This window comes from Camponotus vicinus, unplaced genomic scaffold (assembly GCF_025532165.1).
Source record: "Camponotus vicinus isolate PSW18456_S1 unplaced genomic scaffold, iyCamVici1.0 SCAF_6, whole genome shotgun sequence".
NCBI classification, from domain to species: domain Eukaryota; kingdom Metazoa; phylum Arthropoda; class Insecta; order Hymenoptera; family Formicidae; genus Camponotus; species Camponotus vicinus.
This window is the reverse complement of record NW_028141978.1, coordinates 14,016,901-14,295,968: the sequence shown is the minus strand read 5'-3', so window position 1 is coordinate 14,295,968 and position 279,068 is coordinate 14,016,901. Positions and strand designations below refer to the sequence as shown.

At 29.1% G+C, this 279,068-nt stretch overlaps 22 protein-coding genes and 1 pseudogene across 42 annotated transcripts; 18 read left to right on the top strand and 5 right to left on the bottom strand.

Annotated features, from left to right (window-relative positions):
• Positions 1-17,083: 17,083 nt before the first annotated feature.
• LOC145972938 (dehydrogenase/reductase SDR family member 7-like) lies at positions 17,084-25,860 on the top strand. Of its 2 annotated transcripts, XM_083101988.1 has the most exons (11): positions 17,098-17,146; positions 18,135-18,210; positions 18,498-18,533; positions 18,985-19,099; positions 23,037-23,181; positions 23,907-24,059; positions 24,176-24,282; positions 24,466-24,705; positions 24,802-24,918; positions 25,117-25,283; positions 25,667-25,860. In XM_083101988.1, the coding sequence occupies exons 5-11, from the start codon at positions 23,058-23,060 to the stop codon at positions 25,767-25,769; spliced, it is 1,011 nt and encodes a 336-aa protein (XP_082958114.1). In that variant the 5' UTR covers positions 17,098-17,146; positions 18,135-18,210; positions 18,498-18,533; positions 18,985-19,099; positions 23,037-23,057; the 3' UTR covers positions 25,770-25,860. The 2 variants fall into 2 exon arrangements, with proteins under 2 accessions (XP_082958113.1, XP_082958114.1); XM_083101987.1 differs by lacking the exon at positions 18,985-19,099 and having other exon boundaries at positions 17,084-17,146.
• Positions 25,861-27,166: 1,306 nt separating this feature from the next.
• Positions 27,167-28,417, bottom strand: LOC145973268 (cytochrome P450 4C1-like). The gene is made up of 5 exons (XM_083102526.1): positions 28,320-28,417; positions 28,172-28,240; positions 27,763-27,931; positions 27,501-27,588; positions 27,167-27,332 (listed from the first exon to the last, which is right to left on the bottom strand). The coding sequence occupies exons 1-5, from the start codon at positions 28,404-28,406 to the stop codon at positions 27,167-27,169; spliced, it is 579 nt and encodes a 192-aa protein (XP_082958652.1). The 5' UTR covers positions 28,407-28,417.
• Positions 28,418-46,903: 18,486 nt separating this feature from the next.
• LOC145973267 (uncharacterized) lies at positions 46,904-51,027 on the top strand. The gene is made up of 7 exons (XM_083102525.1): positions 46,904-46,996; positions 47,746-47,861; positions 48,460-48,615; positions 48,816-48,924; positions 50,305-50,373; positions 50,478-50,567; positions 50,896-51,027. Exons 1-7 carry the CDS (start codon positions 46,904-46,906, stop codon positions 51,025-51,027), a joined length of 765 nt encoding a protein of 254 aa, XP_082958651.1.
• A 3,694-nt stretch (positions 51,028-54,721) lies between these two features.
• Positions 54,722-58,654, top strand: Lac (septate junction protein lachesin). Its single transcript, XM_083101637.1, has 6 exons — positions 54,722-55,057; positions 55,358-55,599; positions 55,681-55,937; positions 56,013-56,416; positions 56,806-56,914; positions 57,058-58,654. The coding sequence occupies exons 1-6, from the start codon at positions 55,012-55,014 to the stop codon at positions 57,077-57,079; spliced, it is 1,080 nt and encodes a 359-aa protein (XP_082957763.1). The 5' UTR covers positions 54,722-55,011; the 3' UTR covers positions 57,080-58,654.
• On the bottom strand, positions 56,805-61,572 carry LOC145972747 (sorbitol dehydrogenase). The gene is made up of 5 exons (XM_083101636.1): positions 61,388-61,572; positions 59,921-60,178; positions 59,277-59,514; positions 58,970-59,148; positions 56,805-58,891 (listed from the first exon to the last, which is right to left on the bottom strand). Exons 1-5 carry the CDS (start codon positions 61,526-61,528, stop codon positions 58,688-58,690), a joined length of 1,020 nt encoding a protein of 339 aa, XP_082957762.1. The 5' UTR covers positions 61,529-61,572; the 3' UTR covers positions 56,805-58,687.
• A 7,928-nt stretch (positions 61,573-69,500) lies between these two features.
• Positions 69,501-82,207, top strand: LOC145972746 (tyrosine-protein phosphatase non-receptor type 5). 3 transcript variants are annotated; one of them, XM_083101634.1, is made up of 8 exons: positions 69,501-69,716; positions 77,825-78,017; positions 78,137-78,314; positions 78,490-78,708; positions 78,793-79,203; positions 79,279-79,574; positions 79,905-80,114; positions 80,190-82,206. In XM_083101634.1, the coding sequence occupies exons 2-8, from the start codon at positions 77,995-77,997 to the stop codon at positions 80,299-80,301; spliced, it is 1,449 nt and encodes a 482-aa protein (XP_082957760.1). In that variant the 5' UTR covers positions 69,501-69,716; positions 77,825-77,994; the 3' UTR covers positions 80,302-82,206. The 3 variants fall into 3 exon arrangements, with proteins under 3 accessions (XP_082957760.1, XP_082957758.1, XP_082957761.1); XM_083101632.1 differs by lacking the exon at positions 69,501-69,716 and adding an exon at positions 76,633-76,896 and having other exon boundaries at positions 80,190-82,207; XM_083101635.1 differs by lacking the exon at positions 69,501-69,716 and adding an exon at positions 76,949-77,168.
• A 5,515-nt stretch (positions 82,208-87,722) lies between these two features.
• Positions 87,723-125,815, top strand: LOC145972833 (myelin regulatory factor). 4 transcript variants are annotated; one of them, XM_083101822.1, is made up of 18 exons: positions 87,723-88,215; positions 109,505-109,598; positions 115,128-115,355; positions 116,533-116,624; positions 116,712-117,019; positions 117,095-117,358; positions 117,531-117,709; positions 117,787-118,006; positions 118,086-118,244; positions 119,050-119,376; positions 119,803-120,062; positions 120,364-120,711; positions 120,794-120,968; positions 121,357-121,432; positions 121,891-122,006; positions 122,092-122,342; positions 122,424-122,643; positions 123,013-125,815. In XM_083101822.1, exons 1-18 carry the CDS (start codon positions 88,173-88,175, stop codon positions 123,088-123,090), a joined length of 3,438 nt encoding a protein of 1,145 aa, XP_082957948.1. In that variant the 5' UTR covers positions 87,723-88,172; the 3' UTR covers positions 123,091-125,815. The 4 variants fall into 4 exon arrangements, with proteins under 4 accessions (XP_082957948.1, XP_082957946.1, XP_082957945.1 ...); XM_083101820.1 differs by lacking the exon at positions 87,723-88,215 and adding an exon at positions 102,904-103,394 and having other exon boundaries at positions 121,894-122,006; XM_083101819.1 differs by lacking the exon at positions 87,723-88,215 and adding an exon at positions 102,906-103,394.
• A 15,537-nt stretch (positions 125,816-141,352) lies between these two features.
• LOC145973664 (cytochrome P450 4C1-like) lies at positions 141,353-152,812 on the top strand (annotated as a pseudogene). Its single transcript, XR_014439531.1, has 13 exons — positions 141,353-141,457; positions 142,439-142,739; positions 145,098-145,207; positions 145,439-145,529; positions 147,113-147,298; positions 148,388-148,481; positions 149,017-149,119; positions 149,282-149,387; positions 149,631-149,737; positions 149,817-149,885; positions 151,404-151,572; positions 151,755-151,934; positions 151,997-152,812. The product of XR_014439531.1 is annotated as a cytochrome P450 4C1-like (transcript).
• A 5,670-nt stretch (positions 152,813-158,482) lies between these two features.
• LOC145973663 (cytochrome P450 4C1-like) lies at positions 158,483-164,236 on the top strand. Its single transcript, XM_083103195.1, has 6 exons — positions 158,483-158,612; positions 159,875-160,176; positions 162,293-162,402; positions 162,656-162,746; positions 163,155-163,424; positions 163,761-164,236. The coding sequence occupies exons 2-5, from the start codon at positions 160,023-160,025 to the stop codon at positions 163,322-163,324; spliced, it is 525 nt and encodes a 174-aa protein (XP_082959321.1). The 5' UTR covers positions 158,483-158,612; positions 159,875-160,022; the 3' UTR covers positions 163,325-163,424; positions 163,761-164,236.
• An 864-nt stretch (positions 164,237-165,100) lies between these two features.
• Positions 165,101-167,530, top strand: LOC145973264 (cytochrome P450 4C1-like; the record flags this gene model as incomplete). Its single annotated transcript, XM_083102523.1, has 7 exons — positions 165,101-165,220; positions 165,380-165,485; positions 165,725-165,831; positions 165,917-165,985; positions 166,224-166,392; positions 166,997-167,176; positions 167,249-167,530. Coding segments are annotated over 7 exons (918 nt in total), but the record flags the coding sequence as incomplete, so codon positions are not given.
• Positions 167,531-172,072: 4,542 nt separating this feature from the next.
• LOC145973662 (cytochrome P450 4C1-like) lies at positions 172,073-180,650 on the top strand. The gene is made up of 12 exons (XM_083103194.1): positions 172,073-172,165; positions 173,158-173,400; positions 173,919-174,028; positions 174,273-174,363; positions 176,549-176,707; positions 177,992-178,085; positions 178,611-178,713; positions 178,880-178,985; positions 179,231-179,337; positions 179,736-179,904; positions 180,087-180,266; positions 180,339-180,650. Exons 2-12 carry the CDS (start codon positions 173,247-173,249, stop codon positions 180,401-180,403), a joined length of 1,338 nt encoding a protein of 445 aa, XP_082959320.1. The 5' UTR covers positions 172,073-172,165; positions 173,158-173,246; the 3' UTR covers positions 180,404-180,650.
• A 2,461-nt stretch (positions 180,651-183,111) lies between these two features.
• On the top strand, positions 183,112-195,839 carry LOC145973661 (cytochrome P450 4C1-like). The gene is made up of 13 exons (XM_083103193.1): positions 183,112-183,224; positions 184,152-184,447; positions 186,578-186,687; positions 186,921-187,011; positions 189,421-189,606; positions 190,817-190,910; positions 191,428-191,530; positions 191,686-191,791; positions 192,064-192,170; positions 192,250-192,318; positions 192,564-192,732; positions 192,913-193,092; positions 193,167-195,839. The coding sequence occupies exons 2-13, from the start codon at positions 184,294-184,296 to the stop codon at positions 193,331-193,333; spliced, it is 1,536 nt and encodes a 511-aa protein (XP_082959319.1). The 5' UTR covers positions 183,112-183,224; positions 184,152-184,293; the 3' UTR covers positions 193,334-195,839.
• A 1,818-nt stretch (positions 195,840-197,657) lies between these two features.
• On the top strand, positions 197,658-201,633 carry LOC145973660 (putative cytochrome P450 514A4). The gene is made up of 3 exons (XM_083103192.1): positions 197,658-197,749; positions 198,893-198,985; positions 201,298-201,633. The coding sequence occupies exons 1-3, from the start codon at positions 197,668-197,670 to the stop codon at positions 201,306-201,308; spliced, it is 186 nt and encodes a 61-aa protein (XP_082959318.1). The 5' UTR covers positions 197,658-197,667; the 3' UTR covers positions 201,309-201,633.
• Positions 201,634-202,267: 634 nt separating this feature from the next.
• On the top strand, positions 202,268-215,324 carry LOC145973658 (cytochrome P450 4C1-like). Of its 3 annotated transcripts, XM_083103190.1 has the most exons (12): positions 202,268-202,401; positions 202,669-202,793; positions 203,244-203,429; positions 204,521-204,614; positions 205,152-205,254; positions 205,417-205,522; positions 205,766-205,872; positions 205,952-206,020; positions 207,567-207,616; positions 214,387-214,505; positions 214,688-214,867; positions 214,942-215,324. In XM_083103190.1, the coding sequence occupies exons 2-12, from the start codon at positions 202,718-202,720 to the stop codon at positions 215,106-215,108; spliced, it is 1,257 nt and encodes a 418-aa protein (XP_082959316.1). In that variant the 5' UTR covers positions 202,268-202,401; positions 202,669-202,717; the 3' UTR covers positions 215,109-215,324. The 3 variants fall into 3 exon arrangements, with proteins under 3 accessions (XP_082959316.1, XP_082959314.1, XP_082959313.1); XM_083103188.1 differs by lacking the exons at positions 202,268-202,401; positions 202,669-202,793; positions 203,244-203,429; ... (6 more) ...; positions 214,688-214,867; positions 214,942-215,324 and adding exons at positions 206,043-206,306; positions 207,969-209,648 and having other exon boundaries at positions 207,567-207,697; XM_083103187.1 differs by lacking the exons at positions 202,268-202,401; positions 202,669-202,793; positions 203,244-203,429; ... (6 more) ...; positions 214,688-214,867; positions 214,942-215,324 and adding exons at positions 206,043-206,306; positions 207,966-209,648 and having other exon boundaries at positions 207,567-207,697.
• Positions 208,710-212,345, top strand: LOC145973654 (uncharacterized). The gene is made up of 2 exons (XM_083103182.1): positions 208,710-208,784; positions 210,109-212,345. The coding sequence occupies exon 2, from the start codon at positions 210,252-210,254 to the stop codon at positions 212,331-212,333; it is 2,082 nt and encodes a 693-aa protein (XP_082959308.1). The 5' UTR covers positions 208,710-208,784; positions 210,109-210,251; the 3' UTR covers positions 212,334-212,345.
• Positions 215,325-218,429: 3,105 nt separating the features above from the next.
• Positions 218,430-229,237, top strand: LOC145973659 (cytochrome P450 4C1-like). Its single transcript, XM_083103191.1, has 9 exons — positions 218,430-218,594; positions 219,101-219,194; positions 219,734-219,836; positions 219,996-220,101; positions 220,341-220,447; positions 220,527-220,595; positions 220,834-221,002; positions 228,704-228,883; positions 228,956-229,237. The coding sequence occupies exons 1-9, from the start codon at positions 218,507-218,509 to the stop codon at positions 229,120-229,122; spliced, it is 1,083 nt and encodes a 360-aa protein (XP_082959317.1). The 5' UTR covers positions 218,430-218,506; the 3' UTR covers positions 229,123-229,237.
• On the top strand, positions 222,092-224,642 carry LOC145973657 (uncharacterized). Its single transcript, XM_083103186.1, has 5 exons — positions 222,092-222,238; positions 222,339-222,617; positions 222,801-223,033; positions 223,454-223,638; positions 223,756-224,642. Exons 2-5 carry the CDS (start codon positions 222,347-222,349, stop codon positions 224,516-224,518), a joined length of 1,452 nt encoding a protein of 483 aa, XP_082959312.1. The 5' UTR covers positions 222,092-222,238; positions 222,339-222,346; the 3' UTR covers positions 224,519-224,642.
• LOC145973655 (uncharacterized) lies at positions 225,139-228,678 on the bottom strand. 3 transcript variants are annotated; one of them, XM_083103184.1, is made up of 4 exons: positions 228,532-228,678; positions 227,474-227,919; positions 226,856-227,365; positions 225,139-226,690 (listed from the first exon to the last, which is right to left on the bottom strand). In XM_083103184.1, the coding sequence occupies exons 2-4, from the start codon at positions 227,736-227,738 to the stop codon at positions 225,615-225,617; spliced, it is 1,851 nt and encodes a 616-aa protein (XP_082959310.1). In that variant the 5' UTR covers positions 227,739-227,919; positions 228,532-228,678; the 3' UTR covers positions 225,139-225,614. The 3 variants fall into 3 exon arrangements, with proteins under 3 accessions (XP_082959310.1, XP_082959309.1, XP_082959311.1); XM_083103183.1 differs by having other exon boundaries at positions 227,474-227,934; positions 228,532-228,571; XM_083103185.1 differs by lacking the exon at positions 228,532-228,678 and having other exon boundaries at positions 227,474-227,695; positions 227,767-227,977.
• A 4,562-nt stretch (positions 229,238-233,799) lies between the features above and the next one.
• LOC145973653 (cytochrome P450 4C1-like) lies at positions 233,800-242,085 on the top strand. Of its 9 annotated transcripts, none has more exons than XM_083103173.1 (12): positions 233,800-233,902; positions 234,824-235,148; positions 235,670-235,779; positions 236,027-236,117; positions 238,308-238,493; positions 239,746-239,839; positions 240,365-240,467; positions 240,634-240,739; positions 240,985-241,091; positions 241,178-241,246; positions 241,492-241,660; positions 241,844-242,085. In XM_083103173.1, exons 2-12 carry the CDS (start codon positions 234,995-234,997, stop codon positions 242,068-242,070), a joined length of 1,416 nt encoding a protein of 471 aa, XP_082959299.1. In that variant the 5' UTR covers positions 233,800-233,902; positions 234,824-234,994; the 3' UTR covers positions 242,071-242,085. The 9 variants fall into 9 exon arrangements, with proteins under 9 accessions (XP_082959299.1, XP_082959305.1, XP_082959302.1 ...); XM_083103179.1 differs by lacking the exons at positions 233,800-233,902; positions 235,670-235,779 and adding exons at positions 236,307-236,504; positions 237,181-237,346 and having other exon boundaries at positions 235,065-235,148; XM_083103176.1 differs by lacking the exons at positions 233,800-233,902; positions 235,670-235,779 and adding exons at positions 236,307-236,504; positions 237,097-237,346 and having other exon boundaries at positions 235,065-235,148.
• Positions 242,086-244,806: 2,721 nt separating this feature from the next.
• LOC145973651 (cytochrome P450 4C1-like) lies at positions 244,807-254,936 on the top strand. 2 transcript variants are annotated; one of them, XM_083103172.1, is made up of 12 exons: positions 244,846-244,945; positions 246,086-246,168; positions 248,287-248,396; positions 248,630-248,720; positions 251,040-251,225; positions 252,489-252,582; positions 253,109-253,211; positions 253,366-253,471; positions 253,744-253,850; positions 253,930-253,998; positions 254,243-254,411; positions 254,592-254,936. In XM_083103172.1, the coding sequence occupies exons 3-12, from the start codon at positions 248,337-248,339 to the stop codon at positions 254,816-254,818; spliced, it is 1,212 nt and encodes a 403-aa protein (XP_082959298.1). In that variant the 5' UTR covers positions 244,846-244,945; positions 246,086-246,168; positions 248,287-248,336; the 3' UTR covers positions 254,819-254,936. The 2 variants fall into 2 exon arrangements, with proteins under 2 accessions (XP_082959297.1, XP_082959298.1); XM_083103171.1 differs by lacking the exon at positions 254,592-254,936 and having other exon boundaries at positions 244,807-244,945; positions 245,873-246,168; positions 253,744-254,273.
• Positions 254,937-259,501: 4,565 nt separating this feature from the next.
• Positions 259,502-270,656, top strand: LOC145973650 (cytochrome P450 4C1-like). Its single transcript, XM_083103170.1, has 13 exons — positions 259,502-259,601; positions 260,531-260,827; positions 263,402-263,511; positions 263,748-263,838; positions 266,237-266,422; positions 267,217-267,310; positions 267,836-267,938; positions 268,093-268,198; positions 268,480-268,586; positions 268,663-268,731; positions 269,785-269,953; positions 270,128-270,307; positions 270,382-270,656. The coding sequence occupies exons 2-13, from the start codon at positions 260,674-260,676 to the stop codon at positions 270,546-270,548; spliced, it is 1,536 nt and encodes a 511-aa protein (XP_082959296.1). The 5' UTR covers positions 259,502-259,601; positions 260,531-260,673; the 3' UTR covers positions 270,549-270,656.
• A 3,113-nt stretch (positions 270,657-273,769) lies between these two features.
• Positions 273,770-275,691, bottom strand: LOC145973263 (uncharacterized). The gene is made up of 2 exons (XM_083102522.1): positions 274,954-275,691; positions 273,770-274,789 (listed from the first exon to the last, which is right to left on the bottom strand). The coding sequence occupies exons 1-2, from the start codon at positions 275,689-275,691 to the stop codon at positions 273,770-273,772; spliced, it is 1,758 nt and encodes a 585-aa protein (XP_082958648.1).
• LOC145973649 (uncharacterized) lies at positions 274,652-278,265 on the bottom strand. The gene is made up of 3 exons (XM_083103169.1): positions 278,028-278,265; positions 276,602-277,778; positions 274,652-274,789 (listed from the first exon to the last, which is right to left on the bottom strand). The coding sequence occupies exons 1-2, from the start codon at positions 278,143-278,145 to the stop codon at positions 276,616-276,618; spliced, it is 1,281 nt and encodes a 426-aa protein (XP_082959295.1). The 5' UTR covers positions 278,146-278,265; the 3' UTR covers positions 274,652-274,789; positions 276,602-276,615.
• Between the last annotated feature and the right edge of the window lie 803 nt (positions 278,266-279,068).

Sequence of the window (279,068 nt, the reverse complement as noted above, 5' to 3'; positions counted from 1 at the left end):
TATAATTATGCAATTTGTTTAATCTTCTTGAAAATAATTTTGATAATTTAAATTTCATTTTTAAAACATTTTTAAAAATAAATTCAATTTAATTTTTTAAGAATAATTTTAAATTATTACAAGGAATTACAAAAGTATCCAAAATATACGTATAATATAAAATTTATTAAAAATTTCTACGTAGTCCAAACAAGGCTGATTAGCGATGATGAATTACGCGATATTTATTATTAATAATCGATATACAATAATAGAATTTAAGAATAGAAATTAGTTTTATATAAATAACGCTTAAACATAAATAATCGTGATCAAAAGGGTCATTAATAAAATTATTGATAGTTTTTCCGATTGTAAAAGAAAGTATTTCCATTACTGGCGCATTTTATATAGATTATTAATATTCAAAACGCGAAAAGATAAATCAAGCTTCGATGTAAATCAATGATTAAAGTACAAGATAAATAACAATTTAAAATTCGCGAGAGAGCGATATCGAATAAATAAATCGATTATTAGGAATAGTTGATTACGATATGCATAATTTTTGTAATATGATAATCGAAACCGCTAATAGACAGCGCGCGACATAATTATTATCAAACAAATGCAAAGATATTTCGAGACATTTGAGATTTATAATATTTGCGAATATAGAATTTATTACAAATTTTTAGAAGATATATCGTGATTTACAATTCGCGAGAAGACGCGACAAATAAATAAATCGACAATATTCGGAATATTTGATTGCGTTATGTATAATTTTTATAATATAATCGGAGCCCCTAATAGATACGCGTGATATAATTAATAGAGAATAACGGGTTTAATAAAGAATAACGGAACGAATAATTTTATCAAAGTATCTCTCTAATAATTTAACTATCTAACTATATCTCTAACTATCGATGTATTAGTAAAGTTTAATCAGATTTATATAATGATTTAAATAATCGCGATTTTAATCATTAATAAAATTATCGATCATCTTCTTAAATAATAAAAGAAAATATTTGCACTATTAGCGCAGACTATAAAAGACAATATTCAAAGACGTGGAAAGGTAGACAAGTTTCGACGTATAAGTCAACGATTAAATTATAAGATAATATTAAGTTATAAGATAAATCGCGATTTACAATTCGCGAGAAGACGCGACAAATAAATAAATCGACAATATTCGGAATATTTGATTGCGATATGTATAATTTTAATAATATAATCGGAGCACCTAATAGACACGCGCAATATAATTACTATCACGCACAAGTGCAAAGATATTTCGACAGATGTTTAAGGTCTGTAATATTTGCGAATTTATTTGCGATTAATACGCTATTTTATAGAAACATCGCGATTGAAAAATACATATTGAAAATACATACATCTCGCGCATGATTAGTTAAATGAAATAAAATAAATCTTAAGACTTTACAATTTTAAAAATAATTAACATATAATTAAAAAATCGCGTTGTTCGCCACGTTTAATAGAGAATAACGGAACAAATAATTTTATCAAAATCCCTCTCTAATAATTTAACTATCTAACTATATTTCTAACTATCGATATATTAGTAGAGTTTAATAAGATCTATATAATGATTTAAATAATCGCGATGAATCATTAATAAAATTATCGGTCATCTTCTTAAATAATAAAAAAAAAATTTGCACTACTAGCGAAGACTATAAAAGACAATATTCAAAGACGTGGAAAGATAGACAAAGTTTCGACGTATAAGTCAACGATTAAATTATAAGATAAATCGCGATTTAAAATTCCCGAGAAAACGCGACAAATAAATATAATGATCGAAGCTCTCAATAGACACGAGCGCGATATAATTATTATCACGTAAGTATAAAAAATCAAAAATATTTCAACAATCATTTGAGGTCTGTAATGTTTGTGAATATACAATTCACCGACCGATTTACTAGCGAATTTTTATAAGATAAACCGCGATTTAAAATTCGCGATAAAACGCGACGAATAAATAAATCGATAATATTTAAAATATTCAATTGCAGATACGCAAGTGACATACCGGTAATATCCGATAAAAATAGGAGCGACCTTGAAAATGGAGAACGATTAACATCTTGTTTCTACATCAGATTTCGCAAGATCAATCTGCGAAGAAAAGTTAAGTGATCCATTGAACGTCGGGAATTCCATCGTAGGAGGGAACGAATCCTGGATCTTCCGGACTATTCCCGATAGCAATGATTTCAGTATTAAATCAAAGACAATTATCCCTTGTCATTATTTTCAATTCACGAAATTGATATTCACGTCAGAAAACATGTTCTTCCATTACTAAGAAATATATTTCTTTATTGAAAACTAAATGGATATAAGGTTTGTTATTAAAATGTGATTACAAACGATTATATTTATAAATAATAAAATCCATGCATTATTGGAGTTTGTGTTAAATGTGCGAAAACATAATTTGGGGTACCGTCGCGCGCGAGACGAATCGAACCCGATAACAGGATTTAAAAAATTTCAATTCCAATAGTGTTCAAAATAAAATAAATGAAATAATTTTAAATATATAATTAATTCTAGATTAATTATCTAGATTCTTATTCTTGTAACGTTTAAATTAATAATTTTTTTTTTCTTTTAATCAATATCTTACTGATATAGGGGTACCCATTCGATTCGTCTCTAAATTTTTAAGTATTCGCACATTTTATGTAACATTCATGTATAATTTCGCGTATATATAATATATCATATTAACAAAAATTATAAAAATATTTTGGATACGTTAATTTGTGCATGTATTTTAAATAATTTTTTCAAATTAATTAATAATTAATAAAATATATTCGTTCATAATCATTTTTATCATAAAAATTAATAAAAATTAATTAAATTATGAAATTATTTAAAAAATTAAAATTTATACACAACGCTATATCCATATTTAATCTACTATTAAATCTTTCTGGAATTATATAGACAATAATGATACCAATCCTAATAATGAAGAACATTTTTTAACGAAGAAAAGAAAAGATACATTTCTCTCATCTAAATATATATTATTTAAATTAATTCGACGTTAAGGAAGCGTATCGTCGTTGAATTACTACCGAAATCATTGCTTTCGGAAATTGCCAGGAAAACCTGGGATTAGTTCCAATCTTACAGTAAAAATTCCCAATTTTTAACAGGGCACCGAACTAGACGTCGCGAATGGATCTCACAAGAACCGGTGAGAAATAATTCTCCATGATGAAAATCGTTTCGACTCCTCGGCGGTACGAGCCACGCAACTTTTATTAACGTTTATTTAACGGAAGGAACAACGATAACTCTTTTATTAAAACGACAATCTCGTCTAAGAATGCGAAAAGAATGCGGGAAAAACACGGTAATTTCGCAACCGTAATTTATTAATTTATTTATGAATATTTTCCGATACGAAATTCGTAAGTACAAATATAACTGAAAAAACAAATTATTAAATTCATAATAATTAACTCGTGATTCTATAATATCGAAGGTGATCGTTAAATTTTGTGAAGCTAATATTTAATCGTTGACTTGTCACATCGAATCTTCACACTCTTATTCGATAATTCTGAATATTTAATTAGCAATATTATTAGCAATATTTAGGAATATTATCTGACGAGAGGGACAGCGATAAAAATCTTTTGTTAAAACGATAATTTTGTATAAGAACTTGTATTAAAATTTTTATATTTGATCGCGCAATGTATATACTTAATATGTATATCTATACATTAGACGGTACTCCCGGTTTCGGTACGAGCGAAAATCCCATTTCACTTACGAGAATCAACTTCGAGTCAACCGGTCGGGATTGCAACGATACAACGAGCAAGGACTAAGCCCAAACCGGAAAGAAGACGAAACGATTGACGGAAATAGAGGAAAATGAAGTTCACCAACTCTTTTTCGCGCATAATTATCCTATCTCGTATCAAACCTGGACCCGCTAAGCACGATTTCAGGTGCTCCGCCCGGACATATTATGCCTCTCGCGGTTGCTATATGCTACACCAGGCTAGTAGACGGCAAAAGAAGAGGATACCCACATTTTTTAAATGCTTACATTCAGCAATTTAGAAAATGGGGAGGCAACCCCTTTTACCGAGCGAAAATCGTGCCTAGGGGAATCCACTCGACTCCTCGACAGGGTTAACACACGCAGTGCGTGTGGCTGTAGACGAGCAAAGAGAAGGGACCCATTGACGACCATTCCGAGCAATCGATCGAGTTCTAACTAATTCGGGCCGAATCACTTGACGAAGCACGAAGCAAGAGTGTACGTTGCATAGCAACGTGTGCAAACTCGAAACATCTCAGTTAGTTGGCATCGGAAGTAGAGACTCGTGACAATAAGGAAATTGGGATTTTTATACGAAAAGTCCAACGCGGAAGCGCGAAAACGCGACTTCGCGAGAATACTACAACGCGGAAATGCGGTAACGAAATGCCGCTGTCCGCGACACGTTGACGGCACCGACGATGGAAAGTCGATGACGCAATGTAACTCTTTTATTAAAACGACAATCTCGTCTAAGAACGCCAAAAAGAACGCGGGGAAAACATGGTTTTTTCGCAACCGTAATTTATTAATTTATTTATGAATATTTTCCGATACGAAATTCGTAAATATAACTGAAAAAACAAATTATTAAATTCATAATAATTAACTCGCGATTCTATAATATCGAAGGTGATTGTTAAATTTTGTGAAGTTATTATTTAATCGTTGACTTATTATATCGAATCTTCACACTTTTATTCGATATTTCTTTATATTTAATTAGCAATATTTAGGAATATTATCTGACGAGAGGGACAGAGATAAAATTCTTTTGTTAAAACGGTAATCTTTTATAAGGACGCGAAAAGAATGCGAAAAGAACGCGAAAAGAATGCGGAAAGAATGCGGAAAGAACGCGGAAATAACACGGAAAGAACAAGGAAAGAACACGGTATTTTCGCAATCATAATTTTATAATTTATTTTAAGAATATTTAGCTCTGCGCGATATGGAATTCATAAATAGATAAATCTAACGGAAAGCATATCATAAAATTAATAATAATTGACTCGCGATTCTATAATAAAGGCGTTCGTCAAATTTTATAACGCTTATATTTAATCATTAATTTAGCATCGAATTTTTACATTTTATATAAAAATTTTCCGAATTTATTAATGACTCTTTAATATGAAAATATAAATAGTTACTCTTTTATGAATATTTAAAGAATATATACTATAAAAATAAATATGTTAATTTAATGAATTACTATTATATAATCATTATACGTATACTTTGGATAATTTTTCGTGTAATTTACATAAGAATGTATTTACGCAATTTACAATCTTCTTAAACATTAATAATTTTGCAATTTCTTTTAGTATTCCTGAAAATAATTTTAATAATTTAAATTAATAATTTAAATATTTTCATTTTTTTAGCATTTTTAAAAATAAATTCAATTTAATTTTTTAAACTGAAATAAAGCCAAATTACAAATTTCTCTATATTATATTAGACTGCTAACACGGCCATATCTCATATGATAAAATGTAAAACAAAGGCAACCATTTATAACTGGACAGAATTTATACCGGGTATCACAGAATTTAACATAACATAACTATCGCTCTCGAAAGATGCAATTGTAATTTATATGAGTATCGATTGTATATTTATTTTAATAATTGCTGGTTATTGCTTATATTTATTTGAATACTATATTTTAATATTTTGTAACTACTTATGTTCATTTTAATCACTATCTCGTAGAAGTTTATATTTATTTTAATAAATCCCGGCAAAAATTGACAGTACGATATAATATGTATATTAATCTAATCTGTATATGTATATCCTGCCCAAATGTAAATGGTTATCCTGGCTTCAGCTGTTAGCAGCCTGGTATAATATATAAAATTCTTATAATATAAAAGTCTCTGTGCAGATTACCAATAAAAATTGATTGATATTATAATAATATATGTAATTAATAAATTTTTATAGTAATGCATAATTTATAATAAAATATAAAATTAATGTGTATAACATTTATCATATTACATTTATCACATTACAAGTTATTTCATTAATTAATCATTTGGCTTTACATTAAGTTTAAAAACAATATCTACAACAAATGTTGTAATGGATGAGCTAATAAGAAATTAGAGTAAGATAAGTGAATAAGATAAATGCGCGTTATAAGCGAATAAATTAGCATTAGATGTAATTGATACAATTTTTTGTGTTCTTTATTTTTAATAAATTAGGTAAAATCTATACAAAAATAATCTTTTCTCTATCTTTTTTCTTTCTAATTAAAATACTGCAATATATTTTCGCAATGGATGCAATATATTTCGAACAAATTTATTAAAAGTTATTTAATTTAATCTATTCTAGCTCATCCATTTTAAGGCAACGGATTTATCTACAATCTCTATGAATCCGTCACTTTAAAATTAAATAAAAGTTTTTATTACTTACCGGAGCATTGATGTGCCACAGCGGAGTTGTCATTATCGAAGCTACGTTGTCTGTAACATACAAATATAAAATTCATAATTATAACAAAGCTCAAAATACAATCAATATTTCAAAAAATTATTATTGTGCAGAATTTCATATCCGGTGTGTAAAATAATAAGCAGATATAAATACGTGGGAAGATTTTATAAATTTTAAAATTATTTTTTAAATAGAAATTTTTATATATGATTTTTATAAAAATCTTTCTCTCTAATTTCCTCTTTAATTCCTTTAAATTATAAGAACGAATTATTGTGCGTACGATTTATAACAATTGATATACAAATAATAAATATTCACCATCAGGTTGCTTCGCCGATGCAAAATGCCTCTCCCAGGCCTTCTCCTCCTCTCACAATAGTTTGTTGGTCTGTAACAAACAAAGAAGATTCAAATTGTAGTCACGGTCAAAAAATTATTATTATATGCATTTAATTTTATATCCGACGCACATAAATAATAAGCAGATGAACAATTTTATAAATTTTGAAAAAAATTCTACTAATAAGTAATAATTTAATAATTCTATTAAAAGCTATTCGAACGTACAAACTTTTAAATTACAGTTTTTATGTAAAAATTTCTCTCTTTTTCTCTTGTTTAAGTCATGTACATAAAAAATCAAATTACGCGATTAATTACTTAATTTAAATCGCGCGTACGCAATTAATAAATAATTATATATAAGCGATAATTTATTTACCATAGAGTTGCTTCACAGGTGCCTGATGCCTCTCCCAGGCCTCCTCCTCCTCTCATGTTGTTGACGCGCGAAACTTTCAACGGCACTCACGAGCGATATTTTTATATCGCTATTTTCGCTATTTTACGCGCGATACTTAACGATTTCCGCACTATTTCGATGCGATTAAAAATTTTATATTTGATCGTGCGATGTATATACTTAATATGTATACCTATACATTAGACTCCCGGTTTCGGTACGAGCGAAAATCCTATTTCACTTACGAGAATCAACTTCGAGTCAACCGGTCGGGATTGCAACGATACAACGAGCAAGGACTAAGCTCAAACCGGAAAGAAGACGAAACGATTGACGGAAATAGAGGAAAATGAAGTTCACCAACTCTTTTTCGCGCATAATTATTCTATCTCGTATCGAACCTGGACCCGCTAAGCACGATTTCAGGTGCTCCGCCCGGACATATTATGCCTCCCGCGGTTGCTATATGCTACACCAGGCTAGTAGACGGCAAAAGAAGAGGATACCCACATTTTTTAAATGCTTACATTCAGCAATTTAGAAAATGGGGAGGCAACCCCTTTTACCGAGCGAAAATCGTGCCTAGGGGAATCCACTCGACTCCTCGACAGGGTTAACACACGCAGTGCGTGTGGCTGTAGACGAGCAAAGAGAAGGGACCCATTGACGACCATTCCGAGCAATCGATCGAGTTCTAATTAATTCGGGCCGAATCACTTGACGAAGCACGAAGCAAGAGTGTACGTTGCATAGCAACGTGTGCAATCTCGAAACATCCCAGTTAGTTGGCATCGGAAGTAGAGACTCGTGACAATAAATGAAATTGGGATTTTATATGAAAAGTCCAAAAGTTTCGCGAAAACGCGATGACGCGAGAATACTACAACGCGAAATCGTGGTAACGAAGCGCTTGCCGTCCGCGGCACGTTGACGGCACCGACGACGCGAAAGGGTACTTAGCTTCCTATTCAAGCACCTTAAGATTTATCATAAATAGAAAAATTTAAGATAAACCTCAAGGCACCATCCAAGTACTAAGCCCTCCCACCGCGACAAGGTGTACCCCTTGGGAGGGTTATATTATATATAATTTTATATATAATATAATACATAATTTGAAATTTATTTTGTAATATAGTACATACATTTAAATTCGCAAATATAAACGATAAATAAAAATATAAAGGATAAGAGAACATCTATTATACAAAGAAATGTTCAAAATAATTGATTTTAAACCTAATTATTGCGCGCAATTAATTTTTACATTTTTACTTTTAATTAGATATATTTTAATATTATAAACTGCGTAATTACAAAATAATTTATATTTCTTAGATATAAACTTTTAAAAATATGATAAATAAAAAAATTTCTATTTTTTTATATATGAAATATTTAAATAAATATATTAATTTGAAATGTTTTATAAAACATAAAAGTATCTGAAAATATTAATTAATAAAAAATTTTATAAATGTTTTAATTATTTTAAAATAAAATGGAATATTTTTTATAAGTATATGTATTATACAGGGTGAGCCATTTTAATTAACGCACGCAATTATTTCGGAAACAAAGCATTTTAGAGAAAAATGTTTCAGACAAAAGTTTTATGGTTTCGAGGGGGCCATAAGATGGTATCATTGGTTTGACACTGAAGAGTCATTTGAAGGTCACGTGAAGGTCACTTCAATTTTTTTAAATGGAACACCCTATATATTTTTGCACACTCTTGTAGCTTATCTCAAGAGCTTTCCAAAACACTATAATTAAGTATCTTTTCGTTAAGTACTTTTTGAGTTATGAGGCTTGAAATAATTTCTTAATTTTACATAAACCGTAAAATATCTTGTAAAATATTCATTTTTCGATTATCTTACCTTAATACTTTTACGTACAAAATAATGAGAGGAATCAATTGGTCTAAAGAAAACACATAGTTGTTTTGAAGAAAAAATATGTAATTTGCAATTAACAATTCCATATTTTTTCTTAAAAACAACTATGTGTTTTCTTTACACCAATTGATTCCTCTCATTATTTTGTACGTAAAAGTATTAAGGTAAGATAATCGAAAAATAAATATTTTACAAGATATTTTACGGTTTATGTAAAATTAAGAAATTATTTCAAGCCTCATAACTCAAAAAGTACTTAACGAAAAGGTACTTAATTATAGTATTTTGGAAAGCTCTCGAGATAAGCTACAAGAGTGTGCAAAAATACATAGGGTGTTCCATTTAAAAAAATTGAAGTGACCTTCACGTGACCTTCAAATGACTCTTCAGTGTCAAACCAATGATACCATCTTATGGCCCCCTCGAAACCATAAAACTTTTGTCTGAAACATTTTTCTCTAAAATGCTTTGTTTCCGAAATAATTACGTACGTTAATTAAAATGGCTCACCCTGTATGTGTTACAATTTAAAATCACTATTAAATCACAATCAAAGAAATAAAACTAAACGAGAAATATGTATATTTTGAATATATATATTATTGATAAATAATTTATATATTGTTGCGTCCGCGGAACGCGGTATATATCGAACGCGATATATATCGAACGCGCGCGACACAATCGGCATATGCTGACGCTCGTGCACTCGTAAATAATAACGCGATTTAAGGTACACAAGAATTTTAATAAATCGCGAGTAACATACAAGAATTCAGAATAATCGTAAAACGGATCACAAATAGACGCGCGTCCGCACAACTTGACAGCTGGGCTTAGACTCTCTGACAGTCGTTGTTTATAACAATATCTTGACAACGCGCGCGAAAACAATCTTCTTCGAAAGAATTCAACGGGTGACGAATACATTCAGCGGGACGGGACGCGGGGACGCAACAATATAATAAATAATGAATGTGATAAATAATTTATATTAATGACTTACATCATATCTCTTATTGATCCATCCACTTCCAAAACCTCCTTTTTTCTTTTGCTTCCTTCTCTCTTTTCTCGTGGCACTTTAATCCTCGTTGCACTTACACTTATTCACGAAAAGTTCCTCCTTGCACTTGCAATTGTGTTTAGAGAAAGAATTTGATGATATATGAAACGTCTCACATCACTACTTCACTGCTCAAGAGCCACTGAGCGAATGATCGTAAGTCAAGAACATTACCGCGGTACTGTTTATATCGCCAGGGTCGACTATGTAAAGGAAGAATTTGATAATATATGAAACGTCACTACTTTATTGCTCAAGGTTACTGTGCGAATGATAATAAAGCCGTGTAACGTATTAACAATAGCGCGATACTGTTTATCAAGGTCGAACACGGTGTTATTGATAATTCTCTCGTTGCCGAAATATTTTCTGTAATATAAAATATTCGCGCGCCGAATATTAAATTATAGAAGTATTTTAATTTATTGATTTAAATTGATTATTTTTTAACAATTTATCATGGAGCCTTTCGTTATGTTATTTATTTGCATCTATAATTCGATTGTTTTACTTTGTATTCTCTCATAATCCAAATTATTTTTAGATTTTCAAGTAGAACGATAAAGTAACATGGATGAAATATATTTGTGACTCTAGGTATTGAAATAATAATTATTGTCCGTAAAGATCGCAACGAAGCAATTATTTAACATTTTGGATTCCTATCATTTAATCGATTCTCGATTAAATTGTATATTGTTTAATTAACAAGGTTTGTTAAAATTTGAGGTATTGGTCGAAATATAATTAATTCTAATATTGTTAATGAAATATAATAAGCATCAATGATCGAAAGTTCATAACATAATTAAGTCTCTTATCCCCTTTTATGTATATTTTGTTTCAATTTTTAATCACGGTAATGAATGATTGCGATTCGATAAAGATTTATAGTTGCGATACAGTTTCATGTCGTGAATTAATTTTTAATTAATTAATTTATATTAATATTTAAAGCAAATTATGTTTCGATACTAATCGTAATCGTGTTTAGTAAAAAAATTACAATACAATACGAAATGTTTCTCACCACTACCTTATTACTCGAGAGTCAAAGACAAAGCCGAAACATAGCGCGCTACTGTTTATATTTTATATTGCCAAAGTCGAACACCGTGTTATCAATAATTCGTTGCCAAAATATTTTATATATTATAAAATGTACATTAACGCGAAATATTAAATTAATAAAGTATTTTAATTTATTGATTAAAATTGATTATTTATTAAACAATTTATCCTTTCATTATGCTAATTATTTGCATCTATAATTCGATTGATTTACTTCGTGTTCTCTCACAATCCAAATTACATTTAGATTGTCAAGTAGAACGATAAAGTAACACGGATGAAATATATTTGTGACTCTAAATATTATAATAATAATTATTGTCCGTAAAAATCGCAACGATCGAAGTAATTATTTAATATTTTGGATTTCTATCATTTAATCGATTTTCGATTAAATTGTATATTGTTTAATAACAAGGATTGAGAAAATTAACACATTGGTCGAAATATAGTTAATTCTAATATTAAAGCTTTAACATAGTGCGCTACTGTTTATTTTTTGTATTGCCAAAGTCGAACACCGTGTTATCGATAATTCGTTGCCGAAATATTTTATATATTATAAAATATACGCTAACGTGGAATATTAAATTATAGAAGTATTTTCATTAATTAATTAAAATTGATTATTTATTAAATAACTTATCACGGAACCTTTCGTTATGCTAATTATTTGAATTTATTCGATTATTTTACTTTCAAAATCAAATTCTATAATATTTAGTTTTGCATTTTAGAAGACTGACTTAGAACGAGCTAAATAAATAAATAAATAAATAAATAAATAAAAAATAAATAAATGATGTTGAGAAGAAAAGAACACACATAAATAAATAAATAAATAATAGCGTGGAAAGAGAAAACATACTAATATTTTTATATAATAAATTATTATTAATTAAATTATTTATATTTTTATTTATATTATTTATATTATCAGAGAGACATATATGTTACCCTCTGAGAACATTCGTGGACATTGGCTTTGTAGTTTATGTTCACGTTTTTAATGTCCACAGAGGGAGTATCGCTTCCAGGGATCACCTAAAAGCGGGCCATGACATCTCTCAGTCTTCTCTCTGTATCTATCAGCAGAGAGAAACCTGAGAGCTGAGCGGCCAGGACTCAGGACACTCAGGACGGCCTTTTGCCTGTTGCGGTTTTACTTGACTGCTTGATACGCCCCTCGCACCCATTTTTAAAGTTGGAACTACTTCTTACACCCATTTTCTAGTACTGCCGGTAATGTTTCCACTTGGTGCGTGTCCGTGCTACACCCACTTTCTGACACTGCCGATAAAGTTTATATTGGGTGCGTGTCCGTGCTACACCCATAATTTTCGTATTGAGAAACACGAGCATCGAGTCCATTTATGCGTGATCTTTTCTCTGTATATATTTTTGTGAAAACATTAACACTTGTACACACGCTTATAAAACACGTTACTCCCAGTCGTATAAATTATATATAATAATAATAAAAAAAATAATATATTTTTATTATTATTATTATATATAATTTATGCGATATACCCACACAGCAATATGACTTCTAAAAGAACTCTTAAAGAGTTCTCACGTAAGATTTAGACATCCGAATGTATCTTCTGAAAGAAGACTTAATGACTTCAGAAAGTAATCTAATGCGCCACTTTAAGAAATAAGTAAGACTTCTTCAAAAAGATGTCTTAAAGACTTCTTTTTTCTGATTTCTTAAAGACGACAATAAGAACGCTTTTTCTGAGAATTGATGTTTCGGAAATGATATTATTATTTCAATACATATGTATTAAAAAAAGTTTTATTTCAGTTATTTGATTTTTGTTGATTTATAAATTTATAAAGAAAATATAAATTATGTCTTATAAATAATACAAGTAAAGCATAATCACATATATGTTTATAAAAATACATAGTATAATTTATATTATTTTATATATATATATATATAATATAAATTATGCATTGTGTTTTTTTTCATAGTATCGAACGCGATCACCGGCATGCTGAAGCCAGCTTTGTATTATTGTCTGGACCTCATGAATGGTGCAAGCCTCCGAAGCGATCATGGCTTCTGAAATTATAATTAAGCTGTGTAAACACCTTTAAATATTGATTTTAATGAAAAAAAGATAGGGTGACCAAGCTAGTGAATAAACGATTTAACCAATCAGTTAACAATTTAATAACAGTTTTTATTTTTTAATAATGGAGAAATTTAAAAAATTGCAATTAATATTTAAAGAATGACGACTTAAGTACTTATTAGCCATTTTCATCATGTGGTTATGAGGAAAAATTTTGATTACATGCTTAAGGAGGTACCGTTAATGCATACCAGTCAAGTAAAAGATACTGCCAAGCATCTTTCTAAATGCGACTTGAAAAAAACGTTTTCAATATCAAATAAATCCTATTAGTAATGTATAAAAATTTTTGAATACTTAGTATTATTGTATTACATATATATCTTGTGAACTTCTTTTTTATTACCCTGGCGAAAATAAATAACGGAGCGTAAGTCGAATGTAAGGAAAGAGTAACAGAAGTGTAAACGAAGCTTATAGGAGGCGTAAATTGAAACAACGAAACGTAAACGAAGTGTTAACGCTTCATTTACGCTTCGTTTACACTTCTGTTACTCTTTCCTTACATTCGACTTACGCTCCGATATTTATTTTCGCCAGGGTACTTGTTTTTTCATGAGACTTTATTTTATTACGCCGATTTGACACAAGTCATGAGTCAATCTAAAACTCGTCATAAATGAGATAACAAATTATAGTCTGAATTAAGAAGTCTTTCTGATGACAGAAAAAAGATTTCTTCAAATTGACGTCTATAAGAGATCTTATTCGCAGTTCTAAAAGACATCTTAAAAAAGAGTTCTTAAAGATATCTTTCAGCGTTATGTGCTGTCTGGGTAATTATTATTAAATATAATTATAATAAATTCTCATAGATGAAATAAAATGACACAACAGAGAATGAAACAACACATATATACATATATATACAGGGTGCGCCAAAAGTCTGGATACACCTAAATATCTCACAAACGGTGCACTTTAGAAAAAAATGTTTCAGGCAAAAGTTGTTTGGTTTCGAGGGGGCCATAAGACTGTACCATTGGTTTGACCTTGAAGAGTCATTTGAAGGTCACGTGAAGGTCACTTCAATTTTTTTAAATGGAACACCCTATATATTTTTGCACACTCTTGTAGCTTATCTCGAGAACTTTCCAAAACACTATAATTAAGTACCTTTTCGTTAAGTACTTTTTGAGTTATGAGGCTTGAAATAATTTCTTAATTTTACATAAACCGTAAAATATCTTGTAAAATATTCATTTTTCGATTATCTTACCTTAATACTTTTACGTACAAAATAATGAGAGGAATCAACTGGTGTAAAGAAAACACATAGTTGTTTTGAAGAAAAAATATGTAATTTGCAATTAACAATTCCATATTTTTTCTTAAAAACAACTAAGTGTTTTCTTTACACCAATTGATTCCTCTCATTATTTTATACATAAAAGTATTAAGGTAAGATAATCGAAAAATGAATATTTTACAAGATATTTTACGGTTTATGTAAAATTAAGAAATTATTTCAAGCCTCATAACTCAAAAAGTACTTAACGAAAAGGTACTTAATTATAGTGTTTTGGAAAGCTCTCGAGATAAGCTACAAGAATGTGCAAAAATATATAGGGTGTTCCATTTAAAAAAATTGAAGTGACCTTCACGTGACCTTCAAATGACTCTTCAAGGTCAAACCAATGGTACCACCTTATGTCCTCCTTGAAACCATACAACTTTTGCCTGAAACATTTTTTTCTAAAATGCACCGTTTGTGAGATATTTAGGTGTATCCAGACTTTTGGCGCACCCTGTATATATATATGCATGCACGCGCCGCACGCGCCGCACGCGCCGCACGCGCGCACGCACGCACGCACACACAGGGTTTTCGAAAAGTCCGGAAACGGTCGAATATCTAAAAAATAAAGCATTTTAGAGAAAAATGTTTCAAATAAAAGTTGTTTGGTTTAAAGAGAGCTATAAAATGCTACAAGAATGTGTAAAAATATATAGGGTGTTTCATTTAAAAAATTTAAGGTGACCTTCCAGCGACTATTCAAGGTCAAACCATTGCCACCATTTTATAGCTCTCTTTAAACCAAACAACTTTTATTTGAAACATTTTTCTTTAAAATGCTTTATTTTTTAGATATTCGACCGTTTCCGGACTTTTCGAAAACCCTGTATATAAGTATACGCAAGAGTTAAGCGAATGAGCAAGCGAGAAGTGGAGGGTTCCATTTCAAAAATTCAAGGTGGACTTGTCGTGACCTTGACGACGCCATCCAAGGTCAAACACATGGCGTCAGTAAATAGACCTTTTTACACCCTACAACTTTTGTTTGAAACAATTTTTTGTAAAACTTCTATTTTTTGTGATATTTCGAGGTCCCGACTCTTTCGAACGCTCCGTATGCCGTAGCGATGTAATGACACGTTTCTGACTTCAGGTTCATTTGCAAAAAATGATTCTTATGGTGCCCCCGACAATCTCTGAAAATTTGTCGATTGAATTTCCGAGCACCCTGTATACTATATATACATACATCAAGTATAGTGCTACTCGCTCTGCTTATTACTGCTATATTATTAATTTTAATCTCGTATAAATGTTGCTCTTATGATATAATAAAGTGCGAATTTTATATGATTATTCCGCGATCGAAAATAGCATGCAAAATGTCCCACGTATTAGATTATGATAATTAATCGTATTCTACTAATTGTAATTAATCGTATTTACGCGGATGAGTGCCACCAGGAAACAGTGAAGAATATACAAGGGAGAAAAAAAAAGATCTGGAAAAGCATTGGGCAACGTACCGAACACACACACATATGCGATAAGTAATTTTATTATTTATTATATTTATATGTTATTTTCACACATAATAAACATTGTTTGTTCTTTTTTCATTGTCTGGATAATGATTCATTCTAAATTATCATGCAATATAACGTATATATAATATATAAGACACATATTATATATATATATATATATATATATATATATACAGGGTGTCGCAAACCCCCCTATCAGCCGAATATCTCAAAAACTAAGCGCAGCAGACAAAAATATTTCAGACAAAAGTTGTAAGGTTTCAAGTAACGCATTACATGCCGATATCGGTATGACCTTGAAGAGTGTTGTCAAGGTCACGTGAAGGTCACCGTCAATTTCTTAAATGAAACCCCCTATTTTTTATTGCATATTCTTGTAGCTTATCTCAAGGGCTTTCCAAAACACTCCTGTCACACACAACTACACACCAGCGAACATCGTAGTCATATTAGACGTAACACTAATACTCAATCTGTCTAATCATCACTAACCACAGGGTTGGTTTCGATCATTTTTTTAAATTGGGATGAGGTGCAGATTTTAAATCGGGAACCTTTTTTGAATAAAAGATTAATTTCCGAAATGCCATTTATCAAAAGACAAAAATGGTCTAAATTTGTAAACGGATACTGAACGTTTACCAGAAATTTATCTAAATATTGTCAATAGTTTGCCAAAAATTTAACACAGTCTTCTAACATAACAAATAGGTCTGCGACTTTGCGTATGTGTACATTTATATATTATTTGACTCGCTTTATCGCTTATAAATAAGTCACAGCTATCCGTTAAAGACTAGTCGATCATTGTCTTCGGAGATGTTTGGCTGTCTCCATTTGTCTCTAATGGCTCGTCATTGTTTTCGATGCCTGAAAGTAAGTCTTAATTTGTAGTTCAACTTCTTAACTTTTTAATTTTAATTCTATACAAGTCTCTATATTCAGTTTATTTATTTATATTATTCTAATTTGCTGTTGACTTTTAAAGATTGACACAAAAAATTTTTCTATTTATTATTAAAATTATTCTTATTTGCTGTTTGACTTTTTGGAAAATTGACACAAAGTTTTTTTTAACCTCTTAACTTTTTAGTTTAATTTTATTGAATTTACTTTATCCTATCTTTGTTCATATTAGTTTATATTATTTATTTCATTTATTTCAATTTTTGTTTTTATTTCATTTTCTTTGAAAAATTTTTGACTGATTTTATTACAGGCATCGTCAAAATAATGAGGAACCGAGGCATTCATTATTTCTTTAGACGGCACACTTTATAACTGATTTCTATGTAACTCTAACTGACTTCTATGTAAAACTTTGTTCCTTTTTTTTCCTTTTTTTCATCACATTTCCTTTTTTTCATCACATTATCATTTTTGCGCTGAAGATGGCCCAAAAATAGGGTCGAAACGTTCGCAAACTTTTCTTTGTAATTTGTTCTATACTTATTTGTTTGTATAATAAATAACTGTGTTATAAGATCGACACTTGACTCGTATTGCCATTAAAATTGATTTGTTTATTTTTAAAAATTAAACAATTAATCGCAACAATTAATTTGATTTTTTTATTTATATGATTTAAATAAGAGAGGATTGAAGACAAAGATTTTTAAATAAAAGCTATAATCTTGTAAAAGTATAAGCTTTTATAAAGTTATTAAAGAATTATTAGTAACATTTTTTTAATTTATAGAATTATATTTAGTAACATTTTTTTAATTTATAGAATTATTTTATTAATCTGCTTATTATTATATGGATTGAATATAAAATTCAATACATACAATAATAATTTTTTGAAATATTAATATTATTTTGGACGTTATTACAATTGAGATTTTCTATTTATATGTTATAGATCGACGCAACAACCCAGATGATCTGAAAGTAGCAGGCCTAGGAAAGGCATCCTGCACCGGCGAAACAACCTGATGGTGAGTATTATTTATATTAATTGTATATAAATAAATAAATAAATTTATTAATTTGATTTATATGAATAATTTAAACAAGAAAAATTGGGAAAATTTTTGTAATAATTTTTTTTATAAAAGTTTCTACTTAAAATAAATAATTATAAAATTATTTTATATTTATATATCTATTTATAATTGTGTGCATCGGATATAAAATTCAATGAGTCTAATAATAATTTCTTAAAATATTATTTTAAACATTGATATAATTTGGATTTTATATTTGTATGTTACAAACATCGTAGCTTCAATATCAACTCCGCTGTTGCGCATCAGTGCCGGTGAGTGACAACCTTTTATTTTGAAGCAAAGGATTTGTAAATGCATGAAAAAATCCGTTGCTTCTAACTCTCGGTTGGCGAGACAATACGCGTGTAAAAATTAAAGTAAAAGGAAAAATATTTTTAAAATAAGGATAGATGATATTTTTATTGCAATTTTATGATAGATATACATGAAATATTTACTTCCATTATATATATCGGCCTTTATAAAACAATTTTAAAAATATAGATTTTTAATCTGTAAATACTTAATCTATAAGATAAAAATATTTATAAATAACCCGCTGACTGAGAGTTATTGCATGCTAATTATATTTTATATATGCATGATAATTTATATTTTGCGATTTTTTACGACTGAATGACGTGCATTTAAAATCATAGATGTATTATATAATACGTCTATAGCATTGTCACTGATATGTGTAAAACTTTTATTCTCGTTAAGGCCTGCGACGAAGTGACCACGCACTGCATCGTGTGTCTCCTCAACACATTTAGTGAATTAGTTTTTCATTAATTAGAAGGGAGTAATATATATTAGAGAAGAGAGATACATACAGGTAAATCGAGAGAAAGCAAATTTTACTTTTACTTAAATAAAATACTATAAAAAATTCACATTTATGCCCGAGTAATTTTGAATCATTCTCTAAAATATTTTATAAGAAGACGCAATTACATTCAGAAAATAGAAATAATTTCTGCTTGCATGTTACAATATAAATAACATAATCATAACTAATGATCTACAATCCATCTAATCTATACATGTATAAATATATACGAGTCAAATATGTATATATAAATTTAGTATTGTTTTAATACATTCAAAGTTATTTATAGACAAATTTATGGAATTTATGGAATTAATAAGCAAGAAAAATGAAAGCGTTTTCCATTTTTTGACAAACACAAATAATGCAAAATATTCGTAAGAGATATTTTAGATAATTATTATGAAATGTGGCACTTAAATATTTTTGAGACTAAAATTATTAATTTTAATGTTAGAAATTATAAAAAGTATTGTTCATTTTAATTTTCTATACATTTTAAATAACTTATAATGTCACAACGTATGTTTGTTTCGCAGTTTGTTTCATAATAGAGAGCATACAATCGCAAATATAATTTAGCATAAAATTATTTTCTTTCATCTTTAATATACTATATTTAATAAACCATATTCTTTATATTTTTTACAAACACTTGAAGATTATATTATTATAATCTTTATATTACATTTTTAGTAAATTTTTAAGAAATCTTATTTTAATTTACATTTTATGTTTGATTATTTCTGGATATAATAGAATATATATCGTTCCCAGACAACACTTAAATTTATTTATTCACTTTATTCGAACATCATTTGCATTTGATATATATTCAATATTTTTAAGTCTGACTTTTTGCATTTCCTATTTCATCATTTATTATAATACTTTTTCTTTTGTTTGATAAACACATCCTGTATTTTGTACTAAATTGCAATCATCAATGGCCGATCTGCATGGAATTTCTATTTTCGACTTACTTCGTAATAAACTTGATCATAATTGATCACAAACTCAATTGATGAGAGAAATGTAAATTTCGTTAGCTTGATCGGAAATAATTGGAACTGGGCATTTATATGGACTTTGTAATATAGAAAGAAACTGCAGCTTTATATATTTTTAACTCGCATTATTATCTCATGTGAGAGATTTTTATTTTCGCTGTATTTTTCACTCATTGATTACAGTGACGTAATTTTTAAATGTCACCTGAGAAATTATAAGAAATGTGAATTATAAGACAGCATTAATAAGAAGGAAGCCAAAAAACATCTTAAAGATATCTAAAATATGATAAAACTTGAAGTCATTTTTAAGACGTCTTTTAGAGATGTGTGTTGTCTGAATTTATAAATTCATACATACAATATATACATATATATATATATACTCAATAAAAAAAGAAAACAAATAATAAATATTAAAAATTTAAGAAAGAAAAAAATTTAATGATATATATTGTTCAAAAAAAAAGGAACAAAAATTACGTATATGTAGAAAATGATTTGAAACTATTTCACATTAATTATCTGTTTGTGCACTTATACATACATATTTTAATCAGGGTTGGGAAGTAACGCGTTACTTGTAACGCCGTTACCGTTATAGTTACTCTTTTTTGGTAACGGACTGGTAACAGCGTTACATTTTTTTTCTGTAACTGTAACGATAACGTAGTTACATTTTTTTAGTAATGATAACGAATTTAACAGTTACTTTTACCGTTACTTTTCATATTTTGAAAATACTTATGACATCGTATTTCTGTCATGTTCAATTTTTAGTCATCGACCGACATTTATATAAAATTCGATAATATTTCGGATAAAATTTATTGCTCTGAGAGGTGTTTGTGAAGCTGATACGACAATCTACGAATTTAAAAAAAAATACTAAAAGTTCTGATAGCACTTTTCATAGTTCTACAGTTCTTGATAAAAATTAAAGAGTTCCGCATTCCTTATATAAAAAAATCGAAATCGAAAAAATATCGTGCTAACTTCGCGAATCTAGCACGACACTCTTCCCTCTAAAGAACCAAACCGTGTTGAATATTATTATTTTTAGCTAGAGTTCCCAATAATTCTGCTATAGTTCAGCCTATATATGCAATTTCAGACCGATATTTCAATAATTAATAATTTTTTATGAATTTTTAATGTCCTCGACCAGCACGACACTAGTAAAAATATGTCGTGCTGATGATTTTTCGTAGTTTTAACGGCAGTTCTGGACAGTTCTATAAAAGTTCTATTCTTTAGAAACATTTTTTAAGCAGAGATTTTTTAAATAATTATTTATAAAATAGTAAACGGTCGGAGCTCTGCGTAAAAATGTTTCTAAAGGACAGAACTTTTATAGAACTATCCAGAATTGCTGTTAAAACTAGGGAAAATTATCAGCACGACACATTTTCACTAATTGTCGTACTGGTCAAGAACATTAAAAATTCATAAAAAATTATTAATTTTTGGAATATCGATCTAAAATTGCATATATAGGCTAAAATATAGCAGAACTATCGAGAACTATTGTCAAAAATAATAATTTTCATCGCGTTTTACTACTTTAGAGAGAGAGTGTCGTGCTGGGTAATTGTCAAAAATTGTTTAAAAAATAGTAAACTGTCGGAACTCTGCGTAAAAATGTTTCTAAAGGATAGAACTTTTATAAAACCGTCCAGAACTGCCGTTAAAAATACGGAAAATTATTAGCACGACACATTTTCACTAAATGTCATGCTGGTCAAGAACATTAAAAATTCATAAAAAATTATTAATTTTTGGAATATCGATCTGAAATTGCATATATAGGCTGAACTATAGCAGAACTATCGGGAACTCTTGCTAAAAATAATATTCAACGCGTTTTGGTACTTTGGAGGGAAGAGTGTCGTGCTAGATTCGCGAAGTTAGCACATTTTTTCAATTTCGATTTTTTAATATAAGGAATGCGGAACTCTTTTTAATTTTTATCAGGAACTGTAGAACTATGAAAAGTGCTATCAGAACTCTTAGTATTTTTTTGAAATTCATAGATTGTCCTGCCAGCTTTACAGACACCTCTGGAGCGATTAATGACATCATTGGTAAATCACAGTTATTTCATTCTTCTTAGGAATGGATGTGATTGGCCAGCTTTTAAGTTTGACGTAAATATCGGACGAGAGCACAAAAAGAATGTAAATTTAGCTGTATTTATAAATTTAATGGAAATTAAAATTTTTTTATTTACATGTAAAGTTACATGTTAAGTGCTTTAAAATCTATATCTCTTTAAATTTTTTACGGTTTTGTAAATTTAAAATAAAGAATTTGTTGCTTTTATATTAATATTTTAATAAAAAATATTACCAAAGTAAATTTTTTATTTAATTCTATCTTGTTTTAACATTAAAAGTAACGGGAAAAGTAATGAACCGTTACTTTTGAAGTAACGATAACGGTAACTAGTTACTTTTAAAAATAAGTAACTAATAACGGTAACGAGTTACTTTTTTTACTCGGTAACGAGTAACGGTAATGAGTTACTTTTAAAAAGTAACTTTCCCATCCCTGATTTTAATACGCATGTGTTTAACCTTCCACTCCATTACATTATGTTCGTTACATAGAACTGATTAATTACACAGGCCTGCGAGGTTCAGTTACAAAAAGCAGAGTAGGTGAATCTGATAGATTTTGTGACGCTGAAAACAAATCTGGCCGCAGAATTTCCCCAGCACGTCAGATTTTTGAGTAATTTGTAGTTGAATGTCTAAAGTGTCTAAAAATTACACATAATTCGTAAAAAAAACTTTTTTTGTTAATAACTTTTGTTAATAACTTTTTAATAAATGACGAGCGACGGCTAAAACGTTTTGAATGTCACTCAGGACAGTGATCTTGACAACATATGTCAAGGTCAAGGTCGTTAACTTCACTTTGTTTGTTGGCAGAAATTTTTCGAATCAAATAATATGGCTTTTCTCGCAACTGTTGGTCTGTCAACTCTACTCTACTATTTCTCTTACCTACTTTTTCCCTCCATTTTGGATTGCGATCTATTGCTCAGTTTTAAGGAGATATTCGGCAAGCCTGTATGTAAGTACATTTATTTATATTGTTATTTATACGAGTTTAAAAGGCAACGAGAAACTTTCCTTTGAGTGCCATAAATTAGATGAAATAAATAAAGAACGCTCGTTTGTGCATACGATTTATATAATTGCGCCAGAAGAATTCCAGACAGAGCTTTCTTTATATACAGGGTGTCAGGAAATTTTTCGCAGTCCAGCAGTGTGAAGGTAGATTGGCTCAAATTCAGAAGGAAGGTCTTCTACTGTTTTGCGATATTTGCAATAATTAACGAAAAATTAATTAAAGAAGATCGGTCAATGCGAGAGGAGAAGAGCCTTCGCCGCGCGCCTACACACTCATTGCTCCTCCCCTCCCCAATCACCGCTTCGCCGCGCGCTGCCATTATGTTACAGTGAGACCGCCTTCACCGCCACGCACTTCTAGCCACGCACATTGGCCGATCTTCTTTAATTAATTTTTCGTTAATTATTTCAAATATCGCAAAACAGTAGAAGACCTTCCTTCTTAATTTGAGCCAATCTACCTTCACACTTCTGGACTGCGAAAAATTTCCTGACACCCTGTATATAATATTTTATAACATAATTACATATTAAAAAAAATTTTTTTTATATAAAAAAAACTGTACTGCAAAATCTGTTATAACTTATATGGATCGTGTAAAATAGAGGAACTTATAAAGTATAAATGTATAAATAAATCTATATTGATTTATTTTGTTGCCACAGCTTCTTTGAAAGGCAAAGTCGTATGGATAACAGGTGCGTCCAGCGGTATTGGAGAGCAGTTAGCCTACGTGTTAGCTAAAGCTGGCTGCAAATTAATCTTGTCCGCTCGGAGGGTCGCTGAATTGGAACAAGTGAAGAAGAAATGTCTGGAAGGTAAATTGACATATTCCTTCCAATAAATTAACGATTTTTCTTCATATAATTTGAAATATTAAATTGTATAAAAATATGCTGAGATTTTTATAAACGTTTCACTCTCTTCTCTTCAGAAAACAAATATTTGAACGACGATGATGTGGAAGTGTACCCTTTAGATGTGCTTAATCTGGACTCGCACGAAAAAGCATTCCTACACGTAATCAACAAATTTGGCAAAGTACGCTTCACGTATTTACGATTGATCACATTGATTTGCGCAATTCGATGAAATCTTTTATGTATATTTGTCATTTTTTATTATATTAATATTTATTATTTATTTACTATTTATTATTTATTATTTAATACTTATCATTTTTTATTTGATCGAAAGAGAATCTTACTACGATATGCATTTCAGTTGGATGTACTCGTTAATAATGCTGGTCGAAGTCAAAGAGCACAGTGGGAAAACATTCAAATAGCAGTCGATAGAGAAATATTTGAATTGAATGTATTGTCCATTGTATCTTTAAGTAGATTAGCAGTTAGGTATTTTTTACAAACAGGCTATGGCCAAATTGTCATCAACTCTAGTGCCGCGGGATTTTTTCCGACAATTATGTCAGGGTCCTATAATGGTACTAAACATGCGTTACATGTAAGTACTTTTAAGCCGTATACGATAATTTTGTTGAACGAAAAATTTTGCGAAAATCTTTAAGAGAAATAGGTAGTAATATTATATTATTCGCAGGGTTATTTTAAATCCTTAATGTTAGAACATTCTAAGCACATCGATGTGACAATCGTTTGTCCGGGTCCGATACAGACGAATTTTCTGGCCGAAAGCTTTACAGAAAGATCTGGTGTAGTATGTATTACATGAAACACATTTCAATAAAAAGTAACAAAAAGAGTGAATAAATAATTCACAATTCCACTCATTTTTCTGAGAGTATTTTAGTGAAACTCTCTCTCGAGTTTCGTGAAACACTCTGTGTATTTTGCGTGTTAATTGATTATAATATATACACATATTTAATCAATTGCTGTAATTTGGTTTGTTTAGAAATACGGTATAAACACGGAAATAGCCAAAAATAAAATAAGCGCAAAACGTTGCGCAACTTTAATGGGCATAGCGATTGCGAATAAGCTGGACGAAGTATGGATTGCCAAACCGTCTATATTGCGATTGCTCTACATATTTTATTGTTTCCCAAATTTTGGAAAATGGTACATATATATCTCCGTTTCATTTATAATTCTCTTACTTACTACTATATAAATAAATCGGTCAAAAAATTCATTTAGTTTTTAAATTTTACTTTTGTTAGATTATCCATTTACTAAACAAAACTTGGTTTAAAATTTTATTGATAATCTCATGTATTATGTAAGATGAAAAAAATTTGAAGAAGCAGAATATGAATATATTTAGAATACATAGCACAAAAAATTATAAATATAATTATATTACAATTAAAGTGATTATTTAAAGTGAGTTTGCGGTTACAAAACTATAGAAAAAAAGAGAACAAAACAAATGAATTTTTCGATCGATTTTAATACAATTGTATGAATTATTAATAATACATAAAATTTATGTTTTTACAAAGGTTCTTGAAGACCCTAAGCCCAAAATATCTAACAAAACTACGGGATGCTAAGGTTCCTAGTCAGAATTACTTATCATTTTTAAAACAGCCTAATGATAATTAGTATTTATTTTCATATTCTATGTATTTTGCTAAAGTTTCTCTTACAATTAATGTCATATGAGATGATTCATTATATTTTAAAATATATTAATATAAATATTTCCTGTGGTTGTATATTAAATATTTCTATATTTTCTATTTTTTATGGCATTACATTACTCATAATATCTTTATTTTAGAAAAAGAAATATATATTTCAATCTGCTGTTTTGTACATATATAACATTATATTTATTTAATATTATATTACAAATTAATTGCTAGATTGCTTTATATGGATTCTTTAAAATTTGTCATTGTTTCTCGAGCTTTTTACCTCTCACTCTCAAAACAGCTTCCTTGAATAATGAATAATAGAGTTCAATGGCGCATAGAGAGTCGTCGTTTTCGGGGATGGGGCATATTATAAGATTTGGATTGCAATTTGTGTCAACTATATCTACGCTGGTTATGCACATCTCCGCCGAATGTTTAACCAGGATATTCAACCAGAACAGAGTCGAGGGTATTAAGAAAGATGCAAACAATATCCATCTCCATATTTTTATAATTAAATATAATGTTCATATACAATGCGCACTTTGTTTACAATTGCATATATACAGGGTGGACCATTTTAACCTTTAATGGAGAATAACTCGAAAACCAAGCCCGGGAGAGAAAAATGTTTCAGACAAAAGTTGTTTGGTTTCAAGGGGGCCATAAGGTGGTATCATTGGTTTGACCTTGAAGAGTTATTTGAAGGTCACATGAAGGTCACCTTCAATTTCTTAAATGGAACCTACTATTTGTTATTGCATATTCTTGTACAAAATAATGAGAGGAATCGACTGGTGTAAAGAAAACACATAGTTGTTTTGAAGAAAAAATATGTAATTTGCAATTAACAATTCCATATTTTTTCTTAAAAACATCTATGTGTTTTCTTTACACCAATTGATTCCTCTCATTATTTTGTACATAAAAGTATTAAGGTAAGATAATCGAAAAATGAATATTTTACAAGATATTTTACAGTTTATGTAAAACTAAGAAATTATTTCAAGCCTCATAACTCAAAAAGTACTTAACGAAAAGGTACTTAATTATAGTGTTTTGGAAAGCTCTCGAGATAAGCTACAAGAATATGCAATGACAAATAGTAGGTTCCATTTAAGAAATTGAAGGTGACCTTCATGTGACCTTCAAATAACTCTTCAAGGTCAAACCAATGATACCATCTTATGGCCCCCTTGAAACCAAACAACTTTTGTCTGAAACATTTTTCTCTCCCGGGCTTGGTTTTCGAGTTATTCTCCATTAAAGGTTAAAATGGTCCACCCTGTATAATATATATAACGATTTTCTCGTAATTTGCACATTTTACACTCATGTAGTATTTACGTTAATTTTAAACGGCTATTTGCATTTGATGGGGCTAAATCTCATATGAACCGGATGAGAAGGACGAAGTATTATATCGGCCTTCAGTTGAATATCCTTTAAATACTCAACGGGCTCCAAATAAAAATTGTGCACCAAGGAGCTATCATAGCCTTCAATTCCAACATACCGAACCGTTGACCTAATAATACATAAAATTCGAAGTCTCTCAAAAACTATCAGCATGAAGAGAAATGAAAATCCCAACCAATTTACCTATGCAATTTCTCGGTCCTGCGCTGAATGGCAGGTAGGAATAAGGATAACGATTCTGCATCTTCTTGGGCAAGAATCTATCTGGATCAAATACTTCTGGATTTGACCAAAAATTAGGATCTCTGTGAGTTGCGTAAATATTAAGATGTAAGATCGTTCCCCAGCAGGTACGACATAAGAATCTGAAAAGTATTAAAAAAATTTCAAAATTTACAAAAATAAGACTTTTTGCAAAAAATAAAATGTACATAATATTGTATTTTTAAAATGTAATATAATATATTAAATTTTACGTACGATATATGCTTCGTGTTATGTGACATATTCAAAAACATTCAAATAAAGTGATTAATTACGTAGTTTTACACCTTCCGCAGTATTTCGTGATATTAAAAACACGCTGGGATACAAACGTAGAGCTTCTCTTAAACATCTATCTAAATATGATAAATTTTGCAATGATTTCATGGTAAGTTTCCCTCCGTTCTCTTGCATCACGGTATTAACTTCAACCCTCACACGTTCCTATGTCATCGATAATAATTAAAATATATTTTTCAATTTAGGTTTTTATATGCATAAATATAAATAAATTTATAATAAATCAAAACATATTGTTCATATTTGTTTTGAGATGTTTTAATTTTTTCGGAATTTATATATTAATATATGTATAGAAAGATACACTGTAAACAAAAACTTGATATTTGTACTTTTTTTTAAAATCACAATTTAAATAATATATCATAAGATATTGAGGTATACCTGAACATTTTTGTGTTCAGCTAATAATAATAAAGCAAACATTATACCCGCTGCTGTAGTATCATGACCCTGTAATTAGATCATCATATTGTTTTATGTGCTTAGATAATATGTACAAAAAATTAAAAAAAATATTACATATACGTACTTCAAACGTGAAAGTATCGACTTTTTCTCTTATGTCTAAATCAGTTAAAGAACTTTCTCGAAATGCCGCTATTAAAAGGTCCAACATGGCTAGCCGTTTTTTTTAACTAGAAATAAGCAAAGCATATTAGCATCATTTTTGCATATCGCGCTTTAACTATATAACATTGTTCTCGTTTAAAATTTAAACTTTCTTACAAATAGTAATAATTTATTCTTATAGCGAACATGTATTGCATCATTTCGTGTAATTATACATATATATTTAGTGTAAATAGAGTATAATTTATAATTTTAGACTGTAAAGTCGAATTTAAGTTAGAAGCTCTGAGTTCTTACATACTTCCAAATACTTCGACATCTTCTGCTTCCGTCTCTTTATCATCTCCAAGATTCTTTAAGTATCGATTACCTGTGCGTTCATGATAAAGTTTTCTTTCCGCGATGACCTATACACAAGTACGATATTTAATTTTTGTATTAAATAGCAGTGGCATATTGTATTACATTATAAATATTAATAATATGTTATTAATATTACGAGATTTATTGTAATTTTTAAGTGTTTGAAGGACTTGAGATAACATTACTTATAACGTACTTTTTCTGTAAATCCATGCAATATCTTCAATACTTTTTTTTGTTCAATACTTTTCCTTCCTTGTGGTGATAATGAGAATAATAAATCATTATACAACCAAGGCCTTAATGCTCTAAACCGAAATTCATTAAGTTATATAATAGGTGCTTTCCATTTACATCAAAACTCAGATAAATCTCACTTCTGTCTTTCTTTAACATGAATGTTGAAGAAAGACAGAAGTGAGATTTATCTGAGTTTTGATGTAAATGGAAAGCACCTAATATCAATAATAATGTTATTATTTTGTAAAGCCTTATTTAAAGCCATCATGAAGTAATAGAGTAATCTTAACTATAAATAATCATAAATTATAGACAATATATGAAAAATTTAAAACTATGTGTGAAGAAAAAGTTATGTAGATCCTTCTAAAAGCATTGTATATTTGTTTCAGCTAAATATTTTTTTATTACAGTTAAATATTTTTTAATCTACAAATTTTGCCCACACAATTCATTTTCCTTAATTTTTCAATAGTTTCAAGATTAAAAGCAATTTTAAATAAAACATTTAATGGAGTATGCACAATACATTTTAATTGCTAATTACGGGCTTAAACAAATCGATATTTATATTAATTATCGATATTTATATAACATTGATATAAACAGTTGTTCATCTTCACATGACTTTAATAATCAATCTATTTTTTAAAATGTATAGCTATATCATTATAATGAAGGATCATAGATATGTCACACAATTATTTATTATACTTTCATGTATTAAATTACCTATAAACTAACAATTCAATTATTTCGTGAATTGCATTTCGATACTGTTGTTGGAATTCGTCGAATTTTTGCAGAGAGACGCCCATGGCAGTTTCTAAAATGTATTTATTATACAGAGTTTCCAGAAATCGTGGACATAAAATGCACAGTATGATTGTCCATGCCAGCAAAAACAACTTTTTCCTCTGGCAAAAGTGCATTTAAATACTACTTTTTAAACAGTAACAATTAATTAAATTACGCATAAATCACAGGAGTGGTGCGCGCACAGAGTTTTACTATATTATTAAAGATTTTATAAAAACTATGCATGATATTTCAATATCGCTATTTTGAATATAATTTATTTAATAAGAGAACATTTTCTAAATGATATCACTGAAAGAACGATTGAAAATAAAATAAATAGAATAGATAACATGTGAATAATTTTGATTCCAACGTTTTAAAAAAATTAAAAAGTAAACATAAAATAGCGTACAGGCTCAAGTGCCATGCACGCCGTACAATGTTGGTAAATATATCGGGTTTTTCGTGCACGTGCAATGAGCACGGATTCAATAACGTATCTAATGTAGATAGAAAGATGTATGCTTACCCGTGAAAATAAACAAAAACGCTTTTTTTTAGAAATTTTTTTACGATTAGCGATACACATACATACAGTGACTCGCATTAATATTCGGACACTATGATGTGCGAGATATTATTGCTGTTATATTTGCTTACAATTATGTTAACGAGGTAATTGTGGTATCATGTATTAAAGTGAACATCGTAGTTGGAAAAAACATAAATTTTATTTATTTAATATACATATGTTTGTAAATAACAAAGTATAAGTGAAATAATATACAAATTTCATGTCGCAAAAATATTCGGACACTAAACAAATTACATTAATTTCGTATGAAATATGCTTATTTAAAAAATATTATAGTGAATATTAATACTTTGTTGGAAAACCATTTTGTTTAATAACTTCGTGTAATCGCTTTGGCATATTAGAAATAATTTTTTTTTTTAAATATTCCTGTTTAATACAGTTCCACTCTTCTATTTAACGTTGTTTTAATTCTGGTATTGTTCTTATGGATATTTTTTGAATATTACGATCCCATTAGTTATTATAGAAAAGCCAAATAAAACATTACGATTATGTCTAGACCCACAAGAATTAAATAAGTGTATTGAGAGAGAGTTTTTTGAAATTCCTAGCTTTGAAGAAATAACTAGTAAACTTAGCGGGGGGAAAATAATATTTTTCAGTATTAGACTTCAAGGAGGGGTTCTATCAAGTTAAATTAGATAATAAGTCGAGTAAACTCACGGTATTCTCTACTCCATTTGGATGTTATAAATTTTTAAGACTACCCTTTGGCATCAAAACTGCACCAGAAATTTTTCAAAAAATAAATCAAAAGAATTTTGGAGATATAGAAAATGTAATAATCTATTTTGATGATTTACTAATAACTGCTAATAGCAAAGAAGAACATGATAAAATATTACAGAAAGTTATAAACAGAGCTAGGGAAAAGGGTGTTAGTTAAGTTTAATAAAGAAAAACTACAGTACAGAAAAAATGAAGTAAAGTATATGGGACACATATTCCATAAAGAGGGAATGCGTATAGACAAGGATAAATTAAAAGTAATAAATGAGTTGAAAGCACCTGAAAATAAAAAGAGTTACAAAGATTGTTAGGATTAGTTAACTATGTAAGAAAGTTTATATCAAAATTAGGTGAAATTGCAAGCCCCTTGTGTGATCTTTTAAAGAAAAATATAGAGTTTCAGTGGTTGGAAGTACATAACAAAGCATTAATTACTATTAAAAATGAGATAAATAAAAATACTATATTAATGAGTTTTGATCCTAAAAAACAGATCACAATACAAACAGATGCTTCTTTAAATGGTATTGGATGTTTAATGCAGGAGGGCAGGCCTGTAGCATATGCATCTAGGGGACTTAATGAAATAGAAAGAAATATGCGGTAATAGAAAAAGAAATGCTTAATATCGTATATGCAACTCAAAAGTTTCACAATTATACAGGGTGTCCTAGACCACCCGTACACCCATTTTCTTTCAAAAACTAAGCATTTTAGAGAAAAACGTTTTCGACAAAAATTGTATGGTTTTGAGGGGAACATAAGATGGTGTCATTGGTTTGACCTTGGATGGCATCGTTAAGGTGAGGTCAAGGACACCTTTAATTTCTTAAATGGAACCACCTATTTTTTATTGCATATTCTTATAGCTTTTGTCGAGAGCTTTCCAAAACACTATAATAAAGTATTTTTTCATCAAGTACTTTTCGAGTTATAAGGCTTGAAATAATTTCTTAATTTTACATAAACCATAAAATATCTAGTAAAATATTCATTTTTCGATTATCTTACCTGAATACTTTTATGTACAAAATAATGAGAGGAATCGATTGGTGTAAAGAAAACACATAATTGTTTCGAAAAAAAAAATGTAATTGTTAATTGCAAATTAACATCGCCACGCGCTTACACACTCATCGCTCCTCCCCTCCCCAATCACCGCTTCGCCGCGCGCCGCCATTATGTTACAGTCAGACCGCCTTCGTCGTCGTGTGCTTCGAGCCACGCGCATTGGTCGATCTTCTTTAATTAATTTTTCGTTAATTATTGCGAATATCGCAAAATAGTATAGTACCTTCCTTCTTAATTTGAGCCAATCTACCTTCTTACTTCGTGAAGGTCAAAAATTGCCTGACACCCTGTATATTAGAGACGTTCACTTACTGGCGAATCAGCAATCTTCTGTGTGAAATGACGGTCGTAAAATCTTTGGTTTATCGGAAGTAAAATTTATAACGATACAGAAAAAAGCCAAGACAAGGGGCAAACTCCACGAATAGATCGCATAAATAATTGTTTTTTTCCTCGTTGTCTGAGTTTTCTTTGGAACGAATGAAATTCTCTACAATTTAGACGTCATATTTTGCAAAAAATATATTATAAAAATATAATATATAAAATACAATAAAAAATATAATAAAAATATAATATAAAAAATAAAAAATATAATATAAATGCGCGTTAAAATAATGTTTGCTTTTGGTTGAAAATTTTCGAAAACCTTTTTCACACAACAACAAAAATTAGATTTATATAATAGAACAATTATATAACTCACAATTATCATAAGAAATGATATAATATTCAGAAATTATTATATATTTTATCATGTACAAAAAGGATATACACGATGACAATTTAAATTTTAATTTGTTTTTCAGAAACAAATTTTTGAAAGGAAAATTAAAAATCTATTTTGTTAAAAAGTTATTGTGTAACTTGGTGAAATACCTTCTCCGTTTTGTATCAATTTGCACTTGTCAACAATCAGAAATAAATAGGAAAGAAGTTCAAGGAAAATTTATTACATTATATCGCGAAATATTAGTTATTTTTGCTTTCAAAAATTGACTTAACAAAATAGAAATTAACCGCTTGAAAACTTTCATGCAATAATTTCAAATTTCCAAAAAACTATTTAATTCAAATCGTAATAAAATCTCTATATCTCAAACTTATAATTATTGTCATAGAAGAACTTATTGATCTAAATAACGGAAACTAACCTAGCCCTACCCGCTTATTTTACTATTATTACTAAACTTATAATTGCAAGTAGTTGCTTACACTGTCACACAATAACACATGAGAAAAAATTTTCTTACAATTAGGTTGATTTAAAATATTGTATCATGTTCTGTCCTTGTCTTTATCAATTATACATATGATATAAAATACGTTTGTATATTACAGAAAATTTTATTTCGTCATGCTATATAATATAATTCAATTCTATAAAGATAATTTAAGATAAAACAAATTTAAAAAATTGAAGATATAAATATGAAACTTGACAATTTACTTGAACGTCTCCATCATATCAAAGGTTACTATAATTAGTCAAAAGAAACTTGATAAAAAACAGAAGTACTTAAAGAAGGCTGCAAAAATGGAATAAACAACATTTTATAATTATTGAGTGTTAAAATGTAGATGAACTCACCACTACGTTTCCGTTAAAAAATACATTCTATCTTTTTGTACTAAAATTTTATGGGACTGTACTAATATATTTAATAAATACATACTGATATGAAATTAAATAATATTTAGATTCAAGACATAACTCTGTAAAATTCTAAAACATAAAAAAGATATTTATTGAAGGAAATTTCAGTTAGTTGTATATTAAAGTACATCTAAAACTGGATGTAGATTGTATTGTTGCACATGTCGTATAGAACAATATTATTTTTACTGGAATTTTGAAATAACTCGTGCGACATAAAATCGTTCCTGTGTTCGAGTCTTATGAAATTTTTATAAATTTCTTGTGATGTAAAGTTTTTCTTACTGATAATCTTCGTCGAACTCCTGCGAGGGTGCACAGATATTTGCTTATCATCCTCCTGATTCTGTATGGAATGCATGCTAAGTTCATAATGCACTGAGTTATCATTGTCATCATTATACGTAGAGTTAATATGATATTTATACTGCGTATCGTTATATTGAGTATTTTTAATAGAACTTTCATACAAATAATATCGTAGCTTTCCAGTTCGATCGCCATAATTTGTCGTAGAGTTTGCGTTTAGCACCGTCAAATTGTCATCTTTCTCTTCGTTGTTCGTAAAATTTTGCTGAAATTTTAACTACGAAATAACAAGGAGGAAAAACAAACAATACCAAAACGTAAAATTATTTTTACACATTATCGTACTATTTTACTCTTTTTTAGAACATATAGTTTAAAAAACAAATGAGATGCATGAACGTTTGATTTATATATTTGCTTTCAAAAGCTTCTGATTATTTTTTAACACATGTACTTTGATATTGCCTTGTGATAATCAAGATTAGTCATTACATTTAAATCTTCGAAGAGTATCGTTTTTTACTTTTATACGTGTGCATTTTTTTTATACATGTCTATTTTAATATACATATAAATTATAATTTAAAAATTTCTGAGAACATAGAAAATATATTTAAAATAATTAAATTTTCAAACCAATCGAACTTAATGTCCATTATATCTCATGTATTGTAAGTTCCGAATTTTGAATAATTAAAAAATTCCATATTACGTTTATATAACTTTAATAATTTTGAATGACTTGAATAACTTTGTCTTTATATTAATTGAAAGAATATGCATTACACAAATGCAAATATATAATGCAAGTATGTAATCAGCTGGAATTATTATTTTTTTCTCGATGAAATCTCGAAAGAACAGTTTTATTCTAACATCATTATCTCTTGTTGATAGTTACAGTTTTTAATTATATCCATTTTTAATTCCATCACTAGATTTAATAAAACTAATACTGTAATTTAACTTCTCTTTCCGAAACGAACGAAAGAAGAATACGTATGTGTTCACTCGAGAACGGAGAAAATAAGACTACCAAAGACGACGAGTCATCAAGGAAACTTTCTGATTTGAAGGAGTGGTTTGGAATCTATGTATATAAAAGTATATATATATATATATATATATATATATAATTATTATATAAATAGATAAACAGAAAGTTTCATTGACAGGTGGTACTGACTAATTCAGCAACAAAATAAATTAAACTTTTGATTATTTTTTTAAATATTTAACGCTTGAATAGAAAACCATTATATTTTTAAGAATATTAAACTAGAAAATAGACTGATATACGACAACTGATAGTGATAAAATTAAATTGCTTAATTATACTGTAACTAAAAGAATTTTTTAATTTTAAATTTATGTTAATAGACACTACTAGCGCACTATGCGCATCATTTATTTTATATATATATATATAAAATATATAAATAAAATATATATATATAAAATATATAAATAAAATATATATATATAAAATATATAAATATATTAACTATAATTTTTTGTTTCTCTCAACAATTATCAAACTGTTAACCTTTTAAATTGTTAAATTATTAACGATTCGCAATAATAGTCGCTCAATGTTCCAAATATAATGCATAACGTAAATCGAGACAACCAATCAGCATCGCAGAAAACAAGTAATAATGGATATATTCAATTGATATATTCTCGATTCTACTTTGCACGCCTTTTTTTAGAGAGGGATATTCAATTTTTTTAAATTTATGATATATCAAATTTATATGAAATTTTTTAAAATTTATGATAGATCAAATTTATATGAAATTTTTTAATTATTAAAATATTTGTACATGATTAAAATGAAGATTTATGAATTTATGAAGATACGAAAGCTCGTTAAAAAAATATTGAAGTTTAATCATTATTTCTCATACAATTTTAATAAAAATGTAAATATTTTAGCTGTTTCTTTAAAAAAGCCATTTGCTAATTATTGGCGTTAATATTGTTCAGTAAAATCGATCGGTTTCCTTGTGCATATGATATTGAAGGTATTAAATGACACATAGCGCTAATGCATCAATTAAATTAATATACCATCATTCCAATTGCTTTACAATTGATTCCATCGTTTTAATAAGTGGACCGATTAAAATGAATTTGTACAAACTTGTAATGTCAGTTCGTTTCAAAAACCGCGGAGGTGATGTAATTATGGCGACCACTATAGAAGAAGCTTTATATCCTTTGCTGCTAACTTCTTCGCTTCTCGGTTTTGGTGCTTACTTGCCAAAGAAAATTTATTTAAATATTTTTTATAATCTGATAGTTTGGATTATTTATCCTTGTCTTTTTTATTACCTAATAATCGAGTTTAAAGCAGAAGAGTGGTTTTATGAACCTGTTCATATAATCGCTATATTGGTTTCCTATTTGATCGTCATCATATCTGTTATTACGAATATTTATTATAACAAGGTACGTACACACACACACACACACCCACGCACGCACGCACGCACGCACGTGTATATATATTCTCAATATTGAAATTAATAATGGAAATAATTAAATTATTATATTTTGTGTAAAATGGATGCAGTTTTTATGCAAAGTAATATATACATTATAAATAGAAAATTAAATATATCCTGAGTACTGCTTAATATTGTTCTCGTTTAATATTGTTTAGAGATTTTGGATATTTATAAAAAGACTTGCTGCTGTAGACAACACGTTGGAAAAATTAGGCACTCCAAAGTTATATCACAAATGGCACGTATATGCAAAACGGTTGTTAATTGGATGGTTTGTGTCTACAAATATAATCAATATGAATGATATGATACGGTGGGGAAAGTTAGAAAAACAATACGTCTTAATTTTCATTTATATCATAAACCACCATGTCCACGTTAACACATTTATGGATATATTATTTGTAACTCTTCTATGGTTAGTATTATTTCCAAAATATATCTATTTTATTATATTTTAATAATAAACATAATTAATGCTTAATATAAATATATATGTATATATATATATATATATATATATATACATTACAAATTGAATATATGTATGTGTGTCTGTATGTATGAGCGCATAATACTGAAAAGTATAAAATATTTTATATGACAAAAATATAATATTTTTTGGAATGTTTTCACAAATACAAAATATAATGTTTTCAAAATAAAAATGTTTTTAAGACAGCTATTATTCATGTATATTTCGCAATTTTTTCTCATAGATTATTTCTCTAATTCTTAATATAAAAATAATATAGAAAATTCTCTCCTAATAGGTAGACATAATAATTTATGTTTGATATATTTTAGACTATATATAAGCGCTTTTATTTTATAACACAGGTATATTGGTATCAGATTTGACGAAGTAAACAAGCACATGAGATGTCTGCTAATAAAACAGGAATATGGGTTGCGATGCACGTGGAAAAACACTGTATTGACTCATAGATACATCATGCGTACTAACTATTACAAACATATGCTATGGACATTAATGTAAATCGAAACACATGTCTGTTCAAATATATCTGTAATTTCTGGAGACTATAAAACTAATAAAATTAATAACTTAGATTTTAAACATTTGAAAATCGGTGGAGAAATTCGATTTATGCAAATATCATAATAATTCTTTTCTTTATCTACATATGTTTTTTCTATGTTTTCTCACATTAATAAATCTTGTTTTCTTGAAGGCATCTCCATTTGGAATTGTGTCGAATTTCTCGCGAATTAAACGAAATATTTGGCATACAGATGACTATGCAAATAATAACTTGTATGATATGTTTCACAACATTTTGTGCAGTTTTTTATGTACTTGGACAAATGAAATTTCTCTCAAAATGGCCACTATTATATTGGTTTAATAGCCAAATATGGATATTCTTATATGGGATTAGGATCTTCTGTTTAAATTACGCTTGCGAACATGTCAGCGCTAAGGTAAATTTTTAATACAAAGTGATTCACATAACTCATAAAAATGTTTGTTTTCAGATACAGATTACGAAAAATATTTATTTTATATTCATTTGAGATTTTAAAGTTGCGCTTTCTGTTTGGAAGGAGATCTTAACATAGATTTAAGGGCTCAGTGATTTATAAAATTCAAGATCAAATCATTAAAATTGATCTTATAGTTCTTGAAAGTGTTAAAATGTTAACAGTTAGGTGAACCGCCCCATAAATATATATATATATATATATATATATATATATATGTATATTTACATATTAATAATTACATATATAATTGATTATTATTATTAATAAAATATTGATTATTTCTTTAGGCTAATGAAATGGAAAGAATTATTCATCAACTAACAGATTTTCTCCGATATGCTGATATACGTGACGAAGTAAAATAAAATTTTTATAATACAAAAAAATATTTTACATAAATTGCTTAAATAATAGTAATTATGTATATGTGTATATGTGCATAAGAATTCTGTTTGTACAGATTTATCAGTTTACATTGTATATGATATACCATCCACTAAAATTCACTGGATTGGGTTGCTTCTATTTTGGCAGTGATCTTCTGCGAAAAGTTAGTTTCTCTAATATATAATTATATTAACCTCTTGTATACTTTATCATACTATAAATTATTGTCAATAATTATATTATTTTATCATACTATAAATTATTATGTTACAAATTATTATTTATATACTTTTTTTATCGCATTTTACATGTTTATTATTATATTCAATTATGTAATGAAAATTTATATTTTATAAATTAATCACACAGAAATGTTATTCTTTTTTTCCGTCTCTGTCTTTTTTTTATGAAATAGTTTTACATGCAATTAATTTATAATCTTTATTATAAATTCATTGTCTGCAAGATAATTTAATCTACATTTTTTTTTTCAGTTTATCATGGTGTTAATAACAGTTATGGTCATCATAATACAGATGCTTCCAGTACCAATATACGATAATAATTTTTCCAAGTTCATAAAAGAAGAAAATATATCCAACATCTCGTTAACAAGCACCGATTGAGAGAATGTCTTTGAATGTGTTATTCCTTATTTTTATATAGATAGATTTCTCTGTTATTTCATATTTCATATTTAATTCATTTCTCTTTTCATTTGATTTTATTTTTAAATCTGAAAATAAGAGATTGATGATAATTAATATAGGATATTTAATGTATAATGTGTCTTACCGAAAATATACAAGTAGATCTTATTAAACTGAACTAGGAAGTCCTATATCATTTTACAAACAACTGTGTAAAATGTCGAGATATTAATTTTAAAAAATCGATCAATAAGCGCGTGATCCGCGTAGCTAGACCATAAGATATACGCTAAAGGCGTTCCAGCGGCGACTGTCATATGGCAATGAAAAATTAGGCTGTAGAGACCCTTTAATAAGAGACTGGCCATCAGGGGACCACTTTTGATTGGTCCGCAATTTTTAGGCAACTCCCGCTCATATTCAAATTTTAATTATCCTATTTTGAATATAAATAATATTTATTAATAATAAATATTATAGATAAATAGTAAAATTTTAATAATAATCTATATAATATTATCTATTAATAATAATCTATATAATATATCCATATAATATCCATTATTATAACAATGAAATTTTAATTATTATAATAATGAATATTATATACATGTATTGATAATATAAAAAATATTATATATTTTTAATAATTAGAGATTTGGCTCAAGTAATCAAAAAGTTAAAAAGAAAATGGCATAAGAGCCAACGCGCGGTAGTTGGAGCGCAGAGAAGCAACAACACTTCTTTCTTTTTTCAGTATTAGTTTATTAAAAAACACATTATACTAACAAAAAACGAACGTTTCGGATCATCTTTTGATCCTTCTTCAGCGCGATGTTAACAATATATGTTACAGATAATGACGCGTTACATTAAACGAATTTGTTCTCGACGCGTAGATGACGCTAAATTGCATCCCGCGGAGGTCTAGTAAGCGCTCTGCTTCCAATAGTCAATTAAATATACTATAGTTATGCTATGCGACGTCACAGCAGATCAGATTCCGCGCTTTTTACAATTAATAATATAGTATGCCGCTGTGCGCCTCATGTCGATTCGAGATTCGATGACGAACTGGTTCGTGTCCTATTTAAAAAGTTGGAGGTGACCTTTACGTGACCTTCAGGTGACTATTCAAGGTCAAACTAATGGCACCATCTTATTTCCCCCTCGAAACCATACAACTTTTGTTTGAGACATTTTTTCGTATCTTTTAGACTTTACGAGATATTTCGATGGCAAAGTTAAAATGGAACATGTATAACTAGAGAAAAATACGAAGAAGGCTTAATAAAGTTAAAATATATCTCATCTGGTGACAACGTGACAGATGTATTTACAAAAGGATTACCGTATAATATAATGAAAACGCGTGTGAAAAAGTTAAAACTGTATGAACTTAATAGTTTGTAAGGATAAACTGTGTGTCAAAAGTGGGGGAATTGATATTTGACACACATTCGTATTTGTATCTCGCGCCCACGCATAGTGATGCAAGTAGCACCTAATCGCATTCAATAGTATTCTTACGCGCGCCTATTCCATGTGTACTATGCGCCCTTTGTTCTTTGTTCTCTTTTGTCCCGTCGCTCGTTATAAGACGAAGCATGTATTACGAATAATAAAAATATAGTTACTTTTTAACAATTAATCAACACAAACTTTCCCAAAAAAATACGCGCTTGATTGAAGTGGTAGCAAGGTATGTTTTTGTAAAAAATTGTAAGTAATTAAAAGAAAAAAAAGAAGAGAAAAATAAAAGAAAAGGAATAAAAAATGGTATTTCTTCTATCATTTCTTCTTTCTTATTAGGAACGCAAATCTGTGGATTATGTGAAACTGTTGGCAGAGACGTTGATAGTAAAAATATATCGGCAAATTTCATTAACAAGATAGATTATCACACATTGATGCAAAAATGTTTGAATACAAACCATTTCTTATCGTCACTATACTGCTTGCTTTTCGAAACTGTCAGACGTATCTGGTCTGTATCCTTTTCGTAGCGCGCGATCTTCTATGCTGTAAAGATGGATACGCAAATGATTCTAATGATGCAGATACCTTTGAACGTGTAATAATACATCACAAACATTTCTTTCTTTGTAAATATGATATGTAAGGAATTTTCATATTGTTTTCAATGTATTAAAATGTAATATCATTAATAGAGTTATCTATTAGAGACGTTCATTTACCAGCAATCTCCTGTGCGAAATGTCGGTCGTAAAACCTTTGATTCACCGAAAATAAAATTTATAGTGACACAGAAAAAGCCGAGACAAACTCCACGAATAGATCACGTAAATCACTAATTGTTCTTTTCGTCATCTAACTTTCATTGTAACTTTTCATTGTAACGAATGGAATCCTCTACAACTTAGACGTCATATTTAGCGAAAATATAAAAAATATAATATAAAATATAATAAAAAATATAATAAAAATATAATATAAAAAGTATAATATAAAAATATAAAAAACATAATATAAATGCACGTTAAAATAATGTTTGCTTTTGGCCAAAAATTTTCGCAAACTTTTTTTATGCAACGACAAAAATAGATGTACAACGGAACAATCATATAACTCACAATTATCATAAGAAATGATATAACATTCAGAAACTATTATATATTTATATCATGTACAGACACACACACACACACACACACACACACACACACACACACACACACACACACAGGACATACACGATGACAATCTAAATTTTAATTTATTTTTTAGAAGCAAATTTTCGAAAGGAAAATTAAAAATCTATTTTGTTAAAAAGTTATTGCGTAACTTGGTGAAATGCATACTTTCTTCGTTTTGTGTCAATTTGCACTTGTCAACAATCAGGAATAAAAGGAAATAAAATAGGAAAGAAGTTCAAGGAAAATTTGTTATATTATATCGCGAAATATTAGTTATTTTTGCTTTCAAGAATTGACTTAACAAAATAGAAATTAACCGTATGGAAATTTCCATGCAATAATTTCAAATTTCCAAAAAACTGTTTAAATCAAATCGTAATAAAATCTCTATATTTCAAACTTATAATTGTCACAGAAGGACTTATTGATCTAAATGACGTCAGGGACTGACCTAGCCCTACCCGCTTATTTTACTATTATTACTAAACTTATAATTGCAAGTAGCTGCTTACACTGTCACGCAATAACACATGAGAAAAAATTTTCTTACAATTAGGTTAATTTAAAATATTGTATCATGTTCTGTCCTTGTCTTTACCAATTATACATATGATATAAAATACGTTTGTATATTACAGAAAATTTTATTTCGTCATGTTATATGATATAAATTAATTCTATAAAGATAATTTAAGATAAAACAAATTTTTAAAAAATAAAGATAAATATGAAACTTGACAACTTACTTGAACGTCCCCATCATACCAAAGGTTACTATAATTAGCCAAACCAAATTTGATAAAAAACGGAAGTACTTAAAGAAGGCTGCAAAAATGGAATAAACAACATTTTATAATTATTGAGTGTTAAAATGTAGATGAACTCATCACTACGTTTCCGTTAAAAAATAGATTTATTCTATCTTTTTGTACTAAAATTTTATGGGACAGTACTAATATATTTAATAAATACATACTGACATAAAATTAAATAATATTTCGATTCAAGACATAACTCTGTAAAATTCTAAAACGTAAAAAAGATATTTATTGAAGGAAATTTCAGTTAGTTGTATATTAAAGTGCATCTAAAATTGAACTTTTATTTATTATTAATTCCTACGTTTTTAAGATTTTAACAAATCATATTCAAATTATTAAAGAAATTAATATCCGAATATATACTGTATACATGACAAATATATTTATTACATTGCAGTTATGTAATTTAAATATACTGTATTGTAATACAAACGGGATTTTGTATAATACCCGTTTTGATTAGAATATTCACAATATCAATTGCGTATGCAAGGGATAAAGCGCCACAGTAGTTGCATAATTTGAAGCTATATATGTTTCAAAGCATTAATAATATGGAATACACCAGAATTATCGTCACCAAAAATAATATGAAGAAATGAGACTACCAAGGACGAGAAGTCATCAAGGAAACTCTCTGATTTCAAGGAGTGGCTTAGAATCTATGTATATAAGACTATATGTATATATATATACATATATAATCATTATATAAATAGGTAAACAGAAAGTTTCATTGACAGATTGATAGCTTGACCAATTGAGCAAACAAATAAATTAAATTTTTGATTATTTTTTCAAATATCTAATGCTTGAATAGAAACCCATTATATTTTTAAAAATACTGAAGTAAAAAATAGACTGATATGTAGCAACTAATAGTGATCAACATAAATTTTTTAATTATATTATAAATAAAATTTTTTTAAATTTTAAATCTATGTTAATAGACACTGCTAGCGCACTATGCGCGTCATTTATTTTAGTGTAAAATTAAGAAATGATTTTAAGCCTCATAACTCGGAAAGTATTTAACGAAAACTAACTTAATTATAGTGTTTTGGAAAGCTCTCGAAATGAGCTACAAGAATATGCAAAAACATATAGGGTGTCCCATTTAAAAAGTTGGAGGTGACCTTTACGTGACCTTCAGGTGACTCTCTAAGGTCAAACTAATGGCACCATCTTATATCCCCCTCGGAACCATAAAACTATTGTCTGAAACATTTTTCCCAATCTCTTTTACTTTAAGAGATATTCAGCTACATCACTTAAAATGACACACCCTGTATATATATACAGGGTGGGCCATTTTAATCTATGCACCCAAATTTCTTTGTACCTAAGACAGATACGGAAAAATGATTCAGACAAAAGTATTATGGTTTCGAGGGGGCCATAAGATGGTATCATTGGTTTGACCTTGAAGAGTTATTTGAAGGTCACATGAAGGTCACCTTTAATTTCTTAAATGGAACCTACTATTTGTCATTGCACATTCTTGTAGCTTATCTCGAGAGCTTTCCAAAACACTATAATTAAGTACTTTTTTGTTAAGTACTTTTTGAGTTATGAGGCTTGAAATAATTTCTTAATTTTACATAAACCGTAAAATATCTTGTAAAATATTCATTTTTCGATTATCTTACCTTAATACTTTTATGTACAAAATAATGAGAGGAATCAATTGGTGTAAAGAAAACACATAGTTGTTTTTAAGAAAAAATATGTAATTTGCAATTAACAATTCCATATTTTTTCTTAAAAACAACTATGTGTTTTCTTTACACCAATTGATTCCTCTCATTATTTTGTACATAAAAGTATTAAGGTAAGATAATCGAAAAATGAATATTTTACAAGATATTTTACGGTTTATGTAAAATTAAGAAATTATTTCAAGCCTCATAACTCAAAAAGTACTTAACAAAAAAGTACTTAATTTTAGTGTTTTGGAAAGCTCTCGAGATAAGCTACAAGAATATGCAATGACAAATAGTAGGTTCCATTTAAGAAATTAAAGGTGACCTTCATGTGACCTTCAAATAACTCTTCAAGGTCAAACCAATGATACCATCTTATGGCCCCCTCGAAACCATAAAACTTTTGTCTGAATCATTTTTCCGTATCTGTCTTAGGTACAAAGAAATTTGGGTGCATAGATTAAAATGGCCCACCCTGTATATATATATATATATATATATATATATATATATATATATATATATATATATATATATATATATATACAGGGTTTGTCAAAAGTGTGGAAACCTGTAAATATCTCACAAACGGTGCATTTTAGAAAAAAATGTTTCAGGCAAAAGTTGTTTGGTTTCAAAGGGGCCATAAGACGGTACCATTGGTTTGACCTTGAAGAGTCATTTGAAGGTCACGTGAAGGTCACTTCAATTTTTTTAAATGGAACATCCTATATATTTTTGCACACATTTGTAGCTTATCTCGAGAGCTTTCCAAAACACTATAATTAAGTACCTTTTTGTTAAGTACTTTTTGAGTTATGAGGCTTGAAATAATTTCTTAATTTTACATAAACCGTAAAATATCTTGTAAAATATTCATTTTTCGATTATCTTACCTTAATACTTTTACGTACAAAATAATGAGAGGAATCAATTGGTGTAAAGAAAACACATAGTTGTTTTGAAGAAAAAATATGTAATTTGCAATTAACAATTCCATATTTTTTCTTAAAAACAACTATGTGTTTTCTTTACACCAATTGATTCCTCTCATTATTTTGTACATAAAAGTATTAAGGTAAGATAATCGAAAAATGAATATTTTACAAGATATTTTACGGTTTATGTAAAATTAAGAAATTATTTCAAGCCTCATAACTCAAAAAGTACTTAACGAAAAGGTACTTAATTATAGTATTTTGGAAAGCTCTCGAGATAAGCTACAAGAGTGTGTAAAAATATATAGGGTGTTCCAGTTAAAAAAATTGAAGTGACCTTCACGTGACCTTCAAATGACTCTTCAAGGTCAAACCAATGCTACCGTCTTATGGCCCCTTTGAAACCAAACAACTTTTGCCTGAAACATTTTTTTCTAAAATGCACCGTTTGTGAGATATTTAGAGGTTTCCACACTTTTGACAAACCCTGTATATATATATATATATATTTAAAATATATAAATATATTAACTATAATATTTCGTTTCTCTCAACAATTATCAAACTGTTAACCTTTTAAATTGTCAAATTATTAACGATTCGCAATAATAGTCGCTCAATGTTTCAAATATAATGCACAACGCATCGAGAGAATCAATTAGCATCACAGAAAAGAAGTAGTAATTGATATATTCGAGATTCTATTTTGCACGCCTTTTTTTAGAGAGGGATATTAAATTTTTTTTAATTTATGCTCTATCAAATTTATATATTATATAAAATTTTTTAATTATTAAAATATTTGTACATGATTAAAATGAAGATTTATGAATTTATGAAGATACGAAAGCTCGTTAAAAAAAATATTAAAGTTTAATCATTATTTCTCAAACAATTTTAATAAAAATGTAAATATTTTAGCTGTTTCTATAATAATAATAAATAATACAACAATAATATAACATAATGAAAGAAAGAATCTTCTGTGTAGCCATATAATTATGATTATATAGTATTTCTACAATCATATAGAAGTTTATATATTTGCTGCGTAGCCAAGAATGATTGTAGAAATATCATATAATCATAATTATATGCCTACGCAGAAGATTTTCTCTCATATTATGTTATATTATTTATTATTATGACTATGCTGCAAATAAAAAATAATTATTATTAATGATAGAAAGAGAGAATAGCTTACCTGTTTAGGAATATTTTCTTACGATATATCCATCATATTATCCATGTTTTTCTGTTAAATCACTACTTCACAATTATAACACAATTATTATTATTGACAACAATTTATTGATGAGAATTGTCAACAATAATAATAATTTGACATATAGGGTTATGTCAATTATTATTCCCGCTACTTCGACATGTCTCCAACTCAAGTTATTATATTTCCCTATACGGATGCTTAGATCGAATCTTATTGGTGAATCATTTTTGCTTCTTAGTTCCGCTCGCAGCCAATGAGAGATCGTATAGACGAAATTATAATGTTTTTCCGATTTTTATTAATAGAATAAAGAATGATAATTATATGTTCTAAACCATCCTTGGTTAATAAAAAACTGATGTGCAAAAGATGACACCGAACTATATTACTGTTATCGAGAATAGCGATCAAAACCGATCCGAGTTCGGTGAAACGCATACTCCCTCCGTCTTTTTGCCAACCGTAGGTTGGCAGCAGTCGGGAGTAAAAAAGCCATTTGCTAATTATTGGCGTTAATATTGATTAATTCAGTAAAATCGATCGGCTTCCTTGTGCATATGATATTAAAGGTATTAAATAATGCATAGCGCTAATGCATCAATTCAATTAATATACCATCATTACAATTGCTTTACAATTGATTCCATCGTTTTAATAAGTGGACCGATTAAAATGAATTTGTACAAACTTGTGATGTCAGTTCGTTTCAAAAACCGCGGAAGTAATGTAATTATGGCGACCACTATAGAAGAAGCTTTATATCCTTTGCTGCTGACTTCTTCGCTTCTCGGTTTTGGTGCTTACTTGCCAAAGAAAATTTATTTAAATATTTTTTATAATCTGATAGTTTGGATTATTTATCCTTGTCTATTTTATTATCTAATAATCGAGTTTAAAGCAGAAAAGTGGTTTTATAAACCTTCTCAAATAATCGCTATACTGGTTTCCTATTTGATCATCATCATATCTGTTATTACGAATATTTATTATTACAAAGTACGTACACACACACACACACACACACACACGCGCGCGCGCACATGTGTATACATATTCTCAATATTGAAATTAATAATGGAAATAATTAAATTATTATATTTTGTGTAAAATGGATACAGTTTTTATGCAAAGTTATATATTGTACATTATAAATAGAAAAATAAATATATACTAAATATTGCTTAACATTGTTCTCGTTTAATATTGTTTAGAGATTTTGGATATTTATAAAAAGACTTGCTGCTGTAGACAACACGTTAGAAAAATTAGGCACTCCAGAGTTATATCACAAATTGCACGTATATGCAAAACGGTTGTTAATTGGATGGTTTGTGTCTACAAATATAATCAATATGAATGATATGATACGGTGGGGAAAGTTAGAAAAACAATACGTCTTAATTTTTATTTATATCATAAACCACCATGTCCACGTTAACACATTTATGGATATATTATTTGTAACTCTTCTATGGTTAGTATTATTTCCAAAATATATCTATTTTATTATATTTTAATAATAAACATAATTAATGCTTAATATAAATATATATATATATATATATATATATATATATATATATATACATTACAAACTGAATATATGTGTGTGTGTCTGTGTGTATGAGCGCATAATACTGAAAAGTATAAAATATTTTATATGACAAAAATATAATATTTTTTAAAATGTTTTCACAAATACAAAATATAATGTTTCAAAATAAAAATGTTTTTAAGATAGCTATTATTCATGTATATATCGCAATTATTTCTCATAGATCATTTCTATAATTTTTTTAATATCAAAATAATATAGAAAATTTATATAAAAATTTTCTCTTAATAGGTAGACATAATAATTTATATTTGATATATTTTAGACTATATATAAGTGCTTTTATTTTAATACATTTTATGTAACACAGGTATATTGGTATCCGATTTGACGAAGTAAACAAGCACATGAAATGTCTGCTAATAAAACAGGAATATGGGTTGCGATGCACGTGGAAAAACGCTGCATTGACTCATAGATATATCATACGTACTAACTATTACAAACATATACTATGGACATTAATGTAAATCGATACACATATCTTTTCAAATATATCTGTAATTTCTGGAGACTATAAAACTAATAAAATTAATAACTTAGATTTTAAACATTTGAAAATCGGTGGGGAAATTCGATTTATTCAAATATCACATAATAATTCTTTTCTTTATCTACATATGTTTTTTCTATGTTTCCTCATTAATAAATCTTGTTTTCTTGAAGGCATCTCCATTTGGAATTGTGTCGAATTTCTCGCGAATTAAACGAAATATTTGGCATACATATGACTATGCAAATGATAACTTATATGTTATCTCTCACAAAATATTGTGTAATTTTTTATCTACTTGGACAAATGAAATTTCTCTCAAAATTACCACTATTATATTGGCTTAATATCCAAATATGGATATTCTTATATGGGATTAGGATCTTCTGTTTAAATTACGCTTGCGAACATGTCAGCGCTAAGGTAAATTTTTAATACAAAGTGATTCACATAACTCATAAAAATGTTTGTTTTCAGACACAGATTACGAAAAATATTTATTTTATATTCGTTGGAAATTTTAAAGTTGCGCTTTCTGTTTGGAAGAAGATCTTAACATATGTGTAGATTTAAAGGTTCAGTGATTTATAAAATTGAAGACCATTAAACCCATTAAAATTGATCTCATAGTTCTTGAAAGTGTTAAAATGTTAACAGTTATGTGAACCGCCCTATAAATATATATATATATATATGTATATATACAGGGTGAGCCATTTTAAGTTACCCACCCCAATAACTTTTTTATTTTTGAATATATAACAAAATGTTTCAAATAAAAGTTGCTTGACTTCGAGGGGGACAGAAGATGGTGGCAAAAATTTGACCTTGGATAGTCATTTGAAAGTCACATAAAGGTCACCTTCAATTTCTTAAATGGAACCTACTATTTTTCATTGCATATTCTTGTAGCTTATCTCGAGAGCTTTCCAAAACACTATAATTAAGTACCTTTTTGTTAAGTACTTTTTGAGTTATGAGGCTTGAAATAATTTCTTAATTTTACATAAACCGTAAAATATCTTGTAAAATATTCATTTTTCGATTATCTTACCTTAATACTTTTACGTACAAAATAATGAGAGGAATCAATTGGTGTAAAGAAAACACATAGTTGTTTTGAAGAAAAAATATGTAATTTGCAATTAACAATTCCATATTTTTTCTTAAAAACAACTATGTGTTTTCTTTACACCAATTGATTCCTCTCATTATTTTGTACATAAAAGTATTAAGGTAAGATAATCGAAAAATGAATATTTTACAAGATATTTTACGGTTTATGTAAAATTAAGAAATTATTTCAAGCCTCATAACTCAAAAAGTACTTAACGAAAATGTACTTCATTATAGTGTTTTGGAAAGCTCTCGAGGTCAGCTATGAGAATATGTAATAAAAAATAGGGGGTGCCATTTAAAAAAATTGAGGTAACCTTCACGTGACCTTCAAATGACTCTTCAAGGTCAAATCAATGGTACCATCTTATGGCCCCCTCGAAACCATACAAAACATGTCTGAACCATTTTTCTCTAAAATCAAAAATGAGAGAGATATTTGGGGTGGACGCTTAAAATGGGACACCCTGTATATATGTTTACATATTAATAATTACATATATAATTGATTATTATTATTAATAAAATATTGATTATTTCTTATAGGCTAATGAAATGGAAAGAATTATTCATCAACTAACAAATTTTCTCCGATATGCTGATATTCGTGACGAAGTAAAATAAAATTTTTATAATACAAAAAAATATTTTACATATATTACTTAAATAATAATAATTCTGTATATGTGTATATGTGCATAAGAATTCTGTTCGTACAGATTTATCAGTTTACATTGTATATGATATACCATCCACTAAAATTCACTGGATTGGGTTGCTTCTATTTTGGCAGTGATCTTCTGCGAAAAGTTAGTTTCTCTATATAATTATATTAATCTCTTGTATACTTTATCAAACTATAAATTATTATCAATAATTATATTATTTTATCATACTATAAATTATTATGTTACAAATTATTATTTATATACTTTTTTTATCGCATTTTACATGTTTATTATTATATTCAATTATGTAATGAAAATTTATATTTTATAAATTAATCACACAGAAATGTTATTCTTTTTTTCCGTCTCTGTCTTTTTTTTTATGAAATAGTTTTACATGCAATTAATTTATAATCTTTATTATAAATTCATTGTCTGCAAGATAATTTAATCTACATTTTTTTTTCAGTTTATCATGGTGTTAATAACAGTTATGGTCATCATAATACAGATGCTTCCAATACCAATATACGATAATAATTTTTCCAAGTTCATAAAAGAGGAAACTATATCCAACATCTCGTTAACAAGCACCGATTGATGAGAGAATGTGTTATTCCTTATTTTTATATAAATAGATTTCTCTGTTATTTCATATTTCATATTTAATTCATTTCTCTTTTCATTTGATTTTATTTTTAAATCTGAAAATAAGAGATTGATGATAAATTATATATATAGGATATTTAATGTATAAGGTGTCTTACCGAAAATATACAAGTAGATCTTATTAAACTGAACTAGGAAGTCCTATATCATTTTACAAACAACTGTGTAAAATGTCGAGATATTAATTTAAAAAAATCGATCAATCAGCGCGTGATCCGCATAGCTAGACCATAAGATATACGCTCTAGGCGTTCCAGCGGCGACTGTCATATGGCAATGAAAAATTAGGCTGTAGAGATCCTTTAATAAGAGACTGGCAATCAGGGGACCACTTTTGATTGGTCCGCTATTTTTAGGCAACTCCCGCTCATATTTAAATTTTAATTATCCTATTTTGAATATAAATGATATTTATTAATAATAAATATTATAGATAAATAGTGAAATTTTAATAATAATTTATATATATATATAATATTCATTATTATAACAATGAAATTTTAATTATTATAATAATGAATATTATATACATGTATTGATAATATAAGAAATATTATATATATATATATATATATATATATATGTATATAAATTATAATAATAAATTTTATTTTAATATTAATAATATTAATATTATAAATAATAATAATTAAATTATAATGATAAATTTTACTTTATTTAAATATTAAAATTATTTTGACATATATTATTTAGAAAAATTTTAAAAATCATTATTTTTTAGTATTTCTATAGTAATATAAATATTATAGAAATACTAAAAACTAATTTTTTTTTAAATAATATATGTCAAAATAATTTTTCATATTATTTCATATTATTTTTCATATTATTTTTCATATTATTGACAAATTATTGCAAAATTCTGCTGTATATTCACCCATTTTATTTTTATTTCTTCACTACGCAAGAATATTAACAGACACACCTGCAAACACATACATTCGTGCACATTCGTGTAAGTGAAATCTAGAGTCTCTGCATAGATTCTATATCTATCTCTCTCACAGGATTTTGCATGAACATGGACAAAACATACTCTCAATATGCGCTCACTCTATTTATGGAAGAGCAATCATTCGTTATTGCAAGTAAAAATTGAAACAAAAGGAATAGAAACAACTTTCATTATGGTTCTTCGATTATCAATTCTTATGTTTGACTTTAAGTATTGTTAAATGAATAATAATTATTCATTTAACAATACTTAAAGTCAAACATACAATATTTTAAGTTTTAAAATGTGAACATAAATTAATTATCAATTAAAGATTGCTATATCATAACTTCATTTATTATTTTAATCTTTTGATTCATATGTTATATAGCGTATACGTGTATCGGTAGTAATAACGCATGCTATAGCAAGTAGCAAATGATTTCGACCTCGTATAAAGGTCATGTTACTCTCTAATGATATAATAAAGTGCATATAATTTCATATGATTATTTCACGATTGAGAATCTCGTGCAAAGTGTCCCATGTATTCGATTAATCATAATTAAATCGTGTTTTCGTGAGTGAGTAAGTGCCACGAGAGGAAACAACGATCACGAATAAATAACGAAAGATATACATGAGAGGAAAAAGAATTCTGGAAAAGCATCAGACAACGTATAGTATGCACACATATGCAGTAAATAATTTATACAAATTATTTGTCATATTTATATTAATTTCAAAATGGATATATTACTCGTTTTTCTTTCATTTCATACTAATTCACATTCTAAATTATCGTATAATATAACGTATAAAACATTCCAGATTTTAATTTCAAACGTTTAAAATTATATAATAAAATAAAATAAAATATTTTTATATGGGATACATGAGTATTTTATAGATATATTAACATTTGATAGAAATATTAATACATTATAAAATATTTTTTATAATATATTTATTTAGATATTTCATATGTAAGAATTGGATTTTCTATTCATTATATTTTTTAAAAGTTATATTCAAGAAAAAACTTTTTTCATAATTATGCAATTTATGATATTAAATATTTATTCGAATAAAAATATAGGGTAAAGGTTGATATTAGGTTGATATTACTCACCTCCGATGAGCTTCACCTTGACATATGTTATCAAGGTCACTGTCCTAAGTAACATGCAAAAGATTTTAGCCGTCGCTCGTTGTTTATTAAAAAGCAATAACTTAAAATACTTAATTTAATATTTCGCGTATATATACAGGGTGTCCTAGACCACCCATACACCCCTTTTCTTTCAAAAACTAAGCATTTTAGAGAAAAACGTTTTCAACAAAAATTGTATGGTTTTGAGGGGAACATAAGATGGTGTCATTGGTTTAACCTTGGATGGCATCGTTAAGGTGAAGTCAAGGACACCTTTAATTTCTTAAATGGAACCACCTATTTTTTATTGCATATTCTTATAGCTTATGTCGAGAGCTTTCCAAAACACTATAATAAAGTATTTTTTCATCAAGTACTTTTCGAGTTATAAGGCTTGAAATAATTTCTTAATTTTACATAAACCATAAAATATCTAGTAAAATATTCATTTTTCGATTATCTTACCTTAATACTTTTATGTACAAAATAATGAGAGGAATCAATTGGTGTAAAGAAAACACAGTTATTTAAAAAGAAATGTAATTGTTAATTGCAAATTGCATATTTTTTCTTCGAAACAATTATGTGTTTTCTTTACACCAATCGATTCCTCTCATTATTTTACATAAAAGTATTAAGGTAAGATAATCGAAAAATGAATATTTTACTAGATATTTTATGGTTTATGTAAAATTAAGAAATTATTTCAAGCCTTATAACTCGAAAAGTACTTGATGAAAAAATACTTTATTATAGTGTTTTGGAAAGCTCTCGACATAAGCTATAAGAATATGCAATAAAAAATAGGTGGTTCCATTTAAGAAATTAAAGGTGTCCTTGACCTCACCTTAACGATGCCATCCAAGGTCAAACCAATGACACCATCTTATGTTCCCCTCAAAACCATACAATTTTTGTCGAAAACGTTTTTCTCTAAAATGCTTAGTTTTTGAAAGAAAAGGGGTGTACGGGTGGTCTAGGACACCCTGTATATATAAGGAATTATCAATAACATATATCATGTTCGACTTTGGCGACGTAAACAATAGCGTGCTGTTTACATATTATGATTTTGCTATCATTTGCTGGGTGACACTCGAGCAGTAAAGTAATAATGCGAAATGCTTCGTATATTAACTAATTTTTTAATAAATAATCTATAAATTAATCTATAAATTAATTAATCTATAAATTAAAAAACTTCTACAAATATAAGAGATTTCTATTGAAAGAAATATAATAAATTTTTCTTCGCATTATTCAATAATTAAATCTTATTAGCTCTCGCGAATTCGAGCATTCGAATAATTCGAATATTCAAATCAATCGCGAAAGCAATCAAATCATGTCAATAATTTATCGAGCCTATTCGCAGAATGCTACACTAATCAATTTTAATTTTATAATTGCAAATTAAAATTTCTAATCGATTTAACTAGAGCTATAATTATAGCAAAATAAAATCAACGAGACTTATCTCGCACTTGACTAGTCATGTAGTATCATACGCCATATTTACAACGCTCGATGATCAGTCAACACACACCTGTCCCGCCCGTTGATGCTTCGTCGAGTCAGGACGTATTAGTCTTCTGCTTTTCCGATTACATCGTTTCGAATAGTTTGATCTGTCTCGTCGAGTAAAATCGCGTGCGTTCCATCGTCGAGTGAATAAAGTTTGACCCGCGCTTCGTTAAGTCGCATGGAGGAGTCCCATGTTCAGAAATAGCAACAGCAACAATTGGATCGTGATAAAAAGCTGAGGACGTTGTTCGGATCGAGTAGAGTGTCGTATTGGGTGTGTCACGATGCGTTCTGTCATTTTAGCTCTGACATGCGCGTTCTTGCAAACAGGTAAACATACACATGAAATCAGGTGAAGCATGTGTACTTTGGTCCATATTTTTCTGAATCCTCTTTTATCGATAAAAGTGCCTCTAAAAGTGGCCTATAGCCAATCAGAAAGCTTATATGCTTATAAAAGAAGATTCAGAATATGGGCCTTTGTGTATGTAACTTTGCGTTGAGAAATATATGTCGCATCTTACATTTGTCATATCACATTCATTCGAAATGGAAAAGTTTTCTCTCGCTATTTGATAAATAATATTGCTTTTCAAGTCAGATGTACGAGTTTCTGTTTGTTGTTTCCAGTTGTGGCTCAACGTACTCCGACAATATCTTACATATCGCAAGAACAAATTAAGGATATCGGGGAGACTGTAGAATTACGCTGTTCCATTCAATATGCGGAGGATTATCCCGTTTTGTGGATAAAACTCAACAGGAATAGTGTGCACGAGCAAGTGGCACTTTCTACCGGCACTGCATTGATTATTAGGGACAGTAGATTTGCCATTAGACATGATACGGCATCCGCTTCTTATCTCTTGCAAGTAAGATTTGGTCAAGATACTCCTGACTCCAGATATATATATTCGTATTGCATGTATTAATTGATACACTTGATATTTTAGATTAAAGATATACAAGAAACAGATGCTGGATACTATCAGTGCAGAATACAAATATCTGTGAACAATCTTTTAAATGCAGAAGTGGAATTACAAGTTCGTAGACCACCGATAATTAGCGACAATTCGACTCAATCTTTAGTAGTTAGTGAGGGACAACCTGTTATGCTAGAATGCTACGCCAGTGGCTTTCCACCGGCAAGAATATCATGGCGCAGGGAGAATAACGCCATTTTGCCTACTGGAGGATCCATTTATCGGTATGGAATAATTAGTGGAATTTTATATTTTATTAATTATTTGATAAGTATATATAAACTTAAGAAATATTACAGTGGTAATACATTAAAAATATCTGCCATACGAAAAGAGGATCGTGGGACATATTACTGTGTTGCTGAAAATGGCGTTGGACGTGGTGCTAGACGTAATATTAATGTGGAGGTTGAATTTGCGCCGGTGATAACAGCTCCGAGGCCACGACTCGGACAAGCTTTGCAATATGATATGGATTTGGAGTGTCATGTAGAAGCGTATCCTCCGCCAGCTATTACTTGGGTCAAGGACGATGTACAATTATCGAATAATCAGCATTACAGTATATCGCATTTTGCAACGGCGGACGAGTACACCGATACAACGATTCGAGTTATTACTATAGAGAAACGGCAATATGGAGTATACATATGTCGGGCGGCCAATAAGTTGGGCAGTGCTGAGACGCAAGTTGAGCTTTTTGGTAAGAAAAATTTCAAAAGAGAACATTTCTCTATATTTCTATGTATTGTATGTTACCTGTAGATAATTTATCTAGTTAAAACACAAGAGAAAACAGAGAAAGAAAAAGAGAGAAAGAGAAAGATTAATTGAATTGGATCTAGACTTGTTAATATTGTTAACTTGTGCATGGTAAAATTAAATATCCATCGTATTGTTCAAGTTATAAAATTAAACATCCATCGTATTGTTTGAGTTATAAAATTTAATGTGCATATATGAATGTGCATTTTAAATCTTTCAAAATTTGTGTCTTCTAATTTTTATTTATTACTTTTTTCCTTAGCTATTTGCAATTGATTTATTTTAGTAGATAGCATGTTAGATTTGTTCCCTTGTTTGTTTGCGCAGAAACCATTATCCCTGTTTGCCCACCAGCTTGTGGTCAAGCTCATTATGGAACTGGCGTTATTCCAATTTCGAATTCTTTGATAATTCTAGTTTTATTAATTATAATAAGGTAAGTTTTTTCATATATTTTTTAAAATAATGGAAATTTAAAATAATTACATTATTTTATTATAGATTCTCAATTAGTTTGTTATATATAATGTATATATAATATATAATATATGTGTATATGTATATATTTGTTATTTACAGAATTTCCCATACCAAATATTAACTACCCAGGCCTTCAATGGGCAGCAGCAAACAAATGCGACTCTTTAAAATGGCTCTATACAATCATTAGCGTTATTATCGCAATAATGCTATAAGACCAAAACCTAGCATAAGGGCCTCAATTAATGTTTCTCTAACTTGTCTATTTCATCATATGATTATTTTTATATTGTTATTTACGAACGGAGCGATTTGTATTATCGGTAAAAAAAAAAAACGCGCGCATTGGAACATTTATGGTACTTGTGTTGCTATGGTGCAATTGTTAAGGAAAATTTAATTTTATTATTTCTTCTATATGCATTACGATTTTTTATAATACTTTTAAAATCTATTTTTATATATTTACATATATGTATGTTGTATAATTTTTATTGAAATTTCCATATCACTTATATAATGTATACATTTTTTCTAAATCTTTACACTTGATTTTGTTTTTTTTTATTGTGCATAATTATGCTGCTCAATTTTTATCAAATCATACATCGAAGTCGAAACGATATTAAATAAAATCGAGAGTAGATTAGTAGAATAGAAGAAAATATGCGATAATAAATGTAATGTGATTTTTAACTATCTATCATATACTGATTTGCTACTTGTTAACATTTTAATTATTGGAACATAATTTTCATATTTATAAATGGAGATTAATATTTAAAATATTCAAAAATGTTGACAAGATATAAATTATAACATTTCAGTATACATATTTATAATGATACACCATATTATGTAACATTTATAACGATACACGATATTATATAATGCTGTATGCAGATAGCATGACAAACAACTCTTGGTCTTATTACAAATTGATAAACAACGGCAAAGAACAAAGAATAATGACGTTATAAAAAAAAACAAAAAATATAATATTATCTTATTATCTTATAGATAGTTTTTAATAATTGCAAAACGACAATATAAATTTGTTAATATTATATAGGAAAAACTTGACAGTAGATTTATGCAGCTACCCTGTTAATAAAAGAGTTTGAATGATCATGAACAAAGAAAACAATGTTGACGTTAGTGCCTTGTTCATGATAAAATGTAATTCATATTGCAACTAAAACTTTGTATTTATGTATGTTACTCTTTGTACGTACATGAATAAGATAATACTTAATGTGTTTTATCAAGCACATATTTCTTGCTTGCTTATACATTTATAATCTGAATTTGAATCTTTTTTAACAGGCGTATCATACGATATAACCCTCGATAAGTAAAAATAGAAAGATAAAATTTCAATAAAAAAATCTCTTAGCAAGATTTTATACCTTTTACAAATTTATACGATTTTATACTTGTTAATGTCGTAATTTGTATTTGAATCTCGACGACATGATACTCGTAATATCTGTAATAACTGTAGTATTTATATACGTTGTAACGCAATTTATACGTAGTGTCAAATATATCATAGCTTTAATATCAATAAGGTTTCATACAGATACTCATTTGCGTGTACACTAAGACATTGCAGTTTATTATTCAATATTGATGCATTTAAATATTCAGCCTAATTTGTATATGAAATGAGTAATAAAACTTTAGAGAAAAATAATTCTTTATTTTTTTTCAACAGAAAAATCTCGTTTTACAATTTGAAAACAACCTTGCTTATGTTTCCCTTCTTTAACGCATCCAGAGCTTCTTTATATTGGGATAAAGCAAATACCTTAATTCCTAACTTATTGAAATCAAGATATTTTTCAGACAATGGCTGCACTAAGGCTAATCCTTTAAGAAAAGAATATGGATTCACAAGCACGCCTAGGATAGTCAATTCTTTCTTATAAACCTGCCAAAATACGTATAAAATAATTAATTTATAATTTTTTAAAAATATATAGTTCTTGCAGATATGTGATAGGTTTACCTGAAATGGTTCAATTGATAGCTTCGCTTTCGGATTAGCGACACCGAATATACACATGCGACCACCATGATCTAATAAGGAAATAGCCGCTTCCATAGCTGGAGCAGAGCCGCTGCAGTCCACGGCTACATTAAACTTTTCTTTTATTTCGTTTGGATTTTTAACTTGGTAATCTAGACCTATATATATTCGCATATTTTATTAGAAAAATCTTGGAAAAATTATTCAGGTTGATGTCACAAAATAATGTATAAAATAATGCTCCAGTATATTTTACAAATGTATAAATAATTTTTCAATATATTACCAAGACTGGTGGCGAGTTTCCTCCGTTCTTGTTGCAGTTCACTGATAGTGACAGTCTTCCTGAGACCATGTAAATGAAATAGACAGGCCCATAGTAAACCTATGATACCAGCACCTATTACGAGAACTTTCTCTCCTATATTTACGGGATTAAGCTTATCCCAGCCGTGAGCAAGACACGACAACGGCTCAGTCAGCACTGCTTGATGCATTTCAATCTCATTCGGGATCAAATGAACCTACAAATCGTAGATGTACATATGAAGAAAAAACGTTATTTCTTTTTTAATAGAAAACAAATGTTGAAAAGAGACATTTCTTTCAATTCATTTGGCTGCTTACAACATGAGGGGAAAATTATCAAAAGAATTTTTTTTAATTTCCCAAATTCCAATAAAATTCCATGAAAATTCTCTGATTTTTCCGATAAAAGAAATTTCAGATTTTCCATGTTTTTCCAAAGAAGAGACACTCTGCGTTTTTTCTTTGATATTTTTATTAAAAATCTTATTAAAAATCTTATTATTAAAAATCTTTTTATTAAAAATTTTATTAAAAATATATGAAAATCGATTTCAGGGATTGGTCGTGCAATCTATCATTATAAAACATTTTTTTGGAGGGACCTTATACATATTACTGTACCTGCGTTTCCGGAACAAGCGCGTGCGTAGCCCATCCTCCATTTCTAAAAATTCCTATCGTATTATTTATACCTCCGCCTTTACAAAAATGATAATTTGCATTGTGACAGTGATCGCAATTATTGCATCCGCTGTTAGGATCGATAGCGACCCGTTGACCAACCTTAAATATAGTCACTCCCGATCCAAGCTCGTCGATCGTACCTACAAATTCATGCCCAAGTGTTAAGGGTCCAGTCTGCTTACACGGAAAGTCACCCTAAAAAAAAATTATGTTATCGTGTATATCACAAAATTTCATATTTGTCTCATACCAAGTCTCAAATATTTTTAAGTAATAAATAATCCGTGTTTTATAAGCAAAATACAATTATGCAAAATACTTTTATATTAATAATTTATATATTCTCTATATAAAAAACATATATACAGGGTGTCCCATTTAACTTGAGACATCGAAGTAACTCGAAACCATGGCGGTTTCGGTGAGAATGTTTTAAACAAATGTATGGTTTCAAGGGGGACATAAGATGGTGCCATTTGTTTGACCTTGAAGAGTCACCAGAAGGTCACGTGAAGGTCACCTCCAACTTTTTAAATGGGACACCCTATATACTTTTGCATATTCTTATAGCTTGCCTCGAGAGCTTTCCAAAACACTATAATTAAGCTAGTTTTCATTAAGTACTTTCCGAGTTACGAGGCTTGAAATAATTTCTTAATTTTACATAAACTGTAAAATATCTTGTAAAATATTCATTTTTCGATTATCTTACCTTAATACTTTTATGTACAAAATAATGAGAGGAATCAATTGGTGTAAAGAAAACACACAGTTATTTTTAAGAAAAAAAATGTAATTGTTAATTGCAAATTACATTTTTTTTGTTCGAAACAATTATGTGTTTTCTTTACACCAATTGATTCCTCTCATTATTTTGTACATAAAAGTATTAAGGTAAGATAATCGAAAAATGAATATTTTACTAGATATTTTATGGTTTATGTAAAATTAAGAAATTATTTCAAGTCTGATAACTCGAAAAGTACTCAATAAAGAAATACTTTATTATAGTGTTTTGGAAAGCTCTCGAGGCAAGCTATAAGAATATGCAAAAGTATATAAGGTGTCCCATTTAAAAAGTTGGAGGTGACCTTCAAATGACTTTTCAAGGTAAAACCAATGACACCATCTTACGGCCCTCTTAAAACCATACAACTTTTGTTTAAAACATTCTCACCGAAACCGTCATGATTTCGAGTTACTTCGATGTCTCAAGTTAAATGGGACACCCTGTATAATACAAAATACATAATGATATATTTATATGGAATATTTTACTATATCAATTATACAATATTTCAGAAAATCACATTACAAATATTTTACATTTTACGATTACATTTATATTTTATATTTATATTTATATTATATTTATATATTTTACAAATATTTTATATTTTTTACTTCCAAAATATGAAGATCCGTCCCACAGACTCCGGAATACACGACTTTGATTCGTACTTCATTTGCTGCCGGTTTAGGAAGAACATTTTGCTTTTTTAAAGTAAGCGACTTAGTCGATGCATTGAAACTCAAATATTCCATTGTGTATGCCTGTTTGAATTGTATCGAGAACACTAAGAAAGATTCGGTCGCTATCCGACATTTATACGACATAAACCTATGTGTTATCACACATCTTGACTGATTACACCAAGAAGATTACACATAATTGCGAAATTGAGAGAGATTGTCAGCTTGACGTCACATAAAGATCACGACTTGTACATAAGTAAAAGAGTAAATGACAATGTTCAAGAGCAAAGTTTAACATATAAACAAATTTGATTCTATTATAAGCGAATATAACTAATTGTAAGTGAAAACGAGATGAGATTTTAATAAAATAGAATGTTGACTAAAGATGATGAAATAATAATAAACTGATAAGTGTGTTACAGTTATAATTCATGTATTTTCACATTAAATCGGTATTTTAATTTAATATGTAATACATAAAAATTATAATATAAATTATAATAAAATAATTAAAATAAATAAAATAAATGTGCTGCTGTTTGATACGTTCACAAATTTCAACAAAGTTTGTGATTTTCGTTTGATTTATATCTAAAACAAGATTTCTTTTTGTCTTTGTTCGATCTAATCTGCTTGGAAAATTTGTTATTTTTTGTGGAAGCTGGATAATTTCATCAGAATTGCTGTTGTCATTTTGATTTCCTCCTTAGTAATTTCACTCTTAGAAAAATCCGAGGAAAAATCCAAGAAAAGACTTGCATTATGTGATGTTAGTTGATCATTCGTATAAAGTTGAGTACATATGAAATTAGAACTTTGTGATACATTTTCAATAAAATTAATTTCTTTTTGAATCGAATCATCAACTCTTGATGAAGAACATAATGAGACACTTGATAATTTTTCAGCTTCCATACATGTATTTTCTTGAGTGTCGAGTATATTATCATACGGAATTATGACAACATTGTTATTACATTCATCAGGTTGTTCATTAATATTTTTTTCTATTACATTATATTTTGGATTTACTTGAAGAAAATTTAAAATATTAGAATTTTTTACCATATTTTGAGATTTTTTTATTTTTAAAATGCGTTTTAAAATGCTTATTAAAATTTGAAAGAACCCATTTATATTTATTATTTTCAATTTGTGTAAATGTTTTAGAAATAAAATTGCACTCTGTGCAATTTACATAAGCAGTTTGATTTTTTATTTCTATGCTAATATTATCTAAGTTAGAAAGAATTTGTGATTTTTTAGCTTCATCATAATCGATGCTTTGTAGGAATTTAATAATATAATTTGAAACTACGTTTTTAATATGATTAACAGCTTTAGATTTATCGTCTTCAGTTAAATAAGATTTGTTTTTAAATGTATTAATTGTATCATCAAAATTATTTTTATTACGTTTTATATTTCTATCTTTATTTAAGCATTTACGTTTATTAGACATGCTTTGATGTTGTGTACTTTTTTTTTTTTTTTTAGAGACAGGAAATGCTTTGCGCACTTAGCAATCAGACCCGAGGGAGGTCTGATTGCCGTCGTGGGGGACTCCCGGTTTACCCCAACCCACGTGGGTTGGGCCGGTTTACCACCCAGTACTGACCCGAAATGTCAGCACCGGACCCTAAAACCTGTCTATAGCCCCTGGCCATTAATAGGGATTTATTTACGTCCACCGGGAACCGCTCGCGCATAACATCCAGTGTTTGATGTTGTGTACTAACGTCACATAAACATTCTAAATTTTTTTCTTGAGTTTTTTCAAGAATAGTAGATTCAAGAAACTTTTTACTACTTTTAATTAATATATTTAATAATTCTTTATGCCCAAATAAAATTTCAAAATGTTGTTCTTTTGTCGTGTATATACCAAAAAAATCTTTTTTTTCTTCAGGAGTTAACAATAAAGTTAACTTTTCTTTGGCAAAAGTCTTTCTTCGTTTATTTTGCTTATTGATATGATATTGTCATATCCAGTAAAAAGGAGAAATTGCTTCAAATAATCAGGAGATACAATATCTTGTAGATTGAACTTTTCTATAAGTTTAACATCGACAGTATGGGAGTGGGGATGATTCTGAACGGCCGCACATGCATACAGACACTGTGTACCGTCCAAAATGACCCCCACTCATCCCCATTCCTATGCTATCAATGCTGCTTCAGACGTAAGCGCGGTAAAATGCAAAATAATACAACGTAATGCGAAGTAATTCGAAGTAATGCAAAGTAATTCGAAGTAATTCGAAGTAATTCGAAGTAATGCGAAGTAATTCGAAGTAATTCGAAGTAATGCGTAAGTAATTCCAGGAAAAATATACATGTATTGCGACAGTGAGACATCCCCTGTAATATCTCTTTAATGATGTCAAGCAAAAAATTCAGTAAATATAACGTAAAAAGAAACGTAAAAGTAAGTATGATTAGATTAATGCGGAAAAAAAATAATTTATAATTTTTTTTATATATCATTAATAGCAAAAGAGATATTTAAGCTGGAATATCATGTATATTTTAATATATGTCTTTTTATTGTTATACTGTGTGTGGATAGTGTATCTAGAACATATACTAATTTTAACAAGAAGCATCATATATTATTGTTATAATCACATTAAAAACTGTATTTATCTAAAGCAGTAAAGGACATTATACCTATATGTTTAGCCATGTTGCAATCTTACTAATTGCAGTGCAATATCGTAAAAATATTGTAGATGTGGAAATAATTACGATAAATAATAATTACAATTTTTAATAAAAAGAAAGAAAAACAATGAAAAATCTGCAGAAGTCACGTGAAAAGTTTTAAGAATTTCAAATTTCAATCTCAACGAGATTGAGAAATATATCTTCCTCAATAACAGGAGGTTATATAAATATCTTAATGTGAGCTAACAATTTATTGACTCTTAATAAAGCATATTATTCTCACGCAGCCAGGAAGTCACGCGTCTGGAAGTCTTGAAAAACTCCAAATGCATATCTTGTTTGGTTAATGAATATTTTTCTTTCTTCACGAAGCAAACAAGAATCGTAAAAGATATTATTATATAAGAGAACGCATTGAATCGCGTCCTTAAATGTGGGCCTATTTTTTCTTATCTCGACGTAATGCAGAAACGGAGAATTCATTCATGCATGGCAGATCGACTCGTTATGAACGAATGTGTCCTTCAATTCATGAGAAATTTCGGGTCAACGGGACACGAAGCTGGATAACTGGTTGCACTGGGGAGACCGGAAATGGGGTCGAGAATGACGTCATCTGGCGTTCAACGCCGTTCATTCAACCCCCGGGGATAAACTAGGTCACTAGAACAAGCTACCCCTCTATCCTGATCTTTTCGCAGAAAGAGATTTCTAATTCTGGAAAAGATACTAGAATCTCGCTGATTAAAATCAAGTGACAATTATTCCCCAAAATTCTATATTAAGATTTCTATATTAAGAATTCTAGATTAATTCTGCATTAATGAGATCGATAGGAGGAAATATAATCTAATAATTGCTCCACTAACGTTATTCCTGAAAATTAAATTTCGAAAAAATGTATTGCTTATCACCAGCCCTTAAAATTTCACTCCTTGCGATATCTTTTCCAGATGAGAGTCATTCAGGAGGCAAAGATCTAATTCATCACTTGGACGCATTTTTCCAACGGTTAAGTAAAATGATCAAAGCTTTAGCGACCCACGGATTGACATTTAAACGGAGCGGTATGAGCAGAATAATGTAATAAAACATAACAGTAGAGTACATAAATGTTTACATTTTATTTTTATCTTTCTTTTCCTCAAGTGCAAGGGAATAAACAATATGGAATATTTAAGATTGAATATTTTACGATGTATAAGGAGATGAACTATTTACTGTAGAAATCCTTCCCTTGTATATTTGTAGGTAACCGATGACGGCACGTGCTTTGGTTTCTGAACGAGCTGCAAGGTGAATGGACCGTCCGACGTCACAGCCTCAAAAGTGGGTCGCCGTGGACGAGTCCGGATCGCCTTGTCCCTTGTATTGCCATTAGCGACGGCAGTGCAGTTCATTGAAAAACCGCGATTCGATCAATATCTCCCTCGATAAATACGTTAATAACAATTTGCGAAGCGAACGAATACCAGAATCCTTTCAGCAATAACGAATTTGCCCTAAATCGCGTCTACAAAGACGGAAAACTGGAGAAAAAGTGGGGCAGAAAAGGTGAAAAAAAGCGACAGAGACATGAACGGAAAGAGGAAGAGGTCAAGCTACGCGTTCAATGGAAGAACTCTAGTCCCGCGAGCGGATGCGAATGGTCGGAAATCCATTGAAGGTTGCATAGACTTTGCATCGCGTGTGCGCGACGCTTTGACGTTTCTCTTTATCCAAGCAAAAGATCCGTCATTTCGCACTTGCTTCTCTTTACTGTTCTGTGCGAAAGCCGTAATATAATGTAAGGGATTCCTTTCTGCTCTATAAATATAGTCTTATCCTATTTAGAAAATAAACTCAGAAAAAGACCGGGTGATCCTTTAACAACGAATTCTTTTCGAAAATTATTTTCTTCAGCGAATATATCGGAACATAAATAATTTCTGAATTAAAAACGTGAGAATTATAAAATGGACGAGAAAAAGGATTTGTTCGCAGATGAAGAGAACTTCAAAAAATAAATGACATTATTATTCTTAATTAAATTTCAAATAGAGTTCTTCAATTAAATTTTAATTTGGAACTTAACGTCTTGAAATTATATGATGCTACAAATTGGAAAGTTTTGTGATAAATAATTATCTCCGCCGACATTTTCGTTATAAAAAAAAAAACGAAATTAAATGATAGATTATTGGTTAGTTCAAAAGATATAATAATTGAACTCGGCGAACTCGTACGTCATTTCCCCATTATACTTCTAATACTGATGCTCTGACGATAACTTTTATTCTTTTCATATCTCTTTTCGTCTCATTCAACAAGCCTCGTAGAGGGGGATCACTGAAGAAGTGACGAGTTTCAAGGTTTCTTATTTCTATTCCTGTGACACAGAAATACAGAATCAGATTTTCGCCACATGTACGTTATTGATCCTAGGGTATTGTTAAGGGCGAATTTTAAAAGAATTTTTGATACTTTTACTTTGAAATATTTTTCAAACATCAAGAAATATTTTAAATGAAAATTGTAGTATTTGAAGAATAGAAAATTAATCTATTAAAAAAATATTTCTATTTAAAAAAAACAAATTGATCTTAAAATAACATAAAAATTAAAAATTACAATTATTATTACATATGTTCACCATGTTACGTCGTTTCCAAAAACTCTTTTCTTTCTTAACATTTTTTCTTAACATTTTTGTAATTCTTACAATTAGTTTTCCAGATTGTTGGATATTTTAAAATGAAATATCCTGTATCCGTTTTCCTGTTTAATCATTGATTATCTCGTGCTTAAATGAGATGTATGTTGCAGAATATTTTCTGCAAACCGGATATGATGTAGTTGTTTACGATTTTTCACACTTATTTATGAAAAAAATATTTATTCTTTAACGAAATAAAATAATCTAGAAATAATTTAAATGATATTTAAAAAATTGTCTTTTAAATGTTTATATCGTTGAAAGTTTCCTCTTTGTTTACTTTATTTTTGGTAAATATAATTTTTATAAAGAGATCTTTTCGCACGTAGGATACTGATTAAGATTAATATGTTGCAGATATAATCAGAAATAGATAACATAGGTCGGTTAAAATTGTTAAAAAAGAATTTCCTTCTCTCCTGCTCTTATAAATTATTAGATAAGCTGCTACGAACAATTACATTATTTATTATCAAGCAAAAATATACATATGTCAATATAAATATTAAAAAGTAGAAGGGATGAATTAAAATTTCTATCAATTAATATTTAAATACTATCAACATATTTATTTTTTTATTACAGAAAGATCATTTCCAAAAGCATCTTATATAGATCCAAATTGCAGATATTCTTTTAGTCAATTTTTTGTCCAAATTAGAAAATGTTATATCAGTTTTTTTCTCAAGTTTCCTATCTTTTCCATTATATATCTCTAGTATCCAATCTCGCGAATTAAAATTCTATTAAAGATTGTACTTAAAATTAGCTAAAGAGTATAGTTTTTCCTGCCTACCTCTTGTACTCGTTCCGTAAGTAGTTAACTATTTTCCTTTATAGTTTAAAAACTAAGCTTCGGGCAAAATTTTGCAAGAGGAAAAATCGTCTTAGAATTCATTCAAGAATTTGATATTTTAAAGACAAACGTTTGTTCAGAATCACCCTGTATAGTGCAGGATTGTTCAGAAATATGTGCTTAAAAAAACAAAGCATTGTTTTTTTCAATGTTTTTTTAAAAATCAGATATTTTGACAAAAAATGTTCGTTATCATATTTAAAACAAAAAAAATATATTTTTGAAATATAGTTAAAACATAATTTATTATATATTAAATATAGAATATACATTTTATATTCTATATATTTTCTAATATATAGAATATATAACTATTTAATGATATAATACACGCTTTATACACACACACACACACACACACACACACACACACACACATTATATTATATATATAAAAAAATAGATTTTTTATTTTAATTTAATTTTCTTCCAATATGATATAATAATTTTAAAAGCAAATAAATTATATTCAACTTAATTCTCAATAAAATGTGCAATAAAAAGAATAGAAAAAACGTCGAAAGTCTCTATTACTAAAATTTTGAACTCTGACGATTTAATTTTTAATTAAGATAAAATAAAATAAATATTAAAAAAAATTAATGTAATATACAAATATATTTTATATTTAATACAATAATTTTTATTAATAATATTATTTTAAAAAATAAATTTTATTGCACACAAATCAAAATGATTATTTATTATATTTTTCACAAATTTATATTAAACACGTTTTTAAAAAAATTATACTTCAAATATTTATTTAATAATGTAATATTTAAAACATGTTTTAAGCAACTATTTTTTAAAAATATCTAAACACTGTTATAATGAATATATCGTTAGAGATCGCGAAAAAAAGCCACTTTTCTCTTTTGTTTGTGTTAGCTTTTTCGAAAACATTACATTAATTTCGCTAGTTAAGTGTAAAAAGATGGAAGATTGACAAAAGAGAGGGAAAGGGGAGGAAAGCATAAAAGTTTGTTGCGTGGGTATCGATTGGGGACGCTGTTCGCCGACGAGACTAACCTACATTCTATCTCCTTTCTTCACCCTTCCCGAACGATAAAGGCCGATTTGTCCCCCTCTCTAATCCCCTCTACCTCCCCAACCCTCTTCCTCCCCTCCTTCCTCTCCCTACACCCTCTTGTCGACCTCGAAGTTCTCATTCAACATTCTCCCCCTCTTTCCGTTCTTACCAATCCTTACACTTTGTTTTCTGTTTCTCTTTGCTGTCTCTCTTTTCTTTAAACAAGAACTTATTAAAATGTTAAAAAAGAGACATATTAAGGATTAGGATATTTTTTTCTCGTTATCAAAGTCGCGAGAAGATTCACACATTTTCGAGGTACATTAGCAACTAATGCTCTGAAATGTAAAATATTAAATTCCATTAAGACATTTCTAATATTTCTATTTTCACAAACAATCATCTCGTTTATTGAATAATTTTGTACTCTCGATAATTCGGAGATCCAACGCGCCGGATGCTCAACAGTTTTCTAGAAAACATAAAAAAGCCTCTGACTATATAAATTATGTAAGAGGGGGATGAAATTATTTTTACATTTATTTTATACAGTCAAATTATTGTTGTATTTATTACTTATATCGGTCGAAGATAAAAGCTCTTTCTCGATGACATGTCGCGGTACGGCTATGCACAAGGGCGATATAAAGCGAGGCTACCTGAGGAAGGGTGGGTCGGTCGGCTCGTATCCGTGTCACGAATGCGCGCGTCTGCTGCATGCACCCCCGTCTCCATCCCCTGCCGCCCCTTCGCGGCCGTGCGCGAAAGAGGTGAATGCAGTCGACTGTCATTTTGCAATCCGTTCAGACGCCATTCAGATGCGTCCAACGCGTGTCCGTATCGACGCAGCCGCGCGATTCATCTACAGAGCCATGTTCTTGTCATCCACCCCGGTGTCGACGTGCGCTGGGTGATGCCAGTGATCGCGACGATCTTAACGACACGTGACAAGAACATTCTGAGAGAGCAGGGAAAGGATCGTCTCCGTTCTCGTCTCGACAAGGTATACGCGACCGAGAAAGATGCGAACGGATATGTTCGGTATTACTTATATTATCCCGATACAGACTGGCAGGATATACAGGGTGTCTACGCTTAAATCTTGTAAAAATATTCCTTGAAAATTCTCTGATTTTCCAGGAATATTTTTGTCCAAAATTTCGAGTAAAGAGAATAATTTAGAGATTCTTTGATGCGACATTCTAAAATAAATTTTTTTATTTATGCATGCCTTTTCTTTCATATTGAAAGAAAGAGACAGAGCTACTTAAGTTTCAAGTGCTAGATTTGTAAATATGCTGGAAAAAATTTTGAATAACTTTGTAGGTAAATATTTTTCACTCGCATAATATTTTCGTTTCTTTATCGCTAAAAATTACAGAATAGTTAAGGAATATGTACCTATTGCGTATTCAATATTTTATTGAGATATTAAATATATATAAACAGAGATAAATATATATTTATAATATTTATATTATATTTTAATATTTTAATATTTATTTTTATATTTTAAAGGCATAAATCACACTTGGTTTTTAATATGAGAGCAAAATTATTAATTAAAAGAGAGAATTTTTTGAAAAATTTCTTGAATCCCAATAAAATTCTATAAAAATTCCTGAGAATTCTAGGTTTTCTATGTTTTTTCCAAAAAGTAGATACCCTGTATATTCAAAAATTATTTATACATGTATAGAGTTTCATTCATATATAAAATATGTGTAGTTCCATTCACGTATGTATGTATGTATGTATGTATAAAACATACTGTCAATATATAAATGGAACGCAAGCTTTATTGTTTAAAACATCTATTATCTAGTATAAAAAAATCTTGTATAAAAAGTCATATTATATCGAAGATTAATTTTTTGGTAAATCATCAAATGATTCGTATATCAAGAATAAAAGCGATAGTAATTTCTATATTTTCTATGCGATATAAATTTGAAATTAATTTCAATTATACGGAGTTTATTAGAATTTATTTAATTAGTTTAGTAAATAGAATTAAATGGATTTAAATAAGAGATTGAATAATTTACCGATTATACTGATTTGATCATTTACAATCATTAAGAGAGCACAGTTTTCCTCAATATTTTCCCTTGAACAATCTTCAATTCAACTATATAATTATAGAGTAATAAGCTTAATTCTAAGCTTAATTTCTCGTGACATAAAAGGGCTAAAATCTAAAAATCAATTCGACAGAGAGAAATAAAGAATTTATAATTTTTACATATATAATTACTCGTGACTAAAATATGTAACATATATTCAAACATAAAAACTTTTCATTAATAATATATGTATATAATATATCGAATAATGAGTATATTTTCTTCAATTATTCATCACTTTATTATATCGTTGAAATATATCGATACTTATTGATACGATAATAAAAAAACTTATTTTCAAGACATCTTATATGATCATAAAAAAAAATGAAAGAGGAGAACAACATGCACACATAAATAAAAGAGAGAATAAAAGAGAGGGAGAAAGAAGAAGAGATAAAGGGAAAAGAACAGAGAGAGTTGAAAGAGAATATTCGTACAGGCTTTTTTATCGTTTTGAAATACGTTACCGGTGAGGTTGGATGTTGCTTGAATATTTTTAGAAAATATTTTTACGTCATACAAAAAGAATCGCACATACAAGAGTGAGTTTCAAAGTAATTTAGTATTTTTTTCTTTGATCCTTTTTTCGTTTTAGTTTTACCATAAAATAGACAGAAATATTTAAATCTTTTAAATGGTTCGATTAAATTTTTTGACAAGTTAAATGACATGTTTTTTTTATCTTCAAAAGACAAGTTCATTTATCCACGTTATTTTTGACATTAGTGTGAAATTAAGACATTTGCACAATCGAACATTTCCGACAAGCTGCTTATTGATTTTTCAACTACTACACAATGATTACCGTTTGCCATTGTCGCGTATTATAACCGCTGTTAAAATAAATAATAATATAAGAATGAATTTTGTGTTAAAAAAAATGTATAAGATAGAAAGAATATTAATCGTCTGAGAAAATGTTAAAAATCTTTTTGTCACTTTATCTATATATAATTTCATTACGAAAATGTCACAAAATAGCGTGGAAACATGTGTAATAGAAAGAGAGATATATAAAAGAAAAATGCAAATAGCGTGATTTGTAGCGAAATGAATGTGATGTTTAAGCGACCGTGAACGGCAAATATGTATATCCGGTTTCATGAATCATCGGTATATTCTTGAGAACTACGTAAAATGTCTACGAGGATATTCAGAGTGTCGTAGCTTTTGTACGCTTCAGATCATTCGACGAAATCGATGTCAATTACATTAATTTTGAATCTTACGTTGTAATGAAAATACACTCGTCCCTCGATTCACCCGAGTTTTTTTACACACGGTAAATATTTGTACGTGGATTTTTTATACGCGGTTTTCATTCATGCGGTCTCATTTTACGCGGTTATTTTTCATTGAAGTAGTACTGGTAGTAGTAATATTTTCCGAGCGACAGTGACTTTGTGCCCATTAAAAAGAGAAAGTTGATTGCATAAGATTACAGTACAGCGACAACGAAAAGAATATATTTTGGTTTTTCTGGATTTTCATTAGCATTTTTTGTGGAAATAAGTGAAATAAATATTTTTATGATTTATATTGGCCTATTTCTTTAGTACTTGTGGACTCTTTTTACGCAGTTTTTTTCCATGTAAAAAGAACGCATAGAACGGATAATCCGCGTAAATTGAGGGGCGGATGTAAATTTATTTTTGATAATAAAAAGCGAAAAAAGTACGATCTTTTTTTATCCTGGGAAAAAATCCATATATGTGTGTGATCACACAAACAAATATAAATATATATAATTTTATGTAAAATGTGTTCATATATGTTTTCTTTTTTTTTTATATAATCTCTGTCAATACATACAGAAAAAATAATTATAGCAAAATAATTTTTATACAATTATTTTAGAAAAAATAAAATTTGAAGAAATGAGAAAAAATTATCCATATATAATGTATAAATTCGTATATAATTATGTGCAACTGTTTCTCATCTCTTCAAATTTTACTTTAAAAAAAAAACATAATGTGAAAAAATTATTCTATTTTTCAATTATTCTTCTTATAATTTTTCTCACTTCTTCAAATTTTATTTTTTCTGAAATTAAGGTATAAAAATTATTTTTCTAATTATTTTTTTAATTATTCTTTTGATTATTTTTTCTGTATGTATTGACAGAGATTATATAAAAAAAAAGAAAACATATATGAACATATTTTACATAAAATTATATATATTTATATTTGTTTGTGTGATCACACATATATATGGATTTTTTCCCAGGATAAAAAAAGATCGTAGTTTTCTCGCTTTTTATTATCAAAAATAAATTTACACCCGTCCCTCAATTTACGCGGATTATCCGTTCTACGCATTCTTTTTTACATGGAAAAAAACTGCGTAAAAAGAGTCCACAAGTACTAGAGAAATAGGCCAATATAAATCATAAAAATATTTATTTCACTTATTTCCACAAAAAATGCTAATAAAAATTTAGAAAAACCCAAATAAATTCTATTCGTTGTCGGTGTTTGTACTGTAATCTGAAACAATCAATTTTCTTTTCTTAATTGGCACTATTTTTATCGCTCGAAATAAACCATTTTTCGAGCTTTTAAGAAAAAATTCACTATCTTTTTGGAAGAATAAAAGATGTACAAAATTTTGCTTCAATGTATTAATGCGAGAATACATTATTTTATAATATATTTTATTTTATAGTAATTCCTCTCTCTGTTTCTCTCTATCTATCTATCTATCTATCTATTTCTTTCAAAATTATTAATATTTCAAAGAATCACGAGAAAATTTGTCAGATCTTGTAAAATCACATGTAACATATAATATTATTCATTTAATCTTTTAACGCGATTATTAATCTTTGAAACTAATGGTTATTTAAAGAAAAATTAAAAAACAAAATTGCACATACATTACATACACATATATGAAGAGAAAGAGAATGAGTTTTTTTTTTTTAGAGAAATAAGAACATCTTATATAAGCAATATAACTTATTCTGTATTATAATATAGACAATATATTTTATTCTGTAGGTAAATGAAAATATATTTCTGAAACTTTTAAAAAAATACAGAAAAAAATCATGCTTATCTTTTAATAAATATATAATTATATAAAAATAAAATCTGAAATATCTAAATATATTTTTTTAGAAATTTATAATCTTATATATATATCTTATATATATCCCCAAGGTTTGTTGAAGTATTTCTGAAACACCCTATATATATGCATGGACAAATTGACACAATTTATGTTATTTGTTATCAAGAGAACACAATATAAAAAAAATAGCTAAAATATATAGCAACTTTATAAGCTACAATTTTAAAAGTAAAACAGTTATAATTTCGATTAAAAAAAAGAAATGATCAAATTCTCAAATCTCTAATTTTTAAATTTCAAAAACACACAGCTCTAGCCTAGAACAAAATTATACATGTTTTACATAAAGTGTTAAATGTATTAAAAAAAAATGTAATTATTCGTTATAAATTTATATATTTTTTTAAACAACTGTTTTCTTTATACTAATTGATTATTCTGTGCATAAAAGGTCGAGGTAATAATAATATCGAGGTAAGATAATTTAACAATGAATATTTTACGAGATATTTCATTTGTTGCATGTAAAATTATATAAGATTAAAGTATATAAAATATCTCGTAAATAAACTATTCAATTTTTGGCCATCCTATATATCCGCTTATAACGCCAAATATTGCGAGGAAACAATTTATATAAAAAAGGACGACATTTCTATATAATAAAATTGAAAATACGCTCACATGAGCTTGAAAAATGATCTTACCTGAGATTGAAAATTACCAACTTTTTTCTCTCTCAAAATCCTTTTATAAAATCCTTTTATCTGACATACTTTTAGAACGATCTCAAGTTTCGAAGAAAACATTTGACAACACTACACTGAAATGTTTTGTATCAGCAAACAAAATTTTGTTACTGACGCAAAAACTAATTGTTGGTATGCGACCAATTAAACCTTTGGTTTCTACGCCGATTTTAATTCGTTGAATTCATTTATTTAATAATACACAACTGTTTTATATGATGTACAAAGATTTTGAAAGTGAAAAATAGAATATTTTGTTACCGAAACAAAACAATTACGTAAGAATAATATAGCCAAAAAAACTTTTTTGTTAACGTAAAATAAATAATTTCTTCGGAAAGCCCCAATGTTTTAATAAAGTTTCAACTTTTCTATCCATAAAGAAGAAATTGTGAGAGAAAGTTAGAGAAAGAAACTTTCTCTAACCGAAAAATTGAACGGTCACTTCAAATGTCTATCACTTTATTGTCTATTAATTATTTTACTGTGTCTTTGCACTTGCTTTTTTCACTTAGTATCTAGAACAAACCACTAATATATTTTCTCGTTTTATACATATCAAACAAACTAATATTGATGAGAACGAACAGAGTGATTGCAGAGAAAATCACGCAGTACAAAACTGATAGACGTGATATGCGTAATGTACTCGCTGCGTATTGTCCTTTCTTCTGTGCATGTCGTTCACGTTATTGTGCGTGGCCCACACGAGAGCCCTCTGCCGAATCAAAGCTCTGTACAAAATATTTAGTAATACTGACCAACTTTAAATATTTATTAAAAAATTGTTTGTTTCGATACTAAATTGTTTGTTCCGAACTCGATATCATATATCGTTCCATACTACATTTAACAAAACCATTTTTTACTACAGTAGATTATTTTGTTCTAATAAATACTAAAAGAAAATTTATTTTGTAACTACGATCAAATCATATTACTACTCACAAAATGTGAGTAACGAAATAATATCGTTTTATTAATTCAAGAAATTTACCAAATTTTGTTTAGACAAAAAATTATTACACTTTCCTATCTATACAAAATTTTCTTATTAAAAACAGCTATTTGTGAGTAATTTTATTTTTTTGCTACCATTACTATAACTTTTTTCTCAGTGTATGCCAAACACTTTGTATATTATCTATACGTGTTTACAGTGGCGGATTTACCAAACTTGCCGCTCTACGCATTCGAAATTTTGCCGCCCCTCAAACTTGGCTTTAAACCAATTTTAATTATCAACTACAAATTTCTAAAGTTTCAAACAATCCACCGAAATCCATTTTCCGCATTATATGTTTTGTGCGGGTCCTTAAGGAAGAATAATTTCGCCGCCTCCGAAAATTGCCGCCCCCAAAAATCTGCCGCCCTACGCTTCAACGTGGTTGGCGTATTGGTAAAATAAACACGCCACTGCGTGTTTACGAAATAAAAAAAAATCTTGACCTAACACGTTTCCTCGAACGATTATAATTTTAAAGCTAACCTAGAAAGATTGAAAAATGAATCATGCCGCGTTATCGCAAGACGGGAAGGCGCTTTAATTCGCTCGGCGTGACGAGCAATGACGGCAATGACGCCAATTCAAACGAGAAATCCGAGACAATGACTTCTTACCTCCTTCCATTATATCTCGATGACACGTATACGGTATTACGCGCAGAGAATTCATTGTGTTACCGGGGGAACAAATAATTCTCGCCGCGTCCCCATCGATATATAAAACGCGAAATGTCGATCCCCGCGATTGACGCCGTCGCATTAATCGCACGTGCTGCGCTTTCATTCACGCCGACTCTCTCCTCCCTCCCCTCCGCCCCTCCCCCTCGCCGCTATTGAATAGCGCGCGTCGCGCGCGCGCCGCGATTGGCCGGCGACGCCACCGCGATCCTGATTGGTCGCGCGCTTACTCCCGCGTACTACGCGCGACAGAGTGGAAGCGAGCGCGGTGCCGGTTGCCAACAGTATGAATAGAACCGAAGCTCGGGTCAAGGCGTGCGAGGAGCGAGAAGCGAGACGCCGCGAACGTCTCTTGAGGTCTTGAGGCCAGGCCAGGCAGTTCTCCCGAGGAGTTTGCGCCGCGAGCGTCGCATTCGATTTCGATTCTATCGCAATATGGCCGTCTCGTGCACGCGGTCGCTGCTGTCGACTCGCCAGGCTGCTCGTGGATCGCACATCAATCATACGGTGCTCGCGATATTGGCGTATATGCTGTTGACGAGAGGTATCGATCAAACAAGCACGATAGTATAATCCTCTTCCCCCTCCCTCCCTCGCGCGCGCGCCTACACATGATACGCGCGCACACACACACGCTCGCGCGTATCCGCTGTTCTGTTGTTGCAACACTCGAAAACAGGATGCGGATTTATTTATGACGTTCCGACTTGGAGATATGTAGTGTTATTTAGGATGTGCGTGTCGTACATATGTGTACTACTCACGACTGACAATCTGTCTCGAGTCTTCCTGTGTCCTCGTTTTCTAATATTCTATGTAAATTCACCTGTATCCGTGTTTTCTTCCGGTCTCATTCATAAAATTTAACTTCCCAGCAAACACCAAATAACATTTATATAATTGTTGTAATTTCCCATTCAATAATATAACTGTTACATGTTATATTACTGTTACATAACATGTAACAGTTATATTATTGAGTAGGAAGTTACAACTAACAGTTATATAATTGTTATTTGGTGTTTGCTGGGTTATTTATTAAACAACTATCCCATAAATTATCCCATACAGCACAGAATATTGCAGCAATATTATTAATATTGCTGTAACATTGCAGCAACATTGCATATTGCCGCAATATTACTGCAATGTTTTGTGCTGTATGGGATAAAATAAGATATATATGCCCCATACAGCACAGACCATTGTTGTTACATTGCAGCAACATTGCAATATTGCTGCAATGTAACAACAATAGTCCGTGCTGCATGGGATAATTTATGCAATTTTTTTCTTCAGATGATAGACTTGAAAATATCTATATGTCAATCTCTTTGTCATTTCGCTTAACATTACAGGAATATATCTTATATATGATTGGAAAAAAATTTTGCAAATAATATTTACAATAATACTTTTAGGGTATGTTGAAAAATTTCGAATATATAATGCATTTTTAATTTTCATTACAGATGGTACGAGTATTTCCTTGAGTCATCATTATGCAAATCATATAAATTATTACGATGCAACAATCAATAATAGCGGTAATATAAATCCTATAGAGAAATTTTATTTGATCAGTGAACAGAAGTGGCATAAGGATACAGTAGTGCCAATTTCCTTGCCATTTATAAAGGGAATGCCTGCGAGGTCTCATCACAGGTGATTCATCACAGAATACTCCAATGTATCAAAGATAATTTTATTCAGTTAATATGAAATATATATTAAGATATATATTTTTATTTTATTCTCTTTATCTGAAAGTATTTTAAATACAGGATCCGACAGTCCATGACTGGACTGGATGATGCTGGAATGGATCTCCAAGTGGCTCAACTCAGCAGTCAGACAGACAAGGGGGTACATTCCAGGACTTCTCTATCATGGCTAGATTGGCAACTGCCTTTCTTTGTGACGCTTTTTGTCATCACTGGCACTATTCTTTTTACATTTCTAGTAAGCGCATATTTATTATACATATTTCCTAGTGTAGTCTGTAAAGAAACGAATATATAGAGATCTTTTTTCTCTTTCAAGAATAAATAATTATTTTAAAAGCTTATAAAAATGTATGAAACATATTTGCAATTTGCATTATTATAGTCATATAACAATAAACACTTTTTAATAGATCTTGTTATGGCTGCGGAAACAAATGTCGCGTGAAAAAGATACTGAAGATGGCGATCAGCAGGATTTAGTAGAGGAAGGTGCTATTTGCCAGTCGGACAAGTATAGTAAAGACACAAAAGGATCTGTGGAAGCTAAATGGGTTCATGAAGTATTTGCAAAGCAATCTACATCCACTCATTCGGTACAACCAGTTGTTCAAACGTCAGGTTTACCAGAGGTAAGAGAAATCTATTAATGTATAATTTAAATATCTATCAAATTATTGCAATAGGAATACTCTTATATCCTTTTACATTAACAGGTGATGTCCGTCGCGACACCTGAACGTAGACCAGAAGCGATACGTATAAAAGCGAAAGGTCTGTTGGAACGACGTGGATCGAGCACAAGTTTAACCATAGAATTAGCAACAGCTCCTGAAAGTCCGCCACATATGGTTACTCCTACTCGAGAATGTACGGCGGAAGAATATCTGCTAAGCGCAGGAAATGTATTATCGAGAACTCAACTGAAGAAAGTCGTTACTGATCCAGCAACATTGTACAAAGAATTTTGGGAGGTGCCATTAAATCTCCCGGAGAAAGTAGATGTTTGCGGCTCAGGAGTAAAGAATCGATACTGCTCCGTTTTGCCCAATCCGCAATCGAGAGTGATTCTACCAGGTTCCTCCGACGATCCTCTTACTGGCTACATAAACGCCAACTACATTCGTGTATGTAACGTAATGTAATTATATATATATAAGATTGATTGCGCGAAAGAATACAATAGATCGAACAAATTATAGGGATATGACGGCGAAGACGGTAGATATATCGCGACACAGGGACCATTAGCTCACACGATAGCGGATTTCTGGAGAATGATTTGGGCAGAAAAAGTTCCTGTAATTGTCATGATAACTAGATTGCATGAAGCATCTAAAGCCAAGTGTGACGCATATTTTCCCTTCGACGTGAACAGCCGTATACAAGCTGGACCTTTCACCGTTATCGTCAACTATATTGATGTGAAGAACGGATATACCATTAGAACTATAGAAATCAGGCATGAAGGAGAAAGGAGACATTTGCAGCATTATTGGTACAATTATTATTTCCTTTCCAATATTCTAGTTTTCGCTTGAATCCTTGTAATTTCTCAATCTTTATCTTTCGAACGAGCCTCAGGCTTATCTTCATATTTATTTGATAGCTGACCTGTAGTTTATTACTCGCCTAACCCATCCGGTATGATTATAGAACAGTTATTGGAAGATAAATCTACATTTATATATTAATAGTAATTGATCAGACGATATTTAAGCGAAAACTATTGTGATTATTGTAATGGGAACTGAAGAGAGAAAGAGAGACCTCTATAACTTGTCGTTGAATTTTATGCATATATTAAAATCTGAAATATATCAATTAGGTACGATTCATGGCCGGATCATGCCGTACCTCAAACTGCAGACGCACTTGTTAGCATGGCTGCGGAAGTAAACTCTTTACCGGGGCCAGCAGTCGTTCACTGCAGCGCGGGTATAGGACGAACCGGCTGTTTTATAGCGTTAGCGATAGGAATGATTCAACTCATGAGAGATGGAAATGTCGACATATTGGGTATCCTATGTCAAATGAGGTAAGACAATAAAAGCTTTATATACATGAAACATTTTTGAATTTCACAAATACACTAGTATTTTTAATATTTTAGATGCGACAGGGGAGGAATGGTGCAAACAGCTGAACAGTATGAATTTCTTCATAGAGCACTTTATCTTTTTGAGCAGACGTTAGACAGTAAACCGTCGACCTCGAGCGATTGAATGAATATTATTCTATAATATTCTTTTCCTTTTCTTTTTTTCCTTGAAAGAGGACTTATTTTTGCCTATAAGAATACTTCGAGCAGATATACATACATAGATGTGTGTGCATGTGTACTGCAAAACCGTTAATTCCTAATGAATCTTAACGGTCAATCTGTGAACCAGCTCTCCCATCTTTATCTCGATATTCAAACGAGTTGAAACTCGTTTAACAAGCTGCCATTTACTACTGCCATGACAAATCGTTGACAATTAATATCAATCGCAAAGCTCAAGAAGAAAAAAAGGAGTGCATTTCTTTAAGCAGTGCTTCTCTTGAAACTGAGGTATTACAAATAGCTTAATATGAAGAAAGAATACTTATGTTTATGGAGTGACGAGCACGATATGAATCGCGCGGTGCATACGCTTAAATCAAGATCAGATTATTTTATATATATATAAGTTATATGAAGTGTTATAGAAATATAAAATCTTGAGACATACGACGGCGATAATACATTCGCAATTCGTATTATAAAATTTGTATTTAAAGATCAGTTACTCGGGATCTATAATTTTCTATACATTCCTCGTATAATTGTAAAATAGCTAATATAAGTCCTAATTAACTTTTAAACGCGCAAAAATGTATAGAGAGAAACGTTTTTGTGGCTATAGCAAATTATACTAATATATGATTCTTCATTATAGCACCGCAACAAAATAGATATATATGAAAAAAATTTACTAAACTGTTCCAACGTATAAGAGCTAAAGTTAATCATAATAATTACAATACTTTGATGGAATTATAGTTAAATCATAACACATGAATAGCAGTGAAAATATTATAATTACTAATTTATGGGACCCAAATCAATTAGATATCGTCCTATTTCTAGTTCCTATTTGATTTTAAATGTCTTTTTCTGATTTTTACTTTTGTTTAATTCTCATTGACTAAGACTGAACAAGGGTAGTACAATACAATAATAATAGAAAAGAAAAAGAAAATTGATCTTGATTAAAAGATCTGAATAAATATGTATGTGCATAATTTTTTATCATTAAATTAATTTATAATATGTACAATTATTATATTAAATAGGTGTTAATTTTTAGTTAAATACAAATTAAATCTATCATCTATGTCTAATCTATACAAGAAATGAATTATTATGAACATTTAAAAATGGAATATAGCATATTTCATAGTTCTTATATAAATTACATTCATTTTTTGAACAATTTGGAATCATTTTTTTTTTCTCTTTGTAAATGTTAGCTACCAATAATTTTTAAATAATTAATAGTTGAAAATATAAGAGTCTTCTCATAAATTAAACTTTAGAAATATATTACAAATAGATAACAAAATCAAATTCTTCAATTAACTTCAAAATTTTATATTTTCAAGACTTGAAGGCTTACAATTAATGTTAAAGATATATAATATTAGAGATTAAAAATGAAATATAGACATATAATATTATGGATTAAAAGAATTACGAAAAATGGATAAAACTTTCCTTGGTATTTTTATTATTTAACTTTTCAAATTGGCCGAAGAATCAGCCTAAGCAATCAGATTTTGATTGAGATCTTGTTAATATGCATGACACTATATGTACATAATATATTTGCTCTTATATATAATAATTTAATTTATATTCATCTTTGTCAAATTGATACTTATTTAATATAATAATTGTTTAGGTTACAAATTGATTTGATAATGAAAAATCTTTAGCAGTTAAAAACAAATTTTCATTCCAAAAGAGTATATTATATATATATATATAAGTATTTATAATATAATTCTTATTCTCTTGCACTTTATGTAAAAAGGTGTATTTATTTTTATTTTATAATAATTAATATATATAAAAATGGAATGTTACAATCAGTTGATAGTTATCGAAAATGTTAATGTATTTTTGAAAGTGTAAATATTTGTTATTTACACTTCTAAAATATTATACTTTGATAAAATTATTAGTTGATATTTTAATTTAAAGCTTATATATATATATATATATATATATATATATATATATACATATATTATATATTATATATATATATATCAATTACATATTTTATTTAAGTATGCGATGTGAATTGGATCATGTCACTATGAATTTGGATTATCACCGCGAATTTACATGACAATAAACGATTATTGCACCATTAATATTTTTTATTAGTTGAAAGCATTTGATTCGGTTGCTAATATATTTTATGCTATTTATTAATAGAATAATAATCTTACACACAAAACACACATACACAAAATTCTCTCAGTAGTATCAACTCGAGTTATATTTAAAATCCATGATGTATATTACGCATGCATTTGCAAGATCTTAATGATTATAATGACTAGTTCTCTTCTTATATAGTCAAATTTTAACCATTTCTCGATTTATCTTCGATAAACTCAATCTATCAGTTAAACAGAATAAGATGTATTTGGCTTTTGTGTGTACAAAAAAGTATAGAACACTTTTGTATGTGTACTGCAAAGAAAGTAAAGCCCTTTAATATTCTAAGTAATTCACATCTAGTAATGAGCGTTCGGATCTCTTTTTCGAAAATTTTCCAATAATTCGAACATATATAAAAATTCAAATTGCTTTGAACATTATTTGGAAAGAAAAATTTTTGAAAGTCTTGAAAATTTATTTCGAAAATGTTGAAAATCTTGAATACTGGAAAATCTTTTTTTTTTTGTATATATGTATATTTATATGATATTTAAATGTACTCAATATATATATCTGAAATGTATAAAATGAAGAAGCAATTACCATTTACATTTATATAAAATACCAAGTGGATTGCAACAATAATATGTCATAATGAAAAAAATATATTTTGTTAATATTTACATGCAAAAACAATATCTTATTTATATTATTGAATCTATATATTTCTCTTATTAGTAATTGGATATTAATTTTCCTTATTAATAATTAGTAATATTAAAGATTTGTTTTATAGAAAAATTTCTTACATTGTTAATTTTGACACGTATATAGAAAGAAAAAGAAAGATAACATTTACTCTCAATATTCCATATTCTAAAGTATATTCTTTAGTTTTTATTTATATAAAAGTTTTGCTATGATATAAATTTATAAAACATTAATTCAATTATATATAAATAGATAATTATTTATAAAATATCTTTCCCAATTGAATAAAACATTTATCAAACACATTTGACTATCTCTTGGATAAAAATTTGAATTTTTACATTACATTTAATACTAATATTGTAATAATAGTGTTGATTTCTAAGGCTTTCAGAACTTTCAAATTTCTAAGACTTTTAAATTTTTAAGAATTTCTTGCTTTAGAGTAATATACGAAATGATTCGAAATTTTCTCGATATTTGAAGTGATTCGATGTATCTGAATCCATTACTAATTATATCGCTTGTTATTCATCCAAATTACTGATACAATGCAAAAACATATGTGTATGTATACTTATATATATGCGCATAAGTATACAGATATATATGTGTATGTGTATATATTAATGTGTACATAGATTGTACAGAAAGAAAGGTATATTTAAGAGAATATGTATTTGTGTAAGACAAAAAAATATATATTTATGAATGCGCAAAGCCGCAAGTGACTTAGCATAGATGTATAAATAAGTGATGGTAATAACAATAACAATAATAACAATGATAAATAACAACAATAACACAACAATAATTTAGTAACCCCTTGGTGTTCAATTGTACTTATGTGATGTAATAAATGTTTATAGTATCCATGAACATGTATCAAATATTTGATAGCAAAGAATGGAGGAGAAGGGGGAGCAAAACACACACATACACACATACATGTCTTTGTAATTTTTCTAATTTTAATAACTTTATTTCTATAAGAAAGCATGCATATCAAGAATAACGTGTATATAATATTTTTTTTAAATTGTGACAGAGGAGGAGAAGAGAAAGAGAGAAATTGCAATTTATCCTAACTTTTAGTTATTTAGCTACGAATGCTATCCAGAATTGAAAACTTTCCACAATAAGAACAAATAAAAAATTTCAAGTAATTAAATTGATATTTTTCGCTGTTAATTTACGATATCGGCATTTTATATTATCTAATACGGGGATAGAAGAAATTTGAATGGTACAGCAATTGTATGATATTCTTAGAGATTTTTAGAGATTTAAAAAACATAATTTTACATATTCGAGCATTATTTGAAAATACAAAATATCTATTATTACTTCGAAATAATACATTCAGAGTAAATTGTATAGGAAATATAATTTTCTCCTTTTTTTGAAATATTATTCTTTCGTATTTTCTGAAATTCTGATAACCGTTCCATTCGAGTTTTCGTGTTTCTCGCGCGCGATTGTTCGAACAAGACAAATCTTAATCACGTGATCAGCTGTTTGCTTTGTCACATTAAAAGACGCTAGACTTATATTTATCTGCGGGCATGTAAAAAACGCGCTGCAGTAGAATCATTTAATTCTGATAACGTCGAAATCAAGCTCGCTTACTATTCTGAAATTTCAATTCTATTCTAACGATAAAATAGAAATGTCATTGCATGTTCCATCTTTCATTCACCTTCTCGCTTTACGCATGATCATACGGTCACGTGGCAAATGCTCATGTGGGAGAAGGACGCGAGAGGGGGGAATTTCAATCTACAATGGAACAGCTGGTCCAGAATAGCATGTCATTCAGGATAGCGAAGAATACAGAATAACGGGATTTTACTCTAGTTAGGGACGTTGAAGATCCCGCCAGTTCAGAGGCATTCGATGAATCGCATTTTAAATGCAAAATGGGTAAATGTCGCAATTTTATCGATTTAAGTAAAACGTATATTGTATGAACACTCATTGTATACGTATGATAAACAAATAAAAGAATTGTTCTTTCAAAGATATATAAACTTTGTTATAAGTCAATACTGGGCTTAATAAATATCGCATAAAATACATAGTCGCATTAAAATATTAAATAGATTAATTACCAAATATAAATAATTTTTTTAAAGTTAATAGAAAGGGAAGGAAATATTTACAGACAATATATGTATATTTATTGTAAAATTCTCTCTCTGATGAGATATTAATTAATTAATTTTTTATTGCTGTATTAAATATATATGTTTTATCTAACTTGATCATTTCAAATATCTGCTTATTATTGATATTATAAAAAAAATACAATATAATATCAACGTAATTTTTGCATCAACAAAAAGGATGACTTTAATATATTCAAATTCTAGGGATAATTTCCAGGATGAGAAACGTTCTGTGTATTACTATCTAATAATTGATATTTAATTGTACATAATTATTTATTATATATATATATATGAATTATTTATTCGTATATTATATATTTATTAATTATATAATATTCAATTACATAAAATTTCATAAATATATATGTGTATTATTTAGACTTATTAAATTTTCGTTTTTCTATATATATCTATTCAAGTGTAATCTACAAGGCCCTTTTATCTCGTCATTTTATTTCAAATCTCGTCTCAATAATTTTATTCTAATGACACCTTGGGCGCAGAATGCATGAAAATATCATTCCTCCCCTCCTCTCTCTCGCATTGACAATTATCTCTGTCTGTCACTCGCTTCTTTGTTCTACGCATTGTCATGTGACCATGCAACATAGCAAATGTGTAGCCGAGGAGAAGACAAGAGAAAAGAAACTTTCAGTTTACAGAGAGAGAGAGTCAATTATTTCAGAATAAAGGAAAATTTTCCGGTATAAAGCAAAATTTGCCACACAAATAAAACCCTCTATTCTTAATATTCTCCCGTATGTTCAACACCTTCTCCGACGTTATATCCCATACAGCACAGACAATCGTTACATTGCAGCAACATTGCAATATTTTGGGTTGCCCACTACTTTACACATGTAATAAAAATGTCAATTATTAAGTGTCATTAATTATTTAAGTGTTATTAATTATTTACTCGTATATCATTATGTTCATCAATTAATGTTCAATTGTACATAAATTTGCAAATAGATTTATTATATTTATCACAAAATTTTTCTCAAAAGCTTTCCGTCTCAAATTCAAATTTAATAATAATAAATAATTTATACAAGACTATCCCCTTCTGTTCTGTCATCGAAGTACCTCTTTAATTAAACGCAAGTTTCCATTGAACGTAAGCAAAAATTAGGATAACGTCCCATACAGCACAGAAGCTTGCATCAACATTGCTGCAATGTTACAACATTGCACATAGCAGTGTAATGCTGCAGAAATATTGCAGAGACATTATTTTGTAATATTACTTTGGCAATGTTGCAGCAACATTTTAACATAGCGAAAATGTATAACATGTGTTTCTTTACTTGCCGCTATGTGGCGACACCAAACTTAACTAACTCGTATTTGAATTTTCATCTAAAGTGGATATAAGGCCTACAAAGGACTAATGTAGTAATTATATTTTTTGTCTTGTGTCAGTTAAATTTCTGATAAACTGACTTGATTTATTTAATATTCTGAATCCTAATAAGGGATCTAGATTATTAAACAAATAATTTGTTTAATAATCTAGATCCCTCGTTGGGATTCAGAATATTAAACGGATTTTTCTTCATTGAATCGGTAAATGGGAAATAATTCATTTATTGCACGTATTAAAATGTTCTGGTACCGAGTGTATGTAAAATAATTGTATGTATATTATTGAGATAAATATTTAATAAGACATATTTGATAAAAAACACTAATAGATATTTTTTTTCAAAGGCGGTAAATGTTTTTTTTTTCCTATCTTTCTTAAACATTTCTTTATATTTTCAAAGTTTATTTATTAAATTTAAAACGGTCTGGATTTGCAATAGCAAAACGCGTTTTAATATTGCAAATACGTTGCACCGTAACATTACTACAATCTTACATTGTAATATTTCTGAGGGCGGACATTTCAACGTTGCTGCAAGCTTGCAGTAATGTTGCAGAAACATTTCGCAATTTCTATGCAATATTACAATGTTTCAATGTTAGGTCTATGCAACGTTTTTGCAATCTTTCGGTGCTGTATGGGGTGTCAACAATGCAACTGCAATAAGAGTTTTTTGTTTTATAATCACGCCGATAACAATCCATACAGCAATATTACTGCAATGTTACAACAATATTAATAATATTGCTGCAACCCATATAGCACAGAATATTGCAGCAATATTATTAATATTGTTATAACATTGCAATATTGCTGCAATTTTCTGTGCTGTATGGGAATTAATAAGCTCAACTTGGAAAGGTACCAACGCGCTCGGGGTCCCGCGACAAGTAGACACGGCCTTGCTCGCGTACGTACACACACACGCGGGATCCGCGTGCATGTACGTGTGCGCGTTGCATTACGTCTCTCGCGCGCGAGGCTCGGATTTTAGTCCGTGACACGGTATTACCGCGACTCGAGCGACTCGCGGAACAGTTCGCCGACTGACAGGACCGCGACTGGCAACATCCCGTGGCTGTTGCTCGCGTCGTCGCGAACGGAAAAGCGGAACGCGCTGAAACGATCGCTGGCGCGAAATGCTTGTGCTCGCCGTGTATCGATATGCGTAGTCGGTAGTTGATCCCGCTCGTGTCCGACCGGATTGGTAGTGAGAGCGAGCGAGAGAGAGAGAGAGAGAGAAAGAAAGAAAGAAAGAAAGAGAGAAAAGGAGCGAGGTCTCGCGCAGGACTTTTGGGTTCGCGATTCGCTCTGGCTATGTGGGACATCGCGACGGAGCGAGTCCTCGTCGCGGCCGGAACGTCGCGGAATGGGGCCCGTTGATCGGGTCCGCAGCAACGGGCTTCGACGACCATCCACGGCGGAGGTATGGACGTGGACGGGGACGAGCAGACCCTCCAGGCGATTCTCGGTGAGTTTCCTGCGCGTCTTTTCCTCCTTACGCGGCCGATCGTCGTAAATCTCGAACGTCGTCTCTCCTCTTTCTTTATTGCTTCTTTCCTGCGTGACTCGAGACGACCTTCCCCGTACAGCACAGACCATTGTTGTTACATTGCAGCAATATTGCTGCAGTGTAACAACAATGGTCTGTACTGTACGGGTCTACTACGCTGTCGTGTCTTTAATAACGGTACCGCGCATTTTCTGAGTCGTGATTCGTGGACGGTTAAGCGCGGATCGCGAACGAGCTAACATGGTGACAGCTTACGCGGAATGTCGCGCGAATTTGACATCGACACCGTTATCGTGCAGCTCGGCTACGCTCTTCCTCGGCCACGCGTAAGCGCGTACATTGACCTTAAACGCGCACCGGATGCGTCTTCATCCTTCAACGTGGTTACAGTTAAGAGGAGCAACCGAACGATGCGTCGTTGGTCCAACGATGCCTGGAATCGAAAGCGATGGAATACGATTCGTGGAATTGGCAGCACGTGAAACGTGGTGGGGCCGGAAGCAACGCGGTCTAAGGACTCGATTGCCGCTGGCGAGGTTCCTATTCCGTTTTGCTTTTTGCGTCACTTCTCGTTTAGAGAGAGAACGAGGAGAGCCGGTTTTGCACAGCCTAGGTAGCAAGCATACGTCATTTTGACGTTCCAAACTGGTCATTTTTGGTCATATGTCGCCAAAATGACTGATTTATTACACGACTTTATATTGACGTCTTGATATAACATTATTTTGACATTATATTTCAGTCATGAATTGACGATTATTTTATTATTAATACGATTAGTTAGTACATCCTATAAAAAAATCTTTTACAATTTTTTATACAACATGACTTTCGCGATCAGACTTTAACAATTTTTCTTTCGACGCATGCGTTTATCTGTGCACGACTCATTTTGCTTAACCACTCAAGTGTTCATTAAATTAGTGCCCTGTGAAAATATTAGCTATATCAATCGAGTGTAATTAAAGTGCCAAAAAATATACACATTTTTTAATAATACAGTTGATTGGCAAAATATAAAACGCAGCAACGGAAGATGTTTGTTGAAATTTTATATGATATAAAGTAAGTTTATTTATGTTTAAATAAAATAATAATAACAAATATAAAACCTGTGACCTATTTTCTTACCATATTTGTGTCTCCCAGCGTTTTCAAATAAAGCAATTTAATCGATCCGAGATTCCTCTGAAGAATAGAATGGCTGTAATTGTTCAATGATGCTCCCGAATCGGTTAATCTGCTTTATTCGACAATGCTATTAAATACATTATGCTAAGAAAAAGACGTCAAAATATGGTACATGTCATAACGTCAAGAATCTGTGACATTAGACCGTCACTTTTACGTCATAAAAACGTCAGCTCGTGATGTCAAGAATAGTCAGTGTATGATCAATTTAAAACGTCAAAATGACGTGTGCTTCCTACCTGGATGTAATTGTTCAATAATGCTCTCGAATCGGTTAATCTGCTTTATTCGACAACGCTATTAAATACATTATTATGCTAAGAAAAAGGCGTCAAAATATGTACATTTTACGACGTCAAAATGCGGTACAGGTCATGACGTCAAAAATCTGTGACATTAGACCGTCACTTTTACGTCATAAAAACGTCAACTCGTGACGTCAAGAATAGTCAGTGAATGACCAATTTGAAACGTCAAAATGACGTGTGCTTGCTACCTGGGAGATCATTCAGTCGATTTTGAGTTTTTCTTTCTTCTATATTTATCAATAGAACGCAGTTGTCAACCGAACACGTGTTTCTTGTTGCTCGGTGAATTCGTCCGAGATTGAACATTTTTTAAGCGAAATAATGAGAATCCTCTGCCTCCATATTTCAAACTTCCAATTTTTTTACTTACAATTTTGTCGAATAATTGAAAAAAAAGAATCTTACGGACCACAAGTCGACAATAATTTCACTCAAAGCATAATTTGAAGAATCAATTAGGATGTGCATGAGTAGTAGATTGCTGTATGAGGATTAAAGGAGGAAAATCGTACCGCTTATCCTACTTTGTCCTTGACTGCGGTTCCCCCACCCCCTCTACTCGTGGAAAAATCACCTTCGCGTTACTTGTTACGCACTTCTTAGTTTAATGCCTCGCGTCGATTTTCTCCGCACCCTCGAAAGCATCGAATATGTCTCTCTGTCCAATAATTGCGCGATTACAGCTCGCAAAACTTCGGACATCCTTCGAGTCGATACATCTCGGTCCTTCGCAGATATTTGTATTTTCTTCGTGTGCACTCACGATTTACCGCGTGTTCTACGCCGAGTGCATTCACCTGTAACGAGTCCAGCGTGGCATTCTTTATGTAGGTCGGAGGTTGTAACGCGCGTAACGTCTCTCTCTTCTCTCTGGATGGATGTATCTCCGTCTCGTTTAGTGGTATAATCTTTGAAACGGAGCTTTGTCATCGCGTCAAGTTTTTTCGACGGCGATTTAAAAAAAAGAAACCCTAAAAAAATCGGAGCTTATGAATGAATTTAATTCAATTATACGGAAATTAATAAAGATGGGATTATTATTATGTTTAATTTTTTAATCGCAACAAAGGAAACCTCTTATATAATACTTGTTGCAAAATTAGATGAGAATTTTCAAGACTTAGAAAGTGTTTTTTTCTGAAATGTCAGGGACTGCATTAGTCATATAAGGCTCAATCTTTATGGTAGTAATTATGAGATACTTTTCCAGCCGCGTTGCATATAAATTTTTTGTCTCTTCTTTTTTTTCTCCCGCGCACTGTCAGCATTCAAATGCTGTTTTCCAGCCTATTCGTCAACTATTCCACTGTTCTTTCTACTACTGCTGGCTGCTGTTGCGAACCGATAGTGAAAGTCGCGTGGTGAATGTGCTTTTCCGTTTATTTGGAATTAATGGCTTGATAATTCACAGTACAACCTATACCAAGACGGGCAATGTATCGTTACTATGCATTCACTTTTTGAGAATGTCCACCTGTCTATCCTAGAAAGAATATTTTTTTTCTCGACCACGCTCCTGTCATTCTTTCAGGAGTCACATCTGTCTTTTGTGTCTTTAATCTGCCTACTTTTCAAATAGAATGCAATTAATAAGAACGCGTCATTTAGTGAATCATCCACTTCAGTTACTTTGTACAACTGAGAAAATCAGTTGGTAATGTAACATTCATATGTACTGCGCGCTTGCTTTTACATATATGTGACAGAACGTATCGTGAAAGATGCGACTTGCATAATGATTAAACACGAATAAAAAGATGGAATGTGACCTAATTTTATTTCCACGTTTCAAGTTATTTATTTATTCCAGCCGATAATATGATGAAACACCATCATACAGTAATAAATATTTAATTCTTCTTTACATTCTCACTGCTTTATACATTAATATTAAGTAAATTTCACAATTGTGAGGAAAATCGGGGAAAGGAAGTGTACGTGTATAATCTTTTTATTTTATTGTATTTATTCAAATATTTTATACACTCAAATTTTGTAAGAAAATCCCTGATCTTTCAAGTATTTTTGTTTAAAATTCCAGATGAAGGGAATATTTTTTAAAGATCTTTTAATGCAATTTTCTAAAATAAATTTTAATATAATTTTGCTTGTCTGACTGTTTGCAATATGAAAGCAAAATTATGAAAGAGAGAATTTAAAAAAATTTTTTAAAATTTAAAATTTAAAAAAATTTTCAATTCCATGAGAATTCCAGGATTCTATCGTATTTTTCCAGAAAAGGCATCCAGGTTATTTATTGGAGTAGCTTTTCTCCTGTGAAAGAGAGATTAGAGTAATGAATGTAATACTGCTGAATTTCACATTCATCCGATTCGTTTATAAATAGTGTAGCAAGTGGTTCATAAGTTGTGTAGTTTATTACACTCGATATAATAATAGCAGTCATAAATTGTAATAAACGCTGTGTGTTATCGGGAGAATCAATTTACTACTTATGTACTTGGGCAAGTCGAAAATTCTCGCAATACCTATTTGCTCCGAAAGCTCTACTGCAATTACGATTATTTATTAGTGACTTATCTTTTTTTTTTTTAATTAATCGAAACTTGACCCTTGTGTCCTTCGCATTTCCTCGCTTCGAAGTTTAATCGAATTGCCTGCGAATTATTTTTATACGCGATTATTTTACTGATTGTATCGATGAGATTCGTCCGAAGGAGGGGGAGGGGGAGGAGGGGGGGCGATCTCGCCGGGTTCCCTTCCATCGATCGCGACCTAAAATTTATTTTCGACCACGACGAACGTTTGCGACGAACTTAAATAAAACGATAATGAAAGCCGAGTTCGATCGCCGCGAGCTTAACGGCAATAGTTGAAGCACGCGGATGAATTATGGGATTTCGTCGCGCATAGCATGGCCGTTTAGGATGCCGCGCAAGCCAGAGGACGACCTGTGCCACCCACGAAAGCACATTGGTCGATGAAAAGCTGCGCGGGTCCGCCTTTCGCGAAAAGCTCGGGCATGCGCGCTCTTCTCGCAACGTCGTGTGGAGGAGAGTAGAGTTTATTGTTACTATAGCAAGTGTGTATTGTTACCTTTTTACACGCAACACGTATATAAAACTCCGTATTTAAAATGTCGTACGATGAGTAATGTCTTCTTTCTGAAAGATTGTCGCTTATTTCATGCATCAACTCTTAATTTGACAAGTTTTCTTCTTTTTCTTTTCGAGAAAATTTAAGAAAAAAATTTCTATACATCGAATCTTTTGTTCTCTACAATGTTTTTGAAGAGTAAAATTAAGGGGATCCCTCAAGCGTACAAACGCTACAAAGCGAAAACTCTATACAGTATGAGATTTTATATTGAGAAAGAAAATAAGTATAAAATTACATTTTTATTTATCGACTTCTTAAATCAATATGGTGTCAGAGCTGTCAATTTGTACAAATATTAGCTTCTTATAAAAGTTTTATAGCTTTTTTACCGACAAAAACACCGTAATTTTCGGAAGTGTGCCATTTTTTATTGCCTGTATAGAATTAAAAATCCTTCTCCAGAATTGAAGCATACACGCAAACGGACACGTGAAAACTCTATACAGTATGAGATTTTATATTGAGAAAGAAAATAAGTATAAAATTACATTTTTATTTATCGACTTCTTAAATCAATATGGTGTCAGAGCTGTCAATTTGTACAAATATTAGCTTCTTATAAAAGTTTTATAGCTTTTATGCATAAAACAGTAGCTTTCACGATTGTGTACTGCACTGTAGAACATTGTTGAACTATAAAAACTGAATTTAATTGCCTAATTAATAAATGGCATTCTTCCGAAAATTTCAGTCCGAATGTACCTGAAATATCGGTAAAGTAGAGTGGAAAAAGCAGTGCATCTTCTTTATAAATAACGTGATAGAGAGAGATACGGGATGAGGATTAGATGAGGGCGCTGTAGTCGTGTAAGAGTTCGCTGTTCAAAGGATTTGAGGGATCCCCTATGTGGAATTATATTTTATATAAATTTTAATTTATATAAAATAAATTAGTAATTAATAAATTTTAATTTATATAAAATAAATTAGTAATTAATAATAAAATACGAGAGAGAAAATCTATGTACCTTGTAAGATTTGAAATGTTCATATAAGATTTAAAAATACTCAATATTAAATATACAGACACTATTTTAGTATACATATTTCTAATTTATAATATTCCTTATTTTTAATTATTATGTAACAACACAAATTATAATTACATTATAGACTTTTGTTTACTAATTATAGAACATACAAAATTATGTCAGGCTTTTAAATTTTTATGAGAAAAAATATTGTGTGCGTTTATATATATAATGGAGGCATCGTAAACATATTGTGAATCTCGTAAACATAGACACGTGTCTGAGACATAATGGGGCGATTTGTTTAATCGATGGTAAGTCTCTTTGATTCTGGTAGGCGTCACGATCAACGATCACTCGCATATATTTTCTTGTTCAAGTATCACGAAATGAATAAAATACACGTGATGGAAAGTGCATGTGTAATAGCCCTATTATCATTAATATTTTTGTTTGAATTTATAATATTATTAATGTAACACACATCTTGAATATCTTAGTATTTGCAGTGCAATAAATTTTGCTACAAAGCCTTTTTCCATTTGAACAAGTTTTCGCAATTATGGTTGATATGCAATAATTATAATTATTGCTGATGTAGTTTTTGCAATGCTGTTATCAAAAGCGAAAGTTGAAAGTTTTACCAAGCATGTTTTTGTAGCACTTGACGAAAAAAATTAGTGGTACTTGTAATAAATTTCTTGAGATTCCTTTTCTAACATGCGTAAATTAAACGGAGCTTTATAATTAAAAGTTTTCTCTCTCTAATCAACAATGTTGTTTTGGATTTTCTTCATCCGGAGGAGATTAGATACACAACTAAATTATCAAATTAATTAATCATTTAGAACTCAAATAAGATTTACATAACACGTTATCGTAAAACCGCTAAATTTATAAAGTCACTAAGTGTCTATTAATTATTAAATAGAGCCGTGACTCGATCTATTACAAGTTTGAATGGCAATAATGTTTCCATTTGCAGCAAATAATGGTCCTAGCTATACGCGCAGATAAACGCGTCATCGCGGACTTTAACTGCACTAGCTGCTCTAGATTTTCATGGGAGATTGTTTATAATGCAAGAGAGAGGATGTATGGACTACTTTTGTGACTTGCGAATCATTGCTGTTGCCGACATGATTGTTCAATGTACAAACATTCTATGCAGGTTGCGAGCATAAACTGAAGGAAATGATGAGTCTTTTCATTAGGATTCTTTAAAATCTGCTTTAACTGTTTTCTGAGCGTTGTCCAAGTATTGAGAATAATTTATAATTTTTGATGCTGAAATTAATGAATATAAAATGAGATCTATCTCTAATAAGTAAAAAACATATGCTCCATCAATAGGTATTTTGTATATGAAGTTGGATCAAATATATACTTTTTTTTAATTTTGCAATGAAAAATTTAAGACGTTAAGGAATCAAGTATATATAAATATTTTATTAAATATATTTAATATTTTTGCTATTACATATACCTATATGCGATGTTATTAGGGATATATATTTTGGATATTTTAATTAAAATATTTTACAATGCAATTTTTTTTGCTATAAATTAGCAAAGCATTTTTTTAAATTTAGCTAAATATATATTTATTATTTTTTTTAAATATATAATGTTATATGACTTAAATAATTTATACAGTTACATGTCTTGAGCTTAAGAAAACTTTTTTAACAATTACTGTTAAGTTTTTGCTGTTGATCCTTAAAAATCTTTTACATATTATAAATGGTGATTTTTAATTTAATTTTGGAGTAATCCTTGGGAAAATTCAAAAACGTGATAGAAATAATTAGCTTGTCGTTCTTATTTGTCGTCAGTTCAGAAAGAAGAGCTTAACATTTAATTAATTTAATTCTAACGTCATGTCGATGTTTATATTTAATCGTATCATCATAAAGTGGCGCAGTGGCTAGTGAAAGCCGATGAATTCCATGAGCTAAAGTTCAGGGGGCGTATCACTGTGGGAATCATTCGCCTTTTCTCTCCGCATTGTGTGTGTAAGCGTGTGTTTTACGAAAATATTAATGCTTATATCTGACTATCAATCATTATTATTTCGCTAGTTACACAATTGCAAAATAATATCTATAGATGCGAGAGAGAATCAAAAAATTCTCAAGCTCATCGTGTACATAAAAGTGAGAATACACTCCAGTCCCCGTAAAAATTCCGTGAGCTTATCGATCCCGAGGACTGGCTTGCTAACGTTGCTCGCGAATTCTCCAAGGAGACTATTATACGATAACAAAACGATATGCTTTGGGCTGAATATCAGTGACATACAATGAGACGTGGTTCAACATGCGCACGGTCGCGATGAGGTAGAGAACGTGGTTATTACAGGAGAAACATGGCCCCGGCTGTTTTCTGTTGATGTCCCGATGTCGTGTCTCTCGTTCGAGTCACGCTAAGTTTTCTCGCTCGCACGTCCTCATTTTTTTAGATCCTTTCCTTCCAGGATTTATGCCGATTTATAATACGTACATACATAAGCGCGACCAATAATCTCTCTCTCCAGTGCTCGAGCACACGCATCTGTTTTATTCCGTGAATACATACGTACGCACACCCACATTAAGACGTATTACCATATTTATTGCTTTGGCAATAACATTTGCGCTCGTAGGCGAGTGTGTCATGGTTGAGCGATGTGTGGATGAGGTCAGGCATTTGGATTAAACGCACTGCCACACGCAATTCCCAACGTAAATCTATCGTTTGTGTATCGGCGATCGAGAGTAAATTTAAATATTTATTTATTTTTTCAAACTACAAATCGCGAAAAAATTCTAACCCGGAGAAACTCGTAGAAGCAATTCCATCGTTCGATTATTTACAGGGTGTCTGCTTTTTGGAAAAATACGGAAAATTTAAAACACTCAGGAATTTCTTTTGTGTCTACAAAATCAGAGAATTTTATTGAATCTCACAGAATTTTCTTTTTGATAATTTTGCTCTTATCGGCTTTGTCGGCAAGCCAAGTAAATTATGTGTTTAAAATATATAGTAAATATATATTTATTGTTGTTTATATATTTTATGCCTTAATATAAAATATAAAATATAAAAATATATAAAAATGTGCAAAATGTATATTATTTATTGTGATTTCTCTAGTGATAAAAAATAAAAAATTATGTACATGAAAAATGTTTATCTTAATACGAAAGTTATTTAATTGTTTTTTCAGTACGTTTGCAAATCTAACACTTTAAACTTAGGTGACTTTGTGCTTTTGCTTCGTATGAGTGAAAAGTATTAAAAAACGGATATAATAAAAAAAATCTCACTTTAGAGAATTGCACCCAAAAAATCTTATTTCAGAGAGCTGCACCAAAAAATTTTTAAAATATTGTATATATAAAAAAAATAATTTTTTTTATAATATATTTTATCCAAAATTTTCTAAATTTTATATGTATGTACATGTATGTTGCATTTTTATAGCATCATTCTTTTCTATCAAAATAATTATCTTTTTGAATAAATGAAAATGAATCGGATCTTCTTTGTCGATCTAGGTTTTTATAAAAATAAAATTGCAATTTTTTTTGACACAAAGTTTGCGACACATACATAACTGTTCACTAATATGTTACACATAGAATGTCTCTATATCTTCTTCATTTCGTTTAAAATGTTAGATGTGTGTTTTCACTGTTACAAAAATATTAATATAACGAAATCGGTGGAAATATTTTTTAAATTACACAAAATTTATATGTGCTCATAATAAAATGTTTAATTACCGTCTTACGTTTCGTGGATTCTTGAATTCGATCAAGTAAATCAATGTACACCGAGCAAGTTCGTTCACTATCGCACAAGCTAATACGTCAAGTGAAAGGTATACAGGTGTGGTTAACATAACAATTCATACTGCACAAATTTCAAGTGAGACCTTAAGTAATTTACTATCGGTGTAAAATTGCATACATTTATTTTTTGAAACTTCAAGTCGTAACTTGTGCAGAACGTACATTATAAATAGACTACTCAAAACGTATTATAAACGTAAACGAAGTATGTTAAAAAGGATGTACTATTTAAAAGATAAGTTTTTGATAAATTTAAAATTAATTTTTGCGAAAATGTCGCAGCTTTTAATTTTTATGTTATAATATTAATCGATTAAAAAAAAGTTTTTCGCGAATTAAATTTAGAGTAAAATAGATAATCAAAGTTTATTTTTTAGTTTATTTTAAATGGGGTTTATTCGAATAATATTTTAACTCGCTTATATAAAAATATATGATATCAAAAATTGCTCGAAGAAATTGTTATTAGAAGAAATCTTATATAATTATGCTATATATTATAAATATTTAAAACATTTGCTCTTTTAGTGTAATATTCGTGTGCATAATAAAAGATAAGGTTGTTGAGATTAATGAAAGTACGAAATTATTGCAAAATATATCGTTAAATAATATGCGAATTGGATTTAATATCAATGCTCATATGGATTTTGAGTCTTGGATTTTACGATCTTTTGAAATTTTTCTTGAATCGACAGACGAGTATGCGATGACTCGCAAAGAGTAGTACTTCGAAAATCATGGCTTTCATACTTTTGATAATTACAACGATATTAACTACAGTGATAATGACATCTGCAATTTACTGTACGATGATTATTTTCGCAGGCTTTGATTATAAAGAAGAAAATTTTATATGCCTCCCTCCCTTTTTTATATATTCTCTTTACTAACTTCTACAATTATGAATCATAAATCATTTTGACACCTGCATCGGTGAGCAGCCTTTAATTGCTTCATTGAAACTGAATCTGGTGATAATCGCGCGCACGAAATTTGCACGAGATGTAGACGCAGTATAATAATAATTTTATATATATTATAAAAGAAGTATTTGCACATTTTATTTGTTTTTGGGTAATTTTTTTATACATATATTGTACAATATAATAGGATAACGGATGTAATAACGGACTAATAAAAATCAAGTGCCGAGAAAACAGGTAAAAAATTGCGTAAAAAATTGTTTTCAGAAAAGTTTATACAAATAGAAATTTTATACAAATAGAAATTGAACATTTCGCAGGCTTATCATGTTTTTATTATATTGAGAGTTAAAAGAATCTTGAAACATGCCATTTTTTCGGATTTCGCACATGTAGTTTTTATAAAATTTTTTATGTAATTTTGTAGCGTGAACAGTTTTATGACATATATTAATTTTGATAATTGCTAAAAGTTGTCAGTTCAAAGTGGGATCGAAATAGGATTAAGACATTCACATTATATTTGTAACTTAAACTTTTAACAGTAATAAATAAATTTTATAGCTCAAAACGCATTTTACAATGGCACTTTTAGATTTTTCAGAAATGTAAAATTTTTTAAAATACTTATCTTTCTTTTCACTTTTAAAAATTCTACAATTTTGTTAAGAATAAAAATTAAAGAGCATTTATATATTTAAGTATTAAATTCCCATATTAATTAATACAATAAAATTATACTAATGTTTATATAACGATGTATAAGTTACTAGTAAAATTATGCTGCATCTCAGTAGACTTATTTACATTATACTTATATCTCTATATTTTAGATGATAGCCTTTGATATCATCAAACACATCCGGCTGTGGCTCTTCTTTTATCGTTTAAACAAATATATTACTATACTTGTGTATGGAAAATTTATTCATAATTATATATGTTGAATAATTATTTTGATTATTATTGCGAGAAGTTCCCAAGAAAAAATTGCTATTATAAAGCGAGCGAGTGCGTAACGAGATATGTGTCCGAAGAGCATCTGTATACTTAACTCAAAAATACTTTTTTGGAAAATAATTTTATCATATTAAATTTAAAAATATTCTTTAAATTTATGTTCTTAAAAAAACAGAATTTTTAAAAATAAAGAGACTTAAAAAATTATCCATTTTTGAAAAATCTAAATATATCATAAAGTGCATTTTGAATTATAAAATTTCAATTTAAATCATTTTTTTACTCTTTCATTTTACGATATTAATTCATAAACATAAACTTTTTTTTTTTTTTCAAGGGAATGTTTCATCTTTTTAACAACCATAAAAAAATTAAAGATACGTGTTTCTTATTTTGATCTAGATTACAATAAGAAAATTTAATTAATTAACATATAGTGCACAGATTATATATAACATAGATTATATAACAATTGAATAATGTCAATGTTTGATATTTACTTAAAGTCATGATTTGGAATTTCGCTTCGTAATCATGTTATTGCTGATAATATAATGTGCATTAATTTAATATTTGAGGAAGGAAATATTTTAATCTAACTTAGGTATTTTTAATTTGTAAAAATTAGTGAATATGGTGTATCTTTTTTTCTTAAATGTATATTCTTTCCTCTCTTCTTGTGATAAATCAGATGGCATTGCGCATGAAAAAAATGATGGATAATTTATAACTCTGATAAGAATCTCAGAAGTGTGATAGAATGCATCATGTGTGCACGCAATCTCGCAGATTTCTAGAATTATAATTAAGCGTGATGATATAAAACTAAAAAAAATATATTGGATAGTAAATTACGTGACGATTATAAACATTTCGAAATGAATGTATAAAATGTAATCGATGTGTGTGTCAATCATTTTCCCGGAAATGGAATAATATCCCATAAGTATGCATATTTTATTGTGTCCGAGTTACATCTCGCTAAAGCCTTATTATCATAGATATTTTCATATTTTTTCCTTTTACCTTCTTGACAGTTATTTATGCCTTAGCAAATTATACACGTAAGTCAAGATTAATTAACATTGTTTGTAACAGCCGGTCGTTCTCGCTCCACATATCTTGCCGCAACCTTTGTAGGTAATACACGCATATCATGTGTGCTACAAAAGAATATCTTTATGTAATAGAATTCCAATAAAATTTCCAAATGGGAATTTTCTGATTTTTCAGGTATAAAGATTTTATTGGAAGCCAGAAAATTTTTTTAAAAATTCACTGTGGTAATCTTGTTCTTATATTATAAGCCCAATGAATTACATGTTTAAAATATGTATATATTTGTATCTGTTTATATATTCAATGTTTTAACAAAATATTGAATATGCAGTACATATTTTTTATTGTAATATTTAGTGATAAAAAAAATGTTGTAGAAGTGAAAAATGTTTACATTATAAACCACTCAATTTTCTTTTCAATTTTTACATTAGCGAATCTAGCACTTGAAACTTAAGTGACTCTATGCCCTCTTTTTCCTTCGTATGAGTGAAAAGCATTAGACAAAAAATTATTATCTTAGAAAGTCGCATTAGAAATCGTTAAAATATTTTCTTTATCTGAAATTTTGAATAAAAATACCTCGGGAAAATCAGAAATTTTTTTTTACAAGATTTGAATAGATATATCTACTCTGATTTGAAATGACGACGAACAAATGTAATCTGAGTAAGTCAACGATGAATAAATAAACGACCGTTTAACCAGGAGCAAACATTTGCATATTATCGGCCTGCCGCCATCGCCGCCCTTTCTCAATCGCGAGGGTTTCAAAATCAAGCCTGGGAATGTGTTCGCTCGGTCCCGGTCGCGTTAATGGTAACATAAACGGAGGGTTGATATACAACACACGGGAGACACGAGGGCAGACTCGTAATGCGTGTCGATTACACGCACCCATGAACATTTACGCACGCGACGAGAAATGGTTTCGTGCTTTCTCTCTCGCTCTCTCTCTTTCAATGCGCAGAATGACGGACGTACGAACAGCAGGTGCTCCCAACGAAAGAATTCTGATGGAATAATTGGATCATCTATTAACCTGCCTTTAATGTTTTGTTCGTATGACGCGTTTAAATTAATCGAAAAAGATGATTTATTTCACAGAGGAAAATAATAAAAAAATAGAAAATAGATATTTCTCTAACTTAACATATGCTAAACTATAGATTATCAAATTTTAAAATCTAGGTACTAGATTTTTTTTAGAGTTGCCATTAATATTTTACTTTTGTTTCATATCTATCAATGTAATGTGACAAAATCACGATATTTTTTATTATTTTACTTGATCACACACACATAAAATTCACTTAAAAATTCCTTACACACTCCACATATGAAATTTACAATGATTTGAATGTACAAATATTTTTTGTAAGATCTTAAAAACCAATATTTATGCTTTTATTTTGATATATATGTTTATCTCTTGTATCAGTTCAAATTAGGAATGAGAAAATTTGAAATTAATATCAAAAAATTAATAAAAATCATCAGCGAATATTTGTTATATTTTAATACCACTTTTTTTGGAATAATGTATAATAAAATAAAAATTAAAATGTTTTAAATTCATTTGCAGATATTGTACTGAATTATTTTATAATTTATTAATATATAAATGATCCTTTAAATACATTAAACATTAATTACTTGATAATTGAAATTTTAATCTTAATAAGAATTTAATCTTAATAAGATTTCTTCAAATAAAATAACAAAAATTTTTCTAATGAACGAGTTATCTATTATGCACTATTTATTTATTTTCTGCCAATTTTTAATGTTACTCAATTCAAGAAGTTCTTATATAATTTACTTATATTTTTTTGTGAAAAAAATTAAAAAGTTTCCAAAATTAATTTAATTGAAAAGAAACGTAAATTGCAAGCAATATAAAAAAAAACTTAAAATTTTAATATTCACATTCAAGGATATACAATTTCCTAAATCATATTAAAGACTATTTATATATTTAAGTATTTAATGTTATATTTTTTTAATTTTATCGATATAACTATAAAAATTTTTCATGTTTTTCTTTAATATTCATATAAGTTATGCTTTATATTATATTTTTAATTTATAGCGCATGAAGAAGCATTAATTTTCGTCTTGTAAGGAAACATTGGTCCTTTAAATTGCATCACACAATATCTTATGTGATAGTACATTTCGAAGAAAGGGGTTGCGTATAACCACCCCTTCCGAAATAAGCGCCGCCCTCCAGTCAAAGAGGAAATCCCCACTATACTTGGAATATGGTGGAGGCACTCTTGGAGCCCTCCCGATAGAGGAGACTTAAATCGTGAACTACCGTGGACTGTTGTATTTCGTTGTTCCGAAAAATCAGAATCACATGAGTAACCTGCGTCTTCGTTTTTGCGATATATAATTACAGAGATCCTCGACACTAAATAGTTTTATGCTTCAATCAAAAGTACCATCAATATATTCCTATTTTATATCGGATTCTATCACGGATCTGTGACGAATGTTTCAATAATACATCTGCAAAAAAAATCGGGAAAGAAACAAATTATGAAGTGCTACGTAAAATGTAAAGATTCACGTGGTATTTCCAATATAAACAATCTTTCGAAAGTGATCGAAATTTATTAAAACATTTCGTTACCATGGAATTTTCATGGGCACTTCAGCATCAAGCTAATGATCAAAACGGACGAAATCATCCGGAAAATCATCATGAAGATGTTAACATTATTAGTCAAGTGAGCGCTCGCCGACTGCTCAGTGTGACAGGTAATAAAGTGTCAGTATATAATTTATGTAAGCGAGAAAGTGCTTCTTTCATTTTACAAATGTCATAGACACGATGTTTATGTGGCTTGTACATTCCAATAATTATCGAAATTTAATACCGTATTTTTTATAGAAACGTGAGCATATATTTTCTCTTGCAAAATTGCATCTAGAAATGCATCGAGATATTATATTTTTTAGTAAATGAAGTTTATTAGAGATGTAAATAGGAAAAAAAACAAAATGTTTTTCCTTCCAAAATCAACGGTTTTTTATGAAAAACCAAGCCGTTTTTCCCCTAAATATTTAATCTTTACATTTTGATTATTGCAAATTAATTTTTCATTATTCTTGATTTTTTAGATGAAATTTGAACTAACCACCACTATTTTAAATGTAGATCATATTCCAATTGGCTATATAATTATGTAATTACTATATTTAATTGCTACATTTAAATTCTCCAAAAATTAATAATAAATTGAACTTGAATGAATTATCTCTATTATAAATACAAAAATACAGTTTGTAATTTTTAAAAATATATTTTAATCACTATTGCAATATAATAAAAATCTTATATTTCTAATATTTTTAATTAATTTCTTTTCAATACTAATTTTAATGAAATTTTTGCGATTAAAATGATACCAAACATGTTTCGGATAATTTTCAATTATTCAATTATTTTATTATTATCTGATGTATAATAATGTATAATAAAAATTTATTAGGTCTGATACTAATTAAAAATTATCCATGTCATATTTGCCACAAAAGTATCATTAATAAAAGTTACTTAAAAAAAAATAAATTAAAAATGTAAGTACTTAATTTTTTGTATTATATTGACAAAAAAATATGAAGAAAAATAATATATTTAAAATAATTATATTGAAAAGAATAATGAAAGAGTTAAATTGGTTTTTTTAATGATTGTTTTCTCTTAGAAAAGAAAACAATTTTTGTATATTTCTAAATACGCAATAAAGATTTGCAAAAAATTGGATTAATATATTAATATACTAAGAATTGTGATTTGTAAGATTAATATTTGCAAGCTATTCTTTATGAGGGTTAAGATCCCCTGCAAATAGAAAGGGACATAGTTGGATGATTATACGCAGCAATAGCAATGACCGCCGATTGAGGGCAATCTTTCTGCGAAAGATACAAAATCTACGTAAAAGTCGGCGACCGCGATTTCAAGCATTTAGATTTAAATTGCCCTATAAATTGTTATTAGATTTAAATTGCTACAAACTTGTCAAAAGCAGTTTTTTACGAAATTACTAACATTCCTAAATGAAACATTTTCTTTTATTATATTAATTTGACTTCGTTTACTAAACATTTTAATATCTCGGAGCGATATTTTCGAAATCAAGAGAAGAAAAAAATTTGTTTATTTTTTAATAAGAAATTTAAAAAAAACGATATTTTTATTCGTCTATCTTATTTAAAACGATATTTTTATTCGTCTATCTACAATATTCTGTGTATAAATTGTTTACAATAAAGAAACAGACATTCATCGAATTTTTTAGGCGGAGATAAGATTTGATTAATTTTAAAAGATCAAAGAAAAAGAGAAAGAGGAAAGGAAAAATGAAGCATAAAACATTAAAATTGCTATAAATACAAATTATAATTGTAAAGTTCATGATTGTACACAATAATTTATGACATTCCCGTGAGAAAACGAAAAAAAAAAACATAAACTCTTATATAAAAAAGAGCAAATAATTTGTATTTTCAAACAATATAAAAAATATACATATACAATACATAGCAGTATGTTTGATGAAGTCAATGCATCATACTATTTTTCTTTATATCTCGCAAATAGATTTCTTCATTATTGAAGCAAATGTTTTTCATGAAATGTCAGTAAATATCTCGTATATTGCGCGTAAAAGTTATCAATGTCGAACAAATAGCGTTATCATCATCGAGTTTAAAGAGGCAATATAATGTTAATTTTCATTTTTTTTATTTTCAAAAGAGAGATAATTTCAAAAATTTTAAATCCGTATATAATCAATTTCTAAATCTCTTTATTATTAATTTCTAAAAGTATATTACTTTGTATTTGTTACTTCTATTTTTTCCAATGTGAGATATAGGTATGTGTGTGGGTTGAACAATTTTTTATTATAATTTTACATCTGCTATTTAAACGAATTTATTGTTGTATTACAATATATAATAACTTTACATGGTTGTGTTATCGTTATACATCGATACGTTTATGAGCACGTAAACGGCGGTTTAACACCTGTCCACAACTTGTTCAAGAGCTCCCCCTCGAAGGCTTCTAATAGCCGTGAAAAAAAAAAACATGCTACGCATCCTGCTAATCGTTTAGGGTTCAGGTGGGACTCCCAGTCGGATTCGTGACATGGCAGCTGCATCAATTCTCCGATTAACAGGGGTTCAAAATCGACAACTGGGTCTCGATTAACTTCTTCCGTTCACGATACGATCGTGACAATACACGTGTCGTAAAGATACACGCGTTAATGTTGCGTTTCAGCGTCATGTGGATTACGGCAGCTGGAATATGCAAACGCGTTGTGTATATTCTATCGCGAAGAATGAAAGCCAGCCAATTTTCATAGACGTGTCGCCGTTTGTACATGTATATACTGTGCATTTCTATTTGCCTCGTCGGAGAAAGTGGTCGATACATGGATCGAAAGCTTACATACGAGCATTCTTGCATTATTCGGGATTCGATCGGTTGGAATAGGCGCAATTATTTTATTATGCTATTGCTTTATTAATGACCGGATGCATCGCTTGAGTGAAAATTAACATTAGCATACAGGATGTCTACTGGCTTGGAAAAACATAGAAAATCTGGATTTTTCTAGGATTTCTTTTGCGTTTGAAAAAGAGAGAATTTGGGATTTTATTACTCTGATTATTTTGATAATTGTCTTCAATAATTTTGTTCTTATCTTGCAGGTCGGTAAATCATGTAAATAATGTGTTTAAACTGTATTATAAATATATATGTAACTCTGTTTATATATTTACTATTTTAACAAAATATTGAATATATGGGATATTCTTTGTTGTATTTTTTAGTAATAAAATAAAAATGTTTTTGCAAGTGATAAATGTTTATCTTACGAAAACTATTCAGTTTTTTTTAGTACATTTGTAAATCTAGTATTTGAAACTTAAGTGGTTCCGTTTTTGTATGAATAAAAAATATTAAAAAACAAGTTCAATAAAAAAAATTTATTTTAAAAAAAAGTTTCAAAAAAATTTTCTTTAAAATATTCTTCTTATCGAGAATTTTAAATAAAAATACCTGAAATAATAGGAAATGTTCAAGGATTTTTTTATACGATTAGAGTAGACACTCTGTTATAATTAATTTATGAGTGAGAGAATATGTGTATAATTGTTAGTGAAATTGACATTCTTTTGCGTTATTGCAAATATTGTAATTAATTAAAATTTACAAATAAAATAAGTGTTTTTTGCATTTCTTATTGTTTAATAATTCTGTCACAAAAAAAATTACCGCAAAGTGCTTGTCGATTTAATTTTAATTAATTCTCGAAAGTATCTATTTTCAAAGTTTAATGTACAAACAAATGTGTGGATAATAACTTTCTGCAATAATTATTTTTTTTTATTCTTTTGTATAAAAATGTTTTAGAAAAGTATATGGAGTGCAAATATCGTTCGATTCATTTATATAAAATATTTATATATCCCTAAAAATTATATGTATGCACATTAAAAAATTTTATTTCTGGAAGACGTAGAATAATATCGATTATTATAATTTTCATATATTGATATTGACTCGATAATTTATAACTATGGCGCATATCTGGTATAATGTGATATTCACATTTAAATAGCCACCCATCACGGGGGCGATGTTTGGTCGATACCTCGATAAAGGCCTGGTTGGCAACGACTCATCTACCATCGTAACTCACCCCTCGATTTCTTTTCATAGATGTTAATCGTCATGCATATCTTGGACAATATTCACCTAATTTAAAAAAAATATATGATACTTTTTATTATGCACACTAACAAAAAACCAGGAATCACTTCTAAAAAGGAATTATTACATTTAAAGTCCAAGGCGTTCCTTCGAATTAGAAGCACTATTGAAAAAAAAGATTCTGTTTATTTTTATTAATTTCAAATTTATAGTTTTAAGAAACTTTTGAAGCATTTGTTAAATACATATATTGAATAATAGAAATATTGACAAATAAGTATTTAAAAAAAAATATAATAATTATTAATAATAATTATAATTATATAATAATAATTATTAAAAAAATATAATAATTATTTATAATTATTATAATTATATATATTTTGAAAATCCTTTTTTCTCTTTATATACAACTTTATATACTACTAGTTTTATATTCTTAGAGAATATAAATCCTTTTTCAAAATAGGATAAACTGCTATCGCTGCTACTACTATTATTACTACTTCATAAAACTCATTACTTTAATAAAATTTAATTTTTTATTAGATAAGACTAATTCTTCAAGAGCTTTATATCAGTCTAATATTGCTCGACCGGAAAAACATTCGGCGAGACAACACGATGCATCGTTATGTCTCGTTATTCACTTGCAAAGTGTCCTTATATTCTCGACTCCCAATGCTCGAACGTCTATGAATGTTTGACCGGAAGTAACGTATTACAACGCTTAGCTTGTAATCTTAAGCGCTAACATATACAAAGTGTGCGTGTATGCTGGTATTCTTACATTTCAAAACAAGATCAAAAGTCTTAACGTTGATTGAGAAAAGGCTAATGACTGCCTCGACGATTTTTAGATCTCTTCTCGTTTAATTTCGCGCAATTTTCCCCGAAGAAAATTAAAGATATAACATAATAAATATATATAATAAGTCATTTTTCTCTCTATCGATTCTATCTAAAAATAGACACGTGTCTCGATGGAAACACGGAATAGCTGCAAGAAATTTGGCTGTTCGCAGAACAGTTTTTTCCTTGCTCGTTGACGTTCTATTCACTCCGTTCGTCTTTGAATCGCAATCATCCGTGAAATTCGTTTGTATCCATTTAATAAATCGACTTTCTCCCTTGCTAAAAACCGTCGAGAACGGTAATGTGCAATATTCTTATCTGAAATCTCTTTCTCATACGATAGATGCTTTCCTCACACGAACTCTTGCGTCTTATGACGCAATAAATGACAACAGACTCTTATGCGAAACGCATGGTAACAATGTTATTCATAAAATTTATATACATATAATTATACACACACATACACAGAATGTCTACGCCCTAGAGAAAACCTGAAAATCTTAGGGATTTCTTTTATATTTGGAGAGATCAGTGAATTCTCATGGCATTTTATTAGAACTCGGAAAATTTTTCAAAAGATTTTTACTCTTATGACAAGTAAACAATTGACAACTCAAATAAATAATGTGTTTAAATTATTTTATATAAATATTATATAATTTATATAAATATTATATTTTTATATAAATATTTTATATAAATATATATATATATATATATATATATATATATATATATATATATATATATCTGTTTATTATATTCAATTATAAATTAAATAGACAGTAATTAAATTAGTTCAATCATAAATTAAATATACAGTATATATATTCTTTATTATAATTTTTAGTGATAAAAAAGTGAAAGTGTTATCAAGTGAAAAATGTTTCTTACAAAATTTTACGAAAACTTTTTCATTACATTTGTAAATCTAACGCTTGAAACTTAAGTGATTTTTTTGTTTCTCCTTTGTATAAGTAAAAAAACATTAGATAACAGATATAATAAAAAAACTTTTGAAAAATTGCACCAAAAATTTTTTAAAATATTAATATTCTTTATCTGCAATTTTGAACAAAAATATCTAGGTAATTTTTTTACATATTTAAGTAGACACTTATATGCACAAATTATATATTATATATTTATATATATGTATATAATATATTGTGGTAAAAAAATGGATATTGTCGAAAACCTATCGATTGATAATAGATTGATCGATTGATGATTATTTTTATTTTATCTTAATACAGAATTTTTCGTCTTCTTTCAGGTCGTGGTGATTTCGTCGGAGGTATAGACAACGAGGCTCTGGATTTTTCGCAATTGGAGGACTTTATCAACAGCGACAGTGAACAACCTGCAACGTGAGTCTAAAGAACATTAATTTTTGATAGGTATTATGACTATTATTACTTACTTTTATTTCGTTATTCGATGCGCCTTGGGTCGGCTTAAAAAAAGATTCGATCAGACGAGAAACCTGATCTCAGACATCAAAGCATTCGATCTGGCGTCAGAGTTTAACTACATTTGGAAGCCATGGTTAACGCCTACAATAGCGTGTCTGTTATACATGAATACTACGTGTCACAATATAATCACAAATTCGAATTAATGTTTCTCAGAGAATGCTATGGCATCAATTTATTAATTTATATCGATAAAAATCTGTTTATCGAAGCTGCATTAATTAGTTTCCTCGGTTCATAAATAATAATATTTCTCCACATTCTACATTTTATATATTGATGAGACAAGAAACTTTTTTAACGAAATAAACATATTTTCTTAAATCTTTATTTTTGATGGAAGTTATTGTTTATTCTCATCATCATTATCATCATGAATTATTAATATCCCCTCCCCTTTGTAACAATAAATTTTCAACAAATATATTTATTGCATTCTAAGCATATTATTTTATACTTTTACATTTTATACATCCAAATAACATTTTTATGGAATTTTAAGTTTTTAATGCAAATAAATAATTTATTAAGACTTGTCAAATAAATTTTTTTTAATAAATTTGTTTATATTAAATATATGTTTGTTAGTATAAAAATAATTTTAATTTAAAAAATTTTAGTTTAAAAATAATTTTGATTTATTAATATACAATATATACAATATAACGTATAATGATTGCCATTTTTAGCAATACATTTTATTACTAACACTGTCATTGTATTGCTTTTGTATTGTATTCCTATTATTATTTTATTGTCAATATTGCCAATATTGCCGCAGAATTAAAAAGTATTTCTAGTGCATATTACTTTTTTTCTTATTTTGCTAGTATTATTTCAATATTTTTCTGAAACATGTATTTTCTAAAATTATATTTACTGTATTGCCGCAATATATTCCTAATAAAATGTACGATGATTACCACAATGATTGACCCCTCGCTAAAATCTATAAAAAGCAATTGAAATTTTATACACAGTTACAATATATTTAAAAAATTTTAAAGAAACAAAAAAATTCCTGCGAAAACAACCGTGTATGATGCCATTTCTACGCTTATAGGCGCCCCTTTTCAAATTATGTTAATTAACAAATTTAGATAATAACGCTTTTACCATCCAGCAGCACGAGCACGCGTTTCCTGCGAATGACATGACCAAGTATCAGGCTAAATTCCTAAATTGCTTCATCTTGACTCTATATATTCAGACTATTCCGTCACTACAACGATTATAGGAATGATTGTTGTGTTTTGATAATAATCCATATTTCATCAAATGGAATTGCTGCGATATATTATAATATTTTAAACAGTTTAAATTTCTTTTAAGGAATGCGTATAAAATAATAAAAAAAGGAGATAAATATTTTTTATATTTTTATATTTTTATTGCCAAAAGAATATTTGCGTCATATTATTTATAAATTGTAATGATTTTAAAATATAATCGATCAAGAAAAAGAAAATCTATATAAGAATCGTGAAATTGTCACTATGTATCACTGATAATACAGTAGAAATTAAATATTTCAGAAATGTGCATGTTTTTTTATTAGGAAGAACCTAAAAAGCCTCAGAAAGTTGTAAAAATGACTACTACAATATTATATATAAGTAGTAAATAAATAGATTTAAAAATTGAAAGTTCTATAAAAAAAGATATAAAAAATTAACATAATAAAAATATAATAAAAATAATATAATAAAAATTAATATAAAATTAATATAAATTTAAATTAATTTGTTACGACAAAATTATGTACATATGTACATAAAATTACATGACATTAATTTCGATGATTCTTAACATTAAACTTGATAGTTACTTATACATTCCAGCATATACGAATCTATTAGTTTATTAATGTTTTAAAATCAGACCTTTTTAACACTGCTTAACATATATATCAATTCTATATAATGACGAATATTTTTGCAATTCAAACTGATTATATATTATTATTTTGTCTGCTTATTTATTTCAAAACAAGCTATATTTGCAATTATTAGTACAATATAATTGTATATTTATTATACGAGCGTAGAGAAGAAGAGAGAGAGAAAGAGGAAGGAGAAAAAGCAACAAACTTAAAGGCTTGACATTTAAAAATAAAAAACAACACACGAATTTACAACAACAGGTTCTCAAATTCATTCATAGCTTGGGGCACGAAAATATCTTATTACAGACCTGCGAATACTGACGTAATCACATACCCAGGAAACGCATCCACCTATTCTTTATACGCAAACACAATCACGCGTGCATGTATACACTTGGTTCGCATACAGATATCCATGCAGATAACGACCGCAGAGGTGTAATGATATAATGACAGAGGCAGACAGAACAGAATTGATGGAATCACAGCATGCACAGTGGTAACCCTGCTAATCCGACTTCCAACACACTCGTCTTCCATTAAAAAAGACTGTCAGAATCATCGCAACAGCACAAAAATTAATTGAAAAAAATTTATTCATCTGAGCGATATTGGAACACGAAATATCATCTCGTTTATCAAGCAACACTAAATTTTAAAATATATTGTATATATAAATATTCTTGTATGTGTTTTAAAATGTTGCGCTATTTATAGTTATTTATTTATTATTTATCAATTTTGAAATATTTATAGCTTGTTAAAATATTTTTTTATTCTCTATTAAAATATTTATATTCTAGTTTTTATATATGATTAAATTTATTTAGGTTCTAAAAATTCTTCTTTTATTATTGTTACCATTTTAATATTATTATTTTATTTTTATTATATATTTTTAATATTATTTATTTTTGTATTTGTAATCCGATTTTCAGTACTTATGTTGCATTTTGAAAGAGAGATTTTTATGATATCTTGCAACGGTAGACTTCGAATTGATAGACTGGAAGACGATAGAATTTCGATAAAAAAATTTAACAATGTCGTATTTAATTTATTCGGCATGAAATTACGTTTATCATATTTTTATGTTTTAAAATATTACTTACGTATTACGGTGATACTTTGATCCATGTAATTTTTATATACGGATAAATTTACTAGTTATATTTTTTACAATTCTAAAAATATCTTTTATTGGTATTTTTATATCTTACTCTTACGATTTTATGTGAGACGCATATTTTGATGTGTATGTACACGTGCATGCATCGTGATCAACACGCAACAGATATGTTATTTAAAGAAACATTAGTTAGATAGATAAGCGGAGAAAATTCATAGTAGTGACGCAAATACGAAATGATTTTATATGAATTCGCTTGGCGAAAGAGAAGAGTCTACAAAGATTGCTCGTTTATTTTTCCAATTATACATAGTTACATTAGTTGGAGAACAATGTGAGACATAATGCACAGGATATCGGAGTAAAAAAACAAATAAAAATATGCAATAGAGAAAATAATAATGAATATAATACTTGGCTATAAAGTATATTTAAAGAATCAAGAATTTCCAACTGACTATAATTAAACTGGTATAATTAAACTGGTATAATTATTGGCTGGCTTATGCAATGAAAAAGAATAGGTATTTTACTTGATTCTTTTTTTTTTCGATAAAGATTGTTATCGAGAGCGAATGTTTTCAATTATTTTCTAATTAAGAATTCACGGAAAATTCTCTCTCGTCGGATAAATTGTGGCCGAGTCTTCAACACGGAAATTGCATAATAGTGCCCGTACCGTGTAGTGAAACACTCTCGAGTTTTCTCAACTCGTGGGACAAAACGTGAATCGTCAAAGCGTCATTTTCTGCAGAATGATTCAAACGATAACGATATCTCGTGTTTTGCAAATTCAATTGCGCTCTCGGCACGCATAGTTCTCGAAAGATCAATAAAAAGGCTGGTATACAACGTGGCATGTACGGTTCTTATCAAATAATATTGTATCATCTCTTTTCTACAAAGAAGATATATTGTACAGGATGTCTACTTTCTGGAGAAACATGGAAAATCTGAGATTTTCAAGGATTTCTTTTATATCTGACAAAAGCAGGGATTTTTCAACACAGAAAATATATTTTCAAAAATTCTTACTTTGATAATTTTGTCCTTTTATAAGCAATCGGTAATTTGATAAGACAAGTTTCAATTATATGTTTAAAATCTATTATAAATATATATCTCTAAAATATATTCAAAAATATGTTATAAATATATATCTTTGTTTATATATATATCCTTAAATATTTTGTTTGTTTTTGATGTCAGAGAGAAAAATTATCGTTTGAAATTGAATTATTTGTTTGAAATCAATATTATGATGAGGATGAAATTTTTTTCAAGGTGACCATCATTTTCGAGATTTCATCAATATTTTTTTTAATGGAATCTCTTTTTTTTCATTGCAATTTTTATAGCTTATCGTTACGAGGCTTGAAATAATTTCTTAATTTTACATAAACCACAAAATATATCTAGTAAAATATTCATTTTTCGATTGTCCTACCTTAATACTTTTATGTATAAAATAATGAGAGGAATCAATTAGTGTAAAAAAATACACAGTTGTTTTTAAGAAAAAATATGTACCTGTCAATTACAAATTACATCTTTTTCCTAAAATTGTGTGCATTTTTTATATCAATTAATGGCTCTCATTATTTTGAGCATAAAAGTATTGAGGTAAGATGATCGAAAAATGAATATTTTACGAGATATTTTATAGTTTATGTAAAATTAAGAAATTATTTCAAGCCTTATAACTCGAAAAGTACTTAATAAAAAATACTTCATTATAGTGTTTCAGAAAGCTCTCGAGAAAAGCTATGAGAATATCCAATAAAAAATAGGGAGTTTCGTTTAAAAAAATGTTGATGACCTTGAAATCTCGAAAAATATGACCTGGAAAAAAATTTCTTTCTCATCATAATATTAGCTTTTTCAAACAAAATAATTTTTCTTTGTGATATTTTTTCCTACCATCAAAAACGAGCGAGATATTTAAGATGCTCAAGTTAGCTGGGACACCCTGTATATTATACATATATAATTATATATAAAATATTACAATCCTTTTTTACCAAAATATTGAATATGCAGTACATATTTTTTATTGTAATTTTTATTGTAATTTTTAACGATAAAAAAACGAAAATGCAAGTGAAAAATGTTCATCTACGAAAATTATTCAATTCTTTTTTTTAGTACATTAACAAATGCTAGATTAGAAAGAAAAAATTTAAGTGACTCTATTTCTTCTGGTGGTTTTCCCTAAAGCTTTGAAATATTGTATCTTTCTGGAATTTTAGACAAAAATATCTGAAAGATCAAGGAATCTTTTTACAAAATTTGAGTAGATATAATTATTTAAATACAGTAAATGATAATTTGCAAGCATTTCATAGAGGAAAAAAATAAGAAGCAAGCATACCCGAGACATATTAGATGAGAGATCTGTATTTTGCATTAGATACTTTGCGGACACCCTCGCGCATAACGAAAATGGGGGTGGAACGGTGCCTCACAATGGCCGGATCGAAGCACCTACGTCGCAGCCGGTCGTTGCACAGCAGCAGCCATCACCGCGATTACCTTCGCCGCAGATGACACATCCAGTCTCGATAGCGTGCATTTCTGGTACTACGACGGTGCCTAACAATAATGGTGGCTATAAAGATCCACAGTCGTATGTTCATCCGTAAGTTGAACTCGCTTAAGAATTATTAGGGTGAATCAAAAAGATTCCCTCTGTTTCATTACTTTTATTTATCATTTATTACACAAATTGGACTCATAATTTTTTTAAAAATATTTTTTTAACATTTTAAGATATAAATAAATTTTTAAAATTTTTTAAAAATATAATTTTTTTAAATACAATCTTTGGAAAAATTGATGCATTTGTCCCTGTTGGCACGAGTTTGAAGATTCCTCTTCGATAAAAATTTGCCTATTGATGCTTAAATCATTCTTGAACAGCATTTTTGTATCGAAAGGAAATCTTCAAATTTGTATAATAATTATAAAATAAGACAAGTGCATCTCAATCTACTCGAAGACTATATTGAAAAATTATTAACTTCTATTTTAACACAATAAAAAAAGTCCAATTTATGCACAAGAAATATCGATTTCGATTTTTAAATAGTAAAGTTTTTGAGAATTATATAAAAATATTATATATTTTTATATATATTTTATATATTTTTTATATATTTTTTTATACATATTTCACAAGAAATATCGATTTCGATTTTTAAATAGTAAAGTTTTTGAATTATATAAAAATATTATATATTTATATATATATATATTTTTTTATATATTTTATATATTTTTTATATTTTTTTATATATTTTTTTATACATATTTCACAAGAAATATCGATTTCGATTTTTAAATAGTAAAGTTTTCGAATTATATAAAAATATTATATATTTTTATATATATTTTTTTATATATTTTATATATATTTTATATATTTTTTATATATTTTTTTATACATATTTCAAAATTATATTAAATAAATCCGCCCTGCATTAATAAAAAAAAGAGAAGAGAGAAAGAGAGAGAGAGAGAGATTCATAAAACATAATATTTCTAAATCTTTATTATAAATGTTGCCTATTTAATGCGTATTATTTTTTCAATTTAGAAACAAGTTATTCATAGAAATGGCTTCTTTTTATTAATCAAGAAAGTCATTTAATAATTTTTCGACATATCAAGATTTCTCAAGAAAGTTTTTTAATCTTTTTTTTTTAAAAGAACAGAAATTAAATTTGATAATAGAATCTAATAGAAAAACGGATTTTTACAGCATTCTAATATCTTACTAAAAATTTTCTATAGAAAAAAAACATTGTATTTTTCAGACATGCATTACCAGAAAGCCCACCGGATAGCGGAAGCGAGCCACCGTACTCACCGCCGGGACATAATGACACTCAACACGTGCATTCGCCACGTGAGTTTAAATTTGCTTACGTAAAATACTTAACACAATGGAACATAAAATTTATAACAACAATTGTATATACATGTGTAATTGCAGACCAAAAAGCAGCCCTGCAAGAAATTCTCATGCATCATCAAAACAACCAATACCCGTCTAATTTATTGCCACCTTCTCCGAGAGCGTTGCCTTCGGCAACGACAGATCCTCTATTATTGACGCCGGTCTTGACGTCTCATCTTACATCAGGAACATCGAGTCTTCCGACACAGCCTCAGATAGGACCATCTTTGGTACCACTGTCGCACGAACACAGTCCAGCTGGCATTAATACATTGTACTCATCTCTGCAATCGGCTCCAAAAAAGAGGAAACTTAGTCAAGATGGTCTTATTCATGTCAAACAGGTGTTTTCGCGTTTCGGGTACTTATATCATAAATTTTTTGTTAAATTATTATTTACAACGTTATTTCTTCCTTAGGAACCTGAACTGGGTACCGTGGAGCACAGTTGCAGCAGCAGTAGCGCAGTAGTGGATAACGATGAGGTCGCTGACAATAGTTATATCGACGCTAGTTACCAATGCATTCGGTTCCATCCTTTTCAACAGACCTCTTGGCATGTTCTCTGCGATCATAATCTCAAAGAGCTGCCGATACCACATTACAGGGTGGACGCGGACAAAGGATTCAATTTTAGCAACTCGGATGATGCATTTGTTTGCCAGAAAAAGAATCATTTTCAGGTAAAGAAGTGATAAAATACGAACTATATCGCAGATTTAATTTTTCCTGAATATATAATAACAAATGTATATTGTAAAAATTATATGTAAATTTCTACAATAGTATACACTTATATTACATATAAATTTTTGCTAACTTTAATATCTAATCACGTACGTTGTGCATTTTTAGATAACGTGTCACTCGCAACTTCAAGGAGAGGCCATTTTCGTTAGAACTGGTGAGGGTCTAAAAAAAATAAGCGGTTTTCAATTGCATTTTTACGGAGTCAAAGTGGAGTCTCCGTCGCAAACGATCAGAGTCGAACAAAGTCAGAGCGATAGAAGCAAAAAACCGTTTCACCCTGTAACGTAAGTTTATATACAAGCGCAATATATGGAAGTCTCTGTAATGTAATTGTGAATATTGCTGAATTACGCTACGATAGACATCGGTGTTACAGAATCGAATTAGGCAACCAACGTGTCACGAAAGTGACGGTCGGCCGTTTACACTTTAGCGAAACTACGAGTAATAATATGCGCAAGAAGGGAAAGCCGAATCCAGATCAGAGGTATTTTCATTTGGTTGTCGGATTACACGCCCATACCGCGGATCAAGCCAGTTATCAAGTGGTGGCTCACGCATCAGAACGCATAATTGTCAGAGTATGTAAAGTCAACTGGGCTAAAATAATTTTGTGAACAAATCGATGATGGATCGACTCTCATATGTTTTGTATCATAGGCAAGTAATCCAGGACAATTTGAATCAGAGGGTAGTGGTGTAGGTGCTGAAGGTGGATGGCAAAGGGGAGCCGCTCCGGATAGCGTGTATCATGCCGGCAGAGTTGGAATTAATACGGACAGGCCGGACGAAGCTCTTGTTGTACATGGCAATATGAAGGTACGGCGATTTTTGAATTATTGCGAGTGTTTTATCTTTTATGTGTTACTTAAGATTTTTTCTAATTATATTATCTCATGCGTTGTTTATATAATTTCTTTTAATAAATGATGCTAAATGTATTGCTAACACGGTTAATTTAGTATTATATATATAATATAAAGTAAAAAAAATATATTTATTGTTTATGAATAAACAATATTTATATATTATATATTTATATATTATTATTATATATTTATATATTTCATTATATAAACACATGTACAATTTTAAGTATTAGTATAGAATATAGATAAACATATCTATAGTTTAGCTTATTTAAATAAATTTTTATTTAATTTGTTAACTTTTATTAAAATTTTATCCATTATTTTTATATTTATCATTTGTATTATCTATCATTTGTAGTATTTATTATTTGTATTATTCGCTATTTCCATTATTAGCGTTATTCTTTTGTTTTTATTCATATTATAATGTTAATATATGTATATGATAGTAGTATCTCAATTTTTAAATGTAAAAATATTAAAAAAAATTAATGTATACAATTCGATTTCATTCAGTTTACTTCAGTTTTGTAATATATATTTTGAAAATTATATATATAAACACATTTTCTCTAATATACATACATTTCCAACAATCTTGATTTTTAATATTTTATAATATTTTTAATATATTATAGATATAGATATTTATATTTTTCATATTTTTTATTTTTCGATTGTATCGATAATGTAAACATTCGTTGTGTTCATATTTTTTTATGAAGTCCAATTAAAAATTAAATTTGTTACAGGTAACAGGTCATATCGTTCAACCTAGCGATGCAAGGGCCAAGCAAAATGTTCAAGAAGTAGATACGCGTGAACAGCTACGAAATGTACAACAGCTACGCGTTGTTCGTTATCGATATGCCCCAGAATTTGCACAGCATTCCGGTCTGGATGTGAAGCAGGAAGACACTGGCGTCATAGCGCAAGAGGTTCAGCAAATTTTACCGGAAGCTGTGCTGCCGGCAGGTGATATCGTTCTACCAAATGGCCAGAGAATCGAAAATTTCTTGGTGGTAAATAAAGAAAGGATATTTATGGAGAACGTTGGTGCCGTCAAGGAATTATGTAAGGTAGAATCTCCAAAAAAATTTTTATATGACATTATGTATATACATATATGTAGATGACTACAAAATCTATTTAACAATAGCAGATTTTTTAGGGGCAAATTTGAGGACGATTTTTTCTTAGCGAAAATAGACAATAATTCAGTAATTTTCGAGTTATAGATAATTAGAAAAAGAACTTTTCAAAAATTACGCTTTATAGAGTTAAAAGATAAAAACTATTTTTAATTTTATATATTATAGTTAATTTTAGATTTATTGCAATAAAATTTTAATTTAGTTACATTGAAAATTTGCAAAAACAACTTGAAAATGTCAAAAAAATCTGCTATTTAAAGGACATATCTATCTAATGATTTTGTGACACAAAATATATATGTAAACAAATTTAATGTACTGCCTTTATTTAAGTGTAACGACTTATTATAGGTGACAGATAGTCTAGAAACCAGAATAGATCAATTAGAAAGAATAAATAAACGATTAGCGAAATTAAAAAGAGGTGATAGTCTAAAGAGTTCCATCAGCACAGTATCCAGTATATCGGGCAACAAATATTCATCTTCTATCAATAATAAGTCATCCTTGCACGGAAAGACGAAAAGACTCGAAAGAGAGGAAGAACTTCTCTGCAGTAATAAATTTATTCAAATTATCATTGTTATACTTATCCTCATCATGGCTTTTTGGTAATTATTTATTCCCTTAATTCATGATAATATTTTAACTCTTGATACGACAAATTACCTGACTGTCAATCACATGGCAAATATTGGATCCATTTGGATCTTTAATAAAATTTTAGTGGAATTTTATTTATTTTTGAATAAGAATATATATATTTTTATTTTATACTTTAGATTTATATCTAGATAACGGAAAACATTGTTAAATAATAGATCCAATCGGATTTATTGGCGAGAGTTAAAAGCCGATTTTATATTTCTGTAAAATATTCTTTAATTAAAATATTGATATTAAAATTTTCAGCCTAGTTGCAATGGCAACTTTATATTTCTTGGAATACCAGAAACGTAGCAGCATTGAATGGCCCACTATGGCAAGCAATGGAATGTTAGCTATTGGTCCAGCTCATCCATCGACAATGTCCACCATTTCTAATTACGAACGCCGATATAATTCATTGTTGCATAGTACATTATCTCCTTTGTACACAAAACACGGATCTTACACGAGAGGATTAGATGGAGGATTATCTGTCAAAAGTAATTCCCTGACTACACCGCCTCCCCACACGAAACAACAATTATATTCTCAGGAAATAACATGGTATCCGATAAGCCATCCGGGTTCTCAACCTAAGGTTGAAAAAAATAAGTCAGTAAATATTTTTTATGTTATATAAAAACATTTCATTGTTCACAAATTTATTAAAACTGTTATATAACACATTATTCAGCGAGTTTCCTGGAAACTGGCTCAGTAGAAATGGCGCGGGCGCTGTTCCTAGCAACGTAGATGAAAACGATCAAAGTTCAGATGTAGATTCTTCATCCACTAACAAAGGTCCGATTCCTTTAGGAAGACCTGAAGAATGTCCCACGCACTTTACTGAGCTCGAAAGTCCATGCCAGGTACTTGTATAGAAAACTATTTACAATTCCAGATTATCAACCTTTTTCTCTTTCAAATCTTATAAATTTTAATTAGGAGATTAAAATTATCTCGAACATTTTTGTACGACAAATTTCGAAAAATACGAAAGAAAAGAAGATTTAAATTTTGTTGAAATTTTTAAAAGAAGAATTATTAAATAAAATATAATAATTATTAAATAAAGATGCAATCAGCGTTGATTTTTAGGCGAGCTTATGTATCAGAATAGCTTATGTATCACGGTTCGATTGAAATGATAGTTTATGATAAAATTAAATAAAATTTCAACAAAATTTAAATCTTCCTTTCTTTCGTTTTTTTCTCAATTTTAAGAAACAAAAATAATTTTATAGAATAAATTTTTAGGTGTATTGTTGCACAGCTGAGATCCATCAGTTGGAAGATCCTCAGCCTGATCACCCACCAGAGAAGAAATCCATTTGTAAGTTTTATATTAGTTTTTTTATGTTAAGTTTCAGGTGAATGTAAATTACAATAATACACAATACATGACATTCTATTTGGCAAATCTTTATATAATAATGTATCTTTCCCCAATAACTTTGTCATTAACATATATTATCAAACTTATGATTCAGAATAATCTCCAAAAAATTTTGTGTCTATTGCTTGTTGTTTATTAAAAAGTTAATTGAACAAATCAAGATTTATTCAAGAAACATCCATATAAATTGTATCTAAGATTAAATTTTTCATTGTCTATTCAAAATTATGATTGGAACCTTCATTTATAAATAATTTTTAATAAACAATAAATAATTAAGGCTAATATTTTTTGTAGATTACTCAAATAATTTCGACAAAATATATCAGGATAAAAATCATGAGGGAAGGAATTTTAATAATATAGAGATTTATTCTTTATTCTCTTATTTTTAGCAGATCATTTGGAACAGCCATTAAGCATGCCACATGAAGAGAAACGAAAATTAGCTAAAGGTTTTCAAAATGGTATCAGTCCATCCAATCCTAGCACTCAAACTCTTGTGAAAGAGGTATAGATTTTCTCTAAAATTATCATCTCTCTTGGATATATTTATCATAATAATATATATAAATATATATACATACTTTTTATAGATTAACTACAAATATTTACATAAACGAGCGAGACGAGAAACTGGTGGAGATTGGGGAGAAGTCGCTAGCAACGCTGCAGGATCATTGCCACCGGAGCCTAGACCACAATTATTCGTGGTAGCGAAAAACTTCAACACCTCTCTAGATCAAAGATATTGCTCACCATCATCGTCAGATACGCCTAACAATATTAGTTGCATTATACCTTTGTCGAAACATATGCCGGATACGCATTTAACATTACATTTTGTGTAAGTTCAAAATTATTTATACACCTTTATTTACGAACAAATATATTAAATTTCTGTCAATGCATTAATAACAATTTTTAGTGGCATGCCGTGGTATTGGCAGATCGTGCAGCAGTGTCCCTTTTCGCCAAATTCCAATATCGACGAAACAATGATGTGCGGCTGGAGTTACACTGTGCCGCAACAAGCTCAGTATATCGAAAATAATAATCAACCGGGCGATCAGTCGTTTTCTCTCGACGTCGCTCATTATCTTAGAAAGACTTTAAAGTTTCGAATACCTACGATACAACCTCAAGAGGTAACTATATTAATATAATATATTTATTAAGATTTTTCACAATGTTTGGACATTAAAGTAGGTCATAAAGTAGGTAAAAAAATAAAACTTCCTATTTTTTTATTATGACTTTCATTTAACACTCACACACAAATTGGACTTATTGTATTAAAATAGAAGCTAATGATTTTTTAATATAGTCTTCCAGAAATTGATGCGTTTGCTCAATCTTGACATAAATTCAATTTGTGCACAAGTTATAAATAAAAATCATAATAAAACAGATAATCTTCTTTTTTGATTATTATTGGAGTAGAGACGTTCTCTTGAAAATATTTTGTTTCTTTAATACCAAATTCTACACTAATTTCGTTAATTCCTTTATTGCAGAATATTTGCAGAAACAAACATGGTGTTGATTATTTGGAATTTACATTGCACTTTTATCGAGATTGCGATGAACAATAAATTTTCCTTTCTTGTACAGTATATGTACAAGTGTTTATTAATAATAAGAAATTTAATGATAAATTTCTAAGAATCTAACAGAAAGTTAGACTTTCCATCTTCAGAATAAAGTCTTTGTGCCTTTGTAATCTTTGTCCTCAGCTTTCGTAGTTTGCAGTTCACGTATGTATTTTATATATCATTGTATTGCATTACACATACAGTATATTATTTACAAATATAAACATAAAGTATATACATGATTTAGAAGTCTAGCTAATATAATATACGTCATATTGTGCAGGAAATTTCTTTAGGTATTACATGTGTGAAAAAGGATACATGATAATTATCTTATTCATCATAAAGTAAATAACAATAATGACAAATCAAATAGTTAATGGATATATTATTTCTCACTGTTTATGTATTTCTCTCGTTATAAATCACGTTTTACCATATTTTCTTATTATATTAACAAATTAAGTTTGATGCATCATCAATGCGCTGATAATATTAATTTGGTATAAAACATATGAAATTATCTACAAAACTTTGATATAAAAACTTTGAATAAAATTAGAAGATATGGAATGTTCTAAATTGTAATTCAAATATTATTGATGTTTTGACATTTTTGTTAAAAATGATTGATCAGAAAATTTATTACTACTATTGAAAGAACATTTAGTGATTTTAGGACAACTTGTATATTATTATCAATATATGCATCATGAAAAGCATATATTAATGAGTAAATCAGAGAGTTTTATATTCATTATATTTTATTTTGTATCTATTTACGTGCTACATCTGTTTAATTTATTGCTAATAATTTCCTCTGAAACTTCCTATGCAACATACATATTGCAAAAATAGCAGATGTATTGCAGAATAATTTCTTTGATAGATTGCAATGTTGCAACATTCAATTACAACATAATTGAATTGTTCTGTACTGATATGAATTCCATTCTCTCTTCTCTCTCTTTTTTTAAATCTAATCATTTCTTAAGCGTGTATTTTGTATATATCTTTTACACAATTGAGATTTTAATTACTGATTTACAAATAACTCTCTCCTTGTATAATATATGATACCTCTAATTGATAATTGCATTTTAAACATTTACAAAACTGAATAAGCTTATTATCATTAAAAGATATGTCGCACGAAAAAAGTATCATAGGGTTTAAGTTTGTAAAAAGTCGTCTGTTGTATAATTAATTTTATTTCGTAATTATGTACAAACAATATTGAATATTTAACGTTATGATATGTTATATGACATTGTTATTCGAATAAGAAAATACACATAATTTGCTGTTGATTTCGCGAATAAGTAATATTTATAATTATAGTTTTTGAATATTTCTTATTCAAAGTAATGGAATATAAATATCATCGAGGCAACAATCGTTTTAATATTTTTTTGGTTTGCAGTATATATTATTTGTGTTTATATTAAATATTATCATAGAAGAAAAGAATTGCGAGTTCCTAAAAATACTGTACAGTAAATGTTTAATGCGTAATAGAGTTTATATATATATATGCATATACTTTCCCACACTTGTGTTAAAAAGGTATAGAAACGTAGGCATAAAGATATCTTAGAGTAAAGAACGTTTATTATAATAGTAATACACATATATTCCTGATTATGTACGCGTGTGCTGACTTTAATTTTTATACAATGGAATAAAAGAACCAGTTTTTTTTTAATTTAAAAATAATAGTCGATACACACACATGTAAATTATGTGATTAACACTTGAATTCGCTTAATGGCGATGTAAGTGAATTATTAAAATATATAAATCATATCATGTTAACGAAATTGTTTAACAAGCAATTTCTAAGCGATTAAATTATATATACATTATCATTCTTGCCGTCCACGCGTGTATTCTGTATGGAGAGAGGATTAGTTTATATACATATATACACTGAATATAAATTATAATTTATCTATCAATTATATCTGTATCATATACTCAGCTCAGTGCACACATTTGTGATGTATTGTAGAAAAACCGGAAACTTTTTGGATAATTATTAGCATACATATAATAATATATACATACGCGGATATACATATAGGATGTCCCACTTTAATATGGAAACAGTTGCACACATATCTTCTAAACTTGGCCACGTACAAAAAAGTTTTTCAGACAAAATTTATAGGATTTGAGGGAGAAAAGGTTGATAGTCTTGAATTTTAATTAAGATTGCTTTTCAATTTTTCGTAAGAAAATAACATAGATGTTTTTTCTAAAATAAATTTTAGGAATTATTAATAAATTTTAGGATTATCTAATTTTTTTCATATTAATCTATTTCTCATAACATTCAATGTAAAAAGCTATAAAGGTAAGATAGCCAGAATTGAATAGTTTATAAGAAATTTTACACTTTAATTTGACACGTTCTTATATAAACTATAAAATATCTCAAAATATTTTTCGATAATCTTACCTCAATATTATTATACATATAATAATTTAATGTTTCTTCAACATCAATATCCTATAAATTTTATTATAATCGGTCAAACAGATATGAGTGATAAGCTTGTTAAGGCTTACGTGGGCCACCCTGTGTATACATACTTATATATAGAAATTGTATAAACTATATTGTACAGTAATATATACATTTTTAGCTATGATTATTATATATATAGTAGAGTAATATAGAATATTGTTAACTGATATCTGCAAATTTTATTTATTGATTGAATTTATGTTGTTATAATATGTAGCAACTATTGTTACACATCACGTAAAAATTTTGTTTTTTTTGTTTAATTCATTATTTTAGATAATTTTTTTTTAAACATATTTTTTATAGGACATAAATATCATGTCATTTGCGATATAAGACAAAGAAAAAAAAAATAATTTTGAAAAGAACTAGGAAACAAATTACTATTTTAAAATATGAAAAATTAATTTTTTTGTTGTACTTTTTTTTTATACGCATATATATTTCGAATTTTCCTTTACATACACTTTTTTTAACCACTCTTTATCATTATTTAATATTATTAGTATATGTTTTAAACTTTAAACGTAAGCGTTGTTATTATAATTTTTATATCTTGGTACACAAAACAATCTAATAATATTATATAAAGTAGAGAAAGATACACACATGTAATATATATAATTATGTATAGTAATAAGATATATGAGTAAAAATATTTTTAAGCCTTACTCTTTTGCGCACTTTTTTTCTGCGAGTAATAAATTTATATTCATAATTATATCGTGTTTCTATCACATGATTTATCATTTATTATTTTTATAATATATTTATAGTATATTTATCATTTGTTATTTTATTTGACAGAATTAAATAGTGTATACAGGCGCCAATATACATACACATAATATATGTATGTGTGTATATTTGTATTATTAAATATGCATTGAAATAATAATACATAAATAATTGATACATAATAAATTATGTGAAAAATGGTCTGACCTTGAGCTCCCCATTACAAGATAACTGCCTCGGAATTCTTCAACTTCGCTACTCCAGCGAATACACGTGATCTATTTTTCAGGAGCTAACTACTCGATTTATGCACCGTTTCCTTTCCTGATTATGATTTTCGATGAATAACTTTTTAACTCATCATCTGGGAAATCAGGAATCATTTTTTATTTCTGAACGATGAATCCCGGCCAAAATCGCTTGCCAATTGGTATCCTTCCTTTTCGCTCGTTCCGCAGGTTCATCTTCCGGTTGCAAGATTATTTACAAATAAATAGAAATTAATAATTTCTATAAAGAACCGAAAAATATTGTTAATAAATTCTTAGCGATTAAGATATCATTATTTCGTATTTTATATGTATTACTTTAATTATCGTTTAGTATTAACAAAAACATATGTGTTATTTTTTTTAATGAAAATATTTTATATTATTATAGTTTATTATTATTAGGATTGGCTTCCGGGCTGTAGCTGCGTAAATTCTTTATTTGATTGCAACGTTTTATGAACGTTTTAGAAATGTCTTTTGGGTTAGTTGGGCTATTTTAGCATCATTCACTTCTTTTATTTTATTATTATTTTATATATATTTTATGTATATTATTATTTTATATATATTTTATTTTATTATTATTACTAATAGAAGAGATTTACATTCGGCAGAGAGAGAATATCTATTATAAATGATTTTAGAGATAATAATGGAAATTCCATTTGATAGAGAATCTCATTTTTTTATAATCTCTTATTTATAAGATCAGCATTTGTACTTTATTAAACTTTAATTTTGCTGAAATATAAATAAGAGATTTACCGCTTCCCCTACATCCCCATCCCGAAACAAAGTCATATATCAAGTTTTCATATCTTACTTCGATCTGAAGGCCGTTTATGCGATTTAGAATTTGCATAAAATTTTTTTTCAAACAATATATATGTATATATATATATATATATATATATATATATATATATATATATATATATATATATATATATATATATATATATATAAGGTATTCGTAGCGCTCCGACATTATGCAGTGATTTTTATCGGCTACCGAATTCTTATTTTTACTGTTATTTTCTTTTTTATGTATTTATTATCGCGATGTTGTTACGTCACTTAATATATGTAACCGATTTCTTACATAAATATATTAAGTTTTACTTCCTTCACACACGTGGATAATTTGTTGACAAATTTTAAAAACAATCTTAATTATCAATTAATTAGTAAACGTAACATCCTAGGAACTTTTTTAGAAAATTATTGCGTGTATTTAATTCGTTTTTAGGTAAGCGATAATAAGATCATGAATCAGGCATTGTAAATTTATTATTAAAAATAGGGGAAAGGCGGGTAGCCCCGGACACTTAAATAAAACGCATAAAATAATATATAATCAACAGATTTTAATTAAATTACTCTTTTGCAAAATAAACTTTGAACTTTTTTGATTTCTTATTAACAAAGAATAGAATATTTTTCTTAAACTATTTTAGAAAAAAAATCAATAACTTATTACTGCTATTTTTGAGCAGTTAAAAAATGGCGGGTAGCCCCGGACATATATTTCAACAATTATCTATTCGTTCTTTGTTCTTACAAACGTCACAATAAAAATATATATTTGAAGGATCAATGTCTACGCATTCTTCGTGTGCCCATTCTTTGCATTTATTACATTGGATCCAGTCTTCTTCGAAGGTTTCTCCGCAAGTAATGCATTGAGTGTCTTGATGTTCGTCTTGATGAAAAAGATTTTGATTGTTTTGTTTTGTTTTGCGTTGTTTAGTAATACCTTTAGTACCTTTAGTACCTTTAGTACCTTTAGTATCTATACTTTTTGCAACAAGTTCATCTATGTATGAAGACGATGTTAAAATTTCACTTTTCTGTGTTCTTCGTGAACGGGATGTAATGCGCTTTTTAGAAGCATCAGGCAAAGGTAATAATTGTGTGATAATATCTGTTGCGTTATTTGTTGAGGTTGTTGGTTCAGAAAGAGATTCTGTGGAAGTGTGGCTTGCAGAAAGCTGGTTGGCAGATTCTGATTCTTGATTTGCTATATCAGTCATGGAAGAAGGTAAAAAATCTATATCATTGAATATGTCACGATTCAAGGGATAGATTCCAGTGCACCGAAATCCATTCTGTGCTATTTCAAGTCTAGCTGCTTTACTGAATGAGGTATCAACAAGTGCAGCAATATCATAATCAGTAATTCTTGCCCCAGGATTTCTTCGCATCCATACAGCACATGATGAAGCAAACGCAGATTTAAAAGGCTTGAAAAATATCCTATCGAGTGGTTGGATTTTGTGTGTCGTGTGTGGTGGTGTGCTAAGCATGTGAATATGATTTTGACGAGCATATTCTATTACAGTCAACTCTTTATGACTTGCATGTCCATCTAAAATCAGAAGGATTGGATTTTCCTTTGTAGGTTGTACATGATATTTAAAATGTTGTAGCCACTGTAAAAATATGTCTCCATTCATCCATCCGCTTTCGTGTGGAATTGCAATACTATTGACTGGAGCTCCTATCATTAATCGACCATGCTTGTCCATTTTTTTTCTTGGGAAAATAAATAGAGGTGGCACAAAATGGCCAGTGACATTCATTGCAAACATTAAAGTAATATTTTTACCTCTTTCTGCGCAGGTTAATTTACCAACTTGTTTTTTTCCTTTGAAAGACAAAACTTTATCATTTTTATGAACATTTGAAATACCTGTTTCATCTCCATTATAAATCCGACAGGCAGGAAAATTATATTTTTCTTGAAGATGATAAAGTTGATCATAGAAACGGTCTACTTGAGGTTTATTAAAACCAACTGCACGCATGATACTGGTTGATTCAGGAGTTCTTAGAACAAGTTTTGGGTATTTTTTCTTAAAGCTATAGAAAAAGTCTTTTCCTGCCATTCCTTTTTTTTTATAAAACCGGTGAGGGATTTTTAAATGCTCTGCCAAATCAAAAGCTAGTTTTAAAAATTCTAATCTAGTCAATGGCATGAGGCGATTGTCCAGATCTTTGACATGATTGTAAAGTTGCAATGAAAAATTTTCATTAAAAGTAGATTCAAATCGGCCTAATTTTGGTTTAAAAATTACTTCTTGACCACTCTTTAATGCTTTTATTCCATCCTGCAAAGTGCTACGTGGCACGTCATATTTTTCAGCAGCTAATCTTATTAACTTCTTTTCTATAACACATATAATTGCTTCTTTTATATTAACTTCATTCCACTTGCCTCTATTAGTAGTCCGTCCCTTAAATTTTAGCATTTTTATAATTGTATCTAAAATAAATACATTCATATTATTTAGTACATTAAAATAGTATAAACTGATAATTACAACAATAAAATGTATTATTTTTATAATTTAAAGTTAATAAATATGTCGGGAGGTACCCGCTATATTAATGTCCGGGGATACCCGATTGACTTGATTTAATATATTTATTAATTAATTTGTGTAATGTAAAAAAAATTAATTAAATGTATAAGAATCTTAAATTATATTTAATTATTAATATTAAAATCAATCAGACATGTAACAGCACTTACTTTTAATGAACAATAAGCATCGACAAAATTTGATGGGTGTCGTAATATCACTCTTAACGGGAATAAAACTGATTATAACATCTGATCTGCTTGGCGTACATATTATTACTGATTTGCAATTGTTCATGTGCTGAGACAGACATGTTTTAACGTGTCATTTGTTTTTTTAAGCAGTTTAGTATTAGAGATATTAAAATGTCCGGAGTTACCCGCTGTCCGGGACTACCCGCCTTTCCCCTAAATTAAAAACCAATTTCTTACATAAATATATTAGATTTTAGTTTCTTCATACGTTGATAATTTGTTGATGAAAATTTGATAAATAATCTTATTTATCATAGATCAATTAGAGATTTTAAATGTTCTAAAAATTTTTTTATTAGAAATTGTTAGTGATTATTTAATATGTATTTATGTAAGCGATAATGAAATATAGGTCAAGTATCGTCAATTTATTATTAAAAATAGATTAAAACTAATCTCTTACATAAATGTGCTAGATATTTAGTTTCTTTACACGTGAATAATTTGTTGACAAATTTCAAAAATAATCTTACTTATCAATCAGTTAATGGATTTAAATATTCCAAGAATTTTTTTATTAGAAAATTATTGCGTTTATTTAATTTGCATTTTTATGAAATCATATATCAAAAACATCGTACATTCATTATTAAATATAAATTAAAAATTTCTTAATATAAATGTATTAGATTTTTAGTTTTTTCACACGTGGATAATTTATTGAATTTAAAAAAAAAATAATCTTATTGATCAATTAATGATTTTAAACATTCTACGAATCTTTACATTAGGAGAAATTTATATTTTATTTATTTAATTTATATTTATGTAAATGTGATTCTCTCTTCAATAATATTGCTACTTATCATTTCATTATAGTTATTGCTTTTTATATGTTGAAGATGGTTTAAAAAAAGGAAACGTTCGTTTTATATTAAATTTTTGTTTTATAATAGAATATACGCTTCACTTACGCGGTTCTCATTTGTCATTTTTTATTTAACTTGTGAAAAAAGAATATAACGTTTTCAATGCTTCTTGACAGCGCATGTTACTTTAAGATTGTAGAGTAATTATATATGAGTTGTATAAATAAAATGCAGAATAATAAGAAATATATATAATATATATAATATATAGAAATATATATAATTATATTTTTAGATAACAGCTTACTTATAACGAGATACGCGGACAGATCGGTCTTGTTTTTTTTGAGCATCCAAATTCTAAGATTATTTTACATTATTAATTTATTTTAATTATTAATAATATTAATATGTGCTATAATAAAAATAACTAATGCAGAGAAGGGAAACGTACAGGATAAGATGTATAAGATGCACTATGCTCCATTGATTTAAATATAAACGAATTATTATGTAATATTTTAAGGAAAGAGAATTTAAATTATTCATTGAGTTACATAAATATCGTTTAATTCTTCGTCATAAAAAATAAACATAATGGACATAAAAATAGGATTTTTTGAAGATTATGTTAATCTTCATGAAAAAAATTATAAAAATATATGTATAATTGATGATAAAAATAAAAAGTCATTCAGAAAACAGTGATTTGTTATATATAATTTTCTTAACATCTCTTATGTTTTATATAATAATAATTATCACAGGTAAGTAGATCGATGATGAAGCTTCTCGATAACAGGCCTGTGAAATTTTAAATCTTGTTAATTACAAAAAGCAGAGTAGGTGAATCTAATAGATTTTTTGAATTTCATGAATTTATCATATTTATTATGGGGAACTTAATTTTTTGAAATATTATATATTTTGAAAAAAATTCTACAACCAGATTCGTTTTTAGCATCAATATATCTATCAGATTCACTTACTTTGCTTTCTGTAATTCATCTTTGCAGACCTATGTAATTGATGATTGATCCTCTTTAAACAAATAGAAATTGTAACATAAAGAAATACGTAGCAAATACATATCTCCTAAAGTTAAATTTTTTTGGGAAAAGACAAAAAAAAAGCGATAATAAAATGTTGACGAGACGCATTAAAATCTGAGCAATATTAGTGATAAAAGAAATAATCGGAAAACAGGAATTTTATCAATTAGAATTAGTTACGAGAAAATTCATCAAAAGTAACTTATATAATTGTAACCTGAATCATAAATTAATATTTGATAATAGCTAATCATTAAAATATCATAAAATTAGGTAAAGTAGGACAAAAAGGAATATAAAAAAGAGAAACAACACACAATTCTCAGTACACAATTCTTGCTCGCAGTGCAATTCAGTCTTACAATTAATACAATTTTGTATAGTCTTTCACACACACATCTTGTTTTCGTGAGTGAAACATTTGAGACGAAATATCTCATTCTTTCATCTGTCAATTTCTTAGAATTGAAAGAATTATCAAAAATAAGTAGTAGGTCAATTTAATTTCTTTTTATTCTCTTCCCATAGATTTAAGTAAATTTTCTGAACCATAAATTATTAACCATAAATTATTAACCCTTCAATATTAAATCATAAGCGGAACTATCACTCTCTCCAAATAATCGCAAAATATAAAACGGAATCATCGGAATAGATAGACATGAAAATTATTGATACAGTATTACATTTCATCTTTGAAGTTTATTTTTGCAGCAATTTTATTTTAATTTTCTAATGAATAATCATCTAGTCTTTATTTATTTTAATCATTATCATCTAATACTTTATTTTTTCATGTTTGTATTAAATTTATTAATTTTCTAAAATAATTGTTTATTAATAATGTAAAAGATTTTGCTGAGTTTTGTATAAATTTATAATCATTTTATTTTGTTTCGCATTCTTTCTGCATTTTTTTATCATACGATAACAATTAATAAAATTTTAAACATTTCTGATCCTGATCATATTTTATATAAATTAATATCATTTGTAATTAAATTCTAATGTACATTATCTTATGAAGATTTTTATATACAAATATTTATAATATATTATTTTTGTCAATCTTTAAATTTTTCAAAATTAACCTCATATATTAATAAGCTAGTTTAATGAAAAGACATGAATTTACATTATGTTATTTCGTACCGACACCCTACGCCACGATCTTAAGCCTTTTCCTTTTATTAATTTTGAGTTATTATCATACGGACCGTTAACTCTTATTTGTCAATATATTAAAAGCCACTGTTACGTCCAGACCCTGGAATGGATGGGCCGTATGGAAGATCGCAACTTACTTACCCCGTGACACACTTTATTCGGGCGTGTGTATGGATCGGGTCGAACGAATGTGAAGGGCCTGACACAGGTCAGCGACCGAAGGTCTCTATAACGCTGCGTTTTAAGCCTATTCGTTCGATGGTCCCTTTTTGATAAAGGAATTTAATCCTTGTTACGCGGGATGGGACCTAGTGCGATCTCAGGATTTAGGGAAGAAAACGGGTTAAATAATTAAATTATACATTAAATTAAAAATACATATATTATGCAAAAATAAAGAAAGAAAAATACATCTTAGCAGTTGTAGCTATGGGTGAGTAGGTATCTGTGTGTGTGTGTATATATTCTCGCGGGTGTTACAATCGTTCGGAGGTCATCAGTCAGAATATACAGGGAAGAATTTACGTTAAGAATTAAATTCTGACTGGTTAATACAATATACATATAATTAATATAATATAAGAAATAAAACAAAATAAAAAGTGAATGTGTAATAAAAATGTGAATAACGCTTACTCATTAGAAGAAGTATAGAATTCGTCGCTTGCGCATATGTGTTATAGTTAGAATTAAAATTTTCTAAATTTGCTGAAACACAGGACTAAATTAAAATACAATAATGAAATTAAGATAAGAGATTCGCCAAGTCTAAGTTCGAAAATTATTCATCTATTTCAACGGTTTCTCCCAAAAGTAATGATAATTCAAAGGAAAATAATATAAAGAGGAAGAAAAAGATAATAATAATAATAATAATATGAGGATGGGAAATTAAAAGAAAACAAAAGGGGGTAAAGAAAAAATAGAAATGAAAAGAGATATATATATATATATATAGAAGGGCTGAAACGAGATATAAAGATAGAAAACAATATAAATTCTCGCTAAATAAATCAGAAAGAGCTAATAAAGAGAAATAAGGAATTGTTCGCAAACCACCTTGCGGAGATTCCAAGTGAACGGAGAATCGTTCGTGAGCCGCCTTGTGGAGATTCTAGACGAACGAGAAATCATTCGTGAACCGCCTTGAGGAGATTCTAGACGAACAGGGAATCGTTCGTGAATCGCCTTGTGGAGATTCTAGACGAACGAGAAATCGTTCGTGAACCGCCTTGAGGAGATTCTAGACGAACAGGGAATCGTTCGTGAACCGCCTTGTGGAGATTCTAGACGAACGAGAAATCGTTCGTGAACCGCCTTGAGGAGATTCTAGACGAACAGGGAGAGATGAGGAAGATGATTAGGAAGAGGTGAGACAAGGATTGATTGATTGATAGTAATTAGTAAAAATTTAATGGTTATTAAACCGTTTGAAATTATTTGTCAGACATAGATTTTAAAATATGAGATAGTAAGATATGGGAAAGGGAGAAAATAAAAATTACTCAATTTTACTCACAACTAGTTGGCATCACAAAAATGAGTGCGTTGATAAAATTGCAATGGCTGAGGTCGGAGGTTTATAACATGAAGAACTGGGTAATGGAGATGTTCATCAAAAAATTCACACGATGCACAATTAAATGTTAACAAAATCATTTTCACTGTGATAAAACAGATTAATAACTCAATTGCATAATGCAAGAAAAGAGGATCCCCGAGGCTATATAATTTTAAAATTGAATGACTGAATCTTGACTGGAACTGTGAACTGAACTGTCAACTGCACTGCTGCTCGTCGGAAGAATTAGCGTACTGAACTGTCAACTGGAGTGTTAATCGTCGCGTCGCGCCTTGCGCTTGCATTTTTAAGTTATTACTCCTCCTCTTTTCTGGATAGTGGGAATCCCTTTTGGGCGAATGAGATAATTTTGGTTGCCTCCTTCTTGAGAACAAGGAGGCTGATTTTGGAGGGAAAAGCGGTTCTAAGATTGTAATAGGCTGGCCCTTTGGTTCCAAAATGTGGCTCTACCCAGCAGAGAGTGGGAGCTTAGCGGACAGATTTTATGACTTGCGAGAGTCTTTTCGCGTTTCGGCTAGCGCTTAAGGGTGGCCAGGCGAATTGTTTAGTTTCCCCCTTTTTTTTGATTGCCCGCTTAAGATTCTGCATCCCTGAAGGGTTTCTGTTTTCATAGCTCCACGTGTGGAGCGCTATAAAATTTTTATTGCAGCTCTGGTTCCGATTTTGTTTAAAATTCCTAAGTTCCAACGACTGACCATCCTTAGCTCTAGCTTTTCTTGTTTATTTTTTTTTGCTTCGAGTCTCTCGGTCTCAGATATCCGCTGCAAGGGTTAGATATACATATGTTTATAGTTGGTGCGATTCTTAAGAAGGATCGCTTTGTTACATGAGTTCCAATGGTTCTAACGGACGTCCCAACTGTAAACATATGCGAGTTCGATTTTATTACAGTTCTTTATTTTAGTGGAATTTTTCTATTTATAATAACATGCTGTCCGCGTAATCTAGACTCATTTATTATTTTTCGTTTCCTTGATTTGGATATCGCCGAGAGTTACCCGCGCACATGGTTATCGTATAGTTTTTGTATAGCTTCAAAGAAAGAAAAGAATCACGACGTCCATCGGACGTAACACCACTGAAGTACTACATTTGTTCATGGCTAAAGCAGAAAATCACTAATGTAGTGATCTTTAATATCATGATTTTTTTTATATAAAATAATAATAATATAATCTTTTTAAAAAAAGATAAAATGGAGTCAAGTACATGCATCAGTTGAAAAATTACGTATTCGGATAATGATGAATTTGCATTATCCGCACTACATTACACTAGTGCATATTAAAGGCTGTTGCAATGAAGTATCTAAATTTAATGACATAATATATAAATACTTTGATGATAAAATAATAATGTTTATTCTGCTAAAAAAGAATGAAAAATATATCATGCAAATTTCAATCATTTAAAATATTCATATTATTCGAATCATGCATAAATACATAAAGCGTCTTACTGTTGTTGCTCATGAACGAAACACTAACACTTTCTTAATTTGATAATATCCCATACAGCATTGCAGCAATAAAAATAAAAAATAAAGATTTTATATTTATTCCAATTACTAATAATAAGTAATTTAAAGCATGATATTCAAAATCAGATTTTCAAAATTTTGCCTTACTTGCAGAATCTTGCGATCTTTCAATTTAAGATTGCGGAAGGAATTCCTGACTACGAATGTATTGATTGATAACGAATAAAAAAGAAGAATTTTCTATCAATTATTGTTGGATCATCGAGATTGTCGTTCGTACTCCGTGAAAATGGAGAATAAAACAGGAAGGTATATCGTTGCACGGTGAATTCAACATTGACGAAAGAGAATCTTTGACAAAGGCACAGTTTTTGCAAGTTGATTTCGATAGTATTGATTTCACAACTTTTGTATATAATGCTTTTTGACGAGTTTCTTGTGCAAGATATCGTGAATGATACCTTAAATTTTTCGCGAAAATGGATATTTACTAAATGTTTTATATCAATGATGATATAAAATTATATTGCCATTTTATCCTGAGATGATATATTTAATATTCCACTGAGTTTAATACTGTATAAGTTGAGTATTTATTTAATAGCAGTATAATCAATATCGGTACTTAACTGAATATAATAAAATTTCGGGACAACGAAATAGTGGTGGTGATGATCAACAGATTCTGAACTCGCGGATTATCAGGGTTTTCTTAAGTCAACTTCATTGTTGCGTATATAAATAACAAGTTGATCGAGAAAGACTAGATCAGCTGTATATTTGCTTATTTGCATAAGTGTGATATTGCTCGATCGGTATTTCAAGTGATATGTATCAAAGATTCCATTAAATTTTATGACACGAATCGTTATTACAGTTTTAACGATAAGTACAAGATTAAAAATCCACCTGTACGATTGCAAGAAGAACGATTTAGTGAAGAGCGTATGAAGAAGTCGTTGAAGACAACATCTGAGGAACCTGAGAATTTGGATAAATATACTATCGGTGGTGCTGATACGGGAATATATACGGAATGGAACCGTGATAACGTGGAATTGGGAGATATGTGCAATTGGTTGATTCATTGCGCATCTTTCTACCTTCGCGAGGAGAACGACGAGACACGTCGTAAGAAATGTCTCGATGTCATGGACGATTTTGTGCCGCGATATCAGAAGGCGATGCATGGCAAATATAAGTGTACGTTTCCGTGGGGTGGGAATTGGTATCAATTCTCTATCACTTCGACTTTGATGCTCTTCTATTATATGTTGATAGCCGGAGAAAAGGGACGAAAGATAGCGATTGATGTGATACTGTGTATCATTGTGACACCAAAGAATTCACTCGGTCAAAATCGCTGGGAGGCTAACAGCGTATATATGGCACTGCCATGGATAGTGGCGCATTATTATAAAGGGGATGTTGAAGATGCCTCTCAATCTCCAGACTACAAATATGTTATTGATTATGTAAAATTGCAGCCAGTCAAAAAATACAAGGAAACAGGATTGTATCTCGATTATACATATATCACACATCATAATTGTTTGGCTTATGGATATTTGAGCGAGATAGTACAGTTGAGTTCGCCACTCTTCTTTTTCGACAATAATATGCCGCAGGAGTTCTTACCAAAATGGGAGAAATGTCAGAAAATTCTAGCTCATCCGACGATTCCTTATGGACCGGTTGGCTTTTACAGTCGAAGTGATACGTTAAAATCATTCTCATTCAATGGTAGTAAGCTCGGTATAGAGATCATTCCCACATGTTTGTTCATTCGTATGTACGGTGATGATTACTCGTTTGCTGTTCGTGGACAAAATTTGTGGATAGCATATTATGAATCGGATCTTACGAATTACGATATGGCCCAATATTGAGTGCAATATAGAAATGTTCACTTTGCTAAACAAGAATACGAACCTAAATTTCCGGATGTCGGGTTCTTTTATGAAAAGTACGCAGAGGAAAATCCAGATAAACCTGTAAAAGAACGTTGTAAAATTCCAAGTTATACTGGTACAACTATGACATTTCTTACAAAACCTAACAAACCTAAACCACTTTTGAAGGTGGGTTTCGTGTTTTCGTATGGCAACATCGGAATCATGCGACATTTTTACAATTGTCCCGAAATGCGTTATACTCATAACGAGAATAGCGAACGCGGTCATTTTAGCGTAGACGAATATATACTTTGCGATTACAATAATCATACTATAGATATATGGATACGTATATATCGACACACGGATAACGATGTGATTTTCTTCGTTGAAAAGGAGCATTTATGGGCACAGGGCGAAAACAATGTATTCATATATCATTTAAAATGGGATTGTAAAAATCGCAAGCTGACATGGGATAGACAAGCGGAGGAATCTCCTACTGATAAATGGGATCTGTATTATCCTGAAGGTATCGAAGTGGTTAATAATGCTGATACGTTTATACTTCTAGATTACGGAATTCCTAAACTAGCCATGTATCCCTACCTTCGCGATGATTTGAATCGCAATTTCAAAACAATTTACCAAGATAAAAAGTGCGAATTTGTCTTCAACGATGAAACAAATCAATATTGGTTAGCCGATGCATTGATAAATAGAGAGAAAGAATAAGCAATAAAGAAAATAAACAAAATATATAATCATGGTACAAAATATTCTTATTAGTTAGTTTTTAATAAAAGACGAATATATTACATCACATCAAGAAAAGATAATTAGATTTACTTATCAATTCTAAAGAGCAAAATTTTAATTTGTCATAGCAAACTGCAAACGTGAAAACAAGGAATATAAAATGGCTACGGGAATATCCCATTTTCAGAAAACAGTGTCTTCGCGTTGACATAGCAAATAGATTGGTGTTAAATATCTTGAATATTATATTTTTTTATCGATCTTTTAATTTATTATCATAGATTATGTTTTTCTTTCGTATCGATGAAATGTTCTCAAAATAATTATTGTATTGTTTGTAGGAAAACTTACTGAAATAGTAACGATTCGTAATCATACTGTACACTTTGTCTAGAAATCGCACATTGTCAACATCATGCGAAAAATGATCAAATATATTCGTTTATTAAATATGAATAAAAGTTTTCTTGCATAATATGTAAATGTCTTTCCTTTCAAACTCTAACATTTTTTCTAATATCATAACGATAAATATGACTATATTGCAATCACTCCGCTTTGAATCAGCTACGAATCGCCAAAAATGATCGAAGATTCGATATGATGGTTTGCGCAGTATCGGCATTTATCGTAAAAATCTATCGATTGTTATATTTTTCTAAATCTTCATCATTTTCGGTGATATTAATTGTGGCGGTATACATGTCATATCGCGTATACATTTTTACTTCGAAATATTTTTGAAATAATTTGAAGAATAATGATCGAAAATTTCTGTTAAAAATAAAAAGCTCTTGTCGCGATAACGACGCGTTTGTTAAAATCGCAATGTTTATAGTGACGCCATATTCATTAAGTCTATCAGACTATACATTGAAGATTAAAGGTTAAAGGTTAAGGAGTGAAATTTGACTAAGAATAGATCGGTATTGTTGTAATGTTTAATTTAAATTTAAACAAATTTATTTAAACACACACACACACGCGCACACACACACACACACACACACACACACACACATATATATATATATATGTATATGTGATATTAAGTTTCTTTTCCTCGTTGTAACAAGATTTGGAATGCAATTTTCAAAAGTTACAATTATTTTCGCAAAAGGAAAAGCAGATTGAAACAATAAAAATAAATATTTTAGAAACATTCTGCTGCAAAATAATATTCATAGCATGGACTTTACACTTTGTTTTATTATCGTGTTCCTGTTCGTGTCAACTGTTCAATGTCAACTTTTTTTAATGACATTAATCGATTCATTAAATTAACGATATAAAAATGTAGATGCAGAATTGCAATATTTTGCAAACTAAGCATTACAAACTCTAACAAATTAAGATCTCTGCATATTATATACTATATATTATTATGCATATTAGAAAATCTTGGGCAGGCATTTCAACGTTGCTGACACGTTTAAAAATGCCACCAGTGCGTGATATTCAAGATCTTCATGACCGTATCACTGCAGGTTGCGAGACGATCCGCTGTACGCCAGGCATTTTTGAACGTGTCCGTGAATCGATGCGTCGACGTGTCACTGCTTGTATTCAGGAAAATGATGAACATTTTCAACATTTATTGTAACATACTCAAGGTCACATTAAAACCAAATTTAAATAAGCCTAATTAAACGATTGTCGTCTACAATAATTAATCCTAAATTTTTCCTTGTGTAAGTAATACAGCTAACAGTACTTTCAACATAACTCCTGAAATAAGCATTTCCGCACCTACATATGTCCATATAACATTTTTTCATCCTTCAGGTGTGAGGAATATCTCCTTAAATTTTTGACATACCTTTTTAGAACATTCTGTATATATATCATCTCTCTCGAAATAGACCATCTGATCTGAGAATAATAAGTGCGTTTATTACAATTAAAATAATTCAAGAATAGCAACGATCGTCGTTTGTGGACTTTCCTAAAAATAATTAGAGGCAATAAGTTACTAAATCGCTTAATGAGAGTCTTTTTTATTTATTGAGCTATCGAATTGATAAAAGTTTGACCATATACATTTTTTTCCACAAAAATTGATAAAAAAAGTAAAATTTTTCCTTATATGCCGTTAATATCGATATCTCGATTAAAAAAGAAAATTCATCTTAATCAAAAACTCGCTACTTCAAATCTCGGTTCAGATTTTTAAATGATTTTACAATCATTTTTATTTCTCAGATAAATATATATGTGCGTGTGTATATATATATGTCATTAATCAAAGTGGAATTATTCAACCGTCCGTATCTCAAGACATAAAATTCTGATTATTAATACGCTCTTGAGCTGCTGAACGGCTATAAGTATAGGTCTCAGATTTACATTATCAGTTCGTGAAGATTTGTTTTACTGACATGTGTATCTGCTTGGAGAGATTTACAATTGCATTGTAAACATTCGAGTGTTTCAGTTGATCGTCGTATTAGAAAAGCTCTATCAGGTAATATATAAAATAAAACTTTATAATATTATTGCAAAATCCCAACAATGATTAATAATTCTATAAGTATTTTAAGGGCATTATTTTAACATAAATTTCTTCAAATATCACAAGCTGGTAGTTTTAATTGATTTTATATGATTTTTTAAATTATAATTTTATTAAATATATGTTATAACAGAAATATTATAAAAATATTAACAATTAGAAATATTATAAAAATATTAACAATTAGATATACAACAAAACAAAAGAACAAACACTTATAAGAAATCACGATAATTATACAATTTGTATATTATATGAAAACACAATATAACAGAATAATAATTTTGATAAACATCAAATAAAAATTAATAAAATAATTCTTTGTTTATGACACAATTTGCGAATGCTTAATTAAATAATTTTGGTTTATTACAAAAAAACTCTGTACGTTTACAAAACAATAAAAGTATATTTATAGATCTAAGATACTTTCGAACAAAGATTTGCACAGAAGTGAATTTTAAGTGGACATTGTGATGTAATCGCTCAAGAATTTTATACATTTATACAGTTATAGACTAAATTTAAAATTATAACTAAAATGTTAATGCTAGAAATAATTTATATGTTAAATATTTGCGAAAAGAATTGACATAAGAATTGATAAGGAATAATAAATGACCTAATTAATGATTTTGCAATAAATTCTCACGAAATGTTATCTTTTGCAATAGAAAGCAATTGCAAGTAATGGTCGAAAAATTAAAAATATCTTTATTGGAGATTCATACATTTTTTATTACATAAATAATATTTTTTTTCCTTTACAATAAACAAATTTATCATATTTTTTCATGAATCTTTAAAGTTAATCATAAATAAAAGTTAACTATAGAAATTAATTATATAAGTTAACTATAAAAAAATATATAATTAACGCATTTCAGTGATCTTTTTATTACTCCCTCTCTCTTTATGTCTCTTTCTATTTAGGATTAACATTTAGAATAGCAAGATAATTATCAATTTTATCGGAGAATTAATACCATTTATTTTGTGACACGTGTGATTCAAGAATCAAAGAAACAATAAACAGAAGAAACTTAATTTGACAGTTAAGAATATCAACATTAAGAATCAATGTTTATCAATATATTGTTATTATTCATGTTTATTTTTTTGATACATTATTATTACGTACATTATGGAAGAAGAGGATGACTTCTTCATCTTATACCGGGACCTCCGAGCGTTCCGATTTTTGGTCATGTATTTCTAGTCCAAGTTTCAACAGGCAAGTACAAAATTTTTATTCTATTTACGTTAATTGACAAATGACTCATACAAATGCATACATACAAGCAAAAATATTAAATTCATAAATCCTTTAGAGAATTAAAGTGATTATTACATGCAGATTACATATCTGAGCACTTCTCTTTGCAATATCCATTTGTAATTAAATTTATTATTTGTTTGTTTTCAAGATAAAGATGCGTTAATATTGAAAATAATAATAAAATTAATCGCACTGAAATTTTTGACTCGATAATTAAAAATTAAATCAAAATTGGCAAATCAGAGATACAGCACAGTAGGTGGAACGCAACAGAGAAACAACACTTCCTTCCTTCTGATTACTCGTATATTTCAAATTAAATATAATTATGTTAACAAAAATGAACGTTTCGGATGATCTTTTGATCATTCTTCAGCACGTCGTTAATAATATGCGTTACAAAGTGTTATACAATAACGCATCAAATTATAAAAATATCTTTCCTTGACGCGTAGATTAGTAGAACGCATAGACTTTAGATTGTATCTCTCAGATATCTGGCAAGCACGTTAAATTGTATCAAGCAGATATCTGTTTTAAATAATTCTTCAAATTATTGTATTGTAATGTGCCAATGTGTTAAATCCCAATAAATCTAATAAGTAAAAATATGAATACAAAGAAATATTACGTAACATACATAATATATGAAATATACGTAAATTAACTCTTTATATTTTAATTACTAGTCAGAAACATGACTTATCAAATTCTGCGCTTTTTACAAATTGATAATGATATCGTTGTGTATCTCTCATGTTGATTTGAGATTCAATGATGAGCAGTTAGAACTAGCATATTCCTTTCAATTTGTCATTTTATTACAGGTATGTGGATGATTTATAGTTTTGACGATTCCCTCTTCCATGTTCAATGAGCTCTTGGATATCTTCAACTCTATTCATCTGAGATTTCAGTTCGCAATGGAGGAGGGAATCGATAATAAACTTAATTTCCTTGAAGTTATGATAATCGTGAATAATTTAATTGAATTTGATATCATAAACCTACTTTTTCTGGGAGATATCTAAATTATAAATGGAATCATCCACTATGCTATAAGAAAGGAACAATTGTGGGATTGGTGGATCGTGCCTTTTTATTGTCACATCCAAGATTTTATCAAAAAAAAGCTGATAATCAGCATTCTCTTGAACAATGGTTACCCTCTGGTTTTCAATGTAATATGAAAACGTCTAAGGTTGCTATTGGCCAAAAATCAAACAAATTTAGAGCCTAATGAGAGGACCGTCCCTTAAAAAAATCCTCATATTTCACAATACCTTACATATCAACAATGATTTTCGGAACAATTTAAACGAATTCTTCGCGATCATGACGAGATTACTTTATTTTGACCTAGCTAAATTTCGTAGTTTTGTCAGAGTCCATAAAAACATAATGCCAAAAGATTCATGCAGCAATATGTAAAGTCTCATGCAATGATTGCGAAGCGTCATATGTCGGTTAGATTAGGAGACAATTAAGAAAACGAATTTCAGAGCACCGAAACCATATCCAGAGTAATACTTCGCAATTTTCAGTCATAACCAATCATAGACTCAAATTTGGTCATGATTTTAATTGGGAAGAACTTGAAATTTTGGACAGAGAGTCCTAATTTGACAAAAGACTCGTCTCTGAAATACTGTTTATCAGGCGACAAAAAATAGCTTGAATTTGCAGAGTGATATAGAGGACTTGCATCACGCATTTGCGACGATAATCGATAATTTATCGAAAATATGAGATGATGGTTCACATATTTATACATTTGTTATTATCAAGTCAACCGAGTTTGTTCTCGGTTGAGTCTATGTTTACTTCCTAACAACCGAAGACATATTTATACATTTCATCATCGAATCTTAAGCCAACTTGAAAGATACATAATGGTATAGTTAAACAGTTAATTAACACTACAATTGACAACAATATATTGTAACACGTATATCTACGCTACGTTAATCTAACGTTATCTATCGAAGACAGATATTTTTATAATTTGATGCGTCAACGTATAACACTTTGTAACATATATTATTAAAGTTGCACCGAAGAGGGATCAAAAGATCATCCGAAACGTTCGCTTTTCTCAATGTAATTATATTTAATTTGAAATATACGAAGGATAATCAGAAAGAAGGAAGTATTGTTTCTTCCTTGCGCTCCAACTATTGCACTGTATTTGCAAATTAATTTGCCAATTTTGCACTAATTTGCCAATTTTGATTTAATCTTTAATTATCATTATTCGAACCAATTTTCAATTTTATTTAATTTTTATATCAATATTTATAATATATTTTTCAGTGGAACAATGGAAGTTATTGTGTACAGTATCTGACAAATATTATCCTATTTTCAAACTATGGGGATTGATCGAATTTATTGTGTCTATCCGTCATTCAGATGATCTGGAAGTAATAAAAAAATTTCTGAAAAGATTTAATTCTCTATAGATATTACAATTTAGATAGATTTACAAGATCTACTATTTCACAAGATTTTTGCTGATAAAAATATTTCTTCAAAGAATAAAAAGATCGATACAGAACTCCATACAGATTAGATTAAAATATGAGATACAATTAATAAATTATTTGTGCATTTGAGATTGAATGCTACTAAATAGATGTTTCCGGTGATTTTAGAAGATACTAAGCAGCACTAAGCACATCGATAAAAGTCGTGCGTATAATGTATTACATCCCTGGTTCGGCACAGGTCTCCTCACCAGTACAGGTACCATAATAATATTAGCATATAAAAACGTACAAATTTTTTTATTACAGTTTGTTATCGTGTATTAAGGGAATATTCTAGTCTAGCGGAAAAATTGATTTTTTTTTCCTATTTTGCAAATATTTGGTATGGAAAATATGCCTGTAAGAAGATTTAGTCCGATTCACAAAATTGATAAAGTTATAGCACCTGGTATGGAGCGATCTCGGCACTCGAGCCGCGCGGCGCACAATAGAGCATTTAGTCATTTATATTTCGGTTAAGTTCAGCTAATGAACTGCTTGAACGTTGTTTAGGAGCAGAAACATAAAATAGCAACGAAAATTTTTTGAATTTATTGATTTGGACTTTTGCCTCAAAACATCTTCATTCCGGGGCAAAGATGATTGAAGTAGCAACTTTTCTGGCAGTTATTACCTTCAATGAAGAATTTATACCAATTTTGAAAGTTATGAACGTAATGAGAGTGAGACTATTGGTCACAGCAAGCGGAAATGTACTCAAATTCTTGGAATAAAGCTCATATCACATGCTCGGAACGGCATCCAACTGACTTCGTTAAAGACGAGAACATAAATCGCAGGGAAGAAAGAACAGCTCAGCAGGACTTCTATGAGCAGAAAGAAGGTCCCCTCTATGGCCCTGCACTAACTGATTGATCGTAAATTATATCTATGTAAGTACTCTATATTCAGTACGAAAAACTTTAAACGTGTTTTTCTCGAAATCATGTTTTTCTTTTTGGCTCTCATGATATTTCAAAAACCAGTTGATCAATTAAGCCGAACTTATGCATATGTACATCTTCAGCATATGTGTAGCTATAGCTCCAACCAAAATCAAATCGGAATATTTTTTTTTATTTTTACAGCTCTTTAATGGTGAAAAAATGAAAAATCGAAATTTAATTTTCTAAATAACGTCATTTTTTCAATATTTTTCTTTTATTTTGGTACTTGCTATAGCCAAACTCATAGTAATTAAGAATCTCTTTGGTTTTTTGTTTCAGATAAGAAAAACAGCCGGAATCATGACAGCTATGGATCAATTCTTTTTTCATGATCTTATTCAATTTTATATATCGCACTTATTTAACATTATTTTTTAGTGAAAAAATTTTGAAACATACTTCAAGTATGTATAAATATTTGGGAAAAAACCATATCTTCAAAAAATTTATACTTTTCTTTAAACAAATTCGTAAAAATAGCATACAAAAAAATTCAAGACTGGAATACTTCATTAAATTCTCAATTTTAAATCAAACATCATTACGTAACAGACTTTTTAATAAATTTTAGTATATTTTTTATTTACCAATCTATAAAAGATTTAATTACAAAATTATAATTAAATTCAAGTTAATACTTTCAACATTTATCGTAGAAATTTCATGAAAAGATATATTTAAAGGATTATAAAAGAATTTTTTGCGACATAAAAAGAAATAAATGTAGAATAATATTGTTATTTAAGATTGGGCAATAAACATTAAACTAAGAGAGACAGTATAACATTTATAAATCTTATTCTATTATTTGTATTTTATTGTATAATTTTGCGTTATCTTGTTTTTGTTTTAGGCGTTAAATGGCAAGCACGGCGAAAGATATTAACACCTGCATTCCATTTTAATATATTGAATCAGTTCGTCGATATCTTGATCAATGAAAGTAATTGCATGACAAAATCTTTAAAGGATGTCGGAGGCACAGTTGTAAAGGATTTATTACCATTTATTAGTGAATATACGTTAAATGCGACATGCGGTAATATTCTATAAATAATTCATCTTTTTATCTACATTAAATACGTTATTGAGGCCGTGTTCACTGCACGTGCACGAAAAACCTGACTTATTTGCCAACATTGTACGGTGCGCATGGTGCTTGAGGCTGTACGCTATTTTATGTTTATTTTTTAATTTTTTTAAAAACAGAATCAAAATTATTCACATGTTATCTAATCTATTTATTTTATTTTCAATCATTGTTTCAGTGATATCAATTAGAAGTTGTTCTCTTATTAAATAAATTATATTCAAAATAGCGATATTGAAAAATATCATGCATAGTTCTTATAAAATCTGGGTAAATATTTACATTATCTTTACATAGCCAGCCCCAAATGATTTGACTTTGACATATATTATTAAGATCATTGCCCTGAGTAACATCCAAAAGATTTTAGGCGTCGTTCGTTGTTTATTAAAAAATTATAAACAAAAAAGACACGAATTTCACGTAATCTTTAAACATCTTGTGCACTTAATGGAATGTTTTTTTGACATATACGCGGTTATTTAATTATTTATTTTGCGTTTTTAAAAATAAGAAATAGTTATTAATAAATATTAAATTATTCAGAAGTGGTATGGAGTGGACCTCGTTTAGTGTGGAAAGTTGCAAACCTATGTGGAAGCGTACAATAATAGACCTCGCTTCGCACTGACTCAGGGGTGGTGTGGGGTGGACCTCGCTTCACGTGGAAAGTTGCAAACCTATATGAAATCAAATCTATGTGGAACTGTACAAGAGATCTATTATTGTATGATTTCACATAGCTTTGCAACTTTCTACGTGAAGCGAGGTCCACCCCACACCATCCCTGAGTCAGTGCGAAACAAAGTCTATTATTGTACGCTTCCACATAGGTTTGTAATTTTCCAGACAAAACCAGATTCTCAATTATAATCGATGTATATGCAAAGGTCAAAGAAATTGAGATGTTCTTCAATATGCTTATTCCTTTATAACTTTAGGAAGGAAAACGTTGTTTCTTCTGGCATAGACAATCATATTGTGCATTTTATGTCCACGAATTCTGGAACACTTTCTATAATAATAAATAAATTTTAGAAACTGCCATGGGCGTCTCTTTGCAAAAACTCGGCGAGTTTCAACAACAGTATCGAAATGCAATTTACGAAATAATCGAAATGATAATTTATAGGTAATTCAATATATGAGAGTATAATAATTAACTGTGTGACATGTCTGTGACATGTCTCCCTTAAATTATTATAATGTTATAGCTATACATTTTGAAAAATAGATTGATTATTAAACAGTCATATGAACAACTAGTGTTTATATCAATGTTAAATATCGATTTGTTTAAGTCCGCAATTAGCAATTAACATGTATTGTACATGCTCTATTAAATGTTTTAATTAAATTGCTTTCAATCTTGAAACTATTGAAAAATTTAAAAAATATGAATTGTATGGGAAAAATTTGTAGATTAAAAAATATTAGATTTGATAAAAAAATATTTAGCTAAAACAAAAATACAATGTTTTTAGAAGGTTTTCTCTCTCTGTATAACTTTTTCATCACACATATAGTTTTAAATTTTTTATATATTTTCTATAATCTGTGATTCTTTAGAGTTAAGATTACTCTATTACTTCATGATAGCTTTAAATAATGCTTTTACAAAATAACATTATTATTGAAATTATATAACTTAATGAATTTTGTTTTAGAGCATTAAAGCCTTGGTTTCTTAGTGATTTATTATTCTCATTATCGCCACAAGGAAGAAAACAAACAAAGATCTTGAAGATATTGCATGGATTTACAGAAAAAGTATGTTATAAATCATGTTATCTCCTTAAATCCTTCGAGCATTTTTAAAAATTACAATAAATCTTGTAATATTAATAACATATTACATTATTAATATTTATAATGTAATACAATATGCCATTGCTATTTAATACAAAAATTAAATATCGTACTCGTGTATAGGTCATCGCGGAAAGAAAACTTTATCATGAACGCACAGGTAATCGATTCTTAAAGAATCTTGAAGGTGATAAAGAGATGGAGGCAGAAGATATTGAAGTATTTGGAAGTATGTAAGAAATCAGAGTTTCTCAACTTAAATTCGACTTTGCAATCTAAAATTATAAATTATACTTGCTCTATTTACACTAAATATATGTATAATTACATACGAAATGATGCAATACATGTTCGCTATAAGAATAAATTATTACTATTTGTAAGAAAGTTTAAATTTTAAACTAGAACAATGTTATATAATTAAAGCGCAATGAACGCAAAAATGAGGTAATCGCTAATTGTTTATTTCTAGTTAAAAAAAACCGACTAGCCATGTTAGACCTTTTAATAGCGGCATCTCGAGAAAGTTCTTTAACTGATTTGGACATAAGAGAGGAAGTCGATACTTTCATGTTTGAAGTATGTATATGTAATATTTTTTTTAATTTTTTGTACATATTATCTAAGCACATATAACAATATGACGATCTGATTATAGGGTCATGATACTACAGCAGCGGGTATAATGTTTGCTTTATTATTATTAGCTGAACACAAAGATGTCCAGGTATACCTCAATATCTTATGACATAATATTTAAATATTTAATATTTAAATATTTAATATTTAAATATAATACACTGTAAACAAGTACTTGATATTTGTACTACTTTGAATAAAAAGCGCAATTTAAATATTATGTCATAAGATATTGAGGTATACCTGGACATCTTTGTGTTCAGCTAATAGTAATAAAGTAAACATTATATATATATATATATAGGGTGGGCCATTTTAATACGTCCACGGGAATATCTCCTCAGGTAAGGGCGATAGCGGAAAATGCCTCAGACAAAAGTTGTATGGTTTGAAAGGGGCTATAAGATGGTGTCATTAATTTGACCTTGGAAAGTCGTTTGAAGGACACGTAAAGGTCACTTTCAATTTCTTAAACGGGACTCCCTACTTTTTATTGCATATTCTTGTAGTTTATCTCAAGAGCTTTCCAAAACACTATAATAAAGTATTTTTTTATTGAGTACTTTTCGAGTTATGAGGCTTGAAATCATTTCTTAATTTTACATAAATCATAAAATATCTAGCAAGATATTTTTTTTTCGTTTATCTTACCTTAATACTTTTATGTACAAAATAATGAGAGGAATCGATTGATGTAAAGAAAACACATAGTTGTTTTTGAGAAAAAATGTGTAAATTGCAATTAACAATTACATATTTTTTCTTAGAAACAACTATGTGTTTTCTTTAAACCAATTGATTCCTCTCATTATTTTGTGTATAAAAGTATTAAGGTAAGATAGTCGAAAAATGAATATTTTACTAGATATTTTATGGTTTATGTAAAATTGAGAAATTATTTCAAGTCTTATAACTCGGAAAGTACTTGATGAAAAAATATTTAATTATAGTGTTTTGGAAAGCTCTCGACCTCAGCTATAAGAGAATATAATAAAAAATATGGGTTGTCATTTAAGATTTTTATGGTGACCTTGACCGCGCTTTTCGAGGGCATCCCAAGATCAAATAAATACCATCAGCTAATAGATTTTGTTAAGCCATTCTTTTCTGTCTAAACTATTTTTTCAAAAAATTAATATTTTCTGAGATATTTAGCCGTTCCGGAACTTTTGCCCTACCCTGTATTATATACAGGGTGTCAAGCGTATATATACCCAAAAAAAAACCATAAGTAGATCTCGTTAAACTGAATTAAAAAGTCTTTTATCATTTTGCAAAAACTACGTAAAATTTCGAGATATTAAGAAAAAATATGTAATTTGCAATTAACAATTACATATTTTTTTTCGAAACAATTATGTATTTTTATTACATCAATTGATTCCTCTCATTATTTTGTACATAAAAGTATTGAAGTAAGATATACGAAAAATGAATATTTTACTAAATATTTTATGGTTTATGTAAAAATTGAGAAAATTCCGAAAGAATTAAAACTTCTCAAGACAAATATGAACAAATATGTTTTGATTTATTATGAATTTATTTATATTTATGCATATAAAAAAAATTGAAAAATATATTTTAATTATTATCGATGATATAGGAACGTGTGAGGGTTGAAGTTAATACTATGATGCAAGAGAACGGAGGGAAACTTACCATGAAATCATTGCAAAATTTATCATATTTAGACAGATGTTTAAGAGAAGCGCTACGTTTGTATCCCAGCGTGTTTTTAGTATTACGAGATACTGCGGAAGATGTAAAACTACGTAATTAATCACTTTATTTGATATGTTTATGAATATGTCACATAACACGAAGTATAAATTATAGAACGTAAAATTTAATATACATATTATATTACATTTTAAAAATACAATATTATGTACATATTATTTTTCTCAAAAAAATCTTATTTTTATAAATTTTGAAATTTTATAATACTTTTTAGATTCATATGTCGTACCTGCTGGAACAATCTTACATCTTAATATTTATGGAGTTCACAGAGATCCTAATTTTTGGCCAAATCCAGAAGTATTTGATCCAGATAGATACTTGCCCAAGAAGATGCAGAATCGTCATCCTTATTCCTACCTGCCATTCAGCGCAGGACCAAGAAATTGCATAGGTGAATTGGTCGTGATTTTCATTTCTCTTCATGCTGATAATTTTTGTATAATGTATTATTAGGTCAACGATTCGGTTATGTTGGAATTAAAGGCTATGATAGCTCCTTTGCACAATTTTTATTTGGAGCCCATTGAGTATTTAAAGGATATTCAATTGAAGGCCGATATAATACTTCGTCCTTTTCATCCGGTTCATATGAAATTCATCCCCATCAAATGCAAATAGCCGTTTAAAACTAACACAAATACTACATGAGTGTAAGATGTGCAAATTGCAAGAAAATCGTTATACATATTATTATATTATATCGTTATACATTAATATTATATACATATATGCATTTATAAACAAAATACACATTGTATATGAACATTGTATTTAAAAATATGGAGATGGATATTGTTTGTTAACAAAAATATAGATAATTTTTAATATTTAAAAATCAATATGGTTCTCATTTAAAAAATAATTATTTGACTAGAAAGTGATTAAAATTTCTTATAAAATCGCGTGGAAATGTCGTAAAAATACGATCCGAACACTCCGCGCGATCCTCGCTGAAATGGCCGACTACTTAATCACGCCGATCACGCGCTTATTAGCCGATCTTCTTTAATTAATATCTTGAAATTTTACGTGGTGTTTGTAAAATGGTATAGGATTTTTTAGTTCAGTTTAACGAGATCTATTTATGGTTTTTCTCTGACACATGATAACTGAGGTACCCTGTATATATACAGGGTACCAGGGCAATCTCTTCCCAAAAAAAGCTCTTGTAACTTACCACGAGAGCTTTTCAAAACACTATAATAAAGTATTTTTTCATCGAGTACTTTTCGAATTAGGCTTGAAATAATTTCTTAATTTTTACATAAACCATGAAATATCTAGTAAAATATTCATTTTTCGATTATCTTACCTTACTTTTATTTACAAAATAGTGAGAGGAATCAATTGGTGTAAAAAAGACACAATTGTTTCGAAAAAGAAAAATGTAATTGTTAATTGCAAATTAGATATTTTTTTTGTCGAATGTATGTAAGATAATTGTATATATATGATCAAGATAAGTATTTAATAAGAAATACTTAATAATAAACACTAATTAATAAAATTAATAGACATTTATTAAAGGCGTCTTTCTTATCCATCTTAAGCACATCTTTTTATTTTTTCAAAATTTATTTATTAAATTTAAAGCGTTCCGCACTTGTAGCAAAACGCGTTTTAATATTATACGTTGCACCGTAATATTACTATAATCTTACATTGTAATATTTCTAAGAGCGGGCATTTCAACGTTTATGCAAGCTTGCAGTGTAATGTTGCAGTAACATTTCGCATCTTCTATGCAATATTACAATGTTTCAATGATAGGTCTTTGTAACGTTTTTGGAATCTTTCGATGTTGTATGGGATTATACATTTTTAATGATAATTTTATTTTATTTTACACAACTGTCAAAACTGATAACTGATTTGACAACTGCAAATAACATAAGCGAAGCAATTCGCAGTGCACATATCAGCACCGTAAAAAAGAAGCAACGATATACTTCGAGATTTTCGACATAATATGCCTTTTTTAGAAAGGATTAAAAAAATAGTTGTAATTATCATAAATATAGTTATTTTCAGCGTCAACTATAAAGTTAAAGTTTTTATTACTAGGCACAAGATTATTATTATCAACATTATAATAGTAATAATTAAAAATAGAAAATCTCAATTATAATTAATTTTACTATGCAATTATATTATTTTTTTAAATTATGCAATTAATTCCTTGCTCAGTATATATTTAGCAAAGATCTTTATCGACTCCAGAGCAATGTTGAAATTTCGATCGATGGATTCCAATTGCCATTACATCAGCTGAAGAATACTGATGGAGATACAAAAGAATTAAAATTCGATATTATTGGTCAAATTCGCAGAAGATATAACTATAGGCAAAATACCTATGAAAAGGGTGGGAGTATGACAGGGAGATACAATATCTTCGAAACTATTTACCTAGCACTGGAGGATATTTTCAAGAAACACCCTTGAGATAAAAAGGGTATAAACATCGATGGCCGATATTTAAACCATCTCTACTTTACGGACAACATTTTACTCATTAATATCGATTTAAAACAACTGGAAAAAATGTTGATCGACCTAAATGCTGTATCTGAAGGAGGCCTCAAAATAAATGTCGGGAAAATCAAGGTCATGACCCTAGAACAAACAATTATTAAAATGAAGAAAAAAATAATAGACAAAGTTGAAGATTATATATATCTAGATCACTTATACTAGATCACATATTGTGTAGATCAATAAGACTATACAAGGAAAATCAAATGAAATGGCCGAAATAGTGAAACGAATCCAAATGACGTGGGTTGCAATGGGAAAGTTGGGATTCATTCTGATAGATCGCAGTATTCTAATAAATTTGAAAAGAAAATTCTTGCATGTGTCCTTTCGGTTATAAGATACGAAAAGGCATTGATTGTAAAATCAGCTAATAAACTCAGAGTAGTGCAGCGAAGTATCGAACGAATTATGCTCGGAATCAGCCAGAGCGACCGAGTTAGGAATAAGGAAATCAGAGAAAGGATAAAGGTGGAAGACATCATAGCAAGGATTATGAAGCTGAAAATGGAATTGGGTGGAACACATTGCAAGGCAAGGGGACAAAAAGTGGACCAAGTATATCGTGCAATGGAGACATAGATGGAGTGTTGGCAAACCACAGAGGAGATGGATAGACGACATCAAGAAAAGAGTGGGCAAAAGATGGATTCAGGAGGCACAAAACAGATCAGAGTGGAGGAAAAAAGGGGAGCTTATATCCAGGAGTGGATGAATAAAGACTCTTAAAGAAGAAGAAAAAGAAGAGATTAAAGAAATTATATTTTCAAAGACTATTGTTCTCGTTCCTTACATTGCATCGAATTCTCATGTACTCTACCGAGTAGAAGTTTACAGTTTGATAAAGAAAGAGAAAGAAATGAGATATCTTACAAGGAAAGTGAAACAAATATCTCTAATGAACTTTGATGAACTTTGGATATGTTATCTAAATCAAGTGTTACGTCCAGTGGACTCCACGATTCTTTTCTTTCCTCGAAACGATTTCGTGGAAGAAGGAAATCAAGGATCGACTTGCATTCGGAATGCAAAGCGATTCTTCTTAGAAATAAAGATAGCACTTAGAAGAACGCAACCTCACCCGCGGGTATCGTCATTAAACTTTAACAAATCTAATACTGAGAATGGCCAGTCGAGATAGCGTCAACGAAACTCTAAATAAATTTACGAGTTATATGATGAAAAGTTGTTATGAGAAATTCTAACTGTCCCGTATCTATGGGTACGGCTTTATGTTCCAAGCCTCTCTATCCAAAGAATTTTCAAAATAAAGATCTGGTCCTCGGAAGAGTGACAAATAATAAACGTAAGACAAAACCTTTCGAAATTGATAGTGCACGTGCGCTCGTTCGACAGGCCACCCTCAAGCGTTCTCCGAATCGCCAAATTATCAAGCGATAAGATAATCAGCTCACTCCCACTCTCTACTGGATGGAGCTAAGTCTCGAGCCAAAGGGCTTAACCAATTAAAATCTCAAGAGACCCCTCTCCTTTTAAAAAATCAAGCTCCTTGACCTTAGGAAGGGAGTAATAGAAATCATTTGATTCGCCTAAAAAGATTCCCCACCATCCAGAAGGGAGGAGGAGTAAAATCCTTAAAACTTGCGAGCCGAAGACGCGGACACTTCAGTTCACAGTTCATAGAACACAGTTCATTTTAAAGAAATTACGACACCTCTTTCGTGCAGCACAGAGTATCTGTTTAAATTCAATCATTGTCAATAAGTAAGTGAAGTGAGTGAGGTGAACTTTGGATCAACTGAGCATTCTACTCATCTTCAACCAACAGCCACCCACCTGCGCTTTCAGCTCCGGTCGGATTAAATTTCTTTTTCAACACCTTGCAACGTTCACAATAAGTAGTAAGTTTAAATTTCTCTCTCAGTTCCTATTTCTCTTTCCCATTCGACTGGCGATATCAAAAACGATCTTTAAGTAATTAAAGAGTTTGAACTATAGATCCTTAAAATAATAAAAATTTAATCAATAATACTCTCTATCAGTTAGAATTTCATAATAACCATCAATAGTAATTTATCCTTAACAATTCAATTCCCTTTCCATATAACTCTTATCTATTCGTTGCGGATTTCAGAATTGGAATTCACGAATATTCCTCCTATCTATTCGTTGCGGATTTCAGAATTGGAATTCACGAATATTCCTCCTATCTATTCGTTGCGGATTTCAGAATTGGAATTCACGAATATTCCTCCTATCTATTCGTTGCGGATTTCAGAATTGGAATTCACGAATATTCCTCCTATCTATTCGTTGCGGATTTCAGAATTGGAATTCACGAATATTCTTCCTATCTATTCGTTGCGGATTTCAGAATTGGAATTCACGAATATTCCTCCTATCTATTCGTTGCGGATTTCAGAATTGGAATTCACGAATACTCCTCCTATCTATTCGTTGCGGATTTCAGAATTGGAATTCACGAATATTCCTCCTATCTATTCGTTGCAGATTTCAGAATTGGAATTCACGAATACTTCCCCACTCTCCAAAGATTCTTTACAGCAATCTATCCCATTAGTTCCCTTTAATTTTCTTCTCGATATAAATATATATATATATATATATATATATATATATATATATATATATATATATAATTACTTCTTCAAATTGTGATCGGATATATTTCAAATGAAAGGATTGAACGATAAATAAACCTTGAAGATCGTTCCTTGATAGAGACCTAATATACCTGATCGATCATCTATCTTCATCAATAATTACCGTATTTAAATCGCGTATCTTAAATTTTACTAGTGTCGCCTCATAATTCGCGGTCAAACAATAGGCGTTGGCGGAATCGCCGGAACAAACGGTTAAGAGAAGGGCTGGCTCAGGCTATCGGCGGTCCAGTAAATCGTTCGACCACTAGTATAGACAGTAATAAACTCGATACCTGTTTAGATAGCAAATTTTAAATTAAAAGTAACAAAATTGTAATAATCTCCAGCCAGGGTTAATACTTAAGATTAGATTTACCACTTTTATTCCTGGCTGACGTCCTCCGAACCAATGTAACACCCGCGGAAACTCCCTCACACATACAAACAACACACATATAAAACTTTCAACTATATTTTGTATTTTTAGAAAAGATCTTTATGTAAACATTTCATATCGCTCAAACGACTAATTATTGAATAAATGATAATTTATAATAAAATCTTCATTTAATTTTGCTACCCGTTCTCATTCCTTGAAGTCCGAAATCGCACAGGGTCCCGTCCCGAGTAAAAGAGATTCGATTCTCTTACCGAAAAGGGACCGACGAGCGTAACGGCCTGGGACACTCACAGAGTTAAAGGGACCATTCTGGTCACTGACCTGTGCCAGGCCCCTGACAGTGCGCTCGACCCGATCTATACACACGCCCGAAAAGTGTGTCACCGGGTAAGTAGGTTGCGTCTTTCCAGACGGCCCGACCTTTTAAGGGTCTGGACGTAACACAAGCTTGCATCCGATTTACACTTTTTAGCCTACTATCATCCCCACTTCTTTTGTTTCATAGTATCTGGACTCTTCGCGGAGACGTAAGACACTCGAGTTCAGGAATTAATTGCAAATCATATGGAGCTTGACATGTCTTTCCCTACACTTTTAATTCATTCAAAAGTTATCATTATTATAAGTTATAAATTATAAAATTAAAAGTAACACTAAAATGGAATATATAGTAATTGTGTGTATGTGTATATGTATGTATGTATATATAACATTCATGATCTAGATTAAAATAATAGATATATATATTTTTATTTATTTTCTTTCCCCCTTGAAAAAAATCGATACTACACTAAACTCATCAAAATCGGAAGTAAATCACATTTGTATTGTATTTTCTATACATATATAAGTATAATCTCTCTCGAAATAGGCCACCTGATCTGAGAGTAATAAGTGCGTTTATCACAATTAAAATAATTCAAGAGTAGCAACGATCATCGTTTGTGACTTTTCTAAAAATAATACGAAAAGTTACTAAATCGTTCAATGCGCGTCTTTTTTATTTATTGAACTATCGAATTGATAAAAGTTTGACCATATACATTTTTTTTCTCGAAAATTGATAAAAGAAGCAAAATTTTTCCTTATTTATCGTTAATATCGATATTGATATCTTGATTGAAAAAAAAATTCATTTTAATCAAAAACTGGATACTTCAAATCTCGTGTATATATGCGTCATTAATCAAAGTGAAATTATTCTCAACCGTCTGTATCTCAAGACATAAAATTCTGATTATTAATACGCTCTTGAGCTGGTGAGCGGTTAGCCTTGTGTCCTGTTTTTATGCATTATGCGCAGAAAATCTATAGTTTACGTTACGTATATTATAGATTTTTGCGCGTAATGCATGAAACGCAAAGCAGCCTAGATCTCAGATTTACATTATCAGTTCGCGAAGATTTGTTTTACTGACATGTGTATTTGCTTGGAGAGATTTACAATTGCATTTTAAATATTTTAAACATTCGGGTGTTTCATTAATCGTATTAGGAAATCTATCAGGTAATATATAAAATAAAATTTTATAATAATATTGCAAAATATCTCAACAATGGTTAACAATACTATAGTTATTTTAAGGGCATGATTTTAACATAAATTTTTTCAAATATCACAAGTTGTTAGTTTTACATGATCTTCTGTTATAATTTTATTAAATATATATTATAATATTTTTGCAGAAATATATGTTTGACAATTAGGTACACAACAAAACAAAAGAAGAAATCCTTTAAAGAAATCACGATAATTATACAACTTTTATTATATGGAAATACAATCTAATAGAATGATAATTTTGATAAAAATCAAGTACAAATTAATATATAATATATAAAATAAAACTTTATAATATTATTGCAAAATCCCAACAATGATTAATAATTCTATAAGTATTTTAAGGGCATTATTTTAACATAAATTTCTTCAAATATCACAAGCTGGTAGTTTTATATGATTTTATATGATTTTTTAAATTATAATTTTATTAAATATATATTATAACAGAAATATTATAAAAATATTAACAATTAGAAATATTATAAAAATATTAACAATTAGATATACAACAAAACAAAAGAACAAACACTTATAAGAAATCACGATAATTATACAATTTGTATATTATATGAAAACACAATATAACAGAATAATAATTTTGATAAACATCAAATAAAAATTAATAAAATAATTCTTTGTTTATGACACAATTTGCGAATGCTTAATTAAATAATTTTGGTTTATTACAAAAAAACTCTGTACGTTTACAAAACAATAAAAGTATATTTATAGATCTAAGATACTTTCGAACAAAGATTTGCACAGAAGTGAATTTTAAGTGGACATTGTGATGTAATCGCTCAAGAATTTTATACATTTATACAGTTATAGACTAAATTTAAAATTATAACTAAAATGTTAATGCTAAAAATAATTTATATGTTAAATATTTGCGAAAAGAATTGACATAAGAATTGATAAGGAATAATAAATGACCTAATTAATGATTTTGCAATAAATTCTCACGAAATGTTATCTTTTGCAATAGAAAGCAATTGCAAGTAATGGTCGAAAAATTAAAAATATTTTTATCGGATTCATACATTTTTTATTACATAAATAATATTTTTTTTCCTTTACAATGAATAAATTTATCATATTTTTTCATGAATCTTTAAAGTTAATCATAAATAAAAGTTAACTATTAAAAAATATGCGATTAACGCATTTCAGTGATCATTCTATCATTCTCTCTTTCTATTTAGGATTAACATTTAAAATTGGACAAGATAATTATCAATTTTGTCGGAGAATTAATACCATTTTTTTGTGACACGTGTGATTCAAGAATCAAAGAAACAATAAACAGAAGAAGCTTAATTTGACAGTTAAGAATATCAACGTTAAGGAACGATGTTTATAAATATATTGTTATTATTCATATTTATTTTATCGATATATTATTATTACGTACATTATGGAAGAAAAGGACGACTTCTTCATCTTTTACCGGGACCCCCGAGCGTTCCGATTTTCGGCAATATATTCCTAGCCCGAGTTTCAGCAGGCAAGTACAAAATTTCTACTCTATTTACGTTAATTGACAAATGACTTGTCATTTATGCATGCATAAAAGCAAAAATATTAATATTCATAAATTCTTTGCTCTGAAACGTATACACTGATAAAAAAATCGATAATAAAATTGACTATAATTGCATGGTAAAAAAATTATAGTTAGGATACTCATTTTTATAGTAAATTTTACTATAATACTGGTAATATAAACTATATACGCATGGTACCGAGAAACAATGAAACTTTTTACTATAATTTATAATAATTTCAAATATCATATAAGTAAAAAATGAAAGAAAGGAATGATACATATAATTTTACTATTCATATAGTCATTGTAACATTAATAATGGTAAATATTACTATATTATTATCTGTCGTTTAGATATTAATATAGTAGTAATAAATGAAAAAAATTATAATAACAGCTATATCTAAATGGTACGTGGAACCTGATGAATAGCACATTTAACAACATAAAACTTATTATTTGGAATGATTGTTTGTGGCACATATTTCTTCGCTTGCCGTTACGCGGCGCACTACTCTTAACTTTTCTCGTGTTTAATATTTAGCATAAAATGTATATAAAGGACTAGTATTAAACACGTAAGATCTAAAGTATATTTTTTTCCTCTTAGCAGTAGTGCGAGAAAGAGGATGCTACTTACACGCAGGTTCTCGGATTGTATGCATGTGAGCATCCTCTTTCTGACATATCACTGTTTATCAGTTTAATTTCAGACAAACTGAATTTAAAATAATTTATTTAATAATCTGGATTCCTTGTTAGGATTCAGAATATTAAACAGATTATTTGAAATTATAGACGGAAAAAAACTTTTAAACAACTTGGTGCTGCGTATATTAAAAATCTGTAATATACGTAACATGTATTACAGATTCTCAGTACTAATAGTGAATTTCGGAACACTACGTATACCATAACCATATGGTTACATGAAATGGATATTATGATTTTACGAACTATATTTTCATGTTATATCAACTATATTTTTTATAGTAAAATGCACTATTATATATGCTTGGCGCCTTAAGATACTATAAATTATAGTGAAATTATGATAATTTCAACTATAATTTTTTATCAGTGTACCTATGAAGATTATTTGTCTATTTTCGAGATAAAGATGCGCTAATATTGAAAATAACAATAAAATTAGTCGCTAAAATTTTTGAATCGATAATTAAAAATTAAATTGAAATTAGCAAATTAAAGACACGGCGAGGTAATTGCAGCTCAAGAAGGAGAAAACACTTCCTTCTTTCTTCATTACTCATATATTTCAAATTAAATATAATTAAATAATATAATTACATTAACAAAAATGAACGTTTCGGATGATCTTTTGATCCCTGTTCAGCGCGATATTAACAATATGCATAAAAAAGTGTTATATAAGTGTGTGACGCATCAAATTATAGAAATATCTGTCCTTAACACGTAGAATAGTAGAACGCATAGATGTTAAATTTTATCTCGCAGATATCTGACAAGCACGTTAAATTATATCAGGAAATATCTATTTCAAATAATTCTTCAAATTATTCTATTGTAATGTGCCATTGTGTTAAATCTCAATAAATCTAACAAGTAAAAATATGTATACAAAAAAATATTACGTAATATATGTAATATACAAAATAAATGGTAAATGTTTACTTTAGGTTACACAGCTCGAAAAAGTTTTATTTTCACATATGTTGTAAAGGATACATTCCTAAGTAATACACCGTTTGAATTTTGCGGCGGTCTCTCTTCGTTCTTGAAATATGAGATTTTGAAATCTTGAAAACATTTTGTAACGCATATTATTAAAGTTGCACTGAAGAGAGATCAAAAGTTATCCGAAACGTTCTACTTTTGTTAATGTAATTATATTTAATTTGAAATATACGAATAAATTCGAAGGAAGGAAGTTTCTTTCTTTCGCTCCAACTACTGCGCTGTGTCTCTAATTTCCCAATTTTGATTTAATTTTTAATTATTATTATTCCGACTAATTTTCAATTTTATTCAATTTTATTTGATTTGATTTAATTTTATTTAAATTTTGTATCGATATTTATAATATATTTTTCAGTGGAACAATGGAAATTATTGTGTACATTATGTGATAAGTATTACCCTATTTTAAAAGTATGGGGATTATTCGAATTTACTGTGTCTATCCGTCATCCAGATGATCTGGAGGTAATAAAGAAATTTAATATAAAATAAATAATAAAATTTCCGAAAAGATTTATTTCTCTACAAACATTACAATTTACCTAGATTTAGGAATTTTGTATTTCACAACAAGATTTTTGCTGATAAAAATATTTCTTCAAAAAATAAAAAGATCGATAAGGAACTACAGATTAGATTAAAATATGAGATACAATTAAGAAATTATTTGTGCATTTGAGATTGAATGCTACTAAATAGATGTTTCCGGTGATTTTAGAAGATACTAAGCAGCACTAAGCACATCAATAAAAGTCGTGCATATAATGTATTACATCCCTGGTTCGGCACAGGTCTCCTCACCAGTACAGGTACCATAATAATATTAGCATATAAAAACGTACAAACTTTTTTATTACAGTTTGTTATCGTGTATTAAGGGAGTGTTATAGTCTAGCAGAAAAATCGATTTTTTTCCTATTTTGCAAATATTTGGTATGGAAAATATGCCTGTAAGAAGATTTAGTCCGATTCACAAAATTGATAAAGTTATAGCACCTGGTATGGAGCGATCTCGGCACTCGAGCCGCGCGGCACACAATAGAGCATTTTGTCATTTATATTTCGGTTAAGTTCAGCTAGTGAACTGCTGGAACATTGTTTAGGAGCAGAAACATAAAATAGCAACGAAAATTTTTTGAATTTATTAATTTGGACTTTTGTTTCAAAACATCTTCATTCTGGGGCAAAGATGATTGAAGTAGCAACTTTTCTGACAGTTATTACCTTCAATGAAGAATTTATACCAATTTTGAAAGTTATGAACGTAATGAGAGTGACTATTGGTCATAGCAAACGAAGATGTACGCAAATTCTCGGAACAAAGCTCGTATCACCTGCTCAGAACATTCCAGGCATTCAATTGACTTCGTTAGAGACGAGAGAATAAATCGCAGGGAAGAGAGAACTGCTCGGCAGGACTTCTATGAGCAGGAGGAAGGTCCCCTCTATAGTCCTGCACTAACTGATTGATCGTAAATTATCTCCATGTAAGTACTCTATGTTCAGTACGAAAAACTTTAAACGTGTTTTTCTCGAAATCATGTTTTTCTTTTTGGCTCTCATGATATTTCAAAAACCAGTTGATCAGTTAAGTCGAACTTATGCATATGTACATCTTCAGCATATGTATAGCTATAGCCCCTACCAAAATCTAATCGAAATATTTTTTTTTAATTTTTACAGCCCTTTAATGGTGAAAAAATGGCAAAAATCGAAATTTAATTTTCTAAATGACGTCATTCTTTCAATATTTTTTTTTTATTTTGGTACTTACTATAGCCAAACTCATAGTAATTAAGAATCTCTTTGGTTTTTTGTTTCAGATGAGTAGAACAGCCGGAATCATGAGAGCTATGGATCAATTTTTTTTTCATGACCTTATTCAATTTTGTATATCGCACTTATTTATAATTATTTTTTAGTAAAATAATTTTAAAACATACTTCAAGTATGTGGAAATAATATGTGAGAAGAAATCATATCCCAAAGAAACTTACACTTTTCTTTAAAAAAATTTGCAAAAATATCATACAAAAATTCGGCTTCTAGACTAAAATACTTCCTTAATATCCCCTTGTGTAAACATAACAATGCAAAGTTGAAAACAAATAATGAACTAAATAAATAAAAATATAAAAGGAAATGCTATACAGATCGAAACATTTAAATTGTAAAAAAAATAAAAATAAATAAATCCGGTCGGAGACGACGTAAACATGATTTTTTGAAGTAACGGAAAACTTTCGTGTAACAAATAAATTACGCATTGTATAAACACAATAAATTTTAATAAGATACATATCCTGTTGAAATAATTTTCCTCACTTTCACTCGAAATACACAATTATTTCGGTTGCACTGAAGTTTATTATCGATCTATAACAAAAAATCAAATGAAACGTTACAATTAGATTTAAATATTATCTCTTTTAAATGGTGAACATGTATAATATAACTTATATATCTTATACAGGGTGTCCCAAAAGTCTCGGAACGGTCGAATATTTCATAAACTATGCACTTTAGAAAGAAATGTTTCAGACAAAAGTTGTATGGCATGAAGGGGACCATAAGATAGTGTCGATGGTTTGACTTTGAAAAGTCGTTTGAAGGTTACGTGAAGGTCACCTTCAATTTTTTAAATGAAACTGCCTACTTTTTATTGCATATTCTTGCAGCTTATCTCGAGAGCTTTCTAAAAAACTATAATTAAGTTAGTTTTCATTAAGTACTTTCCGAGTTATGAGGCTTGAAATTTTTCAATTTTACATAAACCATAAAATATCTAGTAAAATATTCATTTTTCGATTATCTTACCTTAATACTTTTATGCACAAAATAATGAGAGGAATCAATTGCTGTAAAGAAAACACATAATTGTTTCGAAGAAAAAATATGTAAATTGCAAATTAGCAATTGTGCGGGCAATAAAATTTGTAGAGTAAAAAATATTTAGCTTTGATAAAAAAATATTTAGCTAAAACAAAAATACAATGTTTTTAGAAGGTTTTACATAACTTTTTCGTCACACATATAGTTTTAAATTTTTCATATATTGTCTATAATCTATGATTATTTAGAATTAAGGTTACTCAATTACTTCATGATGACTTTAAATAAGGCTTTTAAAAAATAACATTATTATTGAAATTATATAACTATAAATGAATTTTGCTTTAGAGCAATAAGGCCTTGGTTGCTTAATGATTTATTATTCTCACTATCGTCACAAGGAAGTAGACAAAAAGAGGTCTTGAAGATATTGCACGGATTTACAGAAAAAGTACGTTATAAATTATGTTATCTCAAGTCCTTCAAACACTTTTAAAAATTACAATAAATCTTGTAATATTAATAGCATATTACATTATTAATACTTGTAATATAATACAATATGCCATTGCTATTTAATAGAAAAATTAAATATCGTACTCGTGTATAGGTCATCACGGAAAGAAAACTTTATCATGAACGCACAGGTAATCGATACTTAAAGAATCTTAAAGATGATAAAGAGACGGAGGCAGAAGAGGTCGAAGTATTTGGAAGTATGTAAGAAATCAGAGCTTCTAACTTAAATTCGACTTCGCAATCTCTCTAAGATTAGAAATTATACTTGCTCTATTTACACTAAATATATGTATAATTACACGAAATGATGCAATACATGTTCGCTATAAAAATAAATTATTACTATTTGTAAGAAAGTTTAAATTTTTAAACTAGAACAATGTTATATAATTAAAGCGCTATACGCAAAAATGAGATAATCGTTAATGACTTCTAGTTAAAAAAAAACGGCTAGCCATGGTGGACCTTTTCATATCCCCATCTCGAGAAAGTTCTTTAACTGATTTGGACATAAGGGAGGAAGTCGATACTTTCATGTTTGAAGTACGTATATGTAATATTTTTGATATGTTTTAATTTTTGTACATATTATCTAAGTACATATAACAATATGACAATCTGATTACAGGGTCATGATACTACAGCAGTGGGTATAATGTTTGCTTTATTATTATTAGCTGAACACAAAGATGTTCAGGTATACCTCAATATCTTATGATATACTATTTAAATTGCGATTTTTATTTAAAGTAGTACAAATATCAGGTTTTTTTTTACAGTATATTTTTCTATACATATATAAATTCCGAAAAAAATTAAAATATCTCAAAACAAATATGAATAATATATTTTGATTTATTATGAATTTATTTATAATTATACACATAAAAACCTGAATTGAAAAATATTTTTTTAAATTATTATCGATGACATAGGAACGTGTGAGGGTTGAAGTTAATACCGTGATGCAAGAGAACGGAGGGAAACTTACCATGAAATCATTGCAAAATTTATCATATTTAGACAGATGTTTAAGAGAAGCGCTACGTTTGTATCCCAGTGTGTTTTTAATATTTCGAGATACTGCGGAAGATGTAAAACTACGTAATTAATCACTTTATTATTTTTAAATGTCACATAACACGAAGCATATATTATCGAACGTAAAAGAACCCCGCACATTTTATATGAAAAAAGTGGCTTCGGTCAAATTGGGTGAAATTGAAATATGTTTCAGTTTAGGTGGTGTTGATCAAAAGCTTCCTGAGGCAAAAAGTTCAAAAATCAAAAGTATAAGAGATACGATGATTTGAAGTGGGTGGTATTGAAGTTTAAAAAACATCTGTTTTTGAATACATAGATTAAATTAATATATAAATGTTTGAAAAAAATATTTATATATAATGTGTATCACTTCTACAATATTTTTTAAACTTCAATACTACTTACTTCAAATCAACGTATCTTTTACACTTTTGATTTTTGGACTTTTTGCCCCAGGAAACTTTTGATCAGCACCACCTAAACTACAACATATTTCAATTTGACCGAAGCCACTTTTTTCATATAAAATATGCGGGATCCTTTAATACATATAAAAATTTAATACATATATTATATTATATTTTACAAATACAATATTATGTACATTTTATTTTTCTCAAAAAAAACATATTTTTGTAAATTTTCAAATTTTGTAAAACTTCAGATTCATATGTCATACCTGCTGGAACGACCTTACATCTTAATATTTACGGAGCTCACAGAGATCCTAATTTTTGGCCAAATCCAGAAGTATTTGATCCAGATAGATTCTTACCAGAAAAGATGCAGAATCGTCATCCTTATTCCTATCTACCATTCAGCGCAGGACCAAGAAATTGCATAGGTGAATTGGTCGTGATTTTCGTTTCTCTTCAGGCTGATAGTTTTTAAGACTTTGAATATTGTATATTATTAGGTCAACGATTTGGCCTGTTGGAATTGAAGGCTATGATAGCTCCTTTGGTGCACAATTTTCATTTGGAGCCGGTTGAATATTTGAAGAATATTCAGTTGAGGACCGATATAATACTTCGTCCTTCTCATCCGGTTCATGTGAGATTCATCCCCATCACATGCAAATAGCCGTTTAAAACTAATGCAAATACTATATCAATGTAAGATGTGCAAATTGCGAGAAAATCGTTATATATGTTATATATGCAATTATAAACAAAATACACATTGTATATGAACATTATATTTAATTGTAAAAATAAGGAGATGGATATTGTTTGCTAAAAAAAATATAGATATTTTTCAATACTTTTAACATTTAAAAATCAATATAGTTCTCATTTAAAAAATAATTATTTGACTAGAAGGTGATTAAAATTTCTTATAAATTGCGTGGAAATGTCGTAAAAATACGATCCGATTATTCCGCGCCATCCTTGCTAAAATGGCCGACTGCTTAATCACGCCAATCGGGAGCTTATTAGACGATTTTCTTTAATTAATATCTCTAAATTTTACATGGTTGTTTGCAAAATGGTATTTAGAACTTTTTAGTTTAGTTTAGCGATATCTATTTATGGTTTCTCTCTGACACACGATAACTGGGACACTCTGCATATATATACAGAGTTATGATATTTAATATGTATTATCGTAATTATTGATTTCATATTTAGTTATGATATTTTATTTTTTAGTATTTTTTTAGGGAAATTATTTTTTGAAGTTTTATTTTTTTTAGAAAAATGATTTTTTAAGGGAAAATTATTAATTATAATAAATTATTTTTAAGGATTTTTTTTATTAAACATTTTGTTGCATACAAGGTATAACATTTTTTATGTACTTTGCGTATTTTTTTACCTTTATAAGGTTTGTTTTTAGAGGGATTATAATAACTGAAGAAAATAATATATTTATTAAAAAAAATCAATATTTTTATTCATATAACACGAATGATTTGTTAAATATTAATTACGAATTGGCAAAAAGTGTTTGCATGTTATAAAACTTGAATATGATAGGACAAGGAAATTAAGTTTTTTCGATTAAGATGTACCTATAACAAAGACATACTTGTTGTTGATACATAATATAATTTATTTTAGTATGTAATGCAGATATAATGAGCGCAAAAGATAAAAATGATATATGTAATTATGTAAAATGTAACAATATATGATTCTATTTTTATCATGAAGACCATGTTTTAATATACGCCTAATCATTCTTTTTATTCATCATTAATATTATCGATCTTTCGGTGATCGATATTTTCGGTGATGAATATTTTTGATGTATTAACGTTCCATGAGCAGACTTTTTTTCAGACGGACGCTTCATGTCTCTTTTAAAATGATAAATAAATAGAATAGAGAAAGAAGAAGAGTACATGTATGTTCGACATATTAAAAGCCACTGAAGTACTACATTTGCTCATGCATTGGCTAAAGCAGAAAATCATTAATGTAGTGATCTTTAATATCATGATTTTTTGTACAAAGTTTTTTATATAATAATAATATAATCTTTTTAAAAAAAGATAAAAAAAAGGAGTCAAGTACATGCACCAGTTGAAAAACTGCGTATTAATGATGAATTTGCATTATCCGCACTACATTACACTAGTGTATATTAAAGGCTGTTGCAATGAAGTATCTAAATTTAATGACATAATATATAAATACTTTGATAATGAAATAATAATGTATATTCTGCTAAACAAAAATGAAAAATATATCATGCAAATTTTAATCATTTATAATGTTCATATTATTCGACTCATGCATAAATACATAAAGCGTCTTATTGTTGTTGCTCATGAACGAAATACTAACACTTTCTTAATTTGATAATATCCCATACAGCAGTGCAGCAATATTACCTTAACGTTGCTGCAATGTTGCTGCAATTTCTGTGTTGTGTGGGATATTATAATCATGGAAGTATACCTTAAACGGACAACTCAACCGAACGAATTGCTTTTCTTTTACCATTACGCGCAAAAAAAAATTTTTATATTTATTCCAATTACAAATAATAAGTGATTCAAAATATGATATTCAAAATCAGATTTTCAAAATTTTGTCTTACTTGCAGAATCTTGCGGTCTTTCATCTTAAGATCGCGAGGAAATTCCTGACTACAAATGTATTGATAACGAATAAAAAAGAAGAATTGATCGATCAATTATTGTTGGATCATCGAGATTGTCGTTCATACCTTGATGTAAAAATAGAGAATAAAACAGGAAGGTATATTGCACTGCACGGTGAATTCAACATTGACGAACGAGATTCTTTGACAAAAGCACAGTTTTTGTTTGTTGATTTCAATAGTGTTGATTTCACAATTTTTGTATAGTAGGGGAGACCGGGGACAAAAATAACATTTTTTGTATTATAGGTCACTAATTAATTATTATCGTTAGAGATATAAAAAAAAAGATTATATGTTAAAATACTCCATTTATTGCTCTATTATTATACCTATGTTTCAATCTCAAATGATAGATATTTAAAGAGCTATTATAGTTTTTCGCAAGTACGTTGATTGTTACTTTTATTTTGGGGGCCGGGGACGAAAGTAACATAGTCTGGGGATAAAAGTACCAGTTCTTATTTTCGGAAAAATAAAATAAATATGACTTTTTTCAATTTAAGGCAACTTTTATTATAATCTTTTATTAAGCAAGATAACTTTTTTTATAAATTTGTATTATATTATATTAAAATAAAAAATAAAATAAATATTTATTTTTATCATCTTTGAAAAACTGAAAAGAAATAATCTTCGTTAAGCAAAATAATTATAAGTAATATCATAAAATAATTATACTTAATATCACACCAGTCTTGTACTTTTTTAAGTCTAAATAATAGTTCTAAATAATAGTGTAAAAATTGCATGATAACTACTTATACAAAAGAGATTAGGATCTATTCCGAATCACAATTATGGCATACGTAATAAGAATCGCCTTTGGTACAGTTATTATGGGACCAGCCGCGCGTTACTTTAAGCATTGAAACATGTTACTTTCGTCCACAAAGTTACTTTTGTCCTCAAACACATTTTTTAGAATAAAAGCATTATAACCTAAATATGATGCAAGACTTAGCCAAATCAACTATAAAAACTTATGAATACATTTTAGAAGAATACATCGGCAAATAATTACGTCAATATATACACTTTAATTAGGCATAGATACAAAAAAACTAACACAAGAAATACGTAGGTGAATAATGCAGATACACTAATTTCACTCCTGCATGTGCAACCGGCACGATCGTTCTACAACAATTAGCTGAAAAGGAAGAGAATCGGGGCGTACGCGTTTGACTACATAGTACAAATTATTCAACATATTGTGTAGTTTATTACGAGGCTTGTTACTTTCATGACTTTGTTACGTTTGTCCCCGGTCTTCCCTAATAATGCGTCACTATCCACGGCAGTCCCATATATACATTGTTAGCCTCGCAGCGACATTGACCGAGTGATTTCTTTGATGTCACAATGATTGATAAGTATCATATCGATCGCTATCTTTCGTCCCTTTTCTCCAGCTATCAACATATAATAGAAGAGCATCAAGGTCGAAGTGATAGAGAATTGATACCAATTGCCACCCCACAGAAACGTATCATTATAGTTATTTTTAAGAAAAAATATGTAATTGTTAATTGCAAATTACATATTTTTTCTTCAAAACAATTATGTGTTTTCTTTACACCAATTGATTCCTCTCATTATTTTGTACATAAAAGTATTAAGGTAAGATAATCGAAAAATAAATATTTTACAAGATATTTTACGGTTTATGTAAAATTAAGAAATAATTTCAAGTATTATAATCCAAAAAGTATTTGAGGGAAAAATATTTTACTATAGTGTTTTGGAAAGCCCTCGAGATAAGCTACAAGAATATGCAATAAAAAATAGAGTTCCATTTAAGAAATTGACGGTGACCTTCACGTGACCTTCAAATGATTCTCCAAGGTCAAATCGTTACCACCATCCGATGGCCCCCTTCAAGCCATATAACTTTTGTCTGAAACATTTTTTTCTACAATCAAAATTAAAAAAGTTATTCGAGGTGATCGATTAAAATGGGACACTCTGTATACAGGGTAGACCATTTTAATCAATACACGCGAATATCTCAGAAACACTGCATTAAATCGAAAAATGTTTCAAATATAAGTTGTATGGCTTGAAGGGGGACATAAGAAAGTACCATTGGTTTGACCTTGAGTGGCGTTGTCAAGGTCAGGGCAAGGTCACTTTGTATTTTTTAAATGGAACTCCCTATTTTTTATTACATATTCTTGTAGCTTATCTTGAGAGCTTTCCAAAACACTATAATTAAGTTAGTTTTCATTAAGTACTTTCCGAATTATGAGGCTTGAAATCATTTCTTAATTTTACATAAACCGTAAAATATCTTGTAAAATATTCTTTTTTCGATTATCTTACCCTAATACTTTTATGTACAAAATAATGAAAGGAATCAATTGGTGTAAAGAATACACATAGTTATTTTTAAGAAAAAAAATGTAATTGTTAATTGCAAATTACATTTCTTTTTCGAAACAATTATGTGTTTTCTTTACACCAATTGATTCCTCTATGTATATATATATGTCATTAATCAAAGTGGAATTATTTTCAACCGTCTGTATTTCAAGACACAAAATTCTGATTATTAGTACGCTCTTGAGCTGCTGAACGGCTATATGTATAGGTCCCAGATTTACATTATCAGTTCGTGAAGATTTGTTTTACTGACATGTGTATCTGCTTGAAGAGATTTACAATTGCATTGTAAACATTCGTGTTTCAGTTGATCGTTGTATTAGAAAAGCTCTATCAGGTAATATATAAAATAACATTTTATAATATTATTGCAAAATCCCAACAATGATTAATAATACTATAATTATTTTAAGGGCATTATTTTAACATAAATTTCTTCAAATATCACAAGCTGGTAGTTTTATATGATTTTATATGATTTTTTAAATTATAATTTTATTAAATATATATTATAACAGAAGTATTGTTATAGAAATATTAACAATTAGATACACAACAAAACAAAAGAACAAACACTATTAAGAAATCACGATAATTATACAATTTGTATATTATATGAAAATACAATATAATAGAATAATAATTTTGATAAAAATCAAATAAAAATTAATAAAATAATTCTTTGTTTATGATACAATTTGCGAATGCTTAATTAAATAGTTTTGGTTTATAACAAAAAACTCTGTTTATAAAACAATAAAAGTATATTTATAGATCTTAGATACTTTCGAACAAAAATTTGCATACAAGTGAATTTTAAGTGGATGTTGTGATGTAATCGCTCAAGATTTTTATACTTTATACAGCTATAGATTAAATAAAATTATAATTAAAATACTAATGTTAGAAACAATTTATATGTTAAATGTTTGCGACAAGAATTCATATAAGGAATAATACTCGCCCTAATTAATGACTTTGCAATAAGTTCTCGAAATTTTATCTTTTACAATAAAAAGCAATTGCAAGTAATGGTCGAAAAATTAAGAATATTTTTATTGGAGATTCATATATTTTTTTTATTACATAAATAATATTTTTTTCCTTTAAAATAAACAAATTTATCATATTTTTCCATGAATTTTTAAAGTTAATCATAAATAAAAGTTAACTATAAAAAAATATATGATTGACGCATTTCAGTGATCTTTCTATTATTCTCTCTCATTATGTCTCTTTCTATTTAGGATAACATTTAAAATTAGACAAGATAATTATCAATTTTGTCGGAGAATTAATACTATTTATCTTGTGACATGTGTGATTCAGGAATCAAAGAAATAGAAGAAGATCAATAAATAGAAGAAGTTTAATTTGACAGTCAAGAATATCAACGTTAGATTCGTTAGAAAGGAACGATGTTTATAAATATATTGTTATTATTCATGTTTATTTTATTGATATATTATTATTACGTACATTATGGAAGAAAAGGACGACTTCTTCATCTTTTACCGGGACCCCCGAGCGTTCCGATTTTTGGTCATATATTCCTAGTCCAAGTTTCAGCAGGCAAGTACAAAAGTTTCTACTAAAATTATAAAAATATCTGTCTTTGACGCGTAAATTAGTAGAACGCACAGACATTAGATTGTATCTCGCAGATATCTGGCAAGCACACTGTTTCAAATAATTTTTCAAATTATTGTATTGTAATGTGCCAATGTGTTGAATCCCAATAAATATAACCAGTCAAATAAAAATATGAATACAAAGAAATATTAAACGTACATTAATTTTTTATGTTTCAATTACTAGTCAGAAACATGACTCACCAGATTCTGCGCTTTTTGCAAATTAATAACGGTATGCCGTTATGTATCTCTCATGTTGGTTTGAAATTCAAATGTATAAATATGTCTTCGGTTGTTCAGGACATAAACATAGACTCAACCGAGAACAAACTCGGTTCACTTGATAATAACAAATATAAATATGTGAACAAACATCTCATCTATTTTCGATAAATTATCGATTATTGTCACAAATGCAAGTCCTCCGTATCACTATATTTATAATATATTTTTTAGTGGAACAATGGAAATTATTGTGTACACTATGTGATAAATATTATCCTATTTTAAAAGTATGGGGATTATTCGAATTTACTGTGTCTATCCGTCATCCAGATGATCTGGAGGTAATAAAGAAATTTCTTTTAAAAGATTTAATTCTCTATAGACTCCATAGACATTACTTTAGCTAGAGATTTAGGAATCTTGTATTTCACAAGAAGATTTTTCATGAAAATATTTCTTAAAAAAATAAAAAGAATCGATGCAAAATTCTATATAGATTAGATTAAAATATGAGATACAATTAGTAAATTATTTGTGCATTTGAGATTGAATGCTATAATAACTAGATGTTTCCGGTGATTTTAGAAGATACTAAGCAGCACTAAACACATCGAGAAAAGTCGTACATATAATATATTACATCCCTGGCTCGGCACAGGTCTCCTCACCAGTACAGGTAACATAATAATGTTAGCATATGAAAACATACAAACTTTTTTATTACAATTTGTTATCGTGTATTAAGGGAGTATTCTAGTCTAGCGGAAAAATTGACTTTTTTTTTTGCATATTTTGCAAATATTTAGTATGGAAAATATGCCTGCAAGAAAATTTAGCCCGATTCATAAAATTGACAATGTTATAGTACCTGGGAACGATCTCTGGCATGCGCTCGGCACTCAGGCCGCGCAGTATTCAATAGAGCATTGTATCGGCATTTATATTTCGATTAGGTTTGGCTAGTGAATTGCTGGAACATTGTTTAGGAGCAGAAACACAAGATAACAATGAAAATTCGTTTAATGCATTGATTTGGACTTTGCTCCACAACACCTTCATTCTGGTAAAGATTGTTGAAATGGCAATTTTTCTGGTAGTTAAGCAAAATAGCCGGAGTCATGAAAGTGATGGACTAACTTTTCTTCATAACCTTATTAAATTTTGTATACCGCGCTTATTTATAATTATTTTTTAGTAAAAAAATTTTGAAACATACTTGAAGTATGTACATATAAATATGTGAGAGAAAACTATATCCCAATAAAACTTATTCTTTTCTTTAAACAAATTCGCAAAAATAGCATACAAATTCGACTTTTAGACTAGATTACTCCCTTAAATTTTTAATTTTAAATCAAACATCATTACGTAACTTTCTAATAAATTTTAGTATGTTTTTTATTTACCAATCTAAGATTTAAGTACAAAATAATAATTAAATTCAAGTTAATACTTTCAACATTTACCTTAGAAATTTCACGAGAAAATATATTTAAACGATTATAAAAGAATTTTACGATATATCAAGCGACGCGGTAACGTCGTGACGCCAAGTACATAAAAAACAGGATCCGAGCATTGAGAGTCACTGCTCTCGACGCGGCGCTACCAAGTAGCTTATCCGGAATTTCACATCATATAAACTTTCGATTAAGATATTTCAGAAACTAAGACCTTAAGAAAAAATCTAACGGCACTTTTATTACATAATGTGAATATAAGCTTTCGATTGCGACCAGTTTGAATAAAATCGGTGCAGTCAATCCCGAGAAATGATGATCGTATATCAAAATTGTTACATTATCCCGCATTTTCTTCAGTCTCACGTACGTATGCTCGCACGCACACAAGCAAAGCAAGTTTGTCCCTCAAGCGGCGATCACATCGTGCGTATACGGTTATACGGTATGTAAAAGGCTTTAACAAGTTATATGTTGTGTGAAATTATTAATGTATAGTGCGGAATAGTGTATAACAAGGAAGAGAAGTGACAAGTTAAGCAGTCAGGTTATTAAACACAGATTAATAATGAATAAATAAAAATGATAAAAATAAAAATAATAATAATAAATAAATAAGTAAATAAATAAAACTATAGTGCGGAACAAGGAAGAGAAGTGACATATTAAAGGTTATTATCAAGCGACGCGGTAGTGTAGCGCGACGCCAAGTACATTTATTATATAATAAAAACACAGACTTGTGTGTGTGACACTTAACAACAATCAAGTGGATTGTGAAAAATTCATCAAAAAGTAAAAATATTGTAAAATTTTTTTCATTATCTGTTTAGACATAATATATTTTGACATATTATATATTAATCTTAATAAAGAGAATAGACAGTTATCATTTTGTGGAATATAATTATGTAATTTATAATTATATATATATATGTGTGTGTGTGTGTGTGTGTCTGTGTGTGTGTGTGCGTACACATTCTCTACTGTATAAAATTGATATTTCACGGCAAATATTATATCAAATTTACAAAGTAAAGTACTCTTAAGTACTTGGCTAATAGTAATTATTGATTTCATATTTAGTTTTGATATTTTATTTTTTAATATCTTTTGAAAATTATTTGTTGAGATTTCGTTTTTTAGGAAAATGATTTTTTGAGGGAAAATTACTATAAAAAATTATTTTTAAGGAATTTTTTTATTAAAGATGCATACAAGGTAGAATATTTTTTATGTACTTGGCGTATTTTTTTTACCTTTGTAAGGTTTTTTTTAGAGGAATATTGTTATTTAAGATTGGGCAGTAAACATTAAATTAAAGAGGCACTATAATATTTATAAATCTTATATTCTATTATTTGTATTTTATCGCATAATTTTATCTTGTTTTTGTTTCAGGCGTTAAATGGCAAACACGGCGAAAGATACTAACTCCTGCGTTCCATTTTAATATATTAAATCAGTTCATTGATATCTTGATCAAGGAAAGTGATTGCATGACAAAATCTTTGAAGGATGTCGGAGGGACAGTTGTAAAGGATATATTACCATTTCTTAGTGAATATACGCTAAACGCGATATGCGATAATATTCTAAATGACTATGACTTAAGAAAAGAATTTGTTTCTACACGAAGTATCACACACACACACACACACACACACACACACTTCACGTAGTCACACGCACGCACATAATAGTACAGTGAAAATAAATAATATTCGATTTATTATACTCAAAGCTATCAATGAAATATTCACCCATAATAATCTTGGATTGTTCGATCTCGACAGAGTGTCCCAGAATTAGCGGACACGAAATGCAACAGCTTGACTGTCCGTGCCAGAAGAAACAACTTTTTCCTTGGGCAAAAATTTGTCTAAACACTAATTTTTAAATAAAAACAACTTTAAGCTAACCAATCAGTGCTCTAAGCTTGAAGCTCAGATACGACAGATGCGTATACATGAGTGTTAGCAGAGTCGGATTTTTCGCGCGTAGTAATGACGATTAACCAGTGATGTATCAGTTTATAGGCGAAGTTAATTTGGTAGGCTTAAGCAAACTCATCTGACTGCTTCAATTGAGTGATTAATAGTGATTATTATTTTGAATTTGTGATTTTAAGTTCAGTAAAATTGAGAAGTTAAAAGTATATATCTTCTCATATTTTCTATAAGAAATATTTTTTATTTATTTATATTTTCAAGAAATGTGTTTTGTTTAACGAATCTTTTTCTGTTCCAGTTTAATTAAATTTCTTATAATTATATACATATAAATATATATTTACATAAGCAAAAAGGTGTATCGCTACCGTTCGTAAAAAATTTTCACGGGTAAGCGGTACATCTTTTTATCTACATTAGATACTTTATTGAGACCGTGCGTCCGCATGAAAAATCTGACCTATTTGCCAACATTGTACGGCGTACATGGCACTTGAGGCTGTACGTTATTTTATGTATATCTTTTAATATTTAAAAACGTTGGAATCGAAATTATTCACATGTTATCTAATCTATTTATTTTATTTTCAATCGTTGTTTCAGTGATATCAATTAGAAAATGTTCTCTTATTAAATAAGTTGTATTCAAAATAGCGATATTGAATAATATCATGAGTAGTTCTTATAAAATCTTTAATAATGTAGTGACACGCGCGCTGTGCGCGTACTACTCCTGGTTCAAGCATAATTTAATTAATTGTTCTCGTTTAAATAGTAGTATTTAAACGCACTTTTACCACAGGCAAAAGTTATTTCTTCTGGCACAGACAATCATGTTGTGCATTTTATGTCCACGAATTCTGGAACACTCTGTATAATAAATACATTTTAGAAACTGCCATGGGTGTCTCTTTGCAAAAACTCGGCGAGTTCCAACAACAGTATCGAAATGCAATTCACGAAATAATCGAACTGATAATTTATAGGTAATTTAATATATGAGAGTATAACAAATAATTGTATGTGTGACATATCTATGATCTTTAAAATTATTATAATAATATAACTATACATTTTGAAAAATAGATTGATTATTAAAGTCATGCGAAGGTGAACAACTATTTATATCAATGTTAATATAAATATCGATTTGTTTAAGCCCGTAATTAGCAATTGAAATGTATTGTGCGTGCTCCATTAAACGTTTTATTTAAAATTGCTTTCAATCCCGAAACTATTGAAAAATTAAGAAAAATGAATTATGTGGGCAATAAAAAAACATATTTAGCTTTGATAAAAAAATGTTTAGCTAAAACGAAAATACAATGTTTTTAGAAGGATCTACATAACTTTTTCGTCACATATATGTAGTTTTAAATTTTTCATATATTGTCTATAATCTATGATTATTTAGAGTTAAGATTACTCTATTACTTTATGATAGTTTTAAATAAGGCTTTACAAAATAAAATTATTATTGAAATTATATAACTTAATGAATTGCGATTTAGAGCAATAAGGCCTTGGTTGCTTAATGATTTATTATTCTCACTATCGTCACAAGGAAGTAGACAAAAAGAGGTCTTGAAGATATTGCACGGATTTACAGAAAAAGTACGTTATAAGTCATGTTATCTCAAGTCCTTCAAACGCTTTTAAATATTACAATAAATCTTGTAATATTAATAGCATATTACATTATTAATATTTATAATGTAATACAATATGCTAATACTTTGCTATTTAATACAAAAATTAAATAAATCGTACTCGTGTATAGGTTATCGCGGAAAGGAAACTTTATCATGAACACACAGGTAATCGATACTTAAAGAATCTTGAAGACGATAAAGAGACGGAGGCAGAAGATGTCGAAGTATTTGGAAGTATGTAAGAAATCAGATCTTCTAACTTAAATTCGACTTCGCAATCTAAAATTATAAATATTATACTTGCACTATTTACACTAAATATCTGTATAATTACACGAAATGATGCACTATACGTCCGCTATCAAAATAAATTATTACTATTTGTAAGAATGTTTAAATTTTAACGAGACCAATGTTATATAATTAAAGCGCGAAATGCAAAAATGAGATAATCGCTAATATGCCTTGCTTATTTCTAGTTAAAAACAAACGGCTAGCCATGTTGGACCTTTTAATAGCCGCATCTCGAGAAAGTTCTTTAACTGATTTGGACATAAGAGAGGAAGTCGATACTTTCATGTTTGAAGTACGCATATGTAATATGTTTTTTAATTTTTTGTACATATTATCTAAGCACATAAAACAATATGATCTGATACAATCTGATTACAGGGTCATGATACTACAGCAATAGATATAATGTTTGCTTTATTATTATTAGCTGAACACAAAGATGTTCAGGTATAACTCAATATCTTGCGATATATTATTTAAATTGCGATTTTTATTCAAAATAGTACAAATATCAAATTTTTGTTTACAGTGTATTTTTCTATATATATATCAATATGTAAATTGCAAAAAAATTAAAACATCTCAAAACAAATACGTACAATATGTTTTGATTTATTATAAATTTATTTTTATTTATGCGTATAAAATCCTGAATTGAAAAATATATTTTGATTATTACCGATGACATAGGAACGTGTGAGGGCTGAAATTAATACCGTGATGCAAGAGAACGGAGGGAAATTTACCATGAAATCATTGCAAAATTTATCATATTTAGACAGATGTTTAAAAGAAGCGTTACGTTTGTATCCCAGCGTGTTTTCAATATTACGAAATACTGCAGAAGATGTAAAACTACGTAATTAATCACTTTATTTGACATGTTTTTGAATATGTCACATAACACGAAGCATAAATTATAGAACGTAAAATTTAATATACATATTATATTACATTTTAAAAATACAATATTATGTACATATTATTTTTCTCAAAAAAATCTTATTTTTATAAATTTTGAAATTTTATAATACTTTTCAGGTTCATATGTCGTACCTGCTGGAACGAACTTACATCTTAATATTTACGGAGTTCACAGAGATCCTAATTTTTGGCCAAATCCAGAAGTATTTGATCCAGATAGATTCTTGCCCGAAAAGATACGAAATCGTCATCCTTATTCCTATTTACCATTCAGCGCAGGACCAAGAAATTGCATAGGTGAATTGGTTGTGATTTTCGTTTCTCTTCATGCTGATAGTTTTTGACAGACTTTGAATTTTGTATTATTAGGTCAACGATTCGGCATGTTGGAATTGAAGGCTATCATAGCTCCTTTGGTGCACAATTTTTATTAGGAGCCCGTTGAATATTTGAAGAATATTCAGTTGAGGACCGATATAATACTTCGTCCTTCTCATCCGGTTCATGTGAGATTTATCCCCATCAAATGCAAATAGCCGTTTAAAACTAACTCAAATATACATGAATGAAAGATGTGCAAATTGCGAGAAAATCTTTATATATATTATATATGCAATTATAAACAAAATACACACTGTATGTGAACATAATATTTAATTATAAAAATATGGAGATAGATACTGTTTGCTAACAAAAATATAGAAAATTTTTAACATTTTTAAAATTTAAAAATCAATATGGTTCTTATTTAAAAAATAATTATTTCACTAGAAAGATCTCTGCAGGAAGTAGGAGTTACATACGTCGATTTAACTTCGTTTACCTTGATGCGCCACATCTTTGTTCAGGATTAAAATAGTCAAAGCCTTTTTGTAGGATCTTTGAAGCTACAGTTGAATTTTTGTGGACTGTCAATAGGGCTGTCTCATCTGCGTATGTTGCGGTCATTACACGGACGTTTATAATTACTAAGTCCGCAGTATATAGTAAGTACAGCACTGGGCCAAGCACGCTGCTCTGAGGAATTACACCGTAAAGTTGGGAGACCGCGTCTTGTTTCATAAAATATCGAGCTTAAAGGTAAGATTGTAGAATATTAAAATAATGGATTGACAGATTTTGTTTTATCTTGTAGGATAGTAGGATAATATGATAGTAAAATAACAGATTGATAGATTTTGTTTTATCTTATATTGCAATTCGCCAGACTCTATCAAACGTCTGAGAAATATCAAGAAAGACTTCAGAGCATTAACTTTTTGCGGCGATTCCTTTTCGGATTCTCCTGGCCAATTTATGTACTAAGCAGTGTATATAATGAGATTATTATATATTATATAATTATATAGAATGAGAGAAAATGAAAAAAATTGGAAAAGAATAAAAAGAGATATGAGAATATGAGAAAAAAGGAGAGAACATTGTATAGAATAAGAGAAAATAAAAAGGATCGTGCGAAGAGATGTGCGAAAATCAGAATGATTGAAAGAAAATGAAGGAAAATAAATTAAATTAAATTACAGGAAGATTAATCACTTTTAAAATATTAATTAATTAATTTTAATATTATGGTATTAATTTTAAAAGCTTAGAAAAATAATAATAATAATAATAATAATAATAATAATAATAATATATCTAAATAAATATAAATATAAATTAATTTAAATATAATAAATTTAAATATAATAATAAATATAAATAAATATAATAATGTATTCTATCATTATAAACAAAAGACAATTGATCATAACCATTGATGCATCGATAAAATAATTATTTGATCTCTGATTGACTAAACAACCGCTCATGTTTTGTGAACGTTGCTAATGGATTTTTACAATCGATCAGTTCATTTATTGTTATGTATTTGGCATCACGATACTATCGCGTCGGTTGATTAGTTTCTATGATTCTTACATATATCTTTATTATATAACATTTTTAATATTTCGAAACATGCTAAATCAAGAATATAACTTTGTAATCCTTGTATTTCTAATAAACGTAATTTTCAAAAGTTATGTAATTATTTTTTTAGAAAAAAAGCAGACTTAATCAATATATACACTTATATACATATATATGCACTATAAACACTTCAGCAACAATTTTTTTGGCGTGGAAGTGACATCTCGTTTTATTATCATGTTGTTTTTAATATCAATCTTCTTAATTACACGAATTAATCGAGTCATTAGATTAATGATATATAAATGATATTTATTAATGATATATATATATATATATATATATATATATATATATATATATATATGATTAATGATATGTAATATTTATAATACTGACTAGAACAACATTGACTTGATTTATTTAATATTCTAAATCCCAATGGGAGATCCAGATTATTAAACAAATTATTTTTGAGGAGAGGATCCCTCGTTGGGATTCGTAATATTAAACAGATTTTTCTCAATTGGATTGGTAAATGGGAAGTAGTCCATTTATTGTACGTATTAAAATATTCTGTAATTTGCAATTAACAATTCCATACTTTTTCTTAAAAACAACTATGTATTTTCTTTACACCAATTGATTCCTCTCATTATTTTGTACATAAAAGTATTAAGGTAAGATAATCGAAAAATGAATATTTTTCAAGATATTTTATGATTTACGTAAAATTAAGAAATTATTTCAAGCCTCATAACTAGGAAAGTACTTAATGAAAACTAACTTAATTATAGTGTTTTGGAAAGCTCTCGAGATGAGCTACAAGAATGTGCAAAAATAGGGTATTCCATTTAAAAAAATTGAAGTGACCTTCACGTGACCTTCAAATGACTCTTCAAGGTCAAACCAATGGTACCATCTTATGGCCCCCTCGAAACCAAACAACTTTTGTCTGAAACATTTTTCTCTGAAATGCTTAGTTTTTGAAAGAAAAGGGGTGTACGGGTGGTCTAGGACACCCTGTATATATATATATATATATATATATATATATATATATAAATTAATGATACACACGTGCGTGTGTGTGTGTATGTGTGTGTGTGCGTTTGTGTCGTTAAGCAAAGTGGAATTATTCAACCGTCGGTATATCAAAACATAAAATTCTGAATATTAATATGCTCTTGAGCTGATGAACGGCTATAAGTATAAGTCTGACATTTACATTATCAGTTCAAGAAGATTCGTTTTGCTGACATGTATATCTGCTTGGCGAGATTTACAATTGCATTTTAAACATTTGAGTGTTCTAATTGATCGTGTTATTAGAAAATTTATCAGGTAATATATAAAATAAAATTTTATCATACTATTGCAAAATCCCAACAATGGTTAATAATACTATAATTATTTTAAGAGCATAATTTTAATATAAATATTTAATATAAATTTTTCAAATATCACAAGCTGTCAGTTTTATACGATTTTTTTTGTTATAATTTTATTAAATATATATTATAACAGAAGTATTTTTATAGAAATATGTTTAACAATTAGATACATAACAAAACAGAAAGAGAAATTCTTTTAAAAAATCACGATAATTATACAATTTGTATATTATATAAAAACACAATATAATAGAATAATGATTTTGATAAAAATCAAATAAAAATTAATAAAATAATTCTTTTTTTTGACTCAATTTGCGAATGTTACATTAAATAGTTTTGGTTTATAACAAAAAACTCTGTTTATAAAACAATAAAAGTTTATTTATAGATCTAAAATATTTTCGAACAAAGATTTGCATACAAGTGAATTTTAAGTGGATATGTTGTGATGTAATCGCTTAAGATTTTTATACATTTATACAGCTATAGATTAAATAAAATTATAACTAAAATACTAAAATGCTAAAAACAATTTATATGTTAAATGTTTGCGACAAGAATTAATATAAGAATTGATATAAAGAAAACTCTTGAGATAAGGAATACTCGCCCTAATTAATGATTTTGCAATAAGTTCTCGAAATTTTATCTTTTATAATAAAAAGCAATTGCAAGTAATGGTCAAAAAATTAAAAATATTTTTATTGGATTCATACATATTTTTATTATATAAATAATGAACAAATTTATCATACTTTTTCATGAATCTTTAAAGTTAATCATAAATAAAAGTTAATTATAAAAAAATATACGATTAACGCATTTCAGTGATCTTTCTATTATTCTCTCCCTCTTTATATCTCTTTCTATTTAGGATTACCATTTAGAATCACAAGATAATTACAATTTTGTCGAAGAATTAATACCACTTATTTTGTGACACGTGTGAAGAATTAAAGAAACAATAAAGAGAAGAAGCTTAATTTAACAGTTAAGAATATCAACGTAAAGAAACGATGTTTATAAGTATATTGTTATTATTCATGTTTATTTTATTGATATATTATTATTACGTACATTATGGAAGAAATGGACGACTTCTTCATCTTTTACCGGGATCTCCGAGCATTCCGATTTTTGGTCATTCATTCCTATTCCAAGTTTCAGCAGGCAAGTACAAAATTTATACTCTATTTACGTTAATTGACAAATGACTCGTCATTCGTGCATACATTCAAGCAAAAATATTAAATTTATAAATCCTTTGCTCTAAACGTATACCAAGATTATTGCATACAGATTACATATCTGAGCACTTCCCTTTGGAATAATAATTTGTAATTAATTTTTTTTTATTATTTGTCTGTTTTCAAGATTAAGATGCGTTAATATTAAAAATAACAATAAAATTAGCACTAAAATTTTTGAATCGATAATTAAAGATTAAATCATAATTGGCAAATTAGAGATACGGCGCAGTAATTGGAGCTCAAGAAGGGGACAACACTTCCTTGCTTCTGATTACTCGTATATTTTAAATTAAATATAATTAAATAATATAATTACATTAACAAGAATGAACATTTCAGATGATCTTTTGATCCCTCTTCAGCGCGATATTAACAATATGCATTACAAGGTATTATATAAGTGTTTAACGCATCAAATTATAAAAATATCTGCCTTTGACCCGTAGATAAGTTAGAACGCATAGACGTTAGATTGTATCTCGCAGATATCTGTTTTAAATAATTCTTCAAATTATTGTATTGTAATGTGCCAATGTGTTAAATCCCAAGTAAATCTAACAAGAAAATATATGAATACAAAGAAATATTACATAATATACGTAATTTATGCAATATACGAAATATACGTAAATTAACTCTTTACATTTTAATTACTAGTCATAAACATGACTCATCAGATTCTGTGCTTTTACAAATTGATAATGATATATCGTTGTGTATCTCTCATGTTGACTTGAGATTCAATTGGACTTGAGATGAAATTGGACATATTTCTTTCAATTTGCTATTTTATTACAGGTATGTCGATGATACATCTTTGGCGGTTCCCTTTTCCATGTTCAATGGAATCTTGGATATCTTCAACTCTGTTCATCCGAGATTTCAGTTTATGGAGGAAGGAATAATAAATTTAATTTCTTCGATGTTACGATAGTCGCGAACAATAATTTAATTGAATTTGAGATCATAAAACCACTTTTTCTGGGAGATATCTAAATTATAAATGGAATCATCCACTATGCTATAAGAGAGGAATAATTGTAGGACTGATGGATATCGTGCCTTTTTATTGTCACATCCCAGATTTCATCAAAAAAACTTTGATCTATGATAATGAGCATTCTCTTGGACAATGGTTATCCTCTGGCTTACATTTTCAATGTAATACGAGAACATCTGAGATTGCTATTAGCCAAGAATCAATCAAATTTAGAGTTTAATGAGAACCATCCCTAGAAAAACCCTCTTCATATTTCAATACCTTACATATCAATAATGATTTTCGGAACAATTTAAACGAATTCTTAGCGATCATCACACGAGATTTATTTTATTTCGGCCTAGATAAATTTCGTAGTTTTGTCATAAAAACATAATGCCAAAAGATTCATACAGCAATATATAAAGTCTCATGTAATGTATTGTTGTCAATTGTAATGTTAAACAATTAATTAACACTACAATTGACAACAATATATTGTAACACATGTCTTCAAGCGTATTTGATCTATCGTTTTTGATCCAGTATATTGATTTTTTCGGAAGATAGTTCATATTATTTGAAAGCAGACTTCTAGATGGCGTTACTAACGCTGGTACAAATACTAACAAAGGAGTTTACAGACCATGGATTTAACACATTGGCACATTACTGTACAATAATTTGAAGGATTATTTGAAATAATGTAAAATGTACCAGATATCTGCGAGATATAATTTAACGTTATCTACACTACGTTATTCTAACGTTATATATCGAAGACAGATATTTTATAATTTAATGCGTTATCGCATTGAACTGAGGGGGGATTAAAAGATCATCCAAAACGTTCGCTTTTGTTAGTGTAATTATATTTAATTTGAAATATACGAATAATCAGAAGGAAAGAAGTGTTGTTTCTTTCTTGCACTCGAACTACTGCGCTGCGTTTCTAATTTGCCAATTTTGATTTAATTTTTAATTATTATTATTCGAAATAATTTTCAAATTTATTCAATTTTATTTAATTTTATTTAATTTCTGTATCGATATTTATAATATATTTTTTAGTGGAACAATGGAAATTATTGTGTACACTATATGATAAGTATTATCCTATTATGAAAATATGGGGATTATTCGAATTTGTTGTGTCTATCCGTCATCCAGATGATCTGGAGGTAATATGGAAATTTCTGGAAATATTTAATTCTTTTTAGACATTACTTTAGCTAGAGATTTAGGAATCTCGTATTTCACAAGAAGATATTTGCTGAAAATATTTCTTAAAAACATAAAAAGGATTGATACAGAAATCTATACAGATTAGATTAAAATATGAGATACAATTAATAAATTATTTGTGCATCTGAGATTGAATGCTATAATAAATAAATGTTTCCGGTGATTTTAGAAGATATTAAGCAGCACTAAGCACATCGAGAAAAGTCGTTTTTATAATATGTTACATCCCTGGTTCGGCACAGGTCTCCTCACCAGTACAGGTAACATAACACTGTTAACATACAAACTTTTTTATTACAGTTTATTGTCGTATATTATAAGGGAGTATTCTAGTCTAGCGAGTCGGATTTTTTTGGATATTTTGCAAGTATTTGATATGAAAAATATGCCTACAAAAAGATTTCCAATTTACAAAATTGACACAGTTATAGCACAGTTATAGCTCCCCGGTAGAGAGCGATCTCCGGCGCGCACTCGGCATTCGGGCCGCACGGTGCACAATAGAGCATTGTGTCGGCATTTATATTTCGGCTAGATTCGGCTAGTGAATTGCTGGAACGTTATTTAAGAGAAACACAAAATAACAACTAAAATTTTTTGAATTTATTGACTTTTGGACTTTTGCTCCAAAACATCTTCATTCTGGAGCAAAGATTGAAGTATAGCAACTTTTCTTATTATCTTCAATGAAGGATTTATATCGATTTTGAAAGTTACGAACTTAATGAGTCACTATTGGTCACAGCAAGCAAAGATGCAAATTCTCGGAACGAAGCTCGTATTACCCGCTCGAAACGGCGTTCAACTGATTTCGTTAGAGACGAAAAACTAAATCGCAGGGAAGAGAGAACAGCTCAGTAAAACTTTTATTAGCAGGAGAAAGGTCCCTTGTATGGCCCTGCACTAGCTTGATTGTAAGTAAAATTATCTCTATGTAATCAATGTGAAAATCTGTAAATACTTTTTTTGCTTCTCATGATATCTTATATCTTATGATGTCTCAAAAACCGGTTGATCAATTTGATATGAGTTGATCAATCAAATATGTACACATCTTCAGCATAAATATAGTTAAAGCCCCTCCCAAAATCAAGTCAAAATATTATTCTTTTAATTTTTACAGCTTTTTAATGGTGAAAATGAATGGCAAAAATCGAAATTTAATTTTCTAAATGACATTTTTTTAAATTTTCAATATTTTCTTCATTTCGATATCTATAGCCAAACTCATACTAATTAAACATCTCTCTGGTTTTTTTGTTTTAGATTTTAGAAGCAGAACAGCCAGAATCATAAGAGCCATGGACTTTGGAGCCAAATTTTTTTTTATTATCTTATTCAAATTTGTGTACCGCACTTATTTATAATTATTTTTAAGTAAAAAAATTTTGAAATATACTTCAAGTATGTACATATAAATTTTTGGGATGCGGTGAGAAAAACCGCATCCAAAAAAAACACACTTTTTATTTTTTAAATTTGCGAAAATACTATACAAAATTTCGGCTTTTAGACTAGAATACTCCCTTAATACCCCCTTGTGTGAACATAATAACGCAAAGTTGAAAACAAATAATGAACCAAATAAATAAAAAAATAATAAGAATTGCTATACCGGTCGAAACGTTAAAGTTGTAAAAAATAAAAATAAATAAATCCGGTCGAAGGTGACGCAAATATGATTTTTTGAAGTAACAGAATTTTCGTGTGACAAATAAATTACGCATTGTACAAACACATTCAATTTTAATAAGACTCACATCCTTTTGAAATAATTTTTCTCACTTTCACTCGAAATATTTAATACATAATTATTTCGGTTGCACTGAAGTTTGTTATCAATTTATCTCTATCACAAAAAAATCAAATAACTACAATGAAATATTACAATTAGATTTAAATATTATCTTTCTTAAATGGTGAACTTATATAATATAACTTATATAACTTCTCGTTTTATAAATTAATAAATTTAAAAGAAACCTGCAAATGAAATCATATCGAGAGATAATTTTGCCGAAAATACATATATTCTCAAGTAACTAAAAATAATAGAGATGATCTCTCTATAAGATATTTCAGTTAAAAATTTTCAAATGTAAATCAAACATCATTATGTGACAGACATTTTTAATAAATTTTAGTATATTTTTTATTTATCAATCTATACAGATTTAAATTTTTATTTATGTTTTTATATTTTTTTATGATACTTTCGCTCATATTTTATAATATTTTTGTATTGACATTGATGAAACAAGGACCTGAATTAGGCCGAAACGTTTGTATCTCGATCTTTTATTTGATTTATTATAATTTAATATGAATTATTGATAATAATTGCATATATTTTGTTACGCTCGTACATCAGCGCTTGGTTTTTAACCTTCTGCAATTTGTTTTTGATATAAAGATTTAATTACAAAATAATAATTAAATTCAAGTTAATACTTTCAATACTTACCTTTTGTAATAATTTTATGAGAAGATATATTTAAAAGATTATAAAAGAATTTTGCGATATAAAAAGAAAAACGTAGAATAATATTGTTATTTAATAATGGGCAGTAAACATTAAACTAATTGTAAGAGAGATACTATAATATGTATAAATCTTATATTTCAGTATTTGTATTTTATCGCATAATTTTATCTTGTTTTTGTTTCAGGCGTTAAATGGCAAGCACGGCGAAAGATATTAACTCCTGCATTCCATTTTAATATATTAAATCAGTTTGTTGATATCTTGATCAAGGAAAGTGATTGCATGACAAAATCTTTGAAGGATGTCGGAGGCACAGTTGTAAAGGATTTATTACCATTTATTAGTGAATATACCCTAAACGCGATATGCGGTAATATTCTAAATGACTATAACTTAAGAAAAGAATTTGTTTCTACACGAAGTATCACATGAACACACACACGCACACACACATACCGCGACGTAGATACACACACGCATACGATGAACGGTACAATGAAAATAAATAATATTCGATTTTTTATTGTCAAAGGTATCAATTAAATATTCACTCGTAATAATCTTCGATTGTTCGATCTCGACACAGAGTGTCCCAGAATGGACGGACACGAAATGCACAGCTTGACTGTCCGTGCCAGAAGAAACAATTTTTCCTTTGGCAAAAATTTGTCTGAATACTACTTTTTAAATAAAAACAACTTTAAGCTAACGAATGAGTGCTCTAGGTCAGATAGGCAGTTGAATCAGATATGGTGCGATGTATGAATTTATAGACGGAGGATAGACTTTGGCAGACTTAAGCAAACTCATCTAAGTGTTTCAATTGAGTGATTAATAGTGATTATTATTTTGAATTTGCGATTTTAAGTTCAATTAAGTTGTGGAATTGACAATATATGATTCCCATACTTTCTATAAAAAATATTTTTTATTTATTTATATTATCAAGAAATGTGTTTTGTTTAACAAATTCTTTTTTGTTCAAGTTTAATAAATTTCTTATAATTATATACTTATAAATATATATATATATGTATATCGCTAATCGTACAATATTTTCTAAAAAAAAAAAACTTTCTTATTTTCACCGGTACATCTTTCTATTTATATTAAATACGTTACTAAGGCCGTGTTTATTGCGCATGCACGAAAAACCCGAGCTATTTGCCAATTGTACGGCTACATGGCGCTTGAGCCTGTACGCTATTTTATGTTTACTTTTTTTTAAAAACGTTGTATTCAAAATTATTCACATGTCATCTAATCTATTTATTTTATTTTCAAACGTTATTTCAGTGATATCATTTAGAAAATGTTCTTTTATTAAATAAATTGTATTCAAAATAGCGATATTGAAATATCATGCATAGTTTTTATAAAATCTTTAATAATATAGTAAAACTCTGTGCGCGCACCACTCCTGTGATTTATGCGTAATTTAATTAATTGTTACCGTTTAAATAGTAGTATTTAAATGCACTTTTGCCAAAGGAAAAAGTTGTTTCTGCTGGCATGGACAATCATACTGTGCATTTTATGTCCACGATTTCTGGAAACTCTGTATAATAAATACATTTTAGAAACTGCCATGGGCGTCTCTCTGGAAAAATTCGGCGAATTCCAACAACAGTATCGAAATGCAATTCACGAAATAACTGAATTGATAGTTTATAGGTAATTTAATACCTGAAAGTATAATAAATAATTGTGTGACATATCTATGATCCTTCATTATAATGATACAGCTATACATTTTAAAAAATAGATTGATTATTAAACAATCATGTGAAGGTGAACAACTGTTTATATGAATGTTAAATATTGATTTGTTTAAGCCCGTAATTGGCAATTAAAATGTATTGTGCATGCTCCATTAAATGTTGTATTTCGAATTGCTTTCAATCTTGAAACTATTGAAAAATTAAGAAAAATGAATTGTGTGGGCAAAATTTGTAGATTAAAAAATATTTAGCTTTGATAAAAAAATATTTAGCTAAAACGAAAATACAATGCTTTTAGAAGGATCTACATAACTTTTTCACACATAGTTTTAAATTTTTCATATATTGTCTATAATCTATGATTATTTAGAGTTAAGATTACTCTATTACTTCATGATGGCTTTAAATAAGGCTTTACAAAATAATAACATTATTATTGATATTATATAACTTAATGAATTTCGGTTTAGAGCATTAAGGCCTTGGTTGGTTAATGATTTAGTATTCTCACTTACGCCACAAGGAAGAAAACAAAAAAAAATCTTGAAGATATTGCATGGATTTACAGAGAAAGTACGTTATAAGTCATGTTATCTCAAGTCCTTCAAACACTTTTAAAAATTACAATAAATCTCATAATATTAATAACATATTACATTATTAATATTTATAATGTAATACAATATGCCTTTGCTATTTAATACAAAAATTAAATATTTCGTGTATAGGTTATCGCGGAAAGAAAACTTTATCATGATTGCACAAATAATCGATTCTTAAAGAATCTTGAAGATGAAAAAGAGACCGAGGCAGAAGATGTCGAAGTATTTGGAAGTATGTAAGAAATCAGAGCTTCTAACTTAAATTCAATTTCGCAATGTAAAATTATAAATTATACTTGCACTAAATTAAACTATTTACATTAAATATATATATAATGACACGAAATGATGCGTTATATGTCCGATATAAAAATAAATTATTGCTATTTTTAAGAATTACTATTTGTAAGGAAGTTTAAATTTTAAACGAGAACAATGTTATATATAGTTAAAGCGTGATATACAAAAATGTGATAATCGTTAATATGCCTTGCTTATTTCTAGTTAAAAAAAAACGGCTAGCCATGTTGGACCTTTTAATAGCCGCATCTCGAGAAAGTTCTTTAACTGATTTGGACATAAGAGAGGAAGTCGATACTTTCATGTTTGAAGTACGCATATGTAATATGTTTTTTAATTTTTTGTACATATTATCTAAGCACATAAAACAATATGATGATCTGATTACAGGGTCATGATACTACAGCAGCGGGCATAATGTTTGCTTTGTTATTATTAGCTGAACACAAAGATGTTCAGGTACATCTCAATATTTTATGATATATTATTTAAATTGCAATTTTTATTTAAAGTAATACAAATATCAAGTTTTTCTTTACAGTGTATTTTTCTATACGTAAATCAATATATAAAAATTCCGAAAAAATTAAAACATCTCAAAACAAATGTGAACAATATATTTTGATTTATTATAAATTTATTTATATTTATGCATATAAAAAAAATTGAAAAATATATTTTAATTATTATTATCGATGTCATAGGAACGTGTGAGGGTTGAAGTTAATACCGTGATGCAAGAGAACGGAGGGAAACTTACCATGAAATCATTGCAAAATTTATCATATTTAGACAGATGTTTAAGAGAAGCGCTACGTTTGTATCCCAGCGTGTTTTTAATATTTCGAAATACTGCGGAAGATGTAAAACTACGTAATTAATCACTTTATGTCACATAACACGAAGCATATATTATCGAACTTAAAATTTAATATATTATATTACATTTTAAAAATACAATATTATGTACATTTTATTTTTCTCAAAAAATTCTTATTTTTGAAATTTTTTAATTTTTTATTTTAAATTTTTAAATTTTGTAATACTTTTCAGATTCATATATTGTACCTGCTGGAACGAACTTACATCTTAATATTTACGGGGTTCACAGAGATCCTAATTTCTGGCCAAATCCAGAAGTATTTGATCCAGATAGATTTTTGCCCGAAAAGATACGGAATCGTCATCCTTATTCCTATTTACCATTCAGCGCAGGACCAAGAAATTGCATAGGTGAATTGGTTGTGATTTTCGTTTCTCTTCATGCTGATAGTTTTTGACAGACTTTGAATTTTATGTATTATTAGGTCAACGATTCGGCATGTTGGAATTGAAGGCTATGATAGCTCCTTTGGTGCACAATTTTTATTTGGAGCCCGTTGAATATTTGAAGAATATTCAGTTGAGGACCGATATAATACTTCGTCCTTCTCATCCGGTTCATATCAGATTTATCCCCATCAAATGCAAATAGCCGTTTAAAACTAACTCAAATACTATATGAATGTAAGATGTGCAAATTGCGGGAAAATCTTTATATATATTATATATGCAATTATAAACAAAATACACACTGTATATGAACATTATATTTAATTATAAAAATATAGAGATAGATATTGTTTGCTAACAAAAATATAGAAAATTTTTAACATTTTTAAAATTTAAAAATCAATATGGTTCTTATTTAAAAAATAATTATTTGACTAGAAAGTGATCTCTGCAAGAAGTAGGAGTTACATACGTCGATTTAACTTCGTTTGCCTTGATGCGCCACATCTTTGTTCAGGATTAAAATAGTCAAGGCCTTTTTGTAGGATTTTTGAAGCTACAGTTGGATTTTTGTGGACTGTCAATAGGGCTGTCTCATCTGCGTATTTTGCGGTCATTACACGGACATTTATAATTACTAAGTCCGCAGTATATAGTAAGTACAGCACTGGGCCAAGCACGCTGCTCTGAGGAATTACACCGTAAAGTTGAGAGACCGCGTCTTGTTTCATAAAATATCAAGCTTAAAGGTAAGATTGTAGAATATTAAAATAATGGATTGACAGGTTTTGTTTTATCTTGTAGAATAGTAGGATAATATGATAGTAAAATAACAGATTGATAGATTTTGTTTTATCTTATATTGCAATTCGCCAGACTCTATCAAACGTCTGAGAAATACCAAGAAAGACTTCAGAGCATTAACTTTTTGCGGCGATTCCTTTATGGATTCTCCTGGCCAATTTATGTAGTAAGCAGTGTATATAATGAGATTATTATATATTATACATATATTATATAATTATATAGAATGAGAGAAAATGAAAAGGATTGGAAAAGAATAAAAAGAGAATATGAGAATATGAGAATATAAGAGAAAGAAAGAGAGAATTGTATAGAATAAGAGAAAATAAAAAAGAGCGTGCGAAGAGATGTGCGAAGATCAGAATGATTGAAAGAAAATGAAGGAAAATAAATTAAATTAAATTACAGGAAGATTAGTCAATTTTAAAATATTAATTAATTAATTTTAATATTATGTTTTTAATTTTAATAGCTTAGAATAATAATAATAATAATAATAATAAATCTAAATAAATATAAATATAAATAAATTTAAATAGAATAATAAATATAAATAAATATAATAATATATTCTATCATTTTAAACAAAAGACAATTGATTATCATAACCATTGATGCATCGATAAAATAATTATTTGAGCTCTGATTGACTAAACAACCACTCATGTTTTGTGAAAGTTGCTAATAAATTTTTAGGGCCATCACACACGAAATTGCATAAGACCATATGAACCAATGAGCATCGAGTATTAAGTCGCCATATTAACTTACATAACATAATACTCAATGCTCATTGGTCCATGGTCTTATGTTATGCATATGCAGCTATGCAATTTCATGTGTGATGGCCTTTACAATCGTAAATCATAATGTTGCGATTGCCATTAGAGACAAAATCGCTTTGCATGTGTGCGTGCAAGAGTATGTGTGTAAATGTTGAAAAATGTCACAACTGGTACAGGATTATCATACCTCAGAATTGATAGCACCAATTTTATTCAAACTCAAAAGTCGCAATCGAAAATTTGCATCAATATTGTATTAGAAAATTGCTGTTAAATTTTTTATTATGACTTTAGTTTCTGAGATATTTTAATCGGAAGTTTATTTATGAAAAAATTCGGGATAAACTATTTGATAACGCCCTGATATGTCGAAAATAGTGACTCTCAACGGTCGGGTCCGGTTCATTTATTGTTATGTACTTGGCATCACGATACTACCGCGTCGCTTGATTAGTTTCTATGATTTTCACATATATCTTTATTATATAACATTTTTAATATTTCAAAACATGATAAATCAAGAATATAACTTTGTAATTCTTGTATTTCTAATAAACGTAATTTTCAAAAGTTATATAATTATTTTTATAGAAAAAAAGAAGACTTAAACAATATATACACTTATATGTATACATATGCACTATAAACACTTCAACAACAATATTTTTGGCGTGGAAGTGACATCTCGTTTTATTATCATGTTGCTTTCAATATCAATCTTCTTTAATGACACGAACTAATCGAGTCATTAGATTAATGATATATAAATGATATTTATTAATGATATATATATATATATATGATTAATGATATGTAATATTTATAATACTGACTAGAACAACATTGACTTGATTTATTTAATATTCTAAATCCCAACGAGAGATCCAGATTATTAAACAAATTATTTTTGAGGAGAGGATCCCTCGTTGGGATTCGTAATATTAAACAGATTTTTTTCAATTGGATGGGTAAATGGGAAGTAGTCCATTTATTGTACGTATTAAAATATTCTGATGTCGAGTGTATGCAAGATAATTGTACATATATTATCGAGATAAGTATTTATAAAAAACATTTAATAAACAATAATTAATAAAATTAATGGACGTTTTTCAAAGACTTTTTTTCTTATACTTCTTAAACATCTTTTTATATTTTAAAAGTTTATTTATAAAATTTGAAGCGTTCTGCACTTGTAGCAAAACACGTTTTAATATTATAAATACATTGTAGCATAATATTACTATTATATTACAATGTTTCAATGTTAAGTCTATGTAACGTTTTTGCAATCTTTCGGAGTTGTATGGGATTATACTTAAGATAAGATTATTTTTGATAATTTTATTTTATTTTACACAAACTGTCAAAATTGAAAATTAGCTAATTTGTCAACTGCAAATAATATAAGTGAAGCAAATCGCAACGCACATATCGGTATCAAAAAAAAGAAGCAACGATACACTTCGAGACTTTCGACATAATATACCTTTTTTAGAAAGAATTAAAGAAATAGTTGTAATTACTATAAATATAGTTATTTTCAATGTCAATTATAAAGTTAAAGTTATTATTACTAGGCACAAGGTTATTATTCTATTCTGAATCACAATTATGGCATACATAATAAGAATCGCCTTTGGTACAGTTATTATGTGACCAACTCTTACAATATGTTACTTTCGTCCACAGAGTGTTACTTTTGTCCTTAGACACATTTTTTAGAATAGAAGTAATATAATCTAAATATGATTCAAGTCTTATCCAAATCAACTATAAAAATTTATAAACACATTGTAAAAGAATGCACCGGTAAATAATTACGTCGATATATATACTTTAATTAAGCATAGATAAAACACAAAATACTTACATGAATAATGTAAATACACTAATTTCACTCCTGCATATGCAACCGACGCGATCATTCTACAACAATTAGCTGAAAAGAAAGGGAATCGGAGCGTACGCGTTTGACTATATGTATAGTAAAAATTATATTCAACATATTATGTAGGTTAGTAAGAGGCTTGTTATTTTCATGACGCTGTTACCTTTGCCCCCGGTCTGCCCTATAAATATATATACAGGGTGTTGAAAAAAAAGGGTCACATATTTTGATAGCAGGTAGTATTAATCAAAACAAGAAGAAAAGGTCTAATTAACATGGGTCCTAAGACTAATATCTTCAAAGATACAAGCTATTTTGTTATTTGAGCTCTTTGTCATTTTCTTATTAGTCGTGTCATCTTTAGAATGTAATGAACAAAGGAGTAGGGGAGAGTGGGGTACAATGGGGATATCTTTTTTCTATGTGCCTTAAAAAATAAAAAATAAACAAAGAGAGATAAAGAAACAATTTTTATTTTAATATGAAATGTAATCATTTATCTTCCATAAAAAAACTGAAGTAAAGAAACTGAATGTATGATAACAAAATAAAAACTCTTTTTTTACAAAAAACAAGAAATTTTAATGCTGACTCAGCATTAGAGGAGGTGCTCTATGTGATTGCCATTCACTCTCACGCATCTTTCAGCCCTACGTCTTAGAGAATCACGCACTTGTTCATTACATTCTAAAGATGACACGACTAATAAGAAAATGACAAAGAGCTCAAATAACAAAATAGCTTGTATCCTTGAAGATATTAGTCTTAGGACCCATGTTAATTAGACCTTTTCTTCTTGTTTTGATCAATACTACCTGCTATTAAAATATGTGACCCTTTTTTTTCAACACCCTGTATATAGAGAGATATTAATGATACATACATGTGTGTGTGTGTGTGTGTGTGTGTTTGTGTCATTAAGCAAGGAGGAATTGTTCAATCGTCTGTATCTCAAGCATAAAATTCTGATTATTAATATGCCCTTGAGCTAATGAACGGCTATAAGTATAAGTCTGCGATTTACATTATCAGTTCAAGAAGAATGGTTTTACTGGCATGTATCTCCTTGGTGAGATTTACAATTGCATTTTAAACATTGGAGTGTTTCAATTGATCGTCGTATTAGAAAATTTATCAGGTAATATATAAAATAAAATTTCATAATACTATTGCAAAATCCAAACAATGGTTAATAATACTATAATTATTTTAAGAGCATGATTTTAATATAAATATTTAATATAAATTTTTCAAACATCACAAGCTGTCAGTTTTATACGATTTTTTTTTGTTATAATTTTATTAAATATATATTTTAACAGAAGTATTTTTACACAAATATGTTTAAGAATTAGATACACAACAAAACGATAGAACAAACACTTATAAGAAATCACAATAATTATAAAATTTGTATATTATATGAAAACACAATATAATAGAATAATAATTTTGTTAAAAAGTAAAATAAAAATTAATAAAATAAATCTTTGTTTATGACACAATTTGCGAATGCTTAATCAAATAGTTTTGGTTTATTACAAAATGCTCTGTTTACAAAACAATATAAGTATATTTATAGATCTAATTGTAAGATACTTTCGAACAAAGATTTGCATAGAAGTGAATTTTAAGTGGACATTGTGATGTAATCGCTTAAGAATTTTATACATTTATACAGTTATAGACTAAATAAAATTATAATTAAAATATTAATGCTAAAAACAGTTTATATGTTAAATGTTTGCGACAAGAATTGATACAAGAATTGATATAAGAATTGATATAAGAATAATACTAGTCCTATTTATGATATTATTACTTAATAGTTTTACAATAAATTCTCACGAAATTTTATCTCTTACAATAAAAAGCAATTGCAAGCAATGGTCGAAAAATTAAAAATATTTTTATTGGATTTATATATTTTTCATTACATAAATAATATTTTTTTTCCATTTACAATGAGCAAGTTTAACATATTTTTGCATAAAAGTTGATTATAAAAAATATACAATTAACGCATTTCAGTGATCTTTCTATTATTCTCTCTCTCTTTATGTCTCTTTCTATTTAGGATTAACATTTAGAATAACAAGATAATTATCAATTTTGTCGGAGAATTACTACCATTTATTGTGTAATACATGTGAAAAATCAAAGAAACAATAAACAGAATAAGCTTAATTTGAAAGTTAAGAATATCAACATTAAGGAACGATGTTTATAAATATATTGTTATTATTCATATTTATTTTATCGATATATTATTATTACGTAGATTATGGAAAAAAAGGTCGACTCCTTCATCTTTTACCGGGACCCCAAAGCGTTCCGATTTTCGGCAATATATTCCAGCTCCCACTTTCAGCAGGCAAGTACAAACTATCTACTCTATTTAATTGACAAATAACTCATCATTTATGCATACATACACAAGCAAAAATATTAAAACCATAAATCCTTTGCTCTGAAACGTATACTTATCAAGATTATTATTATACATGCAGATTACATATCGGAGCACTTCTCTTTGGAATAATCATTTGTAATTAACTTTTTTAATTATTTTTCTATTTTCAAGATAAAGATGCACTAATATTGAAAATAACAATAAAATTAGTTGTACTAAAATTTTTTGATAATTAAAAATTTAATCAAAATTGGCAAATTAGAGACACAGCACGGTAGTTGGTGTGCAAGAGAGAAACAATACTTCCTTCCTTCTGATTATTCGTGTACTTCAAATTAAATATAACTATATCAACAAAAATGAACGTTTCGAATGATCTTTTGATCCTTCTTCAGTGCGACGTTAACAATATGCGAAACAAATTGTTGCACATGACTCATCAAATTATAAAAATATCTGTTCTTGATGCATTGATTAGTAGAACGCATACATGTTAGATTGTATCTCGCAGATATCTGGTAAGCACATGTTTCAAATAATTCTTCAAATTATTGTATTGTAATGTGATTAATCTAACAAGTCAAGTAAAAATATGAATACAAGGAAATATTACGTAATATGCGTAATATACGAAATATACGTAAATTAACTCTTTATACTTTAATTACTAGTCAGAAACATGACTCATCAGATTCTGCGCTTTTTACAAATTGATAATGATATGTCGTTGTGTATCTCTCATGTTGACTTAAGATTCAATGATGGAATTAGACATATTTCTTTCAATTTGCTATTTTATTGTAGGTATGTGGATAGCTTTGGCGATTCCTTCTTCTATGTTCAATGAGGTCTTGGATATCTTCAACTCTTTTCATCCGAGATTTTAGTTTACAATGGAAGAAGGAATAATAAACTTAATTTCTTTGATGTTACGATAGTCGTGAACAATAATTTAACTGAATTTGAGATCATAAACCCACTTTTTCTGGGAGATATCTAAATTAAAAATGGAATCATTCACTATGCTATAAGAGAGGAATAATTGTAGGATTGGTGGATTCTTATTGTCACATCCCAGTGCCTTTTTATTGTCACATCCCAGATTTCACTAAAAAAACTTTGAGCTGATAATCAGTATTTCCTTGGATAATGGTTATCCTCTGGCTTACATTTTCAATGTAATACGAGAACATCTGAGGTTGCTAGTAGCCAAGAATCAAACAAATTTAGAGTTTAATGAGAACCTTTAAAGAACCCTCTTGATATTTCACAATACCTTACATATCAACAATAATATTCGGAACAATTTAAATGAATTCTTAGCGATCATGACACAGGATTATCTTATTTTGACCTACATAAATTTCAGTTAGTTTTGTCATAAAAACATAATGCTAAAAGATTCATGCAGCAATATATGAAGTCTCATGCAATGATTGCGAAGCGTCATATGTCGGTTAGATTAGTAGACAAATAAAAAAACGAATTTCGGGATACCGAAACTATATCCAGAGTAATACTTCGCAATTTTTAGTCATAACCAATCATAGACTCAAATTTGGTCATGATTTTAATTGGGGAGAATCTGAAATTTTGGGCAGAGAGTCCTGATTTGACAAAAGATTTGTCTCTGAAATACTGTTTATCAAACGACAAAAAATAGCTTGAATTTGCAGAGTAATATAGAGGACTTGCATCACGCATTTGCAACGATAATCGATAATTTATCGAAAATATGAGATGTTTGTTCACATATTTATATGTTTGCTATTATCAAGTCAACCGAGTTTGTTCTCGGTTAAGTCTATGTTTACTTCCTAACAACCGAAGACATATTTATACATTTCATCATCGAATCTTAAGCCAACTTGAAAGATACATAATGGTATAGTTAAACAGTTAATTAACACTACAATTGACAACAATATATTGTAACACGTATATTTACGCTACGTTAATCTAACGTTATCTATCGAAGACAGATATTTTTATAATTTGATGCGTATAACACTTTGTAAGATATATTATTAAAGTTGCACCGAAGAGGGATCAAAAGATCATCCGAAACGTTCGCTTTTCTCAATGTAATTATATTTAATTTGAAATATACGAAGGATAATCAGAAGGAAGGAAGTATTGTTTCTTCCTTGCGCTCCAACTATTGCACTGTGTCTCTAATTTGCCAATTTTGATTTAATCTTTAATTATCATTATTTGAACCAATTTTCAATTTTATTTAATTTTTATATCAATACTTATAATATATTTTTCAGTGGAACAATAGAAGTTATTGTGTACAGTATCTGACAAATATTATCCTATTTTCAAACTATGGGGATTGATCGAATTTATTGTGTCTATCCGTCATCCAGATGATCTGGAAGTAATAAAAAAATTTCTGGAAAGATTTAATTCTCTATAGATATTACAATTTAGATTTACAATTTAGATTTACAAGATCTACTATTTCACAAGATTTTTGCTGACAAAAATATTTCTTCAAAGAATAAAAAGATCGATACAGAACTCCATACAGATTAGATTAAAATATGAGATACAATTAATAAATTATTTGTGTATTTGAGATTGAATGCTACTAAATAGATGTTTCCGGTGATTTTAGAAGATACTAAGCACATCGATAAAAGTCGTGCATATAATGTATTACATCCCTGGTTTGGCACAGGTCTCCTCATCAGTACAGGTACCATAATAATATTAGTATATAAAAACGTACAAACTTTTTTATTACAGTTTGTTATCGTGTATTAAGGGAATATTCTAGTCTAGCGGAAAAATTGATTTTTTTTCCTATTTTGCAAATATTTGGTATGGAAAATATGCCTGTAAGAAGATTTAGTCCGATTCACAAAATTGATAAAGTTATAGCATCTGGTATGGAGCGATCTCGGCACTCGAGCCGCGCGGCGCACAATAGAGCATTTTGTCATTTATATTTCGGTTAAGTTCAGCTAATGAACTGCTTGAACGTTGTTTAGGAGCAGAAACATAAAATAGCAACGAAAATTTTTTGAATTTATTGATTTGGACTTTTGCCTCAAAACATCTTCATTCCGGGGCAAAGATGATTGAAGTAGCAACTTTTCTGACAGTTATTACCTTCAATGAAGAATTTATACCAATTTTGAAAGTTATGAACGTAATGAGAGTGACTATTGGTCATAGCAAACGAAGATGTACGTAAATTCTCGGAACAAAGCTCGTATCACCTGCTCAGAACGGCATTCAATTGACTTCGTTAGAGACGAGAGAATAAATCGCAGGGAAGAGAGAACTGCTCGGCAGGACTTCTATGAGCAGGAGGAAGGTCCCCTCTATAGTCCTGCACTAACTGATTGATCGTAAATTATCTTCATGTAAGTACTCTATATTCAGTACAAAAAACTTTAAACATGTTTTTCTCAAAATCATGTTTTTCTTTTTGGCTCTCATGATATTTCAAAAACCAGTTGATCAATTAAGCCAAACTTATGCATATGTACATCTTCAGCATGGTGAAAAAATGATAAAAATCGAAATTTAATTTTCTAAATAACGTCATTTTTTCAATATTTTTTTTTATTTTGGTACTTGCTATAGCCAAACTCATAGTAATTAAGAATCTCTTTGGTTTTTTGTTTCAGATAAGAAGAACAGCCGGAATCATGAGAGCTATGGATCAATTCTTTTTTCATGATCTTATTCAATTTTATATATCGCACTTATTTAACATTATTTTTTAGTGAAAAAATTTTGAAACATACTTCAAGTATGTATAAATATTTGGGAAAAAACCATATCTTCAAAAAATTAATACTTGTCTTTAAACAAATTCGTAAATATAGCATACAAAAAAATTCGAGACTGGAATACTTCATTAAATTCGCAATTTTAAATCAAACATCATTACGTAACAGACTTTTTAATAAATTTTAGTATATTTTTTATTTACCAATCTATAAAAGATTTAATTACAAAATTATAATTAAATTCAAGTTAATACTTTCAACATTTATCGTAGAAATTTCATGAGAAGATATATTTAAAGGATTATAAAAGAACTTTTTGCGACATAAAAAGAAATAAATGTAGAATAATATTGTTATTTAATATTGGGCAATAAACATTAAACTAAAGAGGCACTATAATATTTATAAGTCTTATATTCTATTATTTGTATTTTATCGCATAATTTTGCGTTATCTTGTTTTTCTTTTAGGCGTTAAATGGCAAGCACGGCGAAAGATATTAACACCTGCATTCCATTTTAATATATTGAATCAGTTCGTCGATATCTTGATCAATGAAAGTAATTGCATGACAAAATCTTTAAAGGATGTCGGAGGCACATTTGTAAAGGATTTATTACCATTTATTAGTGAATATACGTTAAATGCGATATGCGGTAATATTCTATAAATAATTCATCTTTTTATCTACATTAAATACGTTATTGAGGCCGTGTTCACTGCACGTGCACGAAAAACCTGACCTATTTGCCAACATTGTACGGTGCGCATGGTGCTTGAGGCTGTACGCTATTTTATGTTTATATTTTAATTTTTTTAAAAACAGAATCAAAATTATTCACATGTTATCTAATCTATTTATTTTATTTTCAATCATTGTTTCAGTGATATCAATTAGAAGTTGTTCTCTTATTAAATAAATTATATTCAAAATAGCGATATTGAAAAATATCATGCATAGTTCTTATAAAATCTGGGTAAATATTTACATTATCTTTACATAGCCAGCCCCAAATGACTTGACTTTGACATATATTATTAAGATCACTGCCCTGAGTAACATCCAAAAGATTTTAGGCGTCGTTCGTTGTTTATTAAAAAATTATAAACAAAAGAGACACGAATTTCACGTAATCTTTAAACATCTTGTGCATTTAATGGAATGTTTTTTTGACATATACGTGGTTATTTAATTATTTATTTTGCGTTTTTAAAAATAAGAAATAGTTATTAATAAATATTAAATTATTCAGAAGTGGTATGGAGTGGACCTCGTTTAGTGTGGAAAGTTGCAAACCTATGTGGAAGCGTATAATAATAGACCTCGCTTCGCACTGACTCAGGGGTGATGTGGGGTGGATCTCGCTTCACGTGGAAAGTTGCAAACCTATATGAAATCAAATCTATGTGGAACTGTACAATAGAGATCTATTATTGTATGATTTCACATAGCTTTGCAACTTTCTACGTGAAGCGAGGTTCACCCCACACCATCCCTGAGTCAGTGCGAAACAAAGTCTATTATTGTACGCTTCCACATAGGTTTGTAATTTTCCACACAAAACCAGATTCTCAATTATAATCGATGTATATGCAAAGGTCAAAGAAATTGAGATGTTCTTCAATATGCTTATTCCTTTATAACTTTAGGAAGGAAAACGTTGTTTCTTCTGGCATAGACAATCATATTGTGCATTTTATGTCCACGAATTCTGGAACACTCTCTATAATAATAAATAAATTTTAGAAACTGCCATGGGCGTCTCTTTGCAAAAATTCGGCGAGTTTCAACAACAGTATCGAAATGCAATTTACGAAATAATCGAAATGATAATTTATAGGTAATTCAATATATGAGAGTATAATAAATAACTGTGTGACATGTCTGTGACATGTCTCCCTTAAATTATTATAATATTATAGCTATACATTTTGAAAAATAGATTGATTATTAAACAGTCATATGAACAACTAGTGTTTAACTATCAATGTTAAATATCGATTTGTTTAAGTCCGCAATTAGCAATTAACATGTATTGTACATGCTCTATTAAATGTTTTAATTAAATTGCTTTCAATCTTAAAACTATTGAAAAATTTAAAAAATATGAATTGTATGGGAAAAATTTGTAGATTAAAAAATATTAGATTTGATAAAAAAATATTTAGCTAAAACAAAAATACAATGTTTTTAGAAGGTTCTCTCTCTCTGTATAACTTTTTCATCACACATATAGTTTTAAATTTTTTATATATTTTCTATAATCTGTGATTCTTTAGAGTTAAGATTACTCTATTACTTCATGATAGCTTTAAATAATGCTTTTACAAAATAACATTATTATTGAAATTATATAACTTAATGAATTTTGTTTTAGAGCATTAAAGCCTTGGTTTCTTAGTGATTTATTATTCTCATTATCGCCACAAGGAAGAAAACAAACAAAGATCTTGAAGATATTGCATGGATTTACAGAAAAAGTATGTTATAAATCATGTTATCTCCTTAAATCCTTCGAGCATTTTTAAAAATTACAATAAATCTTGTAATATTAATAACATATTACATTATTAATATTTATAATGTAATACAATATGCCATTGCTATTTAATACAAAAATTAAATATCGTACTCGTGTATAGGTCATCGCGGAAAGAAAACTTTATCATGAACGCACAGGTAATCGATTCTTAAAGAATCTTGAAGGTGATAAAGAGGTGGAGGCAGAAGATATTGAAGTATTTGGAAGTATGTAAGAAATCAGACTTTCTCAACTTAAATTCGACTTTGCAATCTAAAATTATAAATTATACTTGCTCTATTTACACTAAATATATGTATAATTACATACGAAATGATGCAATACATGTTCGCTATAAGAATAAATTATTACTATTTGTAAGAAAGTTTAAATTTTAAACTAGAACAATGTTATATAATTAAAGCGCAATGAACGCAAAAATGAGGTAATCGCTAATTGTTTATTTCTAGTTAAAAAAAACCGACTAGCCATGTTAGACCTTTTAATAGCGGCATCTCGAGAAAGTTCTTTAACTGATTTGGACATAAGAGAGGAAGTCGATACTTTCATGTTTGAAGTACGTATATGTAATATTTTTTTTAATTTTTTGTACATATTATCTAAGCACATATAACAATATGACGATCTGATTATAGGGTCTTGATACTACAGCAGCGGGTATAATGTTTGCTTTATTATTATTAGCTGAACACAAAGATGTCCAGGTATACCTCAATATCTTATGACATAATATTTAAATATTTAATATTTAAATATTTAATATTTAAATATAATACACTGTAAACAAGTACTTGATATTTGTACTACTTTGAATAAAAAGCGCAATTTAAATATTATGTCATAAGATATTGAGGTATACCTGGATATCTTTGTGTTCAGCTAATAGTAATAAAGCAAACATTATATATATATATATATATATATATATATATATATATATATATATATAGGGTGGGCCATTTTAATACGTCCACGGGAATATCTCCTCAGGTAAGGGCGATAGCGGAAAATGCCTCAGGCAAAAGTTGTATGGTTTGAAAGGGGCTATAAGATGGTGTCATTAGTTTGACCTTGGAAAGTCGTTTGAAGGTCACGTAAAGGTCACTTTCAATTTCTTAAACGGGACTCCCTACTTTTTATTGCATATTCTTGTAGTTTATCTCAAGAGCTTTCCAAAACACTATAATAAAGTATTTTTTTATTGAGTACTTTTCGAGTTATGAGGCTTGAAATCATTTCTTAATTTTACATAAATCATAAAATATCTAGCAAGACATTTTTTTTTCGTTTATCTTATCTTAATACTTTTATGTACAAAATAATGAGAGGAATCGATTGATGTAAAGAAAACACATAGTTGTTTTGAAGAAAAAATGTGTAATTTGCAATTAACAATTCCATATTTTTTCTTAAAAACAACTATGTGTTTTCTTTATACCAATTGATTCCTCTCATTATTTTGTGTATAAAAGTATTAAGGTAAGATAATCGAAAAATGAATATTTTACTAGATATTTTATGGTTTATGTAAAATTGAGAAATTATTTCAAGTCTTATAACTCGGAAAGTACTTGATGAAAAAATATTTAATTATAGTGTTTTGGAAAGCTCTCGACCTCAGCTATAAGAGAATATAATAAAAAATGTGGGTTGCCGTTTAAGATTTTTATAGTGACCTTGACCGCGCTTTTCGAGGGCATCCCAAGGTCAAATAAATACCATCAGCTAATAGATTTTGTTAAGCCATTCTTTTCTGTCTAAACTATTTTTTCAAAAAATTAATATTTTCTGAGATATTTAGCCGTTCCGGAACTTTTGCCCTACCCTGTATTATATACAGGGTGTCAAGCGTATATGTACCCAAAAAAAACCATAAGTAGATCTCGTTAAACTGAACTAAAAAGTCTTTTATCATTTTGTAAAAACTACGTAAAATTTCGAGATATTAAGAAAAAATATGTAATTTGCAATTAACAATTACATTTTTTTTTCGAAACAATTATGTATTTTTATTACATCAATTGATTCCTCTCATTATTTTGTACATAAAAGTATTGAAGTAAGATATACGAAAAATGAATATTTTACTAAATATTTTATGGTTTATGTAAAAATTGAGAAAATTCCGAAAGAATTAAAACTTCTCAAGACAAATATGAACAAATATGTTTTGATTTATTATGAATTTATTTATATTTATACATATAAAAAAAATTGAAAAATATATTTTAATTATTATCGATGATATAGGAACGTGTGAGGGTTGAAGTTAATACTATGATGCAAGAGAACGGAGGGAAACTTACGGTTAAGGATTCAAATTATATCACGTGACGATCTCCGAAATTCTAGATTAAAAGCGCCATCGCATATGAAATATTGTAAGTACTCAAATTCCACCGGTCTCCGGCAGTCTAAGTCGAACGCGGCATGTGTGTACATCGCCTATGCATAAATTGTTAGCATTTAAAATCACGTGCGCAATTAATTGAATTTGAGAGAAACTATGTACAAGTGTGAAAGCATTGTGTGGATGTGCGAGTAAGAGTGCAGCTTTGGCTAATTAATAAATTCAAGACATTTAAGTGAATAGTGTTGTATCTAATTTGCGTTTTATGACGCAAATTATCCTGCTATTCCTTTCTCCAGTAGATAAAAACTGGGATCCTGAAGACCATTTCATCATCTATTCCTCTACAAAAATTTGGCGATCCTGCCAGGATCAAAGGGAACTGCATCATCAATTTTCTTTCAACTGCAACGCTATTCAAAGGAAAAATTCCAATCTCGTGACGTCACAACGAAGCAACCATCGTTATTTGCTTCTTCATACGACGAACCGCTCATACTCTTCGAAACGATATGCGCACACACACAATCAACGCTTAAACCAAAACATACCGAACAAATAGACATTTTCGATAGACTCGACCTACCAGAGTTTACACTTATGTAACGCATTGCCGCCCAATATGATATTCAGTACGAGTCGACAATAGAATGTCCCATCTTTCGCTCAATCAATCTGGATCATCGTTCGACCAAACAATTATAGAAAAAAGCTTCAAACAAGAAAATATATCAACCAATATGGAAGAATTCCAGGATATGGATTTAGCAGACTTGCTCTCTGATCAAATGCAAGATTTTGAATCTCTGAAACGCCAGATAGAACAAATTGCATCTCTTATACAAAATAACAAACCAAGCTCAGTTCTTTCATGTAGAGAAGGATACATGAAACACTTGTGGATTAAATGTCAACATCGAAATTCTCAAGCATATCGCATCGCCACTGACGAAGAGAAAAAGGCACTCACATACTTCACTAGGAAAGAATTTGCCACCATGGAAAACCTCATCTTCGAGGCCTTCGACTCTCTTGCTGAACGACACGCGGAGCTACAACCACGGGATGTTCCAGTAGCGACACCTCCCATGGCAGCTACAAGCCTCGGCGAATCTTATGTAAGGTTAGCTCGTATCGAAATACCGAAATTTTCCGGCAAACAAACCGAATGGCAATCTTATCGTGATACTTTTACCGCACTTGTAAAGAATAATCGCACATATGACAATGTAACAAAATTGTGGCATTTACGCACTTCTCTCAATGGAGAAGCCTTTGATCTGATTTCTACTATGGATGTAACTAATGCGAATTTCGAAGTAGCATGGGATTTACTTGTTCGACAATATAATAATACAATTGCATTAACAAATGCTCACTTGAATGCGTTATTCGCTATTGATCCTATAAAAAAGGAATCGCCTGCACTACTTAGAAATTTGCGTAACTCAATTACAAAGCATCTTGGAGCGTTGAAACAATTAGGCCGCAATACGGATGGCTACGACGACATTTTGATTAATCGCGCTGTTGTTTTGTTAGATTTACGCACCAAACGTGATTGGGAACTCTCGCTTACTTCCAATACAGAGTATCCAAAATTCGATGATCTTGATAAATTTCTCTTAGCTCGTATACAAGTACTAGAGTCACTCGAAACATCGTCGTCCGAATCAATACATGTAAACAATCAAATGATTTCGAAGTCGAAAACAAAATTCCAATCATCATCGATCAAATCACATTTAGCTTCTAATACAGAAGATTCCTGTCAATTATGCAAAGAAAATCATAAGTTATTCAAATGTAAAAAATTCAAGCAAATTAGTCCAACAGAACGATTTGACTTAGTGAAAACGCATAAATGGTGCATCAATTGTTTGAAACCAAATCATAAAGTAACAGATTGCAAAAGCGATAAAAGTTGTTATAAATGTCAAAACGTCATCATACATGGTTACATAGAGATGTAGAAATTAAATCAAAAGACGATAACTCAAACGCGACACAGCAACTATCTTGCGAAAGCGGTATGCAGATCGTAAACAAATCTCCAACTTTGTCATACTTGTCTTGCTCGACAACAATATCACATACAAATATTCAGCTCGGAACAGCTCGCGTTTGGTGTTTAAGTCCGTCGCAAAGAGCAATAAGAGTTCGAGCATTACTCGATCCTGGATCAACGTGGTTTCATATCCCACGATCTCGCACGCGCGCTTGGCGTAAAGACGGAACGAATTTCAGAATCACTCTCTGGCGTTGGAGAATCCAACGCTGGGCCTGTCTCATCAGCCGCGCATATTCGCATTTCCGCTAATCATCATGGCCACTCATCTGTTCATACTACTACTATGATATTGCAAAAAATTACTTCATACAAACCTCAATACACGGGTGATTTATCCTCGTGGTCTCACTTGTCGAACCTCGATTTTGCAGATGACTTTTTTAATGATGATCCAATACATGTACTAATTGGTGCTAATCTTTATGGAGCATTTCTTCTCGATGGCGTACGCAAAGGTAAAATTGATGAACCCATTGCACAAAAAACAATCTTCGGTTGGGTTGTATCTGGTAATATGCAATGCCCAACCAAAGGTTTGAATAATGCAATTACTATTAATCATGTAATTACAAACTCAATGTTGAATTCAAATTTACAACGATTTTGGGAAATCGAGGAATTTCCACAGTCCAAATTACTTTCAGTAGAGGATGAAAATTGTGAAACCCATTTTCGACAAACACATAGACGGACTGATGACGGACGTTATATTGTACAGATTCCATTTAATTCGGATCTTCCACTGCCAATCGGCAAATCTCGATATGTCGCTGAATCATCTCTGAAAACTCTCGAATCTCGTCTAGCAAAAAATGATACTTATCGCCTAATGTACTCGGAATTTATGAAAGAATACGAAACTATGAATCATATGAGAGAAGTTCTCCCGTCTACACAACCATCTAAGTTATCAGTCGAACCTGTGTACTTACCACACCATGCCGTTTTCAGAGAGAGCAGTCAAACGACCAAATTAAGAGTGGTTTTCAATGCATCCTCGAAAACTTCAAATGGCATGTCATTAAACGACTTCATGTACAAAGGCCCTGCTTTGCAGGCAGACCTAATAACAATAATGATCAATTGGCGTTCATATAAATTTGTATTTACTGCGGATCTCGCTCGAATGTATCGCAATATCTTATTAGATGAAAATCATGTAGACTTTCAACGCATTTTATGGCGTTATTCTCATACTGAGCCTGTGAAAGAGTATCAACTCATGACTGTCACGTATGGAACACGTTCAGCGCCGTTCCTCGCGCTTCGTGTTGTCAAACAATTGGTAGAGGACGAAGGAAAGAGTTTTCCTCTCGCTTCACCAATACTTCTACACGATACATTTGTCGACGATCTTCTTTTTGGAGCACATAACAAGTGCAATGCGTTAGCCGCTCGAAATGAACTAATTCTATTACTCGATAGAGGAAAATTCCAAGCTCGCAAATGGACAAGCAACTCGCATGATTTACTTTTTGGTATAGATTCATCAGATCACGGACTTGCCTGGACAGCGCTTACAGGTGAAAATGATGGCATTAAATTACTTGGGATTAATTGGAATCCATCTAATGACATGTTCGGATTTAAAGTAACTATTGACATTCCAAAGCGAATTACTAAACGCACTACACTTTCGTTAATCGCAAAGCTATTTGACCCTATGGGCTGGCTATCACCTATCATCATTATTGGAAAATGCTTCATTCAAAACTTATTCCGTGAAAATTATTCATGGGATGATCCATTGCCGGAAAACCTAACTCAATCCATTCTCGATTATTTCCATTCACTGAATCAAATAACTTCAATTTCTATTCAACGATGGACTGGCTTTTCACCAAGTGTCCGTTCTGTACAAACCCACGGATTCTCTGATGCGTCAAAAATAGCTTACGGAGCTGCAATTTATTTACGAGTTGAAGATTACAACGGCCAAATCACTGTTACTTTATTAATGAGCAAATCAAAAGTCGCTCCAATAAAATCACAAAGCATTCCTAGACTTGAGCTTCAAGCATCCTTACTGCTAGCTCGATGTTTAACTTCAATTCGAAATGCAAGAGCCCTAACTCATGTACCCTTTCAATGTTGGACTGATGCAAGTATTGTTCTCACTTGGCTCAGTCAACATCCAGCAAAATGGAAAACGTTCATCGCAAATAGAGTGTCTGAAATACACTCATTACTTCCTGACCATACATGGCGGCATGTTCCTACTAAAACTAACCCTGCTGATCCTGTCTCTCGAGGAATGTCCGTCAGTCAACTGATTGACTCATCACTCTGGTGGCAAGGACCACCGTGGCTATCACATTCACAATCTGACTGGCCCGAAAATTTAATTCAATTGCCCTCTAATATAGATCTCGAAGAGAATAGAAAAATTCATGTCACTTTTACTGTATTCGTTTTCGATCAATTATCCGAATTGTATGAACGTTGCTCTAAATGGAGTAAAATTCTCCGAGCAGTAGCTTACATTCTAAAAGCAAAAGAAATTCTTTCTCACAAAGTAAACAAACATACGAGTGATACAAAGCTCCTTACGGCAAGCGACATCAACGCAGCAGAACAATTAGTTCTAAAACATTAACAAAACATCCTATTTCCACTTGAATTATCAAGTCTTCAAAACAATTTACCATGTCCAAAGAAAAGTAAGCTCTCGTCTCTCACTCCATATTTGACAGATTCTCTTATTCGAGTCGGCGGTCGCTTAGAGAACGCTGACCTCACTTTCGACAATCGGCATCCAATTATTCTAGCTAAGCATAGAGTTACAAAATTGATAATCGAAGATGTTCATAGAAGATGCCTGCATGGAGGCGTACGTTTAACTTTGAGTACTCTACTTGAAAATTATTGGGTGATAAATGCGAGAACTCTTGTGAAGTCTGTTGTTTACAATTGTTTGGAATGCGCAAAAGTAAGAGCGAAATTATCGCATCAAATTATGGCAAACTTGCCAAAGAGACGAATCACTCGACCTCCGCGTGCATTTATTGCGGAATCGACTATGTAGGTCCGCTTCAGGTACGTCTTAGTTCTGGTCGCGGCCATAAATCCCAACCCTGCTACATTGCTCTCTTCATTTGTTTCGCAGCAATTGTTTTAAAGCAATTCATCTAGAATTAGTATCGAATTATTCATCTGATGCGTTTATCGCGGCCTTCAAACGCTTTACTTCGCGTCGAGGATTGCCCGAGAGAATGTACAGCGACTGTGGTACGAATCTTCGTCGCGCTGATAGACTTATGAGAACTGCATACGACGAGGCAATCTCAAACACCGAGTTTCGAACTTTATTAACTAACGATCGAATTATGTGGATTTATAATCCACCTGCAGCCCCTCATTTTGGAGGATTATGGGAAGCGGGCGTGCGCAACGTTAAAGGACATCTTACGAAAATCTTGAAAAATCGAACTCCAACGTTTGAGGAACTAACAACAATACTTTGTCAAATTGAAGATGTTTTAAATTCACGTCCACTTGGACCCTTAACTGACGATATAGAAAGCTTTGAAGCTCTAACTCCTGGTCATTTCTTGACAGGCAGTAGCTTGATATCAATTCCTCAACCTTCTCTAATCTATTTAAATGAAAATCGTTTATCACGTTGGGAGGCCATGCAACAATGTTTTGAAATTTTTTGGCGTAAATGGTCTACTGATTATCTAAACTCACTTCAGCAACGCACAAAATGGCGTCTTGAACAACCTAATATAAAACTAGGACAACTAGTTTTGTTGAAACAACCAAACCTTCCAGCCTCGAAATGGCTTTTAGGAAGAATTATCGAATGCATTCCGGGTCGCGATGATAAAGTTCGCACTGTTCGAGTAAAAACTGAGAACTCAACCTTTCTACGTCCAATAACTGAGATTGCACAATTGCCAGTAGCTTTAGAGTCTGATAACACCGATTCCGAATGCACTCGTTAATATAATATCGATAAGTTAAATTTATAAAAGTTCACAAAGAATTATACTTATAAATCATTATTGTACGATTGATTGATCAAAATTCACCTTTATCTTCTGTCTATGTAATTAACTTTCACTGAAATTCTATCTATTCAATCAACTTCGATGAACTTGAATAATTAGTCACAAACAGCGAAACTCATTGTATTATGTACCGCACCGTAATATGTAACGAAAGTAAGCAACTACATGTAATATTCATCGAATCGTCCTATATTATTCGTTACTTTGATAATTATTTGAACCAGACGGTTCAAGGCGGGCGGTTTGTTAAGGATTCAAATTATATCACGTGACGATCTCCGAAATTCTAGATTAAAAGCGCCATCGCATATGAAATATTGTAAGTACTCAAATTCCATCGGTCTCCGGCAGTCTAAGTCGAACGCGGCATGTGTGTACATCGCCTATGCATAAATTGTTAGCATTTAAAATCACGTGCGCAATTAATTGAATTTGAGAGAAACTATGTACAAGTGTGAAAGCATTGTGTGGATGTGCGAGTAAGAGTGCAGCTTTGGCTAATTAATAAATTCAAGACATTTAAGTGAATAGTGTTGTATCTAATTTGCGTTTTATGACGCAAATTATCCTGCTATTCCTTTCTCCAGTAGATAAAAACTGGGATCCTGAAGACCATTTCATCATCTATTCCTCTACACTTACCATGAAATCATTGCAAAATTTATCATATTTAGACAGATGTTTAAAAGAAACGCTACGTTTGTATCCCAGCGTGTTTTTAGTATTACGAGATACTGCGGAAGATGTAAAACTACGTAATTAATCACTTTATTTGATATGTTTTTGAATATGTCACATAACACGAAGCATAAATTATAGAACGTAAAATTTAATATACATATTATATTACATTTTAAAAATACAATATTATGTACATATTATTTTTCTCAAAAAAATCTTATTTTTATAAATTTTGAAATTTTATAATACTTTTCAGATTCATATGTCGTACCTGCTGGAACAATCTTACATCTTAATATTTATGGAGTTCACAGAGATCCTAATTTTTGGCCAAATCCAGAAGTATTTGATCCAGATAGATTCTTGCCCAAGAAGATGCAGAATCGTCATCCTTATTCCTACCTGCCATTCAGCGCAGGACCAAGAAATTGCATAGGTGAATTGATCGTGATTTTCATTTCTCTTCATGCTGATAATTTTTGACAGACTTCGAATTTTATGTATTATTAGGTCAACGATTCGGTATGTTGGAATTAAAGGCTATGATAGCTCCTTTGGAGCACAATTTTTATTTGGAGCCCATTGAGTATTTAAAGGATATTCAATTGAAGGCCGATATAATACTTCGTCCTTCTCATCCGGTTCATATGAAATTCATACCCATCAAATGCAAATAGCCGTTTAAAACTAACACAAATACTACATGAGTGTAAGATGTGCAAATTGCGAGAAAATCGTTATACATATTATTATATTATATCGTTATACATTATATTATATACATATATGCATTTATAAACAAAATACACATTGTATATGAACATTGTATTTAAAAATATGGAGATGGATATTGTTTGCTAACAAAAATATAAATAATTTTTAATATTTAAAAATCAATATGGTTCTCATTTAAAAAATAATTATTTGACTAGAAAGTGATTAAAATTTCTTATAAAATCGCATGGAAATGTCGTAAAAATCCGATCACTCCGTGCGATCCTCGCTGAAATGGCCGACTACTTAATCACGCCGATCACGCGCTTATTAGCCGATCTTCTTTAATTAATATCTTGAAATTTTACGTGGTGTTTGTAAAATGGTATAGGATTTTTTAGTTCAGTTTAACGAGATCTATTTATGGTTTTTCTCTGACACATGATAACTGAGGTACCCTGTATATATACAGGGTATCAGGGCAATCTCTTCCCAAAAAAGCTCTTGTAACTTACCACGAGAGCTTTTCAAAACACTATAATAAAGTATTTTTTCATCGAGTACTTTTCGAATTAGGCTTGAAATAATTTCTTAATTTTTACATAAACCATGAAATATCTAGTAAAATATTCATTTTTCGATTATCTTACCTTAATACTTTTATGTACAAAATAGTGAGAGAAATCAATTGGTGTAAAAAAGACACAATTGTTTCGAAAAAAAAAAAATGTAATTGTTAATTTATTTAAAGACATCACTGTGATTTCTTTATTTCTCACCATGTATTAGTTACCTAAGATACTTTCACTTGATGAGGACCAAAACCCATGGTCGAAACGTTGTGATACATTTTCAACCAATAAATTGCCAGTGTGGTCGATTTAAATTACTTTCATTTCAATAATATAATTACATTAACAAAAATGAACGTTTCGGATGATCTTTTGATCCCTATTCAACGCGATATTAACAATATGCATAAAAAAAGTGTTATATAAGTGTGTGACGCATCAAATTATACAAATATCTGTCCTTGACACGTAGAATAGTAGAACGCATAGATGTTAAATTTTATCTCGCAGATATCTGGCAAGCACGTTAAATTATATCAGGAAATATCTATTTCAAATAATTCTTCAAATTATTCTATTGTAATGTGCCATTGTGTTAAATCTCAATAAATCTAACAAGTAAAAATATGTATACAAAGAAATATTACGTAATATATGTAATATACAAAATAAATGGTAAATGTTTACTTTAGGTTACACAGCTCGAAAAATTTTTATTTTCATATATGTTGTAAAGGATACATTCCTAAGTAATACACCGTTTGAATTTTGCGGCGGTCTCTCTCGTTCTTGAGATATGAGATTTTGAAATCTTGAAAACATTTTGTAACGCATATTATTAAAGTTGCACTGAAGCGAGATCAAAAATTATCCGAAACGTTCTACTTTTGTTAATGTAATTATATTTAATTTGAAATATACGAATAAATTCGAAGGAAGGAAGTTTCTTTCTTTCGCTCCAACTACTGCGCTGTGTCTCTAATTTCCCAATTTTGATTTAATTTTTAATTATTATTATTCCGACTAATTTTCAATTTTATTTGATTTGATTTAATTTTATTTAAATTTTGTATCGGTATTTATAATATATTTTTCAGTGGAACAATGGAAATTATTGTGTACATTATGTGATAAGTATTACCCTATTTTAAAAGTATGGGGATTATTCGAATTTACTGTGTCTATCCGTCATGCAGATGATCTGGAGGTAATAAAGAAATTTAATATAAAATAAATAATAAAATTTCTGAAAAGATTTATTTCTCTACAAACATTACAATTTACCTAGATTTAGGAATTTTGTATTTTACAAGAAGATTTTGCTGATAAAAATATTTCTTAAAAAAATAAAAAGAATCGATATAGAACTCCATACATATTAGATTAAAATATGAATTGATGAGATAAATTATTTGTGCATCTGAGATTGAATGCTACAATAAATAGATGTTTCCGGTGATTTTAGAAGATACTAAGCAGCACTAAGCACATCAAAAAAAGTCGTGTATATAGTATATTGCATCCCTGGTTCGGCACAGGTCTCCTCACCAGTACAGGTAACATAATAATGTTAGCATATAAAAATGTACAAACTTTTTTATTACAGTTTGTTATCGTGTATTAAGGGAGTATTCTAGTCTAGCAGAAAAATCGATATTTTTCCTATTTTGCAAATATTTGATATGGAAAATATGCCTGTAAGAAGATTTAGTCCGATTCACAAAATTGATAAAGTTATAGCACCTGGTATGGGAGCGATCTCGGCAAAATTGCAAATTAGCAATTACATATTTTTTCTTCAAAACAATTATGTGTTTTTTTTATACCAATTGATTCCTCTTATTATTTTGTGCATAAAAGTATTAAGGTAAGATAGTCGAAAAATGAATATTTTACTAGATATTTTGGTTTATGTAAAATTGAAAAATTATTTCAAGCCTCATAACTCGGAAAGTACTTAATGAAAACTAACTTAATTATAATGTTTTGGAAAGCTCTCGAGAGCTACAAGAATATAGAATAAATAGTAGGCAGTTCTGTTTAAAAAATTGAAGATGACCTTCACGTGACTTTCAAACGACTTTTCAAGGTCAAACCAATGACACCATCTTATGGCCCCCTTCAAGCCATACAACTTTTGTCTGAAACATTTCTTTCTAAAGTGCATAGTTTATGAAATATTCGACTGTTCCAGGACTTTTGGGACACCCTGTATAATATATAACTATCGTTTTATAAATTAATAAATTAATATTTAAAAGAAACCTGCAAATGAGAAAATATCGAGAAATAATTTTGCCCGATACATATATATTCTTAATTAAGTAAAAGTAATAGAGATGATTTCTCTATGAGATATTTCAGTTAAAAATTTTCAATTTTAAATCAAACATCATTACTTAACAGATATTTTAATAAATTTTAGTAAATTTTTTATTTATCAATCTATAAAGATTTGATTACAAAATAATAATTAAATTCAAGTTAATACTTTCAACACTTATGTAGAAATTTCATGAGAAGATATATTTAAAGGATTATAAAAGAATTTTGCGATATAAAAAGAAATAAATGTAGAATAATATTGTTATTTAATATTGGGCAGTAAACATTAAACTAAAGAGGCACTATAATATTTATAAGTCTTATATTCTATTATTTGTATTTTATCGCATAATTTTATCTTGTTCTTGTTTCAGGCGCAAACACGGCGAAAGATATTAACTCCTGCATTCCATTTTAATATATTAAATCAGTTTGTTGATATCTTGATCAAGGAAAGTGATTGCATGACAAAATCTTTGAAGGATGTCGGAGGGACAGTTGTAAAGGATTTATTACCATTTATTAGTGAATATACGCTAAATGCCATATGCGGTAATATTCTGTGAATAATTCATCTTTTTATCTACATTAGATACGTTATTGATGCCGTGTTTACTGCGCGTGCACGAAAAACCCGACCTATTTGCCAATATTGTAAGGTGTGCATGGTGCTTGAGGCTGTACGCTATTTTATGTTTATTTTTTAATTCTTTTAAAAACGTAGGAATCAAAATTATTCACATATTATCTAATCTATTTATTTTATTTTCAATCATTGTTTCAGTAATATCAATTAGAAATTGTTCTCTTATTAAATAAATTGTATTCAAAATAGCGATATTGAAAAATATCATGCATAGTTGTAGTTCTTACAAACGCAGGCTGTGTGCGTATCACTCCTGATTCATGAGTAAATTAAATAATTGTTCTCGTTTAAAAAGTAGTATTAAAACGCACTTTTACCAGAGGAAAAAGTTGTTTCTTCTGGCATAAACAATCATATTGTACATTTTATGTCCACGAATTCTGAAACACTCTGTATAATAAATATATTTTAGAAACTGCCATGGGCGTCTCTCTGCAAAAACTCGGCGAGTTCCAACAACAGTATCGGGATGCAATTCATGAAATAATCGAATTGATACTTTATAGGTAATTCGATATATGAGAGTATAACAAATAATTATAAATGTGTGACATATCTATGATCCTTTAAATTATTATAATGATATAGCTATACATTTTGAAAAATAGATTGATTATTAACCAGTCATGTGAAGGTGAACAACTAATGTTTATATCAATATTAAATATCGATTCGTTTAAGTCCGCAATTAGCAATTAACATGTATTGTACATGCTCCATTAAATGTTTTATTTAAAATTGCTCTCAATCTTAAAACTATTGAAAAATTAAGAAAAATGAATTGTGTAGGCAATAAAATTTGTAGAGTAAAAAATATTTAGCTTTGATTAAAAAATATTTAGCTAAAACAAAAATACAATGTTTTTAGAAGGTTCTACATAATATTTTCGTCACACATATAGTTTAAAATTTTTCATATATTGTCTATAATCTATGATTATTTAGAATTAAGGTTACTCTATTACTTCATGATGACTTTAAATAAGGCTTTTACAAAATAACATTATTATTGAAATTATATAACTATAAATGAATTTCGCTTTAGAGCAATAAGGCCTTGGTTGCTTAATGATTTATTATTCTCACTATCGTCACAAGGAAGTAGACAAAAAGAGGTCTTGAAGATATTGCATGGATTTACAGAAAAAGTACGTCATAAGTCATGTTATCTCAAGTCCTTCAAGCACTTTTAAAAATTACAATAAATCTTGTAATATTAATAGCATATTACATTATTAATACTTGTAATATAATACAATATGCCATTGCTATTTAATACAAAAATTAAATATCGTACTCGTGTATAGGTCATCGCGGAAAGAAAACTTTATCATGAACGCACAGGTAATCGATACTTAAAGAATCTTGAAGATGATAAAGAGACGGAGGCAGAAGAGGTCGAAGTATTTGGAAGTATGTAAGAAATCAGAGCTTCTAACTTAAATTCGACTTCGCAATCTCTCTAAAATTATAAATTATACTTGCTCTATTTAAACTAAATATATGTATAATTACACGAAATGATGCAATACATGTTCGCTATAAGAATAAATTATTACTATTTGTAAGAAAGTTTAAATTTTTAAACTAGAACAATGTTATATAATTAAAGCGCTATACGCAAAAATGAGATAATCGCTAATGACTTCTAGTTAAAAAAAAACGGCTAGCCATGTTGGACCTTTTAATATCCGCATCTCGAGAAAGTTCTTTAACTGATTTGGACATAAGGGAGGAAGTCGATACTTTCATGTTTGAAGTACGCATATGTAATATTTTGTTTTAATTTTTGTACATATTATCTAAGTACATATAACAATATGACAATCTGATTACAGGGTCATGATACTACAGCAGTGGGTATAATGTTTGCTTTATTATTATTAGCTGAACACAAAGATGTCCAGGTATACCTCAATATCTTATGATATACTATTTAAATTGCGATTTTTATTTAAAGTAGTACAAATATCAGGTTTTTTTTTACAGTATATTTTTCTATACATATATAAATTCCGAAAAAAATTAAAATATCTCAAAACAAATATGAACAACATATTTTGATTTATTATGAATTTATTTATATTTATACACATAAAAACCTAAATTGAAAAATATTTTTTTAAATTATTATCGATGACATAGGAACGTGTGAGGGTTGAAGTTAATACCGTGATGCAAGAGAACGGAGGGAAACTTACCATGAAATCATTGCCAAATTTATCATATTTAGACAGATGTTTAAGAGAAGCGCTACGTTTGTATCCCAGTGTGTTTTTAATATTTCGAGATACTGCGGAAGATGTAAAACTACGTAATTAATCACTTTATTATTTTTAAATGTCACATAACACGAAGCATATATTATCGAACGTAAAAGAACCCCGCACATTTTATATGAAAAAAGTGGCTTCGGTCAAATTGGGTGAAATTGAAATATGTTTCAGTTTAGGTGGTGTTGATCAAAAGTTTCCTGAGGCAAAAAGTTCAAAAATCAAAAGTATAAGAGATACGATGATTTGAAGTGGGTGGTATTGAAGTTTAAAAAACATCTGTTTTTGAATACATAGATTAAATTAATATATAAATGTTTGAAAAAAATATTTATATATAATGTGTATCACTTCTACAATATTTTTGAACTTCAATACTACTTACTTCAAATCAACGTATCTTTTACACTTTTGATTTTTGGACTTTTTGCCCCAGGAAACTTTTGATCAGCACCACCTAAACTACAACATATTTCAATTTGACCGAAGCCACTTTTTTCATATAAAATATGCGGGATCCTTTAATACATATAAAAATTTAATACATATATTATATTATATTTTACAAATACAATATTATGTACATTTTATTTTTCTCAAAAAAAACATATTTTTGTAAATTTTCAAATTTTGTAAAACTTCAGATTCATATGGCACGCCGTTTTACTTTTTAATAATATAAAAAATATTCTATTCAATATAAAAGTTTCAAAAAATAATTGTTTTAAGAAAATTGCGATTCTTATTAATAAATTAAAATTATGTCAGGACATAATAAAAATTCGGAATTATATTTATGTCCAGACATAATTTTAATTCATGGAATTATTATTATGTCGCAACATAATTTTATTTCCGCGAATTAAAATTATGTCACGACATAATTTTAATTTATCGTATCACTATGTGTTCCGACAATTTTAATTTATAGAATTATTATTATGTTGAAACATAATTTTAATTCATGAATTGTTTATATCGTGAAATAATAAAAATTCGATGAATTGAAATTGTCAGAACATAATAATAATACGATGAATTAAAATTATGTCATAGCAGAATAAAAATTCAAGGAATTAAAATTATGTCACGACATAATTTTAATTCGAGTTAGTAATTTTTAATTCTATAATATTGGCAGCAATGGGTAGCGACAACGCGCAGAATCAAATAGTGTATATATATAAACAGTTCTTTTTTTACATGTGCGTATGTGACTCACCCACGTGTTTTCCCACATAACCTCGGAAATATTGTTTGAAAAATAAAAAAAGCAGGTAAGTGAGTTCTTTGTTTATATTATTACATATAATAGTAAAGAATAGTTATATTTGCATTTATTACAAATTAGTAATAAAAAATTTATATTTTATCTAGCTACTAATATGGAAGAGAGAAATCAAGTAGAAATCCATGTAACAAGGACTCTTAGGCGAATTCGACAAATAATTGCTGACGCTATAAGATCTTATCAAAGTTCGAAAAATATAGAATATAGTCCACTGTACATGGCTAAGACAAATTTGAGGAGAATATCTACCAAAATATCAGTAAACACTTATAATAAACTTTTAGAAGCAATAGAGGCTTTATTTCTAATACGACGTGAAGAACATCAGCAAGAAAGCTATATTGCTCCTAGAATAAGATCGAACAGTTAGTATTTTATTATTATACAATTTTAATAAAATTTAGATAATAAGATTATAAATTAAGATTTAAAATAATAAGATTATAAACTATGTTCATTTAATTATAATAATATTATTTAATTATTTATTAAATTTAACTAAATATTAATTATATTAATTATATTTATTTAATTATTGTTATAAACAGGAAAAGGTCGTCCTGCTGTTCAGTTAAATGAAGAGCAATTGACTTTATTATACAATGAAGGGTATACTGCTATTAGTATGGCAAACCTCTTAGGTTGTTCAAGAAATATTATTTATAAAAAGTTATATGAATTAAATATGCCTATGCATGCACGATATTCACAAATATCAGATAATGAATTGAGAATAAAAATTGCACAAATTCATGAAGAACATCCAAGAGCTGGACATACAGTATTTATTCTCTCTCTCTCTCTCTCTCTCTCTCTCTCTCTCTCTCTCTCTCTCTCTCCCTCCCTCTGTTAAAAATTTTTAAATTATTCTTGTTAATAAAATTTTTTATTTTATTTAAACTGACAATCAAGTTTGATTACAATATGCATTGACATGAGTAGGTGCTTTTCAAAGTCGGTTTACCAAACATTTTATAATGTGATTAAATAACAACCGTCAATATCTGAACTCACGTAAAAGAAATCACTTGATAAGAACCAAAACCGATGGTCGAAACGTCATGCATGTTATAATCAAACTTGATTGTCAATTTAGTCAGAAATAAAAAATTTTATTAATTTTTACACTGATGACTTACTTTTATATCATATTCTTGTTAATATATCTGGAAATAATTATAATAATAAGAATAAATTACAGATGATGCAGTCATATTTAAAGGCAGCAGGAATTTGTGTACAAAGAAATCGAATAAGAGAAATTTTGAATGCAATGGATCCAATTGGAACTGCGAGCAGATGGAGCCAGACGATTAAGAGAAGAACTTACAAAGTAGCCACACCAAATTCTTTATGGCACATGGATGCACATTTAAAACTTTCAAGGTATAATTTCTTTCTGTTATTTCTACAATACTAATGCTAATTATCTATTCTTTCTTATTCTTTTACACATTCATTATTTATAATTATTTATAGATATAATTATATTATAATTTATAGATGGGGTTTTGTGATTCATGGTTGCATCGATGGATATTCTAGATTAATAATATATTTAAATTGTGACACATCTATTCAAGCAGAACCTGTCATCAATTTCTTTGCGCATGCAGTAAATAGTTATGGTCTACCTTCACGAGTACGGTCAGATCATGGATATGAAAACCTTCTTGTGGCTGTTTTAATGAACACAATTCGCGGTATGCATAGAGGAAGCCATATAACTGGCAAATCTGTCCATAATCAAAGAATTGAAAGATTATGGGTAGATGTCTATAAAGAAGTGTGTGATTCAATTTATACTGAATTATATTCTTTAGAAGATCAGGGTTTATTAGATATTGAAAACATCATGCACAGATTTTGTATACAATATATTTATAAAAATGTTATTAATAAAAAGTTATCATCATTTCAATCTGCATGGAACGTTCATAGTCTGAGAACAGAAAATAATAAGTCTCCACGAAAACTGTGGTTGGAAGGAATATTAGAAAATTACAATACGACTTACACAGCAGTACGTGATATTTTTGATACCAATATGACTTTACGTGAAAAGCTTTCTGAGGCCTTACAAAATTTAGAGATCGATCTTCACGCTTCTATTATAAATAATAACACGAGTCTCCCTTCTTCGTCTTTTAGTGCGATATTAGAAATAAGTGAAGAACAAAAATTACATCTAGAAAATATTATTAGTTTAGAAGAAAAATGTAATAAAGAAAAATATATACTATGTGTCAATTTATTAAATTCTTAATATATTATAATAAATATATTATATAATTTTATGTAAGTTAATGTACTTGAATATTATAATTTTTACTTTTAACGGATTTTTAGTTTTAGCTTTTGGTTATCATATTTAACATTGCATATTAATATTTGAACGCAACTACTATTTTTATTATATGAATTATTATATATGAATAAACTAATGTACGCAACTATTATATATAAATAAACCGATATATGAATAAACTTTGTTAACTTCATTAAATAGATATTGTTATTTAAAATTTTAGGGATTTACTTGTTGAACATTTTTGTGAAACAAAATTATTCTCTATCTTATACATTTTATTATAATATATTAGCACAATAAATTACAACAAGAAATTAAATAAAAAATATTGTTTTATTTCAAAAATAAAATTATTTTTATTTATAAAATTATAAATAAATAATTAAGTAGCTTCATATTTTAACAAAAAAATACATATTCAGTCTCTAAGTTATTATAATAAGAACAATTAAAGTTGTAATTTTAAACTTATTTAATTTTTAACATTGTAATAAAACAGAACTTATTAAACAAAAATCAAAATAAATTTTTTACATTTTACTTAGAATTGTCTATATAATTTTTTACGTCATAGAATTATGCATATATGTATTTATGTATAATGCATATATTGCATATATGCATTATGTATATATGAAATTAATATTATAATGTTATTGTTCAATAACAAATGTTAAAATTAATACTAAAACAATAAAATTAAATTAATTGCATAAGGAAAACAAAAATGTTGTTAATTCTAATTGCCATTTAAATTAATAAACGTTTTGTCAATATTAAATAAAACAAATAAATTGAAAAAAATGGTAAAGCAATTAATTAAATTATTGAGCATTATTTTATTTGTGTGTGTGTGTGTGTGTGTGTGTGTGTGCGTGCGCGCGCACGTTTGTGTAATTTTGAATACTTAAATTTTTAAGTACACTGCCCGTCAATAATTCGTTCCATTTGCCTAGATAATTTATATAAAATATGTAACATATCCTATATAAATTTGCTAGGGAAATGGAACGAATTAATGACGGGCAATATACATAATGACATTTGAATATTAGTACATTGTATATTCCATAGCTTCCTCACTATTTAAGCACATATTTAAATCATTCTTTAAGTCATCATAATTTGCATATGTTTTTGGCAATGTTATAGTATTAGTACATGTATTAAACATAGGTCTTTGACTTAATCCCACTGTATCATTAAATTTTACGTCAATATGCAATGGCATAACAAAAGATCCAGTAATTAAAAATATCAAGTTTGTTAATTTATCTTTGTCAAGACAGTGAATATACATGGTAAAATAATGTAATATATCATTTTCTTCATTTGTTAAATGAGGATCAGTTACTAAACAATTAACAATTTTTATAGCAGTAGGAGTCTGCATATCTAAAAAGACATCAAAATCGCAATTATTCCAAAAATTAGCATACTTTTCTGGTGATACACCTTGTCGAATTTTTGTAATCAATTTTTTAGGTTTCTCTATTAAAATTTCTGTAGCAATAATTTTTAATTGTTCTGACAATGTCTCGGAATTTGGTCTCGCAAAAAATCGATTTGTTTGAAAAAAATCTTGAATGGTCTCCTTTTCCTTTTCACTTAAAGATATAACATTTTTCAGAGCTTTTTTCAAAATCTTTCGTAAGTACGGATTTACATAACGTAATAGTTCTTGTAATAAAATATCAGAATTAATATCTCTTTCAGGCTTTGCAATTAACATTAATGTAATTCTTGATAATTTTGCAGGTATATTATTTGTCAAAAGTAACATATGCTGCAATATTCGTCCAATTATGACAAATTTGTCTAATTCATTTATTTTGCTTAGCTCCAAGTATGGAACTATACAATCCTCACCTCGAAAAAACATACTTTCGCATTTAATAAAAAAAATATTAAATAACTCTTTAGTAAGACCGCCTCCATCAAGACCTATCTCTCCAAGAAAAGTAACTTGCAAATTTTTGTTGATTATTTGCTCATCCATGTACATATTCATTAAATCATGAAAACAATGACTCCTTGATATTTGGATAGTGATAGTTTCTGCATTTTCTGGAAGAAACGGAAGTACTACAAAGCATTTCTCCACACTGTTAGTTTCCTCCTTAGTACCTTAAATTAATAATTTATTATTATTTTTTAAAGTCAAGTCGTCAAATATAACAAATAATGAAAATCTTTTTTTACGGTTATACAGAATATCCCTACATTACTAAATAATCTACATTATTAAATAAATAATGTAGATTAAAATATTAAATAATTATAATTACATACGTAATTGATCATCTTCCTCTTCCTCTTCTTCTTCCTCTTCATCTTTATCAAAATTATTTTCAATTGTTTGATATTGCATTGTTGTTGATCTTGACTGGCGAGCAATTGTTGTGCGTCGTGATACAGTTGAATTATTCAACGAAATTTGCTCTAATTCCAAATGATCAGAATCATTATCTTCCTGACACATATGAATTGAGGAATTTATAGAAGTATCACACACATTTGTTTGAACGGAAAAAGAATTATCTTCAACAAGAGGCAAATCATTTGGAAAATCATTTAGAGGCAATATGACGATTTTGCTTTGAAGTAATTTCTTTTCTAAATCTGTTCCATCTTGAATGTCTTTTAAAAGAGTGATTTTCTTAGTTCTCTCTACTTTTCCCAATCGAAAGCCACACATTCTTAACAAATTTTGAATATGAGGATGAAAAAGTGAAACAATATCTGCCTTTATTTTATCAAATGAAGAATGTCTTGCTATTTCGAATGGCTGTTCAACTAAACCTAGAAATACAATTTTTTAATAATACAATTATTATTTAATATAAATACAATTCAATAATTATATAAATTGAATAATTCGATAAATAATAAATAATAATTAAACTATACCTAATCCTCTTTGCTTTAAAAATTTTAATTCTGTGTTAGATGGAAAAAAATCAGCATGTGCTAGTTTCATCAAAATCACTTTTCTTTTAAATGTTGCTTTTTTCTTTCTGCCTTTACATGGACTAGATATAACATTATTCCTTCTAAAACTTCTTCGAGTAGCTGTCACCAAAGATGAAAAGTCTTGTTCTTCTTGTGTTGATTCACTGCATGCACTAGTTGCTATCATCAACAAACGATTAGCAATTTCCCTTTCATCGGACATTTCAACTTGAATTTTCCAAAAAGCTTACTTTTAAGATTATTTTCCGAGTAATATTATTTTTGAGGTTATGTGGGCAAACGCGGGAAAGTTACACACGCCACATGTAAAAAAGAAACTTTATAGGCACTATTCGTCAGAGAGTTTGCGCGTTGTCGCTCCTCAGTGCTGCCAATATTGTAGACTAAAGAATCACCAGCTTGAATTAAAATTATGTCGCGATATAATAAAAATTCGAGGAATTAAAATTATGTCGCGATATAATAAAAATTCGAGGAATTAAAATTATGTCACGATGTAATAATAATTCTATGAATTAAAATGATGTCCGGACATAAATATAATTGTGAATTTTTATTATGCTCCGACATAATTTTATTTTCATAAATTAATTTTCTTCAATCCTTCATAAATCTTGAAAACCTTGAAAATATAAAATAAAAATAAAATCTATAAAAATATATTAAATTATCTTTTTCAGCATAAAAATAACTTCACATAATAATTTAAAATACACACAATTTTAGATAATCTCAAAAAATAATTTATATATTACTTTTAAATGTTAATAAAAATGTGCACATTTTAAATGCAATACAATATAAATTACAAAATATAAAAGTAAGATTTACTTGCAATATTTTGACCATGTATAGTTTTAATGTGTGTATAAAAAAATGTGTTCTAATTTTTAATAATTTATTTACAAAATAAAAATATTTTGATTCTATGTAATAAAATTGAATTATATTTATGTCAGCACATAATAATAATGTCCTAAAATTCCTATCTTTACCTATACTGTTAAGGTAAAATTTACGTTTGACATCATTTTATATAATTTTTTTTATGTGTCTACATAATAATAATGTTTCCAAATAGTTTCTTTATTAATTTAAAATAAAAAATTTATTTTTAATTTTGTACTTAAAATGTTTGCTATTAAAAAGTAAAACGGCGTGCCATAGATTCATATGTCATACCTGCTGGAACGACCTTACATCTTAATATTTACGGAGCTCACAGAGATCCTAATTTTTGGCCAAATCCAGAAGTATTTGATCCAGATAGATTCTTACCAGAAAAGATGCAGAATCGTCATCCTTATTCCTACCTACCATTCAGCGCAGGACCAAGAAATTGCATAGGTGAATTGGTCGTGATTTTCGTTTCTCTTCAGGCTGATAGTTTCTAAGACTTTGAATATTGTATATTATTAGGTCAACGATTTGGTCTGTTGGAATTGAAGGCTATGATAGCTCCTTTGGTGCACAATTTTCATTTGGAGCCGGTTGAATATTTGAAGAATATTCAGTTGAGGACCGATATAATACTTCGTCCTTCTCATCCGGTTCATGTGAGATTCATCCCCATCACATGCAAATAGCCGTTTAAAACTAATGCAAATACTATATCAATGTAAGATGTGCAAATTGCGAGAAAATCGTTATATATGTTATATATGCAATTATAAACAAAATACACATTGTATATGAACATTATATTTAATTGTAAAAATATGGAGATGGATATTGTTTGCTAAAAAAAATATAGATGTTTTTCAATACTTTTAACATTTAAAAATCAATATAGTTCTCATTTAAAAAATAATTATTTGACTAGAAGGTGATTAAAATTTCTTATAAATTGCGTGGAAATGTCGTAAAGATACGATCCGATTATTCCGCGCCATTTTTGCTAAAATGGCCGACTGCTTAATCACGCCAATCGGGAGCTTATTAGACGATTTTCTTTAATTAATATCTCTAAATTTTACATGGTTGTTTGCAAAATGGTATTTAGAACTTTTTAGTTTAGTTTAGCGATATCTATTTATGGTTTTTCTCTGACACACGATAACTGGGACACTCTGCATATATATACAGAGTTATGATATTTAATATGTATTATCGTAATTATTGATTTCATATTTAGTTATGATATTTTATTTTTTAGTATTTTTTTAGGGAAATTATTTTTTGAAGTTTTATTTTTTTTAGAAAAATGATTTTTTAAGGGAAAATTATTAATTATAATAAATTATTTTTAAGGATTTTTTTATTAAACATTTTGTTGCATACAAGGTAGAACATTTTTTATGTACTTTGCGTATTTTTTTACCTTTATAAGGTTTGTTTTTAGAGGGATTATAATAACTGAAGAAAATAATATATTTATTCAAAAAATCAATATTTTTATTCATATAACACGAATGATTTGTTAAATATTAATTACGAATTGGCAAAAAGTGTTTGCATGTTATAAAACTTGAATATGATAGGACAAGGAAATTAAGTTTTTTCGATTAAGATGTACCTATAACAAAGACATACTTGTTGTTGATACATAATATAATTTATTTTAGTATGTAATGCAGATATAATGAGCGCAAAAGATAAAAATGATATATGTAATTATGTAAAATGTAACAATATATGATTCTATTTTTATCATGAAGACCATGTTTTAATATACGCCTAATCATTCTTTTTATTCATCATTAATATTATCGATTTTTCGGTGATCGATATTTTCGGTGATGAATATTTTTGATGTATTAACGTTCCATGAGCAGACTTTTTTTCAGACGGACGCTTCATGTCTCTTTTAAAATGATAAATAAATAGAATAGAGAAAGAAGAAGAGTACATGTATGTTCGACATATTAAAAGCCACTGAAGTACTACATTTGCTCATGCATTGGCTAAAGCAGAAAATCATTAATGTAGTGATCTTTAATATCATGATTTTTTGTACAAAGTTTTTTATATAATAATAATATAATCTTTTTAAAAAAAGATAAAAAAAAGGAGTCAAGTACATGCACCAGTTGAAAAACTGCGTATTAATGATGAATTTGCATTATCCGCACTACATTACACTAGTGTATATTAAAGGCTGTTGCAATGAAGTATCTAAATTTAATGACATAATATATAAATACTTTGATAATGAAATAATAATGTATATTCTGCTAAACAAAAATGAAAAATATATCATGCAAATTTTAATCATTTAAAATGTTCATATTATTCGACTCATACATAAATACATAAAGCGTCTTATTGTTGTTGCTCATGAACGAAATACTAACACTTTCTTAATTTGATAATATCCCATACAGCAGTGCAGCAATATTACCTTAATGTTGCTGCAATGTTGCTGCAATTTCTGTGTTGTGTGGCATATTATAATCATGGAAGTATACCTTAAACGGACAACTCAACCGAACGAATTGCTTTTCTTTTATCATTAAGCGCAAAAAAAAATTTTTATATTTATTCCAATTACAAATAATAAGTGATTCAAAATATGATATTCAAAATAAGATTTTCAAAATTTTGTCTTACTTGCAGAATCTTGCGGTCTTTCATTTTAAGATCGCGAGGAAATTCCTGACTACAAATGTATTGATTGATAACGAATAAAAAAGAAGAATTGATCGATCAATTATTGTTGGATCATCGAGATTGTCGTTCGTACCTTGATGTAAAAATAGAGAATAAAACAGGAAGGTATATTGCACTGCACGGTGAATTCAACATTGACGAACGAGATTCTTTGACAAAAGCACAGTTTTTGTTTGTTGATTTCAATAGTGTTGATTTCACAACTTTTGTATAGTAGGGGAGACCGGGGACAAAAATAACATTTTTTGTATTATAGGTTTACTAATTAATTGTATTATAGGTTTACTAATTAATTATCGTTAGAGATATAAAAAAAAAGATTATATGTTAAAATACTCCATTTATTGCTCTATTATTATACCTATGTTTCAATCTCAAATGATAGATATTTAAAGAGCTATTATAGTTTTTCGCAAGTACGTTGATTGTTACTTTTATTTTGGGGGCCGGGGACGAAAGTAACATAGTCTGGGGATAAAAGTACCAGTTCTTATTTTCGGAAAAATAAAATAAATATGACTTTTTTCAATTTAAGGCAACTTTTATTATAATCTTTTATTAAGCAAGATAACTTTTTTTATAAATTTGTATTATATTATATTAAAATAAAAAATAAAATAAATATTTATTTTTATCATCTTTGAAAAACTTAAAAGAAATAATCTTCGTTAAGCAAAATAATTATAAGTAATATCATAAAATAATTATACTTAATATCACACCAGTCTTGTACTTTTTTAAGTCTAAATAATAGTTCTAAATAATAGTGTAAAAATTGCATGATAACTACTTATACAAAAGAGATTAGGATCTATTCCGAATCACAATTATGGCATACGTAATAAGAATCGCCTTTGGTACAGTTATTATGGGACCAGCCGCGCGTTACTTTAAGCATTGAAACATGTTACTTTCGTCCACAAAGTTACTTTTGTCCTCAAACACATTTTTTAGAATAAAAGCATTATAACCTAAATATGATGCAAGACTTAGCCAAATCAACTATAAAAACTTATGAATACATTTTAGAAGAATACACCGGCAAATAATTACGTCAATATATACACTTTAATTAGGCATAGATATAAAAAAACTAACACAAGAAATACGTAGGTGAATAATGCAGATACACTAATTTCACTCCTGCATGTGCAACCGGCACGATCGTTCTACAACAATTAGCTGAAAAGGAAGAGAATCGGGGCGTACGCGTTTGACTACATAGTACAAATTATTCAACATATTGTGTAGTTTATTACGAGGCTTGTTACTTTCCTGACGTTGTTACGTTTGTCCCCGGTCTTCCCTAATAATGCGTCACTATCCACGGCAGTCCCATATATACATTGTTAGCCTCGCAACGACATTGACCGAGTGATTTCTTTGATGTCACAATGATTGATAAGTATCATATCGATCGCTATCTTTCGTCCCTTTTCTCCAGCTATCAACATATAATAGAAGAGCATCAAGGTCGAAGTGATAGAGAATTGATACCAATTGCCACCCCACAGAAACGTATCATTATAGTTATTTTTAAGAAAAAATATGTAATTGTTAATTGCAAATTACATATTTTTTCTTCAAAACAATTATGTGTTTTCTTTACACCAATTGATTCCTCTCATTATTTTGTACATAAAAGTATTAAGGTAAGATAATCGAAAAATGAATATTTTACAAGATATTTTACGGTTTATGTAAAATTAAGAAATAATTTCAAGCCTTATAACCCAAAAAGTACTTGAGGGAAAAACATTTTACTATAGTGTTTTGGAAAGCCCTCGAGATAAGCTACAAGAATATGCAATAAAAAATAGAGTTCCATTTAAGAAATTGACGGTGACCTTCACGTGACCTTCAAATGACTCTCCAAGGTCAAATCGTTGCCACCATCTGATGGCCCTCTTCAAGCCATATAACTTTCGTCTGAAACATTTTTTTCTACAATCAAAATTAAAAAAGTTATTCGGGGTGATCGATTAAAATGGGACACCCCGTATACAGGGTAGACCATTTTAATCAATACACGCGAATATCTCAGAAACACTGCATTAAATCGAAAAATGTTTCAGATATAAGTTGTATGGCTTGAAGGGGGACAAAAGAAGGTACCATTGGTTTGACCTTGAGTGGCGTTGACAAGGTCAGGGCAAGGTCACTTTGGATTTTTTAAATGGAACTCCCTATTTTTTATTACATATTCTTGTAGCTTATCTTGAGAGCTTTCCAAAACACTATAATTAAGTTAGTTTTCATTAAGTACTTTCCGAATTATGAGGCTTGAAATCATTTCTTAATTTTACATAAACCGTAAAATATCTTGTAAAATATTCTTTTTTCGATTATCTTACCCTAATACTTTTATGTACAAAATAATGAAAGGAATCAATTGGTGTAAAGAAAACACATAGTTATTTTTAAGAAAAAAAATGTAATTGTTAATTGCAAATTACATTTCTTTTTCGAAACAATTATGTGTTTTCTTTACACCAATTGATTCCTCTATGTATATATATATATATATGTCATTAATCAAAGTGGAATTATTTTCAACCGTCTGTATCTCAAGACACAAAATTCTGATTATTAGTACGCTCTTGAGCTGCTGAACGGCTATATGTATAGGTCCCAGATTTACATTATCAGTTCGTGAAGATTTGTTTTACTGACATGTGTATCTGCTTGGAGAGATTTACAATTGCATTGTAAACATTCGTGTTTCAGTTGATCGTTGTATTAGAAAAGCTCTATCAGGTAATATATAAAATAAAATTTTATAATATTATTGCAAAATCCCAACAATGATTAATAATACTATAATTATTTTAAGGGCATTATTTTAACATAAATTTCTTCAAATATCACAAGCTGGTAGTTTTATATGATTTTATATGATTTTTTAAATTATAATTTTATTAAATTTATATTATAACAGAAGTATTGTTATAGAAATATTAACAATTAGATACACAACAAAACAAAAGAACAAACACTTATAAGAAATCACGATAATTATACAATTTGTATATTATATGAAAATACAATATAATAGAATAATAATTTTGATAAAAATCAAATAAAAATTAATAAAATAATTCTTTGTTTATGATACAATTTGCGAATGCTTAATTAAATAGTTTTGGTTTATAACAAAAAACTCTGTTTATAAAACAATAAAAGTGTATTTATAGATCTTAGATACTTTCGAACAAAAATTTGCATACAAGTGAATTTTAAGTGGATGTTGTGATGTAATCGCTCAAGATTTTTATACATTATACAGCTATAGATTAAATAAAATTATAATTAATACTAATGTTAGAAACAATTTATATGTTAAATGTTTGCGACAAGAATTAATATAAGAATTGATGTAAGGAATAATACTCGCCCTAATTAATGACTTTGCAATAAGTTCTCGAAATTTTATCTTTTACAATAAAAAGCAATTGCAAGTAATGGTCGAAAAATTAAGAACATTTTTATTGGAGATTCATATATTTTTTTTTATTACATAAATAATATTTTTTTCCTTTAAAATAAACAAATTTATCATATTTTTCCATGAATTTTTAAAGTTAATCATAAATAAAAGTTAACTATAAAAAAATATATGATTGACGCATTTCAGTGATCTTTCTATTATTCTCTCTCATTATGTCTCTTTCTATTTAGGATAACATTTAAAATTAGACAAGATAATTATCAATTTTGTCGGAGAATTAATACTATTTATCTTGTGACACGTGTGATTCAGGAATCAAAGAAATAGAAGAAGATCAATAAATAGAAGAAGTTTAATTTGACAGTTAAGAATATCAACGTTAGATTCGTTAGAAAGGAACGATGTTTATAAATATATTGTTATTATTCATGTTTATTTTATTGATATATTATTATTACGTACATTATGGAAGAAAAGGACGACTTCTTCATCTTTTACCGGGACCCCCGAGCGTTCCGATTTTTGGTCATATATTCCTAGTCCAAGTTTCAGCAGGCAAGTACAAAAGTTTCTACTAAAATTATAAAAATATCTGTCTTTGACGCGTAAATTAGTAGAACGCACAGACATTAGATTGTATCTCGCAGATATCTGGCAAGCACACTGTTTCAAATAATTTTTCAAATTATTGTATTGTAATGTGCCAATGTGTTGAATCCCAATAAATATAACCAGTCAAATAAAAATATGAATACAAAGAAATATTAAACGTACATTAATTTTTTATGTTTCAATTACTAGTCAGAAACATGACTCACCAGATTCTGCGCTTTTTGCAAATTAATAACGGTATGCCGTTATGTATATCTCATGTTGGTTTGAAATTCAAATGTATAAATATGTCTTCGGTTGTCAGGACATAAACATAGACTCCGTCAATCGAGAACAAACTCGGTTCACTTGATAATAACAAATATAAATATGTGAACAAACATCTCATCTATTTTCGATAAATTATCGATTATTGTCACAAATGCAAGTCCTCCGTATCACTATATTTATAATATATTTTTTAGTGGAACAATGGAAATTATTGTGTACACTATGTGATAAATATTATCCTATTTTAAAAGTATGGGGATTATTCGAATTTACTGTGTCTATCCGTCATCCAGATGATCTGGAGGTAATAAAGAAATTTCTTTTAAAAGATTTAATTCTCTATAGACTCCATAGACATTACTTTAGCTAGAGATTTAAGAATCTTGTATTTCACAAGAAGATTTTTGATGAAAATATTTCTTAAAAAAATAAAAAGAATCGATGCAAAATTCTATATAGATTAGATTGAGAAAATATGAGATACAATTAGTAAATTATTTGTGCATTTGAGATTGAATGCTATAATAACTAGATGTTTCCGGTGATTTTAGAAAATACTAAGCAGCACTAAACACATCGAGAAAAGTCGTACATATAATATATTACATCCCTGGCTCGGCACAGGTCTCCTCACCAGTGCAGGTAACATAATAATGTTAGCATATGAAAACATACAAACTTTTTTATTACAGTTTGTTATCGTGTATTAAGGGAGTATTCTAGTCTAGCGGAAAAATTGACTTTTTTTTTTGCATATTTTGCAAATATTTAGTATGGAAAATATGCCTGCAAGAAAATTTAGCCCGATTCATAAAATTGACAATGTTATAGTACCTGGGAACGATCTCTGGCATGCGCTCGGCACTCAGGCCGCGCAGTATTCAATAGAGCATTGTATCGGCATTTATATTTCGATTAGGTTTGGCTAGTGAATTGCTGGAACATTGTTTAGGAGCAGAAACACAAGATAACAATGAAAATTCGTTTAATGCATTGATTTGGACTTTGCTCCACAACACCTTCATTCTGGTAAAGATTGTTGAAATGGCAACTTTTCTGGTAGTTAAGCAAAATAGCCGGAGTCATGAAAGTGATGGACTAACTTTTCTTCATAACCTTATTAAATTTTGTATACCGCGCTTATTTATAATTATTTTTTAGTAAAAAAATTTTGAAACATACTTGAAGTATGTACATATAAATATGTGAGAGAAAACTATATCCCAATAAAACTTATTCTTTTCTTTAAACAAATTCGCAAAAATAGCATACAAATTCGACTTTTAGACTAGATTACTCCCTTAAATTTTTAATTTTAAATCAAACATCATTACGTAACTTTCTAATAAATTTTAGTATGTTTTTTATTTACCAATCTAAGATTTAAGTACAAAATAATAATTAAATTCAAGTTAATACTTTCAACATTTACCTTAGAAATTTCACGAGAAGATATATTTAAACGATTATAAAAGAATTTTACGATATATCAAGCGACGCGGTAGCGTCGTGACGCCAAGTACATAAAAAACAGGATCCGAACATTGAGAGTCACTGCTCTCGACGCGGCGCTACCAAGTAGCTTATCCGGAATTTCACATCATATAAACTTTCGATTAAGATATTTCAGAAACTAAGACCTTAAGAAAAAATCTAACGGCACTTTTATTACATAATGTGAATATAAGCTTTCGATTGCGACCAGTTTGAATAAAATCGGTGCAGTCAATCCCGAGAAATGATGATCGTATATCAAAATTGTTACATTATCCCGGATTTTCTTCAGTCTCACGTACGTATGCTCGCACGCACACAAGCAAAGCGAGTTTGTCCCTCAAGCGGCGTTCACATCGTGCGTATACGGTTATACGGTATGTAAAAGGCTTTAACAAGTTATATGTTGTGTGAAATTATTAATGTATAGTGCGGAATAGTGTATAACAAGGAAGAGAAGTGACAAGTTAAGCAGTCAGGTTATTAAACACAGATTAATAATAAATAAATAAAAATGATAAAAATAAAAATAATAATAATAAATAAATAAGTAAATAAATAAAACTATAGTGCGGAACAAGGAAGAGAAGTGACATATTAAAGGTTATTATCAAGCGACGCGGTAGTGTCGCGACGCCAAGTACATTTATTATATAATAAAAACACAGACTTGTGTGTGTGACACGTAACAACAATCAAGTGGATTGTAAAAAATTCATCAAAAAGTAAAAATATTGTAAAATTTTTTTCATTATCTGTTTAGACATAATATATTTTGACATATTATATATTAATCTTAATAAAGAGAATAGACAGTTATCATTTTGTGGAATATAATTATGTAATTTATAATTATATATATGTGTGTGTGTGTGTGTGTGTGTGTGTGTCTGTATGTGTGTGTGCGTACACATTCTCTACTGTATAAAATTGATATTTCACGGCAAATATTATATCAAATTTACAAAGTAAAGTACTCTTAAGTACTTGGCTAATAGTAATTATTGATTTCATATTTAGTTTTGATATTTTATTTTTTAATATCTTTTCATGAAAATTATTTGTTGAGATTTCGTTTTTTAGGAAAATGATTTTTTCAGGGAAAATTACTATAAAAAATTATTTTTAAGGAATTTTTTTATTAAAGATGCATACAAGGTAGAATATTTTTTATGTACTTGGCGTATTTTTTTTACCTTTCTAAGATTTTTTTTAGAGGGATATTGTTATTTAAGATTGGGCAGTAAACATTAAATTAAAGAGGCACTATAATATTTATAAATCTTATATTCTATTATTTGTATTTTATCGCATAATTTTATCTTGTTTTTGTTTCAGGCGTTAAATGGCAAACACGGCGAAAGATACTAACTCCTGCGTTCCATTTTAATATATTAAATCAGTTCATTGATATCTTGATCAAGGAAAGTGATTGCATGACAAAATCTTTGAAGGATGTCGGAGGGACAGTTGTAAAGGATTTATTACCATTTATTAGTGAATATACGCTAAACGCGATATGCGGTAATATTCTAAATGACTATGACTTAAGAAAAGAATTTGTTTCTACACGAAGTATCACACACTCACACACACACACACACACACACTTCACGTAGTCACACGCACGCACATAATAGTACAGTGAAAATAAATAATATTCGATTTTTTATACTCAAAGCTATCAATGAAATATTCACCCATAATAATCTTGGATTGTTCGATCTCGACAGAGTGTCCCAGAATTAGCGGACACGAAATGCACAGCTTGAATCCGTGCCAGAAGAAACAACTTTTTCCTTGAGCAAAAATTTGTCTAAACACTACTTTTTAAATAAAAACAACTTTAAGCTAACCAATCAGTGCTCTAAGCTTGAATCAGATACGACGGATGCGTGTACATGAGTGTTAGCAGAGTCGGATTTTTCGCGCGTAGTAATGACGATTAACCAGTGATGTATCAGTTTATAGGCGAAGTTAATTTGGTAGGCTTAAGCAAACTCATCTGACTGCTTCAATTGAGTGATTAATAGTGATTATTATTTTGAATTTGTGATTTTAAGTTCAGTAAAATTGAGAAGTTAAAAGTATATATCTTCTCATATTTTCTATAAGAAATATTTTTTATTTATTTATATTTTCAAGAAATGTGTTTTGTTTAACGAATCTTTTTCTGTTCCAGTTTAATTAAATTTCTTATAATTATATATATATAAATATATATTTACATAAGCAAAAAGGTGTATCGCTACCGTTCGTAAAAAATTTACATGGCTAAGCGGTACATCTTTTTATCTACATTAGATACTTTATTGAGACCGTGCGTCCGCATGAAAAACCTGACCTATTTGCCAACATTGTACGGCGTACATGGCACTTGAGGTTGTACGTTATTTTATGTATATCTTTTAATATTTAAAAACGTTGGAATCGAAATTATTCACATGTTATCTAATCTATTTATTTTATTTTCAATCGTTGTTTCAGTGATATCAATTAGAAAATGTTCTCTTATTAAATAAGTTGTATTCAAAATAGCGATATTGAATAATATCATGAGTAGTTCTTATAAAATCTTTAATAATGTAGTGACACGCGCGCTGTGCGCGTACTACTCCTGGTTCAAGCATAATTTAATTAATTGTTCTCGTTTAAATAGTAGTATTTAAACGCACTTTTACCACAGGCAAAAGTTATTTCTTCTGGCACAGACAATCATGTTGTGCATTTTATGTCCACGAATTCTGGAACACTCTGTATAATAAATACATTTTAGAAACTGCCATGGGTGTCTCTTTGCAAAAACTCGGCGAGTTCCAACAACAGTATCGAAATGCAATTCACGAAATAATCGAACTGATAATTTATAGGTAATTTAATATATGAGAGTATAACAAATAATTGTATGTGTGACATATCTATGATCTTTAAAATTATTATAATAATATAACTATACATTTTGAAAAATAGATTGATTATTAAAGTCATGCGAAGGTGAACAACTATTTATATCAATGTTAATATAAATATCGATTTGTTTAAGCCCGTAATTAGCAATTAAAATGTATTGTGCGTGCTCCATTAAATGTTTTATTTAAAATTGCTTTCAATCTCGAAACTATTGAAAAATTAAGAAAAATGAATTATGTGGGCAATAAAAAAACATATTTAGCTTTGATAAAATAATGTTTAGCTAAAACGAAAATACAATGTTTTTAGAAGGATCTACATAACTTTTTCGTCACATATATGTAGTTTTAAATTTTTCATATATTGTCTATAATCTATGATTATTTAGAGTTAAGATTACTCTATTACTTCATGATAGTTTTAAATAAGGCTTTACAAAATAAAATTATTATTGAAATTATATAACTTAATGAATTGCGATTTAGAGCAATAAGGCCTTGGTTGCTTAATGATTTATTATTCTCACTATCGTCACAAGGAAGTAGACAAAAAGAGGTCTTGAAGATATTGCACGGATTTACAGAAAAAGTACGTTATAAGTCATGTTATCTCAAGTCCTTCAAACGCTTTTAAATATTACAATAAATCTTGTAATATTAATAGCATATTACATTATTAATATTTATAATGTAATACAATATGCTAATACTTTGCTATTTAATACAAAAATTAAATAAATCGTACTCGTGTATAGGTTATCGCGGAAAGGAAACTTTATCATGAACACACAGGTAATCGATACTTAAAGAATCTTGAAGACGATAAAGAGACGGAGGCAGAAGATGTCGAAGTATTTGGAAGTATGTAAGAAATCAGATCTTCTAACTTAAATTCGACTTCGCAATCTAAAATTATAAATATTATACTTGCACTATTTACACTAAATATCTGTATAATTACACGAAATGATGCACTATACGTCCGCTATCAAAATAAATTATTACTATTTGTAAGAATGTTTAAATTTTAACGAGACCAATGTTATATAATTAAAGCGCGAAATGCAAAAATGAGATAATCGTTAATATGCCTTGCTTATTTCTAGTTAAAAACAAACGGCTAGCCATGTTTGACCTTTTAATAGCGGCATCGCGAGAAAATTCTTTAACTGATTTGAATATAAGAGAGGAAGTCGATACTTTCATGTTCGAAGTACGTATATGTAATATTTCTTTAATTTTTTTGTACATATTATCTAAGCACATATAACAATATGATCTGATACAATCTGATTACAGGGTCATGATACTACAGCAATAGGTATAATGTTTGCTTTATTATTATTAGCTGAACACAAAGATGTTCAGGTATAACTCAATATCTTGCGATATATTATTTAAATTGCGATTTTTATTCAAAATAGTACAAATATCAAATTTTTGTTTACAGTGTATTTTTCTATATATATATATCAAAATATAAATTGCAAAAAAATTAAAACATCTCAAAACAAATATGTACAATATGTTTTGATTTATTATAAATTTATTTTTATTTATGCGTATAAAATCCTGAATTGAAAAATATATTTTGATTATTACCGATGACATAGGAACGTGTGAGGGCTGAAATTAATACCGTGATGCAAGAGAACGGAGGGAAATTTACCATGAAATCATTGCAAAATTTATCATATTTAGACAGATGTTTAAAAGAAGCGTTACGTTTGTATCCCAGCGTGTTTTTAATATTACGAAATACTGCAGAAGATGTAAAACTACGTAATTAATCACTTTATTTGACATGTTTTTGAATATGTCACATAACACGAAGCATAAATTATAGAACGTAAAATTTAATATACATATTATATTACATTTTAAAAATACAATATTATGTACATATTATTTTTCTCAAAAAAAATCTTATTTTTATAAATTTTGAAATTTTATAATACTTTTCAGGTTCATATGTCGTACCTGCTGGAACGAACTTACATCTTAATATTTACGGAGTTCACAGAGATCCTAATTTTTGGCCAAATCCAGAAGTATTTGATCCAGATAGATTCTTGCCCGAAAAGATACGAAATCGTCATCCTTATTCCTATTTACCATTCAGCGCAGGACCAAGAAATTGCATAGGTGAATTGGTTGTGATTTTCGTTTCTCTTCATGCTGATAGTTTTTGACAGACTTTGAATTTTGTATTATTAGGTCAACGATTCGGCATGTTGGAATTGAAGGCTATGATAGCTCCTTTGGTGCACAATTTTTATTTGGAGCCCGTTGAATATTTGAAGAATATTCAGTTGAGGACCGATATAATACTTCGTCCTTCTCATCCGGTTCATGTGAGATTTATCCCCATCAAATGCAAATAGCCGTTTAAAACTAACTCAAATATACATGAATGAAAGATGTGCAAATTGCGAGAAAATCTTTATATATATTATATATGCAATTATAAACAAAATACACACTGTATATGAACATAATATTTAATTATAAAAATATGGAGATAGATACTGTTTGCTAACAAAAATATAGAAAATTTTTAACATCTTTAAAATTTAAAAATCAATATGGTTCTTATTTAAAAAATAATTATTTCACTAGAAAGTGATCTCTGCAGGAAGTAGGAGTTACATACGTCGATTTAACTTCGTTTGCCTTGATGCGCCACATCTTTGTTCAGGATTAAAATAGTCAAAGCCTTTTTGTAGGATCTTTGAAGCTACAGTTGAATTTTTGTGGACTGTCAATAGGGCTGTCTCATCTGCGTATGTTGCGGTCATTACACGGACGTTTATAATTACTAAGTCCGCAGTATATAGTAAGTACAGCACTGGGCCAAGCACGCTGCTCTGAGGAATTACACCGTAAAGTTGAGAAACCGCGTCTTGTTTCATAAAATATCGAGCTTAAAGGTAAGATTGTAGAATATTAAAATAATGGATTGTCAGATTTTGTTTTATCTTGTAGGATAGTAGGATAATATGATAGTAAAATAACAGATTGATAGATTTTGTTTTATCTTATATTGCAATTCGCCAGACTCTATCAAACGTCTGAGAAATATCAAGAAAGACTTCAGAGCATTAACTTTTTGCGGCGATTCCTTTTCGGATTCTCCTGGCCAATTTATGTACTAAGCAGTGTATATAATGAGATTATTATATATTATATAATTATATAGAATGAGAGAAAATGAAAAAAATTGGAAAAGAATAAAAAGAGATATGAGAATATGAGAAAAAAAGAGAGAACATTGTATGGAATAAGAGAAAATAAAAAGTATCGTGCGAAGAGATGTGCGAAAATCAGAATGATTGAAAGAAAATGAAGGAAAATAAATTAAATTAAATTACAGGAAGATTAATCACTTTTAAAATATTAATTAATTAATTTTAATATTATGGTATTAATTTTAAAAGCTTAGAAAAAGAAAAAAAAATAATAATAATATATCTAAATAAATATAAATATAAATTAATTTAAATATAATAAATTTAAATATAATAATAAATATAAATAAATATAATAATATATTCTATCATTATAAACAAAAGACTATTGATCATAACCATTGATGCATCGATAAAATAATTATTTGATCTCTGATTGACTAAACAACCGCTCATGTTTTGTGAACGTTGCTAATGGATTTTTACAATCGATCGGTTCATTTATTGTTATGTATTTGGCATCACGATACTATCGCGTCGGTTGATTAGTTTCTATGATTCTTACATATATCTTTATTATATAACATTTTTAATATTTCGAAACATGATAAATCAAGAATATAACTTTGTAATCCTTGTATTTCTAATAAACGTAATTTTCAAAAGTTATATAATTATTTTTTTAGAAAAAAAAGCAGACTTAAACAATATATACACTTATATACATATATATGCACTATAAACATTTCAGCAACAATTTTTTTGGCGTGGAAGTGACATCTCGTTTTATTATCATGTTGTTTTTAATATCAATCTTCTTAATGACACGAACTAATCGAGTCATTAGATTAATGATATATAAATGATATTTATTAATGATATATATATATATATATATATATATATATATATATATATATGATTAATGATATGTAATATTTATAATACTGACTAGAACAACATTGACTTGATTTATTTAATATTCTAAATCCCAATGAGAGATCCAGATTATTAAACAAATTATTTTTGAGGAGAGGATCCCTCGTTGGGATTCGTAATATTAAACAGATTTTTCTCAATTGGATTGGTAAATGGGAAGTAGTCCATTTATTGTACGTATTAAAATATTCTGTAATTTGTAATTAACAATTCCATATTTTTTCTTAAAAACAACTATGTGTTTTCTTTACACCAATTGATTCCTCTCATTATTTTGTACATAAAAGTATTAAGGTAAGATAATCGAAAAATGAATATTTTTCAAGATATTTTATGATTTACGTAAAATTAAGAAATTATTTCAAGCCTCATAATTAGTAAAGTACTTAATGAAAACTAACTTAATTATAGTGTTTTGAAAAGATCTCGAGATGAGCTACAAGAATATGCAAAAATATATAGGGTATTCCATTTAAAAAAATTGAAGTGGCCTTCACGTGACCTTCAAATGACTCTTCAAGGTTAAACCAATGGTACCATCTTATGGCCCTCTCGAAACCAAACAACTTTTGTCTGAAACATTTTTCTCTAAAATGCTTTTTGAAAGAAAAGGGGTGTACGGGTGGTCTAGGACACCCTGTATATATATATATATATATAAATTAATGATACACACGTGCGTGTGTGTGTGTATGTGTGTGTGTGCGTTTGTATCATTAAGCAAAGTGGAATTATTCAACCGTCGGTATATCAAAACATAAAATTCTGATTATTAATATACTCTTGAGCTGATAAACGGCTATAAGTATAAGTCTGAGATTTACATTATCAGTTCAAGAAGATTCGTTTTGCTGACATGTATATCTGCTTGGCGAGATTTACAATTGCATTTTAAACATTTGAGTGTTTTAATTGATCGTGTTATTAGAAAATTTATCAGGTAATATATAAAATAAAATTTTATCATACTATTGCAAAATCCCAACAATGGTTAATAATACTATAATTATTTTAAGAGCATAATTTTAATATAAATATTTAATATAAATTTTTCAAATATCACAAGCTGTCAGTTTTATACGATTTTTTTTGTTATAATTTTATTAAATATATATTATAACAGAAGTATTTTTATAGAAATATGTTTAACAATTAGATACATAACAAAACAGAAAGAGAAATTCTTTTAAAAAATCACGATAATTATACAATTTGTATATTATATAAAAACACAATATAATAGAATAATGATTTTGATAAAAATCAAATAAAAATTAATAAAATAATTCTTTGTTTTGACTCAATTTGCGAATGTTAAATTAAATAGTTTTGGTTTATAACAAAAAACTCTGTTTATAAAACAATAAAAGTTTATTTATAGATCTAAAATATTTTCGAACAAAGATTTGCATACAAGTGAATTTTAAGTGGATATATTGTGATGTAATCGCTTAAGATTTTTATACATTTATACAGCTATAGATTAAATAAAATTATAACTAAAATACTAAAATGCTAAAAACAATTTATATGTTAAATGTTTGCGACAAGAATTAATATAAGAATTGATATAAAGAAAACTCTTGAGATAAGGAATACTCGCCCTAATTAATGATTTTGCAATAAGTTCTCGAAATTTTATCTTTTATAATAAAAAGCAATTGCAAGTAATGGTCAAAAAATTAAAAATATTTTTATTGGATTCATACATATTTTTATTATATAAATAATGAACAAATTTATCATACTTTTTCATGAATCTTTAAAGTTAATCATAAATAAAAGTTAATTATAAAAAAATGTACGATTAACGCATTTCAGTGATCTTTCTATTATTCTCTCCCTCTTTATATCTCTTTCTATTTAGGATTACCATTTAGAATCACAAGATAATTACAATTTTGTCGAAGAATTAATACCACTTATTTTGTGACACGTGTGAAGAATTAAAGAAACAATAAAGAGAAGAAGCTTAATTTAACAGTTAAGAATATCAACGTAAAGAAACGATGTTTATAAGTATATTGTTATTATTCATGTTTATTTTATTGATATATTATTATTACGTACATTATGGAAGAAATGGACGACTTCTTCATCTTTTACCGGGACCTCCGAGCATTCCGATTTTTGGTCATGCATTCCTAGCCCAAGTTTCAGCAGGCAAGTACAAAATTTCTACTCTATTTACGTTAATTGACAAATGACTCGTCATTCGTGCATACATTCAAAAATATTAAATTTATAAATCCTTTGCTCTAAACGTATACCAAGATTATTGCATACAGATTACATATCTGAGCACTTCCCTTTGGAATAATCATTTGTAATTAATTTTTTTTATTATTTGTCTGTTTTCAAGATTAAGATGCGTTAATATTAAAAATAACAATAAAATTAGCACTAAAATTTTTGAATCGATAATTAAAGATTAAATCATAATTGGCAAATTAGAGATACGGCGCAGTAATTGAAGCTCAAGAAGGGGACAACACTTCCTTGCTTCTGATTACTCGTATATTTTAAATTAAATATAATTAAATAATATAATTACATTAACAAGAATGAACATTTCAGATGATCTATTGATCCCTCTTCAGCGCGATATTAACAATATGCATTACAAAGTATTATATAAGTGTTTAACGCATCAAATTATAAAAATATCTGCCTTTGACCCGTAGATTAGTTAGAACGCATAGACGTTAGATTGTATCTCGCAGAAATCTGTTTTAAATAATTCTTCAAATTATTGTATTGTAATGTGCCAATGTGTTAAATCCCAAGTAAATCTAACAAGAAAAAATATGAATACAAAGAAATATTACATAATATACGTAATTTATGCAATATACGAAATATACGTAAATTAACTCTTTACATTTTAATTACTAGTCATAAACATGACTCATCAGATTCTGTGCTTTTTACAAATTGATAATGATATATCGTTGTGTATCTCTCATGTTGACTTGAGATTCAATTGGACTTGAGATGAAATTGGACATATTTCTTTCAATTTGCTATTTTATTACAGGTATGTCGATGATATATCTTTGGCGGTTCCCTTTTCCATGTTCAATGGAATCTTGGATATCTTCAACTCTGTTCATCCGAGATTTCAGTTTATGGAGGAAGGAATAATAAATTTAATTTCTTCGATGTTACGATAGTCGCGAACAATAATTTAATTGAATTTGAGATCATAAAACCACTTTTTCTGGGAGATATCTAAATTATAAATGGAATCATCCACTATGCTATAAGAGAGGAATAATTGTAGGACTGATGGATATCGTGCCTTTTTATTGTCACATCCCAGATTTCATCAAAAAAACTTTGATCTATGATAATGAGCATTCTCTTGAACAATGGTTATCCTCTGGCTTACATTTTCAATGTAATACGAGAACATCTGAGATTGCTATTAGCCAAGAATCAAGCAAATTTAGAGTTTAATGAGAACCATCCCTAGAAAAACCCTCTTCATATTTCAATACCTTACATATCAATAATGATTTTCGGAACAATTTAAACGAATTCTTAGCGATCATCACACGAGATTTATTTTATTTCGGCCTAGATAAATTTCGTAGTTTTGTCATAAAAACATAATGCCAAAAGATTCATACAGCAATATATAAAGTCTCATGTAATGTATTGTTGTCAATTGTAATGTTAAACAATTAATTAACACTACAATTGACAACAATATATTGTAACACATGTCTTCAAGCGTATTTGATCTATCGTATTTTGATCCAGTATATTGATTTTTTCGGAAGATAGTTCATATTATCTGAAAGCAGACTTGTAGATGGCGTTACTAACGCTGGTACAAATACTAACAAAGGAGTTTACAGACCCTGGATTTAACACATTGGCACATTACTGTACAATAATTTGAAGAATTATTTGAAATAATGTAAAATGTACCAGATATCTGCGAGATATAATTTAATGTTATCTACACTACGTTATTCTAACGTTATCTATCGAAGACAGATATTTTTATAATTTAATGCGTTATCACATTGAACTGAGGGGGGATCAAAAGATCATCCAAAACGTTCGTTTTTGTTAGTGTAATTATATTTAATTTGAAGTATACGAATAATCAGAAGGAAAGAAATGTTGTTTCTTTCTTGCACTCGAACTACTGCGCTGCGTTTCTAATTTGCTAATTTTGATTTAATTTTTAATTATTATTATTTGAAATAATTTTCAAATTTATTCAATTTTATTTAATTTCTGTATCGATATTTATAATATATTTTTTAGTGGAACAATGGAAATTATTGTGTATACTATGTGATAAGTATTATCCTATTATGAAAGTATGGGGATTATTCGAATTTGCTGTGTCTATCCGTCATCCAGATGATCTGGAGGTAATATGGAAATTTCTGGAAATATATAATTCTTTTTAGACATTACTTTAGCTAGAGATTTAGGTATCTTGTATTTCACAAGAAGATATTTGCTGAAAATATTTCTTAAAAACATAAAAAGGATTGATACAGAACTTTATACAGATTAGATTAAAATATGAGATACAATTAATAAATTATTTGTGTATCTGAGATTGAATGCTATAATAAATAGATGTTTCCGGTGATTTTAGAAGATATTAAGCAGCACTAAGCACATCGAGAAAAGTCGTTTATATAATGTGTTACATCCCTGGTTCGGCACAGGTCTCCTCACCAGTACAGGTAACATAACACTGTTAACATACAAACTTTTTTATTACAGTTTATTGTCGTATATTAAGGGAGTATTCTAGTCTAGCGAGTCGGATTTTTTTGGATATTTTGCAAGTATTTGATATGAAAAATATGCCTACAAAAAGATTTCCAATTTACAAAATTGACACAGTTATAGCACAGTTATAGCTCCCCGGTAGAGAGCGATCTCCGGCGCGCACTCGGCATTCGGGCCGCACGGTGCACAATAGAGCATTGTGTCGGCATTTATATTTCGGCTAGATTCGGCTAGTGAATTGCTGGAACGTTATTTAAGAGAAACACAAAATAACAACTAAAATTTTTTGAATTTATTGACTTTTGGACTTTTGCTCCAAAACATCTTCATTCTGGAGCAAAGATTGAAGTATAGCAACTTTTCTTATCTTCAATGAAGGATTTATACCGATTTTGAAAGTTACGAACTTAATGAGTCACTATTAGTCACAGCAAGCAAAGATGCAAATTCTTGGAACGAAGCTCGTATTACCCAGTCGAAACGGCGTTCAACTGATTTCGTTAGAGACGAAAAACTAAATCGCAGGGAAGAGAGAACAGCTCAGTAGGACTTTTATGAGCAGGAGAAAGGTCCCTTGTATGGCCCTGCACTAGCTTGATTGTAAGTAAAATTATCTCTATGTAATCAATGTGAAAATCTGTAAATACTTTTTTTGCTTCTGATGATATCTTATGATATCTCATGATGTCTCAAAAACCAGTTGATCAATTTGATATGAGTTGATCAATCAAATATGTACACATCTTCAGCATAAATATAGTTAAAGCCCCTCCCAAAATCAAGTCAAAATATTATTTTTTTAATTTTTACAGCTTTTTAATGGTGAAAAAGAATGGCAAAAATCGAAATTTAGTTTTCTAAATGACATTTTTTTAAATTTTCAATATTTTCTTCATTTCGATATCTATAGCCAAACTCATACTAATTAAAAATCTCTCTGGTTTTTTTGTTTTAGATTTTAGAAGCAGTACAGCCAGAATCATAAGAGCCATGGACTTTGGAGCCAAATTTCTTTTTATTATCTTATTCAATTTTGTGTACCGCACTTATTTATAATTATTTTTTAGTAAAAAAATTTTGAAATATACTTCAAGTATGTACATATAAATTTTTGGGATGCGGTGAGAAAAACCGCATCCAAAAAAAACAGACTTTTTTTTAAAAAATTTGCGAAAATAGCATACAAAATTTCGGCTTTTAGACTAGAATACTCCCTTAATACCCCCTTGTGTGAATATAATAACGCAAAGTTGAAAACAAATAATGAACTAAATAAATAAAAAAATAATAAGAATTGCTATACCGGTCGAAACGTTAAAGTTGTAAAAAATAAAAATAAATAAATCCGGTCGAAGATGACGCAAATATGATTTTTTGAAGTAACAGAATTTTCGTGTGACAAATAAATTACGCATTGTACAAACACATTCAATTTTAATAAGACTCACATCCTTTTGAAATAATTTTTCTCACTTTCACTCGAAATATTTAATACTTAATTATTTCGGTTGCACTGAAGTTTGTTATCAATTTATCTCTATCACAAAAAAATCAAATAACTACAATGAAATATTACATTTAAAAGAATGCTGTAAATGAAATCATATCGAGATAATTTTGCCGGATACATATATTCTCAACTAACTAAAAGTAATAGAGATGATCTCTCTATAAGATATTTCAGTTAAAAATTTTCAAATGTAAATCAAACATCATTATGTGACAGACATTTTTAATAAATTTTAGTATATTTTTTATTTATCAATCTATATAGATTTAAATTTTTATTTATGTTTTTATATTTTTTTATGATACTTTTGCTCATATTTTATAATATTTTTGTACTGACATTGATGAAACAAGGACCTGAATTAGGCCGAAACGTTTGTATCTCGATCTTTTATTTGATTTATTATAATTTAATATGAATTATTGATAATAATTGCATATATTTTGTTACGCTCGTACATCAGCGCTTGGTTTTTAACCTTTTGCAATTTGTTTTTGATATAAAGATTTAATTACAAAATAATAATTAAATTCAAGTTAATACTTTCAATACTTACCTTTTGTAATAATTTTATGAGAAGATATATTTAAAAGATTATAAAAGAATTTTGCGATATAAAAAGAAAAACGTAGAATAATATTGTTATTTAATAATGGGCAGTAAACATTAAACTAATTGTAAGAGAGACACTATAATATGTATATATCTTATATTCCATTATTTGTATTTATCGCATAATTTTATCTTGTTTTTGTTTCAGGCGTTAATTGGCAAGCACGGCGAAAGATATTAACTCCTGCATTCCATTTTAATATATTAAATCAGTTTGTTGATATCTTGATCAAGGAAAGTGATTGCATGACAAAATCTTTGAAGGATGTCGGAGGCACAGTTGTAAAGGATTTATTACCATTTATTAGTGAATATACCCTAAACGCGATATGCGGTAATATTCTAAATGACTATAACTTAAGAAAAGAATTTGTTTCTACACGAAGTATCACATGAACACACACACGCACACACACATACTGCGACGTAGATACACGCACGCATACGATGAACGGTACAATGAAAATAAATAATATTCGATTTTTTATTGTCAAAGCTATCAATTAAATATTTACTCGTAATAATCTTCGATTGTTCGATCTCGACACAGAGTGTCCCAGAATGGACGGACACGAAATGCACAGCTTGACTGTCCGTGCCAGAAGAAACAATTTTTCCTTTGGCAAAAATTTGTCTGAATACTACTTTTTAAATAAAAACAACTTTAAGCTAACGAATGAATGCTCTAGGCCAGATAGGCAGTTGAATCAGATATGGTGTACGGCATGATATTAGTAAAGTCGGATTTTTCGCGCGTAGTAATGATTAACCAGCGATGTATGAATTTATAGACGGAGGATAGACTTTGGCAGACTTAAGCAAACTCATCTAACTGTTTCAATTGAGTGATTAATAGTGATTATTATTTTGAATTTGCGATTTTAAGTTCAATTAAGTTGTGGAATTGAAAATATATGATTCCCATACTTTCTATAAAAAATATTTTTTATTTATTTATATTATCAAGAAATGTGTTTTGTTTAACAAATTCTTTTTTATTCAAGTTTAATAAATTTCTTATAATTATATACTTATAAATATATATATATGTATATCGCTAATCGTACAATAATTTCTAAAAAAAAAAACTTTTTTTTATTTTCACCGGTACATCTTTCTATTTATATTAAATACGTTATTAAGGCCGTGTTTATTGCGCATGCACGAAAATCCCGAGCTATTTGCCAATTGTACGGCTACATGGCGCTTGAGCCTGTACGCTATTTTATGTTTACTTTTTTTTAAAAACGTTGGATTCAAAATTATTCACATGTCATCTAATCTATTTATTTTATTTTCAAACGTTATTTCAGTGATATCATTTAGAAAATGTTCTTTTATTAAATAAATTGTATTCAAAATAGCGATATTGAAATATCATGCATAGTTTTTATAAAATCTTTAATAATATAGTCAAACTCTGTGCGCGCACCACTCCTGTGATTTATGCGTAATTTAATTAATTGTTACCGTTTAAAAAGTAGTATTTAAATGCACTTTTGCCAGAGGAAAAAGTTGTTTTTGCTGGCATGGACAATCATACTGTGCATTTTATGTCCACGATTTCTGGAAACTCTGTATAATAAATACATTTTAGAAACTGCCATGGGAGTCTCTCTGCAAAAATTCGGCGAATTCCAACAACAGTATCGAAATGCAATTCACGAAATAATTGAATTGATAGTTTATAGGTAATTTAATACATGAAAGTATAATAAATAATTGTGTGACATATCTATCCTGATCCTTCATTATAATGATATAGTTATACATTTTGAAAAATAGATTGATTATTAAAGTCATGCGAAGGTGAACAACTATTTATATCAATGTTAATATAACTATCGATTTGTTTAAGCCCGTAATTAGCAATTAAAATGTATTGTGCGTGCTTCATTAAATGTTTTATTTCAAATTGCTTTTAATCTTGAAACTATTGAAAAATTAAGAAAAATGAATTGTGTGGGCAAAATTTGTAGATTAAAAAATATTTAGCTTTGATAAAAAAATATTTAGCTAAAACAAAAATACAATGCTTTTAGAAGGATCTACATAACTTTTTTTTCACACATAGTTTTAAATTTTTTATATATTGTCTATAATCTATGATTATTTAGAGTTAAGATTACTCTATTACTTCATGATGGCTTTAAATAAAGCTTTTACAAAATAACATTATTATTGAAATTATATAACTATAAATGAATTTCGGTTTAGAATAACTAGGCCTTGGTTGCATAATGATTTATTATTCTCATTATCACCACAAGGAAGAAAACAAAAAAAAATCTTGAAGATATTGCATGGATTTACAGAGAAAGTACGTTATATGTCATGTTATCTCAAGTCCTTCAAACACTTTTAAAAATTACAATAAATCTCGTAATATTAATAACATATTATTAATATTTATAATGTAATACAATATGCCACTGGTATTTAATACAAAAATTAAATATCGTTCTTGTGTATAGGTTATCGCGGAAAGAAAACTTTATCATGATCGCACAAGTAATCGATTCTTAAAAAATCTTGGAGATGATAAAGAGACGGAGGCAGAAGATGTCGAAGTATTTGGAAGTATGTAAGAAATCAGAGCTTCTAACTTAAATTCAATTTCGCAATGTAAAATTATAAATTATACTTGCACTAAATTAAACTATTTACATTAAATATATATATAATGACACGAAATGATGCGTTATATGTCCGATATAAAAATAAATTATTGCTATTTTTAAGAATTACTATTTGTAAGGAAGTTTAAATTTTAAACGAGAACAATGTTATATATAGTTAAAGCGTGATATACAAAAATGTGATAATCGTTAATATGCCTTGCTTATTTCTAGTAAAAAAAAAACGGCTAGCCATGTTGGACCTTTTAATAGCCGCATCTCGAGAAAGTTCTTTAACTGATTTGGACATAAGAGAGGAAGTCGATACTTTCATGTTTGAAGTACGCATATGTAATATTTTTTTTAATTTTTTGTACATATTATCTAAGCACATAAAACAATATGATGATCTGATTACAGGGTCATGATACTACAGCAGCGGGCATAATGTTTGCTTTATTATTATTAGCTGAACACAAAGATGTTCAGGTACTTCTCAATATTTTATGATATATTATTTAAATTGCAATTTTTATTTAAAGTAATACAAATATCAAGTTTTTCTTTACAGTGTATTTTTCTATACGTAAATCAATATATAAAAATTCCGAAAAAATTAAAACATCTCAAAACAAATATGAACAATATGTTTTGATTTATTACAAATTTATTTATATTTATGCATATAAAAAAATTGAAAAATATATTTTAATTATTATTATCGATGTCATAGGAACGTGTGAGGGTTGAAGTTAATACTATAATGGAAGAGAATGGAGGGAAACTTACCATGAAATCATTGCTAAATTTATCATATTTAGACAGATGTTTAAAAGAAGCGCTACGTTTGTATCCCAGCGTGTTTTTAATATTACGAAATACTGCGGAAGATGTAAAACTACGTAATTAATCACTTTATGTCACATAACACGAAGCATATATTATCAATCGTAAAATTTAATATATTATATTACATTTTAAAAATACAATATTATGTACATTTTATTTTTCTCAAAAAATTCTTATTTTTGAAATTTTTTAATTTTTTATTTTAAATTTTGAAATTTTGTAATACTTTTCAGATTCATATATTGTACCTGCTGGAACGAACTTACATCTTAATATTTACGGGGTTCACAGAGATCCTAATTTCTGGCCAAATCCAGAAGTATTTGATCCAGATAGATTCTTGCCCGAAAAGATACGGAATCGTCATCCTTATTCCTATTTACCATTCAGCGCAGGACCAAGAAATTGCATAGGTGAATTGGTTGTGATTTTCGTTTCTCTTCATGCTGATAGTTTTTGACAGACTTTGAATTTTATGTATTATTAGGTCAACGATTCGGCATGTTGGAATTGAAGGCTATGATAGCTCCTTTGGTGCACAATTTTTATTTGGAGCCCGTTGAATATTTGAAGAATATTCAGTTGAGGACCGATATGATACTTCGTCCTTCTCATCCGGTTCATATCAGATTTATCCCCATCAAATGCAAATAGCCGTTTAAAACTAACTCAAATACTATATGAATGTAAGATGTGCAAATTGCGAGAAAATCTTTATATATATTATATATGCAATTATAAACAAAATACACACTGTATATGAACATTATATTTAATTATAAAAATATAGAGATAGATATTGTTTGCTAACAAAAATATAGAAAATTTTTAACATTTTTAAAATTTAAAAATCAATATGGTTCTTATTTAAAAAATAATTATTTGACTAGAAAGTGATCTCTGCAAGAAGTAGGAGTTACATACGTCGATTTAACTTCGTTTGCCTTGATGCGCCACATCTTTGTTCAGGATTAAAATAGTCAAGGCCTTTTTGTAGGATTTTTGAAGCTACAGTTGGATTTTTGTGGACTTTCAATAGGGCTGTCTCATCTGCGTATTTTGCGGTCATTACACGGACATTTATAATTACTAAGTCCGCAGTATATAGTAAGTACAGCACTGGGCCAAGCACGCTGCTCTGAAGAATTACACCGTAAAGTAGAGAGACCGCGTCTTGTTTCATAAAATATCAAGCTTAAAGGTAAGATTGTAGAATATTAAAATAATGGATTGACAGATTTTGTTTTATCTTGTAGAATAGTAGGATAATATGATAGTAAAATAACAGATTGATAGATTTTGTTTTATCTTATATTGCAATTCGCCAGACTCTATCAAACATCTGAGAAATATCAAGAAAGACTTCAGAGCATTAACTTTTTGCGGCGATTCCTTTATGGATTCTCCTGGCCAATTTATGTACTAAGCAGTGTATATAATGAGATTATTATATATTATATAATTATATAGAATGAGAGAAAATGAAAAAGATTGGAAAAGAATAAAAAGAAATATGAGAATATGAGAAAAAAAGAGAGAACATTGTATAGAATAAGAGAAAATAAAAAGGAGCGTGCGAAGAGATGTGCGAAAATCAGAATGATTGAAAGAAAATGAAGGAAAATAAATTAAATTAAATTACAGGAAGATTAGTCACTTTTAAAATATTAATTAATTAATTTTAATATTATGGTATTAATTTTAAAAGCTTAGAAAAATAATAATAATAATAAGAAGAAGAAGAATAATTAAGAATATTTAAATATAATAAATTTAAATATAATAATAAATATAAATAAATATAATAATATATTCTATCATTATAAACAAAAAACAATTGATCATAACCATTGATGCATCGATAAAATAGTTATTTGATCTCTGATTGATTAAACAACCGCTCCTGTTTTGTGAATGTTGCTAATGGATTTTTACAGTCGATCAGTTCATTTATTGTTATGTATTTGGCATCACGATACTATCGCGTCGGTTGATTAGTTTCTATGATTTTTACATATATCTTTATTATATAACATTTTTAATATTTCGAAACATGATATATCAAGAATATAACTTTGTAATTCTTGTATTTCTAATAAACGTAATTTTCAAAAGTTATATAATTATTTTTATAGAAAAAAAAGCAGACTTAAACAATATATACACACCGAAAAAATTGTATTCTTGAAATGTATACTTTATAAGTCCTCTTAATAAATATTCTTAATAAATAAAAATATATTCTTAATGAATAAGAATATATACTTAATTTGCGACTTCTACGCCGGAACTTGATTTTCGTGTGCGCGACATGTTTCTTCATTTGCCGCTACGCGGCGACACCACTCTTAATTTTTCTCGTATTCAATATTTATCATGAAATGTATATAAAGGACTTGTATTAACGTAAGATCTAAAGTATATTTTTTTCCCTTAGCAGTGGTGCGAAAGAGAGGAAGCTGCTCACACACAGGTTCTCTGTGTGCATGTGAGCCGCATCCTCTTTCTGACATCACTGTTTATCAGTTTAATTTCAAGTTGAATTTAAAATAATTTATTTAATAATCTGGATTCCTTGTTGGGGATTCAGAATATTAAACAGATTATTTGAAATTAGGCAGAAAAAAACTTTTACCCAAATGATATATATATATATATACATCATTAATACATATATATATATATATATATATACATATATATATATATATATATATATATATATATGTATATATATCATTAATGATATATAATATTTATTCTGACTAGAACAACTTTGACTTGATTTGTTTATTATTCTAAATCCCAACGAGGAATCTAGATTATTTGTTTATTTATCTGGATTCCTCGTTGAGATTTAGAATATTAAACAGATTTTTCTCAATTGGTTGGGTAAATGGGAAATAGTCCATTTATTCTACGTATTAAAATATTCTGATGTCGAGTGTATGTAAGATAATTGTATATACATTATCGAGATAAGTATTTGATAAGAAACATTTTATAAACACTAATTAATAAAATTAATGGACGTTTTTCAAAGACGTGTTTTCTTATCCTGCTTAAACATCTTTTTATATTTTCAAAGTTTATTTATTAAATTTCAAGCGTTCTGCATTTGTAGCAAAACGCGTTTTAATATTATAAATACATTGCACCATAATATTAATATAATAGTAATTATATTACAATGTTTCAACGTTAATCTATGTAATGTTTTTGCAATCTTTCGGTGTTGTATGGGATTATACTTAATATTATAAGATAATATTATTTTTAATGATAATTTTATTTTATTTTACACAAACTGTCAAAATTGATAGCTGATTTCACCGCAAATAACATGAAGCAAGTCACAACGCACATATTAATATTAAATTAATATTAATCAATATTAAAGAAAAGAAGCAACGATACATTTCGAAACTTTCGACATAATATACCTTTTTTAGAAGGGATTAAAGAAATAGTTGTAATTACTATAAATATAGTTATTTTCAGTGTCAACTATAAAGTTAAAGTTATTTTTACTAGGCACAAGGTTATTATTCTATTCCGAATCACAATTATGGCATACATAATAAAAATCGTCTTTGGTACAGTTATTACGGAACCAGCCCTTACAACATGTTACTTTCGTCCACAGAGTGTTGTGTTACTTTTGTCCTCAGACACTTTTTTTAGAATAAAAGTATTATAAATATGATTCAAGACTAAATATGATTCAAGACTTATCCAAATCAACTATAAAAATTTATGAACACATTGTAAAAGAATGCACCGGTAAATAATTACGTCAATATATACACTTTAATTAAGCATAAATACAAAGAAACTAAAACAAGAAATACTTACGTGAATAATGTAAATACACTAATTTTACTCCTGCATGTGCAACCGATGTGCGATCGTTCTACAATAATTAGCTGAAAAGGAAAGGAATCAGAGCGTATGCGTTTGACTATATAGTAAAAATTATTTAACATATTATGCAGGTTAGTAGGAGGCTTGTTACTTTCATGACGCTGTTACTTTTGTTCCCGGTCTGTCCTATATATGTATATATACAGGGTGGACCATTTTAACCTTTAATGGAGAATAACTCGAAAACCAAGCCCGGGAGAGAAAAATGTTTCAGACAAAAGTTGTTTGGTTTCGAGGGGGCCATAACATGGTACCATTGGTTTGACCTTGAAGAGTTATTTGAAGGTCACATGAAGGTCACCTTCAATTTCTTAAATGGAACCTACTCTTTTTCATTACATATTCTTGTAGCTTATCTCGAGAGCTTTCCAAAACACTATAATTAAGTACCTTTTCGTTAAGTGCTTTTTGAGTTATGAGGCTTGAAATAATTTCTTAATTTTACATAAACCGTAAAATATCTTGTAAAATATTCATTCTTCGATTATCTTACCTTAATACTTTTACGTACAAAATAATGAGAGGAATCAACTGGTGTAAAGAAAACACATAGTTGTTCTGAAGAAAAAATATGTAATTTGCAATTAACAATTCCATATTTTTTCTTAAAAACAACTATGAGTTTTCTTTACACCAATTGATTCCTCTCATTATTTTGTACATAAAAGTATTAAGGTAAGATAATCGAAAAATGAATATTTTACAAGATATTTTATGATTTACGTAAAATTAAGAAATTATTTCAAGCCTCATAACTAGGAAAGTACTTAATGAAAACTAACTTAATTATAGTGTTTTGAAAAGATCTCGAGATGAGCTACAAGAATATGCAAAAATATATAGGGTATTCCATTTAAAAAAATTGAAGTGGCCTTCACGTGACCTTCAAATGACTCTTCAAGGTTAAACCAATGGTACCATCTTATGGCCCTCTCGAAACCAAACAACTTTTGTCTGAAACATTTTTCTCTAAAATGCTTTTTGAAAGAAAAGGGGTGTACGGGTGGTCTAGGACACCCTGTATATATATATATATATAAATTAATGATACACACATGCGTGTGTGTGTGTATGTGTGTGTGTGCGTTTGTGTCATTAAGCAAAGTGGAATTATTCAACCGTCGGTATATCAAAACATAAAATTCTGATTATTAATATACTCTTGAGCTGATGAACGGCTATAAGTATAAGTCTGAGATTTACATTATCAGTTCAAGAAGATTCGTTTTGCTGACATGTATATCTGCTTGGCGAGATTTACAATTGCATTTTAAACATTTGAGTGTTTTAATTGATCGTGTTATTAGAAAATTTATCAGGTAATATATAAAATAAAATTTTATCATACTATTGCAAAATCCCAACAATGGTTAATAATACTATAATTATTTTAAGAGCATAATTTTAATATAAATATTTAATATAAATTTTTCAAATATCACAAGCTGTCAGTTTTATACGATTTTTTTTGTTATAATTTTATTAAATATATATTATAACAGAAGTATTTTTATAGAAATATGTTTAACAATTAGATACATAACAAAACAGAAAGAGAAATTCTTTTAAAAAATCACGATAATTATACAATTTGTATATTATATAAAAACACAATATAATAGAATAATGATTTTGATAAAAATCAAATAAAAATTAATAAAATAATTCTTTGTTTTGACTCAATTTGCGAATGTTAAATTAAATAGTTTTGGTTTATAACAAAAAACTCTGTTTATAAAACAATAAAAGTTTATTTATAGATCTAAAATATTTTCGAACAAAGATTTGCATACAAGTGAATTTTAAGTGGATATATTGTGATGTAATCGCTTAAGATTTTTATACATTTATACAGCTATAGATTAAATAAAATTATATACTAAAATATTAATGCTAAAAACAGTTTATATGTTAAATGTTTGCGACAAGAATTGATACAAGAATTGATATAAGAATTGATATAAGAATAATACTAGTCCTATTTATGATACTATTAATAGTTTTACAATAAATTCTCACGAAATTTTATCTCTTACAATAAAAAGCAATTGCAAGCAATGGTCGAAAAATTAAAAATATTTTTATTGGATTTATATATTTTTCATTACATAAATAATATTTTTTTTCCATTTACAATGAGCAAGTTTAACATATTTTTTCATAAAAGTTGATTATAAAAAATATACAATTAACGCATTTCAGTGATCTTTCTATTATTCTTTCTCTCTTTAAGCCTCTTTCTATTTAGGATTAACATTTAGAATAACAAGATAATTATCAATTTTGTCGGAGAATTACTACCATTTATTGTGTAATACATGTGAAAAATCAAAGAAACAATAAACAGAATAAGCTTAATTTAACAGTTAAGAATATCAACATTAAGGGACGATGTTTATAAATATATTGTTATTATTCATATTTATTTTATCGATATATTATTATTACGTACATTATGGAAAAAAAGGTCGACTCCTTCATCTTTTACCGGGACCCCCAAGCGTTCCGATTTTCGGCAATATATTCCAGCTCCCACTTTCAGCAGGCAAGTACAAACTATCCACTCTAATTGACAAATAACTCATCATTTATGCATACATACACAAGCAAAAATATTAAAACCATAAATCCTTTGCTCTGAAACGTATACTTATCAAGATTATTATTATACATGCAGATTACATATCGGAGCAGTTCTCTTTGGAATAATCATTTGTAATTAACTTTTTTAATTATTTTTCTATTTTCAAGATAAAGATGCGCTAATATTGAAAATAACAATAAAATTAGTTGTACTAAAATTTTTCGATAATTAAAAATTAAATCAAAATTGGCAAATTAGAGACACAGCACGGTAGTTGGTGTGCAAGAGAGAAACAATACTTCCTTCCTTCTGATTATTCGTGTACTTCAAATTAAATATAATTATATTAACAAAAATGAACGTTTAGAATGATCTTTTGATCCTTCTTCAGTGCGACGTTAACAATATGCGAGACAAAGTGTTGCACATGACTCATCAAATTATAAAAATATCTGTTCTTGATGCATTGATTAGTAGAACGCATACATGTTAGATTGTATCTCGCAGATATCTGGTAAGCACATGTTTCAAATAATTCTTCAAATTATTGTATTGTAATGTGATAAATCTAACAAGTCAAGTAAAAATATGAATACAAGGAAATATTACGTAATATGCATAATATACGAAATATACGTAAATTAACTCTTTATATTTTAATTACTAGTCAGAGAAACATGACTCATCAGATTCGGCGCTTTTTACAAATTGATAATGATATGTCGTTGTGTATTTCTCATGTTGACTTGAGATTCAATGATGGAATTAGACATATTTCTTTCAATTTGCTATTTTATTGTAGGTATGTGGATAGCTTTGGCGATTCCTTCTTCTATGTTCAATGAGGTCTTGGATATCTTCAACTCTTTTCATCCGAGATTTTAGTTTACAATGGAAGAAGGAATAATAAACTTAATTTCTTTGATGTTACGATAGTCGTGAACAATAATTTAATTGAATTTGAGATCATAAACCCACTTTTTCTGGGAGATATCTAAATTAAAAATGGAATCATTCACTATGCTATAAGAGAGGAATAATTGTAGGATTGGTGGATTCTTATTGTCACATCCCAGTGCCTTTTTATTGTCACATCTCAGATTTCACTAAAAATACTTTGAGCTAATAATCAGTATTTCCTTGGATAATGGTTATCCTCTGGCTTACATTTTCAATGTAATACGAGAACATCTGAGGTTACTATTAGCCAAGAATCAAACAAATTTAGAGTTTAATGAGAACCTTTAAAGAACCCTCTTGATATTTCACAATACCTTACATATCAACAATAATATTCGGAACAATTTAAATGAATTCTTAGCGATCATGACACAGGATTATCTTATTTTGACCTACATAAATTTCAGTTAGTTTTGTCATAAAAACATAATGCTAAAAGATTCATGCAGCAATATATAAAGTCTCATGCAATGATTGCGAAGCGTCATATGTCGGTTAGATTAGTAGACAAATAAAAAAACGAATTTCGGGATACCGAAAGTATATCCAGAGTAATACTTCGCAATTTTTAGTCATAACCAATCATAGACTCAAATTTGGTCATGATTTTAATTGGAGAGAATCTGAAATTTTGGACAGAGAGTCCTGATTTGACAAAAGATTTGTCTCTGAAATACTGTTTATCAAACGACAAAAAATAGCTTGAATTTGCAGAGTAATATAGAGGACTTGCATCACGCATTTGCAACGATAATCGATAATTTATCGAAAATATGAGATGTTTGTTCACATATTTATATGTTTGTTATTATAAGTCAACCGAGTTTGTCCTCGGTTGAGTCTATGTTTACTTCCTACCAACCGAAGACATATTTATACATTATATCATCGAATCTTTAGCCAACTTGAAAGATACATAATGGTATAGTTAAACAGTTAATTAACACTACAATTGCCAACAATATATTGTAACACGTGTCTTCAAGCGTATTTGATCTATCGTATTTTGAGCCTTCATATTGATTTTTTCAGAAGATAGTTCATATTATCATCTTAAAGCAGACTTCTAGATGGCGTTACTAACGCTGGTACAAATTTTAACAAAGGAGATTACAGACACTGGATTTAACACATTGGCACATGACAGTACAATAATTTGAAGAATTATTTGAAATAATGTAAAATGTGCTGCCGGATATCTGCAAGATATAATTTAACATTATCTACACTACGTTATTCTAACGTTATCTAACGAAGACAGATATTTTTATAATTTAATGTGTCATTGTATAACACTTTGTAACGCATATTATTAAAGTTGCACTGAAGGGGGATCAAAAGATCATCCAAAACGTTCGCTTTTGTTAGTGTAATTATATTTAATTTGAAATATACGAATAATCAAAAGAAAAGAAGTGTTGTTTCTTTCTTGCGCTCGAACTGCTGCGCTGCGTTTCTAATTTTCCAATTTTGATTTATTTTTTAATTATTATTATTCGAAATAATTTTCAAATTTATTCAATTTTATTTAATTTTATTTAATTTCTGTATCGATATTTATAATATATTTTTTAGTGGAACAATGGAAATTATTGTGTATAGTATGTGATAAGTATTATCCTATTCTGAAAATATGGGGATTACTCGAATTTGCTGTGTCTATCCGTCATCCAGACGACCTGGAGGTAATAATGAAATTTCTGGAAAGATTTATTTCTCTACAGATATTACAATTTAGCTAAATTTAGAAATCTTGTATTTCACAAGAAGATTTTTGCTAATAAAAATATTAAAAAAAAAAATAAAATAAATCGATACAGAACTTCATACAGATTAGATTAAAATATGAGATACAATTACTAAATTATTTGTGCATCTGAGATTGAATGCTATAATAAATAAATGTTTTTGGTGATTATAGAAGATACTAAGCAGCACTAAACACATCGAGAAAAGTCGTACATATAATATATTACATCCCTGGCTCGGCACAGGTCTCCTCACCAGTACAGGTAACATAATAATGTTAGCATATAAAAACGTACAAACATTATTACAGTTTGTTATCGCATATTGTGGGAGTATTCTAGTCTAGCGGAAAAAATGATTTTTTTGCATATTTTGCAAATATTTGGTATGGAAAATATGTCTGCAAGAAGATTTAGCTCGATTCACAAAATTGACAAAGTTATAGCACCTGGTAGGGAGCGATTTCCGGCGCGCGCTCAGCACTCCGGCAGCGTGACGCACAATAGAGCATTGTGTCGGCATTTATATTTTGATTAGGTTCGGCTAGTGAATTGCTGGAACGTTGTTTAGGAGAAACATAAAATAACAACTAAAGTTTTTTAAATTTTTAAATTTATTGATTTGGACTTTTGCTCCAAAACATCTTCATTCTGAGGCAAAGATTGAAGTAGCAACTTTTCTGGTAGGTATTATCTTCAATGAAGGATTTATACCAATTTTGAAAATTATGAACTTAATGAGTGACTTTTGGTCACAGCATGCGGAGAAATACGCAAAATTTCGGAACGAAACTCGTATCATCCGCTCGAAACGGCGTTCAACTGATTTCGTTAGAGATGAGAGACTAAATCGCAGGGAAGAGAGAACAGTTCAGTAGGACTTTTATGAGCAGGAGGAAGGTCCCCTGTATGGTCCTGCACTAGCTGATTGATCGTAAGTAAAATTATCTCTATATAATCAATATCAAAAACTTTAAATACGTCTTTTCTTTTTGCCTTTCATGATATCTCATGATATATTATGATATCTCATGATATCTCTAAAACCAGTTGATCAATTGAGTCGAATATCCACACATCTTCAGTATAAGTATAGTTAAAACTCTTCCCAAAATCAAGTCAAAATATTTTTTTTAATTTTTACAGCCTTTTAATGGTGAAAAAAATGGCAAAAATCGAAATTTAATTTTCTGAATGACGTCATTTTTTCAGTATCTTTTTTTCATTTTGTTACTTGCTATAGCCAAACTCATAGTAATTAAGAATCGCTTTGGTTTTTTGTTTCAGATAAGAAGTACAGCCGGAATCATGAGAACCATGGATTAACTTTTCTTTTCATAACATTCAATTTTATGTTGCACTTATTTATATAATTATTTTTTAGTAAAAAAATTTTAAAACATCAAGTATGTAGAAATATGTGAGAAAAAACCATATCCCAAAGAAACTTACACATTTCTTTAAAAAAATTTGCAAAAAAAGCATACAAAAATTCGGCTTCTAGACTAGAATATCCCTTTAATATCCCCTTGTATGAACATAACAACGCAAAGTTGAAAACAAATAATGAACTAAATAAATAAAAAAATAATAGGAATTGCTATACTGGTCGAGACGTTAAAGTTGTAAAAAATAAAATTAAATAAATCCGGTCGGAGGTGACGCAAATTTGATTTTATAAAGTAACGGAACTTTCGTGTGACAAATAAATTACTCATTGTACAAACACACACTCAATTTCAATAAGACTCACATCCTGTTGAAATAATTTTTCTCACTTTCACTCGAAATACTTAATACTTAATTATTTCAGTTGCACTGAAGTTTGTTATCAATTTATCTTTATCACAAAAAATTAAATAACTACAATGAAATATTACAATTAGATTTAAATATTATCTTTTTTAAATGGTGAACTTATATAATATAACTTATATAACTTCTCGTTTTATAAATTAATAAATTTAAAAGAAACCTGCAAATGAAATCATATCGAGAGATAATTTTGCCGGATACATATACTCTCAACTAAATAGAAGTAATAGAGATGATCTGTCTATGAGATATTTCAATTAAAAATTTTCAAATGTAAATCAAACATCATTACGTGACAAACATTTTTAATAAATTTTAGTGTATTTTTTATTTATCAATCTATATAGATTTAAATTTTGATTTATGTTTTTATATTTTTTTATGATACTTTTGCTCATATTTTATAATATTTTTGTATTGACATTGATGAAACAAGGACCTGAATTAGGCCGATACGTTTGTATCTCGATCTTTTATTTGATTTATTATAATTTAATATGAATTATTGATAATAATTGCATATTTTTTTGTTACGCTCGTACATCGGCGCTTGGTTTTCAACTTTCTGCAATTTGTTTTTGATATAAAAAGATTTAATTACAAAATAATAATTAAATTCAAGTTAATACTTTCAATACTAACTTTTTGTAAAAATTTTATGAGAAGATATATTTAAAGAATTATAAAAGAATTTTGCGATATAAAAAGAAAAACGTAGAATAATATTGTTATTTAATAATGGGCAGTAAACATTAAACTAATTGTAAGAGAGACACTATAATATGTATAAATCTTATATTCTATTATTTGTATTTTATCGCATAATTTTATCTTGTTCTTGTTTCAGGCGTTAAATGGCAAACACGACGAAAGGTATTAACTCCTGCATTCCATTTTAATATATTAAATCAGTTTGTTGATATCTTGATCAAGGAAAATGATTGCATGACAAAATCTTTGAAGGACGTCGGAGGGACAGTTGTGAAGGATTTATTACCATTTATTAGTGAATATACCCTAAACGCGATATACGGTAATATTCTAAATAACTATAGCTTAAGAAAAGAATTTGTTTCTACACAAAGTATCACATGCACACGCACACACACATACCGTGACGTAGACACACGCATGCATACAATGGTACAGTGAAAATAAATAATATTCGATTTTTTATTGTCAAAGCTATCAATAAAATATTCATCCGTGATAATCTTCGATTGTTCGATCTCGACACAGAGTGTGCCAGAATTCGCGGATACGAAATGCACAGCTTGACTGTCCGTGCCAGAAGAAACGACATTTCATTTAGCGAAAATTAGTCCGGACACTATTTTTGAAATAAAAATAACTTTAAGCTAACGAATGAATGCTCTAGGCCAAATAGGCAGTTGAATCAGATATGGTGTACGGCATGATATTAGGAAAGTCGGATTTTTCGCGCGTAGTAATGACGATTAACCAGCTATGTATCAATTTATAGACGGAGAAAATTTGGCAGACTCAAGCAAACTCATCTAACTGTTTCAATTGAGTGATTAATAGCGATTATTATTTCGAATTTATGATTTTAAGTTCAATGAAGTTAAAAGATTGAAAGTATATAATTCCCATACCTTCTATAAAAAATATTTTTTATTTATTTATATTTTCAACAAATGTGTTTTGTTTTCAACAAATCCTTTAATTAATATTGTTCCCGTTTAAAAAGTAATATTTAAACGCACTTTTGCCAGAAGAAGAAGTTGTTTCTGCTGGTACGGACGATTATACTGTACATTTTATGTCTACGATTTCTGGAAACTCTGTATAATAAATATATTTTAGAAACTGCCATGGGTGTCTCTCTGGAAAAATTCGGCGAATTCCAACAACAGTATCGAAATGCAATTCACGAAATAATTGAATTGATAATTTATAGGTAATTTAATACATGAAAGTATAATAAATAATTGTGTGACATATCTATCATGATCCTTCATTATAATGATATAGTTATACATTTTGAAAAATAGATTGATTATTAAAGTCATGCGAAGGTGAACAACTATTTATATCAATGTTAATATAAATATCGATTTGTTTAAGCCCGTAATTAGCAATTAAAATGTATTGTGCGTGCTTCATTAAATGTTTTATTTCAAATTGCTTTTAATCTTGAAACTATTGAAAAATTAAGAAAAATGAATTGTGTGGGCAAAATTTGTAGATTAAAAAATATTTAGCTTTGATAAAAAAATATTTAGCTAAAACAAAAATACAATGCTTTTAGAAGGATCTACATAACTTTTTTTCACACATAGTTTTAAATTTTTTATATATTGTCTATAATCTATGATTATTTAGAGTTAAGATTACTCTATTACTTCATGATGGCTTTAAATAAGGCTTTACAAAATAATAACATTATTATTGATATTATATAACTTAATGAATTTCGGTTTAGAGCATTAAGGCCTTGGTTGCATAATGATTTATTATTCTCATTATCACCACAAGGAAGGAAACAAAAAAAAGTCTTGAAGATATTGCATGGATTTACAGAAAAAGTACGTTATATGTCATGTTATCTCAAGTCCTTCAAACACTTTTAAAAATTACAATAAATCTCGTAATATTAATAACATATTATTAATATTTATAATGTAATACAATATGCCACTGGTATTTAATACAAAAATTAAATATCGTTCTTGTGTATAGGTTATCGCGGAAAGAAAACTTTATCATGATCGCACAAGTAATCGATTCTTAAAAAATCTTGGAGATGATAAAGAGACGGAGGCAGAAGATGTCGAAGTATTTGGAAGTATGTAAGAAATCAGAGCTTCTAACTTAAATTCAATTTCGCAATCTAAAATTATAAATTATACTTGCACTAAATTGAACTATTTACACTAAATATATATATAATGACACGAAATGATGCGTTATATGTCCGCTATAAAAATAAATTATTGCTATTTTTAAGAGTTACTATTTGTGAGAGGAAGTTTAAATTTTAAACGAGAACAATTATTTTATAGTTTTATAGTTTAAGCGGGATATATAAAAATGTGATAATCGTTAATATCCCTTGCTTATTTCTAGTTAAAAAAAAACGGCTATCCATGTTGGACCTTTTAATAGCGACTTCACGAGAAAGTTTTTTAACTGATTTGGACATCAGAGAGGAAGTCGATACTTTCATGTTTGAAGTACGTATATGTAATATTTTTTTTAATTTTTTGTACATATTATCTAAGCAAATATAATGTGAGGATCTGATTATAGGGACATGATACTACAGCAGTGGGTATAATGTTTGCTCTATTATTATTAGCTGAACACAAAGATGTTCAGGTACGTCTCAATATTTTATGATATATTATTTAAATTGCGATTTTTATTCAAAGTAATACAAATATTAAGTTTTCCTTTACAGTGTATTTTTCTATATTGTTCGAAAATCATAAAATTATTCCGGTTCAAAAATTCGCATAGGCAAAAATCCGCATTGTTCGACGTTCTAAATCCGAGAATTCAAAATTAACGGGCGTCAAGAATCTTCTCGAGCTTTCGATCATTCAGAAAAACTCGACCGTTCCCGTTATCTCGCATTTTTTCAACTCTCAAGAGACGCTGGTCATAAACATTCACAATAACATTGTCAACCGTCGACAAAATCAGCGTAGCGTACGGGCATGCGTCACGATCAGCTGATTGGCAATCAGCTGATCGAAAAAGGTTGCGCGCATGACAATTAAAGAATTGTCAACGTCAGACCTCATCAGCGGCCAATGGTACGCGGCGCCCTGAGGTCACCGCTAAAGTATAAAATTTATTGGTCCACGTCGCAAAGGGCCCAAAATTCCGCTCGTTATATAACGGGCACCGCACGTGGGCACTTCGAAGTCTCGCACTTTTCGCTAAACCGCTTTTGTCAAACCGCTTCGCTTTGTTAAAACCGCTATTCTGTTATACGACCGCTTACTCACTCGGATTTCCGCTATCTCTTTTGTTAATCCGCAAATCGAACCGCTTATAACGACCGCAATTCCGCCTTGACTACGATTAACCGCTTACGAAAACCGCTCTCACTGTGTTGCACCGCTGTTTCGCGAATCGCAATCACTGCATTAAACACTGGTTTTTTAATTTTGACTCTAATAAACGTCAGTCTTTTTTGTGTGAACGAGGCGCACTTTCTTCATTGAAAAACCTTCCGCTCCTACTGTCCACTGTCGGATTCGCTCGCGAACATATACGTAAATCAATATATAAAAATTCCAAAAAAATTGAAACATCTCAAAACAAATATGAACAATATGTTTTGATTTATTACAAATTTATTTATATTTATGCATATAAAAAAAATTGAAAAATATATTTTAATTATTATTATTGATGTCATAGGAACGTGTGAGGGTTGAAGTTAATACTATAATGCAAGAGAATGGAGGGAAACTTACCATGAAATCATTGCAAAATTTATCATATTTAGACAGATGTTTAAAAGAAGCGCTACGTTTGTATCCCAGCGTGTTTTTAATATTACGAAATACTGCGGAAGATGTAAAACTACGTAATTAATCACTTTATGTCACACAAAGCATATATTATCAAACGTAAAATTTAGTATATTATATTACATTTTAAAAATACAATATTATGTACATTTTATTTTTCTCAAAAAATTCTTATTTTTGAAATTTTAAATTTTTTATTTTAAATTTTGAAATTTTGTAATACTTTTCAGATTCATATGTTGTACCTGCTGGAACGAACTTACATCTTAATATTTACGGGGTTCACAGAGATCCTAATTTTTGGCCAAATCCAGAAGTATTTGATCCAGATAGATTCCTGCCCGAAAAGATACGGAATCGTCATCCTTATTCCTATTTACCATTCAGCGCAGGACCAAGAAATTGCATAGGTAAATTGGTTGGGATTTTCATTTCTCTTCATGCTGATAGTTTTTGAGAGACTTCGAATTTTATGTATTATTAGGTCAACGATTCGGTATGTTGGAATTGAAGGCTATGATAGCTCCTTTGGTGCACAATTTTTATTTGGAGCCCGTTGAGTATTTAAAGGATATTCAACTGAAGGCCGATATAATACTTCGTCCTTCTCATCCGGTTCATATGAGATTTATCCCCATCAAATGCAAATAGTCGTTTAAAACTAACTCAAATACTATATGAATGTAAGATGTGCAAATTGCGAGAAAATCTTTATATTATATATGCAATTATAAACAAAATATACACTGTATATGAACATTATATTTAATTATAAAAATATGGAGATAGATATTGTTTGCTAACAAATATATAGAAAATTTTTAACATTTTTAAAATTTAAAAATCATTATGGTTCTTATTTAAAAAGTAATTATTTGACTAGAAAGTGATCTCTGCAAGAAGTAGGAGTTACATACGTCGATTTAACTTCGTTTACCTTGATGCGCCAATCTTTGTTCAGGATTAAAATAGTCAAAGCCTTTTTGTAGGATCTTTGAAGCTACAGTTAGATTTTTGTGGACTGTCAATAGGGCTGTCTCATCTGCGTATGTTGCGGTCATTACACGGACGTTTATAATTACTAAATCCGCAGTATATTGTAAGTACACTGGGCTGTCTCATCTGCGTATGTTGCGGTCATTACACGGACGTTTATAATTACTAAATCCGCAGTATATTGTAAGTACAGTGGGCCAAGCACGCTGCTCTGAGGAATTACACCGTAAAGTTGAGAGACCGCGTCTTGTTTCATAAAATATCGAGCTTAAAGGTAAGATTGTAGATTATTAAAATAATGGATTGACAGATTTTGTTTCATCTTGTAGGATAGTAGGATAATATGATAGTAAAATAACGGATTGATAGATTTTGTTTTATCTTATATTGCAATTCGCCAGACTCTATCAAACTCTATCAATCTGAAAAATATCAAGAAAGACTTTAGAGCATTAACTTTTTGCGGCGATTCCGGCGATAATGAGATTATTATATATTATATAATTATATAGAATGAGAGAAAATGAAAAAGATTGGAAAAGAATAAAAAGAAATATGAGAATATGAGTAAGAAAGAGAGAACATTGTATAGAATAAGAGAAAATAAAAAAGAGCAAAGAGATGTGTAAAAATTAGAATGATTGAAAGAAAATGAAGGAAAATAAATTAAATTAAATTACAGGAAGATTAGTCAATTTTAAAATATTAATTAATTAATTTTAATATTATGTTATTAATTTTAATAACTCATAAATAATAACAATAATAATAATAATAATAATAATAATAATAATAATAATAATAGTAATAATAAGTCTAAATAAATATAAATATAAATAAATTTAAATATAATAAATTTAAATATAATAATAAATATAAATAAATATTATAATATATTCTATCATTATAAACAAAAGACAATTGATCATAATATATTGACATTGATGCATCGATAAAATATTTATTTGATCTCTGATTGACTAAACAACCGCTCATGTTTTGTGAACGTTGCTAATGGATTTTTACAATCGTAAATCATAATGTTGTGATTGTCATTAGAGACAAAATCGCTTTGCATGTGTGCGTGCAAAAGTATGTGTGTAGATATTGAAAAATGTCACAACTGTACAAGATTATCATAATTCAGAATTAGTTGCACTAATTTTATTCAAACTCAAAAGTCCCAACCGTAAATTTGCATCAATATTGTATTAGGAAAATGCTGTTAAATTTTTGATTATGACTTTAGTTTCTAAGATATTTTAATCGGAAGTTTATTTATAAAAAAGTTTCGGATAAACTATTTGATAATGCTTCGATATATTGAAAATAGTGACTCTCAACGGTCTGATCCGGTTTATTTATTGTTATGTACTTGGCATCACGATACTATCGCGTCGCTTGATTAGTTTCTATGATCTTTACATATATCTTTATTATATAACATTTAAAAAGAAATTAATGAACGTTTTTCATAGACATGTTTTCTTATCCTGATATTTTTTTGTCGAATGTATGTAAGATAATTGTATATACATATATGATGAAGATAAGTATTTAATAAGAAATACTTAATAATAAACACTAATTAATAAAATTAATAGACATTTATTAAAGGCGTTTTTTCTTATCCATCTTAAGCACATCTTTTTATAATTTCAAAGTTTATTTATTAAATGTAAAGCGTTCTGCACTTGTAGCAAAATGCGTTTTAATATTATACATTGCACCATAATATTAATATAATAGTATTTATATTACAATGTTTCAAAGTTAAATCTATGTAACGTTTTTGCAACCTCTCGGTGTTGTATGGGATTATACTTAAGATAAGATTATTTTTGATAATTTTATTTTATTTTACACAAACTATCAAAATTGATAGCTGATTTGACAACCACAAACATAAGTGAAGCAAGTCGCAACGCACATATCAGTATCAAAAAAAAGAAGCAACGATACGCTTCGAGACTTTTGACATAATATACCTTTTTTTAGAAAGGATTAAAGAAATAGTTGTAATTACTATAAATACAGTTATTTTCAGTGTCAACTATAAATTAAAGTTATTATTACTAGGTATAAGGTTATTATTCTATTCTGAATCACAATTATGGCATACATAATAAGAATCGCCTTTGGTACAGTTATTATGGGACCAGCCCCCTTACAACATGTTACTTTCGTCCACAGTGTTACTTTTGTCTTCAGACACTTTTTTTTAGAATAAATATTATAATCTAAATATGATTCAAGACTTATCCAAATCAAACATAAAACATAAAAATTTATGAACACATTGTAAAAGAATGCACCGGCAAATAATTAAGGATTGAACGAACTTACCTAAGTGATGTTCAATCATGATTGTATGAGCCGCCTCTTCCGAAGAGATCATATTTGTAGTACCTCCCACTTACCACAGTGTCGCCACAAGCTTCAAAGCTAGGGAAAAAATTTCCCCCGCGGCGCGGTCCACGCGCCCTGCGTATATCTATCTATGTTCATTCTTCAAAGCTCTGCCGTAACTTCTATTCGGGTATTTCCCTCGAGATAAATGGGAGGGAGGGACTGATCTCTTCGGAAGAGGCGGCTCATACAATCATGATTGAACATCACTTAGGTAAGTTCGTTCAATCCTTAATTGTATTTCGCGCCTCTTCCTCAAGATCATATTTGTAGTGTTTAAAGTCGGTTACGGCAGTAGTATTTCGATAGAAAAAACATTATTATAAATAATGCCGTCCAGGATGGAGAAAGAAAGAAATAAACAAAAAAATTATAGTTTTACATTATTAAACTGTTTTTTTTTTTTTCAATCTTAATGACAAAGTTGTAGCTGTATTAGTCTCTCTAATTTCCAGCAACCTTACAAGCTATATTACAGCCTCGGTTTCTAAAACTGCTTCCGCAAATTGCGTGTTCTCCGCAATGACGCAACGATTATAAAAACGCGCGAACGTTTCAGAGTCTTTTGACCAGCCCGCGGTTTTTCGTATTTGATCGATATTTACTCCGTGACGTTTTGCTGCAGACGTCGATGCATGGCGTGTGCTGTACGCCGAGAAAATATTAATATCTATACCGCTTTTGCACATGACCTTTTTTATCCACCGACTAATCGTCTGCGCGCCTACTGCTTTATGCGGTTTTTTGAATGATATAAATAATTTGTTTACCAATCCGCGTATATTTTTGGTTTTTTCTAAATATATTAACAATACTGTAGCAGCGCAGATAGCTTTATCCTGCGTAAAAAAAGGTAACCTCAACACCGGCTGGTTTTTATTTTGGCCGGATGTCTTTATTCTGTCCGGAATTTTTATCTCCAACGTGTTTTCGTTTGCTCGATAAATATTCCTTATATCGATCACCGCTAGGGTCTGCATACGATGCCCTGTGACTAGGGCGAGCAAGGTCACTAATTTTAATGTTAAAGATTCCAAACTTAATTCTCTATTTGGGTACCAACTCGATAGATGTCTTAAAACGATTTTAGGATCCCACGTCGAATCATATCTGGGAGCAGCCGGTCTTAATTTTGCTACACCTCTAAAAAAACGCTGAACTTTTTCGTCTTTTCCCAGTTCTGGTCCCACGATTAACGAAATTGCTGATCTATAACAGTTTAGTGAGCTGAGTGATGCTTTCTTTTTGAACTCTTCCGTAAGAAAAGATAATATGTTATTCGTGGAACCAGAAAATGGATCGATTTTTTCTATTTTACAAAAATTCCACCACTTCTTGAGACCGGAATCATACTGTCGGAGCGATGATTCTGATAACGACGCTATTAATATATCAACCGATTCCAGTGGAACTTCCTTTCGGATGAAAGCTTCCCTGATAGCTTGCCGGCCACCAATGAAAGCCGATGTCACAAAGGGTGTGTTTCTCTGTAAGAAGATCATATCAAATTTTCATTCGGCTGAAAAATAATGGGCTAAGCGTCAAGTAATGATGAAAATAAAGGGAACCATGGTTGTGCCTCCCAATATGGCACCACCACAATGCCATTTGATCCCTCATACTCAATTTTTCTTAAAACTTTTAATATTACCGAGAAAGGAGGAAAGGCATAAAAAAGAAATCGTTTCCATTCCAGCGTAAATGCGTCAATGGCGATAGAGCCAGGATCTTTCCGCCATGACACGTACCGACGACATTTAGCGTTCGCCCTTGAGGCGAACAGGTCAATTTCTGGTTGTCCAAAAACTTTAACTATCTTTTGGAAGGCGCTATCATTCAATTCAAACTCTGTTTCCGGTTGTAGTCTCCGTGACTCATAATCTGCTTCAACGTTTTCTTTGGAAGGGATATAGGATGCCGAAATCCAAATTTCCCTTCGCTCGCACCATTGCCAAATTTCCCTGGCAAGGGAACTAAGACCTTCGTAACGACTGTCTCTCATGCGGTTAATGTATGCAATTGCTGATGTATTATCTAAGCGTAACATGATATTACAACGTCGCCTGTTACTTGCAAAGCACTTCAAACCAAAGAACGCTGCCATAAGTTCTAATAGATTGATGTGTAAACCTAAATCTTCAGCCTTCCAATACCCATGACTACGCTGATTTTCGCAAAAAACGCCCCATCCCGTAAGAGATGCATCAGAAAATATTTCTAAATTATAAACGGGTTCGGTCATTGGTGCGCACGCAAGTAGAATGTTCTTTTTCCACCATGCAAAATCTTCCTCTAGCTCTGTCGAAAGGCTTACTATTGCATCAAAATTATTCTGATTTTCTTCCAACGCGCGAAGTCTCTCCTTTTCGAAGCGTCTCACATAAGTCATCCCGTACTTTAAAGCCGGACACCGAGAGACTAACGTGCCTACGAACGCTGCTAATTCTCTTATCGTGCAATACGATGTTTTACTAAATTTATTCAATAAATCCACCGTTCTGTATTTTTTCCTCCGGTAACTCTATAGACATCTTTTCTGAATCAAATATCAAGCCTAAATATTTGCATCGCTGAGTAGGAACCGTAAGACTTTTCTTTTTATTAATTATGAAACCTAGCTCCTGTAACAGTGTAGCTGTTTTCTGGATATTATCAATACATTTTTCGTACGATCTTCCTATAACTAAAATATCATCTAAGTAGAACACCGAAATAAGCCCGCGTTTTCTTAAGTATGCTGCTACCGGTTTCAACAGTTTTGTAAAAACATACGGTGCCACGTTCAGACCGAAAGGCAAGCAAGTAAACTCAAACAATTTTCCTCTGTATAAAAAACGCAAAAATTTTCTATCCTTCTTTTTTATTGGTACGAGATAGTATGCGTCTTTTAAATCTAGTGTTGCCATATAGTCATGGGGGCTGATTAATCTTTTTGCTACTTTCCAATCTTCAATTTTGAAGTGCTCCGCTGCAACAAACTCATTTAGTTTTTTAAGATTCAATATTAATCTATGTGTTCCATCCTGCTTAGGAACCAAAAATATGTTTGACAAAAATTGACCTTGTGACGGAAAACAATCACTTACAATCACTCCTTTATCAATTAGCTTATTAATTTGTTTATCGCGTAATAATTTTTCTTTGTCAGACCACGTGCGTTCAACCGGATAGCTCTTCTGAGTCGGCGGGGACATAAATGGAATTTCATAACCCTGAATCCATTGTCGGACCACAGAATCCTTGGTCACTTTTGACCATATGTTACTAAAAAATTTTAGTCTACCCGCTGGTCTACCTACGCTTGCTGATGCTCTTAATGCCGTCTCCTGTACCGATCTCTGGTCGACTCCCTGCGATGTGACGTCTTCCTCACATCCGAGCTGCTGAACGTTCTGCGATGGCTGCTGGGGGATGTTTTGCGTTGCCCGCCGGACGCCGCCGTTCGACTCTTGTATAACTGTTGACGCGGCGGGCCTTTCACGTTTTTTGTGTTCCTCTGTGTGATGCTCTGCTGCGAAGATCTTTGCGGAGGTTTTAAGGTCTTTGTTGTTTTTTCGAGGTTCTTTGCTACTTTTATTTTCTCCTCCAAGTCACCTCCGAATAGCCACTCGTCAACCGACGTGTTTGACAGCGTTGTTTTCATAGAAACGTTTAGATTGGCCATGATAATGTTCTTTCTAGCCAGGGACTCGTCCCTATGAATTGAAGCGAGAAGCCTACCACCATCGCTTAGCTTCTCGAGTAGTTCGAGCTTTCCAGGAATATCCGTTTTGAGCGTGATTGAAATTGCTTTTCCTACGGCGCCCAAACATGCCGCAACACGCTCTTGTTTCTCAACAATACGTCTGTCTCTTTTTATTGTCGATTCTTGTACCGCTGCAGTGATTTCAGCGTTTAGCTTGGGAACCGCTATAAAATCGCAATTTTCCGGAATCGGATACTTTTCCAAAAGTGATTTGACTTCCTCCGGCGGGAGCCCTTTCTTTACAATTTCCGACCAGCGAAGAGCTACATCCTTATGAACCGCCGCTGCTGTCTTTTTGTCTGATTCTAAACGGGCCCCTATCACATCTACTATTTCCTGTTGAAGTTCGATCTCGTGCTCTGGTATCTCTTGCGGGGCGTCGTTTGGAGGATCTGCCGATAATGCTTCCGGCGTCTTGTTATCTGACAGTTCGACTGCTAAGGCCTTCATAGCCTGTGTTGCGTCGTCCCTTCTCGACTCATGGTTATCAAGAATATTTTCTCTCGCCTCTAGTATCTCGTTGATACTAGGCGACGTGTGTCTTGATATAGATCGAGATCTTGAGCGTCTAACTGACGAATAGCTCAATACAGATCGAGCTGCTGAACTCCTGGGCGAGTATGGGGGTGCTGACCGTTCTCTATGCGGCGAATATCCCGACGAGTATCGGAACGGTGAGCGTCTTCGAGACGCCAAGCGTCTCGACACCGATCGAGACAAAGAGCGATCACCTGTGAAACCACAGTTAGTTAAACTTGTTATGTGGGTTCAATCCAATCTGTCGTTTTTCGTCAAACGAAAAAACGCACTCCCAAGGAGTGTCAGAATTGACAGGCCCTACGAGTTAAACCCGCGTGGTTATGGCCTTTTTTTTTTTTTTTTTACGAAGAAATTGTGCTTTTCAAAAAGCTTCATACGTAACGATCAAATCGCTATGGTAATCACTGTTCTGGTAAAAGTGAGGTTAGCTCTCTACTTACGACGCTCTTCCTTCTGTCGATCCAGTATTTCCTCCAATCGTTGAATTTTTCGTCGAAGCCTTCTGTTCTCCTTATCCTCATCGAGCGATGGTCTTCTCCTTTTTTCTTTCTTTCCCATATTTTACGCAAACGATGTAACGACACTGACACAAAGCGAAAGAATGAACATAGATAGATATACGCAGGGCGCGTGGACCGCGCCGCGGGGGAAATTTTTTCCCTAGCTTTGAAGCTTGTGGCGACACTGTGGTAAGTGGGAGGTACTACAAATATGATCTTGAGGAAGAGACGCGAAATACAATTACGTCAATATGTACACTTTAATTAAGCTTAGATACAAAAAACTAAAACAAGAAATACTTACGTGAATAATGTAAATACACTAATTTCACTCCTGCATATGCAACCGACGCGATTGTTCTACAGCAATTAGCTGAAAAGGAAGGAGATCAGGGCGTACGCGTTTGACTATACAGGGTGTCCCAAAAGTCCCGATACGGTGGAATATTTCATAAACTATGCACTTTAGATAGAAATGTTTCAAACAAAAGTTGTGTAGCTCGAAGGGGGCCATAAGATGGTAGCAATGATTTGACCTTGGAGAGTCATTTGAAGGTCACGTGATGGTCACCGTCAATTTCTTAAATGGAACTCTCTATTTTTTATTATATATTCTTGTAGCTTATCTCGAGGACTTTCCAAAACACTATAATAAAATATTTTTCCCTTAAGTACTTTTTGAGTTATAAGGCTTGAAATCATTTCTTAATTTTACATAAACCGTAAAATATCTTGTAAAATATTCATTTTTCGATTATCTTACCTTAATACTTTTATGTACAAAATAATGAGAGGAATCAATTGGTGTAAAGAAAACACATAGTTGTTTCGCAGAAAAAATATGTAATTGTTAATTGCAAATTACATATTTTTTCTTCGAAACAACTATGTGTTTTCTTTACACCAATTGATTCCTCTCATTATTTTGTACATAAAAGTATTAAGGTAAGATAATCGAAAAATGAATATTTTACAAGATAT

Coding starts and splice junctions, on each gene's coding strand:
- LOC145973659 (XM_083103191.1), top strand. CDS start 218,507: ATGACAAAATCTTTGAAGGATGTCGGAGGGACAGTTGTAAAGGATTTA. Junction 220,102..220,340: donor AGAGGTCGAAGTATTTGGAA/GTATGTAAGAAA, acceptor AATGACTTCTAG/TTAAAAAAAAACGGCTAGCC. Junction 220,448..220,526: donor TCGATACTTTCATGTTTGAA/GTACGCATATGT, acceptor ATCTGATTACAG/GGTCATGATACTACAGCAGT.
- LOC145973658 (XM_083103188.1), top strand. CDS start 208,317: ATGTCCCATCTTTCGCTCAATCAATCTGGATCATCGTTCGACCAAACA.
- LOC145973653 (XM_083103173.1), top strand. CDS start 234,995: ATGTTTATAAATATATTGTTATTATTCATGTTTATTTTATTGATATAT. Junction 235,149..235,669: donor CCTAGTCCAAGTTTCAGCAG/GCAAGTACAAAA, acceptor TATATTTTTTAG/TGGAACAATGGAAATTATTG. Junction 236,118..238,307: donor AGGTCTCCTCACCAGTGCAG/GTAACATAATAA, acceptor TTTTTGTTTCAG/GCGTTAAATGGCAAACACGG.
- LOC145972833 (XM_083101819.1), top strand. CDS start 103,268: ATGGAATTTTCATGGGCACTTCAGCATCAAGCTAATGATCAAAACGGA. Junction 116,625..116,711: donor TCAACACGTGCATTCGCCAC/GTGAGTTTAAAT, acceptor GTGTAATTGCAG/ACCAAAAAGCAGCCCTGCAA. Junction 120,063..120,363: donor ATCCTCATCATGGCTTTTTG/GTAATTATTTAT, acceptor TAAAATTTTCAG/CCTAGTTGCAATGGCAACTT.
- LOC145973650 (XM_083103170.1), top strand. CDS start 260,674: ATGTTTATAAATATATTGTTATTATTCATATTTATTTTATCGATATAT. Junction 263,512..263,747: donor GTCATCCAGACGACCTGGAG/GTAATAATGAAA, acceptor TGGTGATTATAG/AAGATACTAAGCAGCACTAA. Junction 267,311..267,835: donor ATTGAATTGATAATTTATAG/GTAATTTAATAC, acceptor ATTTCGGTTTAG/AGCATTAAGGCCTTGGTTGC.
- LOC145973655 (XM_083103184.1), bottom strand. CDS start 227,738: ATGTCCGATGAAAGGGAAATTGCTAATCGTTTGTTGATGATAGCAACT. Junction 227,366..227,473: donor TTTAAAGCAAAGAGGATTAG/GTATAGTTTAAT, acceptor TTGTATTTCTAG/GTTTAGTTGAACAGCCATTC. Junction 226,691..226,855: donor AGAGGAAGATGATCAATTAC/GTATGTAATTAT, acceptor TATTAATTTAAG/GTACTAAGGAGGAAACTAAC.
- LOC145973661 (XM_083103193.1), top strand. CDS start 184,294: ATGTTTATAAGTATATTGTTATTATTCATGTTTATTTTATTGATATAT. Junction 184,448..186,577: donor CCTATTCCAAGTTTCAGCAG/GCAAGTACAAAA, acceptor TATATTTTTTAG/TGGAACAATGGAAATTATTG. Junction 187,012..189,420: donor AGGTCTCCTCACCAGTACAG/GTAACATAACAC, acceptor TTTTTGTTTCAG/GCGTTAAATGGCAAGCACGG.
- LOC145973268 (XM_083102526.1), bottom strand. CDS start 28,406: ATGTTGGACCTTTTAATAGCGGCATTTCGAGAAAGTTCTTTAACTGAT. Junction 28,241..28,319: donor TCGATACTTTCACGTTTGAA/GTACGTATATGT, acceptor ATCTAATTACAG/GGTCATGATACTACAGCAGC. Junction 27,932..28,171: donor CTGAACACAAAAATGTTCAG/GTATACCTCAAT, acceptor TCGATGACATAG/GAACGTGTGAGGGTTGAAGT.
- LOC145973657 (XM_083103186.1), top strand. CDS start 222,347: ATGGAAGAGAGAAATCAAGTAGAAATCCATGTAACAAGGACTCTTAGG. Junction 222,618..222,800: donor TCCTAGAATAAGATCGAACA/GTTAGTATTTTA, acceptor TGTTATAAACAG/GAAAAGGTCGTCCTGCTGTT. Junction 223,034..223,453: donor ATCCAAGAGCTGGACATACA/GTATTTATTCTC, acceptor AATAAATTACAG/ATGATGCAGTCATATTTAAA.
- LOC145973654 (XM_083103182.1), top strand. CDS start 210,252: ATGCAATGCCCAACCAAAGGTTTGAATAATGCAATTACTATTAATCAT.
- LOC145972938 (XM_083101987.1), top strand. Junction 24,283..24,465: donor TAATCAACAAATTTGGCAAA/GTACGCTTCACG, acceptor TATGCATTTCAG/TTGGATGTACTCGTTAATAA. Junction 24,706..24,801: donor GTACTAAACATGCGTTACAT/GTAAGTACTTTT, acceptor TATTATTCGCAG/GGTTATTTTAAATCCTTAAT.
- Lac (XM_083101637.1), top strand. CDS start 55,012: ATGCGTTCTGTCATTTTAGCTCTGACATGCGCGTTCTTGCAAACAG. Junction 56,417..56,805: donor GACGCAAGTTGAGCTTTTTG/GTAAGAAAAATT, acceptor TTGTTTGCGCAG/AAACCATTATCCCTGTTTGC. Junction 56,915..57,057: donor GTTTTATTAATTATAATAAG/GTAAGTTTTTTC, acceptor TGTTATTTACAG/AATTTCCCATACCAAATATT.
- LOC145973651 (XM_083103172.1), top strand. CDS start 248,337: ATGAAAGTATGGGGATTATTCGAATTTGCTGTGTCTATCCGTCATCCA. Junction 251,226..252,488: donor TACCCTAAACGCGATATGCG/GTAATATTCTAA, acceptor AATACATTTTAG/AAACTGCCATGGGAGTCTCT. Junction 252,583..253,108: donor ATTGAATTGATAGTTTATAG/GTAATTTAATAC, acceptor ATTTCGGTTTAG/AATAACTAGGCCTTGGTTGC.
- LOC145972747 (XM_083101636.1), bottom strand. CDS start 61,528: ATGGAATATTTGAGTTTCAATGCATCGACTAAGTCGCTTACTTTAAAA. Junction 60,179..61,387: donor CGGATCTTCATATTTTGGAA/GTAAAAAATATA, acceptor ATTTTTTTTTAG/GGTGACTTTCCGTGTAAGCA. Junction 59,515..59,920: donor CGCTTGTTCCGGAAACGCAG/GTACAGTAATAT, acceptor TACGATTTGTAG/GTTCATTTGATCCCGAATGA.
- LOC145973263 (XM_083102522.1), bottom strand. CDS start 275,691: ATGACTTATGTGAGACGCTTCGAAAAGGAGAGACTTCGCGCGTTGGAA. Junction 274,790..274,953: donor ATGCCTTTCCTCCTTTCTCG/GTAATATTAAAA, acceptor ATCTTCTTACAG/AGAAACACACCCTTTGTGAC.
- LOC145973649 (XM_083103169.1), bottom strand. CDS start 278,145: ATGGGAAAGAAAGAAAAAAGGAGAAGACCATCGCTCGATGAGGATAAG. Junction 277,779..278,027: donor TCGACAGAAGGAAGAGCGTC/GTAAGTAGAGAG, acceptor GTGGTTTCACAG/GTGATCGCTCTTTGTCTCGA.
- LOC145973663 (XM_083103195.1), top strand. CDS start 160,023: ATGTTTATAAATATATTGTTATTATTCATATTTATTTTATCGATATAT. Junction 162,403..162,655: donor GTCATCCAGATGATCTGGAG/GTAATAAAGAAA, acceptor CGGTGATTTTAG/AAGATACTAAGCAGCACTAA. Junction 162,747..163,154: donor AGGTCTCCTCACCAGTACAG/GTACCATAATAA, acceptor CTTTTCTGACAG/TTATTACCTTCAATGAAGAA.
- LOC145973660 (XM_083103192.1), top strand. CDS start 197,668: ATGTATCTCCTTGGTGAGATTTACAATTGCATTTTAAACATTGGAGTG. Junction 197,750..198,892: donor CGTATTAGAAAATTTATCAG/GTAATATATAAA, acceptor ATTATTACGTAG/ATTATGGAAAAAAAGGTCGA.
- LOC145973267 (XM_083102525.1), top strand. CDS start 46,904: ATGACACCGAACTATATTACTGTTATCGAGAATAGCGATCAAAACCGA. Junction 46,997..47,745: donor CCTCCGTCTTTTTGCCAACC/GTAGGTTGGCAG, acceptor AATATTGTTTAG/AGATTTTGGATATTTATAAA. Junction 48,616..48,815: donor CATATACTATGGACATTAAT/GTAAATCGATAC, acceptor GTTTTCTTGAAG/GCATCTCCATTTGGAATTGT.
- LOC145972746 (XM_083101632.1), top strand. CDS start 76,788: ATGGCCGTCTCGTGCACGCGGTCGCTGCTGTCGACTCGCCAGGCTGCT. Junction 78,315..78,489: donor CTATTCTTTTTACATTTCTA/GTAAGCGCATAT, acceptor ACTTTTTAATAG/ATCTTGTTATGGCTGCGGAA. Junction 79,204..79,278: donor TAAACGCCAACTACATTCGT/GTATGTAACGTA, acceptor AACAAATTATAG/GGATATGACGGCGAAGACGG.
- LOC145973662 (XM_083103194.1), top strand. CDS start 173,247: ATGTTTATAAATATATTGTTATTATTCATGTTTATTTTATTGATATAT. Junction 173,401..173,918: donor CCTAGTCCAAGTTTCAGCAG/GCAAGTACAAAA, acceptor TATATTTTTTAG/TGGAACAATGGAAATTATTG. Junction 178,714..178,879: donor TGCACGGATTTACAGAAAAA/GTACGTTATAAG, acceptor ACTCGTGTATAG/GTTATCGCGGAAAGGAAACT.